This window comes from Lagenorhynchus albirostris, chromosome 11 (assembly GCF_949774975.1).
Source record: "Lagenorhynchus albirostris chromosome 11, mLagAlb1.1, whole genome shotgun sequence".
Lineage (NCBI taxonomy): Eukaryota > Metazoa > Chordata > Mammalia > Artiodactyla > Delphinidae > Lagenorhynchus > Lagenorhynchus albirostris.
The window spans coordinates 27,754,116-28,042,473 of NC_083105.1; the positions used below are offsets into that span (position 1 = coordinate 27,754,116).

At 38.5% G+C, this 288,358-nt stretch overlaps 2 protein-coding genes and 3 non-coding genes across 5 annotated transcripts; 2 read left to right on the top strand and 3 right to left on the bottom strand.

Moving 5' to 3' along the window:
* Positions 1-11,706: 11,706 nt before the first annotated feature.
* Positions 11,707-91,622, top strand: EEA1 (early endosome antigen 1). Its single transcript, XM_060165193.1, has 26 exons — positions 11,707-11,794; positions 11,891-11,956; positions 13,958-13,997; positions 15,259-15,372; positions 21,045-21,166; positions 22,288-22,443; positions 28,133-28,249; positions 36,686-37,024; positions 42,972-43,121; positions 44,153-44,272; positions 51,256-51,459; positions 55,011-55,211; positions 56,559-56,672; positions 59,490-59,645; positions 62,177-62,316; positions 65,660-65,990; positions 67,073-67,174; positions 69,051-69,245; positions 75,505-75,687; positions 82,473-82,658; positions 83,662-83,793; positions 84,780-84,965; positions 85,866-86,104; positions 86,361-86,481; positions 87,072-87,170; positions 88,090-91,622. Exons 1-26 carry the CDS (start codon positions 11,732-11,734, stop codon positions 88,210-88,212), a joined length of 3,999 nt encoding a protein of 1,332 aa, XP_060021176.1. The 5' UTR covers positions 11,707-11,731; the 3' UTR covers positions 88,213-91,622.
* TRNAE-UUC (transfer RNA glutamic acid (anticodon UUC)) lies at positions 55,617-55,689 on the top strand. The gene has a single exon. It is a non-coding gene; the product is annotated as a tRNA-Glu (tRNA).
* PLEKHG7 (pleckstrin homology and RhoGEF domain containing G7) lies at positions 61,377-176,735 on the bottom strand. Its single transcript, XM_060167030.1, is given in 18 exon segments — positions 61,377-61,417; positions 94,457-94,609; positions 95,612-95,709; positions 100,908-101,061; positions 102,988-103,067; positions 108,669-108,762; positions 109,120-109,235; positions 110,784-110,958; positions 145,313-145,426; positions 149,223-149,324; positions 150,180-150,275; positions 153,360-153,503; positions 154,479-154,537; positions 154,540-154,561; positions 159,694-159,734; positions 162,574-162,701; positions 175,482-175,504; positions 176,016-176,735. Coding segments are annotated over 17 exon segments (2,274 nt in total). The 3' UTR covers positions 61,377-61,417; positions 94,457-94,501.
* On the bottom strand, positions 149,797-149,898 carry LOC132530086 (U6 spliceosomal RNA). Its single transcript, XR_009543649.1, has one exon. It is a non-coding gene; the product is annotated as a U6 spliceosomal RNA (small nuclear RNA).
* A 53,110-nt stretch (positions 176,736-229,845) lies between the features above and the next one.
* Positions 229,846-229,952, bottom strand: LOC132530141 (U6 spliceosomal RNA). The gene has a single exon (XR_009543697.1). It is a non-coding gene; the product is annotated as a U6 spliceosomal RNA (small nuclear RNA).
* Between the last annotated feature and the right edge of the window lie 58,406 nt (positions 229,953-288,358).

Genomic DNA, 288,358 nt, shown 5'->3' on the forward strand with positions numbered 1-288,358 from the left:
TCTCAGGCACTGTACTAAGCATTTTATACACTGCACAATAACTCTAGACAAATAGGTGCTAATATTAGTCCCATTTTATAGATGAGGAAACTGACATTTAGCAGGGTAAAGTGAATTTTTTAAAGTCATATAGTCAGTATTGGTTAAGACTCAAACCCACGTCTATTTCTGACACCAAAACTCATGACGTTATAACCTTTGTAACCTATTGTCCTTCACCACTGTCTTCATTTAATTTACTTTCTCCCTGATACTCTGAACTCCTTTATTCTCTTATCCTTTTACTGTTCCTATCTGACAAAACCCCAAACCATAGATCAGTGTAACAGCCCACATTTTAAAATACATATATTGTTAGGTATGGGGAATTTGGGAGATTGTTTTAAAATGATTTTATTTGGCTCATACAATTAGAAGGAAGGGTAACCTACTGGGAATTATGGGTATGGGCAAGAATGGGATCTTAGGCTAGTGGAATATGGTGAAGACTAAAAATTGCTTTCATTATAACAACTTTTTTGTTGAGAACATCATCTACATAAAAGTATTTGTTAAAACTGCCAGTCATTTCTTGATCTAAAATAAAAGCTACCTTGCCAATACTAGCTCTTAGATGAGTAAGGACAAATTATCATAAACAAAAAGAATAGTAATATTCCAACTAAAGCAACTGGTTACTCAATAAAATTGACCAATGGGAATCTATAGCATAAGGATGGAAACTAATTTCAGAGTCCTAATTTGGATAGGTCTTTCACCTTTTGTACAGTTACTACTTGAAAATTTCCCTTCCATATACTAAAAAGAAATATACTATTATTTTCCTGTTATGTCTATTTTCATTGTTTCTATTTTGTTTCATAAATAACTTTTTGTATATATCCTCCTAAAAGTTGTTATTTCACAGGGTTTCATCTGCCCATTATGTATGAAAAGATGTATAACTGCTATTGATTTGTCGGAGCATTACCAGAAAGTGCACGCTGAAAATGAGACAAGAGGACAGGAACTTCTTCTTAATGACTCCAGTGTTACTGTGGGTCCTGAATATTTTGTTTTAGCAGCTTGGTTTTGGGTTGCTCAAAATAGCTTTGTTTTTCCTTGCCTCAGTGTTGCTTAACTTTTTCTGCTATAAGGGAATGTGGATTGCTTTAATTATGCATGCTCTAAGAAGGTTTAATAAGGAAAAGAGGCTCTTGGGAAGTTGGCTGTTCTTACTGTTTGCAGCAGTCTTTTTGTGAATCTGTAAACATATATAAAAGTTTAAGTTTATATTTTTGCATAAAATTTGCCATGAAATTTGAAATATAAAGTGAATGTTTTTTATTTCAACATTTGTAAGTTATATCTTTATTATGTAGTTAATGTTTTATTAATGAATGTTTTAAAATGCTTTAGGTTAAGATGCTTTACTCTTACATAGAAAGAGGACTTTGCATGTCAACTGTTACTGTCTTTATTTGGAAAAATATACAGCATTAGAATCTGGATCTACGACTGTTTCAGTCTTTGTTTTGATTCCCCAGACCTGTTGGAAGTGACAGAATGATATACACCTGTTATTAATCATGGGTCACCCAAATGTTCTCTGTAGTGTGTGAGGCTGGTGTATACAGAAGGCTGAGAGTGGGAGCGAGTGAGGGGAAGTGTTGCCCATTTTTAATCTGGAAAAAATTTCTCAGATGATATATCTCCTTTCTTGGAAAACTACTACAGTATTCTAAAAACAAAGGGAGACATAGCTTTTAAAAAAATTCTTTTACAAATCTTTTAAAAGAATGAAACTTTTTTTTACCATGAAAGACAAAAAAATCAGACTTACTCTTTCCTATGAGTTAATGATGTATAAGAAAAACGATCTGACCAAACTTTCACTTATTTAACATTAATAGAGTACCTCTTATGTGCCAGGTATTTTGGTAGGTACAGGAAATAAAAAGGTAAATAAGATATGGTCTCTATGCCAGGAAGTTTTTCTGATAGATATTTGCAAAAAGAGTACAATGTCTGATTCAGCTTGAGGGGAACTGCAGAAGAACTTGAAGAGGGGAACAATTAAACCAGACATTCTCTAGGGTGGTGGGGAAATGAGTGCAAATAGGAAACCAGTTAAACTACGGAGGCAGTGTGAGCAAAGATAGAGGCATAAAAGATTCTTGGAACTCTGCTTAGCATTTTACTAATTTAGTTGTTTTCCTTACAGAACATATGGGTCAACTTTTCTTTATGGGTTAGCCAAAATCAAAAGTGACTATCTTACCTACCTGTCACTTAAATAAGAACTTTCCTTTTAACTGAAAGGACACTTGGTACAATAGGATATCATAAGTATCAAGTTAACCTGAGTTCTTAGCTATGGTGGATCTGAGAAAGGATTACAGATAACTGAAAACTAACAGTAAGGAATTTAACCTTAAGTCAACACTGTGTGTGTGTGTGTGTGTGTGTGTGTGTGTGTGTGTGTGTGTGTGTGTGTGTGTGTGTGTGTGTGTGTGTATGTGAGAGAGAGAGAGTAGGTGAGATATTTGGAATGATTAAGGGAAATAAAATGTAGCTGGCTATTTTGGTGTATTTTTTGCTGTTTTACTGTTTGTAAGTTATCTATCTAGCAACCTTAATTCCCTTGAAGATAGTTTAGAAAAAATAGAGGAGTCTCTTAATATCCAGAATTAGTATCACAAAGCCCATGAACTTAAAGGTCATGTACTCTATTCATGGGACATCCCTCAGATATTCATTCTGAGCTTATTTTACTTTTTTTTTAAAAAAATATTTATTTTTATTTTTGGCCACGTTGGGTCTTAGTTGCGGCACGCGGCATGCGGGATCTTTCGCTGCAGCGTGCACGCTCAGTAGTTGTGGCGCGCAGGCTCCAGAGCGCATGAGCTCTGTAGTTGTGGCATGCGGGCTTAGTTGCTCCATGGCATGTGTTCCCTGCCCAGGGATCGAACCGCATCCCCTGCATTGGAAGGTGGATTCTTAACCACTGGACCACCAGGGAAGTCCCTTTACTTTTATTTTAAATGAGTGATGTGGTTTAATAAACTTTTTTTCCCTTAATCTGTCTTTCCTATCCATATCAGGCAAGTGCTGCTAGAAATAGCATAGGAATAATTTTTAGAAATGATTGTTGAAAGACAAAACAGGGTGTAAGAAAAACTATAGAATGTGGGTACAGGAATTAGAGACTTGCCAGAATTAACAGAGTGGAAGACACCCATTCAGTGATTAATATTTATGCTTCTGGGACATTAAGCAAAGGTTTAATATCATCTTTTTAAGTAGGTGAGGAAGTGCATATATGTATTTTAGAATTATTTTCATCAGAAATGTCCCAAAATTGAAGTTTTATTTAAACATGCAAGCTCTAATCACATGGAAAATTTACTTAGGTGGAATATTTCTAAATATGTATTACTGAATTTCTAAAATTTCTCTTTAGGGATGAATCAGTTCTTTCTGGAGTATTAACCTGGTGATGTTTAGAAGCTTTAAGAAAGTATGGCATACCCTAATGGGATCGTTAGCTTTTTGGCGTCCTTGGGTATCTCGAGCCAAAACCTGGAAGTAAAGACAGTGGTCAAAAAGCCAAAGTTTTGAAGATTAAATAGCATAATTGGGATGTGGATTTCCTGAGGAACACTGTAATTTGCCTTCTAGTTACTAGCAGAAGCTGAGACACGAAAGAGAAATGACAAGCTAAATATTATAGGGGTTTATGTGCTGTTGCACTAAAAGCATGTTAACTAGTGTGGTACAGCAGTTACTGGGCAGAAGTTATAAGAATACCAAATAGAGCTTAATATAGAGCCATTATGAAATATGATGGTAGATAATAGATGGCTTTGAAAAAAGATAATACCAAGTAGATTAAAACACAGGCTGGGGGCATTCATACATTCAGAAGACAGTGCTGAGCATCACATATCTGGATCCTAATGGCATTATTCTGATGTCCAAAGGTGCATCCTCAGTACTACTGTCTTTGCTTACTTTAGGAGTTTCATAAGACATCATTGCATTCATTCACCTGTAGTGCCCCTGCCCTTCACTCTGGCTCTGTGATCAGAACATACCTCTGTTTCCCAAATGCAGCATGACTGTGTTTCATACCTTTTCCTATATCTTTGTTCATGCTCCTCCATGTGCTTAGAATGCCTTTATTTCTGACAAGTAAATTCCTATTCAGTACCTAATTCCAGTGTCTCATATAGACATATTTCTACATATATGTATATACACACATACATAATATGTATGTGTGTGTGTGTGTTTGTGTGTGTGTGTGTGTTTAGTTTTTGGAAAGCATTAACTGCTGCTGCAGGCAGATTTGGATATTCCTCTTGTGTTCCTGTAGTTCTTTATATATATCAATACTTCTGTTATACCATTGTCTGGTAATGTTATGTTCATTGAGCCTTGATTCTGCCATATGATGTGCATAAATGATGTGAAGGTATGTTATTTGTATAGCACCCAACAAAGGAGCAGAAGTTATTTGTTTATTCTTAGTTTTTATGTGTCCGGAGTACTTATTACTTAGCTCAGTCTATCCTTTGGAAGGTTTTATAATCTGCAAGCTGTTAAAGCTCTTCTGTTCTTTTGCCAAATTCTGCCCGCTAGGTTCATTCATATTTCATTAAATAAGTACACTCTGTAGAAAGTATATGGTATGTTCAAAATACTGCACTAGCCATTAGGGAAACGTAGATTAAAAGCTTCATTGTGTTGTGCATTATAGTGGATGTAGAAACTTGACAAACTGATGATGAGAATGCTGGAGGAAAAAAGCAATATATGCAAAGGCGTAAAAATGTGAGATACTGTGGTGTGTTCAGGGAAACATAGGTGCTTCAGTATAGTTGAAGCATGTTATATAGAGTAAGGAATGTCCAGAGATCAGATTGGTTAGGTCATTGGGGAACTATATCTGCAGGACCTTGTATGCCATAACTATATAATAATTCTGGGATTATTTATAAGTTTTTAATATTTTATGGGACTATATATTAATTTTAAGCTTTTATAGTGTTAATCTTAAGTTAGCAAGGAATTTATTGATGAAAATACTTCTCAACCATTGTAGATACTCTGTGGTAATTATGAGTTATTTATATTACCTTTTTTCTCAATGATCAGAGTGCTTCATGTTCTTAATATTTTGGTTATTCCTGTGCAGTAGATTGGAGCAGATATTGTTTTACTGAGGGAGATATCTAGAGAGATGGAGGATATGATGGCAAGTCTTCTCAACTAGACGTCTAGATTAGAACTAACTTCTCAGATTAGAATTCTATACTCTAGCCATTAATTTATTCAACCTAAAAGATGGTTGTAAGGGTTTTAAAAGACATTTTGTAAACTGCAACCAGGATAGGCAGTGATGTACCTTTGCACAGTACCAGAATTTGGGCTTAACACTGTAAATTACAATTTACCTGTTGGTATGAATAATACATATGACTGTATTTAATAACATACAAATGGTTATTTTGCAATACTAAATACTATTTTGAAACCTTTTTCTGTAGGGTTTCATATGTCCGCAGTGTATGAAATCTCTTGGATCTGCTGATGAACTTTTCAAACACTATGAGGCAGTCCACGATGCTGGTAATGATTCGAGTCATGGAGGAGAAGCTCTGGCTCTGAAGCGGTACAGTATAATAGTTTTGAAGTGTAATGTAGTGAATGCATGTGATATCATTGTTTTATCATGAATACTTAGTTTTCGAAAAGAGTAGTGTTTTTATATTATTTAATTTAAATCTATTTTCATTTAGCATAGCCTTCATCTTTTATTGTTATAACCAATCCTATCCTTGACCAAAAACTATCTATACCAGCATCTACAATATGGTTCATTGGTTTATATTTTTAATAAAGATTGTGATTTTTTAAAAGGTTAAATTTTATTTAGCAATTCTGCTTAATAAAGAATGATATGCTTTGTTTAGAAGATTTTACAGTAAGTTGTTAAAATAATGAATTTAGCAAAGAATTAAATTGAATAATTATTAAAAAAACATTTTTTTTGTAATCACCAGTATAACAGCAAGCACACATAACACATTCTACTTCTTGACAATTTTGCCTGACCATTTTAAGAATTAAACTAAAATATAATTAATTAGAACAGCATTCAACAGTATGACTTTGCTTTTCTTCTTCTACTGGTAAGGACTCTTGTCTTATATTCCCACTAAGGAAGAAAACTTGATTTTATTCTACTTATAAAAAATTGTTTTTCATGTTTTTCTTTAAAAAAAAAGCCTCTTAGTTGGTTAATATGCTATAGCATAAAGGACACCACATTAAGGAAAAGTATTATGACCACATTTTGGTTGATAGATATGTAGAACTATAAAATATGGTTGTTTTAATTTATTAAAATATGTGGGAAAACCAGAGCTTTTGGGAAATGTGAATCTTCCCTTTTACATGACTATTAGTGCTCTTTAGGATTTTAATGTATGAGTCAATAATTTTGGGTACTGTTCTTTTGTCATTTGTTAGGAGATAGATATAAAATATATACTTATATATAAATGTTTATATATTTAGTGTCAGTTTAACAGAGTTGCTTTCTCAGCTGTGAATTAGTGCCCAGTACATGAACTTTCAACATAAAAAGATCCATAGTCTACCTGTGTTCTTGCTTCTTAACTTTTCATCCAATGTTTAGCTCACTAAAACCTGGTTTTTGCCCTACGATTCTCCTGAAAATACTTCTTCAAAGGTCAACGGTAAAAAAAAAAACCTGGATTATTTTCAGTTTTTATTTTACTTGACCTGTTTTGGTTATCTATAACTGTGTAATAGTCCACTCCAAACCTAGTGGTTTAAAACTGTAACTCTGTATTACTTCTCATGATTCTTTGATTTGACTGGATGGTTCTGCTTTAAGTTATGTAGAGTTGAGTGCTGGGAAGGCCAGAAGGTCCAAAATGACCTCACATTCACGGCTGGGAGATGATGCTGGATGCTGGCTGTCAGCTCAGCTGGGGCTGTATATCAGGGGACTCAGTTCTCCTTCATGTAGGCCTCTCTATGCTGCTGCTTGGACTTACAAGCCAGCAGTTGGGTTCTAATAAAGAGCATTACAAGAGGAAAGAAACAGAAGCTGCCAGTTATCTTAAGGCCTGGCTTCAAAAGTTTCAGAGTGTCACTTCTGCCATATTTTATTGGTCATAGTAGCTACAGGAGTGCTCAGGAAACTGAGGGCCAGCTCAGATTGAAGAGGCCCAGAAGTGAGCTCTATCTTTCAGTGGAGGAGTGGCTTCTGTGTATACGAAGGGAAGAACTTGATGGCAGCCATCTTTGTAGACTATTTATTACAATCTCTGCACAATTTGGTTCTTCTGGCTCTCTTTCCTTCTACTTTTCTGAGACAGCACATCATTGTGATAATTCTTTCTTGATCTGTTTAATGTACTCCCTTCCTCTATATAATGTACTTGGGGTAATATCCATATCCATGACTTCCTCCTAAACTACATCTCCAACCTAGAATTATCTCCCAAGTTGCCTACTAGGTATCTTCTCTTAGATGTTCCAAAGGAACATCTCCCTGTTGACATTTGAAAACAGGGTTCATTATATTTCCTTCTAAACCTTTTCCTTACCTACTGTTACATCTTCTGGTTAATGGCAACATTATCTTTCCACCAAGTTACTAAAGCCAGAAAATTGGATATGCTCATTTTTACACACTTACCCTCCCCTATTTGATCTGTCACAAAGTTTAGTTAATTCTATCTCCTTAAAAGCTCTTATAACCCTTTTTTTTTTTTTTTTTTTTGCGGTACGTGGGCCTCTCACTGTTGTGACCTCTCCCATTGCGGAGCACAGGCTCCGGACGCGCAGGCTCAGCGGCCATGGCTCACAGGCCCAGCCGCTCTGCGGTATGTGGGATCCTCCCAGACCGGGGCACAAACCTGTGTCCCCCGCATCGGCAGGTGGACTCTCAACCACTGCGCCACCAGGGAAGCCCCTCTTATAACCTTTTTTTATCTTCCCTGCTACGGCTTAGTTTAGGCTTCATCATCTCTCACTCAAAAATATTTTTCAGTATTTATAGTTGGCTCTCTCCCTATGTATTGTACCTCTCTACTTAACTCTCCATGTTGCTGCCAGACTAGTATTCTTTTTCTTTTTTTAAAAAATAAATTTATTTATTTTATTTTTGGCTGCATTGGGTCTTCGTTGCTGAATGTGGGCTTTCTCTAGTTTCAGTGAGCAGAGGCTACTCTTCGTTTTGGTGCGTGGGCTTCTCATTGCAGTGGCTTCTCTTGTTGTGGAGCATGGACTCTAGGCGCATGGGCTTCAGTAGTTGTGGCATGCAGTCTCAGTAGTTGTGGCTCACGGGGTCTAGAGCGCAGGCTCAGTAGTTGTGGCGCACGGGCTTAGTTGCTCCATGGCATGTGGGATCTTCTCGGACTAGCGCTCGAACCCATGTCCCCTGCATTGGCAGGCGGATTCCTAACTACTGTGCTACCAGGGAAGCCCCAGACTAGTATTCTTAAAATGGAAATTTGATTGCTTTATTCTGAATATTAACTTTCACTAGTTTCTCATTGTTTATGGAATAGTCAGTGTATACTTTTCCAGGTTTATTTGTTACTATATGTGTTCTTCCCATCTTCCTGTACCTCTCCAATTTCTTAAAATTACATCCTGCCCTTCTATAACATATTGGGTAGCATGTGACTATGGGCAAGATATGTCTTCTAGATCAAAGCCCACGTGACTTAGGTGGGTCATGAAACCTTTTTGTTTTAAAGCTCTACAGTTAACATATGACAAACTGAGAATTCCATCAACATCAATCATATATATGAAACGTGATGCATTAGTTTTCTTGGGTCCAGATTTTAAAATTAGATGTATGGATAGCATATGCAGAATACAAAATTCAAATGGTTCAAAAAATTATGTGGTATAAATTGACTCCTTGCCACCCTTTCCCCCTAGCCTCTTACTTATCATCAGTTTCTTGTGTATATTTACAGAGATAGTGTATGCATGTATACACATATGCTTATATCTGTGTATATATAAAGAAATATATAAATGTATGTAATTACATAAAAGAGAAGTTCTGCATTGTCCTATACCTTTTGTTTCTCTGTGTATCTTATGGATTGTTTCATATCAATGCAGGTAAAGCTATCTCATTCTTCTTAATGACTGCATGGAATTTTATCATTCTCCTGATCATAGCATTTAGGCTATTTCCAGTGTTTTGTAATTATAAATGTTGTGGTATATGTCCTTGTGGACATAACATTTGCAAATGTTTGAATATATCTGGAAGATAAATTTCTAGAAATGGAATTTTTGGATAAAGTTTCCCTTTAAAATATTGATTGATGTTTCCTAATTTTCTTTTGTAAATACCCTAGATTGCTTTGATATGTTACACGTTTCAAAAGATTTTCTTTGCTAGGCAAATTGCTTCAAAAATTTGTTAAGTGGGGCTTCCCTGGTGGCGCAGTGGTTGAGAGTCCACCTGCTGATGCAGGGGACACAGGTTCGTGCCCCGGTCCGGGAAGATCCCACATGCGGTGGAGCGGCTGGGCCCGTGAGCCATGGCCGCTGAGCCTGTGCGTCCGGAGCCTGTGCTCCGCAGCGGGAGAGGCCACAACAGTGAGAGGCCCGTGTACAGCAAAAAAAAAAAAAAAAAAAAAAAAAAAAGTAAAAATTTGTTAAGTGGCACTTTTTAAAAGATTAATTGGAGTAACTGAGCCCACCCAATTAGAAGTTGAATTGGAATTATCTTCCTTTATCTTCCTTACAATTTCATTCAATTTAGTATTAGCCTTTCAAGAATATTGTTATTAATTCCTCTCTTCATCATTTTAGTTTATACATAGAGTTGGAAGATTAATAAAGAGTAGGGAAAACCTAAAACGTATATACACTTTTCTGTACACATATTAAAACTAAGTGTTCCCTGTGTTCTTCTCATATTAAGACTAAGTTGGCAGGTGGTTTCTACAAGTTGGGTAAGTTCCTAGGGCCACATGGGAGAGAGGGAGGGGAGGGGAGGCACACACACACACACACACACACACACACACACACACACACGAAGTAAAGAAAACTAATGAAAGTGTCATAAAAAGACAAATTTTAAGAGTCAACAAAAGAAACAGGAATCTATTATCCAGTTTTACTTTTGTATTCAGAGATTAAAGACATCACCTCAAAGTTTATCTCCATCATGAAGTGCTTGTAAGTAGAAGTGATCACTATCTTTATGCCTCGTTTTTTTAAAAAATTAATTGATTTATTTTTGGCTGCATTGGGTTTTTGTTTCTGTGTGTGGGCTTTCTCTAGTTGCGGCGAGTGGTGGCTACTCTTTGTTGTGGTGTGCGGGCTTCTCATTGTGGTGGCTTCTCTTGATGTGGAGCATGGGCTCTAGGCGCTCGGGCTTCGGTAGTTGTGTCATGCGGGCTCAGTAGTTGTGGCTCGTGGGCTTTAGAGCACAGGGTCAGTAGTTGTGGCGCACGGGCTTAGTTGCTCCACAGCATGTGGGATCTTCCCGTACCAGGGATCGAAGCCGTGTTCCCGGCATTGGCAGGTGGATTCTTAACCATTGCACTACCAGGGAAGTCCCTATGTCTCTGTTTTTATTTTTATCATAGAACTGATGGTCTGTTACTCTTCTTTCCATGTTTACTTGCCCCATTAAACTAAACAGCTTGAGAGTGGCATAGACAAGTTCTGTTGAATAATGAAGTAATTCTTTACATATGAATGGCTACCAAAGGTAGAGGACTTATTTCTCCATCTTTCACATTTTTCTTTGTTAGCAATTTCCTTCTTTTTCTATTATTAACCATGTTTCACAGATGAAGCTGACTCTGTTATTTGTTCTCTACCCCCACTCCCATCCTAGAGAATAATTCTCGCACCAGTATGTCCCATTATCTTTTACTTTCTGATAACGCTTGTGCTGGTGTGGACTTGGTCTTCTGAAACATTAGAACTGATCCTGTTCTGTTCCCTTTGTACTAGAATCAGTTAACTTGAGTATTCCCAATCAGCTCAGTTCAGTTTTGTGTCTTCTACCATGGCAGCCATTGGAGTGGCGTGGAGGAAGGAGAGTCCCTTTTTCTGCTATTTATAATCCAACAGGGGAAGATATGTTCCTCATATCCACAAGAATAATCCTAAATGTGTTTTCTCATGGAATCTTTTTCCTGCATTAGGTCATTGAGGTGTCTGCTCACCATTCTTTGTCAGACTGACAGAGAATTAGGTGAAGTGAACAGAATGTGAAGTTTTGACAGGAAAGAGCATTTCAGACTCAAGAAACAGAAAGAAGCCAGAATTGTTAGAGCTAAAGTAATGAGGGTGAGAGTGGTAAGGCAGGGAGTAGATTGTGCAGATTTTATAGTCCTTGTTAATGAGTTTAGATTTTACACTACTGCAATAGGAATCTATTGATGCTTATTGCTGGTAAATTAATGGGAGATATTTTGCTTTGGGCTCAGGTTCTTGACAGTCAGTTTTATCATTTCCATGAGAAAATGTTCTTCCCTTTATAGACAATGTGCTTTAGGAATAAAATTATTTTCCCAAGGATTTTATATATATATGTATGCCACTATACATAAAATCTATAGTATTTTTTTAAGACTTGAGAAAATTAGAATACTAATATGCAGTCACTGGCCATGATTTGTTAAAGAACATTAACTATTAATTCCTTTTTTTTCAACTTATGTTTAGAGATGACATAACACTACTCAGACAAGAGGTCCAAGACCTACAGGCTTCACTTAAGGTAAGACTAAAAATGATTATACTTGTTTATTTTCAGTGTTTCAGATAAATAAAATCTTTTACAATTTACTAATTAAAAACTGTTTTCTTCTCTTAGGAGGAAAAATGGTACTCAGAAGAATTAAAGAAAGAATTAGAAAAATTTCAAGGGCTGCAGCAGCAAGTAATTGCTTTTAAATACTTGAAGTGTGTTATTAGTTGTTTATTTTCATTGTTGAAAATTAAGCATAATACTTTTTTGTAAACAGGTGGCCTGATATGAATAACTTCCTAATTTGTTTCTCTGTGTATTAGCCTACATGTATATCCTTTGTAGTACTAATGAATGCAAACCAATATAACTAATATGTGGGAAGGTCAGATGTAACTCCTTAAAGGTGCTCCATTAGGAATCATTTACCTATGGATTGTTTAAAACATTATTCTTATTTTCTGACAATATACCTAAATGGTTAAGAAATATAGGTTCAAACAGTAGTGAAGCTCTTTAAAGCATTTGTGTTTGTGACAAATTAGAAATCACTAAAATGTCTGTTAATAAGGACAGAACCATTAGTAGCTGCTTACAGTTTATATTAGTGGAGATTGTTTGAAAACTTGGGAAAACTGATGTATTAATGATGTTAAAAAACATTTGTGTCTTTGTACACACACAGGCACATACGTACTATACAACTTTACATAAAAATAATATATAGGGAAAAGAACAAGCAAATCATTGTGGTATCAAAAGTGGTTATTTTGAGGGATTTCACTTGATATCTTAGATTCTTTATATATATATATGTTCTTTATAGCTTAATGTATTTTCTAAACAATGTCTTAACCAATTATGATTTTTATACTAAAATTATTTTGACTTTTATACTAAACTTACATAAAGAATCATAGAATAATGAATCTTACCAAATACATATATAGTTTTCATTTATAAGAATAAAACTGACACCCTTTAACAATAGCTCTAATACTTTTATAAAGTAATTAGTGATCCCTGTGCACATTATCTTAGCACATTATGACTCCCAGTTGGTCTTTTTATCTTTTCACCAAAAATTGTGATTTAGACTAGGAAAAAAACAAATAAATGGATAAAAAAGATATCAGTCTTATTACTGCTCAGCTTCTATAATTGAGGACGCATTAAAGAGGTTTTTAGTAATCCAAAATACTTATAGTTCACTTATGTGTGTTTTACATAGATGCCATTAACAATCATTCAAACATGAGCTGTATTATTTTCCGCACCTGAAAACACAGAGGAAATTGTTTACTATATTTGATACGGCTATTTTACATTTATAATATAAATTAAATACATTCCCACAGTGCAATTGCCTTGATAAGAAATTTACCTTTGGGGGAAAATGTATTTTAATTACTGATGATTATTAGCAATCAGTATGTCTAAATCCAATGTATAGGAAAATAAAAAGTCAGATGTACTATGAGATACCTTATGAAACTTTTTCAGGTATATGTAATTCTTTAGAATATGGGAATAATGACTAGGTGGTATATTATTTTATTCCTGATGCATGGGATAAATTATTCCTGATGCATGGGATAAATTATTTTATTCCTGATGCATGGGATAAATTAAACCTGATGCATGGGATAAATTAAACCATGCATCTCCTGATGCATGGGATAAATTTAAAGGAGTCTTTATTTCGGCTCCTTTAAAGACAATTTATAATCTGGGATTAAAAATTTATGTTTTTAAAGCCAATTTTTTAGTAGTGTTAGTTTCATGGCATATTTCAGCTTATGAAAAATTTTGACTATTATAGGATTGAATCTTGTCTGCTAACTTAAGTATTTGCTTTAGAATCTATTTTTATAATTGTGATAGTTTATGTTACTTATTACTGTATTTATGGAATTTAAGATGCCATCTTGGCAAGACTCATAAAAATTTAATATATGTTAACATAAAATAATTCTTAGAATCAGTGAGCTACAGTTACATCATTATTCCAGACTGCCTAGTCATACCTTAGAGATCTAGAAGAATGTGAGCAGGCCAAGATTTGATTTTCATCAAAATCTTGCTACTTACCTGACAGAATGTGGATTTCAGAGATTTTTTTCACATTGGCAATTGTAACAGTATTGTCTTTTCCTTTTAATGTATTTGTTTATGTTTTTTGTTTTCATTGAGGACTCTAAACCTGATGGATTAGTGACTGATTCATCAGCAGGTAACTTTACTTGAAGCTGTTATTTTTTCATTTTTCTTTTTCTTCTTTCTCATCCTTTCTTCTTTCTTTTTCTGTGATGCTTGCTACATGAATTTTATTTTGTGATTATACTTTATGGCTTTAAAACAGTGAAGACAACAGTCATATTCTAGGCTGAGAGTATCTATTACCTGTGAACTTTGTAACTTAATCAGTTAATGAAATCTTAGTCCTGTTTTAGTTCATTATATTCTGAAGTTAGAAAGAAACTTCTGAAATATTACATTAATATGGTGGTTAATGAAAATTTAGATCTGTATTAAAGAGCGATGCAGTTTTTTCTCTTGAAATAAAAAAATGATGAAACTAGCATCTTGGTAATGGACTTTAACTGGAGGAATGCTCAATGAATAATCAAAATTATATTTTGAGATTAGCTATTGTATTTAATGTCCCTCTGAAATCCCTTTTCTTTATGAGAATGAAGTAGTAGGAGTTGACTGCATATTTTAATTGATTATTTTATTTAAGACCTTGATTGTTCTTAAAACAGTTCTAATTTCATTTTGCATTGTTACATTTTTCATCAGCGGTGCAGGATATATTTCTTTTTGGTCAGTTGACAGATATAGGAAAATAACTGAGAAATGTGAAGTCACAATAATCCTTAAACAAATATTTATAAATTATTTGGGTATGATTGCTAAATATTCCTTTCATTTGTTTTACATGTTTGTAAACTATGACTTGAGCCTTAAATGGATTGGCTATGCTTAATTCTCTTTTTTTTTTAATACATTTATTTTATTTTTGGCTGCATTGGGTCTTTGTTGCTGCGTGCCGGCTTTCTCTAGTTGCGGCGAGCTGGGGCTACTCTTTGTTGCGGTGTGCGGGCTTCTCATCGCAGTGGCTTCTCTTGTTGCGGAGCAGGGGCAAGGGGCTCTAGGCGCGCAGGCTTCAGTATTTGTGGCACATGGGCTCGGTAGTTGTGGCTAGTGGGCTCTAGAGCGCAGGCTCAGTAGTTGTGGCGCACGGGCTTACTTGCTCCGAGGCATGTGGGATCTTCCTGGACCAGGGCTCCAACCCGTGTCCCCTTCATTGACAGGCGGATTCTTAACCAGGGAAGCCCTATGCTTAATTCTTAAAATGTGAAGATACTCTACTAGTAATTGGCTAGTAGACACATGTTGATTGTCTTTAACTTCTACAGTGATTATAAGTAATAACAATTTAGGAAATGTAATTCACATTGTATTTGAATAATTACTGTACTTTTTTGTAGAACTACAGTCTCTGGAACAGCAGTTAGAAGAAGCCCAAACAGAAAATTTTAATATTAAGCAAATGAAAGACTTATTTGAACAGAAAGCAGCCCAACTTGCCACTGAAATTGCAGGTAAATTAAATCAGAATTATTTAGCCAATATATCAGTCTCATTACAATTTTGCCATTGTATATCCTAGAAATAAACATTGTATTTTAGTGTGATAAAGCATTTGTTTTAGATTGTGGTGGTGATTACTGCCATTTAATGATAATAGAGTTGCTATATAAGTTGTTTTGTTTGTTCTCCCACCTCCTCCTTTCAAAGGACTGATTTTGTCTCTAAAATTCTTCTTGAATTTTAGAGAAGATGAATTTTCTTTTGGGGTATGCTTAAAGATTAACAAGTAACATTTTGAAGAAGTTAAGTAATATAGTACAGATTTAACATTTGGTTATGCTAACAATCGCATATAATTTTTTTAACTACATATACATGCTTTTAGGTAATATATTGTATGTGATTAAGTATACATTAAAATGCTAATTAGTAATTTATCGCTGTGTGGAATTTATGTAGACAAAGACATTTGATCATTTAAAGTTTATCATTTAGCACCAGAGGGCAGACAGCAGAAGCAAGAAGAACTACAGTCATGCAGCCTGGGGAACAAAAACCACATTCACAGAAAGTTAGACAAGATGAAAAGGCAGAGGGCTATGTACCAGATGAAGGAACAAGATAAAACCCCAGAAAAACAACTAAATGAAGAGGAGATAGGCAACCTTCCAGAAAAAGAATTCAGAATAATGATAGTGAAGATGATCCAGGACCTCTGAAAAAGAATGGAGGCAAAGATCAAGAAGATGCAAGAAATGTTTAACAAAGATCTAGAAGAATTAAAGAACAAACAAACAGAGATGAACAATATGATAACTGAAATGAAAACTACACTAGAAGGAATCAATAGCAGAATAACTGAGGCAGAAAAACGAATAAGTGACCTGGAAGACAGAATGGTGGAATTCACTGCAGCAGAACAGAATAAGGAAAAAAGAATGAAAAGAAATGAAGACAGCCTAAGAGACCTCTGGGACAACATTAAGCACAACAACATTTGCATTATAAGGGTCCCAGAAGGGGAAGAGAGAGAGAAAGGACCAGAGAAAATATTTGCAGAGATTATAGTTGAAAACTAACCTAACATGGGAAAGGAAATAGCCACCCAAGTCCAGGAAGCGCAGCAAGTCCCATACAGGGTAAACCCAAGGAGAAACACACCGAGACACATAGTAATCAAATTGGCAAAAATTAAAGGCAAAGAAAAATTATTGAAAGCCGAAAGGGAAAAATGACAAATAACATACAAGGGAACTCCCATAAGGTTAACAGCTGATTTCTCAGCAGAGATTCTACAAGCCAGAAGGGAGTGGCATAATATACTTTAAGTGATGAAAGGGAAGAACCTACAACCAAGATTACTCTACCGGGCAAGGATCTCATTCAGTTTCGATGGAGAAATAAAAAGCTTTACAGACAAGAAAAAGCAAGAGAATTCAGCACCACCAAACCATCTCTACAACAAATGCTAAAGGAACTTCTCTAAGTGGGAAATACAAGAGAAGAAAAGGACCTACAAAAACAAACCCATAACAATTAAGAAAATGGTAATAGGAACATACATATTGCTACTTATCTTAAACGTGAATGGATTAAATGCTCCAACCAAAAGACACAGGCTTGCTGAATGGATACAAAAAGAAGACCCATCTATATGCTGTCTACAAGAGACCCACTTCAGACCTAGGGGCACATACAGACTGAAAGTGAGGGGATGGAAAAAGATATTCCATGCAAATGGAAATGAAAAGAAAGCTGGAGTAGCAATACTCATGTCAGATAAAATAGACTTTAAAATAAAAAATGATACAAGAGACAAGGAAGGACACTACATAATGATCAAGGTATCAATCCAAGAAGAAGATATAACAAATATAAATATATATGCACCCAACATAAGAGCAGCTCAATACATAAGGCAACTGCTAACAGCTGTAAAAGAGGAAATCGACAGTAACACAGTAATAGTGGGGGATTTTAGCACCTCACTTACACCAATGGACAGATCATCCAAAATGAAAATAAATAAGAAAACACGAGCTTTAAATGACAAAATACACCATATAGATTTAATTGATATTTATAGGACATTCCATCCAAAAACAGCAGATTACACTTTCTTCTCAAGTGCGCACAGAACGTTCTCCAGGATAGATCACATCTTGGGTCACAAATCAAGCCTCAGTAAATTTAAGAAAATTGAAATCATATCAAGCATCTTTTCTGACCACAACGCTATTAGAGTAGAAAAACATAAAAAACACAAACACATGGAGGCTAAACACTATGTTACTAAATAACCAAGAGATCACTGAAGAAATCAAAGAGGAAATCAAAAAATACCTAGAGACAAATGACAATGAAAACACCATGATCCAAAACCTATGGGTTGCATCAAAAGCAATTCTAAGAGGGAAGTTTATAGCAATACAAGCCTACCTCAAGAAACAAGAAAAATCTCAATCTAACCTTACACCTAAAGGAACTAGAGAAAGAAGAACAAACAAAACCCAAAGTTAGCAGAAGGAAAAAAATCATAAAGATCAGAGCAGAAATAAATGAAATAGAAACAAAACAATAGCAAAGATCAATAAAACTAAAAGCTGGTACTTTGAGAAGATAAACAAAATTGATAACTCATGAAGAAAAAGAGGGAGAAGATTCAAATCAATAAAATTAAAATTAAAAAGGAGAAGTTACAACAGACACTGCAGAAATACAAAGTATCCTAAGAGACTACTAACAGCAACTCTATGCCAAAAAAATGGACAACCTGGAAGAAATGCACAAATTCTTAGAAAGGTATAACCTTCCAAGACTGTACCAGGAAGAAATAGAAAATATGGATAGACCAATCACAAGTAATGAAATTGAAACTGTGATTAAAAATCTTCCAACAAAAGTCCAGGACCAGATGGCTTCACAGGTGAATTCTATCAGACATTTAGAGAAGAGCTAACACTCATCTTTCTCAAACTCTTTCAAAAAATTGCAGAGGAAGGAACACTCCCAAACTCATTCTATGAGGCCACTATCACCCTGATACCAAAACCAGACAAAAATACTAAAAAAAAAGTTACATACCAATATCACTGATGAATCCTCAACAAAATACTAGCAAACAGAATCCAGCAACACATTAAAAGGATCATACACCATGATCCAGTGGGATGTATCCCAGGGATGCAAGGATTCGTCAGTATACGCAAATCAATGTGATACACCATATTAGCAAATTGAAGAATATAAACCATATGATCATCTCAATAGATGCAGAAAAAGCTTTTGACAAAATTCAACACCATTTATGATAAAAACTCTCCAGAAAGTGGTCATAGAGGGAAACTACCTCAACATAATAAAAACCATATATGACAAAACCACAGCCAACATTGCTCTCAATGGTGAAAAACTGAAAGCATTTCCTGTAGGATCAGGAACAAGACAATGATGTCCACGCCCACCACTATTATTCAATAGTGGCAATATTGCCGTGGCAATAGATTGCCACGGCAATCAGAGAAGTAAAGAAATAAAATGAATACAAATTGGAAAAGAAGAAGTAAAACTGTCACTCTTTGCAGATGACATGATACTATACATAGAGAATCCTAAAGATGCCAGCAGAAAACTACTAGAGCTCATCAGTGAATTTGGTAAAGTTGCAGGTACAAAATTAATGCACAGAAATCTCTTGCATTCCTATATGCTAATGATGATCTGAAAGAGAAATTAAGGAAACACTCCTGTTTACCATTGCAGCAAAAAGAATAAAATACCTAGGAATAAACCTACCTAGGGAGACAAAAGACCTGTATGCAGAAAACTATAAGACACTGATGAAATAAAGATGATACCAGCAGATGGAGAGATATACCATGTACTTGGATTGGAAGAATCAATCTTGTGAAAATGACTATACTACCCAAAGCAATCTACAGATTCAAAGCAATCCCTGTTGAATTACCAATGGCATTTTTTACTTAACTAGAACAAATCATCTTAAAATTTGTATGGAGACACAAAAGACCCCGAATAGCCAAAGCAGTCTTGAGGGAAAAAAACAGAGCTGGAGGAATCAGACTCTCTGACTTCAGACTATACTGCAAAGGTACCGTAATCAAGGCAATATGGTACTGGCACAGAAACAGAAACATAGATCAATGGGACAAGATAGAAAGTCCAGAGATAAACCCACGCACCTATGGTCAACTAATATATGACAAAGGAGGCAAGTATATACAATGGAGAAAAGACAGTCTCTTCAACAAGTGGTGATGGGAAAACTGGACAGCTACATGTAAAAGAATGAAATTAGAACACTCCCTAACACCATACACAAAAATAAACTCAAGATGGATTAGAGACCTAAATGTAAGACTGCACACTATAAAACTCTTAGAGGAAAACATAGGAAGGACACTCTTTGACATAAATCACAGCAAGATCTTTTTGATCCACCTCCTAGAGTAATGGAAATAAAAACAAAAATAAACAAATGGGACCTAATGAAACTTCAAAGCTTCTGTACAGCAAAGGAAACCATAAACAAGACGAAAAGACAACCCTCAGAATGGGAGAAAATATTTGCCAACGAATCAACGGACAAAGGATTAATCTCCAAAGCATATAAACAAGCTCATGTAGCTTAATATTAAACAAACAACCCAATCCAAAAATGGGCAGAAGACCTAAATAGACATTTCTCCAAAGAAGACATGCAGATGGCCAAGAAGCACATGAAAAGCTGCTCAACATCACTAATTATTAGAGAAATGGAAATCAAAACTGCAATGAGGTATCACCTCACACCAGTTAGAATGGGCATCATCAGAAAATCTACAAACAACCGATGCTGGAGATGGTGTGGAGAAAAGGGAACCCTCCTGCACTATTGGTGGGAATGTAAACTGATACAGCCACTATGGAGAACAGTATGGAGGTTCCTTAAAGAACTAAAAATAGAATTACCATATGACCCAGCAATCCCACTACTGGGCATATACCCAGAGAAAACCACAATTCAAAAAGACACATGCATCCCAGTGTCCATTGCAGCACTGTTTACAATAGCCAGGTCATGGAAGCATCCTAAATGCCGATTGACAGACGAATGGATAAAGAAGTTTTGGTACATATATACAATGGAATATTACTCAGCCATAAAAAGGAACGAAATTGGGTCATTTGTTGAGACGTGGATGGATCTAGAGACTGTCATATAGAGTGAAGTAAGTCAGAAAGAGAAAAATAAATATCGTATATTAATGCATATATTTGGAACCTAGAAAAATGGTACAGATGAACTGGTTTGCAGGGCAGAAATTGAAACAAAGATGTAGAGAACAAACATATGGACATCAAGCAGGGAAAGCGGCGGGGGTTGGGGGTGGTGGTGGGATGAATTGGGTGATTGGGATTGATATGTATACACTGATTTGTATAAAATTGATGACTAATAAGAACCTGCTGTATAAATAAATAAAATAAAATTCAAAAAGTAAAAAAAAATAGTTTATCATTTAATGTAATCAGAAGTATAATTTTATTGTATATGTTTATGGTTATCAAAGGAATGTGAATTAGAGTGATATATAGATATATACTGGAATATACAAGAATTTATAAAACTGTTCTTCCCTAGAGTTAATGTCATGTCATTTGTATAACTATCCTTAATTAGATGTAAAGTCAAAATATGATGAAGAAAGGAGTCTTCGAGAAGCTGCCGAACAAAAAGTGACCTATCTAACAGAAGAATTAAACAAAGGAGCAACTATAATTCAAGATCTAAAGACTGAACTGGTAATTTAGAAGCCATTTATTAGAATGTACCTTATTTGAAATCGAAAAATTAAATGTATACACTGATGAAACATTTTTGGAAGTACAGCTTGAGTAGAATGGAGGAAAGAAAAAAATTCCCTTTAGTTTTTCCACGTAAATGTATATACTTTATATGATTTTTAAAGTAAAAATGGAATTTTATGACACATAATTTATGACTTTAACATTTTTGTTGTTTCTATCTTAATATCGTGTCTTTTTTAGTAGTTTCCATATTTGCATCTCTGATCTTACCATCCCTTGAACTTTAGTTGTATAAATTTATACTTTTCGGGTACTTCTGATTGCATTTCTAGCTTTCATTTCAAATTCAACAAGTATAAAATCAAGTCATCCTGTTTCCTCTGTAACTGTATTTCTGTCATTGGTACCATGTATTTTCATCACTCTCCCCAGGCTTAACAACTTTGGATCTGTCCTTGCCTCCTTTCTGTCCTTTATTTAGCACTCAAGAAATATATGAATAAATGAATCAACTGTATTCAACCTGCAACAAACCCAAATTATGCTTATACCTGTTCCTTCTTCATGTTATTGACCAGTTTCCTAGGATAAAAAAATGAAGGAATTTAGCATTTATCAAGTGATTGTTATCACCAGTGGGTGTACTTTGTGAAGGAAAGGAAAGCAATTAAAGTGCTAAGGATAATTGTGAATTTGTGGTTTTGTACCTTGAGTGCTAATACTATCAAGTATAAGAGCGGGAAAAGGAGAGGGTGGTTGGGGGAAGACATCAGTGTTTGATGTTTGGAATCTAGTAATTGATATTAAAGATTGTTTTATTTTGATTTCTTAGTAGTAAAACTATTTTAAAAATGTGTGTTGGCCTTCCCTGGTGGCGCAGTGGTTGAGAGTCCGCCTGCCGATGCAGGGGACATGGGTTTGTGCCCCGGTCCGGGAAGATCCCACGTGCCGCGGAGTGGCTGGGCCCGTGAGCCATGGCCGCTGAGCCTGCGTGTCTGCTCTGCAGCGGGAGAGGCCACAGCAGTGAGAGGCCTGCATACCACAAAAAAAAGAAAAAAAAAAGTGTGTTATTTTAGTTTCACTGTGATTTTTAATTAAAATGTGTTGTTTCACAGCTTCAGAGACCTGGAATAGAAGATGTTGCTGTGCTTAAGAAAGAACTGGTACAAGTTCAAACGCTAATGGACAACATGACCTTGGAACGTGAGAGAGAATCTGAAAAACTCAAAGATGAATGCAAAAAGTTACAAGCAGAACATGCTCACTCACAGGTAATGAAGTTTAATGCACTTAAATGAGATTTATGTTAACTTGTTTAGTGTGCACTCTTGAGTGAAGCCAGAATTTTTCCGAGTGACCTATCAAGCAGTATTTGCCTTTCTTTCATCTGGTCTGAGTAATATTTGTATATAGTCAATATAGTCTGATAGTCAATATTTTTAATATTTGCTCTATGAAGCTAGAGCCTTAGAGAAGAATGTTTGCATACAAGAGTATTATTCTGTTTAATAAATGATGTATATTGTATAGAAATTACATTTAAAGTTAAATTTGCTCCAGACTAGTCAGTAAGTAGTAATTAAGTTTATTTCAATTTGGTAGGGGTAAAGGAAGTATGATTTCATTTTCTTCATTTGTATAACCAATGTTGTTTAGAAAAAGTATTTAAGACTTATTTTCTATTCGACTTCTTTTTCATTTATCAGTTATTTAATTTTGTGGTTGAAAGAAGTCATAAAAATCATCTAGTCTAACACTCCATCCAGGAATTCCCTTTATAGCATCTCTGATAAGTGATCTACAACTCTTGCTAGGTGGTGTAGGGGTGCATATTTCTTCATAAGTCAGCCATTCCATTGAGTTGGCATTTGTTTCCCTATAATTTACATGCACTGGTTCCAGTTCTCAGGAATTAAACATAGTAAACTGTTCTTTTCCACATGAAATATTTGAAGACTGTTCATATTTACTCTGAGTTTTTTTCTTTTCCAGGATAAACATTCTCAGTTTCTTGTACTATTTCTTGCATGACTTTGGCCTGTAAATCCCTTATATAATTATGTCAGCATGTGACAGACTCTAGGATGTGTAGTAAATATATTTGCTTAAAAATGCCTTTGTCCTTCCTACTGTATCATAGGAGGTATTTTGTTATAACTAGTACTATGTGTAGTTCTTAAGCTCCCATATATTATGTGGACCTCTGTTTTTCATGTTTTCAGTTTAAAAAGTTGTTATAGTGACATTTCAACTTGCATCTCTTTCTTAGAGTTTTTCAGCTGGTGATCTAAAAGCCACTCTATTCATAATTAGTAACTTATTAATGAGCTATGGAGTATAAATATTATAGATAACCCATGTCATCCTTTATTTTAGTTCCTCCTGTATCTTATTAGTGGAGGAATGGTGAAAGTTTATGGGTACAACATGCATAGGCATGTGAGGCTTTATGATGCTTAACATTTCAGACATTAAAGTTTATGAACTTCAGGTGCAGATTTCCCAAAAGTGATCTTTGTAGCCCAATGACACATAGTACCACAAATTTTCAAATAATTTCAGGGAGTTCATGAATTTATCAAAGCCAATAAAAAGCTCCTAATGTGTAATCAAGGAGAGTCTGAATCAAAGAAGTCTCATGAGGTAAAATCCCATCCAGATAATGCTTGAGTAGAAATTTCTTTTAACCCTGGAAGTTAAGTATTAAGTTTGTTTTATATTTAAGGAATCTGGGCTCAATGAGGTTAAATAACTTGTTCAAGGTCATGCACCGAACATAAAGAAGCTTGGATTAGAACTCAAGTTTGGTCTGAAACTCGTGTTCTTTCTATATCATGTTATTTCCCATTTTAGGTGGTCTGGTGATTGCCTTAGAAGTAAATTTGTGCTATTAATCTTGATCTAATACTTATTTTTATTACTTTTTATATCTTGACATATTGTATATTTGTATTGAGTATAGCTTAAAATACTTTTGAGTTGTGTCTAGTACCATTTCCACATGAAAAAAAATTACTGTCTAAATATTCCATCTCATTTATTTGTTTATAACTGTTTTTAGCTTCTGCTTACTCCTTGAAAACTGGCATGTATTTTATTAATTTATTAAAATTCATTTCTATTTATTCTCAGTTAAGTGTGTTAGTGAATTATATAACTTGAACTTAATAGAAAAAAAACTATTTTATATATTACTGCTTTACTGAACCTAAAACATTGGAATCAGAAACAAAACAGTAAAAGGAGTTAAAGAAACTAAAAATGTAATGATTTGTTTGGTATTTCTCGTTGAGGCTCAAGATATACAATCTGGTATTATACATTGTTAAATATGTTCCATTCCTTTCATTAAAAATATAACTTATGAATTCATTGACATTTTAAAAATCTAGATATTTTAGAAGGCATATAGAAAAATAACTCATTCTAAAGCATTTAAAAGTACTTTTAAAATAATTAGCTTTTCTTTAGATCAGAAATTAAGGTTAATAAAAGGATTATTCCTAAAAATCTACATTATTAAACATATCAAAGCTGTCATCAACTTATATTTGGTGTTGTCTTTAATGGAAATGATTTTTTAAGAATTTTATTTGTATTCCAAATATACTTATTTGAATCCCAATTTTTAAAGCTAATAAGGTTATAAAGAGATGGAATAAGTATGATTATACTCATGCATAGTTACTAAAGAGAGCATTTAAGTATCATTTAAAAGTAAGCTAGTATAAGAGATCATATTTAGAGGTGTGTTTGGACTTTTTATTGTATGTTCAATGTGTACTTTTGTCAGTCTTCCACCTTTCATCCATCATTTTATTTTATTTTTTTCTGCTTTCTAATGGAGATGCTTAAACTTGAGGTAATGTGTTTTTGGAAGGCTTTTAATATTAGTACTACTTTTAATAGTACCATAGCACCATATGGCAATTTTGTGTTTTAAGGCAATCTCAGAACTTCAAACATATGCTCATTTTTGTTTTATTAATCAAGCAAATTTTTAACCATCTTTAAAATGATTATTTACTAAAACTAGTAGAATATTAGGACAATAATTATAATCTTAAAGCACTAGCAGGTTTGCGTGAAATATTTTTCCTTAATTATTTTGTAATTTAAAATTTTTTAGTAAAAATTCGATGTTAAATTCAATAATGTGGCTTCAAGGAAATGCAAACTATTTTATAGAGTCTTATATACTGTTTCCTTGTGTACAAATATCTAGTAACTTCTTGGAGATAGAATCACTCATCCCTTTAGCGAGTATTTTTTGAATGCCTGAGTGTCAGCAACTATTTTACATGTGGGGAATACAACAGTGAATAAGATACAGTGCCTGCTCTTATAAAGCTTATATTCCTTTGTGGAAACCAAATAATATATAAGTAAACCAAATCATGATAGAAAGTCAGTTAATGCTAAGTGCTATGTAGACAAACAAAACAGGATATGGGCAGTAGTGGGGCTGGCAATAACGTGGGACAATGTTAGATAGAATGATCAGGGAAGGTATCCTCAAAGAGGATACATGGGAGAAGAATGAAGTAAGCAAGAAGCAGGGTGAAGAATTGGGAGCAGCATTCCCAGGAAGTGCAAGTGCTAAAGATTTCTAGCCACAAATGAGCTTGTCCTATTAACTAGTGAGGACTGTCTGTGTGACTTGAAGAACTTCTTTTTGAATTTCACCCAGTGATATTGCTATAGTGAATGTATTTATTTTCTTTGAAATTTTGTCTTCAGTCTTTATTTTTTAAAATAGAAACATATGATCACTGTCAAAAATTAAAACGACTCATAATGTGCAGTAGAGAGAGTGAAAGTGTCCTATAATTCACTCCTGTTCCTCCCCTTCCCCATAACTAAAATGTACCTTTAGGTGTATACTTTTCCCACATCTTTCTTTTTTCCCCCCTTGAATAAAGTGAAAAATTTTAAATGCTTGCTTTTATATTTTTAAAAATTCTAGTTTAGAAACATATACATATTTAGTGTACGAAGGATACATTATAAAATTATTTATGTTACTGTATCTAAAAGGTATAAGATATAACAAAATAATTTTGGATACATTTGCTTTACATTTTCTTTGTTTAGTTCCTTTTATATGTTGGCATTTATCAGCAAGATAGATACTAGATAGATGTTACACATGGCTAACTGTATCTTATAAACTTTAATGTGGAATCATGGTATTTTAATGAAATATACTCAAAATTTGCATTTTAATACACTGTTACTTATTTCTGTTTATTATGTGTGAAATATTCTAGTAATTCCTTTGAAAGAGAGTTAGAAGTAGGGATTTAAATATGATAATTTATTTTCCTGTGTGATAAGTAGGCATTTATACTACATGATTAAAACATACTAATTTAAAGTAGCTGGATTGTTCCTAATATTTTTATTAACATCCATAATATTGCTAATAGAAAGTGATTCTGAGGTTCAAAGTTGTTAGACATAACAAATTGAAATAAACTTCCAATACCTATATCCATTTCAACGTTACATGACCAGTTCAAGACAGAAAGCGTTTAGGATACACTTTTTACTTGAACAAGTTAAAAATACATGAATATTTAAATATTTTCTTTGAAGTATATTTTATATACATGTTTTCCTTAAAAAATCAGGTCATAAACATATCTCAGACATGCTGTCATTCCCCAAAACATTTTTGAAACCTCTTTTTATTGACTTTAAACCAGTTTGGAAAGCACTCAAAAAACTAGTTTCATTAATTTATGGTTATTAAAATAAGCCCAAGTGCTTAATCATTCAGTTCAGTTACCTTGTTTACTAGTTTGTTTCTAAAACTTTATACCTTCATCCATTATCCTTATCCCTTCATCTACAATGGATTTGGTTTTATTATAATGAGAATCCTTTAACAAAAAAAAGGGCCACACATTCTGGAAGGCTTTCCAAAAGAAGTAGCAAAAGATCACTTGGCATTATTGTCACAATAAATTAGTAGCCTTCTAAGATTTTTTCCTTGAAGATGAAAGTACTCACTTGTAATGTATGATATAGGTAATTGCCGATGTGTTCATTTAAAAAAATTAAGAAATTTATTGTATTCATATTATAGTTTATTTACTGATGAAGAATATAGGCAATTGAAAATAATCGTAATGTTAAGAATGTAAAAAGTAAAGCCAGTAAGCAGTATTAGAAATGAAAAAGTTCTCCTGTTAATATCACTTGCAGGAAACCATACTTAAAAGGCAGTACTTAGTCTCTCTCTAGTGGTTGAAGCTTTCATGTATAGGAAGCTTGTATTTCTAGGCTCTTTGCTTATCTTTCTCTTACCTTATTTATTAAATGATTAAACCATTGTTTTCATAATAGACATTAATTTTCATTTAAACAATATTAAATGCATAAAAGCAAATTCATACCCAGCTATTATTCATGGTCATAGAGTGATCCAGGTTAATGAAACTATATATAGCTTCTGTTTGATAACTTCTTTGGACAAATACTTTCCATTATAGTCCAAAAGATGAATCACCACTTTCAATGGTATTTCTATGTTGGTTGTTGCATTTAACATGATTTTGAAGTAAAAAAAAAAAAAGGCTGTGCACAGAAACTGGGAGAAAATATAGACATAACTTGGCATATCCTTTTTAAATTCAGGAGGATTAAAGTATAGAATTTAAAACCAGTAAATTCAAGTTTGCAGTTTGGTGCTTACTTCAGACACATAAAATAGGATGTCAACTTTTCATTTCATGTATTATTAAATAAATGAAGTTGTATATTTTGGATAAATTTTAAAAATTAATTTTCAGCCAGAAAAGATGTAGAGCTGGTAAGATAAAGAATCAGGTTGAAATTTCTGAGTTATTTCAGTTCAACAACAATGACAAAAATGTATGTAATCTGAAAACCTTTGGATGCTTTCATTTCCTTTTTCATTTTAGTTTACTCTAATTTTCTTTTTTTTCCTTTTAGGCCATAATAGACCAGCTGAGGAGTGAACTTGCCAAAGGCCCCCAGGAAGTTGCTGTATATGTGCAGGAACTACAAAAACTTAAAAGTTCAGTTAATGAATTAACACAAAAAAATCAGGTAAGAATTTAAAAACTACATATAATGGTGAATTGATTTTATAGATCTTAAACTTTAATCTTGTGTATGTTATTTATATATTGGCACAGTACAGTATGACTTGTTCTGTGTGGGTTTTTTTTTTTAAGTGTTATTTACATTCACATTGTTATGCAACCAATTTCAGAAGTCTTTTCATCTTGAAAAACTAAAACTTAACACTCATTAAACAACTCCCCATTCACTGTCTCCCCTGCCCCAAACCCCTTCTACTTTCTATATCTATGAATTTACTATTCTAAGTAACTCATATGAGTGTAATCATACAGTATTTGTCTTGTTGTGTTTGGCTTATTTCACATAGGATAATGTCCTCAAGGTTCATTCATGTTCCTACCTTTTTAAGATTATATTACATTGTATGTATATATTGTATTATCTATCATCTGTTGCTTCCTTTTGGCTAGTTCTATTGTCAATAGTGCTGCTTTCAACATGGGTATACAAATATCTATTTGTGATCCTGCTTTCATTTTTTGGGGGGTAGATACCCAGAATTGGAATTGCTGGATTGTACTGGTAATTCTATGTTCTGTTTTTTGAAGAAATCACCATACTGTTTTCCATAGTGGCTGTATCCTTTTAAATTCCCATCAACAGTGCACAGGGATTCAACAGTTTCTTCACATCCTTGCCAACATTTGTTATTTTCTGTGATTTTTATTTGTCTTTTTTTTGAGTGTTAAGGTGGTATCTCCTCATGGTTGATTTGCATTTCCCTAATGATTAGGAGGTTGAGCATCTTTTCATATGCTTGTTGGCTATGTAATTTTCTTTGGATTGTTTGTGTTTTTGTGTTGAGTTGTAGGAATTCTTTATATGTTTTTGATATTAACCCCTTATCAGATATATGATTTGCAAATATTTCCTCTTAGGTTGCCTTTTCACTCTGTTGATTGTATCTTTTTATAAAGGAAAAACGCTCCTGTGTGTCTCTACTCTCAATACTGTACTACACCTTCACTTCTGACATCAGATGTGAGGGTGTTCCGTATATTAACAGTTCTCAACACCAGCTGGGTGTCCTACAGTTTAGCTCAGTTCTTAAACGGCTTACCTGGAGCTAGCACCGGATTCCACAGATGAAGGGTGCAGTCCTGCAGGGCTGCCTGAGCACCCCAACCCCACCTCCGCCACACATCCCAATTCACACACCAATTGAAAGTCCAGCTTGTTACTTGTACTTCTGACCAACCGGCTATATAAATGGGAGGTTCCCAATCCCCTGCCTCCGGTGTGATTAATTTGCTAGAGTAATTCACAAAATTTGGGAAGACATTTTACTTACTAGATTACTGGCTTATTATAGATGACCATAACATAAGAACAGTGAGATGGAAGAGATGCATAGGGCGAGATATGTGTGAAAGGGTTTGAAGCTTCCATGCTTTCTCTGGGTGCTCTCCATGTGTTCACCAGCTCAGAGTCTCTCAAAACCCTCTCCTTCCTACACAGACATGATTGATTAAATCATTGACCACTGGTGATTAATTCAACCTTTAGCCCCTCTTCCCTCCCTGGAGGTCAGGGTGGGACTGAAAGTTCTAACCCTTTCTTCAAGGTTGGTTCCCCTGGCAACCAACCCCCATCCTTAAGGCTTTCTAAAAAATCACCTCATTAATACGAACGCATAGGTGGTTGAAAGGGGCTTGTTAGGAATAGCAAAGGATATCTTTATTGCTCTTATCACATAGGGAATTCCTGGGGTTTTAGGAGCCTGGTTCCAGAAATGGGAACCAGGACCAAATGTATATTTTACAGTATCACACCTTTGATGCACAGAAGTTTTAAATTTGAGAGAATTCAGTTTATCAGTTATTTTTGTTGCTATGCTTTTGATGCCATATCCAAGAAATCATTGCTAGGTTCAGCGTCATGAAGCTTTTCTTCTAATAGTTTTAGGTCTTTGACTCATTTTGAATTAATTTTTTTATAGTGTAAGGTAAGGGTCCAGTTTCATTCTTTTGCATATGGAAATTCAGTTTTCCCAGCACCATTTGTTGAAAGGACTGTCCTTTTCCTATTGAATGGTCCTGGATCCCTTGTTGAAAATCATTTGACCATGTATGTGAGTGTTTATTTCTGGGCGCTCTAGTCTTCCTCTGTTGGTCTATATGTCTTTCTTTATGCCAGTACCACATTGTTTTGACTACTGTATGTTTCAATAAGTTTTGAAATCAGAAAGTATGAGACCTCCAACTTTGTTCTTATTCTGTCATGTTAATATTTTCCGCCTTGGTTCTTTAAAGATGAGCAACAGATAATATTTAGTTTTGGGATAGGGCAGGTATTGGTATCAATACTTTTTTTCCCCATGTCTTTACTTTTTTGGTGGTAGAGGAATAGGAAGTTATTAAATATTTTTACTCAGAGATATGGTGAATTTGTTGGCTTTGCTTTGATGACTTAATTAATTCTCATATCTGCTTTTACATTTAATCTGTTGTGATATGTTTGAAGCGTGTGAAGAAAATTTAGTCTCACAGATGTGTAGTTGGAAAAGGGAGAACTATCTTAATAGCCCTTTCAGATAATTGTAGCTATTTTTATTTGATATTATACTGAAACAAAAGTATAGTTTCTCAAAAGTTAATTACAGTGTAGAATATGAAACCATAGTAATGCAGTTTTTGTACTTTGTAACAATAAATTTTTTTCTCTGTCTTGCCTTTTGCATGGGTCTTTCCTGTGCATGATTTTGTAACGTTATGCATTAGTCATGTGGAAAATATTGGTTCACTGAGTTATGCAGATTTTTTTCCCAAATATTGACACATTTCATTGTACAATATAAAACTAATCACATTTGTCAATATCACCATCAATCTTAGAATACTTTATAGGTATGAGGAAGTGTCAAGGTCACGGTGGTGGACACAAGTTTTCCAAAATTCTAAGCTTCATTTGGAAGCTTGAATTTTATCATTGGCAACCAGTACTATCAGTTCTATCCTTTGAAGTGACAGATTTTCTTCCTCCCCAAATCTGAATAGTCATAGTTTGTCTGTCATTCTTAAAAATGGTGTTTCATGGAAAAAAGCAACTAGTTCAGTTTATAATTCAATCACATAAATGCTCTTCTTTATGACAGTTATATTATTTGGTATGCAGCAGAAGTGACCCAAATATACTTCCTATTTTTTCACAGTTTTTCTTTTTTCTTGCTATTTCAAATATTGCGGCTATGAACATTCACATACAAATCTCATGCATTTGTGTAAGAATTTCTGTTATGTAGTCTCAGGTGAAATTGCTGGGTTATAGGCTATATACATAATCAAATTTACTAGATGATCCCAAACTATTTCCCAGAGTAATTATACCAGTTTACCATTGTCCATTTTCCCGTATACTCCTGGTGCTGATTGGTTTTTAAAATTTAATCTTTTTTACATTTTATGAAAACCTCTGTGTCTCCCTACCCCATTTTTTCCCTCCTGTCAAGCTATATGTAGACAGCTTCCACATATACTCTAGTTTTATCTTTGTCCCTCAGTTTGATTTTTAATGTCTTTGAGCTCAGAGTTGACCTTCTACCTCTTGGAAATTTACCAGAGGTGTACACACAATGGATGTTTATGATCAGTGTAATTTATTTTGTATTTTTGAAGCATTAAACTATTAATAAGGGATAATGAAGCACAGATTGTGTGTGTGTATATATATATATATATATTCACACATGCATATATACATTCACACTATTAAAGGAAGTACTATTTTTTTTTATGAATAATACATGGACTCAAGACGGTTTAGTGTGGTAAAATTAGGATAGTTTTGATTAGGGAATAATAGGATTTTCTACTAATCTTAATAATCTTTACATAAGTAAGACTTCAAATTTTTTTTTGAAGTGTTTTCCTGTGTAGGATTGTTTTCACTGGTTAGAGCAAGCACAGATTGTGCATCTACCTTTTTTTATTATCCTTGCTCCCCCACCTCTCCTCACCCAAGTCCTTGGCAAACCATGATTGTTGACAGTGGTGATATCCAAGTGTTACGAATTTGGAAATCTCTGTGCCTGGTCTTTTTTTTTTTTAATTTTATTTATTTATTTATTTTATTTAGTTATTTTTGGCCATGTTGGGTCTTCGTTTCGATGTGTGGGCTTTCTCTAGTTGTGGCGAGTGGGGACCACTTCTCATCGCGGTGTGCGGGCCTCTCACTGTTGCGGCCTCTCGTTGCGGAGCACAAGCTCCAGACGCGCAGGCTCAGTAATTGTGGCTCACGGGCCTAGTTGCTCCGTGGCATGTGGGATCTTCCCAGATCAGGGCTCGAACCCGTGTCCCCTGCATTGGCAGGCAGATTCTCAACCACTGTGCCACCAGGGAAGCCCTTGTGCCTGGTCTTTTGAAGGCTATTAATGAAATGCCTTGGGCAGCTTTTGTGGATCACAGGCAGCATCAAGGTGGATAGATAACATTATAAAATATAATGAATTGAAAAAATAGTTACTTTTTTGTTAATGTCAAGATTTTCAGCATTAAACCAGTGTTTTTTAATCACTGGCTTTGAAAACTTAAAAACAAGCCAGGAATCTTGAAGAAATTTCCTTTTTAGTTTCTAATAAGAATCATATGCTGACATTTAAACAAAATTCTGCAGCTCAATTTAATTAACTATTTCCATATAAATTCTGAACAAAATCATATGCTTATTTAAAGCTACTAATGTGATCAATATAGGTCATTGTAAGAGATTGAGTTATTTTTTGGGTCTCACCTCTTACCCATTTTCCATCCTTCATTGCTCTCCGCTTTCCCACAGTCTCAGTATTAAGATGTTCATAGGCCAAAGCAGAAGCCAGATATGGCAAGTAGTTGTATTGCTGTGTATTACCACTGTATTGCAAAGTGGTATATTGAGATGAACAGCATAGTACAGTGGTGAAAGGCATGTTTAAATGCCAGCTTTGTAACTGACTGGCTGTAACCCAGAGCCTCTCAAAGTCTCTTTCCTCTTCTGCTAAGAAGTACTGTTATACTTATTTGCCTCTTAGGATTGATATGAGTATTAAAAAAAGTAATAGATGTTGAAGTGCTTAGACCACTGCCTGGCTTAGAGTAAGCACCTCAGTGAATGTTTGTTGTTACTGTTTTTATTTACTGTAAGTTTTGTGATACAGAGTTGAGTCAAGACCAAGGTGGATGTTTTCCTAACTTACTGCCTAGTAAATCAGGAAAGACTCTTGTTGAAGACATAACTTTTTAGCTTAGTCTTGTTTTTTTCTTTTAAATTAATTAATTAATTAATTTTGGCTGTGTTGGGTCGTTGTTGCTGTGTGCGGGCTTTCTCTAGTCGTGGTGTGTGGGGTCTGCTCTTCGTTGCGGTGCGCGGGCTTCTCATTGAGGTGGCTTCTCGTTGCGGGGCACGGGCTCTTGGCGCGCAATCTCAGTAGTTGTGGTGCTCGGGCGCGGGCATAGTTGCTCTGCAGCATGTGGGAACTTCCTGGATCAGGGATTGAACCCATGTCCCCTGCATTGGCAGGCGGATTCTTAACCACTGCGCTCCTAGGGAAGTCCCTTTAGCTTAGTCTTTAAGGATGCTTAGGAGCATGTCACATGGCAGAGGGGTTAATGGCATTTCATTTTGAGAGCTAGATACAGAAGGCTTGGGGACATGTAAGAGCACAAAATATAAGATGTTGGAGAGGTACAAGTAGTTCAGTTTGTTCTTTCTCACAAAGCTGTTTTGAGGAACAAACGAGATGAGATCCTTGAAACCACTTTGTAAGCTATCAAGCAATAAAAAATGCCATTCTTTTTGCATTTCTTCTCATTACCTGGGCTAGTAACAAGTGAATAACAGAGTCTAATACAGGGAAATTGTCTCTGTAAGGAAATATGTTGAAAGAACAATTGGTGAGGAAGTCAAAAGAGGACTGGACATTCGGAAGGAAAGAATTTTGCTTACTCAAATGATAATTATGTTATGAGTTAAGCTTAACATTCATTTTATAATTTAAACTTGAATAGTGTATGCTTTGGGAAGGCCTGAATTGACTCACGGAGTGTCTGAATTGTGTTGTGAAAACTTTATTGGACTTAGAATCATCATATGTGACTCTGCTACCTGGCCAAGTCATATCAGGTTCTTTCAGCTTTAGCTTCTTCATCCACAGAATGGGGATGATAATGTCTATCTCATCTTTTGTTGTAAGGATTAATATGGAGAAGTGAAAGTGCAATTACTGTTTTCTTTAATGGATTCTACTGTACTTAAAAAAAAATCAATCTTCGAAAACCATGTATTCACTAGACTTTCTGCTTCAGATTCCATGAGAAGACCATAATAAGGATAAAAAGTTTGTGATACTAGATATAGTAAACCTTTTGCATATAAAAAATATATAATGTGAGTGGATTAGGTTATTTAAAAAGAAAGTGGTTTAGGTTCTTTTAAATAAAATTTAATTATCTCATCTGTGCAATAAAGCAGGAAGATTTTGATTAATATTTTAGGATAAGTGAATTTTAAAGTGAATGGTTGTAATGTATTTTTGCTTCTTAAAGAGTAAAGCTGTCTGAGGGGTCCTTTTTGTATAGAACTAGTAGGATTACTTGGGCACTTTATGAGTAAGCCTATGAGGAAGGCTCACTACCTCACTACTAGACTTAATTTTTGTAGCATGTTTTAAAATTATATCCCACCCAAGTATTTGTGAGCATGGTTGCATTCATAAAATTTAGTAACTTAGAATTTTCTTTGAAAAGATGCAAGGCATTTATAATGATCAATGAATAGACTTAATTTAGCTTATGAATTCTAAAATAAATATTATTTTCTTAAAAGAAAAAGTATGAAATCAAGTCAAGAAAGATGTGGAGTTACTAACGAGTAAGACAAAGTGTTTATAAAGAGAGAACTTTCCTAACAAGTAGTTTGACTCAAAATTATTATTTTTTTCTCTAGTCTTTTGGCTCTACCTCTTTTGTTCTGTGTCTGTTGGTCAGTCAAGACACAACTAATTGCTAATTGCTAATTTTGCTGAAAACTTCTGGGTGCTGTTTTTACTTTGTCTCCCATTTTGTCTTTCTGACATATATCTTTTTGACACTGCTTTTTCTATAGTATATTTCTACTTGGTAATTTACATTAATGAACTTTTTCTCAGACATGTGTTTAAGAACCATTACTGCTGCCTTTCCCACTCTATTATCTAAATTTATTACTCCCCTGTGTCCCCTCTTGCAACTTGTTTGTCTGTTCCTTTGTGTCTTTTTGTATAGAGCAGATAGCATGAGTCATGTATATATACCTTGTCCTTAACTCCTCTCACTACTTTACCAAGTTCAAACTTTGTTTTCAGGTGATTTTAACTTACTAGTTAGCCCCACCTGACTTTGCTCTTTTCATTTAAAAAAAAATTGTGCACTTGAGAAATTTAACACAGCTTTTGTATTAATCTGTGTTTGTGCATTATGTTTTAACTTAGAAAAAATTTTTAAATGTGTTTCATTTAGATTATAGTCTGTTTAAAGGCCAGAAGTTTTGCTTCCCCTCCACTATTTCTGTATTATCCCCTTCTAGCACACTGTATATAAAAATGAGTATAGTAAATGTCCATGATTGACTCATCAGGTGCTTATAGTGGCTTCTTTTCCTGGCTATCTTTCTTACAGAGTTGAGTCAAAATTCTGATCCATATCTTGTGTGTAAATATCTTGACTAAAAATGTTCAATATTAGTAGTAAAAACTCCACTGAGCCCAGACTTTAACATTTGATTAGGCTGGTTGATCCAGATCTTTGATTGGAGGTGTCATTTTTATATTTTGTACTTGATAGTGTTGAGTAAAATAACAAATATAAGGCAGGTAAGTGATATTTTTAAAAAAGATCACTGTTTTACACACCTAGAAAGAAATTTGAGTAAGTCTTAAACTTGGTGACTCTTAAAAATGATGTTTGTCAAGAAGAGCAAAAATGAGGAATCAGTAGAATCAGGCATACTAGAGCAGTAAATGGTATTGTTATTGCTAAAGCTCTTACCAATTGTGAAATTGCAAAGCCAAAAATCAGAATTGCCATATTGTTACTTAAAGTAATTTTTGATAATAGAGGGGTAGTTTCAATTTTTAACTCAAATGGGAGATTATAAATATGTCGCATAGCCTAAAGAATCTAGTTAGTAGATTTTAATGTTTTCATTTTATGTCAAAATTTTGTTGGTAATTCTTAAATTATATTAATAGAGCTTAGTCAAGTAGACCAATAATAAAACCATAAGTTAGTATATAACAATTTAATTCTTCTTGATTAAAATATTTTCACTGTGTTTATATTATTTACTAAAACATTTAGTAGGAAATGATATTGCTCTAAAGATTATTTGAATAATTAGAATAATTAAAAATATTAGGAAAAGAAAAAAATTGTTAAATTGTTATTTCAGAACTTGACTGAAAAGTTGCAGAAGAAAGAACTGGACTACACTCAGTTAGAGGAGAAACATAATGAAGAATGTATGAGTAGAAAGAATATACAAGCAAGCCTTCATCAAAAAGACCTAGATTGTCAACAGCTTCAGTCAAGGTTATCTGCATCTGAAACCTCACTGCAGAGAATACAGGCAGAGCTAGGTGAAAAGGGAGAGGCTACTCAAAAGCTCAAAGAAGAATTATCAGAAGTGGAGACCAAGTACCAGCACCTTAAGGCAGAGTTTAAACAGCTACAACAACAGAGAGAAGAAAAGGAACAGCATGGATTACAACTCCAAAGTGAAATTAATCAAGTAAGAGCTGTTAACTTTTATTTATTGTAATTCCCCCTATGGTTTCTTCTTAGTGTGTTTGATGGTTGTTTGATCATAATATAGTTCATAAAAAAGTTGTCATTTAAAAAAAAAAAACTCTTAATTTTCACAACCTATAGTATTGCGTCAGATCTCATTTCTGTTAATTTCAATTTCCCTTAAAATGATAGTATCTATCATATAGTATTATTGTGAAGTGTTTATGAATTAATACATATAAATTGCTTAGAATGGTACCTGGTACATGGTAGGTACTCAGCAGGTATTAGCTATTATAATAATTCAAATTGTTGATCATTCTTTTATTTAAAAATTCTTATCTTTTTTCTTTTCTTGTTACTAAATTTTAAAAATATAATTACTGTTAAACCAATAGTATAAAAATTAAATATTTTAAAAGAAGAAAACAAATTAGTCCTAACAACTATTTTTTATAGGTATATAATATCTCTCAGAAGTTTCATGGAAGTTTTGACTTTGCCATTAACTTAAATTTTGAATTCTCTATTCTAATTATTTCTTATAGGTAACATTAAAGTTGGTAGAAAAATGGAAATTTGGGGGAGATTAAAGTCCTCAGCCACTTTTTTTTTTGATAATTTTCGACTATTTTCATTTATAGGGCAGTGATACTTGGCTTTGTGGCATCAGTCCTCTGTCTTCTTAGCCTGAGATACTCTTCCTATTTCTCTTCTCCCTGATAAATACAATTTACTCCACTTGTCCCATTACCAGAAATCTTTTTCTGCATATTGCCACTTCTCACCACCACCCCCTCCAGAGATGGCTTAAGCATTTACATATCTTTTTTTTTTTTTTTTTGCGGTACACGGGCCTCTCACTGTTGTGGCCTCTCCCGTTGCGGAGCACAGGCTCCGGATGCGCAGGCTCTGCGGCCATGGCTCACGGGCCCAGCCACTCCGTGGCATGTGGGATCTTCCCGGACCGGGGCACGAACCCGTGTCCCCTGCAGCGGCAGGTGGACTCTCAACCACTGCACCACCAGGGAAGCCCAAGCATTTACATATCTTGATTGTTTTACTTATCACAGTATAGTATATTATCATAACTTATGTATCTTTCTTCACTAGACTCTGAACTCTTCAGGTGCAGAGACCATGTCTTATTCATTTTTTTTCCCAACTACCTGGCATTTTGCTTATTAATCAGCAGATGTTTTAGTAAGTAAGTGAATGAACAAATGCAGGCATTCATAATCGAAGGAAACAGAGGCTTGGGGATATCAATGAATAACTTAAATATAACTTAGATATTTGCCTTTCAGTTCAAATGAACAAATGGGGCATTTATGGTTTCTAAAAGACACTATGCCTTGTTTATTAGGAGATACAGAAATGAAAAAGGAAACAGTACCTACCTTAAATGATTATGTAAATCTCATTGAGGATGAGGCAAGTACTATCCTATACCAATGAATGTGAGAATTAAAAGAAAATGATCTCATATACCATGGGAATTTGGAAGAGTTCCTCTCCTGTTTTCTCCCCCTCGCCCCATAGTACTTCATATTGTATAATTATTTTGTCCTGTTAATGTGATCAAAAAAAGCTTTGTGTGAGAGAGAGAGATGGTGCTTGAAATTGTGAATATTGGATGGGTTTTGACAAGTTGCAGTCTGAAGGCAGGAGGGTCTTCCAGGCAGAAAAGTAAACTAGAGGCAGGGAAGTATCACAAGAACCAGGGAGGGACACGCATTTGCTCTGAGGATAGGGTATGTGTAATAGTAGTGGACTATTTTGAATCCAAAGAGCATTTGGAAGTTTATTATGCAGGCTTTTGAATAGCAGGCTGAGGAATTTGGGTTTCATTTGGTTGTCAGTGGGTGGAGGGGCATCAGGAATTTTTGAGAACCTACTCAATATTTTTATTCAAAGACTTGAATGTACCTAATTTTTTGGTTTAGTCACAATTCTGTACAAAATAAAGAAGTTGTACTGAAGACCTTGAAGTGATACCATTTATCTTCTCTTCAGCATGCTGTCTGGATTCTACCTTCAAAGCATGACTCAAATCTGTCCACTTCTTTTCATCTATACTGCTACCACCCTTAATCTCAGCTGCTGCCATTGCTCACCTGGGCTACTGTTAGCCTTTTTACAGGTTTCCTTTTTCTAGAGACCTCCTTAGTCTATTCTCCGTATGGAAGCCAGAGGCCTTGTTTTAAAATGTGAAGGATATCACTTTATTCCTCTGCTTAACAACCTCAGTGGCTTTGCTTACACTTTGAATTGAATCCAAATATCTTACTTGGTCATGTAAGCACTTGTGTGTAGTATGGTCCACACTATGTCTGTTTTCAAGCTTGTCTCCAACATGTGAAGCAGCCATACTGATCTCCTTTCAGTTCCTCAAACACTCCCAACACTTCAAAGCACTTTCCTGCCTTAGGTCCTTTGCCCATGTTTTTTTCTTAGAGTGTTCTTGATTTCAGTTCTTCATAAGGCTTGCTCAGGTATTGTTTCCTCAATAAAGCTTTTCTGCACCATTCTATTTCAATAGCTTATTTTCCATTTATTCTGGACCCTACTTTATTCCAGCAAGCTGCTTCTTTATAATACTTTATATTGTATAGTTAGTTTACTTGTATATTATCTACCATTCCCTTTGGATGGTGAGCTACTTAATTTGAGGAATCTGTTTTATTCTGTACTCTATCAGCCTCTATACTTAGAGCTTTCAGTAAGTATTTATTGGAAGAATGGAAGTGAACCTCACCTTAAACCTTCTTTCAGCGTCCTTAAAGAGTGTAGGGATGAACTGGGTTTGTTTTGCTCTCCACTGTATCCTCAGCTCCCATATCAGTGCTGACAAAAATAGATAGCTGTCAATTGTCAACAAAGGACTTGAAAACAAAGTACCCCATATTCTTCATATTTGTGTTCGTGAGCACTTTTAAAATAGCCACAGATGTGCAGATAATGATGTTATGTAATTAAACAATTAGTCATCAATTTACTTTTTTAATTTTTAAAAAATTTTATACAATATTTAAAGGTTTCTTTTTCTTTACAGTTATTATGAAATATTGGCTGTATTCCCCATGTTGTACAGTATGTCCTTGAGCCTGTCTAACCCAGTAGTTTGTATCCCCCACTCCCCAACCCATATGTCCAACTTCATTTAAAAAAATTATCTAACATGCCATCTCAAATAGCATAGTGGTTTATGAGTGTGGATTTAAGAACCAGCTTTCTGAGTTCCAGTTCTCTGGCCTACAAGCTGTGTGAGCTTGGACAAGTTATTTAATTTGTACCTCAGTTTGCTCATCTATCAAAAAGAGGATAAGAATGGAACTGTCTTCATAGGGTTATTATAAGGATTAAATTAGTTAATATTTGTGAAGCATTTGGAATAGGGCCTGGCACTTAGCAAACATTAATTGGAACTTAATGAATAAAGAATTATGTATATAAGTTTACAAAACTAAATTTCTCAGAGAACATATACATGTATGTATATCTCAAAATGTAACTTTAGGATAGACCATTCTATTAATAATTCCAGGATGTACTATTTTTGCTCTTAGTTTATCCTTTTTTTTCCTTAACATATTTACTCTAAAATGATATAGGCATTACGGCTTAAGGGATTTTGGCCTGCTTACACCCTTGGGCAGCTTTGATTTGAGATTCATCTCTTTATTAAAGATCAGGGATTTATCAGGATTGTACAGTAAAGAATGACAGTTATTTATAATATATAATGACAGTTATTTATAATATATAATATCTCTTTTTTCACCCCTTTAGTAAATCTTCGCTTCAGAGCAACAGTTATCTTTATTTATTTAATAAAAAATTTTTACTGGAGTATAGCTGACCCACGATACCATGTCAGTACCAGGTGCACAGAAAAGTGAATCAGCCACACGCATCCACACATCCACTCTTTTCTAGACTCTTTTCCCATATAATATGGCCACCAGAGGAATATTGAGTAGAGCTTCCCATGCTACACAGTAGCTCCTCACTAGCCATCCATTCCATATATAGCAGTGTGTACATGTCAATCCCAATCTCCCAATTTATTCCACCCCCCCGCCTCACCTGCTGGGAACCATAAGTTTGTTTTCTACATCCAGAGCAACACTTATCTTTAATTTGGTGGTTCTTCACTCTGTCTGCACACCAGAATCACCTGGGGAAATTTAAGAAATTACCAATATCAAGGCCTCACCCTCCACTCAGTTATGCCATAATCTCTGGCATAGGCCTGGGCATTGGTGTATTTAAATGTTTCCCCTGTGATTGTACTGTGTAGTTGAGATTGAAAACTGCTGCTTTTTAAAGTGTTGCTTTTTGGCAAATGATTCCTGAAACTAAATATCATCTGATTCTTGTTATGAAAACATGGATTTCTGGGCTTCAGCTCAAATGTACTAAATCTAAACTTCTAGGGGAGAAGTCTGATTATCTTTGTGTTAATAATGATATTGGGTGATTCTTATCCAACAAGTTCAGGAACTAGATGTAGGGGATGCCTGTCTGTAAGAGATCAAGCACTTAGATGCTTGAAATATGAATTTACTTTGAAGGCCTCCTTTGCTTTCACATACCAGGATTGGATCTACTTCTTGTAGTGAGAAGGAGAGGGTTTGGGTAGTTACTACAGGCTAATTCACTGCATTTTAAGAAGAAGAAGAAGAAAACGGAGAGATGTCAGGGTGCTGGCTTAGGACAAGAATAAAATAAATGTCTTTTCTTTAACTGTTACTGATTCCTGTTTTAGTTAGATTGAAGCATGCTTTACTTTAGAAATCCACTTTGGTTTTCTTTATTGAGGATAGGATATATTTTGACAGCTGCAGCTTGTTTCATAGCATAAGAAAATAGTGGGTGTCCACTCTTCTGATAGAACTTTATTTTTTTCCTTGCCAACTGTGAATTTTTATGGAGAAATATGCAAGTGTAGAGCATATAAGTGTATATATGACACAAAGGCTATAGACTCTTAATATTTTCAGATTTAATATGAATGGGTTTGATTGAAAGCAATTGTATAGTATGCTTGTTATTAATTTCCAGTTTTGCTGAGGCACATGCTGAGATTTGATTTAATGTGTTATGAGGCTGGGGTGTAGAAATACTCTTAGTGTGTAAGCTTTGCCGAATGTCTTGCATCTTTATCTCCACGCCACTCTTTTTTTGTTCTGTACTTCCAGCACTTGTGCAGTAATTCTTCTAAAATTAGTACAAACTTTTTTTTTTTAATGGACCCACCCCCAGCCAATCCCACAAGAGAAACCAGCTGTTATTTCTGGTAGTATTAGTGAAAACAAGGAATTTGAGAAAGTGATAGTTCTAGCTCCAAGAAAAATTTCTCCTTTAGTTTTAGCTAGGTGGCAATTTTAAAGCTAATGAATGAGAATCACCTAATATTTTAAGAAACTGTTCTTTCCTCTATTTTATTTAGAAATTGTGTGCCAGTTTGAGGACTTGAGAATACTTTGTGCTCTATTCAGTACCCAAATGTAAGAAGTCAGTTGTGGTGGTTCATAATTATGGGAAGACTACAAGAATCACTTTGGGATTCTAAAAACTACAGTGGAATAGGTCTGAATGTGCCTTAAGTGTCTTAATTTTATGTTTTGTTTTATTTAAGTTCCTCAAGTGATTACAACACTTATATCTAAACAAGAGCTTCAGGTTTGCTGGGTTTTGTTTTTTTTTTAAAGAGTGCAAAAACCCTGAAACCTGTGATGTTTGGTTACAGTTTTATGAGTCATAATTTATGTGATTAAAATTCAATTGTTTCTTAGGTTCCTCTAAAGTATCAGGAAAATTAATATATTATTTTTATATTGGTGAAAAATAAAACATTGTTTGGAAAGTAGGTGGTAGTAGTAATGGTGGTGATCGTAGGTGTGTTTACACATATGTACTTACTTTTTTTTCCTTTTCTGAAGTTACATAGCAAACTTCTGGAGACAGAGCGCCAACTAGGGGAAGCTCATGGTAGGCTGAAGGAACAGAGACAGCTTTCAAGTGAAAAGCTGATGGATAAAGAACAACAAGTGGCTGATCTACAGCTCAAACTTTCTCGTTTAGAAGAAGAGGTAAGCTCGCATTTCAAATGAGTTTAATTAGTACATTTATTGATAGATTTGAGGCATCTTAAATATTGTTTTTAATCTTTTTATGGTCAAGAGCTTTAATTGGATTTTTTTAACTTTAAGTTGGGACTTTTATTTCTCCCCAGTTAAAATGTCCTATTTATTAACTGCATTAAGTCATTTTGTTGTGATTGTATTCCCTAAAGTTCTCAACAAAAATGTGCAAAGAAGGCTGCTTTTCAGCTTTAGGCAGAATGAATTCTCGGGGTGAACCTGTCAGGCTGCTCAAGAAGAGTCTTCCTATCCAGGAAGGACCAATTCCTAGTGACTCTGAAAAATGAACAGTTGCTGAAGGCATTAATGACATGTAGTTGGTGCATATAAACTTTGAGTTTGCATTTAAGGATTTTCTCTTTTAAAAATTAAACATAAGATTATATGCTATCCTAATTTAAGCTGTAGTTGGCAAAAATGGTAACTGCTATTTGGTTAAAGTTATCATTAAAGTACTTCTTTTATTAGAATTGAACAAACCCTGAGAGTTAAAATCTGTAACTTCAGCAAAAGATTTTCTTCTAGACCCAAAATCTTAGTGTGGTAGATCATGCTGTTGTTTCCCAATAAGTGATAATTATGATTGTTGTGAAAAAAGTAAAACAAATATTGATACTGTTACAAAAATAATTATATAATTAATTTAAAAATTAATTAAAATAAATATATAATTAATTATATATAATTAATTCCTTGATCATATTAGTATATAAAAACAATAATAAACTAAATACGAACCTGGAGAAAGAATTTTATACTTTTCAGGATGAGAATCAATTCTTAAGGAATAATTTCTTAATCATGATATTACGATTCTATAAGTAATGAGATATTGCTTTTAAAGTTGATTTTTATCTGTTGTTTGAAGAATTTTCTCTTCAGACTTGAGAATTGTGAGATCTGAAGTACTACCAGATATTTATATGCTAGCATTACGCCTTTAAGTTGTCAACTGACAGTCTTCATTTTTTTTTTTTAAGTTGAAGGAAAAAGTAACAAATTCCACAGAATTGCAGCATCAGTTAGATAAAACAAAGCAACAGCATCAAGAACAACAAGCTCTTCAGCAAAGCACTACAGCAAAACTTCGTGAAGCTCAGGTAAACAGTATTTGAATTTTTAGCCTTTTAAACAAAAATTAACCAAATCATTATCCTTTTGTTGTGGTGAAACTAGATAATGCAAAGTACTTGATTATGAAGAGTTTTGATAATTTTCAGTATCTGGATAATAAGAAAATCTTTTTCTTTTGATTGCTCTGTTGAAAAATTTTTCTAAAATATTAAAAAATATTTATTATAAATAATTTGTTACTTATAAATTTATATAAAAAATTTAAATTTATTAAATTTCTGTTAAAGAAATTTATTAAATTTATTTAAATAGAATATATTATTTAAATTGTTATTTATACATAATAAATTATTTATTATTGTTTATTAAAAATACCTTATTTTAGAAATTAAAAATGCAAATAAAATTTCTCAGTTTAGTTTACCTCAGTAAAAAATAACATTTTGTATTTCCTACAGTAGAACTTACTGTTTATTGGTCATGTCTTTCCCTGTTTCAGAGCTATCATATGAACATTGGAATTGTAGGTATAGAAAATGTGACTGAGTTAAATTTGTGCAGATTCTATAGTATAGCTGAGAAGATTGAAATAAGTTAAATTTTTTTTTTGTTATGGTGAGCAGAAGACGGTACCCATATGTTTGAAATGAATTTGAATTTGACATTCATTTATTTCTTTGGTCTTTCACTAATTCATTGAATATTATTGAGCACTGTGTGTCAGGCCCAGTGGTAAGCTCTGAAATTAGAGAGCTGAGTAAGACACAGTGCCTGCCTTCTAGGAAATGGCAATCTAATGATATACACACAGAAGCAATGTTGGAATTGAAAGGAGGCAGTAAGTAATATATGCCTTTCTTTCCCTTCTGAGTTTGGATAGTGGCATGGGAGTCAGGTGGTTAGAGATCCAAATATTGTATTCATTTATTTGTTCTTTCATTCAGTCAGTCAACAAATATATATTAATGTCTACTCTTAGCCAAGGAAGTGATTTTGTGGATATGGCAGCAAAGAAAATAGACAAAGATGTCTGCTCTCATGGAGCTTAGTGAGGAAGACAAATACTAGCCAAGGTAAATAGGCAAAATATATAGTGTGTTAGATGGTGGAAGTGCTATGGAGATGAAAAAAGGGACGGGGAGTAGGAAGTATCTGGGGATCTGGAGGTGGGACTGCAATGTTAGATATGGTTGCCAGGGAAGGCATCTTTGAGAAGATCTAAAGGAAGGGAAGGTGTACAAGAACATCAAGAAGCCAGTGAGTGGAGTGGTGTGAGTGATAAGAGAGTTAAAAGCCATAGGGATCACAGCCATAGAGATCACAGAGGATCAGAACATGTCGAGCTTCATAAGTAATTTTAAGGATTTTACTGTGAGATGAGAAATCACTGGAGGTTTCTGAGCAATGGAGTAGTATGATCGGACTTATAATTTCATAGGATTACTCTGGCTACTGTATTGAGAGTAGGCCATAGGGGCACATAAGTAGAAACAAAGAAATTCGCTAAGAGACTACTATAATAATTGACACAAGAAATGATATGGCTTGGATCAGAGTGGAAACAGTGCAGGTAGTGAAAAATGGTCAGATTCTAGATATACTTTCAAAGCTGACAGATTTACTGATAGATTGATATGGGGCATTGGCAGAGAAGTCAAGGATGATTCCAAGGATTTTGGCTTGGGTAGTTGGAAGGATGGAGGTCAAACAAGATGAAGACTGGGAATCCTACTGGATTTGGCAACATGAAGTCACTGATGACATTGGTAAGAGCAATTTGTAAAGAGAAGGAGGGGCAAAAGCCTGATGGAGAGGGTCCAAAAGAAAATGGGAAGAGAGAAGTTTGATGCAATGAATATAGATAACTCTAGGAGTTTTATTATAAAGAGTAGCAAAAAAATAGAGTAGTAAAGATGAGGTAGAGAATTTGGTATAGATTGCGGGCAAGAGGACTTTCTTATAGTATACTGCAGAATTAAATTTATTCATCCAATCACAGACAAAGCTGGAAATGACAGCCTTTTACCTTCTTATAGGCAGGTTGTCTCTTAGACTGAGGGGAGAGCAAGAGGCTGAGTTAAACATTCTTGATTCCTTATTCCAAGCTTTCCAGTTAGTTAAATTCTCAATCTCTGGGGAGGAATAAGAAAAGGATGGCAAAGAAGCCAGGCAAAGTCTCTCATTATGAAAAGTCCTAAAAACTAATTAAAGAGGTGTGATGAGTATAGTTCTAGGTGTATATATGTGTATAAAATTATTATGATAGCATAGAGAAGACAGTTATGTAACTCTGATAAAATTTGGAAAAGAGCAATTACAGAAAATTTCCTTAGAAGGGGCAGTCTGTTGCAAAGTTTGTGTAGATGTTTCTGGGTTGCAAAGATGGTGATAGTGAGTAGTATACTCCAAGTAGAAGTTACAAGGAAAAGAATAGTGAAGCTGGTATGAACGAAACTGTTAGGTTTTGCTGGAGCTTAAAGTGTAACTTAGAGATGAGTTGGAGAAGAGCCCAGAGCATTAGACCTGGGTAAGTTTATGGAAGGCCTTTCTATCTATGCTTGAAGATAGAAAGGTATTGAAGGTCTTTAGAAGTGCCATAGCCAGATTTGATTTTTAAATAGATTATTCTCATGGTTTTGTAAAACATGAATTTTGGAGAGAATATTCTGAAACAGGAGATCAGTTAAAAGACTAATATATGCAGTAGTTTAGGTGAAAAATAATGATGGTCCTTTTTTTTATCAATTTATTTTTATTTATTATTTTGGGCTGTGTTGGGTCTTCGTTGCTGCACGCGGGCTTCCTCCAGTTGTGGCGAGTGGGGGCTACTCTTCTTTGTGGTGCACAGGCTTCTCATTGTGGTGGCTTCTCTTGTTGCGGAGCACGGGCTCTAGAGTGCCCCGGCTTCAGTAGATGCGGCACGTGGGCTCAGGAGTTGTGGCTTGCGGGCTCTAGAGCACAGGCTCAGTAGTTGTGGTGGGCAGGCTTAGTTGCTCCGTGGTGTGTGGGATCTTCCCGGACCAGGGCTCGAACCCGTGTCCCCTGCATTGGCAGGCGGATTATTAACCACTGCGCCACCAGGGAAGCCTAATAATGATGGTCTTAGTTTAAGCAATTGCTAAAAAATATCATAGGGACAAATATGAATGCTACTTTGGAGGTAAAGTAAATACTACTTTGGAGGTAAAATACTACTTAAGACAAATATGAATACTACTTTGGAGGTAAATTAATAGTTGTAGGGAATGACAGAGATAGGGAATGGCTTGCAGACTGATAACATTGGGTACATGGTAAATGGAGGTATCATCAGCTGTGTTAATGAACTTGAGAAAGATGGCCAGTGCAGTGAGTTCAGTTTTGGACAAGTCTTGAGGCACCTGTGGGATGTATTAATTTAAAAAGCCTGAAGGAGAGGACCATGCTATATATTAGCTGTGAGAGACAGTATTTATGGGGTAAATGGAATTATTACAATAAATGTGATCAACCAGGGAGAGAGTGTAATGAGAAAAACAGACAACTGGTGACACAAGACTTCTGGGAAACACTAACATTTAAGGGATGGATGAGTAGAGGAAGAACAGCTCAAAGAAAGAATGATCAGAGCAATTAAGGAGACCTTGCAGAGTGAAAGCCAAAGGACTAGGGAGAGTCAAAAGTTGGGAGTAAGCAGCAACTTCAAATGTGGGTGTGTGGAGAGGACGCCCAGTATGATAAATGAAAAATATTCATTAGGTTAAGTAGTTAAGAATTAGTGACCTTGTGAAGCATAATTTCAATAAAGTGATAGACATGAATGTCTGATTTTTGATTGATGAGTAAATGAGAGATGAGGGAATGGGGAAAGTAAATATGCATTACTTTTGAAGTTAAAATGTGAATTGCATAAAGACTGGGCAGAAGCTGGAATGGGACTTGGTCTAGGAAGTGTTTTTGAGAACCAGAGATACCTGAATGTGTTTATAATGTAGGACAAAGGGATTAGTAGAGAGGGAATAATTGAGGATATTGGAGAAGGGGAGGTGACTGAAGGAATAAGGTATTTATAAGCCATGATGTCACTGATACAATGGGTGGTGGTAAATTGAAACTTATCCTGTGAAGGATATCCTTTGAAGAAAGGAGAGAGAGGGTGTGTGTGTGTGTGTGTGTGTGTGTGTGTGTGTGTGTGTGTGTGTGTGTGTGTGTGTGTGTGTGTGTGTGTATTTAAATATATTTTACTTTATTATTTATTTTTATTGTATAGTTGATTTACAATATTGTGTTAGTTTCAGGTGTACAGCAAAGTGATTTAGTTATACATAAATACATACATATGCATATGTGTGTGTTGTGTGTGTGTGTATATATATATATATATATATATATATATATTCTTTTTCAGATTCTTTCCCTTTACAGTTATTACAAAATATTGAGTATAGTTCCCTGTGCTGTATAGTAGGTCCTTGTTGGTTATCTATTTTACATATAGTAGTGTGTAAATATTTTTGAATTATATATGTCTATGTATAATTTTATAGGTAAGAGGAAGAAAAGTCATGGTAGGTCATTCCTGAAGATAATATAGCACCGCCCACCCCCCAGGTTAAGTTTGAATAGTAATAGCTGAATGTCTGGTGGACAGAGATGAAGAATTTGGAGATTAAGATTAAGCTTTTAAATAGTTATTTAGGGGAATATTTGAGGATGAGAACCCCACTCAGGTGACAGGAGTGAAAAGATGATTCTGAGTATATAATAGAGGTTGGAGTCTAGAAATCTGTGGTGGCACCAATCTATGGAGGTTTGTGATTTTGCTCTAATAGTGCTTAGAAATGTAGGTGTAGAGAAAGCAGATTGCACCATTGATCTAGGATTGGGTTTTTGTTTGGAGTGGCTGTATTGGAAACTTGGGGGATAAAAGGAAATGGAGAATGTAGATGAAAGAATAGTTAAGGTTAGTTCATATCCATAAATGAGGTTCAGGAAGAAAAGCTAGGTGTATGCCAAATATGCTAGAATAAAATTGAGGTTAATGTCTCTTTGACATTGAAGAGCAGAAATGAGATCATGAAACTGGAAGACAGTCAGGAAGTTGTGGTCACAGAGTAGGATAATTGACATTTTTTTTATCTAGAACAATTTCAGGTGATTACAAGATCCTGCATGTGAGTGATTGAATAGAATGAATAAAGGTCCAGGAATTAAGATGATATGAATGTTGAGGCTGTACTCTTAATTCTCTATGTATTTTGTATTTCCCAGGAAATTGGCAGAAATTGGGATTGAGAGAAAGACTAAATCAGGTCTCAAGTCTTCAGTGAATGAGGTAGGGATTTATAGATGATAGCAACACAGCATAGAGGGTAGAATAAATGAATACATAATTCCCAAAGCAGCATAAACCTTTTACTTGAGGGAGAGAGTAATGGCAGTGAAGAAATCTAGAAAAAGTCAACCTCTCCTGCTTGCCCAACAGAACAGTCCTTACATATCAGAGAGGGCTGATGAGGAATCAGCATCTGTACAGGGAGCACCAAACTTCAGTTAGACTTGGAAATAGAGTGATAGTTCTAGAAAAAGCTTAGCCCTGGAACTGTGTTTCCAGAAGATTGGTAGAATGTACAGAGAGGGTTCTTAGTGGCAGGAACAGAGGATGAGAGCAGAGAGATTAGGTTGCTTTTCATCGTTTCGTGACTGAAACTTAAAGGGATGAGAAACATGTTTGAAAGTGACTGATCTTACTTTTTTTTTTTTTTTTTTTTTGCGGTACGCGGGCCTCTCACTGTTGTGGCCTCTCCCGTTGCGGAGCACAGGCTCCGGACGCGCAGGCTCAGCAGCCATGGCTCACGGGCTTAGCCGCTCCGCGGCATGTGGGATCTTACTGGACCGGGGCACAAACTTGTGTCCCCTGCATCGGCAGGCGGACTCTCAACCACTGCGCCACCAGGGAAGCCCCGATCTCACATATTTTAATATTGGCACACTTCGTTGAGGGTACCAGGGGGTTTCTGGCTCTGTCTCAGGAAGGTGGTGTGGGCTGCTATAAAGTTTGCATAAGGACTTGGTAGGGCCTTGTTCTGGGTGGAGGCTCTCTGGCTCTCTTAGAATGATTGAGGCAGAGGCAAAGGCTCTGGGTCAGGTAGCTCTCAACATTAATGAGTGTTGCTCTGGATGTGGGCTCTTGCATGTGCTATGTGTAACATGACGGTCCTTGGTGAAGTAAAGAAGAGGGATCCCTTTATGTAGTGACAGAAGAGTCCTACTGGGGTATTGAAATGATCTTTCATGAGTGTATGTGCGTTAGAGTACAGTCACTTACTTTTCTGTTCATTCAGTAAATATCTTAGAACATACAGGTCTTGGATACCTTGATGAATAAAACAGATAAAAATCTTCACCTTCTTGGAGCCTACATTCTTGTGAGGGGGCAGAGGGAGGCACATAAACATGAAAAATAAGTAAATTATTTAGTGTTAAAGATAAGTGCTATGGAAAGAAAAAATATTCAGGAGAAGGGAGTATTTGGAAAGGCTGCAATTTTAAATGTAATGATCAGGGTAGGTATGATTGAGAAGGTGGCATTTGAGCAAACATTGGAAGGAGAGGGAATGAGCCATGTGACTTTGTGAGGAAGTGTGCCAGGCAGAAGAGACAATTGGTGCGAAGGCTCTGAGGTGGGCATGTGCCTGGTGTGATTAGGAATAATGAGGAGTCCCACATGTCTGAAATGGAGTAAACAAGAGTCGTCGTAGGTGGTGAGGTCAGAGTGTTAGAGTAAGAATGTGGTTAATTGAAGGGGTATTTTGGTTAAATTCTAGTTTATTATCAATAATATAGGTTTATATTGTTAAGTATATAGTTCTAATTATTTAATTAAATTTGCCATGTTAAAATGTAATGATTAGTAAAAAATATGTAAGACTAAGAGTTTGAGTCTTAAAATTTATTTATTATCATTTTGTTTGAGGAATAACTTTTTAAGTTCTCTATCATTAAGGTAGTAGTTTTCAATTCTTTACAGAATGATTTAGAACAAGTACTACGTCAAATTGGTGATAAGGACCAAAAGATCCAGAACCTTGAAGCCTTATTACAGAAGAGTAAAGAAAATATTTCTTTACTAGAAAAGGAAAGAGAAGACCTTTATGCAAAAATTCAGGCTGGTGAGGGAGAGACTGCTGTTCTTAACCAGTTACAAGAAAAAAACCATACATTACAAGAACAAGTAAGCTTGTCAAGTGTATTCTATTTCTAAAATTTACTTTTATCTCTCTAAATCTTACTAAGTGCTTTATCTAAATGATTCTTCTTTTATTTTTAGTACTTTAAAAATTATTATGTATTTCTGACAAATACTATCTTATTTACCTTAGAGGTGGGTTGCTATTGTAGTGAAAATAAGCTAACATGATATGATGAAGGAACTCTCAGTTCATGTCCCAGGATGTAATTTATTACCTGTGATGACCATGAGCAAATCATTTCCCCTTGTTAGCTCATTTGAAAAGTATAGTTAGCTCATATTGAAAAGTTATTAATAATATATACTTGCCTCATGGCATTTTGTGATGTTTTGAAAAAAGTAAATAACAAAATATATTTATAAACTAAAACCACTAATCAAGTGTTAGTTGTTATTATGTATTGGTTAATAACCAGGCTTAGTGGTTACCTATATTTTGATATTGTATATGTGTTTGGAATAGCTAATAATAATTTTGGTAAGTTGCCTTATCGTTCTAACATCTATGTGTTAGTTTAAGTGAAACTTATAAAAGTTAGCTTAATACATTTTCAAACTGTAAAGAATTTATAGTCACTTTTTGGAAGAATTGTCCAATAAGAGAATTCTAATTATCTAAATGAGAAAGTATTAAAGTATAAGTAGGTCATATCACTTTTCTAATTTGGGTATTAGAATATGACACAAATTTTTCCCCCAAATTTCAAAGTTAGCCTAGGTTACCAGTTTTGATGAAGAATTATTTAGACTAGCTTTTATAGTTGAAAGTTGCTCAGTGTTCAGAACTCAGTGTTCAGTATGAGTTTTGATACAGATAAGAAGGAACATGATACCTAAAAGAGACTCAAGTGATGGGGGTGTATAGATAAACATAAAGATTGCTTCCAGGATTATAGAGCTGATAATTTCCCTCATATCTTAAGCTTCTAAATTACCAGCTGCATTGATTTAGTACTCTAATTTTAATGTTGACATGAAACAAAGATGGCTTCTTTTTTTAGGCTTTTATCTTGAACACAGTGTCTGGATTTTAAAAAGGTATTGGTGGGCTTCCCTGGTGGTGCAGTGGTTAAGAACCCACCTGCCAATGCAGGGGACACGGGTTCGAGCCCCGGTCCGGGAAGATCCCACATGCCACGGAGCAGCTAAGCCTGTGCACCACAAATACTAAGCCTGTGCTCTAGAGCCTGTGAGCTACCACTGCTGAGCCGCGTGCCACAACTACTGAAGCCTGCACACCTAGAGCCCGTGCTCCACAACAAGAGAAGCCACCGCAATGAGAAGCCCATGCACCACAACAAAGACCCAGTGGAACCAAAAATAAATAAATTAAAAAATATCATATTAAAAAGGTATTGGCATATCCCAACGATCTGTACTGTTCTAGGGTGTGATGATGGCTTAGGAGTGAATGTGATTTGAACCTAATAAATTTTTTTTTTTTTTTGCGGTACGCGGGCCTCTCACTGTTGTGGCCTTTCCTGTTGCAGAGCACAGGCTCCAGATGCACAGGCTCAGCGGCCATGGCTCACGGGCTCAGCTGCTCCACGGCATGTGGGATCTTCGCGGACCGGGGCATGAACCCGTGTCCCCTGCATCGGCAGGCGGACTCTCAACCACTGCGCCACCAGGGAAGCCCTGAACCTAATACATTTTTTTTTTTTTTTTTTTTTTTGGGTTACGCGGGCCTCTCACTGTTGTGGCCTCTCCCGTTGCGGAGCACAGGCTCCGGACGCGCAGGCTCAGCGGCCATGGCTCACGGGCCCAGCCGCTCCGCGGCATGTGGGATCTTCCCGGACCAGAGCACAAACCCGTGTCCCCTGCATCGGCAGGCGGACTCTCAACAACTGCGCCACCAGGGAAGCCCCCTAATACATTTTTAAAGGGTGTCAAATTCAAAACCAGGCAGATCCAACTCCTGACCCTAAACGTGGTCCTAAAGTAAATTGCTCGAGGAAATTGGATCCCAAAGATTACAGGATGGAAATTTTGAAGTGTGTTCGTATTCCATTGGAGATAGAAGAAGCCCAACTAAAAGAATTGTGGGCTGACTCACATGACAACTTCTTTTTGAAAGGGCTATTTTATCTTGCAGATTTTGAGTTTGGAGGAACTAAGGTGATTGGCAGTGGAAAGAATCAGAACACTTGAAATTCCTTAAAAATTTATTGACTTAAATAATTTTGCCAGGACTTCACTGGTGGCGCAGTGGTTAAGAGTCCACTTGCCTGTGTGCCACACTACTGAGCCTGTGTGCCACACTACTGAGCCTGCACTCTAGAGCCCGTGAGCCACAACTACTGAGCACTTGTGCCACAACTACTGAAGCCAGCACGCCTAGAGCCCGTGCTCCACAACGAGAAGCCACCATAATCAGAGAAGCCTGCGCACTGCAACGAAGAGTAGCCACCGCTCACCGCAACTAGAGAAAGCCCGTGGGCAGCAACAAAGACCCAACGGAGCCAAAAATAAATAAATAAAATAATTTTGCCTATGTTACACATAATTTTAAAAAACCCTTTACACTTAAAAAAATAAAATATACTTATGGATATAAAGAAAAAACTATAATAATGGAAATAGAAGTGGAAACTAAAAATTAGAACTAGAGATTAAAAAAAAGTCTGAAATGAAAATTTCACTCGATGAATGTAATAGATTAAGCAAATGGAAAACAGTATCAGTGACCATTAAGACAAGGTAATTGAAACTGTCCACAGTGAAGCACAGAGAGAAAAAAGGCTGGAAAAAAAATGAACAGTGCCTTAATGACCTGTGGGATAGTATCATGTAATCTGGCATACATATAATGAATGTCAAAGAAGAGTGGGGAGGAGGAAAATATTTATAGAACTAGTGGCTGAAAAAATTGTAAATTTGCTTAAAAATATGAAACCACAGATTCAAGAAACTCAATGCATTCTAACCAGAGTACCCCAAAGAAACATCAGATGAATTGGATTTCACCTAAATGAAAAATGAATGTTCTTCAAAAGACACCATTACAAAAATAAAAGCCAAGACAGACTGGGAGAAAATATGTGTAGTACATGTATCTGACAATTCAGAAATATCCAGGATATATAAGGAACTCTTATTACTCAATCAGATCAGTGATTGTCTGGGGCCAGAGATGAGCAGAGGGTGGGTACTGAGTGCACAGGAGCATGAGGAAACTTTTGGGGGTAATCGGAATGTTCTCTTGCTTGATTGTGGTGATGGTTAAATGAATGTATTTATCAGCTCTCCTCAAACTGTACAATTGAATTGGGTGAATTTTATTACATCTAAATTATAGTTCAGTAGAGTTGGTTTTAAAAATAATCGGAATCTCTGAATTTGATGTTATTCTTATGATTTTGAGAGATTATGTTTACTTATTTTTGGAAAGATGTGAATAATGTTTCTCGAAAAAAAGTTGAGATAATCTATCATAGAGCACTTTAACATTCTCATGGTCCTTAAATTTGGGTTTCTTAGTTCTTGTTACATCATTTGTGACCTTCATAATTAGAGTCTTGCTTATATGGTAGGTAACTCAACTAACGGAGAAGCTGAAGAATCAGTCAGAAAGTCATAAACAAGCCCAGGAGAATTTGCATGACCAGGTGCAAGAGCAGAAGGCACATCTCAGAGCTGCACAAGACCGCGTCCTTTCCCTAGAATCCAGCATTAATGAATTAAGTAGTCAATTAAATGAAAGCAAGGAGAAGGTCTCCCAGCTTGATATACAGGTAATATCGAATTATGTAACTTAATATGAGTTTGCATGAATAAAACACCAATTTTAGACCATCACATATTTTAAATCGTTTCTCTCTCCCTCCCCACCCTGCCTTACTTATTAATGGAAAAAAAAATTAGGAATAGGAATTAAATAAAGTTTGTATTTAGACAGTTGTTGAGCTTTCCTGTTTGCCTTTCTCCCTTTCCCTCCGTCTCTTTCTCTCTCTCCCAACAAATTACTCTTCCTGAAACTACCAGATCTTTTCACTTTTTTTTTCATGAAGCCCTTATTATTGTTTCCTAAGTTCAAAGTTGTTTGATATTATTATACCATTAGATTTCTGTTACATATATTTGAATTATTTTGAATTTTATTTTTTAAAAGGTTTGGTTAAAAAAAAACTTTAGAGAATTCCCTGGTGGTCCAGTGGTCAGGACATGGCACTTTCACTGCTGAGGGCCCAGGTTCAACCCCTGGCTGGGGAACTAAGATCCCGCAAGCCTCGAGCACAGCCAAAAAACAAAACAAAACAAAAAACCCAACTTTGTATGGTACCATTATGTATTTTTTTTTTTTTTTTTTGCGGTACGCGGGCCTCTCACTGTTGTGGCCTCTCCCGTTGCGGAGCACAGGCTCCGGACGCGCAGGCTCAGTGGCCATGGCTCACGGGCCCAGCCGCTCTGCAGCATGTGGGATCTTCCCGGACTGGGGCACGAACCCGTGTCCCCTGTATCGGCAGGCAGACTCAACCACTGTGCCACCAGGGAAGCGCCCATTATGTATTTTAATGTGTTTACTTTCAGAGGCCAGTATGGAAGCCTTGCTCAGTGAGTCAGTCATGGTGTGGAAATTAAGACATATTCCTTTCTTCATTCTCATCATTGGTTTTTTATTCTATACTATAGTAGAGAAAGTTATAGAAACATTTCTAAGCCTTAATTTTCTTTATTTGAGGAGAATAATTCCATTGAAAATCAGAATTGATATAATAAAATAACAAGTATACTATTAGAATTTGGAAAAAGAGGATACACATTTCTTTTAAAAATATATTTGTTAGATGAGTTAAAGATAATTCAATATGTGGATGTCCAATTTTAGAGAGGGGGAAGTGTTTTGCTGTTATATAGGGGCATCTTTTTATCATTTATTCAAGAATTATTAGGAGTATTCTCTCCTACTCATTCCTGTTTGGGGGATTATCACATACTTATTTTTTAATGTCTAAATCTTTATGTTTTCTGCCAAAAGATTTAATTTTTTAAAATTATTTAGTGACAAAAGTAATGTACAGTCAAGCAAGGGGAAATCAAGAAGTAAATAGAAATTAAATGACTTGTAAATTTTGTTACAGATTAAAGCCAAAACTGAATTATTGCTGTCAGCAGAAGCAGCAAAAACTGCTCAAAGAGCAGATCTTCAGAATCATTTGGACACAGCCCAAAACGCATTACAAGATAAACAGCAGGTAGGAGAACCTGATGCAATTTCTTACCATAACCTAATGTTTTGGTAGATAAATTAACTGGAAACATGTAAAAATGATACTCAGTTTTATATAATATTGTGATTGACCTGCTTATTCTCCTTAATTTCTCCCTGAGTTCAGAACCAGTTGAGTGGTAGATGCAAGAGTCAGACAGATGGAGATAAAAGTATCATCTTTGGGAATTCCCTGGCAGTCCAGTGGTTAGAACTTGGTACTTTTACCGTGGTGGCCCGGGTTTAATCCCTGGTTGGGGAACTACGAATTCCACAAGACAAGAGGTGTGGCAAAAAAACAAAAACAAAAAACATCTTTTTTTTTTTGCAGTACGCGGCCTCTCACTCTTGTGGCCTCTCCCATTGCGGAGCACAGGCTCCGGACGCGCAGGCTCAGCAGCTATGGCTCACGGGCCCAAGCCGCTCCGCGGCATGTGGGATCTTTCCTGATCTGGGCACGAACCCGCGTCCCCTGCATCGGCAGGCGGACTCTCAACCACTGCGCCACTAGGGAAGCCCCATCTTTGCTTTTTATAAAGCTTGACTTGTGCAGCTATGGTTGAGCTTCTTAATATTGTATTTCTCCCATAATATAGACCTTGGTGTGGAGCTGAAATGTTTACTCCTAATTGTTGAATTGTTGCTTCATCCCATCAAGTGCCAATGACTGGGAAAGAGACAGATTTCCACACCTGTTTTAAGTAGGTAATCAGGCTGTGACTCAGATATACTTCCTACTTGGAAGCAGGAAAAGAGCACCATGTATTCCATCTCAATAGTAAGAGTTACTCTCTTTTCTTGGGGGTAGGAGTAAGTAGGGCTGGAAAGCATACACAAGTTACTCTTCTCAACACTTCTGGTAGAATAAAAGCTTCCTCCTTTAGGGCCAAGCTCAAAATGCTGGTAGATTTTTCTTACCTTTGACCAGGTAGGAATTTTTAAAGTTTACTTTTTGCTTGAGAAGTAATACTGGTTGTTGGTCCAAACAGTTTTTAAACAATATAGTAGTGTATGAAGTTAACAAAACAAAATGATTTTCTATATTTACCCTTAACCCCAATCCGTCTTTTCTCCTTATATGGAAATTTTGCTTTTAAATTTGGTATGTATCCTTCCAGACATATATAAACATTGAACAAAAATATATGTGTGTGTGTATATACACACACACAGATCTTTTTGTTTTATACATATACTATCATTATATATGTCCTTCTGCAGCTTGCTTTTTACTTTATGTTGTTATTTACATTATTGCTAAACACATCTGGAAAGTATTTTCTAAGTATTAGGACAGTGCCAGGAACTATAGTGGACAAAGTATTTATAAGAATAACCACATAAAAGTTTAAAATTTACCTGCCAAAAATATTACAAAATTCTAAAGCAAGTAGCAAAAGAATAAAACATTTTCTGAAGTATGTCTGATGAAGGGTTAATATTTTTGATGTTTAAAACACTTTTACATAAGAAATAAGTGACTAAAAACAAAAGTAAATGATCAAAACTATATTAGCAAATCCTCAAGTTCATTAAGAACCAATTGCAAATTAAGACAATAATGGAATATGCCCTTATTAAGGTAAAATGTTTGTGTGTAAGTGTTTAACACTGGAAGGATTGGACATGGTGTAGAAGAACAAGCCACTTCCATACCTTGCTTGCGATAGTATACATTAGTTCAACCTTTTGATGGTGGTAGGGGAAGCTGGTTGGCAATATATTTATTTTAAGACCTTTAGGATTTTTCATATTCATTAGCTCACTTTTAGTCCTTTACCCTAAGGGAATAATCGTAGTTTTAAGCATGCTGTTAGCATATCTGCAGAAAAGTCTGTAGCAATCTAAGAATATAAAATAGGACATTTGGCAAAAAATGGTCTGTATTGATAAAATAGAAATTTACACAGTCATGTATAATGATATTTTAGAAAATAATGTCACAGTTTCATGATGCATTGTTATGTAAAAACAAAGGAGGTTAGGGCTTCCCTGGTGGCGCAGTGGTTGAGAGTCTGCCTGCTGATGCAGGGGACATGGGTTTGTGCCCCGGTCCGGGAAGATCCCACATGCCGCGGAGCGGCTGGGCCCGTGAGCCATGGCCACTGAGCCTGCGCGTCCGGAGCCTATGCTCCGCAACAGGAGAGGCCACAGCAGTGAGAGGTCCGCGTACTGCAAAAAAACCCACAAAACAACAACAAAAAAAACAAAGGAGGGTACAGTAAAACAGTATGTAAAGCGACCTCCTTTATTTTAAAAGTACAAATCAAAAAATAGAAACTAACATACAGAAAAGACTAGAAGGAAAGTTATGAAAAAAATAGTAATTATCTGTGGGTAGTGGATTTACTCGTAATTTTTACTTTGTTTTTTTCTGTGCAACTAGATATTCCCAATGAATTGCTCAAGTTTTATAATGTAATCCCTGTAATTAAAAAATTATATTAAAAAATGGTGTTTTGAACATTGAAAACATTTAATTATAGTATAAAAGTGTTGTTTTATTATTAGCCTGTTTAATATTCTGTTGTATCTTTTGGCTCCTAAAATAACTCTTCCTAGAAAATGTTATTGAGCTCTTATGTATGTAAACGTAGTATCTCAGACTATGTACAACTTCAGTTCAGGTCCTTTACATTGGTGGGTAAATATAACCTCTGATATATTATTAGACTTATCTATGGTCTTACTCACAATAGTTTCTTAAATAAAGTTAGAGTTTTCTGCTTTACTTTGAACAAACATTTGGGCATTACAGCAAAGTAAACCTTACCAAAGTTATCTTTAATTGTACTTTTTATAGGAGTTAAATAAGATCACTACTCAGTTGGATCAGGTCACTACAAAGTTGCAGGATAAGCAAGAACATTGCAGTCAGCTGGAAAGTCATCTTAAAGAATATAAAGAGAAACACCTCTCTTTAGAACAGAAAACTGAAGAACTGGAATGTCAAATTAAGGTTTGTATAAAGGAAACTGTAGCCATATTTTCTACTGCTGTAGCAATGGAAATTGATGACCTAGAAGGAATCAAAGATTTTAAATTTGCAAACAAGTGTGAAGTTGTGATATACCAATTTAAAAAATTACTTGTAGTTTTTTCATGTCTTAATTTTGGATTCCACCTTTACTTTTAATTTCTTCACTAATGGAATGGCTTTTACAAATAGCAGTTTACATATATACGGGTTGCATTGTAATGTGTAAGTGTTTTAAAGAGACAACCAACCAAGGATCTACTCTGTAATTACAAGGAACTTAGTTTTTTATTGTTGTGAAGTCTCTTCTGCCCTATCATTCCTGTCTCCTTCCCTCCTTATTCCAATGTAATATTCAGGTATGGTATATTTCTTCCTTTTTTTACATTTTACATTTATACCCTTTGGATTTTGTTTCTAATTTAATATTATTAAAACTGTTATAATTTAGGTTATGGTAAATTGCTTCTTTCTTTAACACAACTTCAAGTGAAAGTATTGATTTATACTAAAGAGATTAAATGACTGACTACACATATTAGAGAAGGATTTGACCTGAGTCCTTTGTCCTTTAAATTAGAACTTCTATAAGTTAAAGAAAAATTTCTCAAGTTACTATATATGTAACTTATACCTTCACAGTCAGATGAAGCACTTCTGTACAATTATAGAATCATGGGCTATGTATATTTCTATATGTGCATCTATAGCAATATAACATGGAAGAAGAAAATTACATTTACAATTCTATTTATGGGTTCCCTTTTCTTTATGGTCAATGATAATGGTATGATCAATTACATGATGTAATGGTTGAAAAGAACAGAAAAACTTTTTTTTGATCTTTTTTTTTAAGATGAAAGGCATCTAATGAGAATTCTATTTGAGTATCTTTTAAAAATAGTTATTTAGGGACTTCTCTGGTGGTACAGTGGTTAAGACTCCACGCTTCCACTGCAGGGCAGGTACGGGTTTGATCCCTGGTCAAGGAACTAAGATCCCGCATGCCTCGTGGCGTGCCCCCCCCCAAAAAAGATATTTAGAACCACTAGTGTCTATTGTGATCCATGACAATGTCGGATATTTAACATTTTGTAATTATTATTTTAGGAAGTATTCCACCTGTTTTATATATATATGTGTGTGTTTGTGTATATATGTAGTTAATAGAATTAACATAGTTACATTGAATATCCAGTGTAAGTGTTGAGTAAGAGCCACGGGTACCTAAATTGGCTTATAAAATAGTATGCAAAATTTTTACAACTATACAAGAAAAGCATTGCTTATAGATGTTTAAACTATATATTTAACAGTTTGATTTTGTAACTTCGTAAAAATACATACAGTTATATGTATATGTATGAGATAGAAGCCATAGTGTGAATAATAATAATCTCTAGACCAAGAGATTAAAGAAGCAAAATCAGAAGTTTAATTGGCTTTATATTTAGGGTCAATAGGTGTTAATGAGAAGGATGACATGATAACTCCATTTTAGTTTTGAATATTTATAATTATATAACAGTGTTGTAAGCTGAATATAAAGGATTATATATTTTATTTATTTATTTTAAAATAAATTTACTTATTTTTGGCTGCATTGGGTCTTTATTGCTGCGTGCGGGCTTTCTCTTGTTGTGGCGAGCGGGAGCTACTCTTTGTTGCGGTGTGCGTGCTTCTCATTGTGGTGGCTTCTCTTATTGCAGAGCACGGGCTCTAGGTGTGCAGGCTCAGTAGTTGTGGCTCGTGGGCTGTAGAGCACAGGCTTAGTAGTTGTAGCGCACGGACTTAGTTGCTCCGTGGCATGTGGGATCTTCCCAGACCAGGGCTTGAACCCGTGTCCCCTGCATTGGCAGGCAGATTCTTAACCGCTGCTCTACCAGGGAAGTCCCAGGATTATATATTTTAAGTGGGCCCATGTGTGAACCTGTTACTTAGTTTTTTCATACTTGAGTTAATAACTTTTACTCAAGTAATAAATATAATTAAATTTATTCTCTTATTCAGAGTTCATTTTATTTATTTATTTAATTTTTTAATTAATTAATTTTTTTTTGTGGTATGCGGGCCTCTCACTGCTGTGGCCTCTCCTGTTGCGGAGCATAGGCTCCGGACGCACAGGCTCAGCGGCCATGGCTCACGGGCCCAGCTGCTCCGCGGCATGTGGGATCTTCCCGGACCAGGGCACGAACCTGTGTCCCCTGCATCGGCAGGCGGACTCTCAACCACTGCGCCACCAGGGAAGCCCCAGAGTTCATTTTAAAAAGTGAAAACTTAGTGACTGCCTGTCATATATAAAGCCAGCTGCTAGGTCTTCTGAAAGATTCCAAGATAAATGGCTTCTTTATTCAGTGATGGCTTCAGAATGTGTTTTTTATTATAACATAAATATTTTTGGTTATTTTTGTGTGTTATGTCAACACCAATTTGAGTGTAAATAAATGTTATAATGTTTAATAGATAGATAATTGTTGACATTAAAATGGTTTTATATTATATTTCTGCCATAGAAACTAGAAGCTGATACTCTTGAAGTTAAAGCAAACAAGGAGCAAGCTTTGCAGGATCTACAAGAGCAAAGACAGCTGAACACAGATTTAGAGCTTAGAGCCACAGAATTGAGTAAACAACTTGAAAAGGAGAAAGAAACGTAAGCTAAACTACTTAAGGGAGAGGATTATAAACTAAGTTTCATAAGATTTCAATTTTGCTATCACAGTGCTTAAAGATTTATTTGATTCTATAAACTACTGATATTAATGTGAATGAAAAATAAAGCCATCACAGTATGGTTAAATAGGAGGGCTTGTGACCAGTCACATTTCAGTAGACTTTGTCTTTAAAGGCCAAATACACCACTCTGACAGTTGGCAGACTGGATCTGTGTCAGGATGGTGAGGGTTTTTGACTCTCAGTAGTAAAGCTGGAAGCTGAGAGCCTGGGAAAGGTATTCAGTACCTTTCAGGGAAATGAAATAAAACCCATCAAAGTTGATGATAGTTAAATTGTTTTATACCTTCATGGTTTCATCCTTGTTTTGGGAGTGATGACAAAATGTTTTTGTTCTCACAGCTAGTAAATTGGGTCCTGACATTGTGAACTTGAGGATATACAGATGCATTTTGTGCCTCAAGTGGCACTTCTTCTCTTAACATCGTCGTTTCCAGTGCCTAGGTATTTGGGGAGTACATCTGATCCTTTGTATCACCCACTGAGTGATTTGTCACCTCTGGAACCCAGTCATGTGTCTGTGAAGATGACCTTTGAGTTGGTTCTTGTTCTCTTTCCCAAGGCCCGCTATGGGCCCAGTGTTTCTTTCCATTTCTACTGAGGTTTTTAAAATTTTTGCCTTTATAATTTATGCAAACATTTCTTATGTGGGGTCCTGCATTTCTAGAGTACTGCCTAAGAAAGAAGGGCTGGGTAAACACATCTGAGGTTTGACTAAACCTCACCCCTGGTTATAGGACTCAGCCCAAATAACAGGGTATAGAGCTCCACTTTCTCAAGGGCCACCTTCACTCTGCATGCAACTCTTTCCCTCCAAGTTCCATCTTATAATGTATTTTCATTACTCTGCTGTTTAATGTATTTTCAAATATCCTTTGTGATTTCTTTGATTTACGGGTTACTTAGGAGTATATTGTTTACTTTTCAAATATTTAGGACTCTTCTAGATATCTTACTGTTATTCATTTCTAATTTAATTCCATTTTGGTAGGAGAACATACTCAGTAAAATTCAGACATTTCAAATTTTCATTTAGGGCACAGTGTATGGTTTATCTTGGTTAAGTTTCCATGTACACATATATGTGTTTTTGGGTAAAGTGTTCTATAAATATCAGTTAGGTTAAGGTGGTTGATAATGTTGTTCTAATCTTCTATATCCTTGCCAATTTTTTTCTCTGGTCATTTCTGTCAGTTTCTGAGAAAGGGATGTTAAGGTTTCCCAGATTGTGGATTTATTTATTACTTCCTTAAGTGACTTTGAAAAAAATAAACTAAGTTTTATAGTCACTATGCAAGGCTTTATTTCTTTTTTTTTTGTACTAAAGAATTTTTTATTATTTTTATGTCTAGAGGTTTGTCATGAAATGTAAAGCCACTAATTTAAAATATTTAATGAGATATGTCTCAAAGGGTTTTAGTGTAATAGAAAACAGGCATATTTAAAATAAAATTCTGTATGTATTTGTGTGATATATATATACAAGTTTCAATATAAATAGGGATCTACTGTTAACTTTTTTACATAATAGAGAGCTGGTATAGATATAGATAGATATCAAAACTGACTTTTTTTTTTTTTTACATCTTTATTGGAGTATAATTGCTTTACAGTGGTGTGTTAGTTTCTGCTTTATAACAAAGTGAATCAGTTATACGTATACATATGTTCCCATATCTCTTCCCTCTTGCGTCTCCCTCCCACCCTCCCTATCTCCCCCCACTAGGTGGTCACAAAGCACCGAGCTATCTCCCTGTGCTATGCGGCTGCTTCCCACTAGCTATCTGTTTTACGTTTGGTAGTGTATATATGTCCATGCCACTCTCTCACTTTGTCACAGCTTACCCTTCCCCCTCCCCATGTCCTCAAGTGCATTCTCTAGTAGGTCTGTGTCTTTATTCCCATTTTACCCCTTAGGTTCTTCATGACATTTTTTGTTTTTTTCTTAGATTCCATATATATGTGTTAGCATACGGTATTTGTGCAAGCCTTTATTTCTGTTTACTTTCTTTGATTCACATAGTCTTATGATTTTATAATAATTACTTATGGAAAAGTTAAGTAGCATAGTGAATATATCAAGTCCCAATTTTAGGATTGCTTGACAGGGATTTTAACTATATTAAATGGTAAAGTAATATTAGTACAATGACTTTTCTATTTAGACCTTTAAAAATCCACGAGGTACAGGATCCTGTGAATGTGCCTTCATATGTTCTAGCTACTTATTTTAAAGTAAAAGTAAGTTTCTGGGACTAAAAGTTAGAAAACTTCAAGGTGTAGATGCAGTTCTGGTATTGTTTTAATACCCAACTTCAATTATGTGGCTGGTACATTTTTTAATAACCTCTCTTTAACATATTGTTGAATTTATAATAAAGTACATTGATAGTAAAGTACATTGGAAATAGTATGCGTTCTAGAAATATTACTTTGCACTTGGTTTCATTTTCACTTTAAAAAATGGTTGATCTTTAATGTATTCTTTTCTTTTGATATGTAATATGCATAATTTTATTCATTTTATGAAAGCAAAGTCTTTAGTTTAACTTTCTTAAAACAATATCTTCATTTCCTCATTCTTATAACTTTTTTTTCCCTGTTTTAAAAAATTGAAGTATAGTTGATTTACAATATCATTGTTAGTTTCAGGTTCTTGTAACTTTTTAATTCATTCCGGTGTAGAAAACTTATATTAAATGATAACAAATCTTTTATATAATCTGCTAGGCTCTAGGATTAAAGTAAATCTTTTGTCTTTCCTCCATGTTTGAAATGAAATATTTCTTCTATTTTTTAACTTTATTTTTGCTGGTTATCTTATGTGTTTTCAAGTTTAAGAGCTGGCAAACACATAATGTGTTTTAGTTTTTCAAGGAAAGAGGCAGAGTTCTCTGTGCATGGGGGCTAATGTAATAAATAGGTTCTTTAGGGCACATGGGAAAACATTTCTGGCTGTCATACACTAGAGGGTTTGCTATATGCACAGATTTATTTGGTGATACATTGTGGTCAACAAGACTGGATTAAGTCATGGGCTTAGATGGTCTTGGCTTTACCACTAATTTATTTGACTTGAGGAAAATCATCTTCATCTGTTAAATCATTGGATCAGATGTTCTAAGGCATTTTTCAGTTGTGTGGTTTTATGATATTAAATTATTGTTTTTACTTCTTAACTACACAAGAAAGTTTTAAAACTCAATAATTTATTTGAATGGTAAATTATGCATTATTAAAGAAATTGTTTCTTAAATATTTAGAGTATCCAATACAAAGTTGGATCTACAGAAGAAATCTGAAGCGCTTGAAAATATTAAGCAAATGCTTACCAAGCAAGAAGAAGAAAAAAAAATCCTTAAACAAGAAATTGAAAATTTAAGTCAAGATGCAAAGATGCAGCACAAGGAATTGAATAACAAAGTTCACACAGCAGTAACAGAACTACAAAAAGTGAAGATGGAGAAAGAAACTTTAGTAGCAGAGCTTTCTGCAGCAAAAGAGAAATTATCAGAAGTTTCTGATTCTTTGAAGAACTCCAAAAGTGAATTTGAAAAGGAAAACCAGAAAGGAAAAGCTGCTGTATTAGATTTGGTTAGTTGTTTATGTTTACTGTCTTAGGTAGAAGTGATTTTTATTTAAAATGTAGTGACTTTTCTGCTTAATTCACTGTTGACTTTTCACCCTGCATTTAAGTGATTTTAAGTGTTCTTAGAGAAAAAGAATTGGGATTACTTAACCTGAGAAAAAGATATTGGTGTTTGTAATTTTCCAATGGCCCAGAAAATTTTCATTTGAGTATATAGTTTTTCTCTATTCTGGGTCTGGTGCTAGATTTGGGAAAGACTACAGCATGTTTGTCCTCAGGGACACTTCCACAGAGAATATAGCTACTAGTTGAAATGTTTTTCACTTGACTATAAAAAAAAAGAAAGAAGACCAGAAAGATCTAAATGATTTTTAACTCTGGTGCTATAAGCTTTCTTAATTCTTCATTCAATTTTCTAAAACTCTAGATAATACCATGTCTTAGAGATACTGTAAAAAATATTTAAACTATAGAGAAAAAAAATCTGAGTCTCAGGAAATGCGTAAAGAGGAATGTATTCTCAGAAATATTTTAACCCAGAATAACAGCAAAAGTAAAATTCTTTTGTTCTCAATATGAAGGTCAGTGAAAGTGTTGAGTACCATAAAAAACATGATTTTCGTATGTTGCTTTTATGTTCCTTTCTGTTTGTAGGAAACATCTTCTATCTGTATATGTTCCCACTTAAGTTATATGTAATTATTTTTATTTGTTGTTTCAATACTTTAAAAAAATTTGCTTCCATTTTTTGAAGCCCATTATTCTACTTTTAAAATAGTATAAGTTAATTAATTCTGTGACATAAAAATGTGGTTTCCAAAGTATTCTAAAATCTTGTCTAAATATTATCTAAAGTATTTATTGTGACTATTGGTTGATAATAGAAACTCTTAGCCTTTTCCTCTCCCTCCCCATTTACTGCTATAATATTTGCCTGTTTTTATTATTGAAATGGATGATTTTGTCCCATCTTAAATCATCAGTGATTCTGGTTTATTTCCTTGTGTGGATCTTACTGAGATTGTAAACCAAAATTCTTAAATTCACTACAAATATTTTCTGCATAATGTAGTTTCCATTTTTTTAGGAGAAAACGTGCAAAGAATTAAAGCAGCAACTTCAAGTACAGACAGAAAGCACGCATAAGGAACAGAATGAACTGAAAAAGTCACTTGAAAAAGAGAAGGAGGTAAGATTTTTTTTCTATAACAAAAAATGTGTAAAGCATAATAAGGTCTTTATATTTTCAAAATATTTTCACAATACTTAAGTCAAAAGAAGGTTTTTTCATTTGTGTTCTACCTACTACTAAAAAGTTTCAAGCTAGTTTAATAAAAGGCCCAAAATAAAGGATTATTATTAATAAAGGTAGAAAATTGAGTCAACTAACTATAGAGTTATAAATAGATAATCTAGATTAAGGAACATTACTATGGATAAAAAAAGTCTTAATAGATTTTCCATAGAAATGACATTTTAAGGGCTCTTTATTTCATGGACATTTATATTAATGGCATATTTGATAATGGTTTTATAACAATTCAGAGATTTTTCTATGATTAATGCTTCTTTTGTTCTCCATCAAAACAAACAAGCAAATGAGGAAATAAATGGGTATAATATATATTGTTATTCTCTGAAGACATACCTCTAGCAGCTAGAGTCCAGGCATGTAGCTTTCTAGAGATCAGATTTGATAAAGCAGCAAAACATGGTCCTGACAAGTCTTTAGTGTGATTGTGTTCTGGTTGTTGATTGAAAGAAGACACCTGTGCTTTATATGCCAGCCATGTAAGTGGCAAAATTATAGAGGTTTAATACCCAAGCTGTGAATCCAGATTGTGTAAATTTATATCCTGACTGTGCCAATTATTAGCTATGCTGTCTTGCCTTGCCTTCTTAGGCAGATGACTTGATCTCTCTGTGCTCCAGTTTCCTCAGCAGTAAGATGGGGCTAATAGTAGAATCTGTGTCATAGGATTATTGCGAGAATTAAATGGGTTAATATATTTCAAAGTGCTCAGAATACCAGCTGTAACAAAATAAATGGTCAAATGTTAGCTATTACTTTATTATTGGTTATCATAACATAATCATTATTAACACTACCTGACTCCTGTTTTGCACAAAAATATTTCCCTTTGTATTGGAGATAAGCTGAAGCATCCATATATAGCACTGAAACTTTTTCAAAAGTAACTTTGAATGGTCAGATGCTCAAATTAGGTTCTTAATGAAATATGCATAAAATATGTAAACATGACTTTGGTTGGACGGGTGAGAGGTAGTGTAGTTCACCTTGGCCACAGAGGAACCTCAGTGTGACTTCTATATGGTATCTAATTTTGAACAGAAATATATCCTAGTAGATTGTTAAAATAAGGTAGTAGCAAAATATGCCTCAAATCTCTAAATGAGGAAACAATTGTGTGGTATAGTTTAGTGTCATCAGACAGATACTAAACATATTTGCCAAAAATTATCTTGGTTTTATCACAGTTAATATGAAGCTATCCTTTCTGATTCACTGTGGCCAACAGGCTCATTTAGCATTTTTTAAAAAAAATTATTTATTTTACTTTCTTTGGCCCCACTGTGCTGCTTGCAGGGATCTTAGTTCCCTGACCAGGGGTCGAACCCAGGCCTGGCAGTGAAAGCGCCGAGTCCTAACCACTGGACTGTCAGGGAATGCAGTTAGCATTTTGAGAATATTCAAAACAGTAGACATTTCAGCAATCTAAAGATTGATGTTGATTTTCCCTTTTTCTGATATAAGAGAACACTAATCTAGTTCATTTGCAAGCTGTATCCAAATGTATAAGTTAAAAAGGAAGGCAAGATTAAACAAATATTGAAGATTAATCCAGCATGTCATCCAGTAGTGAATAGTGTCAGTTATGAAAGCTCCATGAGAGTACGGATTTTTCTTTTTGGTTTACTACTGATTATTTGTGGCCAATAGACTCAGTAGTTTCTACTTAGAGTAGTGCTTGGCATGAATAGGTACGCAATAAATGTGTGTTGCATGGATAAATGAATGCTAAACAGGTTTTATTTTCTTTTAGACTTCTCATCAGCTGAAGCTGGAGCTCAGTTCAATGCAGGGACAAGTCATACAGGCCCAGAATAGTTTAACACAAAAGGAAAAAGAAGAACAACAACTTCAGGGTAACATAAATGAGCTAAAGCAATTGACTGAACAGAAGAAAAAGCAAATTGAAGCACTCCAAGGAGAGGTTAAAATTGCTGTTTCACAGAAGGTAGTGATATATTTGTTTACTTTTTATGGGAAGAAAAACTTTGCAGTTAAAATAACAATATGATAGTAACACAGATGAGTTACAATGAAGAAAAGTTTACATATGCTCAAATTTTTTCTAAGTTAAATGTATAAATGCACTTAATTATATGACTAAATATCTATGTCTGGATTTCCATTCACTATAACCATGTTGTTAGATAATTCTTATTTGAAATTCTAGCACTAATCATTTGTCTGATAGGCATAAAACTACCTTTTTGTAAAATAAGATATAACTAACAATGTTAAAAGAATAATTTATACATTTCTAGTGTATTAGAAAATTTTACAGGAATTTAAAAATAAATTATCCTCATTAAGGGAATATAATCAAGAACAAAAATCATAAATTGAGATATATTTAAATATTCAGTAGTATAGGTTTCATATATTTATAATTGTTTGGTTTTTTAAGTTATAATGGTTTCCATTTCCAAACCTATCCTGATTTATTATTAAGCATCCGTTCTTCATCCTTAAGTATGTTTTTTTTTTTTTGCGGTACGCGGACCTCTAACTGTTGTGGCCTCTCCCATTGTGGAGCAACAGGCTCCGGATGCGCAGGCTCAGCGGCCATGGCTCACAGGCGCAGCCGCTCCGCGGCATGTGGGATCCTCCCAGACCAGGGCACAAACCCGTGTCCCCTGCATCGGCAGGCGGACTCTCAACCACTGCGCCACCAGGGAAGCCCCTTAAGTATGTTTTAATACTTGTCCAGACTAAGAGTTGATAAAAGTGGATTGAACTTAATATTTGAACAAAATGAGGTTTTCCCCACTGTTGATGTATGCATATTAATTAGTTCATGGAGTAGAAAGATATAAGATCCCTAGTATGTAAAACAAGCAAAATATGTCATGTTATTAATAGTTGGCTTGTCACATTACTAGAGGAAAAAAAAATTAACCCCACAAATACATATTTTATGTTGACCACTATTTTTATAACTATTATTATGGCCATTTTACAAAAGAGTAATTTTCTAATAACAGAAACAAGAGTAGACAAATTTGTCTATCCTTTTTTTTTGTGTGTTATATATAATCATACATCAGGATATAACTATCATAGTATGTATTTTGTTCTATGATTTGATATCGTGAGGTCATTTTTTCCCAAAATCTATTAGCCTCATATTCAAGTTTTCCTTAGATCTTCATTTTTATAACAGTATGACTTAGTAAATTAAAAAAAAACCCAACAACTATTTTTAGCATTTTCTTTTTTATTAACTTATTAATTATAGTAAGATTTCTTCCTGATTTATGATTAATATATATTGCCTATACTTTGCATGGCTTTACTAGATGACACCTTAAGGATTTTGAGATTCAGAGGAAATGTTCTTATTGGTAGTTGTCTTACTTGGGACTGTTATAACAAAAATACCATAGACTTGGTGGTTTAAAAAATAAGCATTTATTTCTCACAGTTCCGGAGACTGGGAAGTTTAAGATAAAGGCACTGGCATATTGAGTGTCTGGTGGGGGCCCACTTTCTGGCATGTGGACAGCTGTCTTCTTGCTGTGTCCTTATATGCTGTATCCTTATATGACTGAGATTATCTCTTGTGTTTCTTCTTATAAGGGCACTAATCCCATTCACGAGGGCTCCACCCTCATGACCTCCCAAAGACTCCACATCCAAATACCATCACATTTGATCTAGGCTTCAACATGAATTTGCGGGGGGGGGGGGGTGTGTGTGTCACAAACATTCATAGCAGTAGTTCACTTGTGTCAGTGTATGAATGCTAGAAAAAGGAACACCTTTAACCTTGGGGAGGACAGCATTTTGGGGGAATGTTGGGTAGATAGCCAGTCTCTGTAAATTAGACTTGGGATTTGGAGTACCTAGAGAATCACTGAAAGGCAAGAATTGTTTGGTTTTATTGAGGAGCAGTGTACTATCATGGAAAGAAGATATATTTTAGAGGCAGGCAAATTTGAATTTAAATTCTGTGTGACACACATTAGGTTTATGGTCACAGGAAAGTGATCCATCTTTCTGGACTAAACAAAATAGGGTCATAGAGTTGTAAAGGTTGAGATAATTTGAAGCAATTATACTTCAATAAAGATCTATTAAAAAAAAAGATTGCGATAATATATTTAAAGTACCTAGTACTGTGTGTGCCCAGTGCCATGTGGAAGCAAAATAGTTGTTGGATATTATATATAAGTGTAGCAAACTATGATCTAAGAGTGTCATTTTGCCTGGTAAACCATACAGTGATGGTCTCTGGAAACTTTTCACTGGGCCACAGTGAAATAGGAAAAACAAGGATAAAGTTTAAGTGGGTATAGATGTGTATGAGTACACACACACACACAACACACACCCCATATATATCTATATCTACATCTATCTATCTATCTATATGAAACACACGTATACATACATTTTTTTAATGTGATTGTGATTGTTTGGGAGTGAGTCACAGGTAAATCCAGCAAGGCTATATAAGTCATCAGTTCCTGTACCAACCTTATTTGAAACCTAATGTGGGAATACAGAATGAATAGGATATGGCCCCTATTCTCAAGTAGCCTATAATTTAATGAGGAATCAGGTATGTAGGGGAAAAGAAAACTAGTAGAAAGGAGAATGAGAAAAATTAGAACTTAATGGAAATTTTGACTGGCTTTCTAGAGGAGCTAGCATTTGAACTGTGTCTTTAAAGACTATGCTAATTTTGATAGATTAAAAAAAGAGGAAATTAGATATTTCAAAGGAGAGGAAACAATATTAGCAAAGTTTGCGAAACTTAAAAAAAATGTCGTTATAGAAGATTTGCTATTGGAATACCTCGTAAGTGGAGAAGTGAGGGGAGATAACGCTACAGAATTGGATGAAATCAGATCACAGTAGATATTGTATAGTTGTTTCCACTTTAAATTTTTAATATTGGAAGACTAAAGGTAAAAATCTTTAGAAGGGAGAAATGTAGTCAGACCTGTTTTAGAGCAAAAACTGATAAGCTTGTGAAGGATAAATTGTAAATGATTGACCCTCCTGTATTCTCCTTTGGAACTTTGGGTTTACTTCTGTTAAACCCATTATCAAGCTGTTACGTTGATCTTTTTATTTTTTTTATTTTCTTTTATTTAACTTAACCACTAATAGATTTGAATCCCTCAAAGTCAGAGAACTGTGTTTTCTAACAAATAAGCTATCAATGATTTTTAAAAAAATGAATGAATGAATCAGCCTGTCATTTAGAGTAAGTAAAATGAAGGCCCAAATATGAACCCAGAGGGCAATTATGATTAGTGTTGAGACTTTGTAGAGGGCTTATTTGAGCCATAAAGGTGATTGAAGAGAAAGAAAACTAGATTTGTGGGGGGGGGGGGAATGTTAAAGAAAAGAAGTAGTATTCTACCAAAAAAAAAAAAAATGCAGTGTAGTCTTCAACACGAAAAACAATGTCCAGGAATTCTTCATCGTGAAGACTCTAAATTGGAGGTAATGTGGGATGTTATCAGATAATGTGTGTGGTGATGAGCCCCCTTTCCTCTATAGGCAGTTAGCACTACCTCCTGGCAATCTGCTTCCTAGCTGTCTTGAATCTATCCCCTTTTCTTATTTCCCAACTGCCACAGTCTTAGTCTAGGCTATTTTTTTCTCTTACGTGGACTATTATAAGAGTCTCTTAATGGATGTCGTGGGCTCTATTTGTCCACCTCCCATCTGTTTGTCATTTATTCATTCAAGAAGTATTACTAGGCACCTATTCTGTGCCATGGACACAGTTCTAGGTGTTGGAGGTGTAGCTGTGAACAGACAAGGAACCTATTCTCATGGACTTAAACTTTCTTGGGGGGAAGAAACTTAAACAGGGTGATGTGAAAGACAGTGATGGGACAGAGTCCTACTAAAAGGTTGAGTGATCAAAGAAGCCCCTCTGAAGAGATTTGAGCTGACAACATGAAATACAAGAGCTATCCATATAGTGGTTGGGGCGGGACAACTAATGCAAAGATCTTAAGGCTAGAACAAGCTTGGTATTTTCTAAAAACGGAGACCAGTATAAGTTAAGTATAGTGGAGAGAGGAAGAGTAATATGCGATGAGCTCAGAGAAGTAGACAGGGGTAAAGGCATAAACATAGAAACTTGAAGATTATAATCTTGAAGATTATATATCTTGAAGATAACAATGATGTATTTTGTTCAAAGGATAATTAGAATCGATTAGGAGATTTTTGAGCAGAGAATGGTGGGATCTGACTAAAGGGACATAAAGGAGCAAGCAGGAAAGGCATTGAAAAACTATTGCAGTAGTCTAGAAAGTACAAGATGCTGGCATGAACTAAAGTGTTAGCAGTGGATGATTTGGGAATATCTTTTGTAAGCTGAGTCATCAGGACTTGCTGATAGGTTAGATGGTGAGAGATGATGGAAAGAGGAGTCTAGAATAATTCTAGGTTTGTGGCTTGTACAAGTGGATAGATGGCCATATTTACTGGGGGAAGTAGCATGTTTTTGAGGAGCAGGGTTGCTGTCAGGGATCAAGATTTCTACTTGAGATAGATATCTATCAATCACTCAAGTGAAGATGTCAGGGAAGTACTTGGATATAATGAGCCCAGAGTTCAGGCAGAGAGGTTGGAGCTAGAGACATAAATTCAGGAGTCAATTGTAAATAAACAATATTTTTTAAAATATTTAACTTAACAAGGATTTATTCACAGGAATACTTGTAAGTAGAGAAAAATAACAGAAAAGCTAAACAAATGAAATGAAGAGGATCCAAACCAACTTTCACTTTGTAGCTTTTTAATTGCACCCCGTGTGCATATATCTAGGGCACAGAGGGCCACCAACATACGCCAATACAGTGTAGGAACCCTGCGTTACGTCCATTAACTTAAACATATATTTAAGATCTTGCTTTGAACAAAAAAAGAAAGCTTAGAAGGCAATATGTTGAGTGGGAATAAACATTGAAATATAGCAATCATGTCTTCAACTTCTACAATTATCTTTATGTGCCAACTAACACTTAGGCAGCCTCTTACAGATCTTTTACCATGTAATTTAAGTTTTAGAAGTTTTGATAAAATCACTAGTAATATATTACCATGCAGAAACCACATCACACTGACAGCACAGAGGCAAAGATTTTGCACAGATATATCTGCTTTCCACATTGTGCAGTTTACACACAATACAATTATCAGTCTTATTCCTAAGAGATCCTAAAAAAGATATTTCAAGGCCTAGCTGTAAACTACAGTACTTTATATCTATATTCTTAATAAAAATGGGTCTAGTTGGGATCTTCTAAATAGAGACTGTATATAGAATAAAAGAGGGCTAGAGACTGAACCCTGGGGTCACACAGTATTGAGAGATCAAACAAGAGAGGAGCTAGTAAAAGATTTTAAGATGGAATGACCAGTGAGGTAGGAGGAGAACCTAAAACACAAGATGTCCTGGAAACCAGGTTGAAGAATGTTTCTAGGAGGGGGCATCATCAACTGTTTGAAGGACTGCTGGGATGTTCAATGAGATGTGGACAAGGACATGAATATTGGATTTTGGAACAAGGGGGTCGCTGATGACTTCAACAGCAGTTTCATTGAAGTGTATTTATTTTAAAAGCCAAGTGCTGCTTTTCATGCTATGCTTACATATATTTTATTTATGTCATAATTTGTGCATATCTCCTGAACCTTCTTAAAGACTGAAGGTTTAGAGTTTAGAGGAGTTGCACCTTTGCAACATTTTCTTCTCTTCTTCTGCCTTGATGTTAATAAAGATGACCTGTAGAAATTTCTTGTTATTCTTGAATTTCAAGGAGTAGAAACAGTATACTTCAACTTAGTAATGGCTTTTTAATTACTTCGTGTAGAAATTTCCCATAGTTCAACCTTAAATTATATCATTTTTTAAAGCATGCAGCACTGTATCTTCCATCAGAATGTAGTTGTTACTTTCAGTCTCCTGAGACCTTGGTACTTGGGATTCTCAGTGAAATTCTTTTTTCTTTATTTAATTGCTGTTTCATTTTTTGTCTTTTAAATTAGGACTTGTTGAATTTTGTAATTCTTTAATTTTGTAACTATAAGGTAAGTTACACTTTATTAAAGTAGAATTTTAGGGCATAACTACAATTCAGTCTGTTCTTAGGAATCTTAGTTGTGTGGATTTCATTCTATATTTGTAACTGGTTTTTGGTATGCATACTGTTTTAAAAAACTATTGTATGTTTCAGACAGAACTTGAGAATAAACTACAGCAGCAGTCAACACAAGCAGCACAGGAACTTGCAGCAGAGAAACAGAAAATATCAGTGTTACAAAATACCTATGAAAAAAGTCAGGAAAGTCTAAAACAGCTTCAGTCTGATTTCTATGGGAAGGAATCTGAACTTCTTGCCACAAGGCAAGATCTTAAGGTATAGTGAACTATATTATATGATAAAAACCAATAAGTTGTTTATAGACATTCATTAAATGATTGATTTGAACACAAATGGGCACAGGAATGTTAGTATTTGTGGAATATCATGCTTCTTTTCTGTTGAATTATTATATTTGGAGAAACATGCTTTTTAAATTGTTTTATATAACAAAATATATATGTAAATACAGGCATTTAAAAATAACATCTTTAATAGAAATAATTTGGAAATTGTTAATTGCTACATTGGCTTATCTAAGGACTTTGCTGCCTTTATGTAAAAAAAATAACTTTTAAAACGGACTGCTGTTAAAAAAATCTAAGGAGTTTTTTATTTTTTTGCGGTATGCGGGCCTCCCACTGCTGTGGCGTCTCCCATTGCGGAGCACAGGCACCGGACGCGCAGGCTCAGCGGCCATGGCTCACGGGCCCAGTCGCTCCGCGGCATGTGGGATCCTCCCGGACCGGGGCACAAACCCGCGTCCCCTGCGTCGGCAGGCGGACTCTCAACCTCTGCGCCACCAGGGAAGCCCTAAAAATAATCTGAGGAGTTTTAAATGTAAACCACTTGTGAAAATGCAAGCAGTTTTACTGTTGCTTGTCAAACAATATTAACTTCAGTTTTATATATTAGTCAACTTCCCAAGACTACTGGAATGCATAATGATTAAAATTAGATTATAGCTCAAAGTAAACTTAACCTTAATTATCTAAACATACATGGATATTCTGTCCTTGGCAATACTGTTTGATTAAAGTATCATTTTTACTAAAATGAAGGCTATGGAAAAAGGGTAAACAATTTTTATGTAGCATTAAGGTATCAATTCTCTAAGTGAAATGGAACATTTGTATTCTCTCGCAGAAGAGTTAGACATTTCTCTTTTTTTTTTTTTTTTTGCGGTACGCGGGCCTCTCACTGTTGTGGCCTCTCCCGTTGCGGAGCACAGGCTCCGGACACGCAGGCTCAGCGGCCATGGCTCCCGGGCCCAGCCGCTCTGCGGCACATGGGATCTTCCCGGACCGGGGCACGAACCCTTGTCCCCTGCGTTGGCAGGCAGACTCTCAACCACTGTGCCACCAGGGAAGCCCCGGCCATTTCTCTTTTTTGTCATAGTGAAATAGTATGCTTTTTGATTCTTTCCTATGTTTGGATTTTTGTTTCTTAATTTAAAATGCCTTATTGAAAAGTTCTGTTGAAAATCACAGAATATTTTTATATATAATATACATAAATATGCTATGTCACTTTATTCATAGGCTGCTATAGGGAAGGCTTTATGAAGGAGGTAGGACTTGACCAGGTCCTGAAGGATATAAGAATTTGAATACACAGAGAGTCCTGAGAAAGATCAGTTCACTCAGGGCACATTTGAGAAAAGGTGCAGCAGTGGGAACCAGCAAAGCCAGGAGGCAGTCACCATAATTGTCTTGCTAGAGTGCTGGTTTGTGTTTGGAAGTTAAAGTTAAAAAGGTTGGGATCAAACTGTGAGGTATCTTAGATGCCTAGCAAGGACGACTGACTGGACTTTATATTGGGTTGCGGGGGGGATGAAGAGTCTAAGCAGAGGAATAAAATGAAGAAGGTATAATTTAGGCAACAACCTGGAACTGGTTTATAGATAGCAGCTTGGTTTGGATCTGGCGTAAACTAGTGCTGGGGAGATTAGTTAAGAGGCTATCTCCCTTCCTTCCTCCATAAACTCCAGTAATCTAGCTGTGAGCTGATTAGAACTGGAGTTAAAGAGGATGGAACAGAAGAGATTAATGGGAGAGAGAATATGAAACAAAAGGGCGTTTCAAAACGTACAGGGTGCAAGGAAGTGAAGGAATCAGTGGTGACTAATGATCTGACAAACAGGAGACTGGGTAAAAGAATTTTCATAGGGCCAACAGTAGATATTTTATATATATATATAGTTCACAATTAGCAAGAGTTCTTTAAAAAAAATACCACCTGACATTTAGAAAGTGTCTTACTTCCTATATTCTCTAAGTAGCTTTAAATTATTATTAGCTTTCCTTTACAATACTGTTGCAAGTCAGGGAGGGTTTGTGGAAGAGTTTGGACTTTATCCTAAAGGCAGGAGGGAACCACTGAAAGGATGTGCTCGGATTTGTATTTTAGGCCAATAACTGGCTGCAGGAGAAGGAATGGATTGTAGGGGAACGTGGCTGAACATTGGGATGAGAGAGGAGACTTTGTGGTAGTCCAAGTGCGGATGGTGACAGCTCGGGCTGGTAGTAGTAAGGATGCAGAATGTACATGAATTCCAAGGACACTGAGGTGATAGAGAAGATGAAACCTAATGACTGAGTAGAAGTTCTGTAGAAATCACGTTTTTTCTTCATATGGATGTATTATTTACCCAAGAGCATAACACAGTAATAAGACTTAGATCTTTTAAATCAGTATTTTTTTCATTAAGCCAACAATTATTTTTATTATGCCCGAAAGCTACATCATGTTCTAATTTTATACACAAAAGAAAAATTCAAATGTAAACATGGGCAAGAAGAGAAAGACAGAGGGATAAGGCTGTTGTGGAGTTTAACAACTGTTGAGAGGCCATGGATAGACTCTCTCTTCAAAGCTTCCTTTTGCAGATGAAACTGAGGCCCTGCTTGATTAGTGACAGGCCTAGTGTTTGCACAATAACAGAACGATGATTGGATCTCAGCTCTTCTGATTCATAGCCCTTTTTAAAAAAAATTAATTAATTAATTTGGCTGTGTTGGGTCATCGTTGCTGTGGGTGAGCTTTTCTCTAGTTGTGGTGAGCGGGGGTACTCTTCCTTGCGATGCGCGGGCTTCTCATTGCGGCAGCTTCTCTTGTTGCGGAGCGTGGGCTCTAGGCGCTTGGGCTTCAGTAGTTGGCACACAGGCTCAGCAGTTGTGGCTCTAAGTCTCTAGAGTGCAGGCTCAGTAGTTGTGGTGCACGGGCTTAGTTGCTCTGCAGCATGTGGGATCTTCCCGGACCAGGGCTCAAACCCATGTCCTCTGCATTGGCAGGCAGATTCTTAACCACTATGCCACTGGGGAAGACCAGTAGCCCTTTATTGTTTTACCATCATTTCACTAGAATTTTTTTTATAAAATAGGATATTGACAAATATAAAATAGGATATTGAAATTTTTTAATAAAATAGGATATTGACAAATTTTTATAAAATAGGATATTGACAAAATATCCTGTTTTATTTTTTTATGAAATAGGATATTTGGACGTTAATCCTTCCAAAATGACAGGTATCTGAACTACTTAATTTTTTAAAAAAGAAATTCCTAGGAAAGTTCAAATAATATTTATAATAGGCCAGAATAATGGATCAGCCATTCTTTTGCTTCAGTGACTATTATATGACCTTATGTATAAGAGAGAAAGGGAGACGTTCAGAACCTTGTAACATGACACGTAAGTCAAGGCTGCCATCTGTGGGCTGATAGTGTATACCAAGACACCAGTAGAATGCAAGACCGGCTGGCTTGATCTATGCCTTTAGCCCCATCTGCTGGATTATTTATGAAATACTAAAATTTGTTGACTGTATATTTCAAACTGGCTATGCTGTGTGCTATTCTTTGTTTTCCAGGAAAGGTAGAAGTGGCGTTTAACTGTAAATTTTGCACCCTCAGTGAAGTGAAAATTCTAGGATAAAAAGTTTAGAATTAAATGTAAATCTTCTTAGCCTAGTACTGTTCTTTATGTCATTTCATCAAACATCAAGAAAAAATAATAACTAAAAATTTTAAAGTTTTATTTTGAAAGAGAAAAGAGAAAAATTGTTGAACAGACCCCCCCCCCCAAAAAAACCCACCAATAGCTACCACAGAACAGTATAGAAAATCTTTTTCTTTGCTACATTACTATAATGTGATTGGGGTATTCAGGATCAGGGTTGGTACTTGATATACTCAGAGATTTGCTTATTCCAGTAGCAGTGGGTGGGTTAAAGATAGCCCCAGTAAACCATCTAATGGAAGAGGGAGTTCTCCAAGGGAAAAGATGCTGAGCAGATGAAAATAATATAGTCTGAAGCAAGAAAGATAAAAGGAAAATTTGAAACGGCAGTATACTGCTGAATGACATAGATGAATATTCAGAGGCAAGGTAGAACAACATATCTTGGCTCAGAAAATAGTGCAGATTTTGAACTTGACTTTAAAGATTTAGTCACTAGGATTTTGTGAGTTCAGAATTTTATAGGCTGTTATTTAAACCATGGGCATTTTGGAATTCTGTGGTCAGAGATTGGGGGTGTTCTTGCTTTTAGGCTCTAGCAAGTGTTGGTATTCTTTAGCATTAGATCAGGACCTCTGTTACCGAATTACAATTGCTATAGACAGCATGGGCTAGGCTTTGTCAAATTTTATTCTTTTTCTATGAAATCACTCTCACCTTTTGTGATACTTAGGTCAGTTCCGACATGCCCACAAAGCCTTCTTTAAACATTCCACAGAGAATACACTCACACTCGTTTTTCTGTGTATTTGGCACATAGCAAATGCTCTAATACCCTGTACAACTTCCATTTTATACCCTGGTTCTGTTTTCCAGGCTATATGGCCAGCTTCTTTAAGTCCAGGACCATCTTTTACCCTCCTGTCTACCTTAGTAGTATACTCAATTAAAGCTTAGCTGCTTGATTAGTAAAGGACTAGATGACTTTAAGTCTTTTCCAAAAAGGAAGTCTTACAGTTTTTAGTGTTCTGGAAACTATTGAAAATGGAAATTTGATTTATATCAGAAAAGACTTCTGAACCGGGTTATTTGTAAGGAATAATCTCTTTCAGGAAGCTTAAGTAAAGCCCTTTAAATAAGGTTTTCATTTATTCATTTATTTTTCATCGATTCTTTATCAAATGCTTACTGTAGCCAAGCCTAGATAGCAGTGATTCCTCCTGAATTGTATCTTCTGCCTTTTTTTCCAAAGAAACTGTATCTCCAGAATAAGAAAGATAAACAACTTCTAGATGGTGGAAGAGCATCTTAGAGTTATTTCCCTTAGCAGCTGAGAGTGGCAAGGTTCCTGCCATTTTCCATTCCCCACCTGTTACCATATCCACCTCCAAATCAAAACCTAATGAGTCAAAAAGTTGCTGTTTCCCCCAGCTTCAGCTTCTTGAAATATTTGGGCCTTCGAACAGTTAGTAACTATGGACTGTGTTAACTGACAGAGCTACTTCTACCATACAGATGAGAAGTTAAGAGGATGGGGGTGATGGCCTTGTTAGAAGTAGAGCCTCAGATGTCTGGCTGACTTTACTCTTTTAGTTCACTTAATCAGGTTGGCAGATTAGAAATACATTTTTTCCCCCAAGACAAAAATCCCTTTCTATTTATTAAATAAACCTTTTAGCGTGTCAGGGGCCATCATAGATCCTACAAAACATGTATGCATATATGTCACGTTTAACTATCTTTTTAAATTGCTTTCTTCCCATGTCTCCCCATATCTTCTCATTATGTATATGTTCTCTGAGTGTGTTTGATATGGTTCCTACTTATTTGATATTCTTCGTATCACTTAGCTAGTAAATACAGATTATTTCTAAAGCTTTGGAATTGCTTCCGTTTTATTATTTTATACTTGCCTATGCAAAATACTACAAGTATTTTGCATAGGCAAGAGAGTTAGTTATCTAGCATTCTTTCTCTTTTACATCATCTTACTGAAGGGCATAACATACTATCTTTTTTAATTTAACTTTTTTAACATCTTTATTGGAGTTATAATTGCTTTACAATGTTGTGTTAGTTTCTGCTGTATAACAAAGTGAATCAGCTATACATATATCCCCATATCTCCTCCCTCTTGCGTCTCCCTCCCACCCTCCCTATCCCCCCCACTAGGTGGTCACAAAGCACTGATCTGATCTCCCTGTGCTATGTGGCTGCTTCCCACTAACTATCAATTTTACATTTGGTAGTGTATATATGTCCATGCCACTCTCTCACTTTGTCCCAGCTTACCCTTCCCCCTCCCCATATCCTCAAGTCCATTCTCTATGTCTGCGTCTTTATTCCTGTCCTGCCCCTAGGTTCATCAGAACTATTTTTTTTAGATGCCATATATATGTGTTAGCATACGGTATTTGTTTTTCTCTTTTTGACTTCACTTTGTATGACAGACTCTAGGTCCATCCACCTCACTAATAATTTTGTTTCTTTTTATGGCTGAGTAATACTCCATTGTATATATGTGCCACATCTTCTTTATCCATTCATCTGTCGATGGACACTTAGGTTGCTTCCATGTCCTGGCTATTCTAAACAGTCTTGCAATGAACATTGTGGTACATGTCTCTTTTTGAATTATGGTTTTCTCAGGGTATATGCCCAGTAGTGGGATTGCTGGGTCATATGGTAGTTCTGTTTTTTTAAGGACCTCCATACTGTTCTCCATAGTGGCTGTATCAATTTACATTCCCACCAACAGTGCAAGGGGGTTCCCTTTTCTCCACACCCTCTCCAGCATTTATTGTTTGTAGATTTTATGATGATGGCCATTCTGACTGGTGTGAGGTGATACCTCATTGTAGTTCTGATTTGCATTTCTCCAATGATTAGTGGTGTTGAGCATCCTTTCATGTGTTTATTGGCAATCTGTATATCTTTGGAGAAATGTCTGTTTAGGTCTTCTGCCCATTTACTATCTTTTTAAAGTATATTACTTTCCACTATGCTATGCATAACTTATGTATAACTGTTAACTATTATGTTTCTGTTGAAATTTGCCAAAAAATGACATAATAATTTGGGGAAATTGTTTTTATAAGTCTGTAGAAGAGAAGCTTTCTCTAGCACAGGAGGACTTGATTTCAAATAGAAGTCAAATTGGAAACCAAAATAAATTGATTCAAGAACTGAAGACCACCAAGGCTACTTTGGAGCAAGATTTAGCAAAGAAAGAACAGCAATTGAAGGAGCAGAGTAAAGCACTACAGGATATACAGAAAGAAAAGGTATTCTATTTTCTGACTAAATCTAGAATCTTAGTATTTAAAATTAAGAACCAGCTTTTTCTAAAGGTAAGTAGGGGTGTATTTTATATAAATGATGCTAAGTTATAAAGTTGAAAGCATTGTATTATGACCAGTACGTTTAAAGATCAGTTAAAATTTTATATGAATGAGAAATTCAAATTCTAGGACACAGTTTTTGGTTTCATAATTGAAATTTTATATTTCCATCAGCTGATATTATTCTGAAGTGTACAGTTCCTGAAGTTCTTGGTATATTTTATTTGTGCAGTTCCTGAATTATGTGTTTTTTAATTTTTTGCTGCACTGTGTGGCTTGTGGGATCTTAGTGCTCTGACCAAGGATCAAACCCAGGCCCTTGCCAGTGAGAGCACGGAGTTCTAACCACTGGACCGCCAGGGAATTACCTCTGAATTATTTTTAAAAATTGGTGGATGTTTTTGTAGTGATGGCGCTGGTGAGGCTGGCATGAAATTTATGATTTGTGCCTCAAGGTTAGAAAATTCTGACAGAACTATAGTTTAGAGGCCTTTAATTACAAGGGTTTTAGATCAGGCAGATCTTGTTTTAGTTTTATGGTTCTACTTTTAATAGCTTATTTAACTGCTCTAAGTCTTTGTTCCTTTACCTATAAAATGATTAAAAAGAGCTACCTGGCATAGAGATTAGATAATGTATACTCCTCCTCCCTAGGCGCCCTATATAAAGATAGTGATGATGATAATAAGCATAAGATGGTAGTTTTAGCTAAACTTTAGCCAGGCACTATTAATTTTAATAGTTACTGTAACTATTTAATCCTTATAATGATCTTTTTGTTCATATTGTATAAATAAGGACACAGAGGCAAGAGAAGGTAAATAATTTGCTCAAGTTAACTAAGGTGGAAGGGGCAGAGACAGTCATAAATAGTAGCAGTCATTTTTGTTATATTACTTTTAAGTATTTACTTTAAAACTTTTTTAATAAATCATTTTTTCTATAGTCACTGAAAGAAAAAGAACTAGTAAATGAAAAATGTAAATTGGCAGAGATAGAGGAAATTAAGTGTAGACAAGAAAAAGAAATTGCTAAATTGAGTGAAGAACTCAAGTCTCACAAGCAAGAAAGCATAAAGGTATGTGAAGATAATCATTGTTTTTCCTTTTGTATTGTATTAGTGTTATTAAAAAGATTTGTGTATATATATTTATTTTATTTATTTATTTTAGGACATACTATGTGCCAGGCACATTGTTTCGCTGTTTTTTGACAAATACTCTCGCTCTCACAGTGCTCGTGTTGCATAATATCTATACACATATTGAAATTATGTTACCTTTGTTTTCAAATTACTGAATAAAGCAAAGTAACCCTAAAAGTTTAGATTTTATTGAGGTGATAATCGACAGAGCTATCCGTTATGCTTACAGATAGTAAACTTCAAAATATGTAAGAGTTTAGAATTAAGGTTTTAAGGGATTGTTTTTTAATCGTTTTTCTTCCTAAAATCCTTTAATAATCTGTTGTTTAGAACATTTTTCCTATCATTAGCATGACTGGTATGCCACCTGAAAAAATTAACTGCTTATAATTTGCTTTGTAAAGTGTTTGTAAAATGTCATTTTCTTAGAGAAAGGTTGGATTTTCCCTTGAGTGCTCTAATAATACCTCTTATGTCTATCAGTATACTTGCCATTTTGCTTTATAATTACTTACCTCTTTATGTCATTATGTTCTTCCAGACTGTGACTTCCTTAAAGCAGGGAATGTATATAATTCGTCTTTATATATACATCCCTAGAACGTGACACAGTGTGTGATGCCTAAATGTTGAACCAATAAATGCTTCCTAAATGAAGAAAGGGAAAATAAGGGGTAGAAAATTTTCACATAATTTAATCAAAACATATGCATGCAAAGCATCACTTGAATTTAAATGATTGTTGAGCAGGAAGTACATAATATTTCACCTTTTTAATCAACTGTTTGAAATACTGAACTTTAAGACTCTTGTAAGAGGCTAAAACTCTTTGTTTATATTGTAATAAGTTGCATAAATTTCAGCTACATTTTTTTTTTTTACTATAAAGGATGGTTTATTTTGGCCTCACTTTCTCATAGGAGGTAACAAATCTCAAGGATGCCAAACAGCTTTTGATTCAGCAGAAATTAGAGCTTCAAGGGAAAGTAGATTCCCTAAAGGCAACCCTTGAACAGGAGAAGAAAGCCCAGCAAATGCTAAAAGAGCAGATGAAAAAGGAAGAAGATGAGCTGAAGAAAGAATTTATGGAGAAGGAAGCTAAACTGGTAAGTTAGTGGTGGGAGGTGTGTTTTTTAATTGATTTTGTAAATTAATCCAGTAAGAGAGGGTTTTTCTACTTAAAAATTATGATTCAAATGCTCACCTAACATTTAATTTTTGATTTAAGAGATCTGATTTGTCTAAATAGCTGACATGTGATTGGAAATATTTTATTCTGTGATTATATTTTGGTTTATATAAGTGAAAATTCAATAAAACATGATGGGGGGGCACTTTTAGTGCCAGAAAAACAAACAGACCTATAACTATGTAGATTGAGGTAAATGGCATGAATGCTAATCATGTTAAACTCATTTGTTTGGTCAAACTGAATGTTGATAAGGGGGAACGGAAACTTCAGTTTGGAATTACAATGACCAAAGTCTACTTTTCCTTCCCTAACTTGTGCATGCCAAATGGGAAGCATCTGGCTTTCCTCTGTTGAATTAAGTCCAGATATCCCCAGATAAATTGACTGCTGAATGTTTTCATTGAAGAACTGCAATTTCAAGTTCACACAGTGATTTGAAGTACTGTTTTTTTGGCAGGTTGATAGAGACAAAAGGATGCATTTGGAATTTGAGACATAAGAAAATGCCAGCTCTATCTCCAGGGCACCTTGCTATCCCTAACTATGTGTTCTTCCCCTGTTCTAGTGGAAAAAAGGAAAATCTCAAATTGCTTTACTTTAGTTTGATCTTATAAGAGGCTTGCTGACCACCATTTCAATGTTATGACCATTGTCAGTTCAAACTACACAGATGTTTGTGGAATCAGTTTTATCAGTGCCTTCTTCCCTGAAGAAGTTATTATTTATGTTGCCAATATTTAAAGTTCAGCAACTAACTTAAATTTTGCACTACTTTTGTAATAGGTTTTTTACCCACTGTTTTTCCTTTTCTCAGCTTTCCGAAATAAAAGAAAAAGAAGTAGGAATGAAGCAGCATGAAGAAAATGAGACTAAACTTACCATGCAGATTACAGCATTAAATGAAAACTTGGGCACCATAAAGAAGGAGTGGCAGTCCAGTCAACGGAGAGTCAGTGAGCTTGAGAAACAGACGGACGACTTACGGGGTGAAATTGCAGTATTGGAAGCAACGGTTCAAAATAATCAAGATGAAAGGAGGGCACTACTAGAAAGGTGGTTGATGTCTATTAAAATTAGTTTATTTTCATGCTAAGTGATAAAAAGGTTGTTGTACTCCACATTTAAAAAAATAGAAGTCTTGAGAAAAGTGCTCCTGCAGGTATTTAAGTAGCCATTTAAAAATTAACCCTTACAACAGAGTTGAAATTAATGTATTATGTTTAAAGTTACTAAAGTAGTTCATTATCTGTGTTCAGAGAGGGTCTTTAATGATTTTTTAAAAATGAATTGTTTTTGCAATCTATTTCAGGTGTCTTAAAGGAGAAGGTGAAATAGAAAAGCTTCAAACCAAAGTACTAGAATTGCAAAGAAAGCTGGATAATACAACTGCAGCAGTGCAGGAACTGGGCAGAGAGAATCAGTCCCTTCAAGTGAGTCACCTGGTGTATGAGGCAGTTTTTTAGTCTAGAATTTACCTCTTAGTGAAAAGCATATTTTCAGCATTTAAAAAAAATCTCATATTTAATAATACTTTTGAATGGCTACTGCCTGTGTAGCAGTATTGCAGGTGTTACAGGTAATTAAATATAAGATTTAAAGAACTTATCTGAGACCCCAATGATTAGAGAGCCACATCCTTCATGAACTGTCATTATTGGGAAGAGCACAAAGGAATGAATGAGTTGCTATGTGATAAAGAAGTGATCTGATTATATGCTCAGAGTTCCAAGGAAGGATTGATCCTTAGGGTTAGAATGAATGGGAAATCACCAAAGGTTAGAAATTACCAATGCCTTTGAGGTATAAAACTTGCTTTGCTTTGATTGATTGATTGATTGATTATTTATTTATTTATTTATTTATTGTCATTCAGACTTAATTATGTAACAACTTTTGATAATGGAAGTTGACGAAAGTATTTCTGATTTTTAAAATTTTATCCATTTTAAAACTTGGCCACCAACTTAGAAATATCATTCTTTACAGCACTGAACATTATAATGTATTTTTTTTTGAATAGATCAAACATACACAAGCGTTGAATAGAAAGTGGGCTGAAGACAATGAAGTACAAAACTGTATGGCCTGTGGGAAAGGCTTTTCAGTAACCGTGAGACGGGTAAATGGTTTTGTTATATTGCTGTGGTTTTTGATTTTATTTCTCAGTGACAATGTTTTAACCATCGAAATTGTCCTGCATTTGACAGATTTTAAAAGTTTTGCCATTTATTAACTTTAATTTACAACTACATAGAATTAAGTTTCATGAAATCTTGTTTCTGGTTAGTGTGTTTCTATTTTAGTTTTAAATTCAGTTATTACCTTCCTACTGAGTTACTCTCTTGGATAATCATTTTCTGAACCAGTGCATCAGTATTAAACTCATGTTTTAGTCATCATAGGGTTCTCTTAAAGGAAAAAAAGCAGAGATAAAAAAATCATTTTAGGGCTTCCCTGGTGGCGCAGTGGTTGAGAGTCCGCCTGCCAATGCAGGGGACACGGGTTCGTGCCCCGGTCTGGGAAGATCCCACATACCGCGGAGTGGCTGGGCCCATGAGCCATGGCCGCTGAGCCTAAGCGTCCGGAGCCTGTGCTCCGCAACGGGAGAGGCCACAACAGTGAGAGGCCCACGTACCGCAAAAAAAAAAAAATCATTTAAAATAATGCCATTATGTGATGTTTCAAGTTTATATTCCTATTGAAGAAATTATGCCTGAAACATTTTGTAAATAGGAATAACTTTCACCTGATAGAAGTGCTTTATTAAGCACTTTATTAAGGCATTAAAATGCCTCCTAAGGTTCTTCTGAGAATTCCAAGATAAATTCCATATTAAATGTTTAGTACAGTATCTGATTAAATAGGAAGCATTCAAATTAACTAAGGGATTAAATCGACATACTGAGATTTTATATTATTAAATGCTAATCACTTGAAAGTTAGTATACCTTCACAGTGAAGTTTGCTGTATTCTTGTAGTCTCATAATACTTTTGGTAGTTTTTATGCTTAAAAATGTTTAATTTTTGTCATTTACAGCATCACTGCAGACAATGTGGAAATATCTTCTGTGCTGAGTGTTCAGCCAAAAATGCCTTAACTCCTTCTTCCAAGAAGCCTGTTCGTGTCTGTGATGCATGTTTCAATGACTTGCAAGGATAATGGGTTATCACAACTTCAGAGTAATATTACACTAACATTAGATTTTTAATAATACACTTAATAGATATCTTGGACTACTACTATTCGGTTTGGACAGTGGTTGCAATACTAAACCAAATTAGAATTCATATATTTTGGAATGTTATCAAGTAAAACTCTTCTATTTTTGTGAGACTCGAGCCCATCTTTCATTACTTTTTTCCATTTACCCTGGAATAGCTTTCATGCCAAGTTTAGAAGTAGCCAATGAAATGTAAATAAATTTTGGATGGAAATGAATTTTGGACGGAAAATAGCAATGTATTTTTTTAAATATAATTTCATTGTTCAGAAATGACATGAATGCACTTCCATAGCTTACTTCTTTCTCCCACATTTAGTATCAAGAAATGTACATGGGTGATGTTACCATATCAGCTATGTTGCACAATAACACATTATATTAAATATTCTCATTGTGAAATGCATAGAACTATAAAGCTTTTTTTCCTTATACACAGGTCCATAGCTCAGTTGCATTGTTATGTTACAAATTTACTACTCAAGTGTTCCAAATACAGATTATATTTAAATATTAACTATGAATTCAAACATGGTTTTTATTTTAACAATACTGATTAAATTCTCTTGGGTGGATTTTATGAAAACCTCTGGAAAATTATTTTATGGTTATCCTCGGGTTGTATTTTAAAGATTAGGGTTAATTTTTCTTTTTGTCTTTTTCTATCTCATTTTTAAACTCCCACGTAGTCTTAAGACTCCTACAAAACTTCCCACCCTCATCCCCAGTTGGAAGGTGAATAATAGAAGTTGTATAATGCTTGTATTCTCTGTTTAAGTGGGAAGTCTTCTGAGATTAGCCTTCATTTTATATCCTCATTTTGTCTCTCCAGCATCTTCAAGAATCTGCATTTGCTTTTTTAATGGATCTGCTTTTTTCAAGGTAATTTGGTTTAACCTTCTCAAGCATAGCTCAGCTTCACTGTAATTGTTTTATAGATTTTGCATCTTAAAGCTAGTAACTGATATTGCTATAGTCTTATCTGTGAAAACAAATACAAAATGGTAAGGAGACATTAAATATTCTGCTTTATATTTTCTGCTTTATATTCTCTTCTTACCTAATAGGGAAGAAATTTTTTAAGTTTTAAATTTGACTTAAATTTTAAAAGGTTCTGAATTTGGGGTTCCATATCAACTGTGTATCTGTTTACTCTGCAAAAATAATGCTATGAAATTACCTTGAAATAACAGTTGGATAATAGAGTATCGCCAAAAACAGATGTATTTAGGAATCCCCAAATTATAACTAGAACTGAAACAGACTGGCAAATTGAGGGTAATTAAAAATTAGCTTATTTGGATGCTGAACAATGGAATTGAACTTTATCAGTCTTATTAATTTGGAAAATTGGAGAACATCTGAAGAGAGAACTCATTAATATTGGTTTATTACTCTGAAGAAAGTAAAGCTATATATTCATTCAGTGCAATCATTTGGTAATAGGGAAGGATGGGAGCTAATATTTCATTTATAATACATAGTTTATAATGTACACTTGCTTTCAAATATCATGCTGAAATTATGTTTATGCTCTTCCTATAATGTATACAAACAAAGAGATTGCCATATATTCATTTAATTATTTAAAAAACCCATTTAAGTAAACTCTGTTGTCAGTAGCTACTAAGGACCCTGATTGAGTCCCTGGACTCAAATAAACATATATCCTTGAGCGTATAGAATGAAGAAATACAGTGGATCTTTATTAAAAATAAGTTGGATAATAAAAATTGAGCTAAAATTATTTATGCATTTTCATATAAATTCTTTCAAGTAGTCTTAATTCTATACTTATAAGTAAATTAATAAGCATGTTGGAAAAACATTCACAGCACTATTATTTTTTTATGATATGAAACTTCACGGGAATTCTTCTGGCTTAGACTATTTGTTCACTCATCTCCCAGTTGGGTGCACTGAAGGCCTATCCCTGTCTTGTCCCCCCACCCACATATTCATAAAAAATTGTGGGGACAACAAATATAACCATATGTATTTGAGTGATTTTCTACTCTTCATCTAGCTAATCTCACTTCCTAGGCCCCAAATAATTAGGCTATTATATTTAGAAATGAAACAATATTTTGCTATTAATCTCACCAATAAGGTGTTTTGGAAACAAAAATTAAAGGGTTTTCTGTTTCTTTTAATTAAAAAGTCATCTTCTGAGTGCTTACTGGTTCGACATTTTAGATGTCTGCTGGTACTATTTGTCTGATTTAGAGCTGGCACGTATGGAGTCCCAGCTCCCAGCTCTAATGCAAAGCCTATTGGCATCACCTGTTAGTAAATTCTAAACCCAAGCACAGAAACGTGAGTTAAAATCAAGTCTTGCTGGGTTAGTGTACAATAAACTACACCTACACCTACAGAATTTTTAGTAGAAAGAAGACAAAGCTGCTGGTATAGGATTTGTTTATTTTGAAGAAAAGAGGGAAACAAACACAACAACCTCAATGCAGTGTGTAATTTTGTTCAACTACCTCTTAATGTGGAATTAGCTAGTTTAATAGTTTCTTCATAGTAGTGTTACATAGTAACTGCCAAATTTGTTAGTTCCCCATCTCTCTTGAAGAGGCTTTATGATTATTTTATAGTTTTGGGAACTTTAAAGCCACTTTTTTTTAACCTTGCATTTGCATAAAGATGTTTAGCTTTTAAGTGGAAAGCAAATTATGATCATATATTTTGATATTCATGACCTATTTGACTACAGCAGTTTTTTTTAAATGCACTTTGGCTATGAAACCATGGATGATTTGATCCACAAAATTTAAACGTGCCATCAATTGAGTATTCCTAGACAAGAGCTTGATGAATGGTATTCTGTAATTATATAATGTACCACACATTATTGTCTTAATTGCCCTTTGCCTGAATTTTAATGATCAGTTATTGTTGCAAATGTGAATACTGTGCATAAACTTACTAAATTTATGTAAAATTGTATAAAGCAGAATTGGAAATAGCTAGGTCCTCTCCCTGTAGAAGTAGTGAATTTACTGTAACATGATGCAGTTATGTATATGACATTCTGTACTTCTTGAACTGGATCATATATTCATAACTTCTGTAGATACTTTTGCATGCATATTTTGTTTAGTTTTTGGATTCATTGTGTTGTTTACTACTTGTGATCATGTAGTTGTGCCTTATTTGTGAGAGAGTTTAGCTCAGTAAATACTGTGGTTTCTAAACTCAGTGAGTGGAAGGTTATTGATTATAAATGTAACTGATAAATTATATAACATTTGAATCTGTATAAAGAACAATGGAAGAATCCTTTATTGAATTGTTGCTTTTTTAAAAAATATGCTAAAGATATTAAAAAATAATTTCTAGTATATTCTGTGACTAAATTATTTTGTCTATTTAAAAAATTAGCCATTTTACATTAATTTATTTACAGATTTAGAACTTTGCACTTGGATATAGACAATGGGTGTGCTTTATTATTTTAAATTAATTTTTATTGGAGTATAGTTGCTTTACAATGTTGTGTTAGTTTCTAGTGTACAGCAAAGTGAATCAGGTATACGTATACATATATCCCTTTTTGGATTTTCTTCCCATTTAGGTCACCACAGAGCACTGAATAGAGTTCCCTGTGCTATACAATAGGTTCTCAGTTATCTATTTTATAGATAGTATTAATAGTGTATATATATATGTCAAGCCCAACCTCACAATGGGTGTGCTTTAATGTTCAACTAAGAATAGTAATTAAGTTCATATTTCAAGAGAAATTACTAATGCTATTTTGCTCGAGACAGCCCCTTTTCATTTCATTCATTATTGAGAAAAATAACAAAACTAAAAAATATTAAACAATATTAATCTCTTCTTTCATTGTACATTTAATACCCAGGTGACCATTTAAAGGCTCAATGTACCATTGCTTTTTACTGATTTTTTTTTTTCCCCTGGGAACCAAAGTTCCAGAAGGGATTTTTCATTTTACTCTGTGTTTCCCTCTGAAGACAATAACATGTATATCCTCAAGCACTTAATATATTATATATTAGATATGCTCTTTTGTGAGCTTTATAGAATTTCACTTTAAATACATAGTATATTCTTTTAAGTTTTATCTTATTGTGCTAAGAACAGTTACATGAGATCTACCCTCTTGACAACTCTTGTAAAAGTGTACAGTACAGCAGATCTCCCGAGCTTACTCATTTTGCTTAACTGAAACTTTATGCCCATTGATTAGTAACTCCCCATTTCCCCCTACCCCCAGCCTCTGGCAACTACCATTCCACTCTTTTTGATTCTATGAATTTGAGTATTTTAGAAATCTCATATAAGTGGAATCATGCAGTATTTGTCTTTCTGTGACTGACTTATTTCCCTTAGCATAATGTCCTCAAGGTTCATCTATGTTGTTTCATATTGCAGAAGTTCCTTCTTTTTCAAGGCTGAATAGAATTCCATTGTATGTACGTACCAGAGTTTCTTTATCCACTCATCTGTTGGTGAACATTAAGGTTTTTTCCATATCTTGGCTATTGTGACTAGTGCTGCAGTGAACACAGAAGTGCTAATATTTCTTTGTAAAAGCTGTTTTACATCTTAACTAATTAAATTTACATGTTAATTTAGTCAGTCTTTTTCTTCCTTTAATGAGATTTAAGGGAGAAAATAGTTTTATACATATAAACAAATATATGTTTACTGGACTCAGACTAAAAGGAATCTTGGGAGATCACCTAGTCCATTGCCCTTTTCCTAAGTTGGCTGATATCTAGAAATCCTTGCAAGAAATTGTTAACTTTTTTCTAAAAAAGTACATATTTTTCATCTCTAAGAACTCACTTGAAATTTGTTCTCCTGTACTTTGCCTTTTTTTTCTCATTTATTCGTGGGCATTGACCATAGTTACTGCCTTCCTGATTTTCCTTTCATTTTCACTTACTCCTAATAAATATGACATTATTGTACATGGGCTGTGACCCTCCATTCTAATGGTGCTTGGCCCTTGAAAATAACTGTTATGCTGCACTTGTCTATACTGCCTGGTTTACATGGTGAAATCACATTTTTCTCAAAGAGTTAACTGTGCATGTGACTTCCCCAAGCATCATCCTTTCTATCCCATTCTCCAGCTTAAGGAGATCAGTTAAGGTATAATTTGTCTTGCAGTCCAAGTTGATAAATTTACTACTTCCATTTTGGAAACTGCAAAAGGTACCATGTCTGAAATTGAAATCTGTGGATTTCCTTTTGATATAATCTGACTATAAGAACTAGTTCCTTACATGTAGTTAATAGTATATTCCACCATGATAATAGTTCAAGCTCTCTTTCTTAAGAAATTCTAATGATGTTTCAAGTCCTGCCAAATAAGACGAGTAACTGTACTGTGCCTCTCTCTCTCTCTCTCTCTCTCTCTCTCTCTCTCTCTCTCTCTCTCTCTCTCTCTCTCTCACACACACACACACACACACACACACACACACTCAAAACCAGAAAGAAGTTTTATGACAAACTCCACTGTTCTTCAAAAAGTGAGATTTAGAGAAAGATATCCTACTATTTCTATGAAATTTCCCAAGTAAAACTGTTAACTGGTGAAACTGGAACAGATATTTGCTTTTTCTTTCTTAAAACAATGGAATTTAGTCTTTGGGATTTTCTCCTTCCATGTTAAGAGTTATATAAAGTATACCTGAGATAAATAAACTGTTGGAGACTAGGAATTTAAAAACTGCTACTAAGATGGAGACCTTATTATTCATTGCTTAGTATGTTAAAAGAGCAATCAAGCTTTGTATGAGGTAGGACTGTAGAGCAGTAAGGCTGATTTATAAGTCATGTAGGAAACTTGGTTTCATTACAGATACACACAAAGTAAGATGCTAGAATTCATATCAGATGCAAGCAGTGGGCATTGTTTTCCTCCTGATACTGCATTTACCTGATCATTCACCTTTTACGAATTATAATAGCATCATACTTCCCTCACCCCTCTTGCAAGCCTGACTGAAGCATTATAACGTAGTCTGGATATCAGCATGTATACACTTACCAAGAAATTCCTTCTGGTTCAAATTTGTTGCAGCCATCATTACTCTACGCTGAGGAATTTCCTAGCTTAAATTCTGGAACTTCTTTAAAATGCACATTTTCTTTTAGCTCATCACTAGGTAAGTGTTACAAGTTTGAATGAAAGAATACCTTAATCCCCAACGTGTAAAAAGGTGTGCCACTTTTTTTGGGTCCTTAAATTTCCGAGGATTCTGCAGGCAAAGTGAATATGGACATCATCTTGGTTTCCTGACTCTTGGTGAAGCAAGAGATTGCTGCTGTTAATTGTGCAATCCATGTTTTCTGTTAAGAAAGAAAAAATATAGAGAGAGAAGAAAATGTTAAATTTCTCACATATTTGGATTAATATTTTCCTTTGTATTTGTTGACTTGCTCTTTAAAACTGAAGACTGATGAAACATTTGCCTATGTTTCCCATTTTCTTTCTTAAATCGAATATATCATAAATACCTGTAATCACATATGAAAATGCAAATGGATTAGATGAATATGGTATGCAAGCTGGATAAACAATTGTGAGGAATCAAGAAACCATAATAGTCAATGACGACTACTTACAAAGATGAATACTGGGAATATAAGTAGTTTGAAAGCTGAATTTCTTGAATTTCCACTTTGTGTAGAAACAGAAGTTATTAATCAGTGGCATAACTTGAAAAACAGACTGAGGGAGGAAACTGACTCCTTGAAAATAATGTAGTCTTCCATTAATTGTCTGGCCACGTTGCTGCCCTGATGAAAGCCTACCAGGGGAAAGACAAAAATGGAAACTTCTAAGATAAAGAAACCAGAGTCAGATAGGCAGCTGCTCTTCAGCTCCATAGCTGTAAAAACAGTAGCATAGTTTCAAAGGGTGAAAAGAAGACTTGACACAGTTCATTTCTGCAGGAGCCCCTCACTTAAGCTGGCATCATACTGTGTGCATACTGGGGCTTTGGAAATTGATCGGAGCATCTTAAAAATCCAGCACGCAATCCAAAGCAGTTCTTCCCTCATTTCCTACAGACCTCCCAGAAGTCAGAGGCAGCTCTTGAGCTTCTGCCGCAGGAAAAAATGAGGGAGGCTGTGTCCACACTGGGGATGTAAGAAGATGGTCAGTTCTGAGGTTTCTGAGCCTGGTATGGTCTAGATATTCATATCCTTCCCCTCCTTCCAACCTCCCCCCTTCCCAAAGCAGGAGAGGAAAATACACAAAACTTTCCATTCACTGTTCTTAATGAGCTTGGGGTGAGATTTTTTTCCTTAAGTCTGAAGAATCAAAACCTACAAAATTGAAATACATACCTTGATGTTTTCTGTTTGGGCTTGTAATAAGAATGCTGCTATACACTGTTGATAGCTGTTTTCATGTTGTATGAGGAAAGAGTTTCTCAGCCCAAAGACTAGAAAAAGATTAAAGACAAAAAGCCAAAGCATTTAATATGAAATCCAGTTCCTCAATACAAGAACCTGGATTTCTGTTTGTTTATTAATGAGTGTGGGAGGTTTATGTCGATTAAAAAAGAATCTGATTCCAAGACCAAGACTTTACTGCTATGTCCAAAGAGAGACCACTTAAATATGAAAACCTTTTCTTCCTTAGCCAATGACTTCTGGGGCCTGAGGAAATGCATTTATGGCTTAAGTGATGGAAAATGTGTTCCTTCCCAAGGAAAAAGCTTAGCATAATAGGTAGATTTTGTGTGTGTAAAATATAGATAATACAAATATGAAAAATAATACAATCACTGTTTCTTTGACCTCCACCACTCCTTTTAAAAATGTTTTATTTTTGTACTTAAAGGGAAGTCACATCAAAACAACAGTTAAACAAGTTAAGATGTAGCAAAAATACAAAACCACCTGAATGCTTCACAGCAGTCCAAGAAAAGCCAAAAAAATGGACTCAAATAAAATCCAACATCCACCAAATTACGTGAAATGTAAAACAAAACAAAAAATGTTGGCATGGTTTCTGTGTTTGAAAAGAAACAGTCTGTTCTGTCATTTCCTAGCTGGTCTCTTAAAGAAATGATAGGAGATACTGGGAGAGCAGATTTTCCTCTTTTTATACAGCTGGAGCTCTTAAAATGAAAGCTTCTTCCTTGAATTATTTATACAGCACCAGGAATAAAATTTTGCAGCCTATACATTCTTTCTACAGTCAATTTATGTTCAGGAACAAACAAAACCAAACCAGGGCTGGCTCTGGGTCAAAACAAGTACTTCAGAGAGGAGGAGGAGAACACTGACTCTTCCTGGATGACCATTAAGCTGATGCTTGCTCACAGTCATTATTTCTGTTCCTTGAAGTTTGTGTTTTGTTTTGTTTTGTTTTTGCGGTACACAGGCTCCCGTTGTGGAGCACAGGCTCCGGACGTGCAGGCCCAGCGGCCATGGCTCACGGGCCTAGCCGCTCCGCGGCATGTGAGATCTTCCCGGACTGGGGCACGAACCCGTGTCCCCTGCATCGGCAGGCGGACTCTCAACCACTGCGCCACCAGGGAAGCCCAGTTTGTGGGTTTAATTCAGACTCACTGAGGCAAGTTGGGCCTCATTTCAGAAACAAAGCAAATGTGAGACTTTTATTTTCTTAACTGCAAGAACTACTTCACTATTACAGATTGTAATAGACTAAACCTCATAATTCCTAAATTCTACCACAACAAAGCCTGTCAAGGTCATGAAATTCTGTCCAGCTTCTCTGGGGTGAGAGGACTTAAACCTATTAAAATGACTTTCTGGAAAAAAGATCTGGCTGTTTTTGTTTTACTCCCTGATTTTTCTCTTTATAAATTCCCTATAGTAAGTGAGGCTTTAAAGATCAGGTTGTTGTTCTTGGCTGGATTTCAGATTCCATGTTCCTCAAAATTGTAACTGTAGTTCTCAGTTATTTAAGGTATCCCTCATCTGTTTAGTTTGTAATATGGCTACTAAGGGCTTAATAAACAAAAGGACCTGGTATGGCTAGGCTTAGAAAATAAAATAAGGAGATAATAAATGGTCAGGAATAGCTTTTTTCTCTCTGATGTTCTAATATAATGATTAACAATTAATAGTTGACATCATTTATTCAGCACCTACTATGTACTAGGCACAGTGCTATGTATTTTTTTCCTTTTTGTGTCATTAACACCACACAGCAACTGTATAAGATAGGTCAACTAACTCCAAATAGCCAAAACAATCTTAAGGAAGAAGAATGGAGCTGGGATCACACTCCCTGACTTCAGACTATACTGCAAAGCTGCAGTAATCAAAACAGTATGGTAGCAGCACAAAAACAGATACAAAGATCAATGGAACAGGATAGAAAGCCCAGAAATAAACCCAAGCACTTATGGTCAATTAACCTATGACAAAGGAGGCAAGAATATACAATGGAGAAAAGACTGTCTCTTCAATAAGTGGTGCTGGGTAAACTGGACAGCTATTGTAAAAGAATGAAATTATAATGTTCTCTAACACCATACACAAAAATAAACTCAAAATGGATTAAAGACCTAAAAGTAAGACCAGATACTATAAAACTCCTAGAGGAAAACATAAGCAGGACACTGACATAAATTGCAGCAACATTTCTTTGGATCCATCTCCTAGAGTAATGAAAACAAAAGCAAACATAAAAAAATGGGACCTAATTAAACTTAAAAGCTTTTGAACAGCAAAGGAAACCATAAAACAAAAAGACAACTTACAGAATACGAGAAAATATTTGCAAATGATGCGACCGACAAGGGATTCATTTCCAAAATATACAAAGAACTTATAAAACAACCCATCAAAAAATGGGCAGAAGACCTAAATAGACATTTCTCCAAAGAAGATACACAGATGGCTACAGGCACATGAAAAGATGCTCAACATCACAAATTATCAGAGAAATGCAAATAAAAACTACAATGAGATACCAGCTCACACTGGTCAGAATGGCCATTATCAAAATATCTACAAATAATAAGCTGGAGAGGGTGTGGAGAAAAGGGAATCCTCTTACACTGTTGGTGGGAATGTAAACTGGTGCAGCCACTATGGAGAACAGTATGGATGTTCATTAAAAAACTAAAAATAGCATTACCATATGATCCAGCAATCCTACTTCTGGGCATATATCTGGAAAAGACAAAAACTATGATTTGAAAAGCTACATGCACCCCCAGTGTTCACAGCAGCACTATTTACAGTAGCCAAGACATGGAAACAACCTAAATGTCCATCGATAGATGAATGGATAAGGATGATGTGGTGTGTGTGATGTGTGATGCGTGTGTGTGTGTGTGTGTATATATATATATATATATATATACACATACACACACACACGCATCACACACACACACACTGGAATATTGGCCGTAAAAAAGAATGAAATAATGCCATTTACAGCAACATGGATGGACCTACAGATTATCATATAAAGTGAAGTAAGTCTGACAGAGAAATACAAATATCATGATACCGCTTATATGTGGAATTTAAGAAAGGGATACAAATGAACTTATTTACAAAACAGAAATAGACTCAGACATAGAAAACAAATTTATGGTTACCAAAGGGAAAAGGTGGGGAGGAATAAGTTAGGAATTTAGGATTAACAGGTACACACTACTATATATAAAATAAACAACAAGGACCTACTGTGTAGCACAGGGAACTAAGTTCAATATCTTGTAATAACCTATAATGGAAAAGAATCTAAAAAAATATATATGTATGTATAACTGAATCATTTTGTTGTATACTTGGAACACTGTAAATCCACTATACTTCAATTAAAAAAAAAAAAGTCAACTAATTCCCACTTACAAATGAGGGCACAGATTAGGTGAATTTTTCCAAGGTCACACAGCTTGTGAATAATATAGCCAGGATTTGAAACTAGGTCTCTGCCACTCCAAAGCACAATCTCTTCTTTTTTCACACTTTACACTCTCCCACTCTACAGCTATTCTACCTCATGCACTGTGTCTGAACAGTTGAAATAGCCACCAGAGCAATGAGAAAAATATTTAAAAAACAAATGAAATGGTAGTGACAAGTCAAAAAGTAACAAAAGATGGTGGAAGTATGGTTTTTAAAAAGGTATTGATTTTATTTAAAAAGAAAAAGAAAAAGGAATACAGGAGAAAAAACAAGCATCTCCTAAGGGAATCCTGTGATGTCAGATTTCCCATAAAGTCCAGTTGGCTGGCAGGGCTGTGGCTGACCTGAGCCCATGCTGCTTCCCTCTCTTGCTTGGGGGATCTGACACCTTCCTCCACTCACACCCATTTATCATGGCAGAATCTTCTAACTATGGCCACTGTAGTGAGAAGGTTGTGCTCCTCTGAGATGCCCCCTTTTAGGCTTGCTCGGGAAAGCTCTCTGGTTTATGCAGACTTTGGCCTGTGACAGTGATTGGTCCGTGCCAAATCTGATCTAAGAGGCCTTAAGGGCTGCCCAGTTGCTTTTCAGCAAATCTTAGTAGACACAGAAAGAATAGACAAAAGAGGCAGAAGGCTCTAGTTCTGGATACAGGTTTCCCCTCGTTGGAGCCCTGCTGCTCTTGGGGAGAGAGTTTGCATCCATTCACGAGTTAAGCATTTAAATATACAACTTACATAACTTAATGATGTGAAGTTTTGCTATTATTATTATTCATTGGTGTATTCACTGTGTAATGTGGCTCTGCTGAGTACAAGTAGGTCCTGTGCTAATGACTGGTGCTCTGGGCTTGGCTGCTGGAGTGGGAACTGCAGGACATGGATGGTGCTCCCTCTTTTCCTGCTCCTCCCTTGGGACAGGAAGGCACTCCACTCCTGCCTGGCTTTGCTGGTCTTCTAGGAGCCTGTACCCAAGACAGAATGATGGATGCTTCCTTCTGAACACTGCTGCCTCCCACCCAGTAGTGAGTAGGCCAGAATGTCCTTCAAGTCCCTCCGAGGCCCAGGGCTTTCCTGACAGGATTTATTGATCTTTCATTGCTCTGAGAGCTCCATCTTTGTAACTCCAGGGCACTTACAGAGTGCCTGGTTCACAGGAGACGCTCAGGAAATGCTTGAAAAATAAAAATATACATTTCTGATCTATACACATCATGTATATATGTATGTACATGTACATATTTATATATTTATTTCTGGCATTTTTCTATAGAGCAATTGCAATAAAATATCTTAGGCTTGCATAGCATGTCATGGTTTACCAGTGCTTTAACAACAGCAATAGTACTAAAAATGGTTAACAGAATAACAATCCTAATAATAGCTATCATTTATTGAGTGCTTTACCTGCATTATTTCATTTAATTCTCATGACAGCTCACTGGGGTAGATACTATCCTGATTTTACCAAGATGAATCTGTGGCTTAGAAAATTTAAGTACCTTCACACAGGGTCACACAGCTAGCAAGTGGCAGAGCTGGGTCATCCGAACATTGGAAGCAAGTCCAATACTCTTTCCGTAAGTAGCCTGTAGAGTGAGTGATATTTAGCTACACAGGAACCCAGTATTATCTTTCATGAAGATTTAAATTAGATTCATGTCCTGTTACCAAAAAAGGCCAACATAAAACTCTGGGAAAGCAAACAGATGAGCTGAATGATGAAAATAGACACATACCTGACATGTGGAGTGGATCGAGACCTCTGACAACCAATCTGTCTAGTGGAATGGGCTGATCGAGTACCATACATGAACCACCTTCTTTGATTGCTGTTTGTAGCTCAGGAATAAGTGAAGGGCACATTAAACCCAGGTCTGAGCCTCCAAGTTTCTAAAATTAAGGAGAAAAATAATGCAATAAGTAGGAAGTAAATATTGATGCACATACTTCAGGTACATCCTAAAGCAAACTGATTTTTAGAAACAATTGCTTGAAATACAGCTTACTATTCTTTCTGGGTCTCGAAAAGCATTTCCCAAAGTACACAGTGATTTAAAGCATAGTGTTTCTGATCCCCAAGTTTAATTACCTGAATAAATAACAGGGTAATTTCATAGCTGGGAAACATTTAAATCATTATCACATCAATGGGAAGATCTTCATTTACAGTAGTATCCCTCTATGGTACTGAGTTAAATGAACAAGAAAGAGAAGCCTCATGTTGGCCAACTCTGTCCATGGGATCTTATACTAAAATCTAAATAAATAAATTCCATGCTCTATGATTTGTAAATAACTGAAATTGTTTTGAATATATAAAATACTGAATTTTTTAAAAAAGGGTGTCAGAGATTGGGATGTACGTGAAGTAATTTGTGCATTAAATAGTGAAGAGAAATTTAAAACAGATAACATTCCTTATTTCTTCTTCCAAAAAAAAAATGAAACCTGGTGTCTTCTCCGGGTGGTTCTCTCAGATTTATCAGACGTAAGAATTTAAAGAGGAATTTTAAACAGATAACATTACTTATTTTGGAATCAAGTTGTGAAGCATGAAACCAGAACATTATCTTATAATATGGCCAATAATGGGCTGCCACTAGTTCATGGGCTCTGAGTTGTGCCATCATGTAAAGAGAAGGTAAGCTGTGCTTAACGTCAGGTTTTAGAAGGGGACAGAGATTTTTCAGAGCTTGCCTGTCAGACATGCTAGCCTGGGTAGCTGAAAATAAGAGGCCATCCAAGGTTCAAAACTGTGACTTAGTATTCTCCAACACCCATTCCCCCCTCAACCACTGATCAACTATGCACGGATTAATGGGTGTCTATTTTATTGCTTAAAGACACTTAAATTATTTAGCTCAACTAACCAACATGCCATCTAAAAGCTTAGGTTATTAAAAGATCTGAGAGATCTAGTCTCATAATCTTACATCTGTGTAAGGCTAGTCGTTTAGTAAAGAAGTGAGTGGGTTAGAACAACATTAGTTATCTCCGACAGCCAAAAACATACTGCAGATCCTCTTCCCATCTCTAAGGGCAGGTGTCTGAGAGCTGTAGAGGAGGCCTCTTCCTGAAAGCACTCACACACACCAGTCAGGGAAACTGTGAAATGGGACATTAGATAGAAAGCCTTTGGTGGACCATGAGACCCATGGCTTAACGGGGAGTAACAACAGTAATGGTAACCATTAATACTTAAGGGAGAAATCCCTATTCTTAGAAGGGATTTTGTGGCTCTAGCCCCTGGTGACTCGTTTCTTTCCTGTGATGCCAACTGTACGTTTGTTTGGCTTCTGCAGTTCTTAATTATAGGCAGACACTGAGAGACCAGGGCTCCTTCCCACCTGCAGCTCCCAAAGCATTATTTCTCAGGAAGAACGTGAGAAGGGGTGGTGGATATCACCTCAGCACTTGGCAGCAGCCGGTTTAGAGAGGCCCCCTGCTCTGGCAGCTTTGATAGTCAATTTGGATGAGGAAAAGGCGGATATGGACAAAAGTACCTTAATTTTATTTGCTGAGGCAGGCCAGGCATAAAGTCCTGTGGCTTCTGGGACTCTCCTTGAAAGTATACAGACTAAGTCATTCTAAAAATATACACACCCTTTGACATCCTTAAGAAATGGGACTTGCTTTTGTTACTGTTTTCAGTCCAGCACTCTACGATGGAAAAAGCCAGTATTTTAAAATGCCTCCATTTTTTAGAGGGTAAAGTCCGATCTGATGTATAAGAAACTTTTCTCTTTTTAACTCAACTTATTCAGAAATATTTCTAAACTCATTTAGCAGAATTATTTAGAGACAACAGCATTTTACCTTTTTGTTGCACTTAGTTTTCATAACTAAGAGGAAATCATCAAAGAGAAACAGATGAACATCTAGGAATCTTGTGCTTTCTGAGGAAAGAAAGAAGATGAAATTGGGGCTGGAAAGAGTAAGCAGAGTTTTTTTTTTTTCTTTCTTTTTAAATCAAAGAATCCCTTAGAAAACAACACAGGCCGGGAATCAGGGCACATGAGGCTTGCAGCTCAGGGGGCTACAATCACGTGGGTCAGAAAACTGCATTATGGTTGAACTGATTTCTCCCCAAGGCAGGGACTTGATGTGAGCCCACCCTTCCAACTTTAAAGACATTGTATTTGTAAGGCATTTCATGTGGATCTAAGGTTACCTGGATGATATCTGTCGTGGTTTCAGCTAAGCCTAGGACACATCTATTGACTAACAGAACTCCAGCATTTTGGCCTCTTGACTCATCTGTGTGGTCATTGGCAAAGGTATACATTACCAGAAAAAAAGGCACTTTGTCATAGCTGTGGACTGAATTGCACCTCCCCCAAATTCTATGTGGAAGCCCTACCCCCCTCCCCACTGTGTATTTGGAATAAGGAAATAATTAAGATTAAATGAAAGCTTAAGGGAGGACCCCTGATCTGACAGGGTGAATGTCATCCCCAGAGCATGCTCTCTCCCTCTCTCTCTCTCTGCCACGTGTGGACACTGAGAAAGCTGGAAAGAACGCTTTCACCAGAAACTGAATCAGCTGGCAACTTGACCTTGAACTTCCAGCCTCCAGAACTGTGAGAAATAAATGTCTGTTGTTTAAGCCACCCAGTCTGCGATATTTTGTTATGGCAGCCCTAGCTGATTAAGACAGTCACTAAAACAATTTGTTTCTTAAGTTTTACAATGTGTCTATACAAGCGTTAAATAATCTTCATGAAGCTTTATATTTACAAATATATTTCTGATATCACTTTTGATAATAACTGAAGGCAAACAGGCTTTTCTACTTTTCCCTAAGAAGGGGATACTCGTAGAAGAGAAATAAAATATTAGAATGAGATATCCCCCTCTCAATTTAACTCTACCCCTTAGAAATTAGAAAAAGAAATGGTTAGTGAAGTCAGAAAGAGAAAAACAAATATCGTATATTAACGCATATACGTGGAACCTACAAAAACGGTACAGATGAACCGGTTTGCAGGGCAGAAATTGAGACACAGATGTAGAGAACAAACGTATGGTCACCAAGGGGGGAAAGTGGCAGGGCGCTGGTGGTAGTGGTGGGATGAATTGGGAGATTGGGATTGACATATATACACTAATATGTATAAAATCGATAACTAATAAGAACCTGCTGTATAAAATAATAAATAAAATTTTAAAATTAAAAAAAATTAAAATTTTTTAAAATTAAAAATTTAAATTGATTTTTAATTTAAAATTAATCTGACAAAGGTTACCCTTTCTAAAAGGTCCCAAAATAGTAATTTATATTAGCATACCAGAAAAAAAAGAAATGGTTAAATTTAAATGATTTTAGAGGAACAGGCAGTCCTTGAGGGGGATGTGACAGGCACTTAAAGTACAAGAAAAATCAGTAAATATTTTTTATTATTCTATTTTATTTATATTTTTCTAGAAGTTCTTTCTCATATACATTTACCTGTGGAAACGAGACGTCTAAGGTTAAATTAATAAATAAAATATCTGGGATTCATTTTTAGTCTAAGTTTAGAGGAAAGATACTTTCTGTATTTACATAGAAGAGAAATTAGATATTTTATTCAATCTTGAATTGTCCTTGAATAGTTTTTTTTTTTAAGGTTTTCCATCACTACTAGAAACTCCTTTTTGCAAACTGGGCTGCAGCAAAGACTGCTGGTTGTCCCTTAAAAACCATTCTTCCCTTCTTTTGTAGTAATAACATTTCCAAGTTTTAGTGGGTAGATGCTCACTGTGAATAAATAGCTACCCAGCTTTCCTTGTAGCTAAATATGACCAAGTGACTAAATTCTGACCAATGGAATATGAGCTAGAACGTAGGCACACTGGTGACTCATCTTGGGGCCACAGAAGAAAGCAGTCTCTAGGATGGCAGAGCAAAAGGACATAAGAAACTCAGATCCCTTGTGGCTTCATGGAGTAAAGCTGTCATATAGCTCAGAATTTTACATGCGAGATAAACAAACCGGTCTGTCTCCAAGAGCTGGCTTAATATCCTAACTAACACATAGGGTGAGGAATGGGGCTAGACCTTTAAGACCTGTTAAATACTGCTTTCCTCACCCTCTGCCACTCCTGTCTGATTAGGTGAATGATCACTGTCAAAATGAAATAGCTTTGTTTTCTCCTTCTAACTTCAAGTATTTTAACAAACAGGTATGAGCATCTTCTATGTCCTAGACTTCATTCTAGGAAATGAGGATTATTTTAGCTACCGTTTATTAAGGCCCTAGTTTTCCACCAAGCAGTCAACAAATACTGAGCACCTCCTATGCATCGATGATTAAGACAAAATCTCTCCTTCAAAGAGCTTTAATTATAGTGAGAGCAGATACATAATAAACAGAAACAAGATTTAAGATAAATTCAAGAACTGATAGTGCTAAAGTAAATATGGGATTACGAAAAACGACGACTAAGGAGGAAGACTGTAGGCATAAAGTTAGAGTATTCACATTTATTATCCCAGGAGTTTCAAGCTATGTGCCACACAACCAGATCTGAGACTTACAAACGTGTGCAGTTCTAACTCGATTAGGTCTTTATTTTTTCTCAAAGAGTCTGGCCTGTGGGGTTTTCATCACACTGCTAGAGAACAGAGCAGTGTCACTGACTTATTCTAGTTCTGCAGCAGCTTGAACAACGTGTGTTCTCTAGGTGCTACAGCTGCTGTGCCATCCTATTTGTCTGAACGTTACCTCTTTTTCTATTTAGAAATACCAGTCTGTGGGGAGTAATGCATTTGTGAAGGGCATGCTGGCATGAATTCCAGTGGGAAGCTGGTTATGCTCCAAAAGTTATAAAAACTTGGACCTTCTGGGAATGAGAAAATGCACTTAATTTCAACACTACAGTTTTTAAGGCTAGAAGAAATTTGAAACATATTAAGCGGTAGATACCATCGTCATGGTTATCACTATCACCATCATCAACATTTACAGAAGAGATTAAGAGAATTTAAACAATTTTCCCAAAGCCCACAGTTGGGGCTAGACCCCCTAATTCTTGGTCCAATGCTTTTTCCATTCAAAATGATGTCCTGTTTCTTTTAACACTATTACCCCCACCGACACCATATCTCTATGCCAACTCCGAGCCAAAGTCCCAGTGACTTTAAACTTGATTTGACACTACTATACGACACACCCCTCTCTGATGAAATCTGACTAACAGCATGTGCTGTCAGACAGGAGCCTGGTGTTAGTAATGGTTACGTAGGTCATCCCCATTCTACCACATCTGACTCTACAAGAAACTTTTCCTGAAAAGTTGGGTTGAACCATAACGACTCCTTCTTAGGCCAGTCTCCCACCCATGCTTCCATGACAAGCACCCCCATCCCACTTGGTATGTGAATACACATCTGACACGGCTTTTCACCAAGAGATTTTTCATGGTCATGTTCATCCAGCCTCTACATGGCCTCCCATCACGTCCACACCTGAACGCTAAAACGGACTCCCTGACCCACTCCCTCCGCCACCCTCAGGGTCATCTACCAACCTTTCAGGTAGATAGGTAAGCACACTTGAAGGTCTTCGACTCATTTCCTCTTCATTTTATCAATCATAAAGCTCTCCTATTTTTGCCTTTGAAATAGCTCTCACATTTATCCTTTTTGATCCACGCCCATTTCTAGCATTTTAGGATAGGCTGGTGGGTCTCACAGTTGGGAATTTGGTAGATAGAGGGAAGAGGGGAAATAAAATCTCTGATGATTCCAGGTGGAGGCCAGTTTTGCAGGGACAGGCACAGGATTGTACACAGAACTGTGTCTTGCTTCATGACTTTTGGTTTTGGTTGGATCTGACTTTGTCACAATGATATAATTAGTTTTGAAATTGTAAAAGAAAGGGTAAGATTGTTATCTTTCCAAACGAAAGTGGGAGGGGAGTGGTCTACAGGTGGAGAATGGTTGAAAAACACAGGCCCAGGCTCTTCCCACCCCATCCTGCGTCACTGTGACGCCTTCAGGCTGGCCTCTCTGCTTTGGTCTCCTCTTCTAGCCATTTTGGGCATTGCTTCCCATAGCTCTTTCTCCAGCACCCTTTTAAGCCTCTCATGTCCCCGAGCGCTCAGTGGCTTCCTGTTGCCTGCAGTGTCCTGGCTGGGTCCCTCTGGCTTTCAGGGCAGTGGCTATGGTTCTGGAAGCCTGCTAGGGTGAGGCAGCCTGGCCTGGGTCTGGATGCTGCCATTAGCTTGCCAAGGGACCCTGAACATGACAGACAACCTCCCCGAGTCTCCCCTGTGACATGGGATGAAATGTAACTTCTCTGCATAAGTCACTGGAAGGAAAACACGCATGAAAAAGCCCTTGGAGTAAAAAGCTGGGCATGTCTATCTTTCGAGTTGGCAGTTGCCTGCGGGGGTTATGTCCCAAGCTGACATCTGGCGCTATCCCTAAAAGAGAGCAGGTTCTCAACAGGTGTGTACTGAATAAGGAATTACTGCCTGGCACCCCCCAAAAGATCTCAGGCAACCTCACATCCCACAGGGCTTCACACACTGCAGGTGCTCAATCAAGATTTTGTGAAGAAATGAATCAATGAATGAATGCAAATCTCATTTCAGTCGGGTAGCCCTTTCTGATAATATTTACTGAGCCCTGACTCTCTCTCTGCCAATGGTTCTTTCAAGTGCTTATACATCCATTAGCTCATTTAATCCTCACACCAAAGAGGGGACACTGCAGCATGGGGGGATTGCTGTTAAGTGGCCCCAGGTTACACAGGCAGCAAAGGCTGAGCTGGGAAGGGAAGCTGGCAGGCAGCCTCGGGGATCTCCCTCCTAACCACGCTGCCTTGAGCCTATTCTCTCAAGTGGCTTCTGCCTCCAAGCCTTTTCTCTTGCTGTGCATTTCATCCGGGATGTCCTCCCTCCTGTCCTTTCACTGAACTACACCCTTCTATCCCCTCGAAGCCCGCCTCCAGTCCCATGGACCACATGAAGCCTTTCCTGGGTACTCCAGCATCAGACTCTCTTCTGGACTTAGACTGCAGGTCTGCTCATTATGGCAGCGCTTCCCAACTAGAGGGAAAGGATTATCCAGAATAGTGACTTTTCTATCCTCCAGTGGTACCTACACAATGCAACGTGTGTTACATAATAGGTTCTCAGTCAACACTGAGAGTATGATTGCCCAGCTCACTGGAGGAGTAAAATGAGGGTGGTAACAGCTGACATTGAGTGGTTACTATATTCCAGACCTTGAGCTAAGCTCTTCACATATGTTACTTCACTTTAACATCCAGCTTATAAGACAGGTATCGTTATCCTATTTTACAGAGAGAAAATGGAGGGCGTGTGGCTAGTTACGTCGTGGTTTGATCAAGCTGGAGTCTGTGTGACTCCATAGGAGCTCTCTGATTCACATCTTCCATTGCCTTGGCCATACGGAAATACAATTCTTGCCACCCTTCAATAAGCAACAGTTGGACAAGTCACAAGGTAGCAAAGATGTTGGGTTTGTAAAGGAAGCAGTTATTTACCTGCAAGAGTTAATTTTCCTTCATAGAGAAGGTGTCTGTTGGTTGCTGACAGGATGTTTTCTGCCATGTGTTCTTTAAAAACGTGTTTCAGGCACTGGCAAAACAAGGGAGGAAATCAAAGAGATGCTGTTAGTGATTGGAGGACAGCATATTCTAGAAGCTGGGGCAAAACTTCCTGCCTAGAAAGTTCCTGACATTTGGAAATGCCAGTAAATGCACATGGGAATGGGAAAGAATGGGAAAGAATGGGAAAAATGCTAAGAAGGACCAGTTCAGGAATGGCATGAGGAGGTCAGCCTCCCCACACACAATGTCATGTGGATGAAGGCTTTACTTCTTGCTAGATTTTTAATTCTAGTGGGCAGCTGGGGACTTTGTAAGACTAGTATACTTCCACTTGAATGCCAAACGTTTAGAAAGGGACATAGGTTCTAATTGATCCTTTCTGTACCTCTGGAATGAAAAACCTTTTATCTCTATCCCAAAGTGGAGGCCACATTATAATCTCCTGTAGATGTCTGCATTTTTGAAAACTGTCAAGCCACTTCACTTTTCCTTCAAGATCCCCTGAAAGACAAGACACATCCAGTATCTGTTTAAATGCATGAGGCATTACAGCATAAAATTTAACCAAGATCCACAGGAATCATTTAGAGATACTGACCGCCCCTGGAGCCAAACCATATCTTAGGTTCATTTAACATATTTCTTTCTGTTTAAATGCCTTAGAAAAACTCACTAATTTGAAATCAGCCTCTTGCAGAGAAAAATGAAGCTGAACTAATTTAACTCAGTAAGTTGGAAATGTATTGTGCATTTTTATTTCAATAATACTAACAGTTCCCTTAGTAGCTTTCTCATATTCCCTCCATCACACAGCTTGTGATTACAGGAAGGAAAAAATAAAATCAGACTAACAAGGACAAACATATCCTTTTGTCTTAATCATAAAACATATATCCACTTTATGGTAAGGTTGATTATTTCTTTTGGTAAGAACTCATTTTCTCTTTGAAGGTCTATATTAATTTTCCAATGTTTTTTAATAACATATTGCTATTGAGGTTTTGAAATGATTTTTGAAAACATGGAGGGCAAGTCGTAGACCCACAGAATCACAGGGTTAGGGAATCCTTGAGAATTCTCCATCTTTAAGCTTTAAAGGAAGGCCACAGGGATCTCTTTCCCCAACAATGAGAATTCATTTTATTGAGAAATTCCTAGAAGAGATGTTATCTCCCTCACAAACTTATCAAAATGAGTAATAATCTGCAAAATTACTTTAAAAGTTTAAAAAAGTCTGTCTTTAACTGAATTTTTTGTCTTAATCACTTGATAAGCTGAATTCTAGTTCCTTGGGTTATTTTAGAATTTCAACAAAAAATTTTTAAAAAGGAAAGAAACTCCTAAGTGAATGGTCATTTTATTTTTAAACATGCAAAAGAAAAAGAAATATGTCATTTCTGTACAGCTGATAATCATCATTTTGAATTGTTCCCTTTTGATGCTCCCCAGGAAGTCTTGGTTTATGGACATATACCACGAACTTCTTTATTTGAATTTGATTATACAGAGTTACCCAAATAAACTTAAGTCATCACAGGGCTTTCTCTTTTCCTATTCCCAAATTTCGGGTCTAAAGATTGCAGTTGGCATTATATTTAGATTGGCCCTAGATTTCAGTGACCTAAAAAAAATGACGGATGGTAATTTATTCTCCGGAAAGGCTTCCCATGCTGTTTACTCCCATTTGCTTTGTGTGTGGGTTCAGTATGGATGTTAAAAACAAAGTGGCTTCATCATCTGGGAAGTAGAACTTTTCCTGCCTGAACTCACATCTGAAAGCCTTGGAGACGGGGCCACGTCCTGCGTGAACTTGGAGTTAAGAGTTCTCATAGGGTTCGCCAGGATGTGACTGGAGCCCATTGTTTTGAGCGTGTTTGATTTACAATGCAAACTCAAACTGGAATCCACATTTCGGAAAGCCATGACCTCAAGGCAATGGAATTACCTCCTAGGATGGAAGCCCAAATGGTTCCCAGGAGCCAGAGGGTCCCCCAACTCTTTGATTAAAGCTGACACTGGAGCTCTGGGTCACTCATCTCAGGGACTTACAGATTGACTTTTCCACCTTTTCCTTGATGGAGTAGATCATGATTTTCTCCGTAGAGTCTGTACTCCTTTTCCAGATGCTCTTCAGCAACAAGGGGTATCGAGTCAGCCTGTGTAGTGGGGCCACTAGGAGCTCAGGTAGGTGAAGGCGTCTGCACTGTTCATTGTCCTCACACCACTGGGGAAGGCAAAAGCAGGTGGATCAGAACATCACTTCTCCTGTCAAGACACTGAGAAGTCCGGACACAAGAAACCCTTAGAGATTTCACTCAGTAATGACATGACACACCTGTGAGCTTGCTAGGAAAATTTATAAGCCATGGACTAGACTTTGCTTTTGAAAATTCCATATTAAATTGTCTTAGCAAGCATCTATCTACCAGTACTAAATTCAGGGTCTGAAATGGGTTTTTTCAATGTGCTTAAGAAGTATTATTGAATATTACTGACTGAAACAGTGCTGCTTTCCAATTAAAGAAATGAAAGAATCTTCCTTCAGATATCTTGCCTTCCCAGCAATGGTGATGAAGGACGAGGTCATCAGCACCACCTATAACACCACCCCCTCAATCCTCCTAAATGGGGAAACTGATGTCAAGATTTGAATGCACAGGAAAAGTTTGAATTTGGTTAAATCCCCTAGAAATTGCATACTCCATCAGTGGCCGTGTAAGATGTATTAATATACATATTTCAGGCTTGTTTACCCTTGTCACTGAAGAGTTTAGTTTTGCCCCTTGCCTTCTCCTTTTCCCTGGCCCTTGGGGGAGATTTCTGGTTTTGCCAACTGTGCTCCCACTCTTGCTGCAATGCAGTTAGAAGAACTGAGAGTCAACACTACACAGGTAGACAGGAAAAGGAAGGATTTTTGCTTCGTGGGTCAGTTCCTTGACTCCTTTGTTGGAGGGAATCAGGATAATGAAGAGAAAATGAAAATAGAAGTTGAGGACGCTAAATTGTTCTACATGATATAGAAAAGAGAGGAGAGGGAAAAAAGACGTAGACAATTGTCAATAGGGAGAGTTTGTTCAAAGAGGCAGTTGCCAGGAGTACACACAATGGGGAATACATGAAAGGAAACTTTAGTAAGTATTGCTATGGGTGATACATTGGATTTCCATAAATGGTATTTTGAGAAATGCAAGCAACATGAGAATAGCTCCTCCATTTGTTTCATCTGCTGGACTGTTTCTTTGAATGTGACACCGTTTGAACCTGAGGGGTCCCAGCCTTTGTGCAGGTGACACATGACGCCTGGAGCCAGGTCTGTGGCTACTGCACACACAGGTGCATCAAGAAGTATTATTAAGAGTGTGTTCACTTCCTCTTCTCTCCTCCTACCTGCTCACACCATTCTGGTCCTGAGTTCAGCTCTAAATGGATCCTGCTCTCACACTAAATATTTTTCTTGCTGCGGGCTCTCGCCTCTTCCCTCTTTCATGCTCACTTCAGGCCCAGGTTAAGTCCTGACCCTCATGACCCAGACCCTCAAGACCAACCTCAGGTAGGTCAATGTACAGTCGGTTCTACTATCTGTAGGTTCTGCATTCTGAAATTCAACGAACTGTGAACTGAAAATATTTGGGGAAAAAAATTCCAGAAAGTTCCAAAAAGCCTGAATTTGCGGCACAGCAGCAACCATTTACATAGCATTTCCACTGTATTTACAATATTTACATAGAACTTACCTTGTATTAGGTATTACGAGTAATCTAGAGATGATTTAAAGTATACGGGAGGATGTGTATTGGTCATATGCAAATACTATCCCATCTTATATACGGGACTTGAGCATCCTCGGACTTTGGTATCTGTCGGGGTTCTGGAACCAATACCCTGTGGATACAAAGGGACGACTGTGCACTGCGGAAGGCTCCCTCTGCTTTCCCAAAGATATCTTCATACATCTTTATGCCCAGGTGTCAGCCCTTGCATTTCAGAGAGGTCGGTACAATTGGCTCAAACCTCCAACAAGTCCAAAACTCTCTTAGATAGTTATAAAGAGATATTCCAATGGCTTCTGGCCCCTGGGCTCCTGTTTGCACACATTCTGTTTCTTCGCTGAACAGCATGGGCCAAATGCCACACTTAGCCCTTTGGCAGGTTTCCTGTGTCGGTTTCCACTGTAAACCCACTCATGCCAAACATTTTATGAGTGTATGTGTTTATTTTACTGAAGATTTCAGATCATGGGGAGGGCTCACAGCCCACAGTCACCACCCACCACCCCATTTTGCTGGCTCCATTCTCTTCTTTGAAAGGAGAGAGCTCTCTCTCTCTTTCCTCTCCAACTTTCCCCTTTTTCTCTCCTAGCCTCGTGCTTTGCAATTTGTCCTGGTCTTTCATAGCCTGACCATGTCCCTGGAGGGTCATACCCTCCTACACTAGCAGCTTTATCACATTTCTTTTAAAAACATCCGTGACTCTTCCTTACAGGAGTTCTGCCAGGAGTGATCTTTCCCACCTCCCCACCTACAGATGCCAGGTCAGAAAGGTGCATGAAGGATGGAGCTCTAGGGGCCAGGCTTCAAGGCGGAGGGACCATCCCCCTGTCTCTGCACCTCAGATTCTTCTTTAAAATGGGGGACGGCACTAGATGACTTCCCCTCAACCAGCTCAAAATGGCAGTGATTCTCATTGGGGTTGGAAGGGATGAAGGGAGCAGGGACTGCAGACGTGGAAAGGCTGGAAGTGGGGAGGAGTGGAAAGAGGAGGTGTGGAGAGGCTGTAGTCTGTGGCCTTAGTGGCTGATTTCCATGCTGAGTCACTAGCAGCAGCATTCCAGCACTACCTGCTGGTCCTTGTGGGAGGCTGGGGAGTTCCAGTAACTGATTTCTCAGCAGCAGTTAGGGATTCCCTCAAAACACACAACGCTGAGCCAGTGCTCCAAATTTCCATGTTGTAGGGAACAGCTCTGGCTGCCAGTACCCACCGGTGTTCAGGGTAAATATAAAAACACCTAATCCCCCCCACATATCAATCAGAAAAGAAACACCAGTGGTAAATAATTCAGACAAAGATCCAGGCAGAGATACTGGAAGCTTTTAGTGTTTTGGAAGGTCTCAGAAGAGCAAAAAAAAAGATATTTGATGATTCTAAAAGTAAAACTATAGGTTTTTTTTCATCTCTCTATTGGCTTTACTTTTCAGAAACATTAGGGAAAGAAAAAAAATTCTCTCTCATGAGAGATTGGACATAAAAGTCCTTTTCGTGGATGGGTCTAGATCAATGGACTCTGCGTCAGTTTTATAATAAATTTATAGGTGGGAGATCAAGATGGCGGAATAGAAGGACATGGAGCTCAATGACGCCCACAAATACATCAAAAATACATCTATAAGTGGAACAACTCTCACAGAACACCTACTGAATGCTGGCAGAAGACCTCATACAGCCAACACTGCAAGAAAGATCACCGTGTAACCAGGTAGGACAAAAGAAAAAAAAAAAGAAAGCAGGATGGGACCTGAACCCCTGGGAGGGAGCTGTGAAAGAGGAAAGGCTCCCTCACCCTGGGAACTCCCTTCACTGGCTGGGAGATCAGCTGGGACAGAAAGGGAGCTTCAGAGGCTCAGAGGAGAGTGCGGCAACCAGCTTACAGCTGGCAGGAGAGAGAGACACCAGCACACCTGGTCCTGGCCACCTTGCTGCACTCCCCAGCCCAAGACATGTGTCTCCTGGTATGAGTGGAGGCTAGGTGCTGAAACTTGGGCTTCAGTGGACAGAGCTGGGGAGAGGACTGGGGGTGGCTCTGTGGAGAAGCTGGAGGGGCTGGAGTGTGGCCTGGGCTGCAACTGGGGCTGTGTGCAGGATGAAGCCTGGGTCCACCAAAGCAGCCCCACTGTTAACAAGCCCTTGAAGGGAGGAGTGGGGCCCCGCCGGAGCAGCCTCACCAGCACAGGGCTCGAAGTGGGCAGGGCTCCGCCTCTACGAATTCTGTGCCAATGGATCGGCGCTGGTGGCCTTGTGAGCACAGCACCTGAGGGACATCCAGCCTGACTGCCTGCATTCCCGTGGCTGAGGCGGACCTGAGGGCAGTGCCAGCAATGGTGTACGTTCTGAGCACGCACAATGGGTGACAGATGACACCACAGATCGCACTTGCCGGTGGACAGCTCCTGAGGAGGAATACTCAGTGACTCCCAGTGGGAGTGCTCCAGTACTGCCTACCTCACACCACAGCTCAGAAACAGACATGGGGGCTTCCACCCCAACAACTGGGAAGCAGATCCTGTCCCAACAAGGCTGTGACAAGCACAGAGCAAAGAGGAGGCCCCACTCAACTTCCAGTGCAGGCTCTGGTCACCACAGAAACAATAAGACCCCCTATCAAGGGGATAACAACCAGCATACATGGAGGAAAGACACGGCAGGCATCCATACTAACAACAGCCCTTGCACCAAAAATATGAGACTCGCATAGACTACAAAGAGAGGCTTTCACGTAAAAACAGCCCTTCAAGACCACAGTACATAACTGTTTCTCCTAAATAAATGGAGTCAAAGAAATATAAGCAAAACAAAGAAGCAGAGGAGAGTCATTGACAGGAAGACACTGGATCTCACCAAAAAAGATACCCCACATCCAAAGAATGGAGAAGCCACAATGAGGTGGTAGGAGGGGCACAATCACAATGAAATCAAATCCCATAACTGCTGGGTGGGTGACTCACAAACTGGAGAACACTTATACCACAGAAGTCCACCCACTGGAGTGAAGGTTCTGAGCCCCACGTCAGGCTTCCCAACCAGGGGGTCCAGCAATGGGAGGAGGAATTCCTAGAGAATCAGACTTTGAAGGCTAGCAGGATTTGATTGCAAGATTTGGACAGGACTGGGGGAAACAGAGACTCCACGCTTGGAAGGCACACAAAAAGTAGTGTGCGCACTGGGACCCAGGGGAAGGAGCAGTGACCCCACAGGAGACTGAACCAGACCTACCTGCTAGTGTTGGAGGGTCTCCTGCAGAGGCGGGGGGTGGCTGTGTCTCACCGTGAGGATAAGGACACTGGCAGAAGTTCTGGGAAGTACTCCTTGGCGCGAGACTTCCCAGAGTCTGCCATCAGCCCCACCAGAGAGCCCAGGTAGGCTCCAGTGTTGGGTCACCTCAGGCCAACAACCAACAGGGAGGGTACCCAGCCCCACCCATCAGCAGTCAAACGGATTAAAGTTTTACTGAGCTCTGCCCACCAGAGCAACAGTCAGCTCTACCTACCACCAGTCCCTCCCATCAGGAAACTTACACAGCCTCTTAGATAGCCTCATCCACCAGAGGGCAGACAGCAGAAGCAAGAAGAACTACAATCCTGCAGCCTGGGGAACAAAAACCACATACACAGAAAGACAAGGTGAAAAGGCAGAGGGCTATGTATCAGAGGAAGGAACAAGATAAAACCCCAGAAAAACAACTAAATGAAGTGGAGATAGGCAACCTTCCAGAAAAAGAATTCAGAATAATGATAGTGAAGATTATCCAGGACCCTGGAAAAAGACTGGGGGCAAAGACTGAGAAGATGCAAGAAATGTTTAACAAAGACCTAGAAGAATTAAAGAACAAACAAACAAATGAACAATACAATAAGTGACATGAAAATACACTAGAAGGAATCAATAGCAGAATAACTGAGGCAGAGGAACGGATAAGTGATCTGGAAGATAGAATGGTGGAATTCACTGCCACAGAACAGAATAAAGAGAAAAGAATGAAAAGAAATGAAGACAGCCTAAGAGACCTCTGCAACAAAATTAAACACAACAACATTCGCATTATAGGGGTCCCAGAAGGAGAAGAGAGAGAGAAAGGACCCAAGAAAATATCTGAAGAGATTATAGTTGAAAACTTCCCTAATATAGAAAAGGAAATAGCCACCAAAGTCCAGGAAGCACAGAGTCCCATACAGGACAAACCCAAGGAGAAACATGCCAAGACACACAGTAAACAAATTGGCAAAAATTAAAGACAAAGAAAAATTATTGAAAGCAGCAAGAGAAAAACGACAAATAACATACAAGGGAACTCCCATAAGGTCAACAGCTGATTTCTCAGCAGAAACTCTACAAGCCAGAAGGGAGTGGCAGGACATATTTAAAGTGATGAAAGGGAAGAACCTAAAGCCAAGAGATTACTCTACCCAGCAAGGATCTCATTCAGATTTGATGGAGAAATCAAAAGCTTTACAGACAAGCAAAAGCTAAGACAGTTCAGCTCCACCAAACCATCTCTACAACAAATGCTAAAGGAACTTCTCTAAGTGGGAAACACAATAGAAGAAAAGGACCTACAAAAACAAACCCAAAACGATTAAGAAAATGGTAATATGCACATACATACTGATAATTACCTTAAACGTGAATGGATAAATGCTCCAACCAAAAGACACAGGCTCACTGAATGGATACAAAAAGAAGACCCATCTATATGCTGTCTACAAGAGACCCACTTCCGACCTAGGGACACATACAAACTGAAAGTAAGGGGATGGAAAAAGATATTCCATGCAAATGGAAATGAAAAGAAAGCTGGAGTAGCAATACTCATGTCAGATAAAATAGACTTTAAAATAAAGAATGATACAAGAGACAAGGAAGGACACTACATAATGATCAAGGAATCCATCCAAAAAGAAGATATAACAATTACAAATATACATGCACTGAACACAGGAGCACTTCAATACATAAGGCAACTGCTAACAGCTATAAAAGAGGAAATCGACAGTAACACAAGAATAGTGGGGAACTTGAACACCTCAGTTACACCAATGGACAGATCATACAAACATAAAATTAATAAGGAAACACAAGCTTTAAATGACACTATACACCAAATAGATTAAATGATATATATGGACACTGCATCCCAAAACAGCATATTACACTTTCTTCTCAAGTGCACACAGAACATTCTCCAGGATAGATCACATCTTGTGTCACAAATCAAGCCTCAGGAAATTTAAGAAAACTGAAATGATATCAAGCATCTTTTCTGACCACAACACTGTGAGATTAGAAATCAATTACAGGGGAAAAAAAATGTAAAAAACACAAACACATGAAGGCTAAACAATACATTACTAAATAACCAAGAGATCATTGAAGAAATCAAAGAGGAAATCAAAAAATACCTAGAGACAAATGACAATGAAAACACGATGATCCAAAACCTATGGGATGCAGTAAAAGCAGTTCTAAGAGGGAAGTTTATAGCAATACAATCCTATCTCAAGAAACAATAAACATCTCAAATAAACAACCTAACCTTATACCTAAAGGAACTAGAGAAAGAATAACAAACAAAACCCAAAGTTAGTAGAAGGAAAGAAATCATAAAGATCAGAGCAGAAATAAGTGAAATAGAAACAAAGAAGACAGTAGCAAAGATCAATAAAACTAAAAGCGGGTTCTTTGAGAAGATAAACAAAAGTGATAAACCATTAGACAGACTCATCAAAAAAAAAGAGGGAGGGCTTCCCTGGTGGCGCAGTGGTTGAGAGTCCGCCTGCCATGCAAGGGACATGGGTTCGTGCCCCAGTCCGGGAAGATCCCACATGCAGTGGAGTGGCTGGGCCCGTGAGCCATGGCCGCTGAGCCTGCGTGTCCAGAGCCTGTGCTCCGCAACGGGAGAGGCCGCAACAGTGAGAGGCCCTCGTACCACAAAAAAATAAAAAATAAAAAGAGGGAGAGGACTCAAATCAATAAAATTAGAAATGAGAGGGAGAGGAGCTTCAAGATGGCAGAAGAGTAAGATGTGGACATCACCTTCCTCCCCACAAGTACATCAGAAATACATCTACATGTGGAACAACTCCTACAGAACACCTACTGAACGCTGGCAGAAGACCTCAGACCTCCCAAAAAGCAACAAACTTCCCAAGTACCTGGGTAGGGCAAAAGAAAAAGAAAACACAGAGACAAAAGAATAGGGATGGGACCTGCACCAGTGGGAGGGAGCTGTGAAGGAGGAAAGGTTTCCACACACTAGGAAGCCCCTTTGCAGGCGGAGACTGCAGGTGGCAGAGGGGGGAAGCTTTGGAGCCACGGAGGAAAGTGCAGCTACAGGGGTGCGGCGGGCAAAGCGCAGAGATTCCCACACAGCGGATCAGTACCGACCAGCACTCACCAGCCCGAGAGGCTTGTCTGCTCACCTGTCAGGACGGGTGGGGGCTGGGAGCTGAGGCTCGGGCTTCGGAGGTCAGATCCCAGGGACAGGACTGGGATTGGCTGTGTGAACACAGCCTGAAGGGGGCTACTGTGCCACAGCTAGACGGGAGGGAATCCGGGAAAAAGTCTGGACCTGCCTAAGAGGCAAGAGACGATTGTTTCTGGGTGCGCAAGGAGAGGGGATTCAGAGCACCACCTAATCGAGCTCCAGAGATGGGCGCAAGCCACGGCTAACAGCACAGACACCAGAGACAGGCGGGAAACGCTAAGGCTGCTGCTGCAGCCACCAAGAAGCCTGTGTGCGAGCACAGGTCACTCTCCACACCACAACTCCCAGGAGCCTGTGCAGCCTGCCACTGCCAGGGTCCCGGGATCCAGGGACAACTTCCCCGGGAGAACACACGGCACGCCTCACACTGGTGCAATGTTATGTTGGCCTCTGCTGCCGCAGGCTCGCCCCACACACTGTACCCCTCCCTCCCCCCTGCCTGAGTGAGCTAGAGCCCCCAAATCAGCTGCTCCCTTAACCCCGTCCTGTTTGAGAGAAGAACAGACACCCTCAGGCGACCTACACACAGAGGAGGGGCCAAATCCAAAGCTGAACCCCAGGAGCTGTGCGAACAAAGAAGAGAAAGGGAAATTTCTCCCAGCAGCCTCAGGAGCAGCAGATTAAATCTCCACAGTCAACTTGATGTACCCTGCATCTGTGCAATACCTGAATAGAAAATGAATCATCCCAAATTGAGGAGGGAGCAACGATATATACATTTTTCCCCCTTTTTGTGAGTGTGTATATGTATGCTTCTATGTGTGATTTTTGTCTGTATAGCTTTGCTTTAACCATTTGTCCTAGGGTCGTGTCTGTACGTTTTTTTTTGTTATTTTTTGCTTTTGTTTTCTCTTAGTATAGTTTTTAGTGCTTGTTATCATTGGTGGATTTGTTTTTTGGTTTGGTTGCTCTCTTCTTTCTTTCTTTTTACTACTGAAAAAAAATTTTTTTAATAATTATTATTTATTTTAATAACTATTTTACTTTATTTTATCCTCTTCTTTCTTTCTTTCTTTGTTTTTTCTACCTTTTTTTCTGAGCCGTGTGGAGGACAGGCTCTTGGTGCTCCAGCCAGGCGTCAGGGCTGTGCCTCTGAGGTGGGAGAGCCAACTTCAGGACCCTGGTCCACAAGAGACCTCCCAGCTTCATGTAATATCAAATGGCAAAAATCTCCCAGAGATCTCCATCTCAAGACCCAGCTCCACTCAATGACCAGCAAGCTACAGTGCTGGACACCCTATGCCAAACAACTAGCAAGACAGGAACACAACCCTACCCATTAGCAGAGAGGCTGCCTAAAATCATAATAAGGCCACGAACACCCCAAAACACAACCCCAGACATGGACCTGCCCACCAGAGAGACAAGATCCAGCCTCATCCATCAGAACACAGGCACTAGTCCACTACACCAGGAAGCCAACACAACCTACTGAACCAACCTTAGACACTGGGGGCAGACACTAAAAATAAGGGGAACTACAAACCTGCAGCCTGAGAAAAGGAGACCTCAAACACAGTAAATTAAGCAAAATGAGAAGACAGAGAAACACACAGCAGAGGAAGCAGCAAGGTAAAAATGCACCACACGTAACAAATGAAGAGGAAATAGGCAGTCTACCTGAAAAAGAATTCAGAATGATAGTAAAGATGATCCAAAATCTTGGAAATAGAATGGAGAAAATACAAGAAACGTTTAACAAGGACCTAGAAGAAATAAAGAGCAAACAAACAGTGATGAACAACACAATAAATGAAATGAAAAATACTCTAGATGGGATCAATAGCAGAATAACTGAGGCAGAAGAACGGATAAGTGACCTGGAAGATAAAATAGTGGAAATATCTACTGCAGAGCAGAATAAAGAAAAAAGAATGAAAAGAATTGAACAGAGTCTCAGAGACCTCTGGTACAACATTAAATGCACCAACATTCGAAGTACAGGGGTTCCAGAAGAAGAAGAGGAAAAGAAAGGAACTGAGAAAATACTTGAAGAGATTATAGTTGAAAACTTCCCTAATATGGGAAAGGAAATAGTTAATCAAGTCCAGGAAGCACAGAGAGTCCCATACAGGATAAATCTAAGGAGAAACATGCCAAGACACATATTAATGAAACTTTCTAAAATTAAATACAAAGAAAAAATATTACAAGCAGCAAGGGAAAGACAACAAATAACATACAAGGGATTCCCCATAAGGTTAACAGCTGATGTTTCAGCAGAAACTCTGCAAGCCAGAAGGGAGGGGAAGGACATATAAAAAGTGATGAAGGGGAAAAACCACCAACCAAGATTACTCTACCCAGCAAGGATCTCATTCAGATTTGACAGAGAAATTAAAACCTTTACAGACAAGCAAAAGCTAAGAGAATTCAGCACCACCAAACCACATTTAAAACAAATGCTAAAGGAACTTAGCTAGGCAGGAAACACAAGAGAAGGAAAAGACCTACAATAACAAACCTAAAACAATTAAGAAAATGGTAATAGGAACATACATATAGATAACTACTTTAAATGTAAATGAATTAAATGTTCTAACCAAAAGACACAGACTGGCTGAATGAATACAAAAACAAGACCCGTACATATGCTGTCTACAAGAGACCCACTTCAGACCCAACGACACATACAAACTGAAAGTGAGGGGATGGAAAAAGATATTCAATGCAAATGGAAATCAAAAGAAGGCTGAAGTAGCAATACTCATATCAGACAAAATAGACTTTAAAACAAAGACTATTAGAAGAGACAAAGAAAGACACTACATAATGATCAAGGGATCAATCCAAAAAGAAGACAATTGTAAATATATATGCACCCAACATAGGAGCACCTCAATACATAAGGTAAATACTAACAGCCATAAAAGGGGAAATCAACAGTAACACAACCATAGTAGGGGACTTGAACACCCCACTTTCACCAAGGGACAGATTATCTAAAATGAAAATAAATAAGGAAACATAAGCTTTAAATGATACATTAAAGAAGATGGACTTAATTGATATTTATAGGATATTCCATCCCAAAACAACAGAATACACTTTCTTCTCCAGTGCTCACGGAACATTCTCCAGGATAGATCATATCTTGGGTCACAAATCAAACCTTGGTAAATTTAAGAAAATTGAAATCGAATTAAGTATCTTTTCTGACCACAACACTATGAGACTAGATATCAATTACAGGAAAAATCTGTAAAAAATACGAACACATGGAGGCTAAACAATACACTACTTAATAACCAAGAGATCACTGAAGAAATCAAAGAGGAAATAAAAAAATACCTAGAAACAAATGACAATGAAAACACGACGACCCAAAACTTACGGGATTCAACAACAGCAGTTCTAAGAGGGAAGTTTATAGCAATACAATCCTACTTTAAGAAATAAGAAACAGCTAAAATGAACAACCTAACTGTACACCTAAAGCAATAAGAGAAAGAAGAACAAAAAACCCCAAAAGTTAGAAGAAGGAAAGAAATCGTAAAGATCAGATGAGAAATAAATGAAAAAGAAACGAAGGAAACTATAGCAAAGATATTAAAACTAAAAGCTTGTTCAACCATTAGCCAGACTGATCAAGAAAAAAAGGGAGAAGATGCAAATCAATAGAATTAGAAATGAAAACGGAAAAGTAACAATTAACACTGCAGAAGTACAAAGGATCATGAGAGATTACTACAAGCAACTATATGCCAATATAATGGACAACCTGGAAGAAATGGACAAATTCTTAGAAATGCACAACCTGCCAAGACTGAATCAGGAAGAAATAGAAAATATGAACAGACCAATCATAAGCACTGAAATTGAAACTGTGATTAAAAATCTTCCAACAAACAAAAGCCCAGGACCAGATGGCTTCACAGGCGAATTCTACCAAACATTTAGAGAAGAGCTAACACCTATCCTTCTCAAACTCTTCCAACATACAGCAGAAGGAGGAACACTCCCAAACTCATTCTATGAGGCCACCATCACCCTGATAATAAAACCAGACAAAGATGTCACAAAGAAAGAAAACTACAGGCCAATATCACTGATGAACACAGATGTAAAAATCCTCAACAAAATATTAGCAAACAGAATCCAACAGCATATTAAAAGGATCATACACCATGATCAAGTGGGATATATCCCAGGAATGCAAGGATTCTTCAATATACGCACATCAATCAATGTAATAAACCATATTAACAAATTGAAGGAGAAAAACCATATGATCATCTCAATAGATGCAGAAAAAGCTTTTGACAAAATTCAACAACAATTTATGATAAAAATCCTCCAGAAATTAGGCACAGAGGGAACTTTCCTCAACATAATAAAGGCCATATATGACAAACCCACAGACAACATCGTCCTCAATGGTGAAAAACTGAAACCATTTTCACTAAGATCAGGAAGAAGACAAGGTTGCCCACTCTCACCACTATTATTCAACATAGCTTTGGAAGTTTTAGCCACAGCAATCAGAGAAGAAAAAGAAATAAAAGGAATCCAAATCAGAAAAGAAGTAAAGCTGTCATTGTTTGCAGATGACATGATACTACACATAGAGAATCCTAAAGATGCTACCAGAAAACTACTGGACCTAATCAATGAATTTGGTAAAGTAGCAGGATACAAAATTAATGCACAGAAATCTCTGGCATTCCTATACACTAATGATGAAAAATCTTAAAGTAAAATTAAGAAAACACTTCCATTTACCATTGCAACAAAAAGAATAAAGTATGTAGTAATAAACCTACCTAAGGAGAATAAAGCCCTGTATGCAGAAAACTATAAAACACTGATGAAAGAAATTAAAGATGATACAAATAGATGGAGAGATATACCATGTTTTTGGATTGGAAGAATCAACACTGTGAAAATGACTATACTACCCAAAGCAATCTACAGATTCAATGCAATCCCAATCAAACTACCAATGGAAATTTTCACAGAACTAGAACAAAAAATTTCACAATTTGTATGGAAACACAAAAGATCCCGAATAGCCAAAGCAATCTTTAGAAAGATAAATGGAGCTGGAGGAATCAGACTCCCTGACTTCAGACTATCCTACAAAGCTACAGTAATCAAGACAGTATTGTACTGGCACAAAAACAGAAATATAGATCAATGGAACAGGATAGAAAGCCCAGAGATAAACCCACGCACATATGGCCACCTTACCTTTGATAAAGGAGGCAAGAATATACAGTGGAGAAAGACAGCCTCTTCAATAAGTCAAGTCGCACAGAGACGAGGGGAAGATGGCAGAAGAGTAAGATGCGGAGATCACCTTCCACCCCACAGATACACCAGAAATACATCTACACGTGGAACAACTCCTACAGAACACCTACTGAACGCTGGCAGAAGACCTCAGACCTCCCAAAAGGCAAGAAACTCCCCACGTACCTGGGTAGGGCAAAAGAAAAAACAGAGACAAAAGAATAGGGACAGTACCTGCACCAGTGGGAGGGAGCTGTGAAGGAGGAAAGGTTTGCACACACTAGGAAGCCCCTTTGCAGACGGAGAATGCGGGGGGTGGGGGGGGAGCTACGGAGCCGCGGAGGAGAGCACAGCACAGGGGCGCGGAGGACAAAGCGGGGAGATTCCCGCACAGAGGATCGGTGCCGACCGGCACTCACCAGCCCGAGAGGCTTGTCTGCTCACCCGCCGGGGCGGGTGGGGCTGCGAGCTGAGGCTTGGGGTTTGGACGGAGCACAGGGAGAGGAATGGGGTTGGTGGCATGAACACAGCCTGAAGGGGTTAGTGCACCACGGACAGCCGGGAGGGAGTCCAGGAAAAGGTCTGGAGCTGCCGAAAAGGCAAGAGACTTTTTCTCCCCTCTTTGTTTCCTGGTGCGCAAGGAGAGGGGATTAAGAGTGCTGCTTTAAGCAGAGCTCCAGAGATGGGCGCGAGACACAGCTAAAAGTGCAGACCCCACAGACGGGCAGGAGACGCTAAGGCTGCTGCTGCCGCCAACAAGAAGCCTGTGTGAGAGCACAGGTCACTATCCACACCCCTCTTCCAGGGAGCCTGTGCAGCCCGCCACAGCCAGGTTCCCAGGATCCAGGGACAACTTCCCTGGGAGAACGCATGGCGGGCCTCAGGCTGGTGCAACATCACGCCGGCCTCTGCCACCACAGGCTCGCCCCGCACTCCGTGCCCCACCCCCCCCAGCCTGAGTGAGCCAGAGCCCACGAATCAGCGGCTCCTTTAACCCCGTCCTGTCTGAGCGAAAAACAAGACGCCCTCCGGCGACCTACACGCAGAGGCGGGGCCAAATCCAAAGCTGAGCCCCTGGGTGCTGTGAGAACAAAGAAGAGAAAGGGAAATCTCTCCCAGCAGCCTCAAAAGCAGCAGATTAAAGCTCCACAATCAACTTGATGTACCCTGCATCTGTGGAACACATGAATAGACAACGAATCATCCCAAATTGAGGAGGTGGACTTTGAGAGCAAGATTTATGATTTTTTTCCCCTTTTCCTCTTTTAGTCAGGGTGTATGTGTATGCTTCTGTGTCAGACTTTGTATAGCTTTGCTTCCACCATTTGTCCTAGGGTTCTATCCATTCGTTTTTTTCTTAATAATTTTAATTTTAATAAACTTTATTTTATTTTACTTTATCTTCCTTCCTTCCTTCCCTCCCTCACTCCCTCCCTCCTTTAGACAACGAATTGTCCCAAATTGAGGAGGTGGACTTCGAGAGCAAGATTTATGATTTTTTCCCCTTTTCCTCTTTTTGTGAGTGTGTATGTGTATGCTTCTGTATGAGATTTTGTCTGTATAGCTTTGCTTCCAACATTTGTCCTAAGGTTCTATCTGTCCGTTTTTTTCTTGTTTTAAATTTTTTTCTTAATAATTTTTTAATTTAATAACTTTATTATATTTTACTTTACTTTATCTTCTTTCTTTCTTTTTTTCCTTCCTTCTCTCCTTCCTTCCTTCCTCCCACCATCCCTCCCTCCCTCCCGCCTTTCTTTCCTTCCTTCTTTCTTTCCTTCTTCCTTCCCTCCTTCCTTCCTTCCTTCCTTTCTTCCTACTTCTACTAATTCTTTTTTTTTTTTTAACTAATTCTTTATCTCTACCTTTTCTCCCTTCTATTCTGAGCCGTGTGGATGAAAGGCTCTTGGTGCTGCAGCCAGGAGTCAGTGCTGTGCTTCTGAGGTGGGAGAGCCAACTTCAGGACCCTGGTCCACAAGAGACCTCCCAGCTCCACATAATATCAAACGGCGAAAATCTCCCAGAGATCTCCATCTCAACGCCAGCACCCAGCTTCACTCAATGACCGCAAGCTACAGTGCTGGGCACCCTATGCCAAACAACTAGCAAAACAGGAACACAACCCCACCCATTAGGTGAGAGGTTGCCTAAAACCATAATAAGTCCACAGACACCCCAAAACACACCACCAGACGTGGACCTGCCCACCAGAGAGACAAGATCCAGCCTCATCCATCAGAACACAGGCACTAGTCCCCTCCACCAGGAAGCCTACAGAACCCACGGGACCAACCTTAGCCACTGGGGACAGATACTAAAAACAACAGGAACTACGAACCTGCAGCCTGCAAAAAGGAGATCCCAAACACAGTAAGATAGGCAAAATGAAAAGACAGAAAAACACACATCAGATGAAGGAGCAAGATAAAAACCCACCAGACCTAACAAATGAAGAAGAAATAGGCAGTCTACCCGAAAAAGAATTCAGAATAATGATAGTAAGGATGATCTGAAATCTTGGAGATAGAATGGACAAAATGCAGGAGACATTTAACAAGGACCTAGAAGAACTAAAGATGAAACAAACTACGATGAACAACACAATAAATGAAATGAAAAATACTCTAGATGGGATCAATAGCAAAATAACTGAGGCAGAAGAACGGATAAGTGACCTGGAAGATAAAATAGTGGAAATAACTACTGCAGAGAAGAATAAAGAAAAAAGAATGAAAAGAACTGAGGACAGTCTCAGAGACCTCTGGGACAACATTAAACGCACCAACATTCGAATTATAGGGGTTCCAGAATAAGAAGAGAAAAAGAAAGGAACTGAGAAAATATTTGAAGAGATTATAGTTGAAAACTTCCGTATTATGGCAAAGGAAATAGTTAATCAGGTCCAGGAAGCACAGAGAATCCCATACAGGATAAATCCAAGGAGAAATACGCCAAGACACATATTAATCAAACTGTCAAAAATTAAATACAAAGAAAGCATATTAAAAGCAGCAAGGAAAAAATAACACACAAGGGAATCCACATAAGGTTAAGAGCTGATCTTTCAGCAGAAACCCTGCAAGCCAGAAGGGAGTGGCAGGACATATTTAAAGTGATGAAGGAGAAAAACCTGCAACCAACATTACTCTACCCAGCAAGGATCTCATTCAGGTTAGGAAGAGAAATTAAAGGCTTTACAGACAAGCAAAAGCTGAGAGTTCAGCACCACCAAACCAGCTTTACAACAAAGGTTAAAGGAACTTCTCTAGGCAGAAACACAAGAGAAGGAAAAGACCTACAATAAGGAACCCAAAACAATTTAGAAAATGGGAATAGGAACATACATATCGATAATTACCTTAAATGTAAATGGACTAAATGCTCCCACCAAAAGAAAGAGATTGGCTGAATGGATACAAAAACAAGAGCCATATGTATGCTGTCTACAAGAGACCCACTTCAGACCTAGAGACACATACAGACTGAAAGTAAGGGGATGGAAAAAGATATTCCATGCAAATGGAAACCAAAAGAAAGCTGGAGTAGCAATTCTCATATCAGACAAAATAGACTTTAAAATAAAGACTATTAGAAGACACAAAGAAGGACACTACATAATGATCAAGGGATCGATCCAAGAAGAAGATATAACAATTGTAAATAGTTATGCACCCAACATAGGAGCACCTCAATACATAAGGCAAATACTAACAGCAATAAAAAGGGAAATCGACAGTAACACATTCATAGTAGGGGACTTTAACACCCCACTTTCACCAATGAACAGATCATCCAAAATGTAAATAAATAAGGAAACACAAGCATTAAATGATACGTTAAACAAGATGGACTTAACTGATATTTATAGGACATTCCATCCAAAAACAACAGAATACACATTTTTCTCAAGTGCTCATGGAACATTCTCCAGGATAGATCATATCTTGGGTTGCAAATCAAGCCTTTGTAAATTTAAGAAAATTGAATTGTATCAAGTATATTTTCCGACCACAACGCCATGAGACTAGATATCAATTACAGGAAAAGATGTGTAAAAAATATAAACGCATGGAAGCTAAACAATACACTACTTAATAGCGAAGTGATCACTGAAGAAATCAAAGAGGAAATTTAAAAATACCTAGAAACAAATGACAATGGAGACACGAGGACCCAAAACCTATGGGATGCAGCAAAAGCAGTTCTAAGAGGGAAGTTTATAGCAACACAAGCCCACCTTAAGAAACAGGAAACATCTCGAATAAACAACCGAACCTTGCACCTAAAGCAATCAGAGAAAGAAGAACAAAAAAACCCCAAAGTTAGCAGAAGGAAAGAAATCATAAAAATCAGATCAGAAATAAAAGAAGAAGAAATGAAGGCAACAATAGCAAAGATCAATAAAACTAAAAGCTGGTTCTTTGAGAAGCTAAAGAAAATTGATAAACCGTTAGCCAGACTTATCAAGAAAAAAGGGAAAAGACTCAAATCAATAGAATTAGAAATGAAAAAGAAGTAACAACTGACACTGCAGAAATACAAAAGAGAGATTACTACAAGCAACTATATGCCAATATAATGGACAACCTGGAAGAAATGGACAAATTCTTAGATATGCACAACCTGCCAAGACTGAATCAGGAAGAAATAGAAAATATGAACAGACCAATCATAAGCACTGAAATTGAAACTGTGATTAAAAATCTTCCAACAAACAAAAGCCCAGGACCAGATGGCTTCACAGGCGAATTCTACCAAACATTTAGAGAAGAGCTAACACCTATCCTTCTCAAACTCTTCCAAAATATAGCAGAGGGAGGAACACTCCCAAACTCATTCTACGAGGCCACCATCACCTTGATACCAAAACCAGACAGGGATGTCACAAAGAAAGAAAACTACAGGCCAATATCACTGATGAACATAGATGCAAAAATCCTCAACAAAATACTAGCAAACAGAATCCAACAGCACATTAAAAGGATCATACACCATGATCAAGTGGGGTTTATTCCAGGAATGCAAGGATTCTTCAATATACGCAAATCAATCAATGTAATAAACCATATTAACAAACTGAAGGAGAAAAACCATATGATCATCTCAACAGATGCAGAGAAAGCTTTTGACAAAATTCAACACCCATTTATGATAAAAACCCTGCAGAAAGTGGGCATAGAGGGAACTTTCCTCAACATAATAAAGGCCATATATGACAAACCCACAGCCAACATCATTGTCAATGGTGAAAAACTGAAAGCATTTCCACTAAGATCAGGAAGAAAACAAGGTTGCCCACTCTCACCACTCTTATTCGACATAGGTTTGGAAGTTTTAGCCACAGCAATCAAAGAAGTAAAGGAAATAAAAGGAATCCAAATTGGAAAAGAAGAATTAACCTGTCACTGTTTGCAGATGACATGATACTATACATAGGGAATCTTAAAGACCCTACCAGAAAACTACTAGAGCTAATCAATGAATTTGGTAAAGTTGCAGGATACAAAATTAATGCACAGAAATCTCTGGCATTCCTATACACTAAGGATGAAAAATCTGAAAGTGAAATCAAGAAAACACTCCCATTTACCATTGCAACAAAAATAATAAAATATCTAGGAATAAACGTACCTAAGGAGACAAAAGACCTGTATGCAGAAAACTGTAAGACACTGATGAAAGAAATTAAAGATGATACAAGTAGATGGAGTGATATACCATGTTCTTGGATTGGAAGAATCAACATTGTGAAAATGACTCTACTACCCAAAGCAATCTACAAATCCAATGCAATCCCTATCAAACTACCACTGTCATTTTTCACAGAACTTGAACAAAAAATCTCACAATTTGTATGGAAACACAAAAGACCCCGAATAGCCAAAGCAATCTTGAGAATGAAAAATGGAGCTGGAGGAATCAGGCTCCCTGACTTCAGACTATCCCACAAAGCTACAGTAATCAAGACAGTATGGTACTGGCACAAAAACAGAAATATAGATCAATGGAACAGGAAAGAAAGCCCAGAGATAAACCCGCACACATATGGTCACCTTATCTTTGATAAAGGAGGCAGGAATGTACAGTGGAGAAAAGATAGCTTCTTCAATATTTGGTGCTGGGAAAACTGGTCAGGTACATGTAAAAGTATGAGATTAGATCACTCCCTAACACCATACACAAAAATATGCTAAAAATGGATTAAAGACCTAAATGTAAGGCTAGAAACTATCAAACTCTTACAGGAAAACACAGGCAGAACACTCTATGACATAAATCACAGCAAGATCCTTTTTGACCCACTTCCTAGAGAAATGGAAATAAAAACAAAAATAAACAAATGGGACCTAATGAAACTTCAAAGCTTTTGCACAGCAAAGGAAACCATAAACAAGACCAAAAGACAACCCTCAGAATGGGAGAAAATATTTGCAAATGAAGCAACTGACAAAGGATTAATTTCCAAAATTTACAAGCAGCTCATGCAGCTCAATAACAAAAAAATAAACAGACCAATCCAAAAATGGGCAGAAGACCTATATAGACATTTCTCCAATGAAGATATACAGACTACCAACAAACACATGAAAGAATGCTCAACATCATTAATCATTAGAGAAATGCAAATCAAAACTACAATGAGATATCATCTCACACCAGTGAGAATGGCCATCATCAAAAAATCTAGAAACAATAAATGCTGGAGAGGGTGTGTAGAAAAGGGAACACTCTTGCACTGCTGGTGGGAATGTGAATTGGTCCAGCCACTATGGAGAACAGTATGGAGGTTCCTTAAAAAAACTACAAATAGAACTACCATACGACCCAGCAATCCCACTACTGGGCATATACCCTGAGAAAACCATAATTCAAAAAGAGTCATGTACCAAAATGTTCTTTTCAGCTCTATTTACAATAGCCTGGAGATGGAAACAACCTAGGTACCCATCATTGGATGAATGGATAAAAAAGATATGGCACATATGTACAATGGAATATTACTCAGCCATAAAAAGAAACGAAATTGAGCTATTTGTAATGAGGTGGATAGACCTAGAGTCTGTCATACAGAGTGAAGTAAGTCAGAAAGAGAAAGACAAATACCGTATGCTAACACATATATATAGAATTTAAGAAAAAAAATGTCATGAAAAACCTAGGGGTAAGACAGGAATAAAGACACAGACCTACTAGAGAATGGACTTGAGGATATGGGGAGGGGGAAGGGTGAGCTGTGACAGAGAGAGAGGCATGGACATATATACACTACCACACGTAAGATAGATAGCTAGTGGGATGCAGCCGCATAGCATAGGGAGATCAGCTCGGTGCTTTGTGACCGCCTGGAGGGGTGGGATAGGAGGGTGGGAGGGAGGGAGACACAAGAGGGAAGAGATATGGGAACATATGTATATGTATAACTGATTCACTTTGTTATAAAGCGGAAACTAACACACCATTGTAAAGCAATTATACCCCAATAGAGATGTTAAAAAAAAAAAAAAGTCGTGCAGGGAAACCTAGAGAGCTACATGTAAAAGAATGAAATTAGAACACTCCCTAACACCATACACAAAACAAAACTCAAAATGGATTAAAGACCTAAATGTAAGGCCGGGCACTATTAAACTCTTAGAGGAAAACATAGGCAGAACACTCCATGACATAAATCACAGCAAGATCCTTTTTGACCCACCTGCTAGAGAAATGGAAATAAAACCAAAAATAAACAAATGGGACCTAATGAAATTTAAAAGCTTTTGCACAGTAAAGGAAACCATAAACAAGACGAAAAGAGAAGCCTCAGAATGGGACAAAATATTTGCAAATGAAGCAATTGACAAAGGATCAATCTCCAAAATTTACAAGCAGCTCATGCAGCTCAATATCAAAAAAACAAACAACCCAATCCAAAAATGGGCAGAACACCTGAACAGACATTTCTCCAAAGAAGATATACAGATTGCCAACAAACACATGAAAGAATGCTCAACATCATTAATCATTAGAGAAATGCAAATGAAAACTACAATAAGATATCATCTCACACCAGTCAGAATGGCCATCATCAAAAAATCTACAAAGAATAAATGCTGGAGAGGGTGTGGAGAAAAGGGAACCCTATTGCTCTGTTGGTGGGAATATAAACTGATACAGCCACTGTGGAGAACACTATGGAGGTTCCTTCAAAATCTAAAAATAGAATTACCATATGACCCAGCAATCCCACTACTGGGCATATACCCTGAGAAAACCGTAATTCAAAAAGAGTCATGTACCACAATGTTCATTGCAGCTCTATTTACAATATCCAGGACATGGAAGCAACCTAAGTGTCCATCGACAGACGAATGGATAAAGAAGATGTGGCACATATATACAGTGGAATATTACTCAGCCATAAAAGAAACAAAATTGAGTTATTTGTAGTGAGGTGGATGGACTTAGAGTCTGTCACACAAAGTGAAGTAAGTCAAAAAGAGAAAAACATACTGTACGCTAACACATATATATGGCATCTAAAAAAAACAGTTATGATGAACCTAGGGGCAGGACAGGAATAAAGAAAAAGACGTAGAGAATGGACTTGAGGACACGGGGGTGGGGGGAAGGGTAAGCTGGGATGAAGTGAGAGTGTGGCGGTGACATATATACACCTACCAAATGTAAAATAGATAGCTACTGGGAAGCAGCTGCATAGTAGAGGGTGATCAGCTCGGTGCTTTGTGACTACCTAGAAGGGTGAGATAGGGAGGGTGGGAGGGAGGAAGCCGCAAGAGGGAGGAGATATGGGGATATATGTATATGTATAACTGATTCACTTTGTTATAAAGCAGAAACTAACACACCATTGTAAAGCAATTATACTCCAATGAAGATTAAAAAAATAAATAAATAAAATGGGAACAAAAAATAAACTAAAATTAGAAAAGAAAAAGGAGAAGTTACAATGGACACCGCAGAAATATTAAGCATCCTAAGAGACTACTACAGGAACTTTATGCCAATAAAATGGAGAAACTGAAAGAAGTGGACAAATTCTTAGAAAGGTATAACCCTCCAAGACTGAACCAGGAAGACATAGAAAATATGAGCAGACCAATCACAAGTAATGAAATTGAAACTCTGATTAAAAATCTTCCAACAGGGCTTCCCTGGTGGCGCAGTGGTTGAGAGTCCACCTTCCGATGCAGGGGACACAGGTTCGTGTCCCGGTCCGGGAAGATCCCACATGCCGTGGAGGGGCTAGGGCCGTGAGCCATGGCCGCTGAGCCTGCGCGTCTGGAGCCTGTGCTCCCCAACGGGAGAGGCCACAACAGTCAGAGGCTCACGTACCGCAAAAAAAAAAAAAAAAAACTTCCAACAAACAAAAGTCCAGGACCAGATGACTTCACAGGCGAATTCTATCAAACATTTAGAGAAGAGCTAACACCCATTCTTCTCAAACTTTTCCAAAAAATCGCAGACAAAGGAACACTCCCAAACTCATTCTATGAGGCCACCATCACCCTGATACCAAAACCGGACAAACATACTACAAAAAAAGAAAATTACAGAGCAATATCACTGATGAACATAGATGCAAAAATCCTCAACAAAATACTAGGAAACAGAATCCAACAATGCATTAAAAGGATCATACACCATTACCAAGTGGGATTTATCACAGGGATGCAAGGATACTTCAATATAAGCAAATCAATTAATGCGATACACCATATTAACAAACTGAAGATGAAAAACCATATGATAATCTCAACAGATGCAGAAAAAGCTTCTGACAAAATTCAACACCCATTTATGATAAAAACTCTCTAGAAAGTGGACAAACAGCGAACCTACCTCAACATAATAAAGGACATATATACAACAAACCCACAGCAAACATCATTCTCAATGGTGAAAAACGGAAAGAATTTCCTCTAAGATCAGGAACAAGACAAGGCTGTCCACTCTCATCACTATTATTCAACATAGTTTTGGAAGTCCTAGCCACGGCAGTCAGAGAAGAAAAAGAAATAAAAGGAATACCAATTGGAAAAGAAGGAGTAAAACTGTCACTGTTTGCAGATGACATGATACTATATATAAAGAATCCTAAAGATGTCACCAGAAAACTACTAGAGCTAATCAGTGAACTTGGTAAAGTTGCAGGATACAAAATTAATGCACAGAAATCTCCTGCATTCCTATACACTAATGATGAGAAGTCTGAAATAGAAATTAAGGAAACATTCCCATTTACCATTGCAACAAAAAGAATAAAGTACTTAAGAATAAACCTACCTAGGGAGACAAAAGACCTGTATGCAGAAAACTATAAGACACTGATCAAAGAAATTAAAGATGATAGAAACAGATGGAGAAATATACCATGTTCTTGGATTGGAAGAATGAATATTGTGAAAATGACTATACTATCCAAAGCAGATTCAATGCAATCCCTATCAAATTACCAATGGCATTTTTTACAGAAGTAGAACAAAAATCTTAAAATTTTTACGGAGACACAAAAGACCCCGAATAGCCAAAGCAGTCTTGAGGGGAAAAAAAGGATATGGAAGTATCAGACTCCCTGACTTCAGACTATACTACAAAGCTACAGTAATTAAGACAATATGGTACTGGCACAAAAACAGAAATATAGATCAATGGACAGGATAGAAAGCCCAGAGATAAACCCATGCACCTATGGTCACCTTACTTTTGATAAAGAAGCAAGAATATCCAATGGAGAAAAGACAGCCTCTTCAATAAGTGGCGCTGGGAAACCTGGAGAGCTACATGTAAAAGAATGAAATTAGAACACTCCCCAACACCATACACAAAATAAGCTCAAAATGGATTAGAGACCTAAATTTAAGACTGGACACAATAAAACTCTTAGAGGAAAACATAGGAAGAACACTCTTTGACATTAATCACAGCAAGATCTTTTTTGATACACTTCTTAGAGTAATGGAAATAAAACCAAAAATAAACAAATGGGACCTAATGAAACTTAAAAGCTTTTGCAAAGCAAAGGAAACTACAAACAAGACGAAAAGACAACCCTCAGAATGGGAGAAAATATTTGCAAATGAATCAATGGACAAAGGATTAATCTCCAAAATATATAAACAGCTCATGCAGCTCAGTATTAAAAAAAACAAACAATCCAATCCAAAAATGGACAGAAGACCTAAATAGACATTTCTCCAAAGAAGACATACAGATGGCCAAGAAGCACATGAAAAGCTGCTCAATATCACTAATTATTAGAGAAATGCAAATCAAAACTACTATGCGGTATCACCTCACACCAGTTAGAATGGGCATCATCAGAAAATCTACAAACAACAGATGCTGGAGAGGGTGTGGAGAAAAGGGAACCTTCTTGTACTGCTGGTGGGAATGTAAATTGATAACAGGCACTATGGAGAACAGTATGGAGGTTCCTTAAAATCGAAAAATACGATTACCATATGACATAGCAATCCCACTACTGGGCATATACTCAGAGAAAACCATAATTCAAAAAGACACATGCACCCCAATCTTCATTTCAGCACTATTACAATCACCAGGACATGGAAGCAACCCAAATGCCCATCGACAGACGAATGGAAAAAGAAGATGTGGTACATATATACAATGGAATATTACTCAAGTCATAAAAAGGAACAGAACTGAGTCATTTGTAGAGACGTGGATGGATGTAGAGACTGTCATACAGAGTGAAGTACGTTAGAAAGAGAAAAACAAATAATGTATATTAACGGATATATGTGAAACCTAGAAAATTGGTACAGATGTACCGGGCTGTGGGGCAGAGACCGAGACAAAGATGTACAGAACAAATGTATGGACACCAAGGGGGGAATGTGTGGGTGGTGGTGGTGGTGTGCTGAATTGGGCAACTGGGATTGATATATATACACCAATATGTATAAAATGTATAACTAATAAGAATCTGCTGTATAAAAAAAATAAATTAAAAAAAAAGCAGAGGAATCACTCCCAATTTATAGAACATGAGATATCCCCTGAAAGACCAACAAACAACGAAACAGACCAGTCTATAATACTAGATCCCAAGTTCAAAAAGGAGGTAATAAAAAGAAAACTGTAGAAATTAAGAATATTGAGAGGAATGAAGATTACTGTAACAAGGAACTATAAACTATAAAGAGAAGCCAATTAAATTTAGAAAACTCATTTGCAGAAACAAAAGCCAAGCTAAAGGCAATAAATAGCAAACTAAACAATGCAGAGGAACAAATAAGTGATCTAGAAATTAGAATAATGGAAATCATGCAATCAGAACAGCAGACAAAAGGACAAATGTAAAAGAATGAAAGCTATATACGAGACTTATGGGATAATATAAAGCAAGCCAATCTACACATAATAGGGATTCCAGAAGGAGAAGAGAAAAGGGAATCAAAAATGTATTTGAAGAAATTGTGGCTGAAAAATTCCCAAACTAAAGAAGGAAACAGATATCCAAGTACAGGAAAGTCCCAAACAAGATGAACACAAACAGACTTATATGAAGATGTATTAAAATTAAAATAGCAAAAGTTAAAGAGAGGATTCTAAAGAGAAAAACAGAGTTAGTTAAAAGGGAACCCGCATAAGGCATTCAGCTGATTTCTCTACAGAAAATGTTGTAGGCCAGAGGGGAGTGGAAAGATATGTTCAATGTCCAGAAAGGGGAGAACCTGCAACCTAGGATATTCTACCCAGCAAAATTATCATTTAGAATAGAAGGAGATATAAAGAATTTCTCAAACAAAACTAACAAAACAAAAAGAAACAAAAACTAAAAGAACACAGCAATACTAAACTATCCTAAAAGAAATATTGAAAGGTCTTCTCTAAATAGAAAAGAAGAATCTATAGGAATAAGAAAGTCACAATTGGAAAATAAATCACTTAAATAAGCCAGTATATAGATTACAATTATTTTGTGTGTGTGCGAAAGCAATGATAACTACAATAAAGAGCAAAGTGATAAACATGAAGATATAAAAGAGGACATCAAAATCATAAAATGTGGGGGGAGGGGTAAGAAAATGTAGACTATTTTAGAAGACTTTTTTCAGAATATGGTTGAACCTATATGACTATGAATCTAATACAAGTAGATATAGTAATGGGTTAACATACTTGTAAAACAGGGCAAAAAAAATCAAAAACATACAACAGATTCAGAAAAACCAAAAACAAAAGAACTCAAGCATAACACAAAAATCATCAAACCACAAGAGGAAAAACAAAAAGAAAAAGAAAGGAACAAAGAGGAAATACAAAATCAACTAAAAAATAAGGTTTAAAATGGCAATAAATACATATCTATCAACAATTACCTTAAGTGTCAATGGACAAAATGTTCCAATCTAAACACATAGAGTGGCAGATTAGATAATAAAAAAGAGTGGCAGATTAGATAATAAAACAAGAGCCTACAATATGCTGCCTACAAGAGACCCACTTTAGGGCGAAGGATACACAGATTGAAAGTGAGGAGATGGAAAAAGGTGTTTTATGAAAATGGAAATGACAAGAAAGTGGGAGTAGCAGTACTTGTATGAGACAAAATAGACTTTAAAACAAAGGCCATAAAGAAAGATAAAGCAGGACACTATAAAATGATACAAGAATCAATACAGGGCTTCCCTGGTGGCACAGTCGTTGAGAGTCCGTCTGCCGATGCAGGGGGCACGGGTTCGTGCCCTGGCCCAGGAGGATCCCACATGCTGCGGAGCGGCTGGGCCCATGGGCCATGGCTGCTGGGCCTGCGCGTCCGGAGCCTGTGCTCCGCAATGGGAGAGGCCCCAACAGTGAGAGGCCCGTGCCAAAAAAAAAAAAAAAAAAAAAAAATCAATACAAAAAGAGGATATTACACTTGTTAACACATATGCACCCAATATAGGAGCTCCTAAATAGAGAAAACAAGTAATAGGAAACATGCTAGGACACAAAGCAAGCCTTACTATATGTAAGAGGACAGAAATTATTTCAAGCATCTTTTCTGACCACAACAGCATGAAACCAGAAATCAACCACAGAAAGAGAAACGAGAAAAAAATTATTACATGGAGACTAAACAACAGGCTACTAAAAAACCAATGGATCAACAATGAAATCAAAGAGGAAATTAAAAAATATCTTGAGACAAATGACAATGAAAACACAACCATACAAAATCTCTGGGATGCAGCAAAAGCAGTCCCATGAGGGAAGTCCATAGTGATACAGGCCTTCTTCAAAAAATAAAATAAATGTCAAATGACCTAACTTACCACCTAAAAGAATTAGAAAAAGAAGAACAAACAAAGCCTAAAGTCAGCAGAAGGAAGGAAATAATAAAGATCAGAGAAGAAGTAAGTAAAATAGAAATCAAAAAAACAATAGAAACAAATCAATAAAATCAAGAGCTGATTTTTTTGAAAGGGTAAACAAAATCGACAAACCTCTGACCAGGCTCATCAAGAAGAAAAGAGACAGGACTTCCCTGGTCGTACAGTGGTTAAGAATCTGCCTGCCAATGCAGAGGACACGGGATCGAGCCCTAGTCTGGGAAGATCCCACATGCCACAGAGCAACTAAGCCTGTGCACCACAACTACTGAGCCTGTGCTCTAGAGCCCGTGAGCCACAACTACTGAGCCTGCGCGCCACAACTACTGAGCCTGCATGCCTAGAGCCCATGCTCTGCAACAAGAGAAGCCACCGAATGAGAAGCCCACACTGCAATGAAGAGTAGCCCCTGCTTCCCACAACTAGAGAAAGCCCGCACGTAGCAACAAAGACCCAATGCGGCCAAAAATAAATAAATAAATATTTAAAAAAAATCAGTGAGGAAAAGTAGGATAATCCATTAAATTGGACTCAGGTTGGGTAATCTGCCCAAAGTCACACAGCCCAAAAGTGGTGGGTCAGTGATTCTGTCTGACTTCGAGTGTCTGATGTTCTCACTCCACAACTTGTGCTTTTAAACATTTCGCTATCCTTGTCTATCTCTGTACTACCAAGGCTTTGACAGGGCACTGCAAACAGAAGGCATCAATGAGTGAGACCACAAAGCCATGCAGGGGGGAAAAAAAAAGAGAATAAAAGAGAGGACCCAAATAAACAAAATAAGAAGTGAAAGAGGAAAAACTGATACCACAGAAATACAAAAAAAAAAAAAAAGAGAGAATAAGTAAAAAAGAGAATACTAAGAACAAATATATACCAACAAATTGCACAACCTAGAAGAAATGGACAAGTTTTTAGAAACATACAGCCCACCAAAATAGAATCAAGAAAAAATAAATAAATTGAACAGACTGATCACTAGAAGTGCAATAGAATCTGTAATTTAAAAAACTCCTTGCAAACAAAAGTCTGGGATCAAATGGGTTCACTGGGGAATTCTACCAAACCTACAAAGAAGAAATTATACCAATCCTTTTCAAACTCTTCTAAAAGACTGAAGAGGAGGAACACTCCCAAATTCATTCTATGAAGCCACCCTCACTCTGATACCAAAACCAGAAAAAGACACTATCAAAAAAGAAAATTACAGGCCAATATCTTGATGAATACAGATACAAAAATTCTCAACAAAATATTAGCAAACCAAATCCAACAACACATAAAAAATATCATACACCATGATCAAGCTGGATTCATCTCAGGGTTACAAGGATGGTTCAACATATGTAAATCAATCAATGTGATATATACCACATCAACAAAAGACAAAAACCACATGATCATCTCAATAGATGCAGAAAAAGCATCTGATGAAATCAACATGTATTCATGATAAAAACACTTACCAAAGTAAGTACATAACTCAACATAATAAAAGCTATTTATGACAAACCCACAGCCAACATAATACTCAACAGTGAAAAGCTGAAAACCTTCCCATTAAAATTTGGAACAAGAAAAGGATGTCCACTCTTACCACTTATATTTAACATAGTACTGGAAGTCCTAGTCACAGCAACCAGACAAGAAAAAGAAATAAAAGGTATCTGAATTGGAAGGGAAGAGGTAAAACTGTCCTTATAGGCAGATGACATGATACTATACATAGAAAACCCTAAAGACTCCACACAAAAACTACTAGAACTGATAAACAAATTCAGCAAGGTAGCAGGATACAAGACTAACACACAGAAATCTGTTGCACTTCTTTACACTAACATGAAATATCAGAAAGGGAAAGTTAAAAAATCCTTTTTAATATCACATCAAAAAAAAATACTTAGGAATAAACCTGACCAAGGAGTAGAGGGAGACAAGATGGCAGAGCAGAAGGACACTGAGCTCACCTGCTCTTACGAGCACACTAAAATCACAACTAACTGCTGAACAACCATTGATAAAAAGGACTGGAACCTACCAAAACAAGATTCTACATCCAAAGACACAAAAAAGAAAACATGAGACAGTAGGAGGGGTGCACTCATGATATAATCAAATCCCATACTGCCCGGGTGGGCAACCCACAAATTGGAGAATAATTATATCGAGAAGTTCTCCCACAGGAGTGAGAGCTCTGAGCCCTACGTCAGCAGAACATATGGCTTTGAAGGCTAGTAGGGCTTGATTGCAGAAGCTCCACAGGACTGGGGGAAACAGAGATTCCACTCTTGGAGGGTGCAGACAAGGTCCCATGTGCACCAGGTCCCAGGGCAAAGCAGTGACTACACAGGAGCCTGGGCCAGACCTACCTGCTGGTATTAAAGGGTCTCCTAGGGAGGCAGGGGTGGCCATGGATCTCTCTGGAGTCATAAAAGCTGGTGGTGGACATAGCGGGGACCTATGTGAACTCTGGCTGGAGGCAGACATTTTGGGTCCTTGGCACTGAGACCTGGCCCCATCCAACAGGCTATTAGCTCCAGTGCTGGGACGCCTCAGGCCAAACAACCAACAAGGTGGGAACACAGCCCCAGCCATCAGTAGACAGGCTGCCTAAAGTCATCCTGAGCCCGCAGTCACCTCTAGCCACACCCCCTCACACAGCCCTGCCCACCAGAGGGCAAAGACCCAGCTCCAACCACCAGCCCCTCCCACCAGGAAGCCTGCATAACGGCTAGAGCAGTGTCAGGGGTCAGACACCAGAAGCAAGGAAACTACGATCCTGCAGCCTGCAGAACTAAGTCCACAAACATAGGTCAGAACCTAACCTGGGACCAGTTGGTCCCTGGCCCTTGACTGATGAGAGGGGAGTGTGCTGTTGGCACATATAGGACTTCCCCTTCAGGGGATCACTTATCCAAGACTGAGAAACGTAACTAAGCTACTACATACATAAAAATACAAACAGAAATTTAAACACAATGAGCTGGTATAGGAATACATTGTTCCAGACGAAGGAAGAAGATAAAAACTCCAGAAGAACAACTAAGCAAAGTGGAGATAGCCAATCTGCCCAAGAAAAGAGTTCAGTGTAATGACCATAAAGATGATACAAGAACTCGGGAAAAGAATGGATATATAAAGTGAGAAGTTACAAGTTTTTAGCAAAGAGTTAGAAAATATAAAAAATAACCAAACAGAGTTGAAGAATACAATAACTGAAATGAAAAAATACACCAGAAGGAATCAATAGCAGAATAAGTGATGCAGAAGAATGAATCAATGAGCTGGAAGACAGAGTGGAGGGAATCACTGCCGCAGAACGGAATAAAAAAGAATGAAAAGAAATGAGGACAATTTAAGAGACTTCTGGGACAACGTCAAACACACCAATGTCTGCATTATAGGGGTCCCAGAGGAGGAGAGAGAGAGAAAGGACCTGAGAAAATATTTGAAGAGATAATAGCTGAAAACCTCCCTAACACTGGAAAGGAAACAGTCACCCAAGTCCAGTAAGTGCAGAGTCCCTTACACGATAAACCCAAGGAGGAACATGCCAAGAAACATAGTAATCAAATTGACAAAAATTAAAGACAAAGAGAAAATATTAAATAAATACAAGGGAATCCCCATAAGACTTTCAGCTGATTTTTCAGCAGAAGTTCTGAAGGCCAGAAGGGAGTGGCATGATATATTCGAAGTGATGAAAGGGAAAAACCTACAACCAAGAATACTCTACCCAGCAAGGCTCTCGTTCAGATCTGACGGAGAAATCAAAACCTTTACACAGAAGCAAAAGCAGAAAGAATTCACCGTCACGAAACCAGTTTTACAACAAATGCTAAAGGAACGTCTCTAAGTGGAAAAAAGGGCACAACTAGAAACTAGAAAATTAAAAATGGGATGGCTCACCAGACATTTAGAGAAGAGTTAACACCTATCCTTCTGAAACTATTCCAAAAAACTGCAGAGGAAGGAACACTCCCAAACTCATTCTATGAAGGCACCATCACTCTGACACCAAAACCAGACAAAGATATCACAAAAAAAGAAAATTACAGGCCAATATCACTAATGAACATAGACATGAAAATCCTCAACAAAATACTAGGAAATCAAGTCTAACAATACATTAAAAGAATCATACATCATGGTCAAGTGGGATTTATCCCAGGGCTGCAAGGATTTTTTAACATCTGCAAATCAATCAGCGTGACACACCGCATTAACAAATTGTTAAATAAAAACTTTATGATCATCTCAATAGTTGCAGAAAAAGCTTTCGATAAAATTCAGCTCCTGTTTATGATAAAAACTCTCCAGAAAGTGGGCATAGAGGGAACCTACTTCAACATAATAAAGGCCATGTATGACAAACCCACAGCAAACATCATTCTCAATGGTGAAAAACTGAAAGCATTTCCTCTAAGATCAGAAACAAGACAAGGATGTCCACTTTACCTCTATTATTCAACATAGTTTTGGAAATCCTAGCCATGGCAATCAGCGAAGAAAAAGAAATAAAAGGAATACAAATTGGAAAAGAAGTAAAACTGTCACTGTTTGCAGATGACAAGATACTATACATAGAAAATCCTAAAGACGCTACCAGAAAAATACCAGAGCTCATCAATGAATTTGGTAAAGTTGCAGGATACAAAATTAATGCACAGATATCTCTTGCATTCCTATACACAAATGATGAAAAATCTGAAAGAAAAATTAAGGAAACACTCATTTACCACTGCAACAAAATGAATAAAATACCTAGGAATAAACCTACCTAAGGAGGCAAAAGGCCTGTACTCCAAAAACTATAAGATGCTGATGAAAGAAATCAAAGACAACATAAACAGATGGAAAGATATACTGTGTTCTTGGACTGGAAGAATCAATATTGTCAAAATGACTGTACTGCCCAAGGCAATCTACAGATTCAATGCAATCCCTAACAAATTACCAATGGTATTTTTCACAGAACTAGAAAAAAAATTAATTTGTATGGAAACACAAAAGACCCCAAATAGCCAAAGCAATCTTGAGAAAGGAAAATGGAGCTGGAGGAACCAGACTCCCTGACTTCAGACTATACTACAAAGCTACAGTCATTAAACAGTATGGTATTGGGACTTCCCTGGAGAGTGGTGGTTAAGAATCTGCCTGCCAATGCAGGGGACATGGGTTAGAGCCCTGGTCCAGGAAGATTCCACATGCCACGGAGCAACGAAGCCCATGTGTCACAACTACTGAGACTGCTCTCTAGAGCCCGTGAGCCACAACTACTGAACCCTCGTGCCACAACTACTGAAGCCCGTGCACCTAGAGCCGTGCTCTGCAATAAGAGAAGCCACCACAATGAGAAGCACGCACACTGCAATGAAGAGTAGCCCCTGCTCGCTGCAACTAGAGAAAGTCTGCACACAGCAACGCAAACTTAACACAGCCAAAAATAAATAAATAAAATAAATTTATTAAAAAAAAAGAGTTGTTTGAGAAAGTACTTGGCAAAACATTATGCATTATAAAAGTATCATATGTCATCATTACAACAGTGCATCCCTTATTCCTTTCCCTAAATATCTTTGGATGCTGTATATATTTTATATATAAATATCAACTTCTGTGTCACAGTTGTTACAGGATTTTCCAGTTACTTGAAAACAATGTCTGAGCCTTGTTAAATTATTCTCTGCCCTAGCATGGAAGGGAGAGGAATGAACCTGGATTCTCCCTAGTTTGGGGGCTTGGCGAGGGTCTCATCCATAAGCTTCCAGGGAAAACTTTTGCAACAAGATTATTCATACCCTGGAAATCTAATGAGCTTTCAAGTTTTGGTTTGAGTAGCAAAGAAAACATTGAAAGGATGAAGCTACAAAAATAGAGCCAAGTCTCTTTCCAAGATCATTCATGCCACGCCCAGGTTTCCCGGCACATCCTGGCCATGGCAAAGATGCACCAATTCACAGCAAAGTTGTTGGAAACTGTGTGTGGTGGCCATTCCTCCCACAGCTCTGAGGTGATGCTCTGGCAGGTGCTTCCTGCAGCTGCAGGGAAGAGCTGGTTTTCTGTAAAGGCTTGGACCATTTTCTTGGGTCATGAAAAGGGCTCTGGCATAATACTGAAAGGCTGAAAGGTACGGTTCAGACTAAAGACATGTCAAAAAGGGGTTAAAGGAAGTAGGGAAGGCAAGGAAAATTCTTTTGTTTTGCTTATTAGCAAACACTGAAGGTCCCTAGCAGAGATTCCTTGTTCTAATAACACTTTGGGACCCATAGCCACCATGCTGGACAACTTCAGGGGCAGTGTTTACACTGTGTGCTCTGACGTCCTCCAGGAAGCACCATTCACACAGAATACAAGGTAAATGGTGCGCCCAGCTTTTGTGCAACAGGACCTTGCTGGGGCCAAATCCTGCAAGAGCCAAACCTCTAGTAACAAACAAAGCCTCAGTTCCTACTCTAGTTTTCTCACCAATTCCTTCCAAAAACAAACCAATGAACAAATAAAGCACTGTAAAGCTCCAGCCAAAATCTCAGGAGGGACATTAGATGATCAGTGTTTCCAGAAGTGCACCATTTAAAATCCTAAGTATGCAGAGGATGATGTCTTTATAAGGAAAGCAGGTTTGTAGTTAAAATGTATGGTTGATCATTTATTTTCCTTCTTTCCCATTTAATTTGGGTCTAATAATCCCTAGTACCTGTTATATCCAAAGAGTCTCAGGAAAAATATAAAAGAACCTGGTACTTTACTTTTAAATAAATTCCGAAGTCCCCTCTCTGCCTCAGACTCTCAAGATAAAAGACAGCAGCTGAGTAATTCAGGCAGTAGGTCTGGTGGCTCTGACACAGGCTTCCTTGGAAATACTGCAAGAGGAGAAGGACAGAAGGAGAATGATTGGAAGCAAAGAGAGCACAGACAGACTTTCTCTTTCTCTTCACTTTTATCAGCAACTAGAACAGGGAAAGTGGAGGAGGCACCATTATCAAGTAGGAGCTATGACTGCATGGATAGTAACAGGTAATCTTCAAAATAAACATTGTTTAAAAAAACCCCGATATCCCTATAATAAACAGTTAACTCCTCAATAAGTTGCCTTTTTTTTTTTTTTTTGCCCATAAAGAAAATTCTATTTAGGACATATTGATTTAATTCACCCTTGCACTTATGCTTTGTTGAGGCCTACACACCACACTGCATGGAACCTGATAACAAACACCTCCTTTGGTTTCACTGCTCATGTTGTTGTCAAGCTTGTGTTCGTAGTAAGTGATTAAAGTGACAACATCTGACCTTTCACGAAATCTTCCTCAAAAATATCCACATACTGAATTCTCCTTCCAGCTTCTAAAAATAGAGAGTCAAATTTGGGGCACCTCTACTAAATGTAGTTTCGTAGCGTGCGTTTTATGTGCTTGTCTTACCCAATCTAACACTTGTGTTCCTTCTTCATTATGCTTACGTAATGCCTTAAACTTGCTATAATGACTACACATTCGTAAGCCATATCAAATTTATTTTAAAACGAGGCAAGTGGCCTCGTATGTATACATTCATATGTATAATGGTCAAACTGGGCACATCTCAGTTAAGTGTCTGTCTCGGGAATGACAGTTATTCTTTTCTCTTCACCAATGTTTCTGGCTCCTTACTGGCAGACACTCTCTTTAGGAATCCATAGTGCCTACCACGTTGCTAAGCCTACGTGCTCCTTGATAGGTTTATTAATTAGTATAATGAGTAATGGGTCCCATTAGGGAATTTCCAATAGTGTCATAATGTGGTGAATGGGAGAAGGAAGACGCACTTGCTGGTAACATTATAACTGCAGTGAGTAGAGACAGCAGACCAAGCCTAACAGGCCAGTAAAGGAAGTGACAGTAGTAAAGGCAGAAAAAACAAAAACCTAGAAAAATATTTTGCTATAGGACCTCAGAAGACAAAACGCTATGGGGGGAAATGTCAAGTTTTGCCTTCAAGAAGAAGTAATTTGAAAGCTGATAATGTGAATTAATTTTTTCCTGGGGGGTTGGTGATAGCTGGGGGCTTGGAAATAAACAGAAGGTCTTCTCACAGGTCACCTTGAGATGCTTGAGAAAGGCCATTATGAGGAGCCTGCTGTGAAGACCATAAACAGTCAGGCTTAGAAATGCAGCTCTACAACCCACTGGCTATGTGAACTTGGCCAAGTGATTTAACTTCTCCAAGCCTCAGCTTCCTTCTCAGTGACTTCTCAGATGGCTTTTGTGTAGATAACAAACCTCCCAATCTTCCACTGGTGAGCTTCTTGTGAGACACCGTGGTAGACTGTTATCACTGCTCATCTAGTTCCCTTTCCTGGGGAGGAATATATAGGCCCACTCCACCGAGGGTAAGCTTGGCCATGTGACTTTCTTAGGCCGATGAAATGTGAACAGACATGCCAGAAACTTGAAGAGTCAGTAAGAGCTCTGCCTCAGTCTCTTACGTCTTTGTCCTTGAGACTGGTAACATTCCAGGTGGTGGGTGCTCCCTCAGCAGCGGTCCCAGAGCGAGGACAAAGTAGGAGCAGAGCATAGGTGAGATATGAAACCAAGCCACTGAGATTTGGAGTTTGTTCCTGTGGTATAACTGAAATTAACCTGACTCATGTAGGCCTTTTTAAATTTAGGAAACACTTTTATAGCCCATCTTTACACATCTGTAATGTAACAGGAAACATTCATATGTGGGTATTATTATTGACTTTCAGCAAAGAGTCTATGCTGTAGTAGGCTGTAAGTGCACTTACGCTACAGTCTGAACATGTGTGTTCCCCTCAAATTCACATGTTGAATCCTAACCCCCAATGTGAAAGTATTAGGAGGTGGGCCCTTTAGGAGATGATTAGGTCATAAAGGTGGAGCCCCCATAAATGAGATTAATGCCCTTATAAAATAGGCTCCAGGCAGCTGTCTAGCCCCTTCCGCTATGCAAAGGATACAGTAAGAGGTCTTTGACTGGAAGAGGGCCCTCACATGACCTGGGCACTACCTGATCTCAGACTTCCACCCTCCAGAACTGTGAGAAATTGATTTCTGTTGCTTATAAGCTACGCAGTCTGTGGCACTTCATTATAGCCGCCTGAGCAGACTAAGACAACTTACGTGTTTTGATGAGAAGTTGATATTTCTCCAGACTATTTACTAAAAACTACATTAAAAATAAATTCTAGGACGCCAGGTCTTGGTGCTAATGTCCCAAGCAAGATGTCAGCCTTTAGATGAGTATTCCCAGATATGTTTGCCACCAGCTTCTATGTCCCAAGCAAGAGCCACAAAATGAAACACCCAATATAATGGGTGTTTATGCTCTCTTGTGCTTCCACCCATTACCATGAGAAGAGGATGACCAGGCTAGTGCACTGATCCAAGGAGATGGATAGAGCCAAGTGGAGCAAAGCCCACCAGTTGTCCTAGCCTTTGATGGAGTAAAGAAATTATCAAGAAAACCAAGGGGACTTCAGACCTTGAACCAATACACATCCAAATATTCATGTCCATTATGTAACTTACTAAGGGCTCTGCCCCTTTGTCTAACAAAAACAAAAAATGTGTAGCATGTGATGGTCCTAAAAAAAAGATAATTTCTGACTCTAAAGGAATTGAGAGAGTGTGAGATTTTCGGTAATTCCCAACACTTCACATTCTTTCTCTTGTTTTTCAAAGCTTTTCTTATTCTAATCTGCTTTCGAAGGTCACTGAAAGATCTCCCCACTTTATACCTAATTTTTGCTTGTTTTGCCTTGTTAAACTGTCCTTCTTCTTCATATCTCACCTCAAGCATCATCGCCCCAGGAAGAATTTCCTGTCTGTAACTACTTCACCATCTGCCCCAACCTAGAAGTTTTCCTTCGTAATATCTATGTTCCTTTTTTCCCCAGCATTGATCTCAATTTGATTATATAATCATTAGTGTCATCATTGGATTAATTTCTTCCCCACTAGACTGAAAACTCCCCCAAAGCAGGGGGCGTGTCTAATTCTGCACATTACTGTGCACAGGGCATCAGTCCCACACGTAAGTACTTAGTAAGTGCTCAATAAACCTCAATCTATGTTTCTTTAAGTAGATTGCAACAATTTAAATTTTGCTAAATGAGCATAGACAGGGACTGAATTAAAAAGCTCAAAGTAGGGGAAGAGGTTCAAATACCTACTTAAGAAAAAAAATAGCATTTATCAGACCACGGGTACAAGTTTTCCTCTTTTCTCCTCCTTTCATACACAGAAGTTTTATTAAGGGTGTTAATGGATTTGAAGGTTTATTTTGTTCCTTTCAGAGAGCCTGGCACTTTTGTTAGAAGAACAACTGAACCATGTAATTAGCCTACACAAACTACTGCCATGAATACAGCTTTAAATTGAAGTCATTTGAAAACCAGACTTGAAAAGGGCTTTTCCATGCATGCAGATTTTTGTCTTAATAAAACCCACACAGGAGAGATGACAATGGAGAAACAGATTCTGCAAGTTATTTCTGAAAATGTTGATTGGTGGGGAAAGGGATAGTTCCCTTGTGGGAGGGTGCAGGTGGAACCTTCCCAGGAACAACAATAACAACGATTAAGGAGATATAAACAACTATCCTGAGAGGTAGGTGAATTTATCACATAGAAGCTGAGATCTCCCATATGGATTTTACCTTTGTGAGCACAGAAATGAAATCCAACGATGGTAAAGTCTCAGAAGTGTCGACATAGTCCTTGAAGATGTGGAAAAGACTGTTCACAAAACCAAAGCTTGTCTAGGGCCAGAGAGAAAGAAAACAAGAGTAGGTATACTTCCAGGGGTAAGAAATAAAAATCTGATGAACTTCAAATGTCATTCTCACAGATGTTTTCCATTTCAAATTTATCTCCTGGCAAAATTCAAAGATTTATTTTCCTCTACTTTCCAATACATATTTTCTTCTAAGTTTTTCTTATAAATGAATTCTTGTTGGTACCTCACTTCCTTTTTTAGAGGAAAGATATTATTTATTTATAATATATGTGAGAAAGAACATTCATTTGACAATAGACATTTATGGTGATGACGGATCTCTTAGGAATTTTTTTTTTGTATTTAACATCATTTATTGAGGAAATTCATGTATTCAACATTACTTATTGAGACCTCCCATGTACTTGGCACTGTTCAAGGTCTTCTGGATACAGCAGTGAACAAGATGGGTTCCTGAGCATATTCCAGAAGGTGTTCAGAGCTTGTATTCTAGAGGAAATATGGAACATTGCCCCAATTTTTGTGTCATCCTTGCATAGGAACCATGCTAATCCTTTTATCGCTCCAATTTTAGTACATGTCCTGCTGAAGTGAGCCCTATGTTTACTTTCTTAAACAGCCATGGAAGGATTTTTTAAAATGTTACTGAAGGCTAACTAATAACTGCCATCTATAGGAAAGATACCAATGGATGTGTAGGTTTCCTTATTAACCTGAACTCCCGACCATAAGATTGAATGGGGATGAAATATGGAAGAAACCATATTCCATGTTCCAATATGGAATACAAGCCAGAAGAATAGACTAAGCATGAATTTTCATCGTCCTCTGGTGAATTTTAACACATGGCTACTGGAATCTTCCTACTTTGGCTCACCTGACTTAACTCCTCCAGGTTTGCAAAAAGTCTCCATAAATCCACATCCAGGAGATATTCATGAGTCTGTAGGTATTTTAATGTATTCATGAAGATCTTAAAAAAAAAAAGCATATTACTTTGTTTTTCAATTTTGATATTTGCCCTTTGAAAGAACATTAAACATAAACCTCCCGAGTATAATTTTACAAAACAACTTGGAGATCAGTATTTTCAATCGTTAAGAGGTGTGCTAAACACGAATGATGACATTTAAGCCCCCACAGAACATACGGGAGAGGTGCTCTTCTGTGTGAAGCTGCTGCTGCTTTATGAGCCCTAACAACACTCCTGTTGAACATAATCTGTCCAGATGGGCTTTCTCTGCTCCCAGTGCCAAAGAAATCGCCAAGGTTCTCTTCTTGCCAACAGCACGTGAGACCAAAACAACATTCATACTGAGTTCTTATTTATTCCTTTCTCTGTGAAAGACCCAAATGTCCTTTACTTTCAGGAAATTAAAAATAGAGAACTAATGAGTTCTACCTGAATAACTGGTAAGATGTTTAGATGTGGATAAAGCCATTAAATATTAATGAAAACACTGAGAGAGGCTTTATGTCATTACTTGATTTGATGTTTTCCTACAAGAGAAAAACTACAGCAAGTCGATCCTCACAGAATACCTGCCTCTCATTCTATAAACTAAAGAGAGATCAATTTATTCAAACAGGAATACTTTGTATAAATATGATGAAGCATTCAAAGGAACCAAATATTTCAAGAACTGTAGGTGTGAAAAGACTGGACTTTAGACCACCAGCGTTCTCCAATTCCCATTTCCATATTTCTTAATTAATGCAGTAAATGGTTCTTGAACTTGCATCAGAATCATCTAGAGGCCTTGTTAAACTGGAGGTTAGCGGGACCTACCCCAAGTCTTTCTGATTCAGTAGGTCTCTGATGGGGTCTGAGAATATGGGTTTCTAACAAGTTCCCAAGTGATTCTGATGCTACTGGTCCAGGGACCACACTTTGAGAACCACTGGCTCAGAGTTTCCCCCAGTCCAGGAAGCATCAGTTGTCTGGAAATCTGTCAATATCCAAGCATTTAAAGCATGTAATTGTAAGAAACAGAAATCATTAGTTCAGATAAATTGGGAAAATTTAGAAAAAATCATCTTTGTGCTATAAGATTATTTTCTTTATAGAATTTTTTGCCGTTTAAGAAAAACATTGAGCCTTTCAGTGAATTTATTTTATTATTTGAGTTACAAAGTTCCAATTTACAAGCAACTTCGGGAAATTCATATTGATTGTGTAAAGAGAGGTACTTATATACTTTAAATACACTGGGGCATTTGAAAATAAACTCAAATTGGCTTTCTTTTAAGCAGAAAAATGCTAGTTTAAAAAGCTTATGTAGCTTATAGTGGGATGGAAAGTTCTGTACTGTCTATTAGGGCAAGGGAGGTAGCAGAGCTCACAGGGTGAGTGCTCTGCAGTGAACATCTATTGGGTACCACTCAGCTTCAGTGCCCCCCCTTCCCTAATATCATCCCTTTCACCTCAGCATCTATTCTTCCTCATACCTTGAATGTGATCATCTTAAGCCAATGAGCACTTTCCTTCCTTATCCGGGTAGTTGGCTCAGAAGTGGGCATGTGACTTGAGCCAGTCCAATCAGAATGACAATCAAGACTTTGGCTATGAGTGCGCTGAGATTCTCTCTCTCTCCCTTCTATTTCTCACTCTCTCCGTGGCCTCAAGGACAGCAGTCACTCTGTGACTACAACAGACGCCAGACACAGGATGACACTGATATTGTGGAAGGCAGGGATGAGGGACGAAAAGAAATTTTGTCCTTGCTTTTGATCCCCTTGATCAAACCAACTTTGAATTCTGTCTCAACTCTGGACTTTACAGTCACATGGGTCAATAAGATCCTTACTTAAGCTAGTTTTCTGTATCCTGATACAGTCCCTAAGTTTTAACTTTCTGAGTGTCTTTGTGGTTTAAATTTTGCTAGAGTACTTAGCAGTAGGACTGTCACAATAAATATTACTTACAGAAAAGAACATCTGTCTAGCACTTGATAGATTTCAAAGGAAACTAATCTGATCATCTCAATGATCAGATGTTATTAGACAGTCAGAGACAGTACTGTCATCTCTCTTTTATAGCTTAGAACAGGAATTGTCAAACGATAGCCTGTGGGATAAATCAGGTCTGCTACCCATTTGTGTGAATAAGGTGTAACTGTAATACAGCCACACACATTTCTTTACAAATTATCTATGGCTTCTTTTGCACTGCAATGGAGGAGTTGAGTAGTTGCAATAAAGACCACATGGCTGGCAAAGCCTAAAATATTTACTACCTGGACATTGACAGAAAGCATGCGCCAACTTGTGTTTTATGGAATGGAGGACTAGACTTTCCTAAGTTCACATGGCAAGTCAGAGGCAGATCCAGGACTTGAACTCGTGTCTCCCAACACAGTGCCTTTTCCTGTGTAAGGGAGCAGCCAGGATTCAAAAATGCTTATGGGCAGAGGCAACCTTTGGAGCAATGTGGCCCATCCTCCTCTGTGGTCTTAGAAGGCATTTGCTCCCTTCCTATCCTTTGCCCTGTGGTTCTTCTATAAGGAATTCTCTGCTCAGAGCCTCCCCAGATCAGGGCTACTGCACTGCACAACCTCAGGAGCACCATTTACATGACAGACATCGTGAACACACCGTATAATCCACCCCTCCCCACCCACCCCCGCGTTACACGTGGATGGTTGCCCTGAAAATCTGTGGCTCCGTAGCTGATAAAAAGCATTTGCCTGGCACTGTTCATAAGGGAGTATAAGAGCCAAAAGAGGAAGCTGAACGAAGGTGGGATGGTCGCCTTGAGGGTGGCTGTGAGCTCCCTGACTTGAGGAGTATGTAAGCACAGGGTGAGAATCAGGCAGAAGAGATTCAGACATCACATGGGGAGCTGGAAGGTCTCACCCAATCCTAAGAGGCTATGTTTAAGAAAAGAATGAAGAGAAACCAAGTTGCAGATAACCAAAAATAAACAAAATTTCCATAAGATCCTCTGAAAGAGGGGAGCCCACCCCATACTTCCTTCCTTCCTTCAGCATGGAAGAGAGAAACAAGTCCCTAAAGAAGCAGTGTTTTCCATCTACTACAAAAATTAAGCCAGCATTACCATCTTAAGAACTAATAAATGGTACAAGAAATAAGTGCATTCACTCGTGAAGAGTTCCCACACAGCCTCTTGCTGCTTTCTCAAGTCTAATTGATTAGTAGGAAGTTTTTGATGTGTTTCCACGACTTCATTCCAGGTCTTATCCTGTATGTGGGAGAAAAGAGAGAACAAAACATTTCGATGGGTTGACCTGTTCACCCTTCCTCTGACTTGCAGTACAGCAGGAACAAGCAATCCCCCAAATCATGATTTCTCACTGCAAGCCCCAGACATCCCTCTGGGTAGAGTTATCTAAACCACAGTTCTCTCTGCATGGCTTTGGGGTATCAATTCCTCCCACGCATGGGATGGACATGCTATTTTTAGTTTAAAATGAAAACGAATTCAAATTGATGTTTTGAACTATGCTTGCGAATTTTATAAGTCCTTTTCAGTTTTTTGCAAAAAAAAAAAAACAACAACCCACCAAAAGAACCCCAAACCCGGAACTGGGAAGTCTGATCCAGGTTCCACTGGTAAAACTTGTTGAAATTAATTACTGAAGAATCATGAAATAAGAGACTTAAAGTTTTTAAGAGACCTTCAGAAATTGTCTTATCAAAACCAACTTGTTTTGTAAATGAGGAAACTAAGGCCCAGAGAGGGGAATGGTTGTAACAACTATTAACATTTGTACAGGGCTTCATGGTCTACAGAGTGGTCTCACGTCCATTACCTTACTTAAGGTGAAATGACTTTCCTGAGATTTCAGTGTGCTTTACAGCAGCAGTCCCCAACCTTTCTGGCACCAGGGACCGATTTCGTGGTAGACAATTTTTCCACAGAGGGCGGGGCGGGGGGATGGTTCAGGAGGTAACGCGAGCAATGGGGAGCGGCGGATGAAGCTTCGCTCGCTCGCCTGCTGCTCACCGCCTGCTGCGTGGCCCAGTTCCTAACAGGCCTCGGACTGGTAGGGTTGGTGACCCCTGCTTTAGAGAGAGCAGACCTCGGTCTGCCCAGGTCTGGGCTTCTCTCCTGCACTTTGCTGTTATTATGAACAAGCCAATAATCTGACAACTTAAAATAATGGCTGAAACAACAAAAAAAGCTATGCCACACAGAAAACAATGCATGAGATACCTTCAGTCTGTGGAACCCATAGTCCCTGAAGTCTGTAATCTTCAAAGAGGAGAGGCAGATATGTGCTTGTGTTTGTCTTTGCCCTCCTTAAAGATTGTTAGAAACAGGATTTTCAATCTTTTAACAACACACCTTTGGCAGCCTCGGTATCTTTGGTTCATTGTCCAACATGCATGAGAACAGACTGCACATTTTGTCTGAGTCACTAACAGGTGAGACACCATTTCTGAGCCACAGTCTGACCCACAGGACCTCAGAATGTCAGACATGGAGGAGAGAGGCTGGTGAGGATGTCTGATGCAAATCTCTCATTTTACTAATAGGAAAAAGAAAAAAAGACAGAGCTCAGAACACTCCTATAGCAAATAGACGGATTTCAGTCTAGCACATACCTTGTGGTCTTGGAGTCCTCATATTCTAACTTTTCCAAATGTTGGATCATAGAAGTTTACCATGAGAAGGGACCTTGGATGTCTTAGTTCAACCCCTCACTTAGTAGATGACTAAATAAAGCCCAGAGCGTTAAAGCAACTTCTTAACACGATAATTCACAGCTGGAGAATACCAGGATATGCTAGAAACTCTAGTTTCCTTAGGATGGAACCTCTGATTCATTTTTGTTATAATTTTTATTTTAAATAATATTAGTTAAAAAATTGGATTACAGGGCTTCCCTGGTGGCACAGTGGTTGAGAGTCCGCCTGCCGATGCAGGGGACGCGGGTTCATGCCCCTGTCCGGGAGGATCCTGCATGCCGTGGAGTGGCTGGGCCCGTGAGCCATGGCTGCTGAGCCTGCGCGTCCGGAGCCTGTGCTCCGCAACGGGAGAGGCCACAGCAGTGAGAGGCCCGCCTACCGCAAGAAAAAAAAAAAAATTGTGTTACAAAGGTAATATATGGTTATTAGAGAAAATCTGAGAAACAAAACCACAAAGAAAAAAAGTTACACAAAGTTAGCTGTAATCTCCACCGCCCCTTCCTCCCCTCGGGGTAACTACTGAAAACCTTTTTCTGATTGTATTTACAATTAATTTTTAATGGTGTCATATTTATACATCCTTTTGTAACTTGCTTCTAAACTTTATCGTGACCTTTCAATTTTTTCTGACTCATTCAGTATCCTGGTGCAATGTCATGAATTATCTGCTTAAAGAGCTCATTTTACCAACTAAACCAGGAAGAAGCTATCAAATAACGAAGTGTGAGGCTTTCTAAAGTCAACTTGGCTGCATTTCAAATGAATATTTAGCACAAATCATTTTTCAACTTGTTCTACTGCCTCAGGGCACATGACGCTGGTGTGGATCTAAGCAGTTTGGTGGACATTTTCTGACTTTAGGTTAAGGAGCCAGAGAAGGCACAGCTTATCCGTTGTGGGGAGACAGCTCCCTGTGTGTCTGAAAGGAGACCCCGCAATCGGTTCAGAAAGTGCTAAAGGGCTATGGCTGACTTCTCTGCTAGGGCTATGGCACTGAAAGAAGAAACTTACTAGAAACTAACAGGCTTCACAGTAGCAAAGGAATCCTGGAGCTGGTTGGGGACCTACACAGCAGTTGGGACGTATGCCTTTTGTTGATGTCTGAAACCACAGTGACTGCATGTTGTGGAAATTAAAAATCAGCAGCCAGTTGGGAAAGAAAGAAGCTGAGGCAATGGAAGAGGCACTGGAGCTGTGGGAAAGGGGGTGCCAGCCCTCTGTCTTGAAGGACAATCACCGTGGCTTTCCAAGGGTCTGAATGACCTCCTGGCCAAAGTGCTTGGTGGATATGCTAGTGAGAAGGGAGGGGACAGTCCTCTTGGAGGAAACATTAACTCATTAGAGTTACAGACCCTTTGTTGGAACCTGTGCTGCTTCCACTACGGTGGCATTGGCTAGGAGACGCAATGAGAAGATGTGAAGGGTATCTGAGAGGATAGGGAGGATAAAGAAAAGAAGCCAAGGTTAACTCTGGGGCCTCAAATTTAATAACTAAGAGACGTGTGGAATGGAAATTTGTAGTAGGCACTGGTGACACGGAACTGGAGTAAAATGGATATACAGTCATCCCTCAGTATCCTAGTGGGATTGGTTCCAGGACCTCTTCGGATACCAAAATCCTCAGATGCTAAAGTCCAGTTTATAAAATGGATTTACATATAATCCACACACATCCTCCCATACAGTTTAAATCATCTCTAGATTACTTGTAATACATAATGCAATGTAAATTCTGTGTAAATTGTTGCTGGTGGATGGCAAATTCAAGTTTTGCTTTTTGGAAATTTCTGGAATTTTTTTTCAAATATTTTTCATTTGTAGTTGGTTGAATTCAAGGATGCAGAATGTACAGACACAGAGGGCTGACTGTATGAGAATATATGGATTCTGTAGTGGTTGACCTTGAATTGGCAAGCTGGTGGGAGATGCCCCTTCTCCTGAGACCCTAGACCCGATTGACAACTGACTCTGCTTTCATTTAAATGAGGAAGGAAAAATATACAAGCAGCTCATGCAGCTCAATATCAAAAAAACCAAACAACCCAATACAAAAATGGGCAGAACACCTAAACAGACATTCCTCCAAAGAAGATATACAGATTACCAACAAACACATGAAAGATGTGTAAAGATGCTCAACATCATTAATCATTAGAGAAATGCAAATCAAAACTACAATGAGATATCACCTCACACCAGTCTGAATGGCCATCATCAAAAATCTACAAACAATAAATGCTGGAAAGGGTGTGGAGAAAAGGGAACCCTCCTGCACTGTTGGTGGGAATGTAAATTGATACAGCCACTATGGAGAACAGTATGGAGGTTCCTTAAAAAACTAAAAACAGAACTACCATACGACCCAGCAATCCCACTACTGGGCATATACTCTGAGAAAAACATAATTCAAAAACAGTCATGTACCAAAATGTTCATTGCAGCTCTATTTACAATAGCCATGACATGGATGCAACCTAAGTGTCCATCAACAGATGAATGTGGCACATATATACAATGGAATATTACTCAGCCATAAAAAGGAATGAAACTGAGTTATTTGTAATGAGGTGGATGGACCTAGAGTCTGTCATACGGAGTGAAGTAAGGCAGAAAGAGAAAAACAAATACCAGATGCTAACGCACATATATGGAAGCTAAAAAAACGGTACTGATGAACCTAGTGGCAGGGCAGGAATAAAGACGCAGACATGGAGAACAGACTTGAGGACGCAGCGGGGAGGGGGAAGATGGGATGAAGTGAGAGAGTAGCACTGACATATATATACTACCAAATGTATAATAGATAGCTAGTGGGAAGCAGCTGCATAGCACAGGGAGATCAGCTCGGTGCTTTGTGACCACCTAGAGGGGTGGGATAGGGAGGGTGGGAGGGAGACACAAGAAGGAGGGGATATGGGGATATATGTATAGCTGATTTACTCTGTTGTACAGCAGAAAGTAACACAACATTGTAAAGCAATTATACTCCAATAAAGATATCAAATAAGGAAGGAAGGAAGGGAGGGTGGAAGGAAGGAAGGATCCCAGGAGAGGTTGCACCACAGGCCCTGTCTCAGGCCTGCCAGGAAAACAGTCAAATCATGTCCCTAAAGAGGGGCAAAATGAGAAAGATTGGTAAGCAACAGCCTTGGTGACAATGGTATCATAGTTTTACTAACAGTTTATGATTTGAAACTTGTAATGTTTAGACTGTGTCCCTATGGACTGAATGTTTCTTTCCCCCCAAAAAAATCCATATGTTAAAGCCCTAACCCCACAATGGTATTTGGAGGTGAAACCACTGGAAAGTAATTACACGTAGATGAGGTCATGAGGGTGGGGCCCTCACAATGAGATTAGTACCCTTATAAGATGAGGAAGAGACACCAGAGCTCTCTCTACACCACGTGAGGACGCAGAGAGAAGATGGCCATCGGTAAGCCAGGAAAAGAGCTCTCACCAAAACCCGACCATGCTGGCACCCCGATCCTGGACTTCCCAGCCTTCAGATATGTGAGAACTAATACTGGTTGTTTCAGCCACCCAGTCTGTGGTATTTTACAGCAGCCCAAGGGGAGTAAGACACTCACACAACTTTTTAACCCTTGAAAAAATAATGTGAAAGTCACTCCTATACTTGATTATGGGAACACACAGTTTTCCAAGCCCTGGTTATGAACAACACTAACAATAATATGGCCAGTAATGACTGTCTCAGGCGCCCAGCTCCGGGGTGAGCTTCACTCACATTATTTGACTCACTTGTCACAACCATCCTAAGAGGCTGCCACTATTACCACCTACTTTTTACAGGAAGGACTTGAAGCTGAGAGAGACATGGATTCACTTGGCCAAGGTCACAGGGCAGTACGTGGAGCAGCTGGGATTGAAACCTCAGAGGACTTTTAATTTAGCTACAGTAGTTAAGTATCAATGTGTGTGCATCCACAGAACCTCCAAGGTAGATGTCGATAATTGGTGGCCAACTGCAGAGGCCATGTGGGCAGATTTTTAACAGAAAGAAGTGCAGTAACTACTCATAAGGCCCTCCTGGTGCTGCTGGCTGTGGTGTGTAGGTACTGTGGGGAGAACACAGTCAGTCCTTCTCCTTCCTCCTCACTCCAGAAGCGAGGAACACTCCTTCCCTCTGCCCCCAGCATGCTTGCAAGAAAGGCTTCACTGTGGCTAACTCCTGACCTAGGCAGGAAAGAATCAGGCACTACTGATTTCAATTTATAAGTCTTCAATAATTGAGGGTGCAAGAATGAATTTAAAGAAAACCCGCTAGGTCTAACCCAACTGGCTTTCCCAGAAATAGAAGTGTATTTGTGGAATCTGTTTCTGTAATATCTCATTAATTTTTCAATGTTCCCAGTATACTGGGCACAGACTGCAAACTGGGGCATACGCTTGTGCAAGTTTTCTTCATCGAGTGAGCTGTTTCCCACACTGTGTCAAGTTATAAATCTGGAGCTGTAAGGCACTGCAATATTAGGATTGCTTTGTTTTCTTGCAGAGCTCATTAACCACTGGCAATTAGCACTGTATCACTGCAAAAAGCGGCATCATTTGGCAAGTTCTGTATCCACTACTATGAATGTGATGATACAATTTAAACTTCATGTGCCATCTGCTGTCATGAAAAGATAAAGTAGGATGAAGAGGCTCTTTAGCCATTTCTTACTTTCCTAGGTACTGGAGGCTTAATTAAAGCAAAAATGACAATGCACAACACTCACCACTCCTCTCTTGGAGAAAGGCCATCTTGGCTTTTTGGATTCTGGTGGGTGAAATTAAAGAAGATATATTAGTACTTTGAGTAACTACTGACAGATCAATGGAGTGCTTTACAAAACCTGCTTTTCAAATGAGCCGAACAGAATTTGTCCTGCTTTAATTCTCCTTCTCTTGAGAATGCACAGGATGAATATTTATATTTATGCAGATGAGTAAACGAAGCGATGTTCCAACTGAAAGGCTGGTGTACTATTGCTACCTTATGGTGATATTGTCCTGTTTCAGCCTCCTTTCCCCCCCCCCATCATTCAAGGAGAAATCTATAAAATGCAATAAAATGTTGAGTATTCTTTTAAGACAGAGTCACAGGACTTTAGGGCTGAAAGGACTTTATTTTTATACTGGAAACCACCCCAGCATATGCAACTTCAATAGCCTGACCAAACTTGAGACTCAGAGACTGCATCGGCCTGATAACCCCCAGGTGTGTTTGAGTGTAGATTCCTGAAATAGGGGCACATCAACCCATGTCACCAATCTTTAGGTTGGGGGCTTATTATCTCTATTGGCCACCATCCACATATTCCTTAGGAGTTGCTTTAAATTGAAAAGGAAGTCATTTTTCAGTAACACATTCTTTTGATGATCAGGAAGTAAAGAGATTAGATTGTGGATTCTTGATTTTTATGTCATTTGCATCAATCTCTAACGTTACCCAGAAAAACGTGGGAATCATCTCTTAGGTTTTGGTGAGATGTTCCGATAACTCAGTACACAAAATGGATGTTTTAAAGGTTCATCTCTGTTTCTACCAGTTTATCAGGAGACTGCATAATACTTCCATCAGATGCAAGCAATTACCTGAGCAGCATTTACTAAAAATCAGTGTGCTTGAGGGACTTTTTTCATTGGAACCCTGGAATCCAACCGATTATCCTGCTCATTCTGACCACCTTTTTGACCTTTGTAAAGGGGAGATTAGGTGGAACCTCCCTCAGAGACAAATCTGCTTCACCTCTCTTAGGCTTCAAATGCCTGGTGGTAAATTATTATGTACAATTTGAACTGCAATAATTGGGATCTCTTGTCTTAGCAAATTTCTCTCCTCTGCTTTTCTAACTTCAGGGGTAATTTTAGGGCCTTGGGAAATCTTCACAAGTATTCAGAAGAAAATTTAAATTGTCTCTCTATTGAATCCCTAATCTTTCATTACCTTTATTAAATATTAAGTTTTGCTGAATCAGAATCTGTATTTCAACAATATCTCTAGGTGACTCATATGCACATCAGAGCTTGAGAAGCACTGCATCAGACCATGATGGGGACATGAGAACTCTATTCTAACCTCCTGGAGAAGAGGGCTTGGAGGGATATGGTGAAGAATGCTGCATATCTTTTATTACGCGGTATCTACTGTGATGCCAGGCACACATGCCTAGCAGAGAACTTAACAAAGAACAGCATGCAGCAATTATGACCTTGTTCCTTAGCATGCTGGTTCTCAAACTTTAGCTGGTATCAGAATCACCTGGGGGGGCTTATTAAAAAACATACTGCTGGGCCCCACCCCCAGAGTTTCTAATTCAGAAGGTATGGCATGGGACCCCAGAATTTCCCAGGCAATGCTGAAGCTGTTAGTCTGGGACCAGTATTTGAGAAGTACTGCTTTAGTTTTTAACCAGTTTAGAGCATTTGCAAAGCATCACAGAACACGTACTAACCTCTTAAGGTTAGCTGTGCTTAGAACTAGCTCTAATTTCTAGGGGCCTTCCTTGAGTAGATCACTTAATTCCCGCTTGGTTCATTCATTTGGGCATTTGGATTGTTGTGTCATATAGGACAGTAGATGTGAAAGGGCTCTATAAAGAGTGAAGAGCTATACATGTTAGTTATGCTTTATTCACAGCTGCCTGTGTAATGGGTGGTTGATGCAGACTGGTGGAGCGTATACAGGGTTAGAAGTCAGGAGTCTCGATCCCATTCCTCTGACACAAACCAGCTGGCACCATGGCTAGGCCACTTCTCCTTCCTGTGTCTCACTTGGCACATATGTGAATGAGGAAAGAGCTTGGTGATTTTCCATGTGTGTTGTCACAGGCTATCCTGGGCTTCTAGGGATGCCTTGGAGGTAAGTCTTTGGGACCTGCCCCATTTTCAAGCACTACAACTCCACCTGGATCTGTTTTATAGACTGGATTTCCAAGTAAGGATTCTTTTGTAAAAAGAACTCTGCTAAGAACAAAACCAGTTTAAAAACTACCAGGATGGATGATGATCTTGAAGTCTCCTTTTGGCTCTCAAAGGCTACCATCAGAATCATGGGAATGTGTCCTGAACACCACAATTGTTCTTTTCTTTCACAACTGAGTTCAAAATGCAGATTTATCCCTAAGGCTGCCTCTCTCTAATCTGCTCTAACAGTAATCTGCTGTCACTGGGCCCGCTGCCTCCCCACGGTACCACCGTGGTTAGAAGATACCAGTGTGAGGTTGAAGGCCAGAACAGGGTGGGGGGTGGCATTACAGCAATGACAGCGACGCTGCCCACCAGCCCAGAGAGGGCATTCTGCTCCAGGATGGTGACCGTCACTGGTGTACCTGTTCCAGGTCCTAGATGCGGGGTATATCATTTGACAAGAGGACCTTTTGAGGCAAGGTCTATACCTTATCCATCTCTGTAAGTGGAATGCCCAATACCAAGAGCGGTATTCAGCTGGTTCCAGTAACTCATGGCTGATGCTCGTCCTAATTGGTGAGACATCTGTTCTAATGTGTCAGTGCCCATGTTCTATTAGTCATTAAATATTCTGAAAATACCCTTTGCTTATTATAACACCCATCCCATAGCCGGTATGTAATATAAGTATGGTGAATGGACAGGACCTGAATTCAGCAGCAGAAGCGGGTGGCACACGTAATTGGCAGCTCCATCTGACACCAGAAGGTCCCTGGGGAACACCTCAAGTCCAGATGAGTTGAGCACCACAGAACTCCTCCTGTGCTCGTAGAATCTGTGTTTAAGAGATGGAAGGAGAGAGCTTACAGCTTACATGCCCATGCGTGGGCACTCGGAAGTGACTGCTGGCAGCCTGATTAATGCCTGCTTTTGCAGGAGGCCACTCCAGGCTCCAGGCATGGAGGGCTGTGATGACCCACACACCGCCCCATGTTTGACACCTTTTTGAGCCTTACTGACTGCTTATGATTTTGACTAATCCAAAGCAGAAAAGCTCACCTGGAAGTGTCAACATAAATATACTGGATATGTCCTGACTCAGGAGGACACTAGGAGAAAGCCCTTAAACACAAGAGTCTTTGCAAATTATGAACATGGCCTCAGAGGGAACAGGATGCATGGGCATGGCCATGGCCACGACACCCCTAGATATTGGAGGCCGGTTGTTTAAAGGCAGCCCTTTTGTTTTTCCTAGAGAAAAATGAGGACTGTTGTTGGAAAAGCTTAGCAAACAGGCCTATCTACCTTCTCCTTTCTTCCACCCTATTTCATGAAACTTCCTGTCTGTTGGATGTTCAGAAAATAAATGCTTGACATCAGACACAGTGGGGAGTAGCTCCAAAGCCACTGGGCATTTGCTCTGTGATCACTAAGGAACAAAATGGGTAAGGAATGATTGCATCGAATTGTAAGGATTTTCAGAGCTTCCCCATAATAGCTGTTCAGATATTCCTTTAGTCTATTCTGAGAATAAGAGATGCAATTCCTTCTATTTACTGACCAATGTAACCTCTAAATTCTCTTTTCATCAACAAATAGCTTAGCATATAGGTTGCTTTACATACAAAGGAATTTTGTAAGTCTGACTTAGCCCCTCCTGGCTTCCGATAAACACATTTTTAAAGCATCCACAGAAGCCTTCCATAATCTGGCCCAGTTACCTTCCTAATATTCTTTACTTTGCAATTTATTCTCTGGAAACGGGGAATGGATTGTAATTTCCCACGCAAAATGTTTCACACGTCAGTGACTTAGCTGGGAATGCTCTGCCCTCTCTGAACCTGTCTAACTCCTATTCATCCCATGAGATTTAGGGCCATGGATTACCTAAGTAACTTTACAGGAATTACTTAGATACAATCAGGCTCAGATTTATTCAATTAGCTGCATTTCCTGGCATTTTAAAATCTGTTTTGACTTGCCTTTTTTTTTTTAATTGGAGAATTTTAGAGTAATGTTGCAGGCACTGCTAGCTGCCCAGCCAGCATGCATGCTCTCTACTTTTATTATTATCAAAACCCTGTTTGCTGGGGGTGGCATGTGCCAGAGTTAATGCACTGACAAGCCCCGACTCCCCTGCAGCAATCTGGCCAACAAGATTTAAATGGAAGTTGCAGGGTGTGGCTTCTGGGAAAAAATTTTCAAAGGGGACAGAGGTGGCTAGCTTCTTCCTTTCACCTTTTGCCCTTTGTCCTTCTTGTTGTCATGAATGTGGCTTGATACCTGAAAGTATACCTGTGATCTTGCAAAGATAACAGCAGAACAGGAAAACAGAAGGAGCCTGGCAGGATGCCGACATCTGTCCTGGCCTGGGCTCTGGTTATGTTATAAGAGAAACATTATTTGCTTAGGTTGTTCTAGTTTGGTTGTTACATGCAGACAAATGCTGTCTTAACTGACACAGATCTCCTCATCCTGGACTTCCTTCTCCAAGAATGTCATCTTTCAGCATTCTGCACTCTTATTTGACTTTTTCACCATCTATTTATGATGAGGTTTGTAACAAAATCATTAAAGTTACAACTTCTCACAACTCTCCCTTTCTTGTTATTTGCCAACCTGATGTCCATGGTGGTTATGAGGTTAGAGGGGGCTGAATTAGGTGGAAGTTGGAAAAGTTACAGTAATTTGAATGAGAAATACAATTCTAGTTTCTTCATTTTGCAAACAGGACATTGGAACTGATACAAAATGAATTAACAGTATACAAATCCAGCCAGGAATTTTCACAGTGCTATGCAAAAGGTATTAGATAACATAAACTTCTTCTTGGGAGCCCCAAGAAGTCTCCTGAAAAGCAATATTAGAAGCTTCCCTGTAAACTTTATACTTCTCTTGATAAAGACCCTGGAAGCATACAACGAGATTTGGTGTTTATGGGGATGGAGGGGATTGGGAAAAGTACAGTAATTTGAATGAGAAATGTAAGCTAGGTAAACTTTGGGAAAAAAGTTTACTCTTTTGAGCTTCAACTCTAGATGGTACACAATCTGATAACTATTATGAATTTGGCATGAGTCTATAAGCTATCTTTATATTCCCTGGGGACCTCAGAGAGAACCTAACTAATGGTGGAGCGGAAGAATTAGTCTTCCCCGGCCTCCTCTAGGCTGGTTTATATGTTTCTCTGCCATGCTTCTACAGTTCTCTGGAGCAGTGGTTAAGAATGTGGACTCAAATTGCCTGGATTTTAATCTTAGCTGTGTGATCTTGATTGAGCAAGTAACCTCTCTGGCCCTGACTGCCATCTGTGAAATGTAGACAATAATCATATCTACTTACTGTGTGAGGATCAACTGATCAACATAAAGCGCTTAGATCGACGTCTGGAATTTAGTAAGCTGTCAATAAATGTGATTATGTTGGTTGAATATAGTATAATATGTTCTATTTGTCTGTTTATTCCACTAGACTGCTACCTCCTTCCTTGCAAGAAGCATGTCTTATAATTTGTGTTGGTAAGTGCCCATTTAGTACTCAATCCATTGTTACTGATGAACACGAATGAATAAAAGACTCTTCTGATGTTGTCCTCCCTCGAGGAAAGTACCTTACTTTATAAGGTAGTTTTGCAGATTCATGTCTTATCTCCTCTCCTTTTATCCTAAGTTCCTACCTCCTAGTCTAAATCCCTGTGTTTAGTAAGGGCTCAATAAATATTTGTTCAGTAAATGAATAATAACCAAACCTGTACACACTGAGTCATCCATTGCTCTTTCCTGACGTGATCTCCTGCAGAATGTGTACTCCACTAATAGCTAGCTACTCACTGTTCTTTAAACTCACCCTGCACTTCATGCCTCCATGCCTTGGCTCAGGTAGTTTCCATCTGCTTGCCTATCTCCACTGAGCCTGACACACTCATATTCATCTCTAAATTCCCACTTAGATGCTCTCCCTCCAGAAGTCTTTTCTGATCTGCTCAGAGAGAGCCAATTCTCTCCCTCCCTACTTCCACCCTGCCTCTTTATAATGATTTCATTGAAGGCTCATGCTGTGTCTTATATATCATAGAGTCTAAGCACCAAGTATAGAACCTGACATAGAATAGGTAATCAAATAAGCTTGTTGAATGAATAACTATGTTGACCTACAGGATGATATCCAGATAGTCCTCAAATGAATTTGCTTTTCCATTCTGGATCATAATTGTATAATTATATGCATATACAATACACAAAGTGCAATCTGAGTCTCCCCCACAGACCTTAAAGGTGATTAAGTTACCCCTATCCATTTCTTCCTTGTCTGGGCTACCTTCTGACATAAGGCATCCATTTGGGAGCACATAGGGCAGGTTTTGGAGTTCCATGTGCACATATGGAGCATAGGGAAGACAACTAGCTTGCATAGTGCTTGAGCCATGACCTTGGCTTTGTTGCCTTGGTGTTCAAAACCCAGTGATGCTATTTCTGGAAAGGGGGGCATGCCCCTGGGAGGGCGTAACAGAAGCTCTGATGACATTCTTATGTCAAGAATTATCAAGAATTACATATCAAGAATTACAGTTATAACCAGAGACTTAGGAAAACAACAAGAAAGAACATCTGCACATACTAACGTGAAGAGACATGAATTGGTACAGAAAACATGCCCGTGCATCACCCATGCCTGGCAGCCAACTAGATTTCTGGGCACTCTGCACAGGATCCCATGCCTGTGTCACCCAGGGCTGCTCATCATTGGATGAGTGATATTAATGCAAACAGTTGCAGTGAATTCAGAATGACTTTGCATTTAGGTCTCTGAGGGGAGAGGTGTTGGTGGTTCCAAATTGGTATTTTATTTTTGCTATTCTAAAAGGACTGCTTCTCATAAGACATGGCATGCACACAGGGTCACTGTATCCAGTTCTGGATTGATTATCCACTGGAAGCAATCACTGTAATAAATTCAGACTTTTTATCTCCCTCCCCCAAACAAAATGGTATGTGCATGGGGTCATGGCATTCTGTGTGAAGAGGGTGGGGAAGAGAATTTTTTGGTACCTAATTTCCTCAGAGGGAGATTACACTAAGGAATGAGCTGATAATAACTGCAAAATGTTTGGGGTGTGGCTGGCAGGCCACTGTCACTGTGTAACTACAGTATAGCTTCTTGCTACCCTTTGTTTGAAAAAGTACACTAAACAAATATCCATGGGAAACACTTTTTTTGTTATTGTTTTTGGTTCAATGCTTGGCTGTTCTGATTCTTTGTTTCAGGACAAAATTCTGGACCCAGGAGGTTGTATAACTAACTGGGTGCCTGACCCAGACTTCGCAGCCCTCTCGGGCTTGCCAGCCACCCCACTCCCCACAAACCCAAACGTAACCACACTTTCACTAACCCTAAGCTGCGCTGCCCCAGGCCGGTCAGATCTGAAGGGATTAGTCCCATGGTTGCTGGAATAATCTTGTCTCCTTTCTGGTACCAGGATTTCTCCTTTTTCTGTCTTCTGCTGAAGATCCGAAGGTCCACGGTGTGGGCTGGGATGGCAACAATTTAGAGAATCCAGAGAATGCTCCCCCCACCTCAGCTGAGCAGGCCATACACTCACGCGTCACACTCAGGAATGAGCTTGTGCTCACGTGTTGGTGCCAGAAAAGTTTCTGGTGGGGGAAATGTGTCCCCCAGTAGATCTCAAATACATACACTTTGTAAAGAACAGATTGGTCACGGTGAATATTATTCTAACTTAAAATCAGCTGGCACTTCCTGAGCATGGGCTTTTACTAGACATTCTGGTAAGAGCTTTACATGCATTATCATATTGATTTTCACAAGTACTCTATGAAGTGGAAATTACTGTTCTCATTATAGAGCTGAGGAAACTGAAGCTCAGAAGGACAGGAACTCACTTAAGGTCTCATTGTTAGTGAACAGCAGAGCAAGAATTCAATTCAAATACCCAAGTCTGACTCCAAAAAGACTTGTAAATGGAAGGAGAGAAAAAGATACTACAAACCATTTCAAAGCACTAAGCGTTTTTAAAAATTGATATAATGGTAGTTATTACTTTAGATAAAAGAGGGTGTGTTGTGGGTTGAACGGAAATCCCTGCCCCCGCCCTCCCCAATATATGTCCATCTCTTCACTCCTGGAGCCTGTGAATGTGATCTTATTCGTAAAAGGAGTCTTTGCAGATGTAATTAAATAAAAGATCTCGAGATGAGGTTATTTTGGATTATCTGAGTGGGCTCTAAATCCCATGACCTGCGTACTTATAAGAGATACTTAGAGAAGAGACACAAAAAGGAGAGAAGGCCATGTGAAGACAGAGGCAGAGATTAAAGTAATTCAGCCATAGCCCAGGAACGCCTGCATGAAGAAGCAAGAAAAGGTCCTCCCCTACAGCTTTGAGAGGGAGGGTGGCTCTGCTGACACCTTGATTTTGGACTTGTGGCTCCCAGAATTCTCAGAGCATAAATTTCTGTTGTTTTTAAGCCACCAGTTAGTGGTAATTTATTACGACAGCCACAGGAGGTGAGTGAAGGGGGCAATGCAATTGAATGGCAAGGGCACCTGACTTAGGATTGTGATTCCCAACTCTGACCTTCATTACGTGTGACCGTGGCATGTCGCTTCCCAGGGCCTCAGTTTCCTTATGTGGAAAACAACTTTGAGTGAGACCCTTTCCATCCCTCATGATCTATGAATCAAGGGTTTAGGTTTGCTCTTTTCTTCCCTGCCAGTGGGTGGGGCAGTAATTATGTGATGACCTTTATCTTGGCAGAAATGTATGAAGATGAATAATTAAAGCTCCTCCTTCAGAAATATGACAAATATATCACTTGCATTTTTTTAAAAAACAGATTCCTTGGGTTTTACATACACCCACCACACTATGTATAAGATAAATAACCTATTGTATAGCACAGGGAACTCTACTCTATATTCTGTGATAACCTATATGAGAAGAGAATCTGAAAAAGGATGAATATATGTATATGTATATGAATCACTTTGCTGTACACCTGAAACTAACAAAATATTGTAACTCAACCATACTCCAATAAAATTAAAAAATAAAAAAAATTGCAAGTAAAAAAAAAAGATTCCTTCTGTACAGGCGGCTTAAGCCAAGGACTACTGGCTCTAACTCCCAGGTGCAAATTTTAAAGGAAAATAACAAAGATATTAGAGAATATGGGGAGGGAGGTTTGCAACTGCCCTATAGTGATATGTGTCTTAATGGAGTAAAAATCTTACTGAAGGTACTAGTGTTTGGATAAGGCACAGCCTAATCCTTCCCCTCTGCTGTGAATGTTGCCCAATGGTTTTTTTTTTACCTTAATAAAAAGTACAATTGAGTTTTTTATTCTAATATTTTTTCAATTTCACTGTTGTAGACTGACAATAGTAAGATAACCCAAAGGTTTTTTTTATCAGGCAAGCTTATCAGGCCTCATTCCTTGTCTGATAGTGAAATTCGTGGTAAATATACCTTTTCCAGCAGGCAGTTTTCCAGTAACTGTGTGACTAGAAAAAGTAGGTGTTCTATTTTAGGAACCATAGTGTTCTACCCTATGGTAGAGATATAGTGCAAATGGGAATGCTTGCTTATAACTGAGTTTATTATATAGGAAGAGCCAATTAAGAATCAGTAACAATCTTTTAAAAAAAATCCCTTTTAAGAAATAATCAACAGAGAAATGACAACTCGACTGCCACTTTAAGGAACTGTAGCTTTCTTGGTTAAATCTGGGAAATATTTTTTCATTAGGAGTCTCACAAGATTGTTAGGAACTTTCCTTTGATTATAATTTCCCATTTTCTACCAAAATGTTCCATTTGCTGAAAATCCAACGGAGAAGGGAGAATGAATGGGGAGCCTCTAGCTTACTGTCCAAGGTCTGGCACAGAGCGGACACTTCATGAATGTGGAGTGAACAAATGGAACCCTTCCTGACACAGTTTGAACACAGAAACAGAGACAGTCTTTGCAGTTCCAACTGCATGGAGAAAACACCATGCTGTGACATTTTGGGCTCAATCAGTAATGGTTATTAAACACACACGTGTTCAGAGCACCAGGGTAGCTGCTGATACTGGTACCTTTCTAGAACTCTTGCCGTCTTTTGAGGCTACTACCTTTTCTGGACAAGGGTCAAAATACTACCCAGTGGGATCAAACCATACTTGTACAAATCCCCAGCAACCCAATGTACACTCAAGAGATGAACACAAAACAGATTAGGAAGATGGGGGAGGTTGAAAAGAGCTAGAGAGAGAGAAACAAATAGCTGGAGGAGAAAATTTCCAAAAAGGGATCATACAATTTCCCCTACGAGGCTTGACCTAACCTAACTAACCAACAAACGCACTTCCTTTCTTCTTCCTTAAACTTTCATTGAACATCTACTATGTGCTGGGTAGTGTTCTAGACACTAGGGATACAGCAATGAACAAAACAGGCACAACTCCTGCTGTCATGGAGTTTACATTCTGGGGGAGCTGATGCCAGTGCAAGAATAACACATGGTTCCTGATGTGAAAGGAAGCTGCCGGTTCCCACTCTAGCCTCCAGCCATGCCCGGATCAAGAAGGCTTCCCTGATGCCCTGAGGCTGCAGGCTCCTCTTCCGACTAATTAACAGTATTCATGTATCTCATCACAAGGGAAAAAACTGTAACTATGTGTGGTGATGGATGTTAACTTATTGTGGTGATCATTTTGCAATATATACATATTTCAGATCATTATGCTGTACCCCTTAAACTTATATAATGTTCTATGTCAATTATATCTCAATACAATTGGAGGAAAAAAGAAAGCAACACAATAAAATATGATGCTGTGGATGGCTGAGATTTAAATAAAGCAAGCAAGCAAACAAAATAACCAATATGCCATCTATTAATCATTAGTTAGTAACTTTCTAATAAGCTTTTAAGCTCAACAGTTGAGACAGGGCCTTCTTCCCCTATGGCGTTACTTAAGAGTTTACAGACAGTGCAAGCTGCACAACAGGTTTTAGGTAAAAGTCTGGGGAGGATTTAACATTGTATTGAATCTAACATTTAGACACATTAGATGAGCATCCTGTGATCGATCATTTCACTCTGGGGTCAGAATATTTTAGAAAGAATAAGTCAGTGACTTGCATACAGGAAGTGCTAAATGAATGAATGAATGATGGTTTCTTAAAAAAGGTAACATTTAAGTTACACTATTTATCATATCAAAAGCCTATTGGATGGGTACTACTGTTGACCCTTGAACAACACAGGTTTGAACTGAAGAGGTCCACTTATATGCAGATTTTTTTTTCATGAATACTACAGTACTACACCATCCGTGGTTGGTTGAATCCACTGGTTACTGAACCTTTAGATAAGGAAGGCAGACGTAAAGTTATATGCAAATTTTTGACTGCACAGAGGGTCAGCATCCCTAACCCCTGTGCTGCTGAAGGGTCAACTGTATTTGCATCTCCACTTCACAGATGAAAACTTTGAGGTTTTGAGTTGTTCACAGCCTTGCCCAAGGTCACGCTGCCAGAGAAGTAGAGATAGAATTCAAACCCAGGGAGTTTGATTCCAGTAATTCTTAACATCATGCTGTACTGCAACCCCCCACCCCAACCCCCCAGGATAACTCCAGATAAATCTGGCTTTGGGAAGTGCTTTACTGGCATTCAATGTTTTTGTCTGGTCTCTTCCTTGTCATTTTGTTTTCATGTTTTGGATATATTTAGGTTTTCTTTCCTATTTCTTTTGAGCACTGGAAGGTTAGTCTGTTCTCATAGATGTAATAGTATGTACATTTCCTTTCTCAGTTTCAGGGCTGACTAAAAAGTTAGGTGAGGCAGTTTTCTGTGATTATCGATTTTAAGGGGTGCCAGGAAGGTGTCCCTACCCACAAAATCCCCCCACTCGCTTCCTGATGTTTAAAATTCCACTAACATGGCTTCACTGCTTGGATTCAAGTCATGTCCTCTGTTAAAATTCAAATACATCCGGGACAGATAAGTAAACTGTAAGCCAAGTAGCCCGCCTGTCATCCTTCCACCCATCCTTTCCTTCAGTAAGTATTCTGGGGACAGACTCTAGCTGAGTAATAGCTGCTGAGATGAAGGGTAAATAAGTGGTCTCTGCCCTCAGGAAGATCTTGTTTCTGAAAGGAGACAGATGTGAAAGAAATACAATACAGTGTTTTAGGTACTGTGATGGAGGCATTTATGAGGTGTAAGGAAACTCAAAAGGGATAAATACACTGCTCTACTTGGAAAGATGAGTGTAGATATGCCTTACGCCTGAAGTCCTTCACACTTCAGTAAGAATGAATTGTACAGACTGTTTTCCAGGAGGCATAGTTTGGTGATAGGAGAAAAAAGTTTAGAATGAGTGTTAATTCACTGGAATGTTATATATAGGCAGAGGGAACAACAATAAGAAAAAAAGTCCACAAAGAAAAACCTGGAATCAAAGTCAACACTGAGCTGATTTCAGAAATGAGAGGAGATTGGGCCCTTCTCATTTATATAAGCCTGCCCAATTGTCAGGCCATGTGTTAAAACACTATATTAAAAGAAAAAATTTTGCAAAAGGGCTACAAGGAAAAAAAAAAGTTGCTGTGATTGACTGACAGCCACAGAGGCAAGCATTTCTTAACTGAACATACCAGGGTCAGCAAACCTTCTCTATAAAGTGCCACAGAGTAAATATTTTAGGCTTTGTGAGCCATATGGTCTCTGTAGTGGCTACTCAATTCTGTGGTTGCAGTGCGAAAGCAGCCACGGACAGTATTTAAATGAATAGATGTGGCTGTGTTCCAACACAACTTTATTTACAAAATCAGGTAGTGGGCTGAATTTGGGCCATAGGCTATATAGTCTGCTAGCCCCTGGTTTATACCATCTCATAGGCATATTAAAGGCCTAAGTTAAATAAGTTTAAGTATGTTTTAAATAAAGTTTAAATAAGTTTTTGAGGTGAGTCCCCCAGCTCCTCAATGGACATCAGGGCCTCGTGCAGAGCCCTTTACCTTACATTATCTGACTACAAGGCCTGGGAAATAGCCACCTGCAGGAAGAAGCCCTTTGAACAAATGACTGCTGAAAAGACTGTAGTGACAGGAAGGAGAGAGAGAAAGGGAGGGAGCAAAAGACAGGCAGACAGAGGATCTTTGTGCCAAAGACGGTTAGCTGTTTACCAAAAATTCATGCTTCTGGTGAACTTTTGATTAAAAAAGTATAGATTGAGTGGTCTGCAGCTGATGCAAAATTACTTCTTTTTAGCAGTAATGCATGAATGTTTATTAAACATATTGTTTATAGTTACTTAGCCTTTCATTTATTCATTCAATAAACATTGCCTACTACATGCCAAGTATTGTATTAAATCCTGAAAAAAACAATACTGAATAATTCAGGGTCATTACCAGATACCAAGATGTCTAAATTACTTCCCCTCTGATTCCCTGTTGTGATTTTCTGTAACCTTCCACTATTTTGTAGTATGTGATTGTGACATGCTGAACCTCACAGAACTTTTTAAGGCCTCAAGCCCTCTGACCAAGTTTTCCCTTTGCATCTTTTAAGACTATTTCTGTTATTGCCTCACAAAGATTCTGCAGGTCAATAAAAATTACCTGCATGTCATCTTTTGTAAATGGCTTGGTGTGTCCCATCAGTTAGCCTTTATATCTGCTAACTCCATCTTACACACAAAGCTGGACAGACTTTACCTGCTCTAGGAAGCATTCCTTGATCAAAGACTCTCATATATATACATCTCCATCCACGATGCTTTCTCTAGTCAACTATCCACTCAAAATATCCACTCAGATGTTCCATAGGTCCTCAAATTCAACATGTTCAAACTTACACCACACTTACCCATATCCCCTTCTCCCTTCCAAGGTTACCTAGATCAGAGAATGGAACCATTTGCCACCTAACAGTGGAAGCCATAAGCTCGGAAGTCCTTCTTGACAACTTCCTTCCCCTCTCCCCCGATGGTCTACTATTCACAAAGTCTAGGTGATGGTATCTCCTGAACCGAGATACTTCCTTCTAACTCCACTGCCTTCATCAGAGCCTAACCTACCAACCTCTCATACCTGAACATTCTAATTGTTCTGCTGGAATCCACTCTCATCTAACTCTCATGTCTACCCTGTAACCATATGATCATATCAATCCATTCAGTGGTTTCACACTGTTCTTAGGGTAAAGAACAAAATTCCTAAACACCCTATTAAACTCTGCATGACTGACTCTAAACAACATCATCTTTTTCTGACACTACTCTCTTTTTCACTTTCTCTGACACATCTGAATTAGGTGTCATTTTAGAGCTTTATTCTGGTTCACACCTGTGGAAGATTTCCATTAAAGGACCCTTTCTTCACCAACCCTTGCATCCAAACACTTTGCCATATAATACTTAAATGTTCTTCCACTGCTGGTGACACATAATTTTTTGCCCTTGAGTTCAGCCACGTGACTTGCTTTGGCCTGTAGAATTAGACAAGGTACAGAGCCCAGGGTCCAAGAGGCCTTGCATGTTTCCATTTATCCTCTTGAACCTCTCCCCTCACTACAAGAACATGCCCCGTGTAGAAATTTGGTTCCATGAAAAGGATGAGGGACATGTGGAGTGAACTACCTAGCTGAGCACAGCCTAGATCAACTGATCCTCAATGGACACACAGATTTATAAGAAACAATACCTGGTTGTTCTTTTAAGCCACTGAGGTTTGGGGTGGTTTGTTATGTAGCAATAGCTAGCCGATATACTAACACAATACTTTGTATTTGCCTATGGCTTTGTAAATATCCTCTACCTTAGCTGACATTTAGGTCAACTAGGGTTAAAAGTAAACAAAGACTGCATAGATGGATCTCATCCTTCCTACTACGAACAGCAAACTTGCTTGAGGATTTGAGGTCCAGTAATAAAACAACAGCTAATTTCCTGAGGATTCCTCCATGACTTTCCAAATGAACTGAGGGCTTTCCCACCAATCCTACAAATTGAGTGGATGTAATTGGGCTTGAATCTTTCCCTTACTGCCACAGAAGCTCTTCATCCCTGAAAGAAATGGAAAATCCACTGCCACAGCTGGGGGACCAAGCTGAAAGTTCAGAGCTGGTTTCTGAAGTGACACAATCTACCTGCATTCTAGATAAAAGCACAGTCTGACATAACAGGCATTTTAAAGGTCATCCTAGATTTAAACAGCACATCTTGTTCCTTTTATCCTTGTCCTCTTTGAAAAGTTGTTGAATGTTTCTGGCCTTTACATTTTCTCTTCCTGACAAAACCTATTACTGGTGGATGTTAATTAAGCCACAGGACCAAGTCATTGACAATTCAAAATGAAAACCATGCTCACCTGTGGCTGTTATACCCTGCCCCAAAAGCCACAGCAAAAGGCTGGGCGCTTAAAGGAGACTCTTGAAATTAAGACTCTCTCACCCATAATATGAAGAGTGACTTGAGGGATGTAAAACAAACTGCCCTGATTAATACACCATCAGGTTTGCTATGTCAGAACAGAAGTAAAAGACGTAAAAGTAAACAGTCAACAGACTTCATAGCACTAGAGAAAATAAAGACACACATACCTGGACTGATGCAATTCTTCTCTCTGAAATAAATTTTAAAAATGCATGTTTTAGTCGTGCTCAAACCCACCCAAAATTCCAAAGCAGACATCTTGAAGGGAGAGGTCATTAACTTTCCTAGCTAAAATGTTTTGGAATTTTTCTTTTCAGGGGGAGAACGTTAGAACATTAGAAATTTAAGTAGTTTGCTCCTTCTGCCCTTTTAAACCAGCCACGCCAGGTGGTCTTCACATAGCGTGGATATGCAAGAGGGCCACCTTTACTATCTAACGACTGACAGACAATCTCTAGCCTGGGTTCCTTCTTAAAGTGCCTTCAAGTATATTGAAGAAGAAAGTGAGCTCGACCTCCACGCTCCTTCCTCAAACTGCTGCACCCCTTTTACTTGACATCCAACTGTCCTAAACACTGTGCGTCCCCCCAGCCGTCTCCCAACACAGCACCCCACCCCGCGACCGGGCAATATGGCAACCTCGAGACCTACTATGCTTTGCATCCACCAAATGAGAGGCAGGAGGCTTAGAACTGTGTTACCTGAGGCCTGGGGAGCTGTAGGGCGCGGCTGGGTGCTGGCTGGCCTCCACTCCGTGGAAGGGAGGCCTGAGGAAGCGACCCCTCGTTGAGGGGCTGAGGCACGGGAAGGGCAAGCTCATCACTGGGCGCCATTTGGAGCTCAAACGAGTCGGCTGCGTTGAGTGCCCTTTCGGGGTCCGGAGGCAATCTTGAGTGGAGTCTCAGGGGCCACAGGGAGTGCGAAGACTCCTCTGGGCTTCCAAATAGCCCGCTGGAAAAGCAATGCGAGGAGCCGGAAGTCTCCCTGCAGCTGCCCCCAGGCGGGCCCTTTAAAGGCCGCCGGCTGAGGCGGCGCATGCGCAGTGCGGTGCGCAGCCCGCGCACACTCTCGCAGCTGCGGCACCTTAACCTCCTCAGTGTGGGCGAGGTGGAGACGCGGCCCGGGGCTTGCCGGTCAAAGTGGAGAAGTTTCCCCTGGTTCTGACAGTGCTTCTTGGACAGGCTTTCCAGGGGGGGTCGAGGAGAGGGCCCGCAGTCTGGGCGCTGCACCTCTGGGAAGGATGGCTCCGTCTTCTCCACGCCACTAAGAGGCCCGGTTGCTGGAAGCTTCCAGGGGACGCCGTCAGAGTTGCTGTTCTCCCGACCACACTGAGGTTGTTCCAGTTCCGCCTTCAGGTGCCTCTCTTCCTCGGGTGTGTCTTCGTCCTTTTCCAGAGGATAACTGCAAGCAGGTGGCTGCATCTTTAATGAGGAAGAGCAGAGGCCCGGTTGCTGGAAGCTTCCAGGGGACGCCGTCAGAGTTGCCGTTCTCCCGACTGCACTGAGGTTGTTCCAGTTCCGCCTTCAGGTGCCTCTCTTCCTCGGGTGTGTCTTCGTCCTTTTCCAGAGGATAACTGCAAGCAGGTGGCTGCATCTTTAATGAGGAAGAGCAGAGGCCCGGTTGCTGGAAGCTTCCAGGGGACGCCGTCAGAGTTGCTGTTCTCCCGACCGCACTGAGGTTGTTCCAGTTCCGCCTTCAGGTGCCTCTCTTCCTCAGGTGTGTCTTCGTCCTTTTCCAGAGGATAACTGCAAGCAGGTGGCTGCATCTTTAATGAGGAAGAGCAGAGTGCGGAATCTGTTGCAAACAAGGAGACGGAGGTGAGAAAAAAGGTGTCTGAAATTTCACATAAAAACTTATAATTCACCAGAGCAGATAGGGAATGCCCAGTTAACATTAGTATCTGTTATGTTTTGTAGATAATTAACATAAGTGAGTCCAGTTCCCCCCCCCCCACTAAATTGTTTACGTATTGAAATTTGTTTATGTTACCGAATTAAGTCGTTTGGACCTTGCTTTGTGCCTCGATGGGGGAGAGTTCTTTTTTCCATTGGGGTTCGAGTAGGTGAATACGAACCCCATGCAGAGATGGACACAGTGCAGGCTTTACTTAGTGGCCAAAGAATGGAGAAGCGGAAACCGCGTTTGCAGACCAACCTCTCGCCCACGTGGCGAGAGTGATTTAAAGAGTGAAGACAAGGGAGGAGGAGTGAGGCTAATTTATGGGGAGGCTTATGCGTTAGTCTACCAGGCAGGGGCAGGGCTTTGTCCGAGGGAGTGGGGTGCCACCCCCTTTTTATCCTTTTTTTGTCCTTAATGTCTGGTCCTGGCCACCGGTAGGTGTGTCACATAATATGTTAATATAGTAAAATCAATGTATAATGAGACTTAGGATCTGTTGGGCATCAGATTCATGCCATCTTAGTCCCAGCTGGTTTCATCTGTTTTCTTTGTTCGTAGCTTTCTTATCTCTGGACCCTTTAACTTAAAGATTTGTGTTCACTCCTGCTAAAGGTGGGGTGGGGGGCATTTGGCAGGTTTTGAGCAAGGACACTTCTGCTAACTGTGGAGGTTGATGGGTTCTGATTAAAGACCTGGAACAGCTCTGGCAACATTTACCGGTTACTTAATATCCCTTCCAGTTCAAACAAAAAAGCTTTTAAAAACCTTGGTGATCTAAGAGATTTCTTGGAAGCCACAAAGCTCATCACCTTTTGATTATTCCATTTTAAGAGAATCAAATATACATTCAATTTCTCTTACATTCTGCATTTACATATGTATGAATATGTGTATATGTGCTTTGGAGTATTCCAGGGATATAAGGATGAGAGAACAAGAAAAATGAGAACCCCTTCCCTCAAGGTTTAAATTACAGAATGAGACATAATTTCAAAGATAGTGATGCAAAGTATTTGGCAAGAGGCATTTTAGATTTTCTCCGTCCCCGTGTTCTGGAAAAACAACTCACCAGTTTGAAAAGAAAAACTGCGATGTCACACAGATGCCCTGCTTCTTGTGATTAGAGGTGCTTTCTATGATTCACTAATGCAGAATTACCTCCCAATTAAGCTCTTCTCATGTTCAAGCAAATCTGATTCTCCCATGGTGTAAATATGTTCATGGTGACATGGAAATGACTTACTGCTATTCCGTTATTTTGTAGTTTTCCATTTGAAGAAAGTAGTTGCCTGTGAGAAAGCATCAGTCCTTACCTATCCTATCAACTATTGCATAAGAGGCAACTCCTGATTATTTACAGGTCTGGTGTGGGACTGTGGAGCAAATACTAACCGTTTTGCCTTGCCATGGGCAACGTAGGAGGTGGTTTCAGGCTGCACATGGCTTGTTGGTGGATGGAACATCAGTAGTTGACCACATATTCTGAGATCTCCAGTAATAACTGCAGCAAGTGTATAATTCTTTTTTTTTTGGCCATGCTGTGCAGCTTGCGGGATCTCAGTTCCCCGACCAGGGTTTGAACCCAGGTCACAACAGTGAAAGCCCAGAGTCCTAACCACTAGACCACCAGGGAACTCCCAGCAAGTCTATAATTCTAAAGCAATCTGTAACCCTTCAGGAATGGACACATTTGGATTCCCCAATTTTAAGGATAGCTAATAATTTACTCTTTTAGTGCTGTATAATTTTAATTTCACTGACAACACTTTTGAGAACTTTTTCTACTGTGTATCATTTACATCCTCAATTTGATAATAGAGAATACTGACCACCGGAAAATTCCTGATGACCTGTCCTCCTATGTTGTGACTCATGAGACTAGATGACATACAGTATTATGGCTATTTATTGTAGTTCCATGCAGACTAATTGTTATAGGTTTTTAATAGCATATGATTATTTACCCCATACGAAATAGCCTCACACTGATGTACTCCCTAGTTTTTAGTCATTACTTCTCCTGATAGTTTTGTACTTGCCTATGGCAGATACTTTATTTCCTTTAATTTGTTTCTTCTAATCTGTTTCAGGGGTAGAAGTCCAATAACCCTGTGTCAAGAGAATTAATAGACTCTTAGATTTATTCTTATCAGTAAAGGGGAAGAGCCCAACATCATGATATTGTCATGACAATTCTGTGAGATTGATTTGAGGGACTCTGTGTTCTCTTATGTTTATACCCTGGCTCTCATCTGGTTTAAAGCCAAGTGAAACTACAAGGTACTGGATTTTAGATTGGAGAGTTGTTTAAGGAACTACTTAGATACCAACTAAAGTCAGTTCGACTCTTACTACAAAAGAAATCTGAAATTCTTAATGCTGGGTTTGCTTTAATATTTTGAGCCGAGGACTCAAATGTTACAGGACTTCACATATAGAACAAAAATGTATGAGGTACCCTTATTTTGGGGGTCAGGAGAGACAGTAATACCTACTAGGAAACTTACATTTTAGTTAAGGTGAGGTTGAACTGGTTTTGATTTTAGATTGGTAATTTCTGGCTGACACCAGCTTCACAGGAGAAGAATGAAAAGACCCATTTTGACCACTGATGAAAACAGGTGTATTAGGTCTCTTTTCAGGTCCTTTACTGGAGGGCCTGTTCCTCATTCTCCCAACAAACAAATGCCTGAGCTGAGGACTGGAGTTACAGGTACTTCCAACACGCATACACACCCAGGGGACTTTATTCCGTTCCCATTCATAGCATTGTCCAAGTTCTAGGCAGCAGCATGGTTAAAGGAGTTCAGTATGTTTACACAGGCACTTGTATAATAGTTCTATCAGAATTCTTAGTCCTCGGGTTTCCCCTCTGTTTTTGTGCCTTCTTTCTCCTCCTTAGAGGGGTTAGGACACTGCTTCAGATTTCCTTTCTAGTTGTCCTGACATAGGGTGTGGCAGTCTGTAGGTATACCCAATGGGACTCAAGGGTCATTAAGTATTGTTTACTGGCCAGTGTCTCATATATTGGAACCAAGGCAGTAGTAACTGCTGACATGACCCACGGCAGAACTGGAGAAACTTTAACTACAGCGGAGCTCTGGGAGGTTGTTTGATGAGAAGAGGAGCCCAACTAGAGTTAACCATCTGCTTGCTCTCTTTGCCTCACCAGCTAACCCTGTGACCTGGGATAATCCACTCCCCTTCTGTCAGCCTCCAGGCCACACTTATGAAAGGATATTAAAGTCCCTCCCTCACAAGCTCCTTGCAGGGATAATGGCTGAGGCTCCTGGGAGGCCCTCCCTAAATGATTATCCCTGTGTATCTGGTAGGAAGCCAAAAGTTAGCAGAAGAGTTCAGGCTAACTCTTCTCCTTTATGTTCTCTAAAAGACTAAATCAATAAATGCTCATTATAAAGTAAATCCACCAGGCTTTGACCTCCCAAGCTTTAAGAAGCCAGCAGCCACCACCCACGCTGTTGGGGAAGCAATCTCAGTGTACTCGAAATTAAACCACACACATTAATGATTCACCCATTCTACTTCGACCTGACCGAGACCAGCAAGACAGGACCAAGAGAAGCTGGTAGCAACAGGGTCTGACCAAATGAAAAGTGCAAGAGGGAAACCCAGATAGCAGCTGAACGGCCTCTAATACCTGCAAGATGGTCTGCTTCTGAAGGTGACATTGTCCAGGTGGGTCCTGACAAGGGAATCAGCAGAACCACACAGCGAGCTGCCAGGCAAGGGTTCGGAAGAACAAGTTCCACACCTGTAACAATAAACCCTCCTGGCCGAGCACAGGCACACTTGATGGGAGCTGAAATGAGGAACTGGCCTCTCCCCTCCTTAGAGACTTTTTTAGTTATTTGTTTATGAAAAAGCCTAAGGGGAAGCGAGTTCAGAATCTAAGACCGCCTAAGAAAAAGTCAGGTGATTTGTTGCTACTGAACAAAGTGACTGATCCAATACAGAAATGAGGCAGATGTGGCTTTTTAGTTCCCCTTTAGGTGCTCAGTGATTATCACTGATAGTTCAGTGAGACAGTTCTAGGTTTCTTATCTGTTTATTTTCTCCGAAGTTCTGAGAAGTCATTCCTTTCAGCCTTACTTTGCTTACATCCTAAAACATTTCATTTGGATCTATTTACTTAGTGGAATGTTTTGATAAGCATTGAATAATAGAGGAAATGATCATTGCACTTGGGAACACATTTGTGAGCATTAATTTTCAAGTAGTTAAAAGGCAGATGGAAAGGGATTTGTATCTACCAGCATTCTCATTAGAGCAGTACCCCAGAGAACCTTTATTTGGTGTCTAGGTGGAGATATGGCATACATTCCCAAGAATGTATGCAGTCTTAAAAGATATTTCTGCAGACTCTTTACAAAAACAAATTCAAACGAATTATAATTCAGTCTAATTTACTGAAGTTGTCATTGTTTAGAATCATTACAGATACTTACTGTGAAGGTTTTTTTAGGTCAGTGGTTCTCAAAGTAGGGTCCCTGGGTCAAAAGCATCAGCACCACCTGCAAACTTGTTTGAAAGGTGAATTCTTGCCCCTTCCCACCTCCTGCATCAGAATCTCTGGGGGTGGGGCCCACAGTCTACGTTTTAACAAGCCCTCCCTGATTCTTACACGTGTTAAAAATTTGAGAGCTGCTGCCTTAGGGGGAAAAAAGGCCTAATTTGTAGATGTTGGCTTTGTGATAACCCTTGCATTTGTCTTTAATCCTCTCATGTTGGTCTTAGTAGAACATCATTTACTTAGAACTTTGGAAGAATGACTCGACCTTCTCCCCTTATTGCCATTGTCACTCACTGCCAAACCCAAAACGCAGTATCAGGGCATTTCTCTATTTTGCCAGCATGGAGCCAGCATGAAATAGTCTGAGCTCCTGCCAAAGCTGTCTAGAAATGAACTGTTTCACTTTAGGAAGAAAGAAAAATGAATAAAGTATTTTAGCTTTTGGTTTGTGGAAACGAAGGTCGTACTTCATCTGCAAGTCCCCTCACGCACACGAGATTGTAAAACTGTCTCTTCTGGGGGATAATGATAATGGGATATTTGACACCCATCCCCAAATTTCCAACCTCTGGTTGTGTCTTAAAGAAGAAAATTAAGAGTATACAGAAAGGTCACAAAGGATTATCAGGAAAAAAAATAGTGCAACCTCTAAAGAGTAAAAGGGACAGGGAAGCATTGGATGGGGAAGGGATACCATGATGGAAAGGCGATGCTGGGGGTCAGCTTCTCCTTCAGAACCTAGGGCAACTCCTTGAAACAAAGGTGGCTGCCCTTTATCTCTAAGTGTGACACACAGATGTTCTTTCCAGTACTTCAGAGGGGGCAGCTTTTCTTATGTTTTTGCCTCCTCCTTACTTGATTGTGGTAAGACTTCACTGGGGAGAAAACCACTTGGGATGTGCCCCTTACAAAGTCTAAAGCCTGACGAGCTCTTTTTGTATCATGAACACCTAGATCTGAGGCTGTAAGCTGTGGAATTCTGACTGGTCTTCCAGCTTTTTTTTAAATTAATTTTTAAAAATTGGAGTAGAGTTGATTTACAATATTGTGTTAGTTTCTGCTGCACAGCAAAGTAAGTCAGTTATACATATACATATATTCACTCTTTTCTAGATTCTATTCCCATATAGGTCATTACAGAGTATTGAATAGAGTTCCCTGTGGTATACAGTAGGTTCTTATTAGTAGTGTGTATATGTCAATCCCCATCTGCCAGTTTATCCCTCCCCCACCTTTCCCCCTTGGTAACCATAAGTTTGTTTTCTATGTCTGTGTGGCCTTCCAGCTTAAAAAAAAATCTGACATTAAAAATTAGGAGATTTTATAGAAAATTTTGGATTGCAAGGATTTTAGAAAAATTAACCATTCCGGCAACACTATATTCATATTCCCACAATTCCATATCTATATAAAAGGACTAGATTTGAGGACAGGCTCCCTGTTTCAGGTAGGACAAACAGTGACCAGTTCACCATACTCTCTGTTTCTCCCAGTCTTCCTGACACAGGCTGATGCTGGCTCTCATTTATCTTTGTGCTTGTAAAGTTTTATTTCTTGTGACAGAACCACAAAGAATGGCCCCAAAGCAGAAACAACCCCAGTGTCCATTTCAATAGAATGTCCATCATCAACAACTACATTGATATATTAAACTCTGAAAGTGAAAGAACAATTTCTCTAGTCCCAAACGTGATGTTCAGTGAAAGAAGCCAGACTGTGTGTTTCTATTTATAAGAACGACAAGAATGGGCCAAGTTAATCTGTAGTATTAGAAGTTAGAATTGGAATTTTTATCTTTGGGCAATGGCAGTGACTGTGAGTCAGGAGTGTGACTTCTGGGATGGCTTATATGTTCAATCTCCTGACCTGTGTGCTGGCAGTTGGGTGTGTTGTCTTTGTGTCATTCACTGTGTGCAGTTTTCTGTTTACACACGCTTTGCTTGAATAAAAATAAGAGTGTGCCTGTGCAAACAGATTATATCCTGGTTTGCTTACTTGTTTACATGACTTGCTGGCCAATACAGGTATTCGAATTGAAAAATTTCTAAAAAAAAATTGTTTTCCTAGTGTTTGAAAAGAGGTGTGATTTTTACTTGAGCTATTTTTTAGGTTTTAGGGTTATAAAAGTCCAGTGCAACCATGTTTAAAATGATTAATTTCAATGCCTCCAGATACATCTCAATATCTTTGAGTTGTTTATTCAAGAAAGTTTTCTGGGCAGTGCATATTCTGAGCCGTTTCATATCTGCTGTAGCATATGAATGCTGGATATAGAATTCTTGCGCCACAATATTTTCTTCTAAAAGTCTGTAGACATTTTTATAAGATTTTCAGTCAGCGGTATTTGAGATAGGAAGCCAATAGAATATTTGCTCTTTAGTGGGGTACTTTAAAGATTTTTCCATGTGATGTTGTACATATTGTTTAACTTATTAAATTTGTTTCTATATTTTTTCTTTTAAAAATTGATTTTTTAATACTTGAAGTTAGAAATGTTCAATCAGCATATGTCAAAGTGGGTTCAGTTTTGCCTAGGATCTGGTGTGTACTCTCAGTTACTTAAAATACTTTTCCCAAATAAGAATTTTTTTCTGTTATTTGACAATTCTCTCTCTTTCGGTAGTTCTCTTTCTTTGGGGGACATCTGCTATTATCTCATCTTCTCTCTACATTATTTTCATTGCTTTTACCTTCTCCCTTGTAGTTGGGGATAATTTCTTGACATCACTTACTATTTTGTTTGTTCCATTTTCTGTGGAGTGCAAACTGCATTTAACTGCTTCTATAATGACTTTAACATCCATTTTACTTTTAAGATAAAGAAGACTATTCCACTGCAATTCTTTTTTATTGTAAATGTTTACTTTTTCATGATGACAGACTCTAGGTTCTTGAATCATGTTGAAATATGAATTATTTAGTGTGTCATAAACTGAGGTATATGAGACACTCAGCTATACACTTGTCTAAAAATTAAAGTAAAAAAAAATCCTGAATCAGATAATTTGTAATTTTTCTGTTTTTTGAAATAACTATTTCGAAGAAAGGTAGCTCTACTTAGTCATCTTAGAATCTTTTACATTATTCTTATGATGTGTAGACTATTTTACTGAGTTCTGTAGTTATTCTCTTTGCTATTCTTGTAGAGGGGTATATTTACTTGCTTGGTGTCCAAGAAAGCATTGGACTGGGTTCTGATAATGTGTGGGTTTATGGCAAGATATCTCAAGTAGAATTCGTTTGAAAGAAGAAATGAGAAAAATACAATTAAATCATCAGATTGCTTGCTCAGTGACTTTTGAGACTAAAAGGCATGGAGAAGTATCTAGAGCCACAGCTGCAGTCACAACCAGCTCTTTGTGCCATTGCACAAATGCAGGGCAGAGCAGCTCCCCAGCGTGCTCAGTCTTCTGCTTGCTGAGACTTTTGTTTATTTTGTTGTTGTTGTTGTTGTTGTTTTGTGGTACGCAGGCCTCTCACTGTTGTGGCCTCTCCGGTTGCGGAGCACAGGCTCCGGATGTGCAGGCTCAGTGGCCATGGCTCACGGGCCCAGCCGCTCCGCGGCCTGTGGGATCGTCTCGGACCGGGGCACGAACCGTGTCCCCTGCATCGGCAGGCGGACTCTCAACCACTGCGCCACCAGGGAAGCCCTGCTGAGACTTTCTGCAAGAACGAAGTCTGAGGCCTTCCAACACAGAAGCTGTTATCTATCGGCTGAGGCGAGAGGATCCCAAGGGCTGGGCTTACCAGTGAGTTCTCAGTGCCCTCTTTTCTGAGTCTTAGGATGGCACCAAACTCACCTCTTTAGGTTGGGGTTTCAGTAAACGTTTGTTAGTAGCCTCACTGGATCCATGACCTCTTCCCCTTTCCAAAGAGTTGTGACTTCCATTTAGGTTTTATGTGTTTCCATCATGATCTTCCATGCCCAGCTTGAAGGGTGGAACACATGGCTTCCAACCCCCTGGCTGCAAGGATTGTTTAGAAGATGGCATGTAAACTAAGCCAGTCCAATCAATGTGCCTCTCAGGAATTTTGCTGAGAATACAGGGACAAAGACTTTCTTTCCTGATGGATGTGGACGTGGCACTGGAAATGTTGGCAGCTGTCTTGAGACCATAGGGGTGAAGGAGCCAGTCTTAGGATATATCTGACACCAAGGCTGGGAGAGTGGAATTAGAAAAAACAAAACAAAACAAAACTGGGCTTTAGTGACATCATTGAGTAGCTGAAATAGTCCTCATTGGACTCCAGAAAGACATTCTTCTGCATTTACCTTTTCCCAAGTCATTAAGTTTCCTTTATTGTTAAGCCACTTTGAGTCATGCTTTCTTTACTTGCATACAAATGGATCCTCAGTAGTATAGTGGTGTCATTGGGGGTCTATTAGTTCTTCTCCCTACCATCTAGAAACATTGTTCTCAGGAAGAGGGCAGCCTTCATCATCTTTCTTTGATCCAGGACCTCTTAGACTATATCTGGAGAATAAATTCCTGTAGATTTCTGATATGTAGGTGGCACCAGTCCTTGATTTCCAGTGGTTATGCAGATGTTTTCCAATATGATTATTTTGTTGGTCACTGTATTAGTTTTCTATTACTGCATAATGAATTACCATAAATTTAGCGGCTCAAAACAATGGACACTGATTATCTCAAGTAACTGGATTAGGAGACTGGGCACAGCTTATCTGAATCTTCTGCTCACTGTCTCACAAAGCTACAGTCAAGGTGTTGGCTGAGCTGCATTCCTTTCCGGAATTCAGGGTCTTCTTCAAATTTCATGTGGTTGGAAGGATTCAGTTCCCTTTGGTTGAAGGACTGAGGCTCTAGGTCCTAGGGCCCACCTACTTTTCTCTGCCACATGCTTCTCTCCATAGGCAGTTTGCTTTCAAGGCTAGCAGGACAGCCTTTCCATCTAGTCTGGTAAGATGGAGTCTTGTAGATGTATTGTAGCATAATCACATCCATGTGGAATCCAGTGACATTCCATCACCTTTGCCATATTCTACAGGTTAGAAGCAAATCACAAGTCCCATCTACACTATCAGGGAGGGGGTTACTCATTGTGACTTGGGGGTCACATTAGGCTGTGTCCACCACAGTCATTTCATTAGTAATTTAGTTATTTTAGAATTGGGTTGTGGCTAAGATATGTTCCCAACCTTTCGCACCGTATCTTTTAGTCTTTGACATCAGTTTGGCCTGAAGAATGGTTTTAGTGTTTCTGAGAGAGAGAGGCCAGTGTGGAAAAGTGGAAATAAACCAAGCAACTGATCATCATAGAAACCCAGGAGGAAGGCACAGCTAAGGTTTCACAATTCCTTAGGCTGCCCTGGCTCTGTGGCAGCCCATCTGTGTTTGCCAAGACCCAACAGAGGCACTGTGGAATGTATTTCTTCCGTTTAATTTTAGCATGGGCTGCTTTGAATTTTACTCTGATATTCGACAGGGGCTCACAGTAATGCTCAGACTTACCTGAATGAATTTGTTCTCATGTTGACTAAACCAGCAAGTCGCCTACCTTGGAAAGTATGGAGATGAGATTTAGGTGTGAAATTCATTTCTGAATAGTGCTGAAGTTCTAAGCTGCTGCTGATTTTCCCAGCATGTTTCATCCAGTTAAACTCAACCAGTTTTTAGTGATGATATTTTTCAAGTGACTGAGTTTGCCTCCCTTGTCAGAATTCTAGCTGTGAAGAAGTTAATGACTACAATAACAAGTTTGGAAATGAGTTTTAAAAGCCCAGTGGGGTGGCGGGGAAGGGGGGGAAGCAAGCCTGTGGATTTTATTTTTAACTGTAGTAAAGCTAGAACAGATAATTTGGATGAAAATTTTTCTGCTTCTGGTTCTTCTCTGTGAGTTATGACCCATTGTAAGACTTCATCCACTTCCCTGTGATCTCTGTTCTCAAGTCATAATTCTAGCATGATTATGTCAAAATTATCTCCACAGTAGCCAGTTGTGGTGTTACAGAGTTAAGACTTCAGGTGGTGAATAAGCAGAAGCAGCAGGAGCCCTAGAAACAGAGAAGCATAAACCTTCTGCTCTTCTGAAAAATGTTCCTGAGGACAGTAGAGTGAGGAAAGAGAGAAAACATGGTTTGTTACATAAGCCAGAATTATTTCTAAATGGAAGGAAGATGGATCTAATTTTCTCAAATGACATTTGTGAAATTGTTCTCAAGCAAAGGAACTCTGTGAGGTGGGTCATATTACTGTCACATTATATATGGATGTAAAGCTTTTTCAAAATGAAATATATGCTACTTCCTGTACCACCTATTATATAAAGAGGTTCTTTTTTTTTTAAAGGTTAGACTTTATTTTATTGCCCAAATTCTATTTTTATCTCCCAGGAATTTTTAATGGGCTTTGCCGGTGACAAACCCCTCCTCTGCCTTTTGTCCCGTTCCTCAGAGTCATCTTTAAACTTTTATGACCAAAAAAGCACTTTACCTGATTTTATTGTCTTTGCATGCAGAAATACTTCTCAGGTATATTGTCCACGGGACTGTGTAACCTGGAACTCATGTGTGTGTGGAATAGCCTAGTGAGTGCATTTATTGGAGAATAATCAGTGCACAAGGCTGATTATATCATATTAGAAAGTTAAATAGTCACTCCCAATTAATCGGTTTTATTTCTTTGTCAGAGGTTGCTGTATTGGGCGGCTATGCATTTTGTTTAACCCTAGGAGTGCCCTTTGTGGGTGGTTAAAGACTCAGCATCTCACAGGGTCAAACAAATTAACTCAGGAAAGGTTTCAGGAGTCCATAGGGCCTGACTGAAAACAAATCAATGCTTTCTATTCTTATTTTCTGCTTTTCATAGATAAGGAGAATTTTAAAAAAATGTAGAGTATACTTTAATGCTGTTTGTGACAGAGATACTCCTGCTTTCTTTCCGGGCAAGATGGGGAAGTGTGGGCTAAATTGGAGTTCAGGTAGGTTAATGGGGATCAGTTGTACCCCAAAAGGGCTCATGTGGATGACAGGCTATAGAGGGGGGCCGCAAGTTCCTGCTTTTGGTCTGTGTTGATCAACGTTTTTATCAATGTTTGTATGATGGAATAGAAGTCCTGTTTATCACATTTGCGGATGCCACAGTGATAGATAGTGTGGCCAGTGAAATAGACAGATGAATCAAAATTACACAAGACAACCCATTCGCTGATGAGAGTGATGAAAGAAATCCAAGAAGATGGTATATGACTGGGATATACACCGAAAGTGATTTAAGTTTTTCTTTAATTTTAGATATTAAAAATGTTTAAAAATCATACAAAAAAGAAAAAAGTTTCTCATGTGCTCACTTTCTAAATGCTAATATTTTGGCTGTTTTCTTATAGAATTGTTAAAGTGTGTGTATACATGCTCATACATATATTTAGATTTATATATTTTGGATGCACATAATTAATATAGAAATATGTTGCCCTGTGGGAAGATATTACAGGTAAAGTTAAGTCTTGCTGTGGTCTGATGTGCCCCCCGCCCCCCTTTCCTATGTTGAATCCTAACTTCCAGTGGTGATGGTATTAGGAGGTGAGGCCTTTGGGAAGGTGACTAGGTCATGACCAAGAGTCACCTCATTAGAAGAAATGACACTCTTGTCACTCAGGAAATTCCAAGAGATTTAGGAGTTCTGTGTCAGGAACTGGGGTCAAGGACCAAATATTAGAACAAAAGATGCTCTGAGCACCCCTGGTGCTTAGGAAATTATAAGAGTTTTAGGAGTTCTGTGTCAGGAACTGGGGGCAGATATGTCTCTGTCTCTGTCTCTATTTCTGTATCTAGATATCGTTATTTCACAAGTTTACCTGCCACTTTGCATATCTTAATGTAATCATGCCTCTATTGATATCACTGTCTCCCAATTTGTAGCAGGACATTGCCAGCCGAGAGTGATTTTCTTCTCTTCCTCCTCCTGGTGGTTGGATCTTTTTTCCTTTGGCTGGAGTGGGGCTGATTTTCCTTCTGCCTTCCCCTCAACACAGAACGAAACTTGGTCAGTCCAAAAACTTTATCACCCTGGCTGCGTGTGATTGGTTAGGAGTTGACAGCTGTTACAGTCCAGGTCAATCAAGACTTTTGCTGTAGTTCAAAGAAGCAGGTGCTCCCTGCTCTTCAGTCACATGCCTTGAAGATGATGTTAACTGGGATTTCCTCATGACCATATTTGCTTTCATGTGAGAGACCTTCCCCAAATCAAGTCACTCAAGGAAAATAAAACTTATGGATCCCTGAAGCCAGTTTTAATCCCTTACATTTAATCCCTTACATTTCCCAGCTAGGTAATATATTCTCCCTTTTAAAGCCAGTGTTAGCTGGGTTTCTATCACAGGTAACCAAAAGAGTCCCAATTGATACAGAAGTAAGATATAGTCAAGAGAAACAGAGAGATTTAACTTGTATAAATTTAGCTGAGGGCATATGATAACTATCTTCCTGTGCTTAAAGAATTGTTGTGAGGAATTTATAGTAGTAGACTTATTATAAATGACTTCATCCCAGAATTAGATTGTGATTTAGACACAAATTTTAGCCCAAAAACTTGTAACACTTTAGGGCTCTCCAAAAAAAATGATGGGCTGCTTTGTAGGTATTCAAAAGGCCAGGTCCTAGAGCAGTAACAATAACAAGAAACTTCTATACAAAGGATACCTGTGGGTGTGGCTCATCTCCTGGTCCTCAGGTTCTTAAGACCAGTGGTAATAGCACAGAGAAAGTCCCCATTGGAAGATCAGGGCCTCCAGATTGGGGCACAGCCAAAAGATGGCGACCCCAGTATGTTGATGTCACTAAGAAGGGAAAGAGTAGTCAGGAGAAGGGGCTGGGCTAAGGTGACTGGGGAGCTGCTGATGCACTGCAATGGGGCTTATTTAAGAATACAAGGTTTTTTTAACATTAATAATTAATATATTTCATGTAATTAACAACATTAACAAAGGAGAAGAATCAGGAAATTCTGTGATCATCTGTTGCCAGTATTGCTTTGTTCCATTTTCTCTCTCTCTCTCACCCATCCTTCTCAGACTCCAATTATGTATGTTTTGATTATGTCCCACATGTCTGTTACATTGTTATTTCCATCTTCCCCTCCCCTTTTTTTAACTTTAGGGCTTCATTTTGGAATTTTTTTTTTTTTTTTGCCACAGAGCATGTAACATGCAAGATCTCAGTTCTCTAATCAGGGATCAAACCCACGCGCCCTGCAGTGGAAGTGCAGACTCTTAACCACTGGATCGCCAGGGAAGTCCCATGATAGAAAAAAAAAAAATTTTTTTAACATCTTTATTGGAGTATAATTGCTTTACAATGGTGTGTTAGTTTCTGCTTTATAACAAAGTGAATCAGCTATAGATATACATATATCCCCATATCTCCTCCCTCTTGTGTCTCCCTCCCACCTTCCCTATCCCACCCCTCTAGGTGGACACAAAGCACCAAGCTGATCTCCCTGTGCTATGCGGCTGCTTCCCACCAGCTATCCATTTTACATTTGTTAGTGTATGTAAGTCCGTGCCACTCTCTCACTTTGTCCCACCTTATCCTTCCCCCTCCCCGTGTCCTCAAGTCCATTCTCTACGTCTGAGTCTTTATTCCTGTCCTGGCCCTAGGTTCTTCAGAACCATTTAAAAAAAATTTTTTTTTTCGATTCAGTATATATGTGTTAGCATATGGTATTTGTTTTTCTCTTTCTGACTTACTTCACTTTGTATGACAGACTCTAGGCCCATCCACCTCACTACAAATAACTCAATTTCGTTTCTTTTTATGGCTGAGTAATATTCCACTGTATATATGTGCCACATCTTCTTCATCCATTCATATGTTGATGGACACTTAGGTTACTTCCATGTCCTGGCTATTGTAAATAGTGCTGCAGTGAACATTGTGGTTCATTGTGGTTCACTCTTTTTGAATTATGGTTTTCTCAGGGCATACGCCCAGTGGTGGGATTGCTGGGTCGTATGGTAGTTCTATGTTTAGTTTTTTAAGGAACCTCCATACTGTTCTCCATAGTGGCTGTATCAATTTACATTCCCAGCAACAGTGCAAGAGGGTTCCCTTTTCTCCACACCCTCTCCAGCATTTATTGTTTGTAGAGTTTTTGATGATGGCCATTCTGACTGGTGTGAGGTGATACCTCATTGTAGTTTTGATTTGCATTTCTCTATAATTAGTGATGTTGAGCGTTCTTTCATGTGTTTGTTGGCAATCTGTATATCTTCTTTGGAGAAATGTCTATTTAGGTCTCCTGCTCATTTTTGGATTGGGTTGTTTGTTTTTTTGATATTGAGCTGCCTGAGCTGCTTGTAAATTTTGGAGATTAATCCTTTGTCACTTGCTTCATTTCCAAATATTTTCTCCCGTTGTGAGGGTTGTCTTTTTGTGTTGTTTTGGTTTCCTTTGCTGTGCAAAAGGTTTTAAGTTTCATTAGGTCCCACTTGTTTATTTTTATTTCCATTCCTCTAGAAGGTGGGTCAAAAAGGATATTGCTGTGATTTATGTCATAGAGTGTTCTGCCTGTGGTTTCCTCTAAGAGTTTTATAGTGTCTGGCCTTACGTTTAGGTCTTTTATCTATTTTGAGTTTAGTTTTGTGTATGGTATTAGGGAGTGTTCTAATTTCATTCTTTTACATGTAGCCCTCTAGTTTTCCCAGCACCACTTATTGAAGAGGCTGTCTCTTCTCCATTGTATATTCTTGCCTCCTTTATCAAAAATAAGGTGACCGTATGTGCGTGGGTTTATCTCTGGGCTTCCTATCCTGTTCCATTGATTAATTTTTCTCTTTTTGTGCCAGTACCATACTGTCTTGATTGCTGTAGCTTTGTAGTATAGTCTGAAGTCAGGGAGTCTGATTCCTTCAGCTCCATTTTTCTTTCTTAAGAGTGCTTTGGCTATTCGGGGTCTTTTGTGTTTACATACAAGTTGTGAAATTTTTTGCTCTAGTTCTGTGAAAAATGCCAGTGGTAGTTTGATAGGGATTGCATTGAATCTGTAGATTGCTTTGGGTAGTATAGTCATTTTCACAGTGTTGATTCTTCCAATCCAAAAACATGGTATATCTCTCCATCTGTTTGTATCATCTTTAATTTCTTTCATCAGTGTCTTACAGTTTTCTGCATACAGGTCTTTTGTCTCCTTAGGTAGGTTTATTCCTAGGTATTTTATTCTTTTTGTTGCAGTGGTAAATGGGAGTGTTTCCTTAATTTCTCTTTCAGATTTCTCATCATTAGTGTATAGGAATGCAAGAGATTTCTGTGCATTAATTTTGTATCCTGCTACTTTACCAAATTCATTGATTAGCACTGGTAGTTTTCTGGTAGGGTCTTTAGGATTCTCTATGTACAGTATCATGTCATCTGCAAACAGTGACAGCTTTACTTCTTCTTTTCCAATTTGTATTCCTTTTATTTCTTTTTCTTCTTCGATTGCTGTGGCTAAAACTTCCAAAACTATGTTGAATAATAGTGGTGAGAGTGGGCAACCTTGTCTTTTTCCTGATGTTAGTGGAAATGGTTTCAGTTTTTCACCATGGAGAACGATGTTGGCTGTGGGTTTGTCATATATGGCCTTTATCATGTTGAGGTAAGTTCCCTCTATGCCTACTTTCTGGAGGGTTTTTATCATAAATTGTTGTTGAATTTTGTTGAAAGCTTTTTCTGCATGTATTGAGATGATCATATGGTTTTTATCCTTCAGTTTGTGAATATGGTGTATCACATTGATGCATTTGCATATATTGAAGAATCCTTGCATTCCTAGGATAAATCCCACTTTGTCATGGTGTATGATCCTTTTAATGTGCTGCTGGATTCTGTTTGCTAGTATTTTGTTGAGGATTTGTACATCTATATTCATCAATGATATTGGCCTGTAGTTTTCTTTCTTTGTCACATTTTTGTCTGGTTTTGGTATCACGGTGATGGTGGTCTTGTAGAATGAGTTTGGGAGTGTTCCTCCCTCTGCTATATTTTGGAAGAGTTTGAGAAGGATAGGTGTTAGCTCTTCTCTAAATGTTTGATAGAATTCACCTGTGATGCCATCTGGTCCTGGGCTTTTGTTGGTTGGAAGATTTGTAATCACAGTCTCCATTTCAGTGCTTGTGATTGGTCCATTCCTATTTTCTGTTTCTTCCTGGTTCAATCTCGGAAGGTTGTGCTTTTCTAAAAATTTGTCCATTTCTCCAGGTTGTGCCTTTTATTGGCATATAGTTGCTTGTAGTAGTCTCTCATGATCCTTTGTATTTCTCCAGTGTCAGTTGTTACTTCTACTTTTTCATTTCTAATTCTATTGATTTGAGTCTTTTCCCTTTTTTTCTTGATGAGTCTGGCTAATGGTTGATCAATTTTGTTTATCTTCTCAAAGAACCAGCTTTTAATTTTATTGATCTCTGCTATAGTTTCCTTCATATCTTTTTCATTTGTTTCTGATCTAATCTTTATGATTTTCTTCCTTCTGCTACCTTTGGGATTTTTTTTGTCCTTCATTCTCTAATTGCTTTAGGTGTAAGGTTAGGTTGTTTATTTGAGATGTTTCTTGTTTCTTGAGGTAGGCTTGTATTCCTATAAACTTCCCTCTTAGAACTGCTTTTGCTGCATCCCATAAGTTTTTGGTCATCGTGTTTTCATTGTCATTTGTTTCTAGGTATTTTTTGATTTCCTTTTTGATTTCTTCAGTGATATCTTTGTTATTTAGTAGTGTATTGTTTAGCCTCCATGTGTTTGTATTTTTTATAGATGTTTTCTTGTAACTGATATCTAGTGTCATAGCATTGTGGTTGGAAAAGATACCTGATTCACTTTCAATTTTCTTAAATTTACCAAGGCTTGATTTGTGACCCAAGATATGATCTAACCTGGAGAATGTTCCATGAGCACTTGAGAAAAATGTGTATTCTGTTGTTTTTGGATGGAATGTCCTATAAATATCAATTAAGTCCATCTTGTTTAATGTATCATTTAAAGCTTGTGTTTCTTTCTTTATTTTCATTTTGGATGATCTGTCCATTGGTGAAAGTGAGGTGTTAAAGTCCCCTACTACTATTGTGTTATTGCCAATTTCCCCTTTTATGGCTGTTAGCATTTGTCTTATATATTGAGCTGCTCCTATGTTGGGTGCATAAATAGGTACAATTTTTATATCTTTCTCTTGGATTGATCCTTTTATCATTATGTAGTGTCCTTCTTTGTCTGTTGTAATAGTCCTTATTTTAAAGTCTATTTTGTCTGATAAGAGAATCGCTACTCCAGCTTTCTTTTGATTTCCATTTTCATGGAATATCTTTTTCCATCCCCGCACTTTCAGTCTGTATGTGTCCCTAGGTCTGAAGTGGGTCTCTTGTAGACAGCATATATATGGGTCTTGTTTTTATATCCCTTCAGCCAGTCTGTGTCTTTTGATTGGAGCATTAAATCCATTTACATTTAAGGTAACCATTGATGTGTATGTTCCTATCACCATTTTCTTAATTGTTTTGGGTTTGTTATTGTAGGTCTTTTCCTTCTCTTGTGTTTCCTTCCTAGGGAAGTTCCTTTAGCATTTGTTTTAAATGTGGTTTGGTGGTGCTGAATTCTTTTAGTTTTTGCTTGTCTGTAAAGGTTTTAATTTTTCCGTCAAATCTGAATGAGATCCTTGCTGGGTAGAGTAATCTTGGTTGTAGGTTCTTCCTGTCATCACTTTAAATATGTCCTGCCACTCTCTTCTGGCTTGCACAGTTTCTGCTGAAAGATCAGCTGTTCACATTATAGGGATTCCCTTGTATGTTATTTTTATGTTTTTCCCTTGCTGCTTTTAATATTTTTTCTTTGTATTTAATTTTGATAGTTTGATTAATATGTGTCTTGGCGTGTTTCTCCTTGGGTTTATCCTGTATGGGACTCTCTGCACTTCCTGGACCTGATTGACTATTTCCTTTCCCATATGAGGGAAGTTGTCATCTATATAATCTCTTCAAATTTTTTCAGTCCCTTTCTTTTTCTCTTCTTCTTATGGGACCCCTATAATTCGAATGTTGGTACATTTAATGTTGTCCCAGAGATCTCTGAGACTGTCCTCAGTTCTTTTCATTCTTTTTTCTTTATTCTGCTCTGCAGTAGCTGTTTCCCATATTTTATCTTCCAGGTCACTTATCCGTTCTTCTGCCTCAGTTATTCTGCTATTGATTCCTTCTAGAGAATTTTTAATTCATTTATTGTGTTGTTTATGATTGTTTGTTTGCTCTTTAGTTCTTCTAGGTCCTTGTTAAATGCTTCTTGTATTTTCTCCATTCTATTTCCAAGATTTTGGATCATCTTTGCTATCATTACTCTGAGTTCTTTTTCAGGTAGGCTGCGTATTTCCTCTTCATTTGTTTGGTCTGGTGGGTTTTTACTTTGTGCCTTCATTTGTTGCATATCTCTCTGTCTTCTCATTTTGCTTAACTTACTGTGTTTGGGGTCTCCTTTCCTCAGGCTGCAGGTTAGTAGTTCCCGTTGTTTTTGGTGTCTGCCCCCAGTGGCTAAGGTTGGTTCAGTGGGTTGTGTAGGGTTCCTGGTGGAGGGGACTGGTGCCTGTGTTCTGGTTGATGAGGCTGGATCTTGTCTCTCTGGTGGGCAGGACCACATCCAGTGGTGTGGTTTGGGATGTCTGTGACCTTATTATTTTAGGCAGCCTCTCTGCTAATGGGTGGGGTTGTGTTCCTGTCTTGCTAGTTGTTTGGCGTAGGGTGTCCAGCACTGTAGGTTGCTGGTCGTTGAATGGAGCTGGGTCTTAACGTTGAGGTGGAGATCTCTGGGAGAGCTTTTGCCGTTTGATATTATGTTGAGCCGGGAGGTGTCTGGTGGACCAATGTCCTAAACTCAGCTCTCCCACCTCAGAGACACTGGCCTGACACCCGGTTGGAGCACCAAGACCCTGTCAGCCACGTGGCTCAGAAGAAAAGGGAGAAAAAAAGAAAGAAAAGTAAAATAAAATAAAGTTATTAAAATAAAAAATAATTATTAAAAAAAATTTTAAAACAGTTTAAAGTATAAGAAAAGAAAAAAAAAGAATAGAGCAACCAAACCAAAAAAAAAAAAATCCACCAATGATAACAAGTGCTAAAAACTATATTAAAAAAAAGAAAACAAAGCAAACAAAATGGACAGACAGCACCCCAGGACATATGGTAAAAGTGAAGTTATGCAGGCAAAATCACACAAAGAAGCATAACGTACACACTCACAAAAAGAGTAAAAGGAAAAAAATATGTATATCGCTGCTCCCAAAGTCCACCGCCTCAATTTTGGGATGATTCGTTGTCTCTTCAGGTATTGCACATATGCGTGGTACATCAGGTTGATTGTGGAGATTTAATTTGCTGCTCCTGAGGCTGCTGGGAGAGATTTCCCTTTCTCTTCTTTGTTCGCACAGCTCCTGGGGTTCAGCTTTATATTTGGCCCCACCTCTGTGTGTAGGTCGCCTGAGGCCGTCTGTTCTTCGCTCAGAGAGGACAGGATTAAAGTAGCAGCTGATTAGGGGGCTCTGGCTTACTTGGGGGTGGGGGGGAGGGAGGGGTACAGAGTGTAGGGCGAGCCTGCGCCTGCCGAGGCCAGCGTGATATTGCAACAGCATGAGGTGTGCCATGTGTTCTCCCGGGGAAGTTGTCCCTGGATTACAGGACCCTGGCAGTGGCGGGCGGCATAGCCTCCCTGGAGGGGAGGTGTGGATAGTGACCTGCGCATGCACACAGGTTTCTTGGTGGCTTCAGCAGCAGCCTTAGCGTTTCCCGCCTGTCTTTGGTGTCCGCGCTGATAGCTGCGGCTCGCGCCCGTCTCTGGAGCTTGATTAGGTGGTGCTCTGAATCCCCTCTCGTTGCGCACCCAGAAACGATCGTCTCTTGCTTCTTAGGCAGCTCCAGACTTTTTCCCGGACTCCCTCCCGGCTAGCTATGGCACACTAGCCCCCTTCATGCTGTGTTCACACAGCCAACCCAAGTCCTTTCCCTGGATCTGACCTCCGAAGCCTGAGCCTCAGCTCCCAGCCCCGCCCGCCCTGGTGGGTAAGCAGACAAGCATCTCGGGCTGATGAGTGCTGGTCGGCACCGATCCTCTGCGCGGGAATCTCTCCACTTTGCCCTCTGCACCCCTGTTGCTGCCATCTCCTCCATGGGTCTGAAGCTTCCCCACTGCCCAACCCCCTGTCTCCAGCAGTGAAGGGGCTTCCTAGTGTGTGGAAACTTTGCTCCTTCACAGCTCCCTCCCAGAGGTGCAGCTCCCATCCCTATTCTTTTGTCTCTGTTATTTCTCTTTTCTTTTGCCCTACCCAGGTACGTGGGGAGTTTCTTGCCTTTTGGGAGGTCTGAGGTCTTCTGCCAGCGTTCAGTAGGTGTTCTGTAGCAGTTGTTCCGCATGTAGATGTATTTCTGATGTATTTGTAGGGAGGAGGGTGATGTCCACATCTTACCCCTCCACCATCTTGAAGGTCTCTCTCCATTTTAGAAAATTTTAATTGACCTATCTTTGATTTCACTAACACTGTCTTCAACTTCTGGTCTGTCATCAGACCCACTCATGAGTACTTAATTTCAGGTATTTGTTCAGTTGTAGAATTTCCATTTTTTATTTTTTTAATAGATGTAATTCTGTGTTATCTTTTCCTCATCTTTCTTCCATTTTCATGAACACATTTATTAGATTTATTATGTTATTTTAAAGTTTTTGTCTCCTAACTCTACTATCTGGGTCATATGCAAGCCTGATTCTATTGTCTCTTTTTTCTCTTGGTTACTAGCCACTTTTTTCATGCCTGTTCACATACCTTGTAATGTTTGTTGGGGTGTCACACATGCATTGTATATAAAACAAGCAATATTATTTTTGACAAGGAGTATTTGTCTTTTCCTGTGGCAGCTAGATTGTTGTGTTAATCACCCCAATCTAATCAGATTTTATCTATGTTAGTTAGGATTGGGTAGCAGCTTTGGTTAAATTCTGTCTTCTGTTTTCAGATGTCTCAAGGATGAGATCTATGGTATGCTTGTTACAGAGCACTCGCTCTAGTGGAATTTTGTTGCCTAAGAATTGTGGTATGGGGATTTCATTCAGTATTTCTCCCCCACCTCTGCCTCCTGCTGCCTTTGCACTTGGCAAATGCCTTATGGGAAAAATGATCATGTATTTGGGGCTGTTTTGGATTTCATCTGTTATGCCAACTCATGTGACTATCAAAAGCTGGGCTGACTTTTCTCGCCACTAACAGTGTCCCTTTGCCTATGTTAAACTAGTCCTCGGCTCATACCAGATTGAGCTAATGTCCTCAGGGAAGAAAATAGCTAACAGTCTCAGTTCACACAGGAAGGTCTTTTCATTTTTTCCTCGTGTTGCAGCTGGAATGATGGCTTGCTGCTATTACTATCTCCTACCTGGGTGAAAGGGATGTCTTGGCCCCAGTAGTTCATAGCAGCTTCCCCTAACCACCTCTACTCTGAATTCATACAGAGCCAACATGCCTAAACACCTCTAAGTCATTTGGAACTCACAAACAAATGGACATGCAAACAACCTTTTGGCACTTATTTTTTAATCTCCCAGGACCATGTACATGCAAGTTACACATCTACAAGATAAAAACAATTGAGCATGTCCTATATTTTAGGGTCTAAGCCCTTTCTCAAAAACTCCATGAGGAGGACATCATTACATCCTTGTTTTACAGATGTAGAAACTGAAGCTCCAAGAGGTAAAGTATGTTGTCCAAAGTCACTCAGTTCTCAGCTAATAAGTGGCAGAGCTGTAATTCAAACCAGCTTTATCTGACTTCTTTTCTTCTTAATCATTATATGATAAACATTTGTCAAAAAAAGGACATGGGATGTTATAAATCAGAAGGCATAATAATGGTGCCTTGTTATACAAAACAAATTTATCTGCACTGAAAAGCAGATGTACGTATGTCCATAAACTACCATGTTGAACTCTCATTTAAAGCCATACTGTGAAGAACATGTGAATAATGTCTTGACATTTATCAGGAAAAATCCTTCATATAATTTATTTCTGGTATTATTTCAAATGAACTCTTGCTATTCAATATGTGGTTAAATTTTAAAGTGTTTAAGTCCCAATATTTAAGCACTAATTTGACTTCTTCATAGTTTCTCATCAGCAGAACCATGTATTTTTTAGTTTGTAGGAAAGATTTAAAAGCAGTTTTAATTCAGGGTTTTCATAGAGTAAGGCTAGATTTGCTAAGTTTTGTTAAGTTTTAGTTGTAGCTATATCTTTCCTGATATTAGTATCACCCAGAGATGGGGGACATGGAAGCGTCCTTCATGCATTGTTCCTGCATGTTTTCCTTGGTTCTAAGTGTGTTTTTACTTAAATGTTTTTCAGACACAATTGCCTCATTAGAAGGTCCATGGCTGTGTTATCCTGGGCTCATTATATATACTTTCTCACATTTTAGTTTTTTTAGCTTCTAGGTGCCCTTGGTCAAAACTCCTGTGAGTGCTTCCTTCCTTTCCCATGGTTTTGCCTGCAGCAAAATCAGTCTCAGAAATTTCCAGCTAGCAGAGAACAAAGGGAAAGTCACAGAAAATACGAATGGTGACAATATCTGTTCCTCCTGGAGCAAGCTTCTCAGGGGAATGAACTTCTTAGGCTCCACAGGCAGCAGAGAATCAAAAACTGGGAGGAAGGTACAGAGTCACCAGGGTGAATCCCTTCATTTTTCAGGCACAGAAACAAAGCCCAGAGAGTAAATGATTTGCCCAGGATAATTTAGTTTCTAGTGTGATGCTGATATTAAAATCTGGGTTCAGCGTTCTTTCCAAAGATCATTACTGACCAAGCCCTTGTTATGAAGCCACTCAAAGTAATGCCAGGAGGATGACACCACCATTTATATTTTGTGACTTGTTCCTTCATAGATTAACATTTCAGGAATCCTCATTTTTACCTTGACATTTCAGGTCAAGACAAGACATCCAAGGACCTTATAACCATTATCTGTGACATCAAAGAACTTAATGGTAACATTTTTTCTGGTGGCTTTGTCTTTGACCCTTTTTAAAAGAATTTTATATCATGCGAAGGTCTTAGCAACACAGAGAGATCATTCTAATCAGAACTGGAGAATTCTCTCAGTATCCAGTCTTGTGTAAGTCCACAGCACCTGTACTGAGCTAAAGAAATAGTGAGAAACAGTACCTTTTGGTGTGTGAGAAGCAAAATGAAGGTGCAGTTATAAAATATCTCTATTTTACGGATTTATTTATTTAATATTTTTTATTTTATGGATTTATTTGACTGTTTTAAAAATTTGATCTGGTTCCCCCACTTCTTACATTATCTCTAATATTTGGCTCCAATAAGCTTACTGTACTGATTCTAATATTTGGCTCATTAGCTACAGTACTTCCTAATCAAATAGTGCCTCTAAAATATACCAGTAAAAGTCTATTTAAAGCCATGTTTAGTTTATACTTTGCTTATCTGCTTTACCCTTTTTATTATGCTCCAGTGTTATAAAAGTTCCATATTGGAGGTAAAGTTGTACTGAAGTTAACATACTAATTTACTAGTTACATTTAACAAGCATTTAAATAATAACAAAAACAATGACAAAACCAGCCAGCAACAATAATAACAACAATCATAGGGTTCTTACTTTGTGTCAGGATTTAGAGGCCAAAAGATGAATAAGACACTGTCATTGCCAATTTGCAGGCCCCTTGAGGATAGGCCTGGGTCCCATTTATTTAACTCTTCCTTCCAGTACCTGGCCCTGTTCATGTTTGCAGCAGAATTGGGTTTGGCTAAGCAGAGAGGAGGCAGAGGCCTTTTCAGTAAAATTTGCAGTTGAGTATGAATAGGGTGTGTAGAGGAAGGAGGTGGGCATGAAGTGGTGGCTGGACAGAAGGGTCATGCTGCCGGGGAAAGTTCAGCAGAGGTGGGGTCAGCCATATCTCTTCATTGACAAGGCCAGGATGAGGCAGCACGCTAAGGTGGTTTATGTAAGGACCCTGGTGCCCAGGAGAGCACAGTCAGAGAGAGCCAGACACTGCATTTTAGCACAACTCCCCAGCATCCTGGAGTAAGAAGAATAAAATGATGATGGTGATGATGATAGCTTTTATTTATTGATCATTTAATATGCACCAGCTACTTTCCATACATAATCTCTTTGAATCTGTTTGCCAGAGGCTCACACACTTAATCTGGGCTGCAAGTTTATTTTGTTTAGTCCTCCCAGAGAGTTTAATTGACTTGCTCGAGGTCACATGGCTAGTAAATAGCAGAACCAGGTTTAATCCCAAATATGTCCCATCTGGTCTGTGTACAAATAGCCAGACTGCCCTCCCTCTCTAAATATTCTTCCTAAGACACCTTCACAACTGGCTGTTCTTGGTCAAAGTCTATTCACAGTTGGGAGTGTCACAGGGGTGAGATCCCCTATTCTATTTTAAAACAGAGGAAAACTATCAACTGCAAAATCTTAATTAGTAGATAATCAAAATTATTGACAGACAACACAGCAGACACAAGAGAGCCATCCTCTTTCCCCTGCTTCACACCTCCTGGTCACATCACAGTTAAGGAGCTTCCTAAAGGGTCAAGGAAATGGTCTGGAGAAATGTTGAACCTGAACTCTGCGGTCTCCTTTTGTTCTGAATACACATTTGTTGCTAGTGTGGAGAGCTATTTATGTGCTGATAAATGATCTTCTATATTTCTTGTCTCTACACTGAGGTTGTAAAATAATTTCCTGCTCAAAGATAGCTTCTCGTTTCCTATAGAATGGATCCAAGATCTCTTCCAGCCTCCACATTCTGGCTCCAGTGTGCTTTCCCAATCTTTTTTCTCATTTCTATCCCTTTAGTTCTGGGTCCTGAAACAAGCATTTTCCCCTGACATATACCTGTACCTCTTCTTTGCCCATGCTGTCCCCTTTGCCTGGAATGCCCTTTTAAAATCCAACCTCCTCACTTAAGATTTTCATCAGTATCTGTAACTGGAAGTAATCCTGTTCTTTCTATCTAAAAACTCTATTTTATCTTCTTGGGCTTATCACAACAACCTTGTAATAATACAGCTGTAGCAAGGTATTTAGTGGATTACTTTAGCAGCTAGCACTGAAATAACCCTTAGGGAGGTAAACACACTGGTATATAGATAAGGTACATGTAGGAAGAAAATGGTGATGGTTTCAGCGGGAGCCAGGAGAACAAAGGTGATGGGTATACTCTTTTGAAGGAGACAATGAGATGAACGTCTTTGAGCTTTTGAGAAGAAAAATGGAAGGAGAGAGAGGACAGAGAAGTGAGAGGGGTTTTGTGTGCAGTTAGAAGCCAAACAGACATGTACTGTGGCTGGGTTTACTCGGGGGTGAAGTGGCTAGTTGAAGTTCCTAGATGCTTGGTTAGCTAAAGGTATATTAACAGAGAAATCTAATGTCTAACCTGAACCTACAATTTGGTTTGAGGTGGAATGTACCACAAGGTGTTAACCTCTCCTTTGTAAACCCACGGTAAATTAAACTATAACCAGAAATCTTTTCGGTGTGTGGTCATGTACGTTTGTGTGAAAATATCAGAGAGGGTTGAATTTCATGTCTCTGTTGCAGTGGTACTAAACTGAGCCAGCTTAGGAGGCAAAGCAAGAGCCTGGAGCCAGGCATGACCACATCAATGACCCACTGAAAGTGACAGAAATCTTCGGTGCAGAGTTAAACCTTGGAAGGTGGCTCAAGCCAACCTCATTTAGGTTCCAGGAGAGAGTTATTTGTGTACTTACCTTATTTACTAAATGACATGCTCCTGGAAGACAGAGTTCATACATATTTCGTTCATCTAAAAGATCTTATGATGTAATATTAGTGATAATAGTAAAAATAATGAAGACGATACCATTGCATCATTGTAGACACATTGTAGGTATATTAGATTCCATCTACTGAGCACTTGCAAATGACAGAAAGAGGCATGGACTCAAAAGATCTAGATTTGATTTCCAGGTTTTCTATTTTCTAGTGATGTAACTTTAGGCATTTTTTCGCCATGAATCCCTGATTTCACGTCTGCAAGATGGAAAAATACCAGCTCTAACTCATAGCTTGTTGTGAACATCAAATTTAGCTGTTCACTCAAGTATTATTTTGACCTTCTACTTGCAGAGCTTTCCCTCCTCAGTCTGTCCCATCTCCTCCACTGCAGCCTCCCTGCTGTTTTTTCCCTAATCGTGGGGGCATGCTGTCATCCCTCTTGACATCACCCTGGATGATTTGGTTGTATTAGCTTGGTCCTGACTGCTTTCTATCCAGTGGTTGTCCCATGATGGCAGAGATAAGGGCTTTCATTTAAAAAGTATTGAAATGTTTTTTCTTAAGCTTCCAAACCTGGTCAGCACACTCTTAATTTCATCCTGTGCTTTTAAAGTTATGCTCTTTGCATTTTACCCACAATTAATGCTTGATACAAAGTCAGGCTAAACTGGGAGGAGAGAGAAGTTCAGTGACACTGTGGTATCAAACTCAAAGCTCCAGTCACCATCCTGTGTCCCTGGTACTGCTCTGGTTCTCCTTTCTCCAAGGATGTATGCCTTCCCTGCCTGGTCTAGTGCCCAGAGTCTACAGGTTGGGGTCTTTGCTCTTTTCTTGTTTGGGAGTCAGTCTTAGAGGCTGACTGTCAACTATAATCTGCCATTGTTCTTGCATTCAGAACAATCCTTGACATGCCTGATTCCAGAGCAGACAGACTTCTTTTTAGGAACCTTGTAATGCCTGGGTATTTCTTCTCTCTTCAATCAAAGCAATATCTGTTGTCAGAGAGCAGAGATAATTTCCAGGTGGGTCTCTGTTTTCCTTAGCAAACATGTGTTGAACACTTATTTTGTCCTGGACATGTTACTAAGTGTTGCAGAAGCATTATCTTAATTCTATATAAACCCTGTGAAATAAGTACTCTTGGTGTCCCCATTTTACTGGGGGTAACCAAAGCCTAGAGAAGTTAAGTTACTTGCCCAAGGCCACACAGCAAAGAGTGGATTCGGATTTGAACCCAGGTCCTCTGACTCTAGAGCCCTTTAACCATTTTGCTCTTTTGCATGTGGCTCTGGGCTCTGGGGCTTTATCCACAACTTTCCAATGGGGCTGGATGTGGAGTGATAGGATTCAAGTGCATCAACGTGATGATAATATTATCCTAGGCTTGTCCAGAGATTCCATTCTGATCCAAGGAGTGTTGCAGAGGATCAGGACAAAATCAGGAACTTCTGTGGAGACTTTGGGACAATCCAAGTAGGCCCTTATAACACGCAACCTCTGACTTCGTGAGCTTCTTGACCCCCAGTTCATGTGCTTTGAATGTCGGGGCTGGGTCCTAGGTTTTAGTAAGCCCTTTGAGCCTGCAGCGAAGTGGACAAGGCCAGCCTAATGGTGAGGGGTTCCTGTTCTGTGGGGTTACGAAGTCCTCTTGGAGATGGCCAGGCTTTGCTATTTTGTTGTTCTTTTTTCTTTTTTTTTTTGCTGTACGCGGGCCTCTCAATGCTATGGCCTCTCCCGTTGCGGAGCACAGGCTCTGGACGCGCAGGCTCAGCGGCCATGGCTCACGGGCCCAGCTGCTCTACGGCATGTGGGATCTTCCCGGACCGGGGCATGAACCCATGTCCCCTGCATGGGCAGGCGGACCCCCAACCACTGCGCCACCAGGGAAGCCCTATTTTATTGTTCTTGGTGTGCAACAGAGGAATTGCCGAGGTGACAAACCCTCATAGATCACCTGGTCCCAGTGCCCTCATTCAGCAGCTGTGCATAAGCAAGCACAACGTGCCTCTGCACTGTGTTGCCTCCTTGTTAATCGTAACCTGGCTGTCTGTTTTTCCATCTCATTTGCATAGATGGCTCTAATTAGACTGAAATTGCACCATGTGGAAGCATTGTGAGGAAAGGGTCAATCTGGCCACAGTTTCGTACAAACTGCTTGTTTCTGGAATGTGCAGATGTGATCCCTAAAGCATGAAAGTCACTGCTTCATTTTCCTTATGAATCTGGGTATTATACCTACTTTCTCCTCTGGGGAAGTTAATGTGCTACTCTTGGTTACAGTTTGTCCAGCTTTGGAAAATCATTTGCATTTCAGGAGGTCTTAAGCATCACCATAGTAATCAAGCATGCCCTGAGATCCAGATCCTTATCACTGTTCATATATTAATTGAGAAAAATATAGTCCCTTTTGGGGAAGGGATTGAGTGTGTGTGTGTTTGTTTGTGTGTGAACAGGAATGTACTATATTCATACTGGTGGTCATCCCTCTGACCCACCATTGAAGACCGGTTAATTGCCTTTTTTTTTTTTTTGCGGTACGCGGGCCTCTCACCGTTGTGGCCTCCCCTGTTGCGGAGTGCAGGCTCCGGACGCGCAGGCTCAGCGGCCATGGCTGACGGGCCCAGCCGCTCCGCGGCATGTGGGATCTTCCCGGACAAACCCGTGTCCCCTGTGTTGGCAGGCGGACTCTCAACCAGTGTGCCACCAGGGAAGCCCTTAATTGCCTTTTTATAGTGGGGTTAATTTACAGAGGCTTCTTATTCTCTCTTTTCCAGTGCCAAATGTAGTCATGAGCTTTTCAGAATTTGAGAGTTGAGTTTGAATAAATGGGAGAGAGGGAATATTTATCTGCAAATAGTATTTTTTATGTGAAGAAAATAAAATCCATAGAGAAGCAATTATAATGTGGAAGTGACAGATGCTGAAAATAACTCTTAATGATTAACTATTTAATGATAAAATAACTCAGTGATTTCTACTTTCATATTCTGTCAGGAAATAAATTGTTATATGTGCTCCAAATTGGCTCCATTGCTATTTAGTAAAGCAAAGCCAGTTTTCATTTCTCTTCTGCTAGAGCACTTACCATTTAGCACAATAATTCTGTAGTCTGTGAATAAAGACACATCTTTATTAAGTATACAGCACATTTTAATGAAATTCTGTTTGTTTATTCATATCATTGAGCTGACAGTTTGTGTCAATATATAAGGAAAATATATCACATATACGTTTCTGTATAGATTTACAGGTTTAAAGAAGAACAGAAACACACACACAGAAAAGATAATAATTTAATAGAGGTCCTCAGATGTGCAGATGATGGTATAAGACATTAATTTGCTCTTCTTAAAGAGGCAGGTGCTGGGCATTAAGGGCAGTGAAAGGAGAACTTTTTATATTTAAAAATCTCGAATGGTAACCAAGATGGAGGAGTAGAAGGACGTGTTCTCACTCCCTCTTGTGAGAACACCAGAATCACAACTAGCGGCTGGACAGTCATCGACAGGAAGACACTGGAACTCACCAAAAAAGATACCCCACATCCAAAGACAAAGGAGAAGCCACAAGGAGACGGTAGGAGGGGCGCAATCACAGTAACATCAAATCCCATAACTGCTGGGTGGGTGACTCACAGACTGGAGAACACTTATACCACAGAAGTCCACCCACTGGAGTGAAGGTTCTGAGCCCCATGTCAGGCTTCCCAACCTGGGGGTCCGGCAACGGGAGGAGGAATTCCTAGAGAATCAGACTTTGAAGCCTAGTGGGATTGGATTGCAGGACTTTGGAAGGACTGGGGGAAACAGAGACTCCACGCTTGGAGGGCACACACAAAGTAGTGTGTGCATTGGGACCCAGGGGAGGGAGCAGTGACCCCAGGGGGAACTGATCCAGACCTACCTGCTAGTGTTGGAGGGTCTCCTGCAGAGGCAGGGGGTGGCTGTAACTCACCGTGGGGACAAGGACACTGGCAGCAGAAGTTCTGAGAAGTACTCCTTGGCATGAGCCCTCCCAGCGTCTGCCATTAGCCCCACCAAAGAGCCCAGGTAGGCTCCAGTGTTGGGTTGCCTCAGGCCAAACAACCAACAGGGAGGGTACCCAGCCCCACCCATCATCAGTCAAACAGATTAAAGTTTTACTGAGCTCTGCCCACCAGAGCAACAGTCAGATCCATCCACCACCAGTCCCTCCCATCAGGAAACTTGCACAAGCCTCATAGATAGCCTCATCCACCAGAGGGCAGCCAGCAGAAGCAAGAAGAACTACAGTCCTGCAGCCTGTGGAACAAAAACTACATTCACAGAAAGACAAGATGAAAAGGCAGAGGGCTATGTACCAGATGAAGGAACAAGATAAAACCCCAGAAAAACAACTAAATGAAGTAGAGATAGGCAACCTTCTAGAAAAAGAATTCAGAATAATGATAGTGAAGATGATCCAGGACCTCGGAAAAAGAATGGAGGCAAAGATTGAGAAGATGCAAGAAATGTTTAACAAAGACTTAGAAGAATTAAAGAACAAACAAACAGAGATGAACAATACAATAACTGAAATGAAACCTACACTATAAGGAATCAATAGCAGAATAACTGAGGCAGAAGAATGGATAAGTGATGTGGAAGACAGAATGGTGGAATTCACTGCCACATAACAGAATAAAGAAAAAAGAATGAAAAGAAATGAAGACAGCCTAAGAGACCTCTGGGACAACATTAAATGCAACAACATTTGCATTATAGGGGTCTCAGAAGGAGAAGAGAGAGAGAAAGGACCCGAGAAAATATTTGAAGAGATTATAATTGAAAACTTCCTTAACATGGGAAAGGAAATAGCCACCCAAGTCCAGGAAGCGCAGAGAGTCCCACATAGGATAAACCCAAGGAGAAACACACCGAGACACATAGTAATCAAACTACCTAGGGAGACACATAGTAATCAATCAAAGTTAAAGAAAAAGAAAAATTATTGAAAGCAGCAAGGGAAAAATGACAAATAACATACAAGGGAACTCCCATAAGGTTAACAGCTGATTTCTTAGCAGAAACTCTACAAGCTAGAAGGGAGTGGCATGATATACTTTAAGCGATGAAAGGGAAGAACCTACAACCAAGATTACTCTACCCAGCCAGGATCTTATTCAGATATGACGGAGAAATCAAAAGCTTTACAGACAAGTGAAAGCTAAGAGAATTCAGCACCACTGAACCATCTCTACAACAAATACTAAAGGAACTTCTCTAAATGGGAAACACAAGAGAAGAAAAGGACCTACAAAAACAAACCCAAAACGATTAAGAAAATGGTCATAGGAACATATGAATCGATAATTACCTTAAACGTGAATGGATTAAATGCTCCAACCAAAACACAGGCTCGCTGAATGGATACAGAAACAAGACCCATCTATATGCTGTCTACAAGAGACCCACTTCAGACCTAGGGACACATACAGACTGAAAGTGAGGGGATGGAAAAAGATATTCCATGAAAATGGAAATCAGAAGAAAGCTGGAGTAGCAATACTCACATCAGATAAAACAGACTTTAAAATAAAGAACATTACAAGAGACAAGGAAGGCCACTACATAATGATCAAGGGATCAATCAAAGAAGATATAGGGCTTCCCTGGTGGCGCAGTGGTTGAGAGTCCGCCTGCCGATGCAGGGGACGCTGGTTCATGCCCCGGTCCGGGAGGATCCCACATGCTGCAGAGCAGCTGGGCCCGTGAGCCATGGCTGCTGAGCCTGCACATCTGGAGCTTGTGCTCTATAACACGAGAGGCCACAGCAGTGCGAGGCCCATGTACCGCAAAAAAAAAAATAAGAAGATTTAACAATTATAAATATATATGCATCCATTATAGGAGCACCTCAATACATAAGGCAACTGCTAACAGCTATAAAAGAGGAAATCGACAGTTACACAATAATAGTAGGGGACTTTAACACCTTACTTACACCAATGGACAGATCATCCAAAATGAAAATAAATAAGGAAACAGAAGCTTTAAATGACACAATAGACCAGATAGATTTAATTGATATTTATAGGACATTCCATCCAAAAACAGCGGATTACACTTTCTTCGCAAGTGTGCACGGAACGTTCTCCAGGATAGATCACATCTTGGGTCACAAATGAAGCCTCAGTAAATTTAAGAAAATTGAAATCATATCAGGCATCTTTTCTGACCACAATGCTATGAGATTAGAAATGAATTACAGGGAAAGAATCGTAAAAAATACAAACACATGGAGGCTAAACAGTACGTTACTAAATAACCAGGAGATCACTGAAGAAATGAAAGAGGAAATCAAAAAATACTTAGAGACAAATGACAATGAAAACACGACGATCGTAAACCTGTGGGATGCAGCAAAAGCAGTTCTAAGAGGCAAGTTTATAGCTCTACAAGCCTACCTCAAGAAACAAGAAAAATCTCAAATAAACAATCTAACCTTACACGTAAAGGAGCTACAGAAAGAACAAACAAACCCCAAAATTAGCAGAAGGAAAGAAATCATAAAGATCAGAGCAGAAATAAATGAAATAGACACAAAGAAAACAATAGCAAAGATCAGTAAAACTAAAAGCTGGTTCTTTGAGAAGATAAAATGGATAAACCATTAACCACACTAATCAAGAAAAAGAGACAGAGGACTCAAATCAATAAAATTAGAAATGAAAAAGGCGAAGTTACAACAGACACCACAGAAGTACAAAGCATCCTAAGAAACTACTACAAGCAACTGTATGCCAATAAAATTGACAACCTGGAAGAAATGGACAAATTCTTAGAAAGGTATAACCTTCCAAGACTGAACCAGGAAGAAGTAGAAAATATGAACTGACCAATCACAAGTAATGAAATTGAAACTGTGATTAAAAATCTTCCAACAAACAAAAGTCCAGGACCAGATGGCTTCACAGGTGAATTCTATCAAACATTTAGAGAAGAGCTAACACCCATCCTTCTCAAACTCTTTCAAAAAATTGTGGAGGAAGGAACACTCCCAAACTCACTCTATGAGGCCACCATCACTCTGATACCAAAACCAGGCAAAGATACTACAGAAAAAGAAAATTACAGAACAATATCACTGATGAATACAAATGCAAAAATCCTCAACAAAATACTAGCAAACAGAATCCAACAACACAGTAAAAGGTTCATACACCATGATCAAGTGGGATTTATTGCAGGGATGCAAGGATTCTTCAATATTTGCAAATCAATCAATGTGATACACCATATTAACAAATTGAAGAATAAAAAACATATGATCATCTCAATAGATGCAGAAAAAGCTTTTGACAAAATTCAACTCCTGTTTATGATAAAAACTCTCCAGAAAGTGGGCATAGAGGGAACCTACTTCAACATAATAAAGGCCATACATGACAAACCCACAGCAAACATCATTCTCAATGGTGAAAAACTGAAAACATTTCCTCTACGATCAGGAACAAGGCAAGGGTGTCCACTCTTACCACTATTATTCAACATAGTTTTGGAAGTCCTAGACACGGCAATCAGAGAAGAAAAAGAAATAAAAAGAATACCAATTGGAAAAGAGGAAATAAAACTGTCACTGTTTGCAGATGACATGATACTATACATAGAGAATCCTAAAGATGCCACCAGAAAACTACTAGAGCTAATCAATGAATTTGGTAAAGTTGCAGGATACAAAATTAATGCACAGAAATTTCTTCCATTCCTATACACTAATGATGAAAAATCTATAAGAGAAATTAGGGAAACACTCCCATTTACCATTGCAACTAAAAGAATAAAATACCTAGGAATAAACCTACCTAGGGAGACAAAAGACCTGTATGCAGAAAACTATAAGACACTGTTGAAAGAAATTAAAGATGATACCAACAGATGGAGAGATATAGCATGTTCTTGGATTGGAAGAATCAATATTGTGAAAATGACTATACTACCCAAAGCAATCTACAGATTGAATGCTATCCCTATCAAATTACCAATGGCATTTTTAATGTAACTAGAACAAAAAAATCTTAAAATTTGTATGGAGACACAAAAGACCCCGAATAGCCAAAGCAGTGTTGAGGGAAAAAAACGGAGCTGGAGGAATCAGACTCCCTGACTTCAGCCTATACTGCAAAGCTACAGTAATCAAGACAGTATGGTACTGGCACAAAAACTGAAACATAGATCAATGGAACAAGATAGAAAGCCCAGAGATAAACCCTCACACCTATGGTCAACTAATCTATGACATAAGAGACAAGGATATACAATGGAGAAAAGACAGCCTCTTCAGTAAGTGGTGCTGGGAAAACTGGACAGCTACATGTAAAAGAATGAAATTAGAATGCTCCCTAACACCATACACAAAAATAAACTCAAAATGGATTCGAGACATAAATGTAAGACCGGACACCATAAAACTCTTAGAGGAAAATGTAGGCAGAACACTCTTTGACATAAATCACAGCAAGATCTTTTTTGATCCACCTCCTAGAATAATGGAAATAAAAACAAAAATAAACAAATGGGACCTAATGAAACTTCAAAGCTTTTGCACAGCAAAGGAAACCATAAACAAGATGAAAAGACAGCCCTCAGAATGGGAGAAAATATTTGCAAATGAATCAATGGACAAAAGATTAATCTCCAAAATATATAAACGGGTCATGCAGCTCAATATTAAGAAAACAACCAGTCCAAAAATGGGCAGAAGACCTAAATAGACATTTCTCCAAAGAAGACATACAGATGGCCAAGAAGCACATGAAAAGCTGCTCAACATCACTAATTATTAGAGAAATGCAAATCAAAACCACAATGAGGTATCACCTCACACCAATTAGAATGGGCATCATCAGAAAATCTACAAACAACAAATGCTGGAGAGGGTGTGGAGAAAAGGGATCCCTCTTGCACTGTTGGTGGGAATGGAAATTGATACAGCCTCTATGGAGAACAGTATGGAGGTTCCTTAAAGAACTAAAAATAGAATTACCATATGATCCAGACATGCCACTACTGGGCATATACCCAGAGACAACCATAGTTCAAAAAGACACATGCACCCCAATGTTTATTGCACCACTGTTTACAATAGCCAGGACATGGAAGCAACCTAAATGCCCATTGACAGACGAATGGATAAAGCAGTTTTGGTACATATATACAATGGAATATTACTCAGCCATAAAAAGGAATGAATTTGGGTCATTTGTTGAGACGTGGATGAATCTAGGGACTGTCATACAGAGTGACGTAAGTCAGAAAGAGAAACACAAATATTGTGTATTAACGCATATATGTGGAACCTAGTAAAATGGTACAGATGAACCGGTTTGCAGGGCAGAAATTGAGACACAGATGTAGAAAACAAACGTGTGGACACCAAAGGGGGAAAGCGGTTGTGGGGTGCGGGTGGTGGTGTGTTAATTGGGCGATTGGGATTGATATGTATACACTGATGTGTATTAAATTGATGACTAATAAGAATCTGCTCTTTAAAAATAAAAGAAAATTCAAAAATTAAAAAAAAAAAATCTCAAGTGCTCAGCTCAGAAAACCTTGCTCACCATCATATCAGGGACCCACAAAATTCCAGTATTCCTCCACAGATAATTACAGGGACAAGAACATTAAAAGGAGAATCTGCCAGAAGAATTTGAGGTCACCATTTGGTGCTCAACCATGGACTTTTCTCTTATTGTATTCACTCTCTGTTGCTGCAGAACAAATCATCCTATAAGTTTGTGAGTTAAAACAACAAATGTTTATTATCTCATGGTTTCTGTGGTTCCAAAACTCAGGGGTGGCTTAGCTGGGAGCCTCTGACTCAGACCTCTCACAAGGTTGCAATCAAGGGGTTGGCAGGGCTGCGTCATCTCAAAGCTCCATTGGAAGAGCATCTGCTTCCATGCTCACTTATGTGGCTGTTGATGGCCTCAGTTCCTTACTGGGCTGCTGGCTGAAGACGTCACTTCCTGTTAAGCAGACCTTTCCATGGAGCAGCTCACAACATGGCAGCTGACTTCATCTAGAGCCAGCGAGCCAGGAGAGGGTGTGTGTCCAAGACAGAAGGCACAGTCTTTTCGTGACCTAATCTTGGGTATGGCATCTCATCACTTTTGCTGTATTCTATTCTTAGAAGTGAGTTACTAGGTCCAGCCCACACTCCAGAGGAGGGAATTACACCAGGCATGAAAACCAGGAGGTGGGGATCCTTGGGGACACCTCAGAGGCTACCTACTGTACCTCTTACTTAATGTGATGGAATAGGGAATTGGTCCCTCAAAATCACATAGCAAGAGAGCCCAAGGAGGGAACAGGAGCCGGGAACCATCAGTGGCTCCTGCTTTGTGGGCTCCTTATCGTATTGGCCTCTGAGACTTCCCAAATGTAGAGAGCACAGGACTTATTACTACTGCAGGTAACGTCTCCAGCCCTTGGTTCTTTTTCCAGCTCTGAAGGTCGCATCGGCGGGGTTGGGGGCAGCTGGCCCAGCGTGGCATCAGGCAGTGGAGCATTCCACTCCCAGTGGTAGCAGCTAGAAAACCGCCAGACATCTTGGAGACGTCTCCTAACACAGGGCCAAGCCACTGAAAGGCTTTCCTGGTCCCTGGGAATCAGAAGCAGTAACCTGTAGATAACTATCTTAGAGCCTATAATTGCAGACCAAAAAGTATTTCTTTTAAAACTAATTATTACAGAGATCAGACCTTTGGGTTTACTTGCACCATTTTAAGGCAGCACAGCAAAGTGGTTGAAATGGTTTTCAGGGTCAGAGTTGAATTTGAATGCTGGCTTATTAAGTCAGTGAACCTCACAAAGTCCCCCTTTTCTCACCCGTAAAGTGGGGGTGACATTAGTGCTGCCCTACCAGGGTTGGTGGGACTGGGCATCGTCTGTGGGAGGAGTTAGTCCTTATGGCTGTGGTTATAATAATGATGATGACATCTGTGGGAAATGTATTCCTCAACCCTTCATGTTTTGGTAGAAGGGCTGGGATTTTTACTCCAATTCCCAGAAATAGAAAGCGGGAAGAAGGCTTCCAGCTTCTCTCTGTCCCTGCACTACCTCCCTCCTGGAAAAGGAGGCATGGCATCCTGACTGAGACTGGGGAGAAGAAAGGAGCACACTCAGCTCCCGTTTGTTGGCCTTTCTGCAGAGGAAGGACTTTTTCATTTGCTCTTCACTGTACTGAAAGCTTATCTAGGCAGATTCTGCCCTGTCAGAGGGGAGCCATACAGTTTTGGGGGGTAAGTTCTTTTTTATGGAGGGGGATATTCAGGAAACCTAATGTGGTAACATTCTCCCATCCAGCTGTTATCAGTCGTAAAACTGTGAGTTTGATCTTAACTATCTGTATTTTAAAATTAATTTCACACAGGCAGGAGTGGTGTCACTTCTCAGCTCCCCCAGCCCCCCTCAGTGATCATTATTAGTGTTTAGTCAGCTGTGCAAACTGCCTCAGATATACATGAAGGCAAAAACAAAGGTGAGAACATTCCCCGCTGCATCTTCCTTTGTTGCTCTGGAGACCTCTTGCACCTTTGCGGGGCGATGCGGGCCAGATTTGGGGATTAAATTATCCCCGGTGCTTTTCTCTGGTTCTGTTTGGTGTGTATGCAGCACGTCTGACTCCTGCAGGCACATGGTGTTACTGCAAGCCTGGGGGCCTTCCCGCAGAGTCCCCCACCTCCCAGGGCAGATGTGTGGGAGTGAGCTTGCCTGATGCTGAGGCTGGAAAGCTGGGCAGGTGGCCAAAGGGGGTTTTAGTACTTGATCATTAAATCTTCTAGCTCCTGGTTCTCAAATAAGAGTCCTGTGCATATTGACTTATCTCATCGTCCCCCTCCTCCCCTTCCTTCTGCTCTGTGGTCACTTTCTCAAACCCCTGGTCTCAACCATGTGGGTCTTTCCCAGCACTCATGGTGTGCGTGTCACTGAGGGGTTATTCACCTACTGCCCTCTCCCTCCAAGACTGTAAAGTGGATGAGAGGACCCTTCCTCTGAAGTTCTGACTACAATTTGGGAGTGATATGACTTGCCTAGAGGGCCTTCATATCTGGTGGCGTGGACCAGTGAAGTACTGTTTCTGTTAGTTTTGTTTACTCTTATTAAGGCTCTTATTATTTTTTCATCCTGGGAAACATTGGAGTACAAAGTACAAAGTCAATTATGATGAGGGTCCTATGGAAGCTTTATAAAAAAGCAGGTCTTTCGGGACTTCCCTGGCGGTCCAGTGGTTAAGACGCTGCGCTTCCACTACAAGGGGCACAGGTTCAATCCCTGGTCAGGGGAACTAAGATCCTGTATGCCTCGAGGCTCTGCCTGGGGGCAGGGTTGGGAGGGGTGGGAAGCAGGGCTTTGGATGTATGTAGGCAAGAGCAGCTAATTTGGAAGGTAATCCTGATAACCCACACTAGTCAGTATTCTGCTCTAAGCACTTTTAGGTATTTACTCAGATACTCCTCAGAGCAACTCTAAGAGATTTTACAAATGAGGAATCCAAGACGGAGGTAAGATGTCTTCTTACCTGGCATGCTTCTTGTAAATGGAAGAGCTATGGTCTTAACCCAGGCTGCTTGAATCCAGGACCTGCCATGTTGATAGTACGAATGGCTTCTCAGAAGAGGTGGCCTTTAAGATGAATCTTGAAAATTAGATAAGATTTGGATTTCGGGAGACTGGTGGTAGTTGGGAGGGGAGGATATTACAGGTGAAGACAAAGACAAAAGGGATGGGGAGAGGTGGGGCATAGGTTCCTGAGCTTGGCTGGAGTGGAGGGTAAGGAAGGAGAGAGAGAGAGCATGTTGGGATGGTAGGCTGGAGCCAGAGCCTTGAGTGCTGTGTTCTTCCTTTTTTTTTTTTTTTTTTTGGTTTTTTTTTTTGCGGTATGCAGACCTCTCACCATTGTGGCCTCTCCCATTGCGGAGCACAGGCTCCGGACGCGCAGGCTCAGCGGCCATGGCTCACGGGCCCAGCCGCTCCGCAGCATGTGGGATCTTCCCGGACCGGGGCACGAACCCGTGTCCCTTGCATCGGCAGGCAGACTCTCAACCACTGCGCCATCAGGGAAGCCCTCTCAGTTTCTTTCTTACATTCCCCAAACTCTCTCTGGATGGACCCAGGCTTCCTCCTTAGGACTTGGAAGTTCCTCTCGAGTCTGATTCTGACCGCAGTGCACAAGGAGGAGCTGTTGAGAGTGGAGATGATAACGATTCCCCCATGGAAAACAGGGTCAGGGCACTTAGGGGAGCAGCAGCCCTTGAATTGCATTGATTTTCATCTTTTAATTCTTATTTTGTGTCTGGCTTGCAGCACTGCTTTCTCTTTTAGTGGCTGGCAATCACATCTAGTACTTCATCAAGAAGCCATGACCCCTGGAACCAATATAATGCTCTCTGTCAATTGTATCTCAGTAAAAAAGAAATAGAGGCCAAGTCACTAAACTACAAGATGATTTTCTTACAGAGTTGCCAATGGGTGACTCTGCTAATCTGAAAGCTTTGTTGCTCTTCTTCTCTCTTGCCTCCTCCCTCTTCCCCCCCCTTCCCTTCCCTCTCTCTTCCCCTCCCTCTCTCTTCCCCTCTCTCCCCCCGCTCCTGTGGAGGAAAAGTATTGATGAGTCAGACTTTACAAGTTCTGCACACCTTCACAGTTTTCAGAGGGTGTCTCCAAAGAAGAAGAAATGTGTGGTCTACCAACAAGGTCATAATCATCTTCATGATTATGTGGTTGAGGTTTTCTGGCTAAATGTATTCAGGCTCTCCGGTGTCCTGGCCAGTGCCCTTTGCAAGACTGATCTGCAAATTCTCCTGAAATCTCTCTGGGGTCTTTGTCTTTTATAAAAGAGGTTAGATCCAGCTAAGAACTGCCATCACAGATGGCAATGGAGTGCCAACCCAAGCACTCAGAGACCAGAGTTCCCGATTTCTACCCAAGGACTCAGACTCAGAATCACCCAAGGGTGGTAGTGATTCCATTTAAAAGAGCCCTCAGAGGAATATGGCACTCAAGCCAAAGGTCAGAGCTAATTTTGATACAGAAAAGTCACTCTTCCAGGAACTACTTTTCTTCTTGTCTTTAAAAAAATCCCTATGTGTTAAAGGACGTGTTTTTCCTGGCCTATATTTTCCCTTTCCAAATTATTATTTTATTAGCTGAACTGCTGTGTTTCTAACCTACATTCAGATCATGTTGACAAAACCAGAAAACAGCAGAGCCTTCTGAAGCTCCAACTGGCTATAAAATCTCTTCTACGATAAAAGGATTGCTTTCCATTTAACAAGGGAATCCACAGATCGGTATCCTCCAGCTTGGTGGTCAATGGAAGGAAAAGGAAAGGCCTCCACTTCCTTCTACCAACAGAATTCAGAGTGATAGCGGGGAAAACACAGATGCTCATCTGAGCCAAGTTAAGTTGATTTGGGAGATTCAGGGGCAGGAACTCGTGATCTCCTTTGCAACCATATCTTTCCTGAACTCACTCTCATCCATCAGCTGCTGTCAACATCATACTGGCTGGGAGTTAATTTCAGCCTTGCTGTTACTTTCTAAAAGCTATCAATTCTTCTGACACTTAATAATTGCATGGTGGTGTGGCATCCAAGGTCAAGGCCCATCAGTATCCTAAAATATACCACTAGGGGGTCATTAATAATAATGAAAATAATAATAGAAAAGTACTAAAATATTCACTTACTTTTAGTCTGGTTTATTTTAGAATCTTTTAATATCTTTCATAATTTAAGACCCATTAACTTATGTTAATTCCGGCATAAGTTGGGAACCAACTTCTTGTATTTGCGAGAGACCTAGAATTGAAGTCCAGGGATGGGATTCTGACGATGGTGTGACCTACGATAAATTTATTCATCACAGTGTACCTCAGTTTCCTCATCAATACAGCAGACATATTATCTCCCATACCTACTGCACAAGGTATTGGCAGTAAAAGAACTTTGGCCAGTATGAAAACTGTGTGTAAGTGCATTGGATTGTTGTTGTCCTTTATTATTTTCAGAATTTTCCCCCAGTTTTATTGAAATATAATTGACATACCTCACTTATGAGTTTAAGGTGTAAAGCATAATGGTTTCACTTACATATATTATGAAACTTACATATATTGTGAAATGATTACCGCAGTCAGTTTAGTTAGCATCAATTATCTCACATAGATACAATAAAAAGAAAAAGCAAAAACAATTTTTCTCCTTATGATGAGAAGTCTTAGGATCTACTCTGTTAATGACTTTCCTACCCTACAGCAGTGTTAACTGTAGTCATCATGTTGTACATTACATTCTTCCTTATAAGTGGAAGTTTGTACTTTTTGAACACCTTCCTTCAATTCCCTCTCCCTTCACCACTCCTGCCCCCCACCCCCTGAGAATGTTTTTTAGTCAAAAAAAATCATTCCAATATCAAACACAAGCAGAGTTATGTTCTTATGGCTGGGGAAGAAATACACAGAAAATACACGGTCTCTCAGCCTTGAGGGTCGGGCCTGGGAGGGAAGATGGGGTGTGTGTGGGAGGGGCCTCTGCGGATGATCCATGACTGACAGAGAAGCAACACCCAAAGAGCTCCCCTCCTACCCAAACTTTTAGATGGAAGGTTAACTACCAACTATCTGTGGCAGTCTTTTTACATTCCTTCTTGTGAGGATATTTAATACAATTTAGCAATCATTATGTCAACATATTTGGTTAAAATTTTTTGAAAAGGCATCGTTTTGGAGAATGTGCTCAAGTCCAGCAGCTCCAAACCAGCCCTCCCTCCAGCTTTGTCACTACAGTTGCATTCTTTTTTTTTTTTTTTTTTGCGGTACGCGGGCCTCTCACTGTTGTGGCCTCTCCCGTGGTGGAGCACAGGCTCCGGACGCGCAGGCTCAGCGGCCATGGCTCACGGGCCCAGCCGCTCCGCAGCATGTGGGATCGTCCCAGACTGGGGCACGAACCCGTATCCCCTGCATCGGCAGGCAGACTCTCAACCATTGCGCCACCAGGGAAGCCCTACAGTTGCATTCTTGCTTCTGCATCAAATGTAAACAGAAGGTCAGCCTGGGAGTGGACAGATGTGATGAGACAGTGACCTTCCTTCAACTAGGAGGGCCTGTGACACAAAATTCCACATCATTAGGAGAGCAAAACTTACCAGTCTAGGAGTTTCTGGCAAGCAGATGGTTACCGGGTTCAAGTCTGTTCAGGGGAGAGAGAAAATAGAGAGCTAGGGATGGAAGGTAAAGGATTGAAGATACGGCTTTCACAAGAAAAAAAGAGGTGGAAATCAGTAAATATCGTGCTTAGACCTGCATATGGAGTCACCCTCTGTGAGGAGGGAGGGGCTGGAAAGGGGACAGGAGGAAGACAGTGATCTGAGAGATTCATAGGCCAGGCGGGATGGACAGTTATGTTGTCTTATTGTTATTGTCCCCTGATTGTCATTTTGGTCAGGTTTGATGAGTTGTTGTAGAGCAGTGAAGCGTTTCAGGATCACACCTTTGATCACTAAAATCCCAAGCAAATGGCATTACTCAAGACCCACAAATACAGGTGCTCTGCCGGTACCTGCTGCAGTTTGTTAGCACCCCTGCAAGTGCCTGGTCAACAGAAACTAAACAGGTTTTGCAAATGCCTGTATTGTTCCAATGATTGTGTCTCCTAGCTAGGATTGAGACAAAACTTGTTTGGTATAACAAATCTATGTTGAATCCACTTCCCGTATGCACTTTTCACGTTCTCTTACGAAAAACAAATGAAGAAGCATTTTTTGCAACTGTAAAGGTGACAACTTAAAAAATATTATTAAAATCCCGTTCGTTATGTAGGATATTATGTATGCAAATTTAGATGGAAGGAGAGGGAATTGAATGTCATTTTATATAGATATTATGCTTCAATTAATAAAAGTATAGTGATTCCTCATGTTCTATGAGTTGTCAAACATATTTATCTTCTAGATTATTCTCAATAAAGTTTCATGAGTTCTTTTTTTGATTTTCTACTGCTAACAGAGCTAGATGATCAAAACTTACATAATATGCTAATTTCAAGGGCTGCATAAGATATATTTTGTTTATTCTCAATTCTCATGTGCAATATGAATAAAATGTATACAAAATATAACAATTGGTCAGCATAACAAGGAAACTATTAAGAATTTCCCACATTGGAATAGAAAACTGACATTACTGTCCAAACTAGAAATCTCTGCAGGCTCAGGAGCAATATGTTTGCTACTAGACATTGGAGGAGTATTTTTACACCTTGCCTTGAGTACTCATAACAGTTTGGCAAGGTAATACTATTCCCCTCTGCCCCCCATTTTACAGATGGGGAAACTGAAGCCCAGAGAGATGTCACTGTTGTAAGGGAGCACAGTTAGCAAGTGGGTAATACGAATTTAAACCAGGCCTGAATCCAAATGCCCTGCTCTTTTCACTGCGTGCGTTTCCTTCTCAGTAGAGGGGATACTGAAAATACTGATTCTCTTAACTCTTTCCTTATTTCAGTAGGTTACAGCCACAGGCCTATATGTTTGCATGATGGAGATCTTGAACCAGCATTACTTGAAAGGAACCCATTTGGGGAAGAAAAAAGAGAAATCCTAAAATAATCTTCTGGTGATATTTATCTTGTAAGTGGATAAGCACACCACGTAGAGAGGTATAACCTGTGTAATTCTGGAGCTTACAAAAGACTCAGGTGGCAGACATTAAGTTGCTTCAACGTCACACCCTCAACCTGTCTCCAAGCTTTGTAATATTATACATAGTACTAGGACATCAACTGACGAATCCATTCTGCTTCTATGTTGTTCTTTCTATTTTATAAAATGTTTTTCCATTGATTATCTCATTTTGTCCTCACATATGCATATAAAACTAAAGAGCTAATAAAGACAAACTTTAATGATTCTCCATTTAGAGGTGCAGAGGGTTTCAAAGACTTGCTCTGTGTCCCGTAGACAGTAGGTGGCAGAGGTGGGATCATCCATCTTTGTCCTAGGAGGGCAGATCCACTGCTTTCCTGGGGCCCCCTTGCCTCTCATTGTTGCCCTGCAGTTCCCCTGAGCAACTCTGTCCTTGGGTTTTGCCTGTGGTGTACGATAACTTTTCAAAGCTGGCAGGAAAAACATTTGCTTCTCCCCTCATCATCTTCTGTGAAGGATGCAGTGTTGGCCACACAGGGGATGGGGAGCTCCCCAGGATGGGGATTTTGCTGCTATATTTTCAGCATTTAATACTTGGCATTGGTAACTAAGTGAAATCTGTTAATGGTGTAAGTATCCTGTTCTTATTAAAAGCTTATAAATTGTTATCTTTTCAGAACAAATGAGGACATAATTACTTTTTCTGGATAATCTTAAAGTATTCTAGTATCTCTCCAACTCTCTTTTCTTTATTCTATTCTGCTATATTAAGTTGGCTCTGGGGGAACATCAGACATTTTATGTCCTTTTTCCAAAGGTTTTTAAGGATGAAGGTGTCATTGGATACTTTTCTAAATTCTAATTCCTAACATTTGTAGTAGAGATTCAATCTCTGCTCTTATTTTTCTAAAACCTTGCTATGAGTCTCTTAAAACACCACTGGCCAGTTCTTGTGCATTATTCCAGGTAATGTCATTTAGAAATTCTCTATTGAAATGTTTAGCCTTGTGATTTGTTTCCAGCTAACCATTTACAAACTAAAACTACTGCAGGGAGTAGCATAATTTTCTGGACCAACTCCCCTAATTTTTAATCTGAATTTTATTTTATTTATTTTTTGTGGTACGCAGGCCTCTCACTGTTGTGGCCTCTCCCGTTGTGGAGCACAGGCTCCGGACGCACAGGCTCAGCGGCCATGGCTCACGGGCCCAGCCTCTCCGCGGCATGTGGGATGTCCCTGGACCGGGGCACGAACCCGTGTCCCCTGCATCGGCAGGCGGACTCTCAACCACTGCGCCACCAGGGAAGCCCTAATCTGAATTTTAAATGCAAAAAGGAAATGGACATTTTCAAGAGTACAGCACTCTGTGTGTGTGTGTGTGTGTGTGTGTGTGTGTGTGTGTGTTCAGCTCTTCAAACTCAGAAGTTTGGTTTATGACCCTGGTTTTCACTTGGAAACACCAAATGTACTATTTATTAATCAAACTTTATATGGTGTAACTTCTGATATTTTAATTCAAGCCTTGTGTTCTATAATTGCTTTGAAAACCTCTGATACCCATATCTCTTCCCAGAGAACTTTCCTCTGGTAATTTTCTTCCTGTACCTTAAACCTGTGAAAATATGGTTCAAATGAATTATATTTCTTTTTGAAGCAACAAATCAATGGCGTCATCCATCCACATTCTCATCTGGAAACTTCAGAAGTTTTCCTGCTCCTCTGTGTCTCTCACTACCTTCATCCAGTCAGTAGCCAAATCTTGCAAATTCTAATTCAAGGTGAAGATTCCCCTTCTTTCTTCACCGCCAAGGGCTCAGCTCAAGCCTCACAGTCTCCTGCCTGCTCTATTCCCATCAGCTTCCTCTCTGGACTTCTGGTGTCTGGTATCACCTTGCTCCAAATCATCTGCTACACCCCATCAGATGATTTACCCCTAGGCATAAAACAATAAGAACAACAATGACAAAAACCAAAACAGGCAAACAACCTCACATTTGGTTATTTTCTGATTCAAAAGCCTCCATTACCTATATGGAAACTGTCAAAGATAAACAAAGCTGGATACCAGTTAAATTGGAAAGGGCAGATTTTAATCAGTAATGTACTACTGCCATAAGGAAAAGAGTCCAGCATGAACTGAACTCAATTTTAATTTGTAGAGAGGAGACTGAACATTTTAAAGGAAGAATGAGGGAATAGGGAGGTGGTGAACAGGGGCTCAGTAGAGACAGGGAAGTGAAAAGTTATAAGAAGTGAGAAGTGGGAATTGGTCCATGTGAAACCCATCTGGGTTTACTAACCGGCACTTATTAAAGTTAGGCCCCTACCTTCCCACAGAGGCTTGGAGACAGGGGCCTTATCTTCACCTGCTGGCTAGAACAAACAGTAAATTCTTCTGGCAGCCTTGAATTTCCTCAGGCAGACGTTTTAAGGGGAACTAGGGTCATCCTAGGGATGCAGCCTTGAGTTGTTAGAAATTAGTTAGTGTTTGTTCAAGTCTTTTGTAGGCCAGGGTTGAGGCCTAGTCAAGAAGAGGCCTTAGAGGAGCTGACTAGAATTTGGTCAAGGAGAGAATTATCTGTGAAAGCAAATGCAAAATCTTGGGCTTGGCAGTTAAGACCTTGTGTATCTAGACTTCCTTATGTCTTATTAGTGCCCACTCACCCCATGATCTTTATGTTCCGACCATATTGATTTTCTCCTTCAAATGCATGCACTCTCTCAGACCTGTACTTTCAAATGTAGTGATTCCTCTTCCTGAAATCCTTCCTTCAGCAGAGGAAAGTGAAATCGCTTCTCTGACAATTTCTTCGAATTCTGGGGCCATATATCCACTTTCCTCTGGATTCTTGAAGCACTTTGCTCATAATTTAAGCATAGTACACTCTACCTTGTCCTGTTGTTTTCTGTTTCTTTGTATGTCCTTCCTGCCCACAAAACTGAGTGGTAAGACAGAGGGACTATGTTATTCCAGCTTTTGCTAAATGTCAGTATTTAGCATACATACCCCCTTTGCAAGTTTTGCAACCATGATGTTTCAGTGAATGGTTGAAACTGAATATTGGGATATATAGGAAAAGTCAGTATCTACATCATATACACTAACTGCATTTCCAAACAGTATGGTGCCTGAACATCCTGCAGTAGACAGAAAAGAGCCAGCAGACAGAATAAGGCAGTGCTGAGATGGAATATGGTGGAGACAAGTGAGAGCATGTGGAAGAGATCTCACATTAGGGTGGAACCTTGGACCCAGTGGTGTCTGATATACCACTTCTGCCTTCCCTGGCATAAAGTCTAATTGTGCAGAAATTGCAGTGTGTTTATCAATACTCATTTCCTCCTCCTCTGGTGCACACAGCTAGGCTACAGTTCCCAGCTTCCCTTGTACTTGGATACGGGCTTGAATTCTCACCAAATGTGCTGACACACACAACCTATTTCCAGGCTTAAACCATTAACACATCCCACGAGGAATCTTTCATTTCCTTTTCTTATCATTGGGTAGGAGGCTGAAGTCTTGGAGAAGGGTGGATCCTGTGGCCATCTGACTAGGATACCACCATGGAACAGTGGCATGAGCAAAAAATAGATGTTCATTATGTTATGACACTGAGATTTGGGGGTTTAACTTTTTAAGCAACTAGTGATTAATACCTTAACTAATCCATGTAGAAATTAACCTTTCATTGCTTAAGCTAATTTAGGCTACATTTCTGTCACTTGCAACCAGAGGGCCCTGCTAACATTTGGCCACTTGAATGCAATTAAAACAAAGGAGTGGCAGTGGAAAAATACTGGACTTAAAATCAGAATCCCCAAGTTCCTTGTCCTTGATCTGTTCACTTTGTAATTTTCATTAAGTGCATTTGGGGTTTACATTTGTAAATTGATTTAATTTCTTGGGTTTGACTTTACCATGATGATTTAGCTAATCTAATCTCCACCTCCATTACTTGATTCCCTCTGCTTCCACAGTGGCACGGTGGAATTTACTGGTTATTTGAGCAGGCAATCAGGCCAGTGATTGTACAGTCTTTCTATTTTGTGATTGCTTTCTTTTCATGTACTTGGAAAAAAAAATCCCAGAGATAATCTTAAGAACTTCTTCCTATGTGAAATATTTTAAAAAATGATTTTGGAAATTTTCAAGCATACACAAAAGTAGAGAGAATAGCATGACAAACTGCCATGTAGCCATTATCAGCCTTCAAATATTATCACCATAATATTTTGCCCATTTTCTATTCCCTGTCTTCCCCTTTTTTTTCCATTGCTATAGTATGTTAAAGCAAATTCCAAGCATAATATTATATCATGCCTAAATGTTTCTGGCTGCATGTGTACATGTATGTCTGTATATGTATATGTATTATATATACATTTATATATGTATGACTATATGTTAAAATATATAAATATATATATTTGTGTCCCGAACCTAAGCACAGTGCCTCTTTATATCTCACAAAATTGGCAGTGATTCCTCAGTGACATCTAATTTCATTTAAAATTTCTCCAGTTATCTTAGGAATCCTTTTACAATTGGTTTCATTTCAATCAGCATCCAAAAAAAGGAAAGATCCACATATTGCATAAGGTTGGTGCACCTTTTGAATTTAATCTGTAGGTGACTGTAACAGTTACCTTTAGCTGCTGAACCGCTGCAAAACTTGGTGGCTTAAATAAACAGCCTTTTATTTAGCACAGGGTTCTGTGGTTTGACAATTTGAGCTGGGCTCAGGTGTGATTCCGTGTGGGTCAGAGGAAGTCTGGCTGGGTGGAGGTAGGGGGCTCACTGAATGGTTCATCTTTGCCCTGTGTGGTCTCTCATCCCCCGGAGGCTGACCTAGGTTTATTCACGTGGTGCCAGGTTTCCCTACACAGTACGTGGGAACTCCACAGCTGCTTGGAGCCTCAGCTTGCACTGAACATACTGCCTTGTCACATTCTAACTGGCCAAAGAGGTCAGAAGGGCAGCTCACAGTCAAGGTGTAGAGAAGTAAACCTTACCTTTTAATGTGAGAAGTTGCAAAGTCACATTACAAAGGACATGGCTCCATAAGAAGAACCCACTTATAGACACCTTCTATTTCTTCCCAGGCAAATATATTTGAACTTCTATAACCCTTAAAAGCTGTCAAAGAATACTTATTTCCTAAAGTTTATATATATATATGTATGTATATATATATAATTGAATAAAAAAGTATATTTTTATTATTTATTTAACAATGTTGTGTTAGTTTCAGGTGTACCTAAGTTTATATTTTAAGTGCAAACTAACTATTCTTGAGCTAGTAGAAATCGATCACTAAGTTTTGAGGAACACTGGATTAGGAGCCATAAGATATTTTTGTTCCTATATAAAAATTTTATCTCATTTCCTTCACATAGCAAGTTCAATTAATGGATGCATTTATTTCAAACACACCTTTACAATGTCTGAAAAAAATTCCTTAAGAAACATAACTAGAGCATAATAAAAGGTTTTGAATAATTTTAATTTCAGCATATGTGTAGCAGATTATTTTTTTCCTCTTCCTAGAGGGTTACCAAATGCATGGGAACCATCAGGAAGGGAATTCTGATTCTCTGGTCCAAGGCAGTAATTTAATAGGAGACAAAGAAAGCTATTTATAGAAGCTATCTGTAGACCAAGGGCCTAATTTATGTGGTGGGAACATTTCTGCCAAATAATTTGTAATAAAGAAAAATTATCAACTGTTAAAGACCTTGCCAGGTCAGCTTAATTTGGTAGTAAAGGGAGGTGATGAGAAGGTTGATAAAACAGCTATAAATCTTTACTGAATATATAGCTTTAATTGTCTGGCATTAAACTTACAGACTTCACTTGTGATGTCCTGGAGCCAGTTTGTACCAGCTGGTGAGAGCCAATTGTGTTTATCTCTTTCTAATTCCATGTTCAATAAAGTCACATTGTTAGCTTGAAATTGGCCAGGGTGGGAGTATACACCTTGGGGATTGGACAGCCAATTTTTTTTGTTTGTTTTTTTTTAACATCTTTATTGGGGTATAATTGCTTAACAGTGGTGTGTTGGACAGCCAATTGTTAAACATTTACAGCATACCACTGGCCATTAACCACATAAAAAAAAAAAGACAGGTGCTACTTCCTAGGAATATTCAAAGGAAGTTTCTTCTGCAGTGGAGGACAGCCATAATACAGCAGAGGAGGGCTCCCCTTGGCATCTTTTCCATCAACCTGTGTCTCTAGATTGCTGGTAGCCCAGTTTGATGTGGGTAAAGAAAGAGCACCTTTGAGAAATGAAAAGAAGCAGAGATAAGAGAAAGGATCAGGAGTTGTGCTTGGTTCTTTGCTTATCCTATCAACTCAGACTGTCATCAGACTAAAGCTAGATGTGTTTAAACATCCCCTGAGTCTTAAGGAAGAAAGGAAGAGATTAAAGCAACACTTTCTACATTAGAGGATTCTGCCATTCAACCCTGTGTGACTCTCTTACCTGCCACAGTTTCTCATCTGTGAAACAGAGACAGGACACCTGTTCCTCCCCACTGTGCAAGTAGTTATGGTTAATGCCACGTTGCCTCACACTTTAGGGTAAGAAATGGAATAGGATGAGATTGTTGAGAAGAGTCGGGGCTCTCTGGAGAAAGAGTTGGAAGTCATCAGTTAAAAGTTGAGTCATCAGTTGAAAGTTCATGTGCCAGCAGTATTGGCATCCCCTGGGAGCTTGTCAAAAATGCGAAGATCCCATCCGGACTTCAGAATCAGAATCTGCATTTTAACAAGCTCTCGGGATTTTTATGCACATTATAGTTTGAGAGTGATTTAAGTGGTGGTTTATTCATGGCACGAGAGAAACACCTATATGTTTTCTTACAGAGTGCATTTTGATCTTATTGTTAGCTCCTTTTTATTTCTTAGTCTTTGTTTTTTCACTTTAGGTTCCCATTTAAGCTTCATGCTTAGCAAACGGCTTGGCCTTTCCAGGGAAAACATTTACATAGTCATCATAGTAGAAAATGTATATTGATTTACCTAAAATAGTGGAAGGACGGGGATGGTGAGTGTTAACTCCTCATCGATAATAGGAGAAATCAATAGATGAGGTATAAAAATGGAAAGATTAAGAAATAGCTTTCTTTTTATTGTATTTATATGCGATGATGGATGTTAACCAAGCCTATTGTGATAATCATTTCACAATATATGTAAGTCAAACCATCATGCTGCACACCTTAAATTTATACAGTGCTCTATGTCAATTATTTCTCAATAAAACTGGAAAAAAATATCAATGTCAGCATATTGTTAAGAAATATGAAAAGCAGCAATCAGGATTAAAAAGAAAATGGCTAAATGATTTAAAGCAGTTGGCTCTGGAAAGTGGCGCTAATCTTAAAAAAAAAATTCTGACTGGATTATTTTTTTCTTTAAAAAAATATTTTTTTAATTTAAGAATTTTATTTTTTCAATACAGCAGACTCTTATTAGTTATCCATTTTATACATATTAGCGTATATATGTCAATCCCAATCTCCCAATTCATCCCACCACCAACAACCCCTCGCCACTTTCCCCACTTGGTGTCCATACGTTTGTTCTCTGCATCTGTGTCTCAATTTCTGCCCTGCAAACCGGTTCATCTGTACCATTTTTCTAGGTTCCACATATAGGCGTTAATATACGATATTTGTTTTTCTCTTTCTGACTTACTTCACTCTGTATGACAGTCTCTAGATCCATCCATGTCACTACAAATGACCCAATTTCGTTCCTTTTTATGGCTGAGTAATATTCTATTGTATATACATATCACATCTTCTTTATCCATTTGTCTGTCGATGGGCATTTAGGTTGCTTCCATGACCTGGCTATTGTAAATACTGCTGCAGTGAACATTGGGGTGCATGAGTCTTTTTGAATTATGGTTTTCTCTGGGTATATGCCCAGTAGTGGGATTGCTGGGTCATATGGTAGTTCTATGTTTAGTTTTTTAAGGAACCTCCATACTGTTCTCCATAGTAGCTGTATCAGTTTACATTCCCACCAACAGTGCAAGAGGGTTCCCTTTTCTCCATACCCTCTCCAGCATTTATTGTTTGTAGATTTTTTGATGATGGCCATTCTGACTGGTGTGAGGTGATACCTCATTGTAGTTTTGATTTGCATTTCTCTGATGATTAGTGATGTTGAGTATCCTTTCATGTGTTTGTTGGCAACCTGTATATTTTCTTTGGAGAAATGTCTATTTAGCTGTTCTGCCCATTTTGGGATTGAGTTGTTTTGTTTTTTTTTTTTGATATTGAGCTGCATGAGCTGCTTGTCAGTTTTTGGAGATGAATCCTTTGTCAGTTGCTTCATTCGCAAATATTTTCTCCCATTCTGAGGGTTGTCTTTTTGTCTTTGTGTTTTCCTTTGCTGTGCAGAAGCTTTTAAGTTTCATTAGGTCCCATTTGTTTACTTTTGTTTTTATTTCCATTTCTCTAGGAGTTGGGTCAAAAAGGATCTTGCTGTGATTTATGTCATAGAGTGTTCTGCCTATGTTTTCTCTAAGAGTTTTATAGTGTCTGGCCTTACATTTAGGTCTTTAATCCATTTTGAGTGTATTTTTTGTGTATGGTGATAGGGAGTGTTCTAATTGCATTCTTTTACATGTAGCTAAAAATATGGAACGCTTCATGAATTTGTGTGTCATCCTTGTTCAGGGGCCATGCTAATCTTCTCTGTATTGTTCCAATTTTAGGATATGTGCTGGTAAAGTGATCACTGGACTATTCTTTTAAAAATATGTGCACATATAACTTTGATATCATTTAATGATTTAATGCAATCTTGTATTTTATGCATTCCTGTAAACCACCTTAGATCCTTTCTGAGAACAAGGTGGAATATAAACAACTATGCAAAACCAAAAATCTTCTCCAGGGAGAACAAGTAGCCTATGATTGTGGCTAAAATAGGAAACAATGGTTTATTCAGGAAAAATGTGTCAAGTACGGTAACATAGAGAGGAAATGAGATATTCATACCAGTGATGACCTTATATTGATGACCTTATATATGTGGGATGAGAAGAGGAAATCTGGGAATAAGAAGACAGATGGAGAAGCTATATGAAGTTGTGGTAGTATAATATTCCTGAGAGAAGTCCATCTCACCAGGAGAGGAACTTTTCTCAGAGACTTTTCCCCTTGTAATTTATTTGACAGAGATGAAAGACTGATGTGTTCTGCAAGAGGCAGAAACAATGAAGTTTGGGAAAACAAACCACAGGACAGGAATGGACTTTAAATTCATTTAGGGCAGTAGTTTCCAAACTTTATTTTAGCCGTTGAAGTTTTTTTCTTTTTCCTCCAAATGGGATCTTACTCTGAACTCTGATGTAGTAAAACAGAAGCAAGCAGAACTTCTGAAGTTGAAGCAGGGAGATGGAAGGTCTGTGGCCAGCCTGGTCCCATGAACCTCCCTCTTGCCTTCAAGATGCTGAGAGCTCTGAGGAACATAAGCAGAAAGTAAACTAGGTGGCAGCTCACAAACATCCCTCACTTCCTAAAGCTTGGGGAGACGCTTATGGTCACATGTAAGGTCAATGGCAGAGCCAAGTCTTGACCTCAGTGTTCTTGACTGAGTCCGGTGTTCCTTCCAGCGTACATTAGCGCTGCCTGACACAGTTGGAGGGGCAGTCAGCTCCAAGAGACTCGAAAGTCTGCGAAGACTGGAATTAGGTTTACTTCACTGTTGTAGAATGCTTGGCCTGCACTAGGCCCTCAAGAAGTATTTGTTGAATAAATGAAATAGGTGACATATACAATGTCATAAGTTGATTTACTCCTTGATGCTTTTAGGGAGTGAAATGGAGCTGAAAGATGTGAGAGTCTCTTCTTCAGGAAGAGAGGTTAGTTCCTGGAAGATAAATCATTTACTGTTTTCATCTCCGTGAGCCTAACATGATCCTTGCGCTGTTCCTTTCCAGTTTAGTACTCCTCAGCCAGAGTGTCTTCACTTGTTTAGGTTTAAGATCTTTTTGGTCTTCCTGTCTTTGAATAGCCCAGAATGCAGGCCACTTTTTAAACCAGCTCGTTCATAAGCTTTCGTTCTGTGGAGATTGACTTTAGTTATGGAGATAGATAGATCTCGTTTCACAGATCTGGAAGTTGATGTGAAGGCATCCCCACAGTAGCATCTCAGAAGAATCTTTATTCAGTTTAAGCCAAGCCCTCTTCAGCTTTTATTTTGCAACAAAACAGAAGTGGCACCTGGGCATAACTCAACTGTGATCACTCACTGTAATTGCCTTTTAATGGCTTATCTTGAGAAGGGGACTTGTGCACAAAATCTGTGTGTTGGTGTCAGAGTTTCCATTTAGCTCAGGTTTACCTGAGATGGAAGCTAAGGGCAATTTATTTGGTGACTTCCACCTGTGTCTTAATAGGTGCCTCACCTTCTCAGGTGTCCTGGGCAATTGACCATAAGAATGAACATCAGGAGAAATGCACTGAGAGGAGAAAGGAAAGGGTGAGCAGCTATCAGCTTTTCAGATATCAGAGTTACAGGCGTTAGCTTAGCTTGGCTGCCAGCCCATTTTCTAGGGCCCTGCGGTGTCCATGTTCACTTTGTTTTTCTTTGGAAGAATTAGCAAAGGTATTGGTTGACCTACCGGCTGCACCCTGTAGCTGAAACAGCCTGTTTAGGTCAGAGTAAAATGGTTAGTTATTCTTCCGCCCTATTAGTTATTCCACTGCACTGAAGTTACCTTTCCAAAGAAGCAGCCTCAAAGATCATTTTATCCGCAGTGCCAAGGGGTGGGCCAGAGAAGGCACTGCCAAGATTTGGAGTGGCTGGGGATTACGGGCTGGTTTTTATGCAGGCAAATGGATCAGAGGGACTTTTAAAAAGTTGGCGTCAGGACTTTTTCTCTGTTTTTTTCTTTCTTCTGACAATAATGAATGAAGTGTGTTAAGACTCATTTTCAATTATGCAACAAGTCCGCATTCATTAGAAACCCAATGCAGTGATCCCAGCTGTATTTCAGTGGCTTTGAAAATGCAGCTCCCTATCTGACCCAAGGTTGAGCAATTTCAGTGCACAGCATCCATGCTGCTAGCTCAGGTATCCTGGGAGCAATTAAATGTTTGCATATTCAGGAAAGAAAGCTGAATCTTTCCCACTTGAATTTAGAGCGCTCAGGGCTTGTCATTTGTTTCTGGGATATGGACAAATGGGAAATACAAGAGTTCCAATCTCATCCTGTTGTTACAAGGGAAGGGGAGTGTTATGTAGCCAGGTGGATAGGACCCTTGGATGGGTCCTCCCAGTGACTGCTCCATATACTAAGACTGTGGTTTTGGGAATTCGTGTTCTTATGGCTAGGAACGTTCAGGGAGTCACTATAAATCTAGAGTTTCGGATACTGGGGAGGATAACAGTAGATAATAGTAGAATCCGCCTATATTCCGTAGTCTTAAACTGACATCGAGTATCAGATATACCCTGATTTAATAACATCTTTTTTTTGGAGGGAGTCGGGGACTGGAGAGAAGAAACAGAAACATACATGTTGATTAAAAAAATACTTCAATTTCAGAAACATCAAAATGTGAAAAATTTCATTTTAGCCTTGAGAAAATTAGTGTATTATGAAATCATGGGGAAATAATGTTACATTGGAACTGCATAATTAGACGCTAGATGAATTGGCTCTTTCTCTTCCAAGTGCCCAATGAATCTTTGATGGTTAAGGTGAGCTTAAAGGTTTTGTTGCTTCTTGAAGGATTGGAAAATTGGAATTAATAAATGTAATCACAGCAATAATAATGACTACCACATGGAATAATGACTGTGTGCAAGACAGCCAGATGCTTTGTCTATACTGTTTCCAATTTTTTCTGTAATCTGGAGACATGGTTATTATTCACCCTATTTTACAGGTGAGGAAACTAAGGCTCAGGAAGTTTACATGACTTGGCAAAAGGTCACAGAACTGCTAGAGGGTTAGGATGTGATTGGAAATGTGCTCTGTTTGGTGCCCCCAAAGCCAAGTTCCTAGGGTAGAAAAAGATGAAATGTTTAAGCCTCGAACCAGAGAGCAGCAAAGTGGAAAGGGAGGACCTCTTTGTGACTTTGGAGAGGAGAGCGTGGTTCTTTTTCTTTTTTAAAATTTATTTATTTATTTTGGCTGAGTTGGGTCTTTGTTGCTGCACATGGGCTTTCTCTAGTTGCGGCAAGCGGGGGGTACTCTTCGTTGCGTTGCTCAGTCTTCTCATTGTGGTGGCTTCTCTTGATGTGGAGCCTGGGCTCTAGGCGTGTGGGCTTCAGTAGTTGTGGCTCGCGGGGCTCTAGAGCTCAGGCTCAGTAGTTGTGGTGCGTGGGCTTAGCTGCTCAGTGGCATGTGGGATCTTCTTGGACCAGGGCTCGAACCCGTGTCTCCTGCATTGACAGGCGGATTCTTTTTTTTTTTTTTAGGATTCCTAATCATTTTTTATTCCAAATAAAAGATAAAGATTGAGATTTTTAACCCAATTTTTTAAACATCTTTATTGGAGTATAATTGCTTTACAATGGTGTGTTAGTTTCTGCTGTATAACAAAGTGAATCAGTTATACATATACATATATCCCCAATCTCTTCCCTCTTGCGTCTCCCTCCCACACTCCCAATCCCACCCCTCTAGGTGATCACAAAGCACCAAGGTGATCTCCCTGTGCTATGTGGCTGCTTCCCACTAGCTATCTATTTTACGTTTGGTAGTGTTTATATGTCCATGGCAGGCGGATTCTTAACCAGTGCACTACCAGGGAAGCCCGAGAGCATGGTTCTTGTCTTGGCCCCACGATAATAGCAGGTTTTATTATGTGGCAGGTTCAAGGCCAGGTACTTTGCACGCATTGTTTCGTTTAATTCTTACAATAGTCCTGAGAAGTTATTACTATTCCCATTATACAGACAAGGAAACTGAGGCCCAAAGTAGTCATTTAGTTGGTAAGTTTAAACGATTGTCTGACTTCAAGTCCTGTGCTCATGACCAGTAAATTATTTCGTGACAAATGGAATTATGTTTTTCCTGATAAGTTAGGACATCCCTTCTAAATTATCTCCCAAACACCTCCGTTTCGCCTTCAGCCCCTGCTCGAAGCCCCCTGTGGTTTACCTGACCGGTTTTGTCAAGCCCATGCTTTGTTTCTGAGCACACAAGAAGGAACCACAAGGTGTCAGTATAATATTACACAGTTCCAACATGGGGGAAAGGGTTGTGCATCTTCCCAACTGCATTAACCAGGTCAGACAGACACGCCATTGTCAGCAAGACTGGCCTTCATAGTTCATCCTTTTCTACATGCAAACACATGGAATTAATTCCCCACTAGCTAATCCTAAGGGCAAGGATCCCAGAGACCTCAGCTTAGTGACAGTGGGGTAGCAGGAATAAATGCTCCACCAAGACCTCGAAAAACCAGGAAAGGCTATTTTTAAATTTTTATTTAAAAAATATTTTGCCTCCTGACCCTCCACTCCCCCTCCCTATTTAGTTTTTATGGAATTTATATTTCAAAAGTACAGAAGTGTGGAAAGAGCAAGGAGAATAGGAGAAAGGCAGAGAGCCAGGCTTTGTTGTCGAAGGACAAGGACTCAGAGCGCCTAGGTTTCTTTCTAGGTGATTTTGACCTCGATATCCAATACCCTTGGACTCGTTTCCTCATGCATGAAGTGGGAGGATAGTGTATGCCTTGCAGATTGTTGGGAATGTTAAATAAGGCTAAGTCATGAAATATGTTTAGGTGCTTAATCATGGAAAATATGTTCTTTCTTCAAATGTTTGTTTCCTTAGCGTAGAGACTTATGGCAACTAAGAGAAAGACCAAGATTCATATTAAAGAAGGGAAGAGGATGACGTAGCTGGGGTAGAAATCAATACACAGTGTATGAACAAAGAGAATTCATGTTGAGCTAATAACAAAAAATATTTACCAGGCTGACAGAACAAAAGGAATTCTGTTTGCTTCTCTCTGTACCACTTTGTAGTTTGTCATAATATAGTGGCAACAAGAAATTACCATGTTTTTCAAGAGGAGTGGGAAGATATGCATATAGAAATATGTTTGATTTCTAAAGGTTCTTAGGCACCAGTTAAGTTTTATAGATGCGTATCTCAGATCATTCTTCATACGTGCCAGGGTTATCTGAATATAGACCAGGGTCAGGAGCGTTGAGCTCTGTTTCACACCCAGCTCTGTTCTTTACTGGCTTTATGATTTAGGGCCAGTTGCTTAACCTCAAAATTATAGTAGCTCCTACTTTAAAGGGTGATATAAGGATTATATAAGATAATGCGTGTAAAGTGCTCAACACATAGTAAGCCTTAGATAAATGCTGATCATTATTATTGATAACTTTGCACAGTTACATAATAATAGCGATTTTCATGGGCCAGGAATTCAGTCACAGCTGGGAATCTGGTAATATCTGAAATTGCTTAGCAAACAATAAAGAGAACAAAAACCTAGGCTCCTCCTTGCAGATCCCTGCTGAAAGACTTCCTTATATCCTTTTATATTCTTTTAGGGTACTTGCAGCAGTGCAAGGATGTGGTGTCTTCTCAGGCCAAATTGACTTCCCTTTGCACTTAAATTGCATTCTTGGGGACCAGTTGGGAACCCACTAATGCTTTGAACTGCAGACTCCAGCAAGCCAGTAGAGTCAGAGGAATCTCTGGTTTCCAATGATTCACAGAACAGATGTTGCCACAAATAACAGCACTTTCGACCATAATTTCAATCCCTTTAATTCCCATTCCTCACCTTTTACAGAGATGCTTCCATTTGAAATCAAGCACTTTTATGTTCAGTAATCAAAAATCTCCCATCAAATAAAAGCCTGGGAACATATGGCTTCAAGATGAATTCTGTCAAACATTTAAAGAATTAATTCCAATCATCCTCAAACTATTCTAAAAACTTGAAGAGGAAGGAACATTTCCAAATTAATTTTACGAGGCCAGCATTTCCGAGGTACTAAAGCCAGACGAGGACGCTATAAGAAAAGAAAAGAAAACAGGCCAATATCCCTGAGTAACATAGATGCAGAAATTCTCAACGAAATACCAGCAAACTGGATTCAAGAACATATTAAAAGGATCAGTCACCACGATCAATGGGAGTTCATCCCTGGGATGCAAGGATGGTACAACATATACAAATCAATAAATCTGACACATCACATTAACAGAATGAAGGATAAAAATTGCATGCCCATTTCAAAAGGTGCAGAAAAAGCATTTGACAAAATCTAACACCCTTTAATGATTAACAGCTATCAGCAAATTAGGTATAGAAGAACTGTTTCTCAATATAATAAAGGTCCTATATGACAGGCCCACAGCTAACATCATACTCAGTGGTGAAAAGTTAAAAACCTTCCCTCTAAGATCAGGAACAAAACAGGAATGCTCACTCTCACCATTTCTACTTAATGTAGTACTGGAAGTCCTAGCCATAGCAATTAGGCAAAGGAAAGAACTAAAAGGCATCCAAATTACAAGGAAGAAGTAAAAGTATCTCTGTTTGCAGATGACATACCCTTATATATAGAAAATCCTAAAAACTCCACTAAAAAAACTATTAGAACTAATAAATGAATTCAGTAAAGTTGCAGGATACAAAATCAACATAATCAGTTGTGTTTCTATATACTAAAAAAGGACTGTCTAAAAGAGATACTAAGAAAATAATCTCATTTACAACAGCATCAAAAACAATAAAATACTTCAGAATAAATTTAACCAAGGAGATGAGAGACCTGTCCACTGAAAATATAAGACATTGATGAAAGCGATTGAAAAATATACAAATAAATGGAAATCTATCATATGTTCTTAGATTTGAAGTATTAATATTGAGAAAATGTCCATATTACCCCAAATGATCTACATGTTCAATTCAATTCCTATCAAGACACCAATGGCACTTTTCACAGAAATAGAAAGCACTATCTTAAATTTGTATGGAACCACAAAAGACCCTGAATAGCCAAAGCAATCCTGACAAAGATGAACAAAGCTGGAGGCATCACACTTCTTGATTTCAAGCCATATTACAAAGCTATAGTAATGAAAACAGTATGGTACTGGCATAAAAAGAAGCACATAGACCATTGGAACAGAATAGAGTACCCAGGCATAAACACATGCATATATGGTCAACTAATTTTTGACAATGGCAACAAGAAGGCACGATGGGGATAGGATAGTCTCTTCAATAGTGTTGGGAATTAAAAAATGGGCAAAGAATCTGAATAGACATTTTTCCAAAGAAGACATGCAAATGGCCAATAGGTATGTGAAAAAGTGCTCAACATCACTAATCATCAAGGAAATGCAAATCAAACCCTTAATGAGATATCACTTCATAGACGTTAGGATGTCTATTATCAAAAAGATAAGAGAGAACAAATGTTGTTGGCAAGGATATGGAAAAAAGGGAACCCTCCTACACAGTTGATGGAAATGTAAATTGGTACAGCCATTATGGAAAACAGTATGGTGGTTCCTCAAAAAATTAAAAAGTGAACTACCAGATGATCTAGCAATCCAACTCCTGGATATATTTCTAAAGAAATTGAAATCAGTATCTTGAGAGAGATCTGCACATCCATGTGTATCGCAGCATTATTCACAGTAGCTAAGATATGGAAAATACCTGAGTGTCCGTCAATGGATGAATGGATAAAAAAAAAAAATGTGAAACATATATATACAATGAAATATTATCCGGCCATAAAAAAGAAGGAAATCCTGCCATTTGTGACAATATGGATGAAACTGGAGGTCATTTTGCTAAGTGAAATAAGCCAGACACAGAAAGACAAATAGTGTATGATATCATTTATATGTGGGATGTAAAAAAGTCACCTTCCTAGGAATAGTAGAATGGTGGTTGCCATGGGCTGGGGGGGAAGGAGAAATGGGGTGATACAGGTCAAAAGGAACACATTTTCAGTTATAAGAAGAATGAGTTCTGCAGCCTTAATGTGTAGCATGGTGACTATAGTTAATAATACATTAGGTGTTGTGTACTTGAAAGTTGCCGAGAGTAGATCTTAGCATTCTCACAACAACAACAAAAAAGGAGTTTATGTGAAGTGATGGATGTGTTAATTATCTTGACCTTGTTAATCATTCCACAATGTATACGTATATCAAATCGTCATGTTATACACTTTAAATATACACAATTATATTGGTCAATTATTCCTCAGTAAAGTTAAAAATGAAACAAAAAATCCACAACACTATTACGTTCTCCTTCCAACCATCCTCAGGGAGTTGAGCATTTCTACAGAAATATCAGTTATGTGGATTAGGTGTTTTCAAAGTACGGTCCCTAGACCAGCAGCATCAACATCATCTGGGAGCTTGTCAGAAATGCAAATTCTTGGGCTCCATCCAGCCTATTAATTCAGAAACTCTGAGGTGGTAGGGCCCAGCAATTTGTGTTTTAACAAGCCCTCCACATGATTCTGATGCTTGCTCAAGTTTGAGAATTCCTTACTTGAGCCTCCAAAATAGGTCAGCCCTCTACCATGGAGATGCTTTGGTGCTTGTTTCCAAGCACCTGGCTGTTGAGGTTAGATGCATGATGTTTTTCTTGATGGTCTTATCTTTATTTTATCATATTATCTCTTATTTTTCCTGTAGAGAAACCAACAGGATTTGGAATCCTAATGACCAAATCCAGCTGTCTTACTCAGCCTGCATATGCATAAATATATTTGACTTATTTCCCTCTATTACTCATTATTGCAAACTGCAAGGTTGAAAATTTTAACTGAATTTGCCCTTTTAAAAAATTTACAGTAACAGACTATTTCATTCCCTAATGATTCTTTTCTTTTGTGTGTGTGCTTTTTTCTCTTCAGGAAACAAAACAGTGTATCTTTGTCATCTTTAATCCTGAGGCTGAAAATTGAGAACTGGCTGTGGATTTTGCATGGGTATGTATATGACAGCACTTACGATTGCTTCAAGTATTGTGATACTAATAACACCAGTGCCAAAACTAATATATTAAATAAGGCTAATACACCCATATAATTTACAAAGTACTGTTACATGTATTTTCCTATTTCATGCTTACTTTGCTGTAGGTACTATTTTTACTTTAAAAATGGGAGAAACTGAGCTTTGGGGGTTACACTTTCATCATTGAATATCATATGATTTTTTGAGGAGAGCACCATATGATTTTTAAAAAATTTTTGTTGGAGTATAGTTGGTCTACAATGCTGTGCCAGTTTCAGGTGTACAGCAGAGTGAACCAGCCATACATTTTAAACATTTTATTTCTCTTGGAATAACAATAACAACTAAAGCATACTGGGTTCTATTCAACATCTATGTGCCAGGTACTGTGATAGGTTATGTTCTGTTTTATTTGACCCATGAAACAGCCCAGTGAGGTAGTAGATATTCCTGTTCCCATTGTACAAGTGGGAAAACAGTCTTGCAAAGGTTAAATAACTTGCCTATATCATATATATTCTTTTTTTTAAACATCTTTATTGGAGTATCATTGCTTTACAATGGTGTGTTAGATTCTGCTTTATAACAAAGTGAATCAGCTATACCTATACATATATCCCCATATCTCCTCCCTCTTGCATCTCCCTCCCACTCTCCCTATCCCACCCCTCTAGGTGGTCACAAAGCACCGAGCTGATCTTCCGGTGCTATGCGGCTGCTTCCCACTAGCTTTCTGTTTTACATTTGGTAGTATGTATTAGTCCATGCCACTGTCTCACTTCGTCCCAGCTTACCCCTCCCGCTCCCTGTGTCCTCAAGTGCATTCTCTACATCTGCCTCTTTATTCCTCTCCTGCCCCTAGGTTCTTCATAAGAAGAAGATGCTTTTTTTTTTTAGATTTCATATATATGTGTTAGCATGCGATATTCGTTTTTCTCTTTCTGACTTACTTCACTCTGTATGACAGACGCTAGGTCCATCCACCTCAGTACAAATAACTCAATTTGGTTTCTTTTTATGGTTGAGTAATATTCCATTGTACATATGAGCCACATCTTCTTTATCCATCCATCTACTGATGAACACTTAGGTTACTTCCATGTGCTGGCTATTGTAAATAGAGCTGCAGTGAACGTTGTGGTACATGACTCTTTTTGAATTATGGTTTTCTCAGGGTATATGCCTGGTAGTGGGATTGCTGGATCGTATGGTAGTTCTATGTTTAGTTTTTTAAGGAACCTCCATACTGTTCTCCATAGTGACTGTATCAATTTACATTCCCACCAACAGTGCAAGAGGGTTCCCTTTTCTCCACACCCTCTCCAGCATTTATTGTTTGTAGATTTTTTGATGATGGCCATTCTGACCGGTGTGAGGTGATACCACCTTGTAGTTTTGATTTGCATTTCTCTAATGATTAATGAAGTTGAGCATTTTTTTCATGTGTTTGTTGGCAATCTGTATATCTTCTTTGGAGAAATGTCTGTTTAGGTGTTCTGCCCATTTTAGGATTGGGTTTTTTGTTTTTTTGATATTGAGCTACATGAGCTGCTTGTCAATTTTGGAGATGAATCCTTTGTCAGTTGCTTCATTTGCAAATATTTTCTCCCATTCTGAGGGTTGTCTTTTCATCTTGTTTGTGTTTTCCTTTGCTGTGCAGAAGCTTTTAAGTTTCATTAGGTCCTGTTTGTTTATTTTTGTTTTTATTTCCATTTCTCTAGGAGGTGGGTCTAAAGGATCTTGCTGTGATTTATGTCATACGGTGTTCTGCCTACATTTTCCTCTAAGAGTTTTATAGTGTCTGGCTTACATTTAGGTCTTTAATACATTTTTAGTTTATTTTTGTGTATAGTGTTAGGGAGTGTTCTAATTTCATTGTTTTACATGCAACTCTCCAGTTTTCCCAGCACCACTTATTGAAGAGGCTGTCTTTTCTCCATTGTATATTCTTGCCTCCTTTATCAAAGATAAGGGGACCATAAGTACATGGGTTTATCTCTGGGCTTTCTATCCTGTTCCATTTATCTATCTTTCTGTTTTTGTGCCAGTACCATACTGTCTTGATTACTGTAGCTGTGTAGTATAGTCTGAAGTCCTCCAGCTCTGTTTTTCTTTCTCAAGATTGCTTTGGCTATTCGGGGTCTTTTGTGTTTCCATACAAGTTGTGAAATTTTTTGTTCTAACTCTGTGAAAAATCCCATTTGTAGTTTGATAGGGATTGCATTGAATCTGTAGATTGCTTTGAGTAGTATAGTCATTTTCACAATGTCGATTCTTCCAATCCAAGAACATGGTATATCTCTCCATCTGTTTGTATCATCTAATTTCTTTCATCAGTGTCTTATAGGTTTCTGCATAAAAGTCTTTTGTCTCCTTAGTTAGGTTTATTCCTGGGTATTTTATTCTTTTTGTTGCAGTGGTAAATGGGCGTGTTTTCTTAATTTCTCTTTCAGATTTTTCATCATTAGTGTATAGGAATGCAAGAGATTTCTGTGCATTAATTTTGTATCCTGCTACTTTACCAAATTCATTGATTAGCTCTAGTAGTTTTCTGGTGGCATCTTTAGGATTCTCTATGTATAGTATCATGTCATCTGCAAACAGTGACAGTTTTACTCCTTCTTTTCCGATTTCGATTCCTTTTATTTCTTTCTCTTCTCTGATTGCTGTGGCTGAAACTTCCAAAATATGTTGAACAATAGTGATGAGAATGGGCAACCTTCTCTTGTTCTTGATCTTAGAGGAAATGCTTTAGTTTTTCACCACTGAGAACAATGTTGGCTGTGGGTTTGTCATATATGGCCTTTATTATGCTGAGGTAAGTTCCCTCTATGCCTACTTTCTGGAGGGTTTTTATCATAAATGGGTGTTGACTTTTATCGAAAGCTTTTTCTGCATGTATTGAAATGATTATATGGTTTTTATCCTTCAATTTGTTAATATGGTTTATCACATTGACTGATGGCGTGTACTGAAGAACCTTTGCATTCCTGGGATAACCCCACTTGATCATGGTGTATTATCCCTTTAATGTGCTGTTGGATTCTGTTTGCTAGTATTTTGTTGAGGATTTTTGCATCTATGTTCATCAGTGATATTGGCCTGTAGTTTCCTTTTTTTGTGGCATCTTTGTCTGGTTTTGGTATCCGGGTGATGGTGGCCTCATAGAATGAGTTTGGCCTTGTTCCTCCCTCTGCTATATTTTGGAAGAGTTTGAAAAGGATAGGTGTTAGCTCTTCTCTAAATGGTTGATAGAATTCGCCTGTGAAGCCATCTGGTCCTGGGCTTTTGTTTGTTGGAAGATTTTAAATCACAGTTTCAATTTCAGTGCTTTGTGATTGTTCTGTTTGTGTTTTCTATTTCTACCTGGTTCAGTCTTGGAAAGTTGTGCTTTTCTAAGAATTTGTCCATTTCTTCCAGATTGTCCATTTTATTGGCATATAGTTTCTTGTACTGATCTCTCATGATCCTTTGTGTTTCTGTAGTGTCAGTTGTTACTTCTCTGTTTTCATTTCTAATTCTATTGATTTGAGTCTTTTCCCTTTTTTTCTTGATGAGTCTGGCTAAATGGTTGATCAATTTTGTTTATCTTCTTAAAGAACCAACTTTTAGTTTTATTGATATTTGCTATTGTTTTCTTTGTTTGTATTTCATTTATTTCTGCTCTGATCTTTATGATTTCTTTCCTTCTGCTAACTTTGGTGTTTTTTTGTTCTTCTTTCTCTAATTGCTTTAGGTTTAAGGTTAGGTTGTTTATTTGAGATTTTTCTTGTTTCTTGAGGTAGGATTGTATTGCTGTAAACTTCCCTCTTACAACTGCTTTTGCTGCATCCCATAGGTTTCGGGTCATCCTGTTTTCTTTGTCATTTTTTTCTAGGTGTTTTTAAATTTCCTCCTTAATAGATTCTTCAGTGATCTCTGGTTTTTTAGTAGTGTATTGTTTACCCTCCATGTGTTTGTATTTTTTACAGTTTTTTTCCTGTAATTGATATCAAGTCTTATAGTGTTTTGTTCCAAAAAGATACTTGATATGATTTCAGTTTTCTTAAATTTACCAAGGCTTGATTTGCGACCCAGTGTATGATGTATCCTGGAGAATGTCCCACACGCACTTGAGAAGAAAGTGTTTTCTGTTGCTTTTGGATGGAACGTCCTATAAATATCAATTAAGTCCATTTTGCTTAATGTATCATTTAAAGCTTTTGTTTCCTCATTTATTTTCAATTTGGATGATTTGTCCATTGGTGAAATTGAGGTGTAAAAATCCCCTACTATGATTGTATTACTGTCAATTTCCCCTCTTATGTCTGTTAGCATTTGCCTTATGTGTTGAGGTGCTCCTATGTTGGGTGCATAAATATTTACAATTATTATATCTTCTTCTTTGATTGATCCCTTGATCATTATGTAGTGTCCTTCTTTGTCTCTTCTAATAGTCTTTATTTTAAAGTCTATTTTGTCTGATATGAGAATTGCTACTACAGCTTTCTTTTGATTTCCATTTGCATGGAATATCTTTTTCCATCCCCGCACTTTCAGTCTGTATGTGTCCCTAGATCTGAAGTGGGTCTCTTGTTGGCAGCATATATACAGGTCCTGTTTTTGTATCCCTTCAGCCAGTCTGTGTCTTTTGGTTGGAGCATTTAATCTATTTACATTTAAGGTAATTATCGATATGTATGTTTCTATTACCATTTTCTTAATTGTTTTGGATTTGTTATTGTAGGTCTTTTCCTTCTCTTATGTTCCTGCCTAGAGAAGTTCCTTTAGCATTTGTTGTAAAGTTGGTTTGGTGGTGCTGAATTCTCTTAACTTTTGCTTGTCTGCAAAGGTTTTGATTTTTCCGTTGAATCTGAATGAGATTGTTGCTGGGTAGAGTAATCTTGGTTGTAGGTTTTTCCCTTTCATCACTTTAAATATGTCCTGCCTCTCCCTTCTGGCTTGCAGAGTTTCTGCTGAAAGATCAGCTATTAACTTTATGTGGATTCCATTGTATGTTATTTTTTGCTTTTCCCTTGCTGCTTTTATTATTTTTTCTTTGTATTTAATTTTTGATAGTTTGATTAATATGTGTCTTGGCATGTTTCTCCTTGGATTTATCCTGTATGGGACTCTGCGCTTCCTGGACTTGATTGAATCTTTCCCATATTAGGGAAGTTTTCAACTATAGTCTCTTCAAGTATTTTCTAAGTCCCTTTCTTTTTCTTCTGGGACCCCTATAATTCGAATGTTGGTGCATTTAATGGTGTCCCAGAGGTCTCTGAGACTGTCCTCAATTCTCTTCATTCTTTATTCTGTTCTGTGGTAGTTATTTCCACTATTTTATCTTCCAGGTCACTTATCCTTTTTTCTGCCTCAGTTATTCTGCTATTGATTCCTTCTAGAGAATTTTCATTTATTGTGCTGTTCACCAATGTTTGCTTTTTAGTTCTCCTTGGTCCATGTTAAACGTTTATTGTATTTTCTCCATTCTGTTTCCAAGACTTTGGATCGTTTTTACTATCATTACTCTGATTTCTTTTTCAGGTAGACTGCCTATTTCTTCTTCATTTGTTTGGTCTGGTGGGTTTTTACTTTGTTCCTTCATCTGCTGTGTATTTCTCTGTCTTCTCATTTTGCTTAACTTACTGTGTTTGGGGTCTCCTTTTCACAGGCTGTAGGTTCCTAATCCCTGTTGTTTTTGGTGTCTGCCTCCAGTGGGTAAGGTTGGCTTAGTGGGTTTTGTAGGCTTCCTTGTGGAGGGGACTGGTTCCTGTGTCCTGATGTATGAGACTGGATCTTGTCTTTCTGGTGGGCTGGACCCTGTCCGGTGGTGTGTTTTGGGGTGTCTGTGAACTTACTATGATTTTAGGCAGCCTCTTTGTTAATGGGTTGTGTTGTGTTTCTGTCTTGCTAGTTATTTGGCATGGGATGTCCAGCACTGACTCTTGCTAGTCGTTAAGTGGAGCTGGGTCTTAGCGTTGAGATGGAGATCTCTGGGAGAGCTCTCGCCAGTTGATATTACAAGGGACTGGGAGGTCTCTGGTGGACCAATGCCCTGAACTCGTCTCTCCCACCTCAGAGACTCAGGCCTGACATCTGGCCAGAGCACCAAGACCCTGTCAGCCACACGGCTGGGTCATCCTAGAGAAGATGGACTAAAGCTGGGAGAAAGCTAGAGGATGGGAGACCTGTCAGAAGCTTGTTTGATGAAATGAGGCAAAGGATGGTGACATTCTGTACCCAAGCTCTACTCACGAAGGGAAGGGAGTACCTCAGGAAGCCGAGTGCGCGCTTCCATGGCTGAGGCGCACACAGGCACGGATTTTCCTCTAGGTCTTAATGGGTCACATAATGATGAGGGAGTTCTTATTAAAACATGCATAGATACAGACACAGACACACACACAAATGCCTAAACAACCATAAAAACTTCCCTAAGCTCAAACATTAATATTTCATAGAATGTTCAAATGAAGGAGTGTACTTTTGACAGCCTATTCCAGAAGGTACTTGTATATTAATTTTGCAAATTTAAACATGTCATGTGAAAATAATTTAGACAGAAAAAACCCCAAAATCCTCTCTAACATTTAAAAAGACCTCTTAGTGAGCTTTGACAGGCATAACTGAGGTTGAAGAAGTTGCACACTTGTGATTGAACGGGTCATCATCAATGAGTTTCTCTGGGCCTACAGTTTCCAGTCAAGGGTAATTGGCCTGCCCATGGCCATCTGCTGAGGATCAGTCATAGATATACACAGTTATAATAGCTGACACTTATGGAGTCCTTCCTAGGCATTAAATATAGTGCTAAGTTTTTTTCATGTGTTATTTAATTTAATCCTCAGAACAACCCAAGGAGATAGATGTTATAATCACCCTCCTTTTATAGAGGATGCCTTAAGGAGTTTGCCCAAAGTCCCACAGCTGGTAAATGGCATAGCTGGATGTGAACCCAGACGTCAGGTCAGAGCTTGCCCTCATATTCTGTGCCATGTTACTCTCCATGCTGCTTTTTCCCCTCAACTACAGCTTGCTGGGAAAGCATTGATTATCTGAAGCAAGGGTAGCAAATCCATAGCCTGGTGAGCCGTCAGCGGTGGGGCCTGGTAGAAACAGCTGTGTCAGAATTGGAACAGGGGTTGTTCACTAGGCCAGTCAGGTTTCTTCTTGTGAATACGGACTGAGGAATATAGTAGAGTATCCTAGAAGGAAGGGTCCGACACTAAAAACAACTATGGAGAGAACTCATATAACTGAGGCCATAAGGCCTAGAGGTCTAGAGAAGTTGTGAATGGACCAAAGCAGTGATCAGGCAAAGGTATTAGTAAGCAGAGGTGTGAGGTAGGGAAAAGAGGCAGAGTAGAGGACAAAATGTATAGTCCTGGAGGAGAGAGATTATGACGTGACAGAGAGCTTCAGAGAACTCTGATGGTCAAGAAGACAGAGACTGCCTCCAGGGTCCTGTCCATATCCCCTGATGCTCAACAAATGCTGGTGGGTTGAATAGGGAAGGAAGACGACTCATAGGAGGGTGGCTGGGTCCTGCTGGTGGCAGCACACCTGACAGCAATGCAAGAACTCTTGCTGCTGAGAAGCTGAGATTTCTTAGCCTCTGCAGCGGAGTGACTTTCAGGGGCCACTTCTCTCTCTTCTTTGCCTCCTTTTTTCTCATGAGATTTCCTTCTCCTTTATTGACGAGAGTACCGTTTGATAAAACCCCATTTCCATTTCTTGACATTGCTTGAAGCTACTTTTTTTTTTTGACAAGAACAACTCAATGGCAAAGAACACTATTTATGTGAAAAGAGGAAACAATTTCTTTATACCCCCTTCAAACTTTCCTGTTTCACTCATTAGGGATAGGAATAAGAATAGTCAATTCCACCTGAGAGTGATAGCTTTTTAAAATCAAAGCACAGAAAGCTAAGGTTCGCCTAGATTTCTTTACATCTTAAGTGTAACAAATTTCAAATTACCTTTCAATAGTGAAAGATGTTTTGTTTTCTTTCTTTTGTAAGAATTCAAGATTGATCATAGATTTGCATGAATGATCTAGATAATGACTTTTTATTTATTAGAATAATTTATAAAATTATGTCACATATTCTCCTGCACTGTCATTTATATGCTTCAAGAATGGAGCTCAAGGCCAGTTTTATATAAAAGTTTACATCCTCCGGTTTGCTCCCTGGTACCCAGTCTTGAACATGTGTTTAAAGGATCAGCTATGCATCCTAGGGGACATACTTCATGGAGAGAACACAAGATTTTGATTCAATAGTGCAGATTTCTAGTCCCAGTTTTACCACTTTTCTGTAGTGATCTCAAGCAAATCACTTAATTCCTCTGAGCAGCAGTTTTCTCATATGTGAACTGGGGTACGTAATCATAAATTTAGTAATAACTATTCAACATGATTTTTGTTAAATTTTGTTTTTGACTTAACAGCAATTTTGATAATGATCTATATGTGAAAGCATTAACGTAATGATTGTGATTGTTCCAGATTTCCCCTTAATGCTGATTATTGGCTACAAGCTGCATTGTTAATATTTGCTATACACATCTTTATTTACTGACTGGGTGACTTTGCGTGAGTCATTTAATATTCTCATCATTGTTCTTTGGACAAAGACCAAAGTCTTTGGCATGGCTTGTCTCTCCACCTCAATACCACTTCCTTCCCTCGTTGTCAAAGCTGTAGTCATACTGGCCTTCTCACAGTTTGGAAGGAAGCCTCTTCCTTTGTACCTGAGAGCCTTGCACGTGTTGTTTCTCTGCTTGAAGTGCTCCCCAATTGCAGTCTTTCTCCACTTCTCTCCTCTCTTAGTTAATGCTTATAAGTCTCAGTTCACATGTCACATGTCTGGGGCAATTCTTGCCAGTTGCTGGATTAGCTCAAGTCCACTGTTATGGGTGCTTCTACCAACTGTATACTTCTTCCTTGTACTCTTCACTGTAGATTTATTAGTGGGACAGTTGCAGTGGGACTAAGCATATTTACTTAGTCAAACAAAATTAATATATACTAACAACTATCTCAGGTAGTAGAGAGAGGGATCAAATGCATAAAGTAATTTATCTATTGATTATATAGTAATTGGGTTTGTCTACAAGTATATATAATTACAAGCTAACATAAAATAATTAAAAATTGGTACCTGAGAATGTATAAATATACAAAGGCAAGGTCAGGTAAAAAGATACAATAAATATTTAGACTATAAGGTCCAATAGGGTTAGTAAAATTGAGCTGTAAATGTGATTCTAAGCTTGCCAGGGGCCAAAACAAAAATGAAAATATGATCTGTTATGTGATGGTCATTGACCTGAGGGAAAAACACTCTAGTCTTCTGGGGAAAAGAAAGCTGTTCATGGCCCTTTTTTTTTCCGGAAAAAAATTTCTTTGAAGGGAGAGAACTTATTTTCTCCATGGCTCCTTGAGCAGCTTGGCAGCTTTCCAAAACCTGCAGCATTAGAAGGTCAGAGGTTCTGTTCCCAGATCTCCTCTCCCCAACTCTCCCCTCTTTTCTACTCTTCCCTCCTCTTCCCTCCCCTCCCCATGTTTCCTCCTTTTGTCTCCTGAAATTTCTATCTCGCTGCAATTAAACAATAAACTTCAAATAATGTGGTTTTTCCCAGAGCTTGGGCGGTAGTGGGGGAATGTCTGAATCTGGCAGGTCCTAATCCGGTGGTGTGTGTAGTGAAAACAGTCCGACAGCCCAGTCTGCAGCACTCACTCCACACTCACCTGGACTGAATCACTTCATCTCCCTGCGGCTCAGTTTTTATGTCTACAGGGGCTGCTGATGCCTCCTTCAAAGGGCAGCTGAGAAGCTGAATGAGAGAACACCTGGGGCTGTGCATGGCTGAGCCCATGTACCATAAATGTTCTCTCTTACATGTTTTTTCCTCCCTCTCAGAACTGGCATAAAGATCCATGGAGATATGTGTATTTGAAAAACTTTAGTATGAGTGTGAGTGTGTGTATATTCTAGAGGCCCAAGGAGAGGAGAGGCCCACTCTTCTAGCTTAACAAACAGCAAGGGAAGAATTGCACTTATTTCTGTTTACTAGTGGTCTCTTCCCCTGATTGTTACTTTTTATATATTTTCACTTAATTTTTACCTAAAGCAAGACAACAAAGAGTGGATTCATAGCCTCTAATCTTTTCATTATATGTATGTAATTTTAAAGTATATGTGTAATATATTTTTAAAAATCCCTATTTCTGCAAAATAATAAGACATTGCATCAGTGTTACATGCAAGTCAAGACAAAACAGGAAGTTGTGGGACCAGCTGTTTTCATGGGCAAGGGTCAGGAATGACTTAACAATTGAGCTTTAATTGGGGTTCCGCACCTTCACCACCTTTTTACTGAAAAATTGGACTCTGACTTAGCAGAACTGAATCACTGCCAGAGATTTCTCTTTCTTTAAAATTCTCAGAATGTTTATTTGATCTCTTTTGCTAAATTTCTGTACAAAAAAAAAAAAAAGAACTCGATTAGATTATGAAGCCTGTGAACCCTGAGTCAATTCTTCTTGCCTTTCTAACTTATTCAAACCAGATTTTTCCATTTGGGAAGGTCACGAGGACTGCGCGGTTTCTATAGGAGCCACCTCAGTTCTGGTGGTTTCTATGACAAAGCTTTGGGAGTGACAAAGTATATTGCCTGCTGGTTACCAGCACAGTCCAGAGGGACATGATTATTTGTACAGTGATTTCCTCTCATTTTTTTCTCCTGAAAGAAAATATCCTGGTAGCCCACCAAATCTAAAATTGGATGCTCTGTATGTATCTCATTATGGTTTGGGGGATAAAGGAACTAAAAACAATGGTAGTTTAAAAATAAAATTGCTTTGTTTCCTCTGGCTGTGTCAGAAATGTAGACTGTGTCACCAGGAGAAAAGGGTACTAATTGTGTGGTTATAACACACTAGCAAAAATGTCTCTAGCACCAAGCGTTATAACTGGTAAAGGCTGAGTGGAATTATACACAGAAATCCAGGGTATTTACCTCTGTTAAGAATATTTAGATTTAGTAATCTATGGATATTATTGAGAAAGGTTTTAATGATCAGTATCCATCCAGAAGTGATATTGACTTGACTGGAAGGCCATTCTGTTTTGAACATCTGGCATTTCACTGGGTTCAGCAATTTTCTATCTTTACATTTTCTAAACTTGGAATAGTAACCCCAGAGGCAGCCACTGAGGGCAGTTCTTTGTGGCCTGTGAAACTCTATTACACAGTTCTGCTTTGGGACTGGCAAAGCTACATTTCCAGCACTGTGAAGTTAACACAATATTTACTGTAGTTTCTACATCGTATCTATATAACATGTAATAAAGGCGAACATATCATCTTCCCCTCCTTGAGTACTTACTGTGTTTAGTACTACTCAAAGTCCTTCACCTGTATTATCTCATTTAAATCTGAGTTGGTATTATTATCATTCCCATTTTACAGAAGAGGAATTGAGGTTCTGAAAGTTTAAGTGACAGTTGTTGTGTATCCTGGAGCACACATTCCAATCCAGGAGTCTCTGGCTGTGGATTCATTCCTCTAAATTGCCACATGTGTCACCCCTCAAATGTCTGGTTAATAGTTACTGAGTTATCAGTAGGACAGACGAATGAAGACTAGTTTGTGGTCTTAACTCTCTAGCTTATTTCCTGTGTGACCTTGGGCATGTTATTTATTCTTCGGCCTTGGTTTCCTTATCAGTCAAATGTGAAGAGCTGAACTGGATGTTTTTTCGGATTCCCCTTATCATTCTGTTGTATGAGCCTATGATTAATGTGAATTGTTTGGGCAGTATGGATAATTTGAGTAAGCAGTGACTGTTGTGATCTGCATTGAAGCTTTTTATCTGCATCACAGTGGCTTCACCATGATACAGGGCATGATAGTAGAAAAGTACCCTGGGCTAGACATCTGATGACCTTCTGGAAGGAAGTGAGAAGATCTGTGCCTGGCATGGAATCAGTGCTCCGCAAATGTTTGTTGGAAGACGGGGGGGGCCCTTGCAGTCTATTTAGGTGTATGACACAAATAGAGTATGTTTATGTAATAACACCAAAAATTATAATGAGAATGATAACAACAACAACAATAATAGTGATTGCTTACTGAGAACAAAGCACTCGCCAACAGAAGGTTATTACTTGCATACAAACCACTTTGGGACCATTATACATTTTACCCCTTTTATTGTCTTTTCCAGGCCAAATTTGGACCTTTGGATCTGGAATGACAAATTGATGCTTTCAGCCTGGTAGAGCTGCCTCTCAGCTGATAGTTCAGTTCTGGCAGCATCCTCTATCTTAATCTTCATAGCAGTGGCTTATGTAATAATTTAAATTTTATTACACTTTTGCACTTATTTAGAAAAATGCATGCAATGGAAAAATGAAAGCATAAGAGAGCTGATTTTAATGATAAATAATTTGATCCCATAAATTTAATTCAATTTAGAAAAAGATGGAAATTATCGAGATGCCAGAAGCCGAGACAGTTTATCCTTAATTGGACATTTATTGATTTTATGCATGTCAACTGTGGTTCAGTTGTCAGAGGAAAGAACAAAATTACAGACATGCAAGATTCTAGAAACCCATAGTCAAAGATAATGTTTAAAATGGAATGTAATTAAGAATTTTATATTTCTTACAGCACATGGAACATGGAGTCTCACTTATAAAATATGTGATGATACAGTTAAGTTTTTAAAATTTGATAATTTGCAGTAATACAATATGTAAGAAAATTGTCAACTTCATGTTTTATCACAATGCATATTTTTGCACATATATATATACACCAAGGAATATATATTCACATATATACATGTATCCCAACATTTTCATTAGTAGCTCATTTTCCCAAGTGTTTAGAAGTCATTTATCTTGTCACTGCAGTTGCCAGCATAGTAAAACTTGGAAGTAAGCAGGTCAACTTCTGAGAAGCAAAAATGGATGCTGAGTACCACTTGAGTACTGAAGTATTAGAATTTAACTCATAGGAACATCCCTTCATTGTCAGAGCCAACAGACTCATTTCTAATAAGCTTAATAAGCCTGACTTTCAACCTGCAAATTAGAAAAGGTTTGATCCAAATATGTATAAAGAAAGCAGTGAGTGAAGGTAGAGATAAATGACAAAAACAGCACAAAACTTACTGGAGGCAGAGCTAATTTCATAAGCTTTCATAAGCTCTGAAGATATCATTTGCAGGGACTTAGGTTTATACCAGTGACCCAGAGTCAGAAAGAAAGAGTTAAATGGCATCTATAGTTTCTATTTAAGAAGGCAGATTAATGGGTCATGTATCATAAAAAGATAGCTATCCAATATGGCAAAATAAATTGTAAGGGAGGATGAAAACTGACACATTATATCTTTGGAAAACGAAACGCTGTGAACTATTTCATTTATTCACTTATTCATTAATTCCTAGATGATATATCAAGCACCTACTGTTTATTCATTAATCCAATAGATATTTATTAAGCACCTACTTCGTGTCAGGCACTGTTCTATATTCTAGGGATACATCAATGAACACAATAGATACAAGTATCTGTCCTTGTGCTGCTCACATTTTAGTTGGTGAAAGCAGGTGATAGAAAAAAAAACTAAGTAAACATATAGAATGTCTGTATAGGATATAGACAGTGTTGAATGCTGTAGAGAAAAATAAGGCAAGGAAGGAGGAAAAGGAGTGTGGGAGAGAGTGGGATTGCAATTTAAGGTAGGCTGGCCAGGGACACCCTCATGAAGAGGGTAGTGTTTGAGGAAGGACTTGAAGGAGGTGAGGGACTGAGCTCCTTGACTCAAAGAAGGAAGAACATTCCTGGCTGAGGGGATGGCAAACGTTAAGTTCCAGAGTCGGGAGTATGCCTGGGGCAGCAGAGCAACAGCACGGCAGGCAGCAGAGCATCAGCAGGGAGCTGGGAGGGGAGTAGTAGGATATGCTTTGGGTAGAGAAGGGTCTGGTAGCATAGCACTTTTGCCCTGTGAATGCGGGAAGCCATTTCAGGAGGACTGATGTGATCTGACTTAGATTTTTAAAAGGATATGCTGGCCAGGGCAGCATGAGACAGACTAAGGAGAAAAGAGAGAGACAGACTAAGGAGAAAAATCAAGGGCAGGAGACCATTGCACTGTTCCAGGCAAGAGGTGATGGTGGTTTGAACCAGGGTCCTAGTGTAGAGGAGTGCAGAAGGGTTCAGCCTTGGATTCTCTTTTGAGGGTACCATTGACAGGATTTACTGATGAATAAGATGTAGGATGTTGAGTGAAAGAGGTGAGTTAAGGATGACTCTAAGGTTTTTGACCAGAGAAACTGATGGAGTTGCCATTCATTCAGAGACTGGAAGACACAGGTTTGAGGGGAATGGTTAGGAGTTAGGGGCTGGAATGTGATGTTTAAGATGCCTGTTAGAAATTTTAGTGGCAATAAGGAGTTGGCGTATGGATACACAGGACTGGAGTTGCAGGGAGAGGACTGGGCTGAAGGTGTAAATTTGGAAAGTGTAAAAGTATAAATAGTATATGCAGGTCCCAGGGACTACCTATGGAATAGGATGCTATTAAAAAATGATTGAGATACAATATTTCCCCTTAAAGAGTGAAAACAGAAATAAAAATAATTAAAATAAGAGGACAGAATTCCACAAATAAGTAAAAGAAAAAAAGTGGCCATAAACTTACTGAGAATTATGAAGATGCAGTGAACATGATCAGTGGAACGTGATACAGTAGAATGTGATCAAAAGCCTTCCTTAAGAAATCAAGGAATGCTTCAGAAAGAAGATGGAATTGTTTAGTCAGTCTTAAAGGGAAGATAGAAACTTTGATAGGAAGAAATGGGTGGAGAAATACAATCCAGGCTCAAAGGTAGTCATTAGTGAAAGCACTAAGAAATCAGTGACTATTGTTATGAGAATTAAGAACATTTTTGCCAGATCCTTGTCTCTAAGGAACCTTAAATGCTGTATGATGAGAACTGTTCAGCAGGCTGTGTGGTACCATTTGCTAAACTTTCTCTTAAGGAGTTGTATAACGTACATACTGAAAAATGCACAAATCCTAAGTATACAGCTCAGTGAAATTTTACCGCCCCAAAATACCTGTGTAACCAACACTTCAATCAAAAAAGAAGCAGCACCCCAGAAGCCTCACTATTCCATCCCTACACACAAAGGAAACCACTGTTGTGACTTCTAGCACCACAGATTAGTTATGCCTGATGAAACTTTGTGTAAATGGAAGTTACTCTTTTGTATCTAGCTTTTTTCAATCATTATGGTTGTAAGTTTATGTATATTGTTGCTAGTAGCAGTAATTTGTTACTTTTCATTTCTTTAATTAATACAGTTTATTTTTCAAATCTATTGATGAGCATTTGGGTCATTTTCAAGTTTTGGTTATATATATATTATGCTGCTATGAACATTCCTGTGCATGTCTGTTGGTGAATGCATGCATTTTTCTTGGGCATTTCCTTGAGAACAGAATTGCTGGAATACAGGTAATGTTAATGCTCAGCCTTTGTAGGTAATGCCAGTTTTCCAAAATGTTTTTACCAACCATCATTAAACTACCACTAGAGTGCATGAGAATTACAGTTCTTCACATTCTTGCCAACACTTGGAATTCTCAGGCTTTATAAGTTTTAAGCCATTCTGGTATGCACAATGGTAAGTGGTTATGATTTTAATTTGCATTTTCACAATGACTAATAATATTTAGCACCTTTTCAGATGTTTAGTTATATTTGAATATTTTACTTGTATCAAGTCTTTTGCCCATTTTTTGTAGGTTGTCTGTCTTTTACATGCAGATTTATAGGTATACTTTATATATCCTGGATATAAGTACTTTCCCAGATATATACATTGCAGATATCTTCTTTAAATCTCAGTGCCTTTTCACTTTCTCAGTAATGACCTTTAATAAACATACTTTCTTAATTTTAATGAAGTCCCAATTATCAACTTTAAGTTTTACATTTAATGTTGAAAAATAGGTACCTACCTCCCTACATACATTACATATTACATACATACATACATACATACGTACAGCACCCTCATAGACACATCCAGAATAATGTTTAACCAAATATCTGGGCACCTTGTGGCCCAGTCAACTTGACACATAAAATTAACCATCACAACTCTATTACAATTAAAAATCTTATTTTTCATCATAGAATTAATACATGCAGTTAAGAATTTTGGAGAACTGGTAAAAAAGTTTCACAGCTCAATACCTAACACAGTACCTCGCACTTAGTAAATTCTCCAAGAGTGTATGCTCAGTGAATGGTAAATGAATGAATATACCTAGAAAAAAAAACTTTGTTAATATATTAGTGTTAGTGCTTTTATTGTGTATTTTTTTGTTTTATACATTTTGATAATATTGTATGTATTTTAAAATCACCTTTTATTTGGACTATTTGATTTTCAAAGTGTTGAGTCTTCTTTCTACTAAACAAGTGTGAAGATTTATCATTTGGCATATTCTCATTCTCCAAATAACATGATGTGGTTTATCAATCCCTCCTTCACCAAAATCTCTTTATGATAAGTATAAAATATTCCTGGACATATGTCTGTTTTTGTGTAATGCAAAGTAGCTGAGGCATGTGATCAAGCACATTTTTTGGAATTTCAGTGGTTATCAGGAAAACTCAGGAATTACCTGTGAATGTGAACTATCTGGCACTGTGAACAGTAGGAGTAAGAAGCATCTATTTTGATTTATTTGACTTTGGCTCCAGTTCCATAGGATTTGGGCTTCCTATGATTGGGTCTAAATAAGGAGAATCATATGAAAAAATGAAAGATAAAGCAAGACTTAGTGCTTCTTGGCCAGGGGACCGAAGCCACAAAGTGCCTCAGGCAGAAGAGCAATTCATTAATTACCAATGGAAAGAAAAGTTGAATCTTGGTCACAGTGTTTTTCTTGAAGAGATGAGAAGGACTTCGCAGTTGGGGTAGCAGAACTGAAAACAAAAATGTGCATTGAGATATTATTTTGTTACCAATACATTGGATTAGGAAGACATTTTATCTTTCTTCACCATAGTTTCCCTACTGTAAAATGAAGAAGACATTTAGGAGATTTAATTTTGACAGATTAATTCTAAAAATAATAACTCTAAAATATAAAAATTATGGAAATCAGTTCACTCAAAATGTGCATTGGACAGCTACGATATGCATGGTACCATATTTGTTCTTGTAAAATGCCAAAAAAGTGTAACCCTCCTGCTGTGGACTGAATGTGTCCCCTAAAATTCATATGTTGAAATTCTAACCCCCAAGGTGATGGTATTTGCAGGTGGGGGTTTGGGAGGCTATTAGATCATGAGGGCAGAGCTCTCACAAGTGGGATTAGTGCCCTTATAAAAGAGGCTCCCCAGAGATCCCTCCCGCCTTTCTATCTTATGAGAACAAATTGAGAATTCTGCAGTCTGCAGCCTGGAAGAAGGCCTTCATCAGAACCCAGCCATGCTGGTACCCTGATCTAGGACTTCCAGCTTCCAGACAGAAATAAATTTCCATTTTTTATAAGCCACCTAGTCTGTGGTAGTTTGTTATAGCAGCCTGAATGGACGAAGGTACCTTCCTATCTTTGTGGTACCTCAAGCAGGGCTCTGCACACAGCAGGTGCTCAGTAAGTGTTATGTGAGGGTTCCTACCCTCACAAAGCTTACATCTATTTGGGGAAAGTAAAAGACACAGCTACAGATTCTACATTGGTGTGGCAGTCCTGCAGCCATGTGATACACAGTAGACTTTGAACAAGCACCAGATGAGTGCCAAGATAGAGAGAACCTGTGGGCAAAGGTGGCTCAGGAGGCTTTATGGGCCTAACAGGGAACTATGATTCAAACAGGTGGGAAGAGAAGAAGGGTGCTTCAGGCAGGGCAAGCAGCCACTGGCAATCATGCAATTTGTGGGAGTGGAGCATCTACGTGCAGCAAGGAGCTTGTTTAGAGAAATAATGGGAGGTGCAGCTGCAAAGAGTCTGGGCTGCCTACCTTGGCCCTGGGCTATGGAATGGGGATTTTGTTCTTTATCCTGTAAAGAGCGGCTGCCTTTGTTTTTGTGCAGAGGAGTGACAAGATTAAACTAGCAATTTTAGAAAGCTCTACCAGGTGTCAACAAAAGGAATGAATGAGAGGGGACCCAAACTGGAAGCAGGATGCTCTTAAGAGATTTTTAGCAGAGTCTAGGTATGCGATGATGAGGGTCTGGTTTGGGGAAGAGGGAAGAGAAAAAGGCTATGTTAGTGAATGAACTAATAGAGAACTAACAGAGTTTGGTAACCTTGGGAAGGTGAAGTGGGGAAAGGAAGAATGAAGGATAATAGCATTTGAAGCTCAGGCGGCTGGAAGGATAATGTTAGCCTTTGACAGAAATAAAATAGCAGAATAAAGAAAGGGAAGCCAGACAAAAGGCAAAATATTGATAGATTATTTCACTGTTACACTAATATATCATGATTAATGGTACAACATCTCATTCAGTATTTATATAATATCTTGTAGTTTGCCAGGCACTTTTCCGGGGATGGTGTGTCATTTGTGATGATGCAGCAACCCACTAGAAATGCACAGGTGGTTAAAGATATGCAAATACAGGTAGAATGAAAGTAAAAGGCTGAGGAATAGCTTAGAAAATCCTCCACATGGAAGTGTGCAGAGCAAATAGCACAAAATGCCTCGTTTTAATCTCCTGTTTAGTTCTCATTTGTGTTACTTAGTTTGAAACGGTGTATGTATGACTGAGTGATTAAATCTTTAATGTTCACTTCTTTCTGCAATAGCCAGTGAGTCAACCAGCGTTTTGAAATAATTCTTTCAAATAATGTTTGTATCTCATCTTAGCATACGTTTTCTTTAAAAAAATGTTATAAATATATATATATAATATATATACTTTTACATATATATTTATACATATATATAATTTCCATTTGCAGATTCAACAGTATACTGGAACAAAACCAAAACAGAATCTGCTGTTGCATGTTTTTATCAGCTAGTGCTGGGGAGAGTGATTGGCAAACTGAATTACAGTGGTATTATTAAAATTCATGAACCGGAGAGTTACCGACGTGTAATATTCAAAAATGCAGTGGGTGCTAAGTATCTTTGACACATTCCCTAAAGCTTTAACCATCTTGGGAAAAAATGTTAGAAGTCTGTCAGGAACATACTGGATTTTCCTAAAGCATATGGTGATGAAATAGAATATCATTTTATGAGAAAATATTGTCATATTGGCTTCCTGGCCCAATATGTCACAGTCATTTTCTATTTCTGTTTTGTAGTTGCCTTTCTCTTGTGCTCTTTCTTTCTAGGATGAATTTCGTTCCTGGTCTTGGAAGAATGTCATTGCTTCTCCCCCTCTCTCTTTTGGCCATTCCTTTGTTTTCATTCTTCCTTCCAGAGTCTTTTGTTCTCCACAATAAAGTCTTTATTCTATGTTTCAAGACTGGGAAGTGTGTGCTTTGATCAAGTTTTTGTTTTGACTACACTAAGAGAGTTTTCATCTTCCAGCCCTTTCTCTCCTCCATGGTTTGTGTGCTGCTGTTTCATCCTTTTTCTGAAGTAGTTGCTTTCATCCCAAACCTGGCTGGGTTGCAAGAATGGAAGTGGTTATTCTCTAGCTTGCATTTTTAAAAAATCCATTTTTATTTCAAGAGGATGATAGAAAAAAAAGCCACTGGACCTTTTTACCACTTTTTCTGTTTGGTGTCCTTAGACTCTTTATAAGAATTGAAAATGTTCCCAGTGTTGGTCTAACCCACAACACCCAGTTGGTTGCAGGCAGTGTTGTGGGTTGGCATCCTCTAGGGGTGGCTGGTTGGTAAGCTCAATTTCCAAGTTACTGGAATTGTCATATTAATCTGTTTTCTAAGGCAACTAAGGAGCAACACAGTCTTCCCCAAGGGCTTTTATTGTTTCAGAGTTTTAGAGGCCAAGTGGGCATTTCTTGTTGGCTGTGAATTTCAAATTCTTTGCTCTATACTCTCAATAATTAAGACCTGATGAGCTTGGATAAATTGTTCCTCAGCACAGCTCCCTACTTGAGGCATCTGTGATGCAAGTCATAATCCCCTCCCTTCTCCCCCAGTGAGGACAATAGAAGCCTCCCTGCAGAGGCATTTGAGACACACCAAGTTTTAAATTTCATACCAGGAAGTGGACTGGGAAGACATGGCTGAAAGCTGGAGGAAAACAAAGGTTGGGCCCACATCACCTGGGCCACATCCCAGTTTTTGATATTCATCCCGTAGCTGATTCAATCAGCTGTAATGATGGGAGAGACTTATCTTTGACTTGAAGCAATATAGAGACGTAAAGTCACAGCCTATTCAGGGCAGTTAGAAATGGTGTGGCAGACAAAAATTCCTTGCAAGCAAGTTAATTCCAGAGGAATGACTTGGATATAAACCATTTAAACAAATACTATTTAAAAAGCTTTAAACATTAAAAAATAGATCACCATTAAGTGATTCCCCAGCTTCCCTACTTTCTGGATTCAGTCTGTACTCCATGATATTAACAAATACATCTTTACTTTGATCTTTACTTTGTGGTTTATCCATTTGGGACCTGGATCACACTAAAAATACTTAGATTGGCCCATAAATGTCATTGAAATATCTAAAATATAATACTGTTGATGCAAGAATTATTTTCTTTCATAAAGTTAATTTAAAATGGTTAAATTCCACCAATCCTTTTATTTCTCCATCTTTGAGCCACTTTATTACCTCAGTTATACTGTACCGCCCAAGCTGATTCATCCTTCTAGAATATTCTTTCCCCCATTCCTCAACTATTGAAACCCTTCTTATTGGTTAAAGTTCAATGCAAATGCCACTTCTTCTGGAAGGCCTGCTTTCAACAAATATTTATCAAGTGCCTTCTCTGGACCAGGTAGTATTCTAAGGTCTGGGGACCCATCAGTGAATAAGGATAGAGTCCCTGCTCACATGCAATTTACATTCTGGGAGTTGGAGATAGCTATTGATAAATAACCGAAAAAGTAGATATGTAGTTTATCAGGTAAGTAGAGGAGGTAAGGTAATAGGTAAAATAAAGGAGAGGAAGGGGCCAGAAAGTGATGGGGGAAAGATCAGTGAGGAGAATACAATAACTTTGCCTTTTGTACTCCTATAGGATATAATCATACTTTAAAAATTACGTACTTTTTTAATACATGAGAAAATGACATAAGTGCCTTAGTTATTGTAAGCTGCTTGCAGACAGAAAGTTATTAAGCTTTACATTCACCAGTGCCTTGTATACAGTAGGTACCTAGTCAGTGTGCAGTGTACATGACATTGGTGGCACACAGGAAGCTGACAGTTTATCCATAACATCATGAATATATATTGATGTTGTGTGACCTAAGTCAGGTCAAGAGGTGGAGAAAGAGTGTCTTGTCGATCAAATGGGGAGCGAGAAGTGACAATGGAGACAGAAGTCCATCTGCTAAGGCTAGAGATGTTCAGTGGTGGAGGTCAGAGAAGTGCAAGGAGGCAAGCATACAGCTGAGAGTGTGCTGGGAAGGAGGTAGGGGAGAGGCAGGTTGATGCATCAGAGGGACTAAAATAAGAGTCACTTGTGATGCTAACCTAGTAAATAAAGGTCCCTCCTTTTCACCCTGATGAGTGAGCCTAAGGACCCCCGATGACTGAGATTTTGAATAGCGTACTGAATTTCAGCTTCCATATGGTACCCCTCTAATTTAATGCATTAATTAGCTTATGTAGCATTTAATACTAAAGGCTATTTCCTATTAACTAAGCATCTTTTGTGAATAACCTTTTGGTAAGAGTGCTAGTATATATATTGTATTTCAGCCATTTCCAGAAGTATTAGAGTGGGATAAAAAGTGAGTGGGGAGCAGGGCAACCACGGAAGTATTCTGTGTAGCTAATTACTAAGAAATTCATACTAGAGTTCAGTACCATGGATCTTAGGAACATTTTTTTTTTTTAAATGAACAGGACATATGTAGAATTTACAATGTACCATGCACTATTTTAAACGTTGTACACATCAAATGATGTCTTGCCTTTGTGGCACTCTTTTCGGTGTTCAGATAATTCCATCTCTCTACTTGATTTTTACAAGCACCTTGGGACATAGTATTCACTCCCTCTGGCCTTCAGATATGTGAGGGGTACCGTCACTGCCAGTGAGCTGGGAAGAACCCCTCATGTTCAGAGGGCTGTGGTCTCTAAACCCCAGTGCTCATGCCTCATATTGAGCAAATTTGTGAATCTATATGTTTGAAATGGGGGCCAGATATTGGCCAAGGTATTATGTTACTTTCTAACTTGAAAACAAGCCAGATTCCTCTAGCACATCAGCTGCCCAGTTAAATAGTGTGGTCAGGGTGTATTCATTTTGAAGCTATGTTTAGAGACATGATCCTGTCTTCCTCTAGAAGCCTCTTAGTTTTTCAAATGATCAAAAAGTTATGCTAGAGAATGGTTGTCTATTTATGGAACTTTAAAAAAGTTGGAAAATTTTTTTGTATCTTAAAGAAGGCAATTAGTGCCTCTTTTTTCTTGGTATCAATGTAGTTTTGTAGTTTTGGCTATCTTTAAATATAGAAGGGAAAAAATCTAAAATAAAGTATGGTTTAAGGAAATAAATAAGGGCCTTAATTTAAAAATACGTATCTATTAGCAGTAACCTGAAGGTGCTTACAAAGTGACTCAAAACTGTTTTCTTTATTTCTCTCTGTCTCATGAGGCATAAATGAGGCATAAGAAACCAAAGTGATTTACCCAGGTTTTACTGAGTTGGTAATAAAATTTTGGACATAGAGATCATAGGATGGGAAAAAAACACTTTTCTCTGGTTTCTTTACTTTATGTGAATACTGGTTCATAAAGTTGCTATTATAGCCTTAAGAAATGTCTTACTCATGAAATGGGGTATTGATTCCTTGGTTTATCCTTTTTCTCCTCCTTACCCAAATTCCCTTTCAGTTCCACAGTAAGGAAGGGAAGAAACGAACTATTGGGACTAAATACTGAAATAATGAAAACAAAGACTGGAAACCAAGAATGCTAAAGTAAACTAGCTTTAAATATGGTTTGATTATTATAGTAAGACATTTTCTTAGAAAACAGTTGCCTCGTATTTTGAAAACTAGCATGTATAGTAGTTATATGTCATTAAGACAGTTTTTTTTTTCCCAAAGAACGATGACTCCTGGGCTTTAGGTAGATAGAATCACAAACTTGAATACTTACATAGGCCAAGTTATAGGAGAGAGTGAAGTGGATCAAGTGTGAGAGAGAATGAGATTTGCCTGGAGTGTGGGGACTTTGACGTGCAGGCCTCAGCCAAACATGGTCTGGCTCTGATGCTCCAGCTGATTGCTTCCAAGTGCAAATGTGGGCCCTTGGCAGCTGGATTTCCCAAATTTTCAAGCTGGGTATCTAGATTTTTATGTGGAAGCCCAATTAAAAATTGGTATCCAATTCAATAGTTGGTATCTGGCACCAGAACACACCAATGGGCTGGCCTTAGCTTCGGAAGGGCCTGGGTTTAGCTTCTAAGATAAAGGATGCCTCTGCACTTTTTTATTGTTTAATTTTATTTCAAAGCCAGAAACAACAGCAATGAAGGCTTGAAAACATGGGAACAACTGTTGAGATATCATTCTTCCAAAGGAGTTGCCTGTTCTCAAAGGTTCAAAGGAATGCTATTTTAGAGGGGAGTCATAAGAAGGCACTTTATAGTCCAAATGAACAGCAGTTGCAGTGTTTGGGAAGCATACTAGGCAAGCAAGTGGAAATGAATAAAATTGTGCTAATCTTTCAAGGCCATTCTTAAACCCCACTTACTCTTGACCCATTTGCTTTAAAATCAAATGTAATATCTATGCTATGCACCAGACGACTGTAATACTTACATCTAGAGTGATACTTAACCATAGGTTTAACAGTAGGATTGTCATGGGTAATGACGAACCAGAACGTCTACAGCCTTTAAGAAACCAGTTCAGTTATGCAATGCACATCAGCTAAATATAAACCCTGTCTGTATCATACCTGAGTGTCCTAGAACTTTGTTACACGAAGGGTAGACCTCAGACCAGCAGCATCAGCATCACCTGGGTGCTTATAAGAAATGCAGAATCTCAGGCCCCACCCCAGACCTACTGAATCAAAATATGCATTTTAACAGGATCTCAAAGTGGTTGATATGCACATTACAGTTTGAGAAGCACTGTCTTGGAACACTTTATAGCTCTCTTTGTCACCTACCATATCCTGCTTTGTATTAAAGGTCTTTTGTCACTACTGGTAGACTATTAATTTGTTGAAGGCAAAAGCTACATTGAAAAAAAAATCCTACTACCGTGCTTAGCAGTAAAGATTGAAAAAGTTAAGATTGCAAAAAAATATTGAATTGAATTGAAATGGCAAAAAAAATAGTCATAGCAATACTTATAATCAGAGTAGTTTACATTTATTGGGTGCTTTCTATGTGCCTGATGTGGGGGTTAAGTATTTTACAGATTATATTTAATTTAGTCCTCACAGTTAGGTAGAAGATAGAAAGCATTATTATATTTATGTTACAGATGAGGGTACTGAGGATTCAAAAGGTTAAGTACCTTCTTCGGGGACATGAAGGGGCAGAGAGGAGACAGCTTTGCCTGATGCCAAGCCAGATCCTGCACCATTAGCAGACTTGGGTTGGTAGGTGCGAATGAAAAAAATAAGAGAAGAAGATTGGAAGAAAACTATTTCAAGTTTGTGAGATGAAGAGAAGGATGTTTTATTCTTGATGGTATTGGAGGATTCATCAATAGCTGTCTTCAGGATCTTGTCTCCGAGATGAAATGCTTCCTTTTATAACAGAGAGTATCTGCTGGTGAACACTCATACTTGGCCAGAAGATGGAGCACTTTTGTCTTCATATTTTATTGATTCATCTGCCTGGAGATGAAAAGGCAAGAAAAAAATTTTCTTTTTCTGCCTGTGACAGATGTTTTCCCTTTTCTCCTAGAGGAGTGAAAGGGATTAAGAACTCCGCTAAATGTAGGAAAGATGATTGAGATTGTGGAGAGGAAAAAGAGAGGAAAATGTCACTTGGCTTTTCAGACCCTTCCAGTGGCAATCAAAGAGCTCAGTAGATTCTGTGGCACAGGAAGACCTAGTAACAATTTAATGGGACCACCAGACAGTACTGTTATGGTGGTGATAGGCAGTATGTAACTATTTTTAACATGCGTGTATGGTTACGGCCTGACATGTATCACAGTGCTGTTCAATACTAAAGAAGTATAGATGAAATGAACAATTCTCCCTGTGTGCTGGGAAAGAAACCAGCCTGATAACCCACTGGGGGATAAAAACATGCAATAAGGAGCTTAATGAAATTGTCTCTGCAAGAGAAAGTGAGAATCTCTTTTCATAAGCAAGCTCTGAAACATTTTCAGATTCTCTTAGGAGGAAATGTATTAGATTATTCACAAAACACTCACATGGAAAGAATTGTCTCAAGCCACATTTCCATCCTGTTTTAAGAACTAGATGGTGAGCCGTGCACAGATTTTTGCCACCTACCAGCAGTTAGTTTCAGGAGATATTTAGTTAAACATCACTGTAAGCAAAACAAAACAAAACATATTGATGTTCATTCCATAACCGTGTGTGCCATTGCTCCTACAATTTAAGGAGCCCTTACAGCAATATCCAAGAAGAATATTATCTGCAGAATCTGTTAGCATAAAGTTAATTTCAAAATATCAAAACTTTTATACATATATTGTCAAAAGTAGATGAACAGGTCTCAGAAGTAATTTCTTAGATTTCAAGATAAATTAATGTCATAATAATTTATTTTAAACCCATATGCAATCACACATCTAAACTTCCATAATTATCTCTTCTGGGATAATAATAAAGAATTTGCTCCTGTCGAACTCTTCCCTTTGATTGTTTAGAATCTAACATCCTCTTATTGGATGCTTAGGTAATTTAAATGACAGCTTCAAACATAAGATCTTATTGTAAACATATGTTAAATTCAGTTTCAGGTTGAAATGCAAACATTTGTAATTTGGGATTTAGAACAATTTAAGTCATGGAAATATTTTTTAAAACTTCACACTCTGTATTTTATTATATGAAAATTAAACAAAATGTATCACAACATACCCTTTAACTGTAAAAGAGTTTCCTGCCTACAAAATACTAGAGGTTAGTAAGAATCCTATTCCTACGTAAAGAGACCTCTAAAACGGCTTTACATTTTTCTACTTAGGACATGAGTCGAGAGAGGGACTCCAACAGTCTAGCCTTGAATTGAGACTGACATTAATTCTCCTTTCACATCTCTCAGTCTCCTAATCCAGAGAGCTGCCATGCCCAGATGTGCCTTCTGTTGGCAGCCAGAACTCCTGTTTCACGGGGGAGACTGCCGCCTTGCTGGTTAGGAGTTTAAGCTTGGGAGACTGGCTTCAGATTATAGTTTTGCCACTTATAGTGATGTGGCCTAGGGCAGATTACACAAACTATGTCTCATTTTCACCATTTTGTAAAGGGAGAATAATAAATAACAACATCTACATTGTGAGAAAATTGTGTGGATTAAATGAGATAATGCAGATACAGGACTTGGCACCGCGTTCTTCCAGAAATAAGTGCCCTCAAACAGCTATTTTTATTATTAATAACAGGAGAATGGAACCCATCATCTCCATTTAGTCATTAAATAAATCAACTTGGATTGTTACCATTTAATTTTATTTTTGAAATAACATTTTGTATGTATTTTATTACATGAGCAATACACAGACATTATAATTACAAATTATAATTTCACATAAGCAAGAAGAAAAATCAAAGTCTTACCATCCAGGGAGGATATTTATAATGACAACAACAACAACAGTAACAACACACACACACACTTTTTTCTCCATGCAAATATGTGCCTCTATTTGCATAAATAATCCCATTTAAACCAAAGTGGGATTAAAAACTCTATACATGTTTGTCAAAAGCACACGCACTGGAGCAAAACTGCCCTGATTTAATTCCACTCAGTAGACTACATAACCTTGGGAAAATTATTGACCTCTTTTATGTGTTGGTTTCTTCATCTGTAAAGGGAGAATGACTAGAGGATGTCCCCCAAAGTGTTGTGAGGGTTAAGTAAGAATTTATGTAAAGCATAGTGCTCTTTATTATAGAAATCCCTGTGTAGGATGTATCTTTTAAGGATCTCATTTTAAAGGCCTTTTTAAGGGTAAAACATCAGGATCTAGTGTGAATCTATTCCCATTACTATCAATACTTCTCTCTCTCTCTAGGCATTTAATATTTCACATGACCAGTGTTGAAATTCCTCTGACTTACAGGTGATTTATAAATGGAAAAGTCTAGCTCAGTTGAGCTACTGTAAGTGCCTGCAGTAAGATTATTTTTCCCAATAAGATTTAATCAGGTTGGAAGTAGTAACTGTGTCTTATACTTCTTCATATTCCCCATGTATCTACAAACTATGCTTTGAATATTAAAAATGTGATGATTTTTGAAAGAGTAATTGAAAAGTCCATGAAGTAACATTCATCAACTGAGAAAAAGTTTACTCAGTGTTCTGAGTTGCTTGTATTTTCTTACTTTAGGAAGAGGCAATTGAATGTGCTGATAAAAATTTTTTATATAACATTGCTTGAGCTGTATTAGAAATTTTTTTGGCTTTGCTTTCAGGTCCTTAAGCATTAAATATCTTTTCTTCAAGTTGGCATTTGCTGTTTGCTATTTGTCTGTACAAAGTGTAAGGCAAAAGATGAAAGTGATGCTCTAAAAAACTGAAATCTCTCTAAAGACGATTGCAACAATAAATATGCATTGCAACTTTATAATTAAAGTCCTTGATGAAATGCACATGTTGAATGAGTTATTTGAAGAAGTCCCCCTTTCTGCCTTCTCCCTTTTAAAAGATTAATTCATTTAACTGAAACCAACCAGAGGAAGGAAACAGTATGCAGGCTTGAAATTTCGTTTGGAAGCAGTTAAGTTCTGTCTTTCCCCAAATATAGATTGTGCAATTAATAGGGAACTTGGCTAGAACAAGACTGTTGACAAAATGTAGCTAGAAGATTTGAGCTATTTTTAGTTATTATGCTGTTTGTACTTAATAACATTTAACATGAACATTTACTTACATGGAAGTTATTATTTTAAGATATAATGAAGAAATATTTGGCATCTGTTTTGAGAAAATATCTAGTTTTCAGTAAAAAAAAAAAAAACCCTACATTCAAAAGAGATAAATATCTTCATTGACTTTAAGTTGGGGGAAATTGTTTTAGGATATATAACACTCACTTAAAAGATTCATTACATGTAAAACTTACTCTGAAGAAGTAAAAATTTTCATCTATAAAACATTTTAATACTTTTTTTGCTTTCAAATATATCTAGTCACTAAACGTCTAATAAAATTTTGTCTGGTAGAGAAAATTAAGGGAATTGCTTTAATAAATAAAGATTTTTAATTAACATTGTCAGTAAAAGAGGTCCTTCTAAAGTCCTTGAAAATACTTAAAAACAGCTTCCTCTCTTCAATAGATTTTTTCAATTACAATCTTTATCTCACTATTTTTCCCTTCATAGGTAGTAAAAAGATCGTTTGAGTTCTGTCCTTGTTAAGTATCACAGATTTCTAGCAAGTGGCGTAGGAAGAAATGAAAGATGAAACACCTAAAGAACTTTGCTGTAACACTTCAGTATGTCCTTCCCATGAGTGGATGTGTCAACCAAATCAAAGAGAGTCTGTGTTTTATCTCTGAATCTTGCTTCACTGTGCTTGGAGCTCATGGTTCCCTCATGTCCTGACTTCTTCTGAAGATCCTGAGAGCTCTGGAACTCCCAGTGGATCTGCTTCACTGGGACCCTGGTTTGTGCTCTGGATCCATTAGATGGAGCCAACCTGGGATCTAAGCAGATAACTGTGGGGTCCCCCTAGCACTGGCAGCCCTGTTCTTGACACTTCCAACAAACAGAAGGGCAGAGGGTGCTGTTTTTCTGCCGCTGACATGAGTGGTTTAGGAACCCAGGCAAGTCTGGATGGGGGAGTAAGGCCAGTAGGGGGCATCATAACTGCCTCCCTCTATTCCCTTCTGTTTAGTATTTGCTACGGCTGTGTGTGTGTGTGTGTGTGTGTGTGTGTGTGTGTGTAACTTATACTTCTATCAAAAAAACCCATATACATGGCTCATAATCACAAAAAAATCACAAAATAATATATCTACAAGGATTATAATAAAATAAAGACACTGCCCAGCCCCACTTTACGCCGTCCCACCTCACGCCATCCCTTTTCTAATCCCTTACCTCGGAAGTAACTACTAAGAAATCTTTCAATTTTATATTTGATATTTACTTCCTATCTCTAAATAATAGCTACAGATATTTCTTGATTTCCAATTTTAGATATTATCTGTTGACTGTCTACAGATCTTTCAAATATAATTATATCACACATATATACACATGTAAATATTCTTCATAGCTGAGCCATGTAGTGTACTGATTAATTTCCTTCTATAATTTTCTTCCCTTGATGTTAATATTGTCTCAGTTTATTTTTTAATGAACCTCTAGTAGTTCCTAACACATATTTGGCAAGTGCTACATGCCTAGTATTGTTGTAAATGATTTATAGGTAAGAAGTTAGGGGATGGGAGGTGGGGCGTAAAAGGACAAAGTTCAGGTTCCTTGCTTTGTCGCAGTAGATCTGGCCCCCGGTTGTCCCCCCAGCTTCATTCCTTGTCTTCGTCTTCCCCTTATTTTACATTCTAGCCCTTCTTGACTCATTTTAGATCCCAGAATTTACCAAGCTCGCTCTTCTTCCCTGGCCTTTCCACCAGCCTCTGGCTATCTGAGTCACTCTTCTGTCCCTGTTATTTGCCTCTTATTCATCCTCAGGGGACAATCTTCCATGACCACTAAAAAATGTTAGTGTGTCCTGCAATGTATTGCTGTAGGACTGTGTTCTTCTCACTTACCACTCTTTATGTTTATTTTATTACTTGGTTGACATCTGTTTTTCCCTCTGAACCATAAGCTCTGTGAAGGTGGGTCTGGGTGGTCTTGTTCCCCGAAGGGGTCCCAGCATTTGGTATCTAAATTTTTGGCTGTTTATAATTTTAGCTATTATGTGATGGGGCCTCTAAGGAGAATGACAGGAATGCAAATGCACATGAAAACATTGCAGTGATTCAGGCTGAGAAAATCCTGTGTAAGGGTAATGAATTGTTTACTCACATGAAGTAATGTTGTTTCTCCTTTATAAGTTGCCTAACCTTAAACTGGCTAAGACTCATTATAACTACGAAGTAAGAGGTGATGTGGCTTTGAACCTTGGGCAACCTGGGTCTGAGAATCCAGTTCTTATTCAAATTTTGCAAATGATCCTAGGAAGCCTTGAAAAACTCAGTTAACATCTTGGAGTGTCAGCACAGTTGGCCATGGATTCTCTAAACTTCCATCTACCATACGCACTGGAGGGGTAGGCTGTGCCAAAAGCTGTGGTTCTCTGAGCAGTAAAACCAGAGAAACCAGTTGGGGCTGTGCCTTCATGGAGCCTCCAGTCTGGGAAGGAAGACAGGTAATCTGCAGCTAAACACATACATAAATACGTACTTGCAGATTGAAAACGTGGTGTTAAACCAGAGACCAAATGGTGATGGAGAATAAAGAGGGAGCTCTACATACATGGTCAGGGAAGAAGGACCTGAGGATGTATCACTGGAGTAAAAAGGGAGGGACAACTGAGGGAAAGCAAGTTCAAAGTCTCTAGGACAGGTGGCCGTTAGGGTTCTGTCTCGAAGACAGCATGGTTACGTCTAGGACCCAAAAGGAGTCCATTGTGGCTGGAAGAGGGGGGATGCAAAAGAGGGGCTCAAAATTAAGTTTGAGAGTCTCATTATTTGGGATTGTGAAGCCAGTGATACTCCCTTTGTGGTCTGCACATGGGCTGCTGGTCTGCAAACTATTGGCTATCTGTCTGTGACAAGAAAAAGACATAATCAACCATGTCAGACAACTTTGTGCAGACATAAATCAACTATGTCACCTAGAACATCTTTTAGGTATGCTTATATATACTCACGTAGCAAAGGCTTTCTCAGCGATGAAGGAGTGGGAAGTTTTACATTGCCGTCCCGACGTAAATTTCTTACCTTGTTGCAGACCAACACTTAGAGCATATGATGGGCAAACACTGAAGGATTTTCAGTGCATGTGAATGTGTATTTGGTGGTGAAGGAGCTGGTGGGAGGATGTGATGTTGTGATTGAATTCACTTTTCAAAATGATTTCTGTGACTACAGAATAGAGTGTGGAGTGAGAAGAGGCAGGCGAAGAGATGAGTCAGGACCAGCAGTCTAGGGAAGAGATGACAATGGCCTGGACCAAGATGGCCGCAGTGGAGGTGGAGGATTAGTGGGGCAGATCATGATCTTTTTGGAGATAGAATGGATAGGATTTTCTTATGGATTGGGGGATGGGGAGTTAAGGGGGCCATTCACACTCGACCTCCAGGTTTCTGCTCTGAACAACCTTTTGAATATTCATGCCACTGATTGAGATGGTAAAGGTTGAGGGCGAATGAGTTTAGAATTGGGTAGGTGTGGTATGCCTGGATATTAACAATAGTAGTTATAATAGTGGATTTTTAAAAAACAGGAGCATATATGAAATCTTCAAATTAATAAATAATAGCACAGTCCGTATTTTTTCTCATAAAATGCTTCTTTTGAGTTTTTGTGCCCTCGGCAGTGAAAGCATGGAGTCCTAACCACTGGATTGCCAGGGAATTCCCATAAAATGCTTCTTTTGAGAGCAAGGAAAAGAAAGATAAAAAGTTGTGTTGAGGTATAGATGTTGGGAGGGGTTAGACTCATTCATGAGCTGAGGAATCTTTTCATCAGAAGTGATTTAGGTATATGACTAAGCCAAGTTATATAGCTATCATGATCTTGAAGAGTGCTTCTGAATGGTTGAAATTATAAATGTTATATACACAAATACCAAGGTTATGTCCAGGGTGAGGAGTAAGTTTCATCTTAAATGTCAACTCTGATTAATTTTTAGTGAATTCTCAGGGAACTCTTTTGGAGGCTACATCTGGATTGAGTGAAAAGTCTGCTGTCATCGATTTTTTAGTGTGTAACTTGGATACAAGGGGAACTGTGGCAGCAAGCAGGCCAAGTATTTGCTGACCCTCTGCATCTTTCAGGTATAGAAAGTGAATTGGATAAATGTCTCAACATGTGTGACACTAGATACATCATTCCAAAAATTGCAAAATGGCACAAGCACTAAACTTTGAAGGGAACTGTCTGTGTGATTAAAACTTGGAATGGATTCCAAGAGCCGGAGTACAATGTTGTAATTGTTCCTTCCTTTGACCATGATACTGGAACCAAAGCTGGCTGTTAATAACGAAAATGCTCTCTGGGATGTTGAAGCAATTTTGCTCTGGGATCCATTAGGGATAGGAAAACAGCACGATAAAGACTGGGCAAATTCCACAGGTCTGCCTGGGCTAATTGCTGTGGAATCCAATTATATGGCTGCACCTGGTGATATGGTGGACCATTCTCAATTTCACCCATTTTATTATATGCACAAAGACTGTTTCGCTTTCTCTTCACTCATTTTAATTTAATTTGGCTCTGTCACCCCGTCCACTACTTCTGAAGTTTTCCCAGCAAAAGGAGGCCTTTTCTTCCCTACCCAAAAGAAGATTCTGGTGACCGTGTAAAGTATTTTGGGTTGCCAAGGAAACTGAAGACTAGTTTGGATTCACCAGAGAGTGGCAACATTTTGATGGAATATTGGGAAGGGTGCTGCCAACCTCTGCTAAGGTTGTGGAGACAGGAAGGTTGATGTATGGTATTAGAGATGACTATCCAAGGAGTCTGCCATGATTTCATGAATAATAATGATAATGAAGCAGAAGGGGAATAATGATTTGAGGAAGTTGATAAAACAAGTCACATCAGTTTTATGCCCAAAATTCATGAACAGCTTCCTTTTCTAGTGGAAGAGAAGACACTGGTGATTTTTATAACTTAGATATATTTGTCAAGGTGCTACCAAACCCACTGCTGAACAAGAGAAAGAATAGGTCAAATTCAAAAGAATTACTTTTAATTTACCCTGAGATGTTTGCTGTGGGTGTGAAAATGAATTGAGAGAGCAAGTGAATGCCTGTTCATTTGTTAATATTTGGGTAGACTCATAGAAAGACTTGGAGATGTTTGAGGTCATCTAGTCTACATGGTTTCAAACACTTTATTCTTTATAATAGCACAACATTAAACAAATAAACTTTTTTGTTCCAACTTTAAAATAAAACAGTTAAGGACGTTGTTTTGTTCTATCTGTCAGAAACCCAATTTGAATCCAACCTCTTTTGTAACTGGATACTGTCTAGGATAGCCTCATCTTCCAGAGAGCAGACAGCAGAAGCAAGAAGAACTACAGTCCTGCAGCCTGTGGAACAAAAACCACATTCACAGAAAGATAGAAAAGATGAAAAGGCAGAGGGCTATGTTCCAGATGAAGGAACAAGATAAAACTCCAGAAAAACAACTAAATGAAGTGGAGATAGGCAACCTTCCAGAAAGAGAATAAAGAATAATGATAGTGAAGATGATCCAGGACCTCTGAAAAAGAATAGAGGCAAAGATCGAGAAGATGCAAGAAATGTTTAACAAAGACCTAGAAGAATTAAACAACAAACAAACAAGGATGAACAATACAATAACTAAAATGAAAAATACACTAGAAGGAATCAATAGCAGAATAACTGAGACAGAAGAACGGATAAGTGACCTGGAAGACAGAATGGTGGAATTCACTGCTGCAAAACAAAATAAAGAAAAAAGAATGAAAAGAAATGAAGACAGCCTAAGAGACCTCTGGGACAATATTAAATGCAACAACATTGGCATTATAGGGGTCCCAGAAGGAGAAGAGAGAGAGAAAGGATGCGAGAAAATATTTGAACAGATTATAGTCAAAAATTTCCCTAACATGGGAAAGGAAATAGCCACCCAACTCCAGGAAGTGCAGAGAGTCCCACACAGGATAAACCCAAGGAAAAGCATGCTGAGACACATAGTAATCAAATTGGCAAAAATTAAAGACAAAGAAAAATTATTGAAAGCAACAAGGGAAAAATGACAAATAACATATAAGGGCACTCCCATAAGGTTAACAGCTGATTTCTCAGCAGAAACTCTACAAGCCAGAAGGGAGTGGCATGATATACTTTAAGTGATGAAAGGGAAGAACCTACAACCAAGATTATTCTACCCAGCCATGATCTCATTCAGATATGATGGAGAAATCAAAAGCTTTACAGACAAGAAAAAGCTAAGACAGTTCAGCTCCACCAAACCATCTCTACAACAAATGCTAAAGGAACTTCTCTAAGAGGGAATCACAAGAGAAGAAAAGGACCTACAAAAACAAACCCAAAACAGTTAAGAAAATGGTCATAGGAACATACATATTGATAATTACCTTAAACGTGAATAGATTAAATGCTCCAACCAAGAGACACACGCTTCCTGAATGGATACAAAAACAAGACCCATATATGTGCTGTCTACAAGAGACCCACTTCAGACCTAGGGACACATACAGACTGAAAGTGAGGGGATGGAAAAAGATATTCCATGGAAATGAAAATCAAAAGAAAGCTGGAGTAGCAATACTCATATCAGATAAAAGAGACTTTAAAACAAAGAATGTTACAAGAGACAAGGAAGACCACTACCTAAGGATCAAGGGACCAATCCAAGAAGAAGATATAGCAATTATAAATCTGCATGCACCCACATAGGAGCACCTCAATACATATAAGGCAACTGCTAACAGCTCTAAAAGAGGAAATCTACAGTAACACAATAATAGTGGGGGACTTTAACACCTCACTTAAACCAATGGACAGATCATGCAAACAGAAAATTAATACGGAAACAGAAGCTTTAAATGACAAAATACACCAGATAGATTTAATTGATATTTATAGGACATTCCATCCAAAACCAGCAGATTACACTTTCTTCTCAAGTGCGCACGGAACATTCTCCAGGATAGATCACATCTTGGGTCACAAATCAAGCCTCAGGAAATTTAAGAAAACTGAAATCATATCAAGCATCTTTTCTAACCGCAACGCTATGAGGTAAGACATCAATTATAGGGAAAAAAACGTAAAAAACACAAACACATGGAGGCTAAACAATACGTTACTAAATAACCAAGAGATCACTGAAGAAGTCAAAGAGGAAATCAAAAAATACCTAGAGACAAATAATAATGAAAACACGATGATCCAAAACCTATGGGATGCAGCAAAAGCAGTTCTAAGAGGAAAGTTTATAGCTCTACAAGCCTACCTCAAGAAACAAGAAAAATCTCAAATAAACAATGTAATCTTACACCTAAAGGAGCTAGAGAAAGAAGAACAAACAAAACCCAAAGTTAGCAGATGGAAAGAAATCATAAAGATCAGAGAAGAAATAAATGAAATAGAAACAAAACAATACCACAGATCAATAAAACTAAAAGCTGGTTCTTTGAGAAGATAAACAAAATTGATAAACCATTAGCCAGCCTCATCAAGTAAAAGAGGGAGAAGACTCAAATCAATAAAATTAGAAATGTAAAAGGAGAAGTTACAACAGACACCACAGAAATACAAAGCATCCTAAGAGACTACTACAGGCAACTCTAATGCCAACAAAATGGACAACCTGGTAGAAATGGGCAAATTCTTAGAAAGGTGTAACATTCCAAGACTGAACCGGGAAGAAATAGAAAATATGAACAGACCAATCACAAGTAATGAAATTGAAACTGTGATTAAAAATCTTCCAACAAACAAAAGTTCAGGAACAGATGGCTTCACAGTTGAATTCTATCAAACATTTAGAGAAGAGCTAACACCCACCCTTCTCAAACTCTTCCAAAAAACTGCAGAGGCAGGAACACTCCCAGACTCATTCTATGAGGCCACCATCACCCTGATACCAAAACCAGACAAAGATACTACAGAAGAAGAAAATTGCAGACCAATATCACTAATGAATATAGATGCAAAAATCCTCAACAAAATACCAGCAAGCAGAATTCAACAACACATTAAAAGGATCATACACCATGATCAAGTGGGATTTATCCCAGGGATGCAAGGATTCTTCAGTATACGCAAATCAATGTGATACACCATATTAACAAATTGAAGAATAAAAACTATATGATCATCTCAATAGATGCAGGAAAAGCTTTTGACAAAATTCAACACCCATTTATGATAAAAACTCTCCAGAAAGTGGGCATAGAGGGAACCTACCTCAACATAATAAAGGCCATATACGACAAACCCACCGCAAACATCATTCTCATTGGTGAAAAACAAAGTATTTCCTCTAAGATCAGGAACAAGACAAGGCTGTCCACTCTCGCCACTGTCATTCGACATAGTTTTGGAAGTCCTAGCCATGGCAAGCAGAGAAGAAAAAGAAATAGAAGGAGTACAGATTGGAAAAGAGGAAGTAAAACTGTCACTGTTTGCAGATGACATGATACTGTACATAGAGAATCCTAAAGATGCCGCTAGAAAAATACTAGAGCTAATCAATGAATTTGGTAAAGTTGTAGGATACAAAATTAATGCCCAGAAATCTCTTGCATTCCTATACGCTAATGATGAAAAATCTGAAAGAGAAATTAAGGAAACACTCCCATTTACCATTGCAAGAAAAAGAATAAAGTACTCAGGAATAAATGTACCTAAGGAGACAAGACCTGTATGCAGAAAACTATAAGACACTGTTGAAAGAAATTAAAGATGATACCAACAGATGGAGAGATATACCATGTTCTTGGATTAGAAGAATGAATATTGTGAAAATGACTATACTAGACAAAGAATGAACAGATTCAATGCAATCCCTATCAAATTACCAATGGCATTTTTTACAGAACTAGAACAAAAAATCTTAAAATTTGTATGGAGACACAAAAGACCCCCAATAGCCAAAGCAGTTGAGGGAAAAAAAACAGCTGGAAGAATCAGACTCCCTGACTTCTGACTGTAGTACAAAGTTACAGTAATGAAGACAATATGGTACGGGCACAAAAACAGAAACATAGGATCAATTGAACAAGATAGGAAGCCCAGAGATAAACCCACGCACCTATGGTCAACTAATATATGACAATGGAGGCAAGGATATACAATGGAGAAAAGACAGTCTCTTCAATAAATGGTGCTGGGAAAACTGGACAGCTCCATGTAAAAGAATGAAATTAGAACACTCCCTAACACCATTCACAAAAACTCAAAATGGATTAGAGACTTAAATGTAAGACCGGACACCATAAAAGTCTTAGAGGAAAACATAGGAAAAATACTCTGACATAAATCACAGCAAGATCTTTTCTGACCTACCTTCTAGAGTAATGGAAATAAAAACAAAAGTAAACAAATGGGACCTAATGAAACTTAAAAGCTTTTGCAAAGCAAAGGAAACTACAAACAAGACGAAAAGACAACCCTTAGATGGGAAAAAATATTTGCAAATGAATCAATGGACAAAGGATTAATCTCCAAAATTTGTGAACATCTCATGCAACTCAATATTAAAAAAACAAACAACCCAATCAAAAAATGGGCGGAAGACCTAAATATACATTTCTCCAAAGAGGACATACAGATGATTAAGAAGCACATGAAAAGCTGCTCAACATCACTAATTATACAAGAAATGCAGATCAAAACTACAATGAGGTATCACCTCACACCAGTTAGAATGGGCATCATCAGAAAATCTACAAACAAATGCTAGAGAGGGTGTGGAGAAAATGGGCCCATCTTGCACTGTTGCTGGGAATGTAAATTGATACAACCACTATGGAGAATAGTATGGAGGTTCCTTAAAAACCTAAATATAGAATTACCATATGATCCAGCAATCCCACTATTGGTCATGTACCCTAAGAAAACCATAATTCAAAAAGACACATGCACCCCAATGTTCATTGCACCACTATTTACAATAGCCAGGTCATGGAAGCAACCTAAATGCCTGACAGACAAATGGATAAAGAAGATGTTGTAAATATATCCAATGGAATATTACTCAGCCATAAAAAGGAACGAAATTGGGTCATTTGTAGAGACATGGATGAATCTAGAGACTGTCATACAGAGTGAAGTAAGTCAGAAAGAGAAAAACAAATGTCACCTATTAACGCGTATATGTGGAACCTAGAAAAATGGTACAGATGAACCGGTTGGCAGGGCAGAAGTTGAGACACAGATGTAGAGAACAAATGTATGGACACCAAGGGGGGAAAGCGGTGGGGGATTGGGGGTGGTGGTGTGATGAATTGGGCTATTGGGCTTGACATGTATACACTGATTTGTATAAAATTGATGACTAATAAGAACCTGCTGTATAAAAGAATAAATAAAATTAAATTAAAAAAAATAAAACAGTTAAAAGCAAAACTCATTGCGTAGGAGATGGAGTGGAGAGTTGAGAGCATGACCCACTTGGGTTTGTGCCTTTCTCACTCACCTGGTTTTTCCATGAGACACCACTGTTCTAAGGACTCAGCTTGAAAACCACTAATCGAATGCAGTCTCCTCATTTTATAAACAGGGAATAAGATGACTTACCCAGAACCGTGCAATTAGTTCCCGGGTGGACCAGCTCCCTGTAAATATGATCTTTCTATTACATCATACTTGGAGTGTCAGTGATGACCCTGAGCTTCTCTCTATCCCTTCCTATTGCTCCTGTCAACAGGGTTTTATTTATAATCTTCTTCTTCCCATGTTATTTAATAGACTTCATCCCCATCACTGCAGCTCTCATAACAGCTTAAAGAAAAACATATCTGACTCCACATGCCCATGAGCGTGCAGTAGGGAACATTGGATATGACTTCCTCAGCGGCTGTTGCTCCCGAACATGCCCTGTGAGCAGGGGTCCCAGTCCATGACCAATACTGGTTGGGTGGTGGGGCAGGGAAGTGGAATCTGTCTTGTCATCTTGTATTGTACTCCCCTGCTGTGTGACAGAATAGAGTAATGAGAAACTCTCTGCAGGTCTTGGGTTGTTTGAATGCTGCTGTCTTTCTCAGAGCTGACATTGTGTCTGGCCTCTGATAAATGATAAATTCTCATGTCCTGTTTTGTGAGATTTTTAATGATGTGCTGTTAATAGACAGACTGTTACAAAGCATGATAGTATCTATCACCTGAATAAAATAAGAAGTGTTAATTTTATATGGAATTGTATTTCTAAGGATCACCGATTTTTGGAGGTAGATATCATCTTAGAGAATTTGTCATCCATTTTTTTTCTCTTATAATAAGGAAGCTTATGCTCTGAGTGGTGAAGAACTGTGTCTGTGATGAGTCAGCTAGCTCAAGGTGTAAACTCAGTCCTCCTCACTCAAGACGCATTGTTCATCCCACTCTTTGGTTAGATTTGATTGAAAAAATATGCATTGTGCGTCCTCTAGTGCAAAATATCTGTGAGAGAGAGAGAGATTTTCCTATTTCTTTCATGGGGAGGGGGGAGGGGTAGACAATAAAGACCCTCTAAGAGCTGAAGTCTTCACCTTATTTACAGGAAACCTGCTTTCTAAAAACATTGTTTGCCAGCCCCTTTGTTTTTTTTTTTTTTTTTTTTTTTGTCTGAGAGAAGAGACAATGTTTCATGCTAGGAGTTTAGGCATGATCAGTGGTCCTGGATATAATTTTTAGATTAATGACTGCATGCTTGCTTATACATTGAATAAGATACAGGTTGATTCATTGGTTCAAATACTGTCAAGGCCATAGGTTGGAACTCCTTTGAGCTAATTTGCTAAGACCAGACCCATGGCCCCAGATTTCACCATCAAACATGGGCAGCTATCATGCACATATGGGACAATAGATCTATACAAGTCTAATCATCTCTCTTGGAGAGATGAAATAACCTATACAGGACAGTGATGAGACAGTGATGAGAGGGAGGAGCTTTCATTGTATTAAAGAGTAAATTATTGTTATTTTTCCTATCTTTGAAAGCATTCTTTTAGAGATTTAAGAGTTTGGGCTCTGGAGCTAGACTTCCTGGGTCTGAATTCCAGGCCTGCTTTTTACTGCCTGTATGACCTTCGTTGACTTAGTTAACCTCATTGTGCTGAATTTTTTGCCTCTGTAGAGTAGGTTAATAAGAGTAAACACCTCAGAGTGTTCTGAAGATTAAATGTGTAAATACATGCAGCTGCTAGAATAGTCTGGCATATAGTAAGCACTTAATAAATATTACCTATCATATGGACTTAAGGCACCCTCTAAACTCAGATACACATCAAACTTCTAATTGTTTGGAACTGGATATGATAAGTATTTGTTGTTTGAAGCAGCTACATTTTGGAATAATTTGTTTTGCAGCCGTAGATAACCACACACTAACCATGATTAAAAGTCACCACTGATATGGAGATAGTCTAGACAGAGCAGGTCTGATGTCAAATTCTTGTTTTTTCGTGTACTTATTTAATATGGATTTACTCTGTGCTAGGCTTTTTGGACACAAAAGTTAACTTTTGAAAAAGACACTGACCTTGCCTTCTTGGAAGAAACAAGCTTGAAAAATTTGTGGCAGACCTGTTTATTCAACGTCACTAATTTATTTTAAACTATGATTTGTTAGCTGTTTAATTTGAATAATTTATTAAATATCTTTGCTCTGTTAAACAAACAAAAACCTTCTTCTAATTGTTTTAGTGGATTCCAGCAGCCATCTCATTTTCCATAATCAGGAAGCTTTTAGACATTGCCAAGCACTGGTAGCCTCTTCTGGGCAGGCTTTGCTTGTTTGAGACCAGAGTTGGTGGAAGGTCTATTTTCTGTGAATTTATTCGTTTGGTGTACATTCTTGAGTGTGATTAACGTGGCACACCCTGAGTCAGGTGAACCGGGGATTGGGGGAGAGTGGGATGGGGAGGTAGGAGGGGGAGGACAAAAACCTCGGTGAGATATAGTTTCAGCCCTCAGAGGGCTGGGCGGTGTGAGAGGTGGGGTACGGTGAGGATGAAAATAAACACGGAATGGTCTTGCTTTCAGAGAGCTCACTGTCTTGAGAGAGACGATCCGTAAACAAGTAGTGACAAAGCAGTGAGAGCCCTGCAAATTGCTAAGGGGGCACAGAAGAGGAAGTGACTCAGACAGCCTAAGGGGACTGAGGAAGGCTTTAGACAGGAAATGACATACAAAGTGGGTCAAAGGATGAATCACTGTCGAATAGAAGAGAGAGGGTGAGTTTTCAGGCAGGGGAAACTGCATGCGCAAAGGCACGGAGCCAAGACTCACAACAAAAGTAGTCAATATTAGGGCACTACCCAACTTCAATGACACGTCATTGCCCAAGCTCTTTAGCTCAGCTGGCAGAGTCTGGTGTGAGGCAGTCCGTGCCCACCTTCCCAAGTCGTTTTTGCTTCATAACCACTAACCACACTAGCCCCCCCGCTTTTTTAAAAAATTTTTATTGGAGCATAGTTGATTTACAATGTTGTGTTAGTTTCAGGTGTACAGCAAAGTGAATCAGTTATACATATATCCACTCTTTTTTAGATTCTTTTCCCATATAGGCTATTACAGAGTACTGAGTAGAGTTCCCTGTGCTATACAGTAAGTCCTTACTAGTTACCTGTTTTATATATAGTAGTGTGTCTGTGTCAATCCCAATCTCTCAATTTATCCCTCCCCCCCACCCTTACCCCCTGGTAACCATAAGTTTGTTCTCTGCATCTGTAACTCTATTTCTGTTTTGTAGATAAGTTTATTTGTACCCTTTTTTTAGATTCCACATATAAGTGATATCATATGATATTTGTCTTTCTGTGTCTGACTTACTTCACTCAGTATGACAATCTCTAAGTCCATTCATTTTGCTGCAAATGGCATTATTTTGTTCTTTCTTACGGCTGAGTAATATCTCACTGTATATCTACATCATATCTTCTTTATCCATTCCTCTGTCGATGGACATTTAGGTTGCTTCCATGTCCTGGCTATTATAAATAGTGCTGCAGTTAACATTGGGGTGTATGTCCCTGGATCATCATAAGCATGATCACTTCAGAGCCTCTGTCACTATCCCTTGTAGTTTCTCTATACTTCACCTACATCTTTGTAGATAGTCTATTAACCTCTCTTTTTCTATGCCAATCTGTTTCCTGCCTGGATCTGGAGAGATAGGAGAGGGCTGGGGACCAAGTTAGGAAAGGCCTTGCATGCATGTAAAGATCTCAGACCATGTTCATTTGGAAATGGAGAGCTGTGAAAGATAGGTCTTTATGCAGGGGTATGACATAACCCAAAGAGTGGGGTAAACACATGGGGTCAGTGTAGATCACCTTCTTTAAACTTTTGATAGTGCACTCCATTGTTGAAAAATGAGGACTTCCCTGGTGGCACGGTGGTTAAGAATCCGCCTGCCAGTGCGGGGGACATGGGTTCGAACCCTGGTCTGGGAAGATCCCACATGCTGCGGAGCAACTAAGCCCACGAGCCACAGTTACTGAGCCCGCGTGCCACAACTTCTGAAGCCTGAGTGCCTAGAGCCTGTGCTCCACAACAAGGGAAGCCACCACGGTGACAAGCCTGCGCACCGCAACGAAGAGTAGCCCCCGCTCGCCTCAAGTAGAGAAAGCCTGTGCGCAGCAACGAAGACACAGTGCAGCCAAAAATAGATAAATAAAATAATAATAATTAAAAAACAATGAGCATGTCCTCATAACATATGCGTATCTGTTTATTTGCACGTTATATCCATGCATTGTTTTTTATTGAAATACAGTTAATTTACCATATTGTGTTAGTTTCAGATGTACAGCAAAGTGATTCAGTTAAATATATGTATATATGTTTCAGATTACTTTCCATTAAATGTGATTATAGGATATTGAATGTAGTTCCCTGTGCTATACAGTAAATCCTTGTTGTTTATCTATTTTATGTATAGTAGTTTGTGTCTGTTAATCCCATACTCCTAATTTATCCATCCCACCTCCCTTTCCCATTTGGTAACCTTACGTTTGTTTTCTACGTCTGTGAGTCTGTTTCTGTTTTGTGTGTGTGTGTGTGTGTGTGTGTGTGTGTGTGTGTGTGTGTGTGTGTGTGTGTGTGTGTGTGTGTGTGTGTGTGTGTGTAAGATGTTTTGATCTAGGCCCTTTTCAAAGTCTTTATTGAATTTGTTACAATATTGCTTCTGTTTCATGTTTTGGTTTTTTGGCCAGGAGGCATGTGGGATCTTAGCTCCCCAACCAGGGATTGAACCTGCACCCCTTGCATTGGAAGGCAAAGTCTTAACCACTGGACTGTCAGGGAAGTCCCAGATTGCTTTATATTACTTTTTAGATTCCATATAAGCGATATCATGTAACATTTGTCTTGTCTGACTTCACTTAGTATGGTAATCTCTAGGTCCATCCATGTTGCTGCCATGCATTCCTGTACTAACAACTTTTGCACAGTGTAAAATATAAAAGTAGATATTAAAAGGAACAAGATAAACTATATTTAAAAGATTTCAAGTTGATTTTCAATTTTTCTGTCACTAAAAACCATGCTATTCGTGTTCTGATTGCTTCACCTTTAAGGGTCTTGCTAAAATTATAGCTAGTATTTCATTATACACTTAGAGTGTCCTTCATTGTCAAGGAGGGTGCATATAAATCCGTATTCCAGATAATCTTCTTGATAACTTCAGTTGGGTAGAGATAGGATAATCTCTTGTCAGATCTAGTTACCCTGTAATTGTTTTGGATATGTAGTATGGTGACAGAGTGCTTCTACCAAGTGTAATTTGCTAATTTTCTTATTGTTTTCCATATTTCTAGCAAAGAAAACAAAGAAATTGTAATAATAACAATTATTAAACACATAATTTGGCCCACATTATTTAATACAGACTGAGAATCAGGAGTTTATGTACCATTTTAAACTCATACTAAAAAAAAAGACCAGGTGCTTTTGATACACGATCTAAATAAAACTTCAGAACAATCATGCAAAATCAGCATTATTTTTAGCTTTTTATAATGAGGAAACTTTATAAACATGGAAAGATCAAGGAACTTGCCCAGTAGCTACTAAGTGTCAGAGAAAGCTTCAGTTTAAACTCAGGTCTATCTGTGCCTGGAGAACTTGCCCCTAACCTACCATAAAAAGCTGATAAATAAAAGGGAAATTTGGAATGCTTTAATTAAATGGCCTTGATTTTCTCAAGAAAATAGAAGAAGAGGCTTAGTGGACTTACAAGGCTATGTTCAGATAAAACTGGTGTGAAATGTGATTACCCAGCTTGAAGGCAGAGTACCTGAAAAGCTACTCTTCACTCTTCTCCACATTAAAACCAAGAATCTGACACTCTCCATACAGCAAATTCACTCTTATTCCATCCTGGTTTCCCTGTGGTTCCTTCCTCCCCACCTGGAGGTACCTATACTTGGCACTTATAGTTAATGCTATAAGTGAGTAAGGACTTGGCTGGGGAAAAGGCAAAGAATGCATGTTTCCTTTACTTGTTATTTTTGGTCTATTGTTCTTGGACCCAAGTTGCAAGATGTTGAGGTGCATGTCAAAAAATGTTAAGAGTTCTTAGGGAGGAAATGGCAGGAGGCTTCTCAAGAAAACACTTGAAAGAGAAGGCCACCATTAGAAGATACATAAACCTTGATGAGAAAGTCTATTTTGATAGCTGGGCAGGTGATGCCATTAGCATAGTTCCTGTGGATCTGTGGGCACCATCATATCTGTAAAATCTCTTGAGTCTGACAAGTCCCTGTCTTCTTTTACAGAGCCCAGCACTCTGACAGGTCATGATTATTGAAAAGGGTGCAGGGATGGGGGTTTGGGGGTGTCCTAGCACAAGTAAGAAGATAGCCTGGAGAGTAAGGGGGATGGAGAGTGAGATGTGAACTTGGATGAACTTTAGAAGGGCAACGATGGGGATGGGTAATAGACCAAGGAATCAACCAGAAAGGAACAGGATAACCGCTGATTTGTACATGGAAAGAGCCCTTCTAATGTCCTAGCTCTTTAAACACTGGGCTTTCTACATGCTGTTACGTGCACCTCCAGAGAAGGCAGGTGGAGAAACAAGTCACTTTGGCTCTTGATTAATACGTTTTTCAAAGATTATAGTCTAGGGTGGGAGAGAAAACAAACAGAATTTTGTGCCTGCAAAGTAATTCATGGTAATCCACTGAGATGCCACGGGAAATTCAAAAGCATTATGTTAAGTGCATGAAAAGGTAGCACTTTTAATATATTTTCCATTATTTCTGACTGATTAGGTCAAGCAGTTCCCATTGTTGAGTACTGGGCTTTTATTATGGCTTGGGCAATTTTGAAAGGTGTTAAGATTCTTTAATAAGGCCATAGAATATAGTGTTTCTACTGGGACATAAACTTGAGGGTCTACACACACAAAGGCACACTCCCTTGTAACTGAGGACAACGAGCCACTGCTGTCTTCCTGCAATGGGCCTCTCAATCTCCTGCTGGCAATAAACAGTGCATCACTCTGGGTCCTGCATTTGGGGGGCGGTGGGAGAGTGGATGGGGGAGAGGATGCAGTGGGTTAACTCATTAACCTTGAGTTGTTAAATGCTGTTGGAAAAACTCACTAAATCTAGATACCTGTCTGCTCTTCCCTACCCTCAGCCCTCACCAAAGCTAAGTATTCTTTCTATGTTTTTTAAAAAATATATATATAGTTTTTAAAGATTTTTTTTGATGTGGACAAGTTTTAAGGTCTTTATTGAATTTGTTACAATATTGCTTCTGTTTTATATTTTGGTTTTTTGGCCGCGAGGCATGTGGGATCTTAGCTCCCCGACCAGGGATCAAACCCACACCCCCTGCATTGGAAGGCGAAGTCTCAACAACTGGACCACCAGGGAAGTCCCTAAGTATTCTATTTATCACCTATTGATTCCTTCTTCTGTTTCTTTGGCAGCCACTGTAATACGTGAGTTTTCAACTCAACAACGCACTTTTTCTTGTTCCTTCTTCCACCCCGTTCATCACACATTGCTGGCCTCCTGCTCTCATGGGAGATGACCTGCTCACCTGTTTTCCTTGGGAAGATTTGTTTGAAATCACCTTATTTATTTCCTCCTCAAAGTCTTCTGCCTTCTCACTCTTCTATTCGGCATCTCTCCTCTTCCCTCTGCCTGGATTGGAGGTCACCTCCATTGCTAATCCCAAATCCTTTCCCACTGACATCACTTCCTCTAGGTAGGTGTATGCTCACTTATCCCCTTTTACTCACAATATCTCTTCCCTCTTGAAATTTTAGTTCTCTTTGAGAAAGAGATACCAGCTTGAACTCATAGCAGCTGAACTAAGAATGACTGCTAAAAGTTTTCAAAAAGGATATATTTTATACTTATCCTTTCTATTTCATGATTTATGACTTTTAAGCTCTTTCCATTCTTTTAACACCACATGTTGAATGGTTGAAGGACAGAGGGATATTTAGTTTGGAGAAAGGACTCAAGTGTGCCATGTAACTTGTGTTCACATACAGGGCTCTCAGATGAGGGACAGATTACTTTTCTTATAAGCCTAAAATGGAGAATTTGAATCAACAAGTAAAAGCTACAGTGAGGTAAAATTTTAGTACAAATCAGGGTGAATTTTATTATCACTGGAATTATCCAGAGATGAAATGGGCCGCTGTGGGTAACAGCAAGTTTCCTGCTGCTGGAGGTACTCAAACTCAAGTTAGGTTGTTGTAGAATCAATTCAAGCATCAAATGAGCTTTTACACCAGGGTGCTTCTGAATCCTGAGATATTGTGATTGTCACACAGTCATTTCCAAGTTTTCACTCATTTGACTTGTTTGCAGCCTAAGCCATCACTGTGTTCATGTTATGTTTATCTTTTTGTTTTGCATATATATGAAAATAAAAATGGTCATTGTGAAAAATTTAAAATAATACAAAGTGTAAAATGTCTGAGCCCTCCTCGTTCTTCCCCATTCCTTTCCACTCACCAAGTTTGGTAAGGATTGTTAGGTACATATGTAAATATCTTTCTATCTAGCTGTATATGCATCTTTAATAAAATAGTCTTATACTATATTGAATGCTTTGCAACTTACTTTTTGTTCGTTGTGGAAAATGGTGGGCTGCCATCCAGGTCAGTATATAGTTCTCTCTCTCTGTTTTGATGGCTGCATAGAATTCAATAGTATAAATCAGGGGTCACAAACTTTTTCTTTTAAAGATTAGGGAGTAAATATTTTTATGTTGTTATCCCTTACAGTCTCTGTCCTAACTACTCAGCCCTGTTGTGTAGCACAGGGGTCCCCAACCCCCAGAAGGCAGACCAGTGCTGGTCCGCGGCCCGTTAGGAACCGGGCCATGCAGCAGGCGGTGAGCAGCGGGCGAGCGAGCGAAGCTTCATCTGCCACTCCCCATCCTCGCATTACCTCCTGAACCATCTCCCTGCCCCGCCGTCCGTGGGAAAATTGTCTTCTACGAAACCAGTCCCTGGTGCCAGAAAGGTTGGGGACCACAGGTGTAGCATGAAAGTAGCCACGGATAATACATAAGTGAATGCATATACCTGTGTTCCAATAAAACCTAACTTATTTACATTAAAATTTGAATATTGTATAATTTTTAAATGTCATGAAATATCATCCTGATACTTTCAACCATTTAAGAATATAAAAGCCATTCTTCTTAGCTTGGGGCTGCATAAAAACAGGTATAGGCAAGATTTGGCCCATGGGCTGTAGTTTGCCAAACCCTGGTTTAAACTGTTAGGGAGGGTTATTTATTCTTCACATATGGTGTGCCCTTCCACTCCTATGCTAATGAGTGAGCTTCATTAGCATAAGAACTTGCCTTCTCCATCCCCTCACTAACTCTGCCCCAGGGGAGATGGAATGACAGGAAATGATTGGTGAGGTTACAGGAGAGAGTGGGCATGCCCTTTTTTCTTTCTCTTTGAGAACCAGCTGCCTGCAGGGCTCGTATACTTTCTATGAGATGTCTCCCTAGACCAGCATTGCATCATGGGCAGTCTGTCTAATTCTGAGCCTTATTATGAAACAGTCCACGTGCCTTTCTTATTCAGATAGAAACCACTTTATCCAATATCAGCTTCATAAATAATAAAGATAATATTTGGTCTCTAATTTGTTTTTACTCATTTGCCTTATTTTTCAATTGAATTAGGCATAGAATAGACACGCTACTTATTGAATCATCTAATAACGTCAGCTTGGATTTACCATAATTTATTTAGCCATTCCACACCTTTTCATTCTTAATATTGGGTTGGCCAAAAAGTGGCTTCCATTTTTAAGTAAAAATAAAGGACACATTTTTCATTTTCACCAAGAACTTTATTGAACAATGTATTCACCCTTTTAAAAATTTTTTAATCTTTAATTTTATTTATTTTTTTATACAGCAAGTTCTTATTAGTCACCAATTTTATACACATCAGTGTATACATGTCAATCCCAATCGCTCAATTCAGCACACCACCATCCCCACACCCCTGCGCTTTCCCCCCTTGGTCCATACGTTTGTCCTCTACATCTGTGTCTCGACTTCTGCCCTGCAAAGTGATTCATCTGTACCATTTTTCTAGGTTCCACATACATGTGTTAATATACGATATTTGTTTCTCTCTTTCTGACTTACTTCACTCTGTATGATAGTCTCTAGACCCATCCATGTCCCAACAAATGACTCAATTTCGTTCCTTTTTATGGCGGAGTAATATTCCATTGGATATATGTACCAAAACTTATTTATCCATTCGTCTTTTGATGGGCATTCAGGTTGCTTCCATGACCTGGCTATTGTAAATAGTGGTGCAATGAACATTGGGGTGCATGTGTCTTTTTGAATTATGGTTTTCTCTGCGTATATGCCCAGTAGTGGGATTGGGGATTGCTGGATCATATGGTAATTCTATTTTTAGGTTTTTAAGGAACCTCCATACTGTCCTCCATAGTGGCTGTAT

Coding starts and splice junctions, on each gene's coding strand:
- EEA1 (XM_060165193.1), top strand. CDS start 11,732: ATGTTTAGAGATGACATAACACTACTCAGACAAGAGGTCCAAGACCTA. Junction 21,167..22,287: donor AAGATCTAAAGACTGAACTG/GTAATTTAGAAG, acceptor GTTGTTTCACAG/CTTCAGAGACCTGGAATAGA. Junction 22,444..28,132: donor CAGAACATGCTCACTCACAG/GTAATGAAGTTT, acceptor TTTTCCTTTTAG/GCCATAATAGACCAGCTGAG.